Source organism: Talpa occidentalis, unplaced genomic scaffold, assembly GCF_014898055.3.
Source record: "Talpa occidentalis isolate TD23 unplaced genomic scaffold, MPIMG_talOcc4v2.1, whole genome shotgun sequence".
NCBI lineage: Eukaryota > Metazoa > Chordata > Mammalia > Eulipotyphla > Talpidae > Talpa > Talpa occidentalis.
The window spans coordinates 138,397,081-138,637,564 of NW_026555331.1; the positions used below are offsets into that span (position 1 = coordinate 138,397,081).

Here is a 240,484-nt window from a genome sequence, read left to right on the forward strand (position 1 = left end):
TAAAAGGATCCAAATACTTTTCACGGATTAAATACTTTAAGCTTATTATCACAGGTTTTCATCCATAGTGAATGCCCATAAAAAGTACCACAGAGAACAGTATCTTATTACAAATATATCACCTTGAAGAGGTGAGTCACAACTCTCCTTTGTTCAAGGTGACATAAAATCCAAGACCAATAGTGGTAAAATTTGCCAGTGGTAATTTCTACCCTAGAAATTGCCATCACAAATATGTGGATTTCATAACAGAATGAATGTAGTCCATGAAACCCAATTTATATCCCATCTTTCTTTAAAAAAGAGACAAAGTCCATTGTTTTATGTAATGAAATCATCTCTCTACAGAACTGGTCATATTTGAAATGCAAAATTTAATTAAACTTCAATATATTAATTTATCATTTCCTTGTCATTCCATGAAGAATTTATGACAGACTCCTCTTGACTGAAGAACTCATAATGGCCTTTCCCTTGCAAGAGACTACAGATCTTCCTCAGACCTCATGCCCACTCCCACTCTCTGCTCCTGGTTACAAAAGGCCCATGGGATGAGGTTCAACGTATAACCATGAAGAGGTGAGATGCAAATTGGAGAATTGCACAGTTTTATCAATTTACATCAACCAACCAATTTCTAAACTCGATTTACAATTTTACAGATTCCAAGCCCCTTGCATGGAGGGAAATTCAAGTTCACTTTAAGAAGGAACCCGTGACCTAATCACAAAGGTACACTGTAAATCTTCCCAGCCTTCTCTACTGACAACTCTAACCAGTTTTAGGGGAAACTAGACACTACTCTGAACTAATTCCAGAACTCCCCACATGCCACTGTGGCCCCCTGGTCAGGATAGGGATCAGAGTTGTTAGATGACCAGTGTGGTTCTCCTCAGGTTTATCTGCACTGGGTGCAGCAGGTTTCCACAGTCACTGGCTGGTAATGTCTCCAGTTCTGTCTTATACAATTGGCACAAACGTGCTCAGTAGCTGGCAGGATTCCCACAGTGGTTTCTTAATTCATGGAGCGAGGCAATTACTGTAGGAAAGGCAAGTGGGAGCCTTTAGAACTGCTCTGCCTACCAATGGAATACACTAAAAGCAATACCACATTCCAGAGATTAGTGCCACTCTCAAAGACTTGAGCAACGCAGCAGAATGACAACCAGAACATCCCCATTCAACTTGCTCCTGTGGCTTATGAAGACAAGTGAGTTTCGGAGAATGAAACATAATCATGTGGTGATTTTCATGATAGCTGCTGTTTCCATTGTGTTTTTTTTGCTGGAATAAATCAACCTATCCCCTGGTGCTTGGTATTGATCTGGTAAATGCCTGTCTCTTCTACACCTGTTAGTAAAGTCCATCAGAAGCAGTGCACGGTCAGCAGCAGGCCCAGAATATACCTTCCCTGTGCTATTCCAGAGCCATTCACTCTCCAGCTCTAATCTGCAGGCTCCTTGATTACCTTTTCATTACACAGAATAGCGTGCTGGTCTATTACATTGATGAAGTCATGTTGGTTGGGCCCAATGAGCGGGCAATAGGAACAACATAGATACATTGGTAGTACTCATGTGTGCCAGAGAGATGGAAGCAAATCCCACAAAAATCCAGGAGCCTTCCACCTCAGTAAAATGTCGAAGGGCCCAGTGGTTTTGGTATTTGAGATAACCCTTTGAAGAGAATGAACGTGCCCCACCTGGCCCTTCCTATCTCTAAGAAAGAGACACAGTACTGGGCCTCCCTGGTGGCGCAGGTGGTTGAACGCTGCACTGTGAAGCTGTCCGCAGCCTCTGCAGCACAGGTTCGATCCTGGCCCACCAGGGAGAAACCCACATGGCACAGCAGACCTCTCCTGTCTTGCCCACTGTTCTCCACAGCAGTGTATTTCATCAGTCTACTTGTCTGTTCCCCGCTCTGTCTCTGGTGAATCCTCTCACCCTCCCACACATCTGGCCTGTACCCCAGTTCTTGTATAAATAAATAAATCTTTAAAAAAATAAAAGAAAGAGACACAGTACCTACAAGGCCTCTCTAGATTTGGGGAGGCAACATATACCTCATGCAGGAGTACTGCTCTGACCCATCTATCGGTGACCTGAAAAACTGCCAGAGTTAGTGGCGCTCAAGACAAGAGAAGTTTCTGCTGTAGGTCCAGCCTGCCAGACAAGTGCTCTGCTATTTGATGCATGAATATGAGTGTCTTTGGCAGATAGAAATGCTATATGAAGCTCTAGGTGGACCCCTGTAGGTGGGTCACAGCATGACCCTTGGGATTTTGGAACAAAGCTATGCTATCCTCTGCCAATAATTACTCTCTCCTTTTATAAAATACCTCTGACTTGCTATTGGGTCCCAATAACAAATATCTGGTCATGATCCACCTGACATGGTTCTGAGCTGTCTATCCACCAAGCCATAAATCTGCGCATGCCCAAGAACAGCCCATGAGCAAAGGGAAGTGGCAGAAACGAGGTCGGGAGATGAGCTCAAGCAGGTCCTGAAGATACATGAAATTTGCAGAGGCAAGTAGCACAGATGTCCACACCCATACTCCGGCCACATTGCCTCCCCCTCTCCACCTACCCCTATGGCTTCATGGGATGTTCCTTAAGGAATAAAGGAATAAGTTCACTGAGGAATAAAGAATTTAGGGCTCGTTTACAAATAGCTTTATATGAAGAGTCTGGCCTTACTCAGAAGTGGAGGGGTAAGGTACTATAGCCCCAATCCATGGTGGCCCTGGGGAAAATGTGAAAGAATTCCCTCTGCACCACTGTGGGCAGAACTCCAAGTCATGAACCTTGGTTGTTTATTGTGTCTGAAAAGAGATGGTCAGGCGGACATAAATAGACTGACTTATGGATAGAGGCTAAAGGTTTGGCTGGATGATCAGAGAAAAGAAAGAAACAGGATTGTCACAATGGTGACAAGGAGGTCTGGGGAAGTGGTATGTGGTGAGCAGTATACGAACGGTCACAGAGTTTTAAGACATATGTGTGTTCTGTGTGAATGCTTGTCAAATAACAGTCTCAGTGGAGGAGATGTAAATCTAGTGGACAAGAAGACCTGTCCTATGGGTAGCACCCTCTTTCTCCAACCATCCCTATTTGTGCCCAGTGAGCTTGTGAAATTGGCCAGAACCAGTGAATCCACAAAGAAAGGGGTCACTGTACAGGCTGGGATGATTGTCCTGACTAATCAGGGGAAATGGAGAAACAGCTGCACCTTGGAGGTAATGAGGGGTAGGAGGTCTCCTGAGGCATCCCTTGGACACGATGAAGCTTGTATTATTATGTGATTAAAGAGAGTGAACAACTACCATAAAGTCTATAGGTAAGACTGTTTTGAAGGCCACACCCTTCAGGAACAAAAGCGTGGGTCTGCCCCTCAGATCACAACCAGCCCAGGTGCTTGCTGAGGGCAAAGGGAATGCAGTCACTGAAGAAGGTAGCTGTGAATATCGATGGTCACTGTGTGAGTAACTGCCAAAACAAAGCACAATAGTTAGGCCTATTTTTCTTTACTTTGATATTAATGTATTTTTGTGTATGTATGAATGGGGGGTTATGACACAGGTATAAAATGGTGAATATTACCCAAAGCTGGGTAGACTTTGTATTTTTAGGGGGAAAGGGTAAGTATGTTTTCTATGGTATAAGGGATAGCTGTATTTCCTTAGGGTGAAGGGTGATTTTGTTTTTATCTATTTAAGCCCATCCTCTTACTTAAATCATTTCAAGTTGTCACTACCTATTATTTCAGGTTGCTCTGATCTCTTACTTTGCTGTTTTAGCAATCATGTCGAACCATAATGACAAGAACAGACTTGCTCATCTCCTTACCATAATATCCAGTCTGGCAGCAATCACCCTCTCAGTCTCGCCTGCCAGTCTTTTCACATACCCTATGCACTGTTTTCCATACTTCTAGATCATTATGCATGTGGCTCTCGTCTCTGTTTGGCAAAACCCTCCTTCCCTGGAAGATGTTATTGAATCTCTGAGTACAAAGGATCAGCCCTGGACAGTCTACCCCTACACTTACTGTTGTCTGAGACAAAACAAACAAATCGATTTATGGGTTTAAGTAATGAGTTGGTTGTTTTTTCTGTTACTTGCAGGAAAACACAGTCCTAACAGTTTTATTTTAACTACAACTCATTTTTTCATTATACAGCTACAGTCTTACCTAAAGAAAAATAGTAGGTCATTTAGAGAAGTTTCTTGAAGTGTGGTCCATGGATGATCTACATCAGAATTGCGTAGACTGCTTGTTTAAGAAGGTGAATTTCCCAATGTTTCTTTGCCCAATAAGCTCTGCAAACAAAAAATCAGAATCACTGGGGTAGTGCCTGGAAATCTGCCTTTTTTTTTTTTTAGCACATTTTCTTGTCCTCAGAAAAATTTTGAGATCCACCAAATAATTCAAACAACTGTGAGTCATTTGGTGGGCAGCAGGTAAATGTACTGCTGCTACATTTCTTTTTTCAGTCCTGCACCAATTCCCGGACTTAACCTTAACTTCAATATAATCAAAGAGTGTCCAATCATCTTCTGGAAGTGGGATAAATTGTCAAGCTTCAATAAGAGCACACAATTTCCTATGTGGTTTTCAGCAAATATTCTGCTTTTGTTATTAAGTTTATTTTAACTAATTTTACTAACTCTGCCAATCATATTTCCATTTCATATATGCATATATATATATATACTCAGTTTCACATTTCAATTGTCTAACAAATTTGGAATGAACACAGTCCAATATAATTCTGATTTAATATTCCCTTCATTTAGACTTACTGGAATTATTAATTCTTTTTACGCTCAGAATAATCTTATCCAATTTTGTCTTTCTCACTGCACATAAATTCCTCTTACATGAAAGAAACATAGGTAGACACAATTTTTCAAACAACAAATCTTGAAGTCAAGTATTAGCAGAGGTCATTTATTAAATAATGACAGAGATCACTGATCAATAGTAGCCATTCTTGACCCTGTTTTGAAATCTCTTCTCTCAAAACATTCCAAGTACAGTTCCCTCTCACTAGTTATTAGGTTAGCCTCAATGCATTCCTGCCTCCTCATCTTGTGTTGTTGGTTTTTGTTTTTGTTTTAATTGAAGTACCATTGTGTATATATGAATGGAGTGTTATGAGTCAGGTACAAAATGATGAACATAATCCCAGTGATTCTGATTCTTTGTTTGCACAGCTTATTGGGCAAAGAAACATTGGGAAATTTACCTTCTTAAACAAGCAGACTGGGCAATTCTGACGTAGATCATCCATGGACCACACTTTGAGAAACTTCTCTAAATGACCTAATATTTTTCTTTAGGTAAGACTGTAACTGTACAATGAAAAAATGAGTTATAGTTAAAATAACAATGGTACTTTAATTAAAGGATCCGGATTACACCTTTGTTAGTGTTTCACAGCATAGCATCTCCCCCTCAGATGTGGTCACGATAGCTTCCCACCACCTAAGCACCCATAGTCCTCCCCCATATTCCACTGTGCTCTCCCCCACTGCTAACCCTGCCCCCTGCCCTTCTTCCTCTGGATACTTCAGTTCTATGGTTGGCTCTCAAAGGTTGGTTTTAAAGTCTGTCTTTGACTGAACCTAGTTTCTCTATATCCCACATACAAGTGACACCATCCAGTGTTTATCTTTCTCCTTCTGGCTGATTTCACTTAGCATCATCACTTCCAGCTCCATCCATGTTACTGTGAATGGCTGTCTCTCCATCTAGTTAACCAAGCCTCGCCTCCTCTACAAAGCCTTTTTCAGTTGCTCCAACCCCTTCAGCCAGCTCTCTAACTTCTTGTTCTACTCAACATCATTACCAACTAATTTTCTAAATCCCACTGAAGGAGATTTTAGCATGTTAATCTCCACTGAAAAATTCTTCAATAGCTCCATGTTTTTAACAATAGACACATTCTGAACATCCCACAAGGTGCCCTCTATTAAGTGCCAGAGATACACAGTAGAATAAAAAGACAGCCCCTGCAGGCATTATGGACTGATGAGCTATTCATACCTGGGACACACTGGGGTTCTACAGAATTGTTGAGAGTGAACTGGGAAGAACTTTAAGACCCTCCGTGATCTGTCTGCGATTTATTTTACTAATTTTATCTCCCATTTTTCCTTTTCCTTTGATCCAAGTAAACTAGGCTATTTGCCGCTCCCCAAACATACTTGCTACTTTCTGCCTCGCTTTGATCTCTGTTCCTGAAATGACCTCTTCCCTTTGCTACCCACATTAATTCTGACACGTGTCCTTAAGGATCCAGATTTCAAATGCCACCTTCTTTGTGAAATGTTATGATTGCTCATAAAGTTCCTATTAAATCAACTTTCTTCAAAAGAACCCCAAATAACACAAGTGCAATGACTGCTTTTGATTAAGTCCTGTTTTGAACAAAACAGTTGTAAGAGACATTTTAGGGTAGATTAGGGAAATCTGAGTAAGAACTGAGTGCAAAATGGTACTAGGGAATTATCAGGAATTGTAATGTTATTATAGTTACATTCAAATTAATTATTTTTAGATATGAAATTGAATTAATTAGGGTGAAATATGATGGTTGTAGCGTAAAAATGGATGGAGCAAATAAAGCAAAAATGTGAAAATTTGATAATGGGGATATAGATGTTGTTGGATTATTCTTTTCCCCTTTCTTTCTATATATTTGAAAACATTTCTAAATAAAAGTAAAAATAAGACCCCAGACCTCTTTTTTTTTTTTTTTTTTTGCTTATAAAAGTAAAACATGTTCACTAACGTCAATTTGGGAGAGGAAGAAAAATAACACAAATAAAAAGCAGCCATTATCCTACCATGCAGAGATAATCATTATTTATATTTTATCTGTTTCCTTCTATATATTTACAACTAGAATTCTTTTTCTTTTACAAAATTGTAATTACTCTAGACATATGGTTTTGTATTGAGCTCAGATTTTATTTTATTTTATTTTTTAAATTTATTTATTTATTTATTTTTAAACATTTATTTATTTGTACAAGCACTGGGTATAGTAAGAAGCACGGGAGGGTGAGAGAATTCACCAGAGCCAGAGCGGGGAGCAGAGCAGGCAGAAGGACCGAAGTACACTGCTGAGGGGAGCAGCGGGCGGCAGGAGAGGTCTGCGCGCCATGTGGGACCCTCCTCTGGTGGCCGGGGAGCAGCTGGGGATCGAACCGGTGCTGTAGAGGCTGCGGGCAGCTTCGCAACCCAGCGCTCAACCGCTGTGCCACCAGGGAGGCCCTGAGCTCAGATTTTAAAAGCACATATACAAAGAGTAAAACGAAGAGCACATAAATAAAAGAGAATGATGCATTTTGTAGGTATATTTTTATCAATAAAAAATTAAAATACAAAAAAGAAAGCCCTTTATTAAACAGAGGTTTGCAGACAAATCTAATTTTTCTAGACTCACATACCTGCAGTTAATTCTCATACAATCTTAGATCCCAAAGACAGGCTTTTCAATAGTACATCTCAAACTACAACAGTCACTTGCCTCTTTGAAGTTTCCAGTATCTGTGTGTTTATTTTTTTTAAGATTTATTTATTTATGCATACAAGAGCTGGGGTACAGGCCAGCAGTGCTGGGGAGAGGGGTGGGGGGGTGAAAAAGGATTCACAAGAGACAGAGTGGGGAACAGAACAGGCAGACTGACTGAAATACACTGCTGAGGGGAGCAGCAGGCGAGACAGGAGAGGTCTGCCTCACCATGTGGGTTGCTCCCCTCCGGGGATTGAACTTGTGTTGAAGAGGATGCGGACTGCTCTATAGTGCGGTGCTTAACCCCTTGCGCCACCAGGGAGGCCCTCATTGACTTCTGATCCTATCTCTACCTATTCATTCCTTGTCCCGTCCATTATCCATTTTAATTTCTTTTTATTGGCTTGTTTTGTCTACAAACATGTCAGGTATGTTAAAAGAGAACTTCCCCTTATTCTACAGTCCCTCAGAGTGCCAATAACCTCCTAATTTCTAGATAGAGGTTTCCATGATCTTTCTCCTCAGTTTTCATTTTACCCTCCACCCCTTCCTTAACTCCTTGTGATCTGTTTCCTTCTTCCTGGCTATAAGAAAACTGATCTCTGGGGGCCTCCCTGGTGGTGCAAGGGGTAAGTACCACACTATGAAGCAATCCGCAGCCTCTGCAGCACCAGTTTGACCTCCAGCTAGCCAGGGAGCAACCCACATGGTGCAGCAGACGGCTCCTGTCTCGCCCGCTGCTCCCCTCAGCAGTGTATTTCAGTCAGTCAGCCTGTTCTGATCCCCACTACGTCTCTGGTGAATCCTTTCACCCCCTGTATCTCTGGTCTGTACCCCAGCTCTTATATACATAAATAAATAAATCTTAAAAAAGAATAGAAAAGAAGAGAAAACTGATCTCTGGATGGCCATTGAATAGCAACAGTCAGCAGCTTGGTCTCTTTATCAGTCCTCACCCCTGGAACATCTCCTTAACCTCTTATCCAATGGGGCCTGTCAATCCCCCCCACTCCCTGCCCCTTTGTACTGAAACTGATCTCCCAGTGATCACCTCTCAATGGCCAATCTCCCTGTAGCTAGGCATGGCTCACTTCTTTGATACCTGCTGCTGGTTCTCCTGTCATCCCCACATCCCCCCACACTGTAGCTTTTCCTATCAATTCCATCCATTACCCCTAAATTGGATCTAATTATCTAGAGTATTAATAGTGGCCTCCTAACAAATATAAGCATACCCTATGCTCCAGCTTTTTTTTTTTTAAAGATTTATTTATTTATTTATACAAGCACTGGGTACAGTCAGAAGCGCGGGAGGGTGAGAGAATTCACCAGAGCCAGAGCGGGGAGCAGAGCAGGCAAACTGACGAAATACACTGCTGAGGGGAGAAGCGGGCGGCCGGAGAGGTCTGTGCGCCGCTCCAGATTATTTTTCACTGTATACAGAGTGTGTGTTTCTGCCTCCAGGCTTTGGCTCACCCTTTTGTGCCCCTGAATTATCTTCTCCCTCCATCTCGGCAGTTCTAAATCTCATCTTCCCCTAATTTCACTTGCTATGTTATCTTTTCTAACCGTCCACCAAATGTGTTAAAGTTATTTGTGCAGTAATCATGTCCTTACTGGATTCTAAATTCTGTTCAAACAAAATACTGTATTTTGAGCCCTTCTATGTGCCAACCCCTGCTAAGTGACTGCATGACTTATCTTGTTTAATCCTCACATCTACATGGTAGGCCAGGAGTCTCCCCATGTAACATTCAAGAAATGGGGTCTCCCTGGTGGCACAAGAGGTTAAGCACTGCGCTACGAAGCAATCTGCAGCCTCTGCAGCACGAGTTCGATTCCCCGCCTGCCAGGGAGCAAGCCACGTGGCGCAGCAGACCTCTCCTGTCTCTCCCGCTGCTCCCCTCAGCAGTGTATTTCAGTCAGTCTGCCTGTTCTGTTCCCCACTCTGTCTCTGTTCTGTTTCCCACTCTCACCCTGGCATCTCTGGCCTTACCCCAGCTCTTGTATGCATAAATAAATAAATCTTTAAAAAAAAAAAAACATTAAAGAAATGGAAGCTTGCCCAGGTCATGTGGCTGATGAAAGGTGAAATCAATGGCTTTCACAAAAATACCATAAACTGGGTGGCTGATAAACTACAGAAATATATCCTTCATGCTTAAGAAGGCTGGGAAGTCCAAGATGAATACACACTGGCAGATTCAGGGTCTGGTGAGAGCCAGCTCTCTGCATGTAAGCAGCTGTGCTTTCACTATGTGCTCACATTTATAGGGACACTAATCCCATTCATGAGGTCTCCATGGTCAAGACCTAAGCACTAAGGGCCTCTTCTCCTAATTCCTTTACCTTGGGGGTTGGAATTTCACACACGAGTGAGGGGAGCACAAACATTGTGTCTATCGCGTTCAGGTTTGTAATACTTCACGTCTCCCCCACCTACGCTGCATCCAACCTGTGTGTGGGGGGCAGCAACATGTTAAACATGGTGTCTATTTGTAAACCAAGACTCAAAGGAAGTAGGGAGGTGGTGCTTGAACAGTAATGAATTAAGGTGGCAAGATTACATTGTGATGTTTCTGTATTTCCACGACTGGGTTTTAAAGCTTAAAAATATATAGTTACTAAACAGAACTGTAGTTACGCCTACCCACTCTCTAACTGTTACTTGTAGGTTAGTTTTGTGTCTCTGATTTTATTGTCATCCCCCAGCGATTATATTTACCCTCTTGTATCCCCAGAGCTTTCGGCGCATTGCTCAACACAGGTGGTGTATGTACCTGTTGATTTTTATCTATCTATCTATCTATCTATCTATCTATCTATCTATCTATCTATCTATCTATCTATCTATCTATCTGTCTGTCTGTCTGTCTGTCTGTCTGTCTGTCTGTCTGTCTGTCTGTCTGTCTATCTATCTGTCTGTCTATCTATCTATCTATCTATCTATCTATCTATCTATCTATCTATCTATCTATCTATCTATCTATCTATCTACACAAGCAAGCACTGGGCACAGTCAGAAGTGCGGGAGGGTGAGAGAATTCACCAGAGCCAGAGCAGAGAGCAGAGCAGGCAGAAGGACCGAAGTACACTGCTGAGGGGAGCAGCGGGCGGCAGGAGAGGTCTGTGCGCCATGCGGGACCCTCCTCTGGTGGCCGGGGAGCAGCTGGGGATCGAACCGGCACTGCAGAGGCTGCGGGCAGCTTCGCAGCCCAGCGCTCAAGCTGCGCCACCGGGGAGGCCCCGTACCTGTTGATTTTAACGCATGTGTTTGCATATGTGCACGGAAGCTGGGCACCGGACGTGGCGGTGCTGGGCGGCGCACATTCCTTCTGCCCAGCAGTAACTGCATCCCCGACGCTCTCCTTGTTGCGGGGTGGGCTGGACGAGGGGAGGCAGAACCACTGACCCTTCAGCAAGGTCGGTGTCCCCCAACTTCTTAGGGACAAGTGGGACTGTTAGGGGGAAAATTTGTGTTTTTACATCAGTTGAACCATTTTTAAGATTTTTTTTCCTGTAATTTTTACATATCTGCTGTCTTGTTTTGGCTAATGCCTCCAGATTTTTTTTTGGCTTGAACTGATAAACTTTTTTCCTGGAGTAGAAAACTTTTGCTTTCCACAATGGACAAACACCTGAAGAGACTGGTTTTCTTTCACACTGAAACCTAAAAAAATGTTCATCTAAGACTGCATCCCAACCTCCATATATTCGATCTTCATCACCATGGAAATGGTGGCAAAAAGTGAAAGGGGGGAATTGTTAGGGGGAAAAGGCAGTCCCAAAGCTAATTCCATACAGGCTTTGTGGACTCCACCCCCACCCCAGGCCAAAGCCAAAGACACTGGGAACTCCAAATCCCATCCCCACCAAAGGGAAGGTGGCTGGGACCTGAGGGTGGGGTTAAGCAGCCAGGTGGATACAAAAGGCAGACACGTGGGCTTTGGGGGCCCCCATTTTGGCTCTCCGCTAGCTCGCAGCGTCGGGCCAGCTCTGGGAGTGACTTTGGGTTTCCAGGTCGTCGAATCGGGTAGGACGCATTAAAGACTTTATTTCCCTATTTTCTCCCTGAGTTGTCCATTTTCCTTATTTCCTTTTCTCTTGTAAATAAACCTTTTATTAACCTTTTGTGTGTGTGTAGAGTATTCATAAGTCCCTTTAAAGCGCGCGGGTGAGGACCCACAGCCAGGAACCCGTTTAATATCGGGGTTGCTCTATAACAGGACAAGTGGCGTTCAGCCACCCGAGATTGAGCAATGACAGGTATGTGATGCCTTGGATGCCCGGGGCTGTGCGCGCGCTGCCCTCCGCCGGCAGGCGGGGGTAACCCGTTGAACCCCATTCGTGATGGGGATCAATTATTCCCCTTGAACGAGGAATTCCCAGTAGGCGCGGGTCCTAAGCTTGCCTTGATTAAGTCCCTGCCTTTTGCGCACACCGCCCTATTCCCTGGAAGAACAGGTGGTCCCCCACAACCCCCCCCACCAACCCCCTTGTGGGGAGGGGCCTGGACTCGTGTCATCAGCCACCCACCAATGAGGAGTCAGGTGGGGCAGCTGCTCCCCGCGCGGGGCGGGTTTCCAGGGGCCTGCGCGCCGCCTGCGCTCGCTTCTCCGGTAAAGCAGCTGCGCTGCTGCCCGGCGGCCCCGGCCCCGGCCCCGGCCCCGGCCCCGCGCGGAGCGAGCCCGTGGGCCGGCGGCCGCGGGGAGCTAGGCCCCCGGGGGCGCCCGCGGCGGGGCCATGGCCCGGAGCCCCGGGGCGCCGGCCGCCTACGGGGAGGAGTTCTCCTTCGTCAGCCCGCTGGTGAAATACCTGCTGTTTTTCTTCAACATGCTTTTTTGGGTGAGTCTTGGGCTTCAGGGCACCCCCTTCCCGCGGAGGATGGAGTGGGGTGCCGGCGGCCGAGGAGGGGCGCCCCGGGATGCCGGGTGCTGGGCGAACGCGGGGAGCGGCGCTGCCTAGTTTTCCTGGGCTCGCGGCACTTTGGGGTAATTTATCCCGGGGAAGGACATCTCGGCGGCCGGGTCTGCGGGGTGCGGGGTGCGGGGTGCGGGAGGGGAGCGGCGGGGGTCTGCGAGCGGTTCTATGCAGACTTCTGGGTATTCTCTGGGCTTCGGATGAGGGTCTGCGTCAGACAAGAAAGGTGAGTTTGATCGGGAGGAGCGGCTTTTCCTGTTGGCCCAAGACGCACTGGCATATTCGCGATGGGGGACTTCCAGGCCTGGCGGCGGGAGGCCCTGCGGCGCGGAAAAAAGAACAAGAGGGGGAAACCCAGCTCTTCCCTGCCCTCACCTCGGAGGCGAGGGGTGAAGGGGCTTCACCTTTTCCTTCTGCAGACCTCAGGGGCTTCCCTCTTCCTAAGGCTGGGAAGGGACGCGCGAGGTCTGCAGGTGCGGACGTCTTTCCCAGCACTGCCCCAAACTTCACCCCACTCTCTCAGGACCGCTCTCCACCCGCCTCCGCCGCAGGCGGACAGTTTCCAGCTTCTTTGAAAAGGACCCTGTGGTGGACTGGAAGGGTCCTTTCGTAATCTTTTGCTTGGGGGTGAAAATTGTGGGAAAAATAGTGGACTGGCACCACCTGGGTTCTCAGGCCCACTCTGCTATTAATTGTTGACTTGACTAACCTGGGCAGCTTGTTCACCACTGAAGGTGTCAGTCTCCTCCTTCATGACATCAAACCCAGTATGATCAGGAACTGAGAATCCAGCTGGGTCAGATGGGGAAATGCTAGCTCAATCCAATTTCATGTTGCAGGAGTCCGTGGGTCCCTTCAAATTTGAGAGCACAGGGAGGTTCCACCTCCATCCCTCCATTTTTCTTTCAGCACCAACCCCCCTGCAGAGTTGCTGCTCTAAGAGCCATTATCCTTGCCCACTCTGCCTGAGACCTAAAGTTCAGATTTGCAGGAGGGAGAAATCATGAGTCTAAAATATGTTTCCTAGGAGAGGGAGCAGACCAGGCATCTAAGCCAGTTGCTGGAAAGGTTTCACAGAGGCCGTGGTGTGAAGAACAGACACAAAGTACGTAAGTGCTAGCCTGTTGGGACAAATGAGAGAAATCCCAGAGGGTGGTGATGACAGCTCGCTCTCAGCCATTGTGCTGGGGAAAATCAAATTTGAACACCTATGAAATTCTCAGTTTTAGAACTGGGAAAAATCTTTGGGAGCCATCTCGTCCAGCGTTGGCATTTTATTTTACATGTGAGCAAGCTAAAGCACAGAGAAGTTAATTGTTTTATCCAGAGCCCAACAGCTGGTCGGTAGGCTTGACCTGGTGATTTTCTACTGAACCACAGTGCTGCTAGGGGAATTCCTTGGCCCAGATGGCTGCTCCTTAGCTAGGGTGCTGGAGTATTAATAGTCAACACAGGTTCCCACCCATGGTCTAGGTTCTGGTTCAGCTGCAAGCTAGGGAAGAATAGAAGAAAATCTCACCACCACTCTGCTAGGACTGGGGGTTGTCAGAGCCATCAGTGGCATCCCAGGTCCTGACTTCCTCTGTCAACTAAGGCTCTGCCTCTCCTTTGGAGCTCTTGACTGCCCACCCTTAGCTGTGGCCTTGACTGCCCACCCTTCTGCTGGTTTCAAACAGTCTCCACCTAAGAAAGGTCCCTGCTCCAAAATGGTGATGCCGGGGACACGCTCCCCTATGCGTTGGGTCTGCCCAGGTGATGGGTGCTCGCTCCCCTCTGGGCTCGGACTGTAGGCCAGAAGAGGCCTGGTGTGGGTGAACCTCCCAGCTCACCTCTGGCTCCTCTGGGAGCCTTCTGCTGGTTTCAAGCCATCTCTACTGAAGAAAGGTCCCTGTTCTAAAATGGCGATGCGGGGGACGCGCTCCCCAGTGTGCCTGGTCTGCCCCAGTGGTGGGTGCCGCTCCCCTCTGGGTTCGGACTGCAGGCCAGAAGGAGCCTGGCGTGGGCGAACTTCCCAGCTCACCTCTGGCTCCTCCAGGAGCCCTCCGCCAGCTTCAAGCAGTCTCCACCAAAGAAAGGTCCCTGCTCCAAAATGCCGATGCGGGAACGAGTTCCCCTGCACACCTGGTCTGCCCGAGATGCATCTTTAGATCCAGCTCCAGATCTTAAAGAAAGCAATAGTCCACAAAATGATGTATTTATCCTTAAATAGTTCACAGAGGCAGAAAATTTTTCTCTTTTAGAGGAAAAAGATTAAGGACAGAGAGACAGATATATTGGCTAGGGTAACACAGTAAATTTGTGCCAGAAAGAAACTGGGCCTCTTGTCCTTTAGTGCGCTATTTCTAGAGTCTCTGGCTTTTTATGAGGTTAAAGTAGGGCCAAGAAGGGGCTCTTCTCTACTTTGGGGTGGTGCCAGCTTGGTTAGCTAGGTTCTCTGACCTTGAATGAGGCATTTTTACCAAAGGAAATGGGTCTATGGAGCCAATCCCTCTCCCTGGCTGTCACCTCCCAAAGTCGTCTGTCTAATAAAAGGAGGGTAAGGTAAGGTAGATTGGGTTGGGATGGGGTGAGGAAGTTCAAGAAAATGACCTAGGTTCTAGCCCAACTTCTGCTGCTCACTGGCTGAGTGAAATGGGGAAAGTTATGTGAATTCTCCCAGCATCAGTTCTGTAAAATGGAGACACAAACCCTCTCTCAAGGGTTGTGGTGAGAATACAGTGAGACAGGTGTACAAAGTATTTAGCCCAGCCCCTGGTCCTCAGCACTCCACAAAAGGTAGCTATTACTGTTGTTGTTGGAAATCACACCTAGAGGTCACCTTTTGGGGATGGGCTTGGAGAGCTGGGTAAGCACTCCTCCTGACAAGTGGCAGGTAGCTGGGGTTCGGGGCTAGGTGAAGACCAATCTTGAGCCTGAGTTCCTTCAGCCCTTGAGCCTCTTTGCTCACATTCCTATTATTTGCTAGAGGGAAATAATGATTAATGTTATCTTTATTTTTTTTAGATTAATTAATTAATTAATTAATTAATACAAGCACTGGGTACAGTCAGAAGCGCGGGAGGGTGAGAGAATTCACCAGAGTGAGAGCAGGGAGCAGAGCAGGCAGAAGGACAGAAGTACATTGCTGAGGGGAGCAGCGGGCAGCAGGAGAGCTCTGCGCGCCATGTGGGACCCTCCTCCGGTGGCTGGGGAGCAGCTGGGGATCGAACCGGCACTGCAGAGGCTGCGGGCAGCTTCGCAACCCAGCGCTCAACCACTGCACCACCGGGGAGGCCCCTGTCTTTATATTTTATAGAGAAGGTTTGATATGTGACATATGTAGTATATAAAAATTGATGTGTGCGTGTGTGTATGCATAAAATCGGTCATAGGAAAGGGGCCCCACTGTTATCTCTGAGGACCTTCCCTAAAGACAGGTCCATTCCTCAAGGCTCATTACACACGTTGGACTGAAGATTCAATCCAATGGAGATGGCCTCCGAGAACTAACTTGTCTGTATTTATTGGCATTTGGGCTTTAGAGCCAGGAGGAGAACACTTATGAAGGGCCTTGGCTTGTGGCCCTATAACCTTACCTCTCTTAGTATTGGTGGCCCTGAAGTATCCTAAGGGTTTTTCTCACAAATAAAATCATGGCTCTCTTTTTCCAATTTTCAGGAGAAAGAAAGTCAATATTATAGAGAGAATTTTCTCCATTTTCTATTTTTCCCAGGTACATTATTGCCTGTAGCTCTGCTTATCTGCCAGCAAGTCCGTGCACCAGCTAGCAGAAGGCAAAGGGGAGAGAACAAGTAGCAACCAAATATTATGGAAAACTGGAAACACTTTAGAGTACTGCCATATTACTGTTTTATGGGATGAAGAGACATATGTCTAACATCCAGATCCTCTATTAGTACATTGTTCTTCATTTCTATGTAGAAATTAGTATGTTGTGCTTCTTTACACGATATGCTGAGAACACAAAATTGTATTTGTGTCAAAAATACATCATCCAAATCTAATTGTGAGGAAACAATCACATATATCCAAATTGAGGAGCATTTTGCAAAAACAACTGTCCTGGACTTATCAAAAATGTCAGAATGTTATAGGACAGAGAGAGGGGCAGCCCAAACCCCGCAAACCTGCCTATTTTAAATGGGTTCTGCCATCCGCCGCATCAACACAAAACATAGGAGACTTTAATGGGAAGGAACTTTAATAAAACTAGGAAACAATACAGGTAAGTCAAAGAGTCTAGTTTCTAAATGAAGCACCCAAAGTTACCCATCCCCTCGTGGGTAAAAGTCCATCCATATGGGATCGGCCCAGAACAAGGCCCCAAAGCCTGCTAAAAGTCTAAAGCATCTTCCAGTGGGGACCCACAGAAAAGGGTCACAAACAACCGGACAAGTCCGGAAGGAAAAGAGCAAAATCAACATCAAGATAAAAGCTGCCATTGTCACCTCCCCACAGGTCTCACTCACATCTGTGTCACCCAGTCCACGACCAAAAGACAAGCGCAGTTTCTTCACGTGTCTCTAGGCTCCATGCGCCTCCTCCAGGTCTCCTGGCTCTATCCTGCTTCCTTCCTCAGTCTCTTCTGCAGCTTCTTCTCTCCCTGCTCAGCTCCACCCTCCCTTGGGTGGGGCAGGGAACCTCCCCCTTTCCTGGGGACCACCCTGTTACAATAACAAGTATTGGCAAGGATGTGGAGAAACTGGAACCCTCATATATTGCTAGTGGGAATGTAAAATGGTGCAGCCACTGTGGGAAAGTAGTTTGGCAGCAGCAACTCAGAAAATTAAACACAATTATCATGTGATCTGGCAATTCCACTCCTGGGTATATGTCGCCTCATGGGGCCACAGCATTGGGGCAGTGCAGGAGGGAAGAAAAACAACTTAAAGTCCAAGTAGAGAGAGAAAGAGAGACCTAGAGGGCCTTACACCTTAGGGACCACAGCACCTTTTCTCCAGGGCAATCTCACATTTATTGGGAATCAGGTTCAGGGAAGCGAGAACATTGAGGGATGTGTGGTGAGGATGTGTATTGGGGATGCAGAAATGTCTGGCACAAGCTAGGGGGCTAGTGAATAGGGGCTGTTGCCTGGGGGCTCCATTGTTTCTGCTTATCAAAATATCCTATTTCTAGTTCCTGTTTACACTTAACCTTCTGTCAAGGCAGTCTAGCAGGCTATGCTAATTTGGCCATAATATCTGCCTGCTATTTTCAGCAGATACTGTCTTTCCAGTATGTTCTTTATACCAAGACTTTTGTCCTGGTCAGAGGCCCCCTACTTGACTCTATGTTTTAGCTTGACCAGCAGGAACTCTGGTCACCAAGACAATAACCCGAGAACAAGTGGGCTGGGGAATCCACAGGTACATGCCCAAGAGAACTAAAAAATAGGTATTCAGCCAAAAACTTGGATATTCATAACAACACTATTTATAATGGTCAAAAGGTATAAACAAACAATAGGGGGATGAATGAATAAACCAATGGTGTTTTATCCATGCAGTGGAATATTATTAAACCACAAAAAGTAATAAGTACTGACACATGCTGCAAGGTAGGTGAACCTTGAAAACATTACGCTAAGTGAAAGAAACCAGACACAAAGGGTACTTATTGTATGATTCCATTTTTTGGAATGTACAAAATAGGCAAAGTCATAGAGATGAAAGCAGAATTGTTGCCAGGGTTTGGACGAATGAAGGGAGGATTCAATGGGTACAGAGTTTCTGTTCAGGGTGATGAAAAAGTTCTGGAATCTGTTTGTGGTGAGGGATGCACAACAATGTGAACATACTTAAGTTCACTGGACTGTACATTTTAAAAGGGTTAATTTTGTGGTATATGTATTTTACCACAGTGTTTAAAGAGTCAGTGTCTGGGAATGTTAGGAGGAAAAGGCTGTCCTAAAGCTAATTCCGTACAGGCTTTGTAGACTACACCCCCACCCCAAACCAAAGCCAAAAGACACTGGGAACCCCAAATCCCATCACCACCAAAGGGAAGGTGGCTGGGACCTGAGGGTGGGGTTAAGCAGCCAGGTCGGTATAAAACCAGACACGTGGGCTTTGGAGGGGTCCCCCATTTTGGCTCCCCGCCAGCTCGCAGCGTCTGGCCAGCTCTGAGAGTGCCTTTGGGTTTCCAGGTCGGCGGATCGGGTAGGACGAAATTAAGAAAGGCAGACGGAGCCTGATGACGGAAAGAAAACAGGTAATTTCAGCCCTTAGAGTCCCCAGCAACCAGCAACAGTTGCGCGGATTTTTGGGTATGGCTGGGTTTTGTAGGATTTGGATTCCTAATTTTGGACTAATAGCAAAACCCTTATATGATGCTCTCAAAGGCCTGGACTCTGAAACTTTGTCTTGGACTCCAGAATGTCCAAAGGCCTTTGATGAAATAAAAGTAAAGTTGATCTCAGCATCAGCATTAGGGCTTCCAGATCTTAGGAAGCCGTTCAGACTTTATGTACATGAGAGACAGGGGGTTGGCCTAGGAGTGCTGATCCAATTGTTGGGGCCAAAATGCAGCCCGTTGCATATCTGTCCAAACAATTGGACCACACCACTAGGGGATGGCCTCCATGATTATGTGCTGTGGCTGCCACTTGTGACCTCCTACACGAGGCAGAGAAGTTTATATTGGGTCAGCCCATCACTGTGTGTGTGCCACATCAGGTCTTGACATTGCTAGAGCAGAAGGGTGGACTTTGGTTGACTGCCGGGCGAATGGGAAAATATCAAGCAGCTCTGTTGGACAATCCTAATGTGAAACTGCAGGTTTCTAATACCCTGAAGCCTGCCACACTGCTTCCAAGCAGTGCAGACAGATCTGAGGATGACACTTTAATCCATAACTGTTTAGAAACCATAGACACAGTGTATGCCAGCCGACCAGATCTAATGGACCAGCCTCTGCCAGATCCAGAGTGGGAGTTATTTACAAATGGCTGCAGCTTCATGGATCAAGGCCGTCGATGTGTGGGATACGCAGTGGTGACGCTCCAGAACACCGTGGAAGCCAAGGCTCTTCCGGCAGGTACATCAGCGCAGAAAGCCGAATTAATAGCCCTTACCCATGCCTTGGAACTCTCGAAAGGTAAAAGAGTCAATATATTTACTGACTCAAAATACTCTTTTATGATTCTCCATATGCATGGGGCCATTTGGAAGGAGCGGGGACTTCTTACCGCTAGTAACAAGGATGTCAAACACCCATTAGAAATCCTGGCCTTCGCGCAGACCTCTCCTGCCGCCCGCTGCTCCCCTCAGCAGTGTACTTCGGTCCTTCTGCCTGCTCTGCTCCCTGCTCTGGCTCTGGTGAATTCTCTCACCCTCCCGCGCTTCTGACTGTATAAATAAATAAATAAATGTTTAAAAAAAAAAAAGAAAAATCTTTAAAAAAAAAAAAAGAAATCCTGGCCTTGTTAAAGGCGGTAGCTTTACCATCAGCGGTTGCCATGATGCATTGTCCGGGCCACCAAAAGGATGGGTCTGACATGGCAAAGGGCAACAGGGCAGCTGATCGGGTGGCTAAGGCTGCTGCCCATTCTGCCCCCCAGGGTGCACTCATCCCTCTTGTGGACCTGACTCAGTATGCTCCTGAATACACCGAGCGGGATGAGGTGAGAACTCATGCATGGGGATTTACTGAATTTGACCCCAGCTCTACTTGGAGAGTAAACTCCCATGGGATGATACTCCTCCTGGAGGCCCTGGTATATCCGGTGCTAAAACATCTTCACAAAGGATCTCACTATGGGAGAGATGCCTTATTAGAAATAGTGCTCCCATATTTGAAGGGACCATATTTGCATAGAATAGCACAACGGATCACCCGAGGTTGTCAACTATGTGCAGGAATAACCCCAAGAATGACTCCCACCCTAAAGCCATTGGGGTTCAATATCGAGGCAAGTGCCCTTTTGAGGACTGGCAGGTGGACTTTACACAAATGCCTAGAACAACAGGCAACTTCAAATACCTATTGGTTTTTGTGGATATGTTCTCGGGATGGGTGGAAGCATTTCCAACAAAGACGGAAAAAGCTTCCGAGGTTGCAAAACAGCTGCTGAAGGAGATAATTCCTCACTTTGGGTTGCCGGACTCTATCCAGAGTGATAATGGGCCAGCATCTGTCTCTGATGTTACTCATGCAGTAAGCAGTGTGTTACAGATCAACTGGAAATTGCATGCTGCATGGAGACCGCAGCCTTCTGGACAAACGGAGAAAAAGAACCACACCTTGAAGAAAACCTTGGCAAAACTGTGCCAAGAAACACAGCTTCTTTGGGACCAGGTACTATCCCTTGCCCGCCTCCGCATAAGAGTGGCACCTAGAAGTGGGCTGCAATTAAGCCCCTTTGAAATTGTGTTCGGAAGACCCTTCCAGGCCTCAGTTCTGAAAGCCAGTCTGGAAATTGCACAAGATTGCTGGATCACACAATATGGGATACTCATCCATGAGGTTCTGGCAGTAATTCACAACTTTGCAACCTCGAGGATCTCTATGCCTCCTGATCAACCATTGCATCCCTTCAAACCTGGAGATCAGGTCTTACTGAACACCTGGCAGAGTGGGGATGCCCAAAACCAGCTGTCAGAAAAATGGACTGGTCCATATGACGTTTTGCTAAGCACACATACTTCTCTAAAACTTGCAGGTATAAAACCCTGGGTACATCATTCCAGAGTTAAGAAAGCGCCAGAAGGAACTGACCCAGAGACGAAGTCCCACTGGTCTTGTGAACCCATTGAGGACTTGAGATATTTGTTTAAGAAACAGAAAAAAACTTGAATGTTACTGACTTCTTTTCCAGTTGTTATTTCAGGATACCCAAAGACTCATTTTTTTCTGAAGAAACCATGAGAAAAAAACTAACATGCTCTAACCGATCTTCTTCCTTTCAAAGTTTAGGAGATTTGAAATAACATCTAGGATCAAGCATATGCTGGCAGTATTTTTTTTTTTACATAGAAAGGTTTTCAATCTTGATTTTGTTATTTTCTATCAACTTTTTGTTTTTTTTTTTTAACTTCGAGGGTTTTTTTTCTCTGCTTGTTTTTTTTTTTTTTTTTTGTTACTTTGGCCTATGAGTGAAACTGCAGTTGTTTGAGATATCCCACGCATGATGAATGGTAACTAAAGAGCTCTTTGTGTCTATATGTTGTCTGTCTGTATGTCTTTGTATCTAACTGTCTTGGCCTCCAGTGATTGACAAATTGGTGTACATGGTGCCCATAGACGTTGAAAAAAAAAAAAAGAGTCTCCAGTTATGAGAAAAACTAAAGGTTATGGTTTGATTGTCAACATTGTGCTATTGAACTAAGTCGGTGCCTTCATAGAGATTGAATATTGTTGTTTCTGTTATTTTCCTGATATTTATGGCAAAGCTTCCCAGAAATCTAAATTCAAGTACAAATTTGGTAGCCTATCATTTGGTTGATGCAAGGAAATTTTATGGAACCTCAGTAGAGCTTCTGAGACACTACACAAAGTTTCTCCCTTTCCTCCTGGGAAAGGCATTAGATGAATTTGTTCTATTTGGCTTTTACCTAATGAAGCAAAACTGGAAGGGAAGCATTGTCACTTGGGAAAATGGTAAAACTTTGGTATGTACAGAAATGTTAGCAGTGGTTTTCTAAAATGTGTATAAAACCTCTCAGTACCTGGTGTGTATGTAAATTGTCAATGGTGATTGTCACCTTGTCATATTGTATACTTCAATTGTTTAATATCTACAGAAATTGTTTCTGGAAATATAGGGAAAAATGGTCTCAACAGATTCCTATTGATGGAACTGTTGAAAGTAAAAAAAAACCTTTCCTACAAAGGACTGAATAGACCTGGAGATACACCTGATATTTACTAAGTTTTATTTGACAAACTACTGATAATTTTTTTGCATTTTGTTCTGAATCCACAAAGTTTTCTTGTTTTGGTGACCAGGATCCGCAGCAAGGTTGCATGTTTTTATTTTCAGCAAAGCTAACTTGTCACATTTTCTCTCCCCTTGATACCAACACAGCATACAAATAGTGGTAGTAATTTTTTTGCTACTTATCTCAGAGTCTGTTTTTGCATAACTTCCATAGGGATTTTGTCTGCTTAAACAAAAAAAAAAATTGGACATGAGGTTGAGTGTGTGGCTTTGTGTGGAGTTCTTCCAGAAAGTTGAAAAAGAGCTGAACCAAGAAGAGGAGAACCTGTTTGCTTTGTTTGTAGGGTTCCAGAGACCTCCAAAGAAGGTGAGGAAGCTTGCCTCCATTGGCAGGACTGGACAACCCGGCCAACGAAAAAGCCCTGGTACCCTCGAGAAGAGGAAAACCCAGGTGGAGTCTGATGAGACCAACTTTGTTCCTGAAGCCTACATCGACCGGATGCCAATGGTTCGCTCTGATCCTATATGGAGTATTCCAACAAAGCCAGCTAAAAAATTGCTGTTTAGTTATTCTGCCCTGTGATTTTATGCAAAAATAGGAAAAATGGTTTAAAAGTAGATTTAGTTTGCAAACTTTTGCTATGCTGTTAAAAGTTTGGGATCAAGGTTGAGAAAATTTGTGTTTTACATCAGTTGAACCATTTTAAGACTTTTTTCCCTGTGATTTTGACGTATTTGCTATCTTGTTTTGGCTAATGCCTCCAGATGGTTTTTTTTTTTTTTTTTTTTTTTTTTGGCTTGAACTGATGAACTGTTTTTCCAGGAATAGAGGACTTTTGCTTTCTACAATGGACAAATACCTGGAGGGACTGGTTTTCTTTCACACTGGAACCTGGAAAAATTTTTCATCTGAGACTGCATCCCAACATCCATATATTCGATCTTCATCACCATGGAAATGGTGGCAAAAAGTGAAAGGGGGGAATTGTTAGGGGGAAAAGGCTGTCCTAAAGCTAATTCCATACAGGATTTGTGGACTCCACCCCCACTCCAGACCAAAGCCAAAAGACACTGGGAACTCCAAATCCCATCACCACCAAAGGGAAGGTGGCTGGAACCTGAGGTTGGGGTTAAGCAGCCAGGTGTGGTTAAAGCCAGACACATGGGCTTTGGAGGGGAATCCCCTCATTTTGGCTCCCCGCCAGCTCGCAGTGTCCAGCCAGCTCTGAGAGTGCCTTTGGGTTTCCAGGTCGGCGGATCGGGTAGGACGCATTCAAGACTTTATTTCCCTATTTTCTACCTGAGTTGTACATTTCCTTAATTCCCTTTCCCTTGTAAATAAGCCTTTTATTAACCTTTTGTGTGTGCCTGTAGTGGAGTATTCATAAGTCCCTTTTAAGTGTGCGGGTGAGGACCCACCCACAGCCAGGAAACCCGTTTTATTTTATATTGGGGTTGCCCTATAACAGGAAGACCAAAACAGAAATTGCAAAACTTTTTCTAGGCTAAAGGAGTAGTTGATCAATAATACCTAATCTTTGGTTGGATCCTAGAGCATAAAAAGAAAAAAAAAATCAGTTATAAGAGACATTATTGGGATAATTGGGGAAAGTTAAATATGAACTTTAAATCTGATGCCAGCAATAGGATATTAATGTTGAAAAAACATTTTAAATGTGAAAGTTGTGTATGTACACCAAAATAGCATTGTGGGTTTCCAGAGCTCTGTCACCGAACAATTTTAAGATTGCTGCCTTACACTTTGGTGTAAGAAGTCATCCTGACTAAAGTCATAAAATTGCATGTAAGGGCCTCCCTGGTGGTGCACGGGTTAAAGTCAGCGCTATTAAGCTGGCCATAGCCAGTCACTGTGTAACGGTGGTCCCCAGGAAAGGGGGAGGTCCTAGGTTCCCTGCCCCACCCAAATGGAGGGTGGAGCTGAGCAGGGAGAGAAGAAGCTGGAGAGGAGACTGAGAAGGAAGGAAGCAGGATGGAGAGCCAGGAGGAGACCTGGAGGAGGCACATGGAGCCTAGAGACATGTGAAGAAACTGCGCTTGTCTTTTGGTCGTGGACTGGGTGACACAGATGTGGGTGAGACCCGTGGGGAGGTGACAATGGCAGCTTTTATCTTGATTTTGATTTTGCTCTTTTCCTTCCGAGCTTGTCTGGTTGTTTCTGACCCTTTTCTGTGGGTCCCCACTGGAAGATGCCTTAGACTTGTGGCAGGCTTTGGGGCCTTGCTCTGGGCCAATCCCATTTGGATGGAGTTTTAACCAAAAGGGGATGAGTAACTTTGGGTGACTGATTTAGAAACTAGATTCTTTGCCTTTCCTATCTTGTTTCCTAGTTGCATTAAAGTTCCTTCCCATTAAAGTCTCATTTGTTTTGTGTTGATGCAGCGGATGGCAGAACCCATTTAGAATAGGCAGGTTTGCAGGGTTTGGGCTGCCCCTCTCCCCTCCCTGTAACAACTGCAGCACGAGTCTGATCCCAGGTCAGCTAGGGAGCATCCCATATGGCACAGCAGACCTCTTCTCTCTCATCCCACTGCTCCCCTCAGGAGTGTATTTCAGTAGATCTGCCTGTTCTGCTCCCCACTCTCTCTAGTGAATCCTCTCACCCCCTGCACCTCTGGCTTACACCCCAGTTCTTGTATGCATAAATAAATCTTTAATAAATAAGTAAATAATATTGCATGTAAGTGAATCTGTTTTTAAAAATGTGAATTTTATTCAATACAGCATTACAAACCTAGCCATAGAAATTAGGCAAGAAAAAGAAACAAAAGGCATCTAGATGGGAAAGGAAGAAATAAAAGCATCACTACTTGCAGACTGCATGATATTTATAGAAAGCCCTACATGTTATCAAAAACTTAGAATTAATAAACAGATTCAGTGAAGTTGTGGCATATAAAACCAACATACAAAAATCCATTGCATTTCTATACACTAATAATGAACTGTCAGAGAAATTAACAGTTCCACTTACAGTTACATAAAAAAGAAGAAAATATATAGGAATAAATTTAATCAAGGAGGTGACTTTGACATTGATTAAAAATTGAAGGAAACATAAATAAATTGAAAGATATGCTGGGTTCATGAATTGGAAACATTAATATTGTTAAAATATCTGCATTACCCAAAGCAATCTACAAATTCAGTGCAATCCCTATCAAAATTCTAATGGCATTTTTCCACAGAAATGGAACAGGCAATCCTAAAATTTCTGTGGAACCACAAAAGACCCCAAATAACCAAAGAAATCTTGAGAAAGAGAAACAAAGCTGGTGGCATCACACTCCCTGATTTCAAAGTTTTACAAAGCTATAGTAATCAAAACAGTATGATATTGGCATATAAGCAGACATGTATATGAATGGAATAGAAGAGAGAGCTCAGAAATAAACCTGCATATATGTGGTCAATTGATTTATAACAGATGAGTCAAGGAGATACAATAGGGAAAAAATAGTCTCACCAATAAATGGTGTTGGGAGAACAGAACAGCTACCTGTAGAAGAATGAAAATGGGCTGTGATCTTACACAGTAAAGAATTGAATGTAAGACCTAAAACTCCTAGAATACTCCTAGAATTACATCAATCTTGATAATTTTTTGGATTTGACACCAAAAACAAAATAAATAAGTGGGACTGCATGAAACTAAAAAAAATTCTGCACAACAAAGGAAATCATTATCAAAATGAGAAGGCAACCAGCTGAACAGGAGACCATATACTTGAAAATCATATCTTATAAGGGGTTAAAATCCAAAATATATCAAGAACTCATACAACTCAACAGCAAAAAATGGAGAGACTGAATAGACTTTTTCCCAAAGAAGACATACAGATTGCCAATAGGTACATGAAAAATGTTCAACATCACTAATCATCAGGAAAATGCAAATCAAACTACAATGAGATATTACCTCACACCTGTTAGAATGGCTATTGTAAAAGAGACAAGAAGTGCTTGCTTTGGCGGCATATATCCTAAAGTTGGAACAGCACAGAGAAGATTAGCATGGCCTTGGCATGAGGAAGACATACAAATTCATGAAGGATAACACATTTTTTTGCAACTTTATTTTCCTCCATTTGTAGTTTCATGAAGAATTTATGTCAGTCAGGATCTTTTCCCAAAGATAAAAAAAAAGTAAGAAATAACAAATGTTGGTACATATGTGGAGAAAAGGGGACCCTTGTGCTCTGTTAATGGAAAGGTAATTTATTTATTTATTTTTAATTTTTTTTTATTAAGGCATGTTTTATTTATTTATTTGTTTGTTTGTTTGTTTGTTTGTTTGTTTGTTTTTATACATGCACTGGGTACAGTCAGAAGCGCGGGAGGGTGAGAGAATTCACCAGAGCCAGAGCGAGGAGCAGAGCAGGCAGAAGGACAGAAGTACACTGCTGAGGGGAGCAGCGGGCGGCAGGAGAGGTCTGCGCGCCATGTGGGACCCTCCTCCGGTGGCCGGGGAGCAGCCGGGGATCGAACTGGTGCTGCAGAGGCTGCAGGCAGCTTCGCAACCCAGCGCTCAACCGCTGCGCCACCGGGGAGGCCCTGGAAAGGTAATTTAGAGCAGCCTTCCTCAAAAAATTAAAAACAGAACTATGTAGCTATCATTATTAGTAATTCTACTTCTGGGTACTTATCTAAGAAAATGAAAACTCAAAGAGATATGTGCACCCATATGCTCATTGCTGCATTTTTACAATAGACAACCTAAGTGTCCATCATTGGATGAATGGATAAAGAAATTGTGGTATAAATATTCAATGGAATATTATTCAGCCACAAAAAAGAATGAAAATTGCCATTTGTAACATCGTGTGTGGACCTTGAAGATATTATGCTAAATGAAATAAGACTTCGAGAGTAAGACAATACCATATGATCTCACTTGCATGTGAAATCTAAAAAAAAAAAAATGAAGCTCACAAATAGAGAGACCTGATCTATGGTATGGCTGAAGGTGGAGGGTTGGGCAAAATGATGAAGGGTCTAAAAGTTACAAACTTTATTTATATAAATAAATCACAGGGACGTAATATACAGCATGATAACTATGAAAGTTACTAATAAAATAAGATCTTAAAAGTTCTCATCACATAAAAAAAATTTGTGACTATAGTGATGCATGTTAACTACACTCTGCTGAATTTAGCAGGATATATACATAGCAAATTACGTTAAACACCTGAAATAACTGTGCCAATTATAACACAATTTAAAAATGCCCACCCAAAATGTGTATCAACAAAACTAATCAAGATGTAGCTTTTTTTTTTTTTTTTTTTTTTTTTTTAAAGATTTATGCAGGGCTTCCCCGGTGGCGCAGCGGTTGAGCGCTGGGTTGCAAAGCTGCCCGCAGCCTCTGCGGCGCCGGTTCGATCCCCGGCTGCTCCCCGGCCACCAGAGGAGGGTCCCACGTGGCGTGCAGATCTCTCCTGCCGCCCGCTGCTCCCCTTAGCAGTGTGCTTCGGTCCTTCTGCCTGTTCTGCTCCCTGCTCTGGCTCTGGTGAATTCTCTCACCCTCCTGCGCTTCTGACTGTACCCAGTGCTTGTATAAATAAATAAATAAATATTAAAAAAAAAAAGATTTATGCATATAAGAACTGGGGTGCAGGCCAGAGGTACAGAGGGGTAAGAGGATTCACCAGAGACAGAGTGGGGAGCAGAATAGGAGACTGACTGAAATACACTGCTGAGGGGAGCAGCGGATGAGAAAGGAGAGGTCTGCTGTGCCATGTGGGTCGCTCCATCGCTGGAGATTGAACTCGTGCTGCAGAGGCTGCAGATAGCTTCATGGTGCTGTACTTAACTCCTTGAGCCACTAGGGAGGCCTGAGGGTTAGCTTTTAAAAAATATTTTTTTAGAACTGTTTAAGTTATACCAAAAACATTGAGACTAGTACAAAGAGCACTTACATCCAGGTCCTTATTTGTTTGACATCTTACTTGAGTATGATACATTTATTACAACTAATGACATTTCAGATTACCTTCAATTTTAGTTAATGAACTTTTCTGTTCCAGGATCTTATCCAGGATACAAAATTTCATTTAGTTGTCACGTCTCCATAGGTTTTTGTTGTTCATGGCAGTTTCTCGGGACTTCCTGGTGTTGATGTTGATAGTTTTGAGGAGTACTGGTCAGATATTTCACAGAATGGCCAGCCTGTTAATGGAACTTGCCTGATGTTTTTCTCATGGTTTTCTGGGTTTATGGGCTTGAGCGAGGAAGACCAAAGAGGCAAAGTGCTCTTTTCACTGCATCGTGGTGTGCCACAACCATGATTTGTCACTGCTGATGTTTACCTGGTCACCTCGATGAGGTAGTATTTGTCAGTTAAGCTGTGTGGTTAGTCTTTCCCTCGCTTTTCCATACTGTATTCTTGTGAAGGAAGTTGGGATGCACAGCCCCCACCTTAGGAGTGAGGGGTTAGATTCCACCTCCTGGAGAGTGCAGTGTACGTATATTATTTGGAATTCTTCGGTATGGCAGATTTGTCTTTTCTCCCCATTTATTTGTTAAGTCATTTATGTCCATATGAACTCGTGAATATTTTTTTCATATTTGGGGTAGCAATTCCACACATTATTTTAATGTCTCTTTGGGATACCTACATCAATGTAGGGTTTTGATTTTGTCTGTGTTTGAACCTTTCCTTGCTTTGGGGCACTATAAGATGTATCCTCAAGGCTTATCTTGTGTATTTCCTACCTCAGTCCCAGAATCAGCTATTTTTTCCTAAGGAGCCCAGGGGATGGCTACTTTCATTATAAGGTGATTACTCACCTTACATAAGGATAAAGGCACTGTTGCATGCAAGTTATCTTATATAATTTGATTGACAACTCTTCAGGAACATGCCTTTTGCTGGACTCAGCTATTTTAAAAATTGTGTCTCACTATTAAAAGTTCCTAGCGAGGCATCATTCTAGCCAGAATATGAAAAGCCTTTCTGAGAAATGTCTTTATCTCCATCTTCATCATGAAAGGAGGTCATTGGTGATATTGTGGGTGTTATAAGGATATTGTGGCAAAGACAGATAGAGTGGAAAGAGTACCAGACTGAGATTAGAAATTGGGTGTAGTCCAGATGTTGCCACTGCACCCATGTGCACTTGGTCAAATGTCACTTTGTTCTTTTGGCCACATCTGTATAAAAGAGGTGAGTAGCTGAGCTCATTTCTAAAATTCTATTCAGCTCTAAAATGCCGTGCTATTAACAGCAGCAGCACTAACTTTGGAATGGCAGGAGCTTTGAGGAATTCAGGGTGGGAGGTGTGTGTAGGAATAGAAGTGTGAAGGGGCAAGCTGTGAGTCCAGGAGGAGGCAGATCAGTAACAGAAATGCATGAATTTAGTGTTAGCTAGTGAGCTCCAGGTGAGTGGTATCATTAATTGTCCCATTAAATATTAATAATAATATTCAAGTCTTAATCTTGATTTTAATGTAGGCTGCACCTGCCTCTCTAGTTCCCTGGCTGAGTGTGCTTTAGGCTTGTAGTTCCCAAACTTGGCTGCACACTGGAAACACCTGGAACACATTCAGAACTACTGTTGCCTGGCTCCAGTGCCAGAGATTCTGTTGTATGTTGTTCCATTATAACGTTGACGAGAAATAAACTATTATGGCCGCATTTGATGAAGTTGCTCAAGGACCTGCTTTCATTATCCTGTTTCATTTAAACATGCAGTTTCCAAGAAAATACTGACATTAAATGAGGACTTAGTGTACTTGCGTTGGGGTGCAGCCTAGTCATCAGGAGTTTCTTAATTCTGCTCCCTGCTCCCTCCATTGTAATGGCAGCAGGACCACTGCTTTAGGCTACAGATGCGCTTGCCTCCCTTTTCTATAACATAGGGACCTCATCTTACTTATCTCTGTAGTTCTCACAGTTCCTTAGCTGACTAATTGGATATGGATAACTTATTAATTTCCTATTGCTGTTGTATCAGTTATCACATTTTTTAATAGCTTAAAAATGGTCACATATTTAATGGCTTAAAACAACACACATTAGGGCACTTCCCTGGTGGTGCAAGGGGTTAAGTCACAGCACTATGATGCTATCTACAGCCACTGCAGCACGAGTTCCATCCCTGACCACATGGCGCTGCAAACCTCTCCTGTCTCACCCACTGCTCCCCTCAGCAGTGTATTTCAGTAGATCTGCCTGTTCTGCTCCCCACTCTGTCTCTGGTGAATCGTCTCACCCCCTGCACCTCTGGCCTCTACCGCAGTTCTTATAAACATAAATAAATAAATCTTTAAAAAAAACTCACACATTTATTTTCCTACTGTTTGGAAGGTCAGAAATCTAAGTGGGTTTCACTGGGCTAAAATTAAGATGTCAGCAGGGTTGTGTTCCTTCTGGATGCTCCAGGAGAGAATCATTTCCTGACCTTCTCCAGCCTGCAGAGGCCACCCAAAGCCCCGGCCAGGTGCCACATCATCCAGTCTCTGCTTCCATGTCAGATTGCCTTCTCTGACTGACCCTCATGCCCCTTTCTTACAGGTACCTTGTGATTATATGGTCTTGTGCCACTTTGTAATATTTTGGTCAATGTCAGACCACATCTATGACAGTGCCCCCACATTTCCTATCACTAGTGCCTTTGGAGCTGTGGGAACATGGAAGAATTTTATTCTGGCAGCTGCCTCATGCATCTCATATTTACCATGTCTCCTGATGGCATCATTTCCCCTTGTGCTTGATTTAATCTCGTGTTGTTTTGTTCATCGTGGCCTCTAAGTGTACAAAATCCACTGTTGATGTTGTCAGTGAGAGGCCATGTCAAGTGACTTGGAAATGAAATTAAAAGTGATTAAGGACCACAAAAGTGGAAAATCACTGATGGTTTTTGCTTGCCACCATAGCTAGAGTCTCAAACAAAAACAAAGTGACAGAGTTGTTCAAGGATCTGCTTCATTGAAAGCAACAAGACTAACCAGAATTAGGGGCCTCCCTGATGGCACAAGAGGTTAAGCTTCAGCACTATGAACCTAGCCGCAGCCACTGCAGCATGAGTTCGATCCCCAGCCAGGGAGGTGACCCACATGGCGCAGCAGACCTCTCCTGTCTCACCCGCTGCTCCCCTCAGCAGTGTATTTCAGTCAGTCTGCCTGTTCTGCTCCCCATTCTGTCTCTGGTGAATACTCTCCCTGAACCTCTGGCCTGTACCCCAGTTCTTAAAAAGAAAAAAAGACTAACCAGAATTCAAGAAGTGCCTCTATCAGATATGGAGAAACTTCTAATGACCTGATTTGAAGACCAGGCATAGAAATTCATCCCTGGCAACACCTTGATGATTACAACCAAAGCAAGACATTTGTTTATGATAATGAGAGAAAAGGCTAAGCCCAACTCTATGAATTTACTGTTAGGTCTATGATGTTCACACAACAAGAAAATTGCCTAATGACACGTTTCACATCTCAGTGCCCTTAAGGGGAGCACTTGCCTGTATAGGGCTCATGGGGATAATCTCCCCATCTGAGGATCCTTGCAAGTCCCCTTGGCCATTAAGGTATCAACATCACAGGTTCTGGGAATTAGAGCATGGATGTCTTTGAGGGGGACACTGTTCTACCTTATCACACATAAAGATGGGCAACAGCTGTCATTACAAGCCCACAAATGGAAGTAAGTTACCCTGTGATGCCTGACATTTCTCTACTTTCCCTTCCTTGATTTAATCATATTTGTGGAAAGTTATCCACCCTGGTGAAAATGTAATGTGAAAAAACAGCAAGGAGGCTGGGAGTAACAGAAATAAAGAGCAGATACATATTTTGAAATGATTCAGTGAAGTGATATTTGGAACTGTAATTGGCTGTGGCGAGTTTTAAAGGGCAGAGATGCTCCATCACTTTAGCAGGGCCTGGGGGATGACTGGATCTGCCATGTGGTTTTGTTGCCTCCCACCCAGTCCTCCCTTGCTCCCTGAGCCTGGTTGTGCTGTGGGACAAGCAACCAGCTGCCCCCCCCCCTCATCCCGCCCCATCTCTACAAGCAGCTCTGCAAGCAGCTCCCTCTCTCCTGGATAGCATATAACACTCGACCTGCTGTGTATACAGGCCAAGAAGGGTCCTCAAAGACATGGTTTTATTTATTTTTTTAAAGATTTATTTATTCATTTACATAAGAACCAAGGTACAGGCCAGATGCGCAGGAAGGTGAGAGGATTCACCAGAGACAGAGCAGGGCACAGAACAGGCAGACTGACAAAATACACTGCTGAGGGGAGCAGCGGGCATGACAGGAGATGTCTGACACACCATGTGGGACCCTCACCAGCCGGCCGGGATCGAACCAGCGCTGCAGAGGCTGCGGACAGCTTCACAGCGCTGCGCTCAACCACCTGCGCCACCAGGGGAGGCCCAAAGACATGGTTTTAGATGAGGGTTCCCTGTTTATTGCTGAACATATCAGGTGGCAGAGGGCCTTAGTAAAGGAAGCCCCCAAGGAAAAACATCTCTCTGCTGAGGGACTAGCCTGATCCTCTCCTAATGCCTGTTACCCAGTCCCCTTCTCCCACGAAAGCCCCCACAACCCCTTCCAGCTGGTTTCTGTCTTGTAGGACAGTGGAGTCTAGCCAGCCATCTTCTTCCCCACTGAGCTGGTCAAGTCCCTACGGCTGAGAAATCCCTCCAGCCTGAGCGTGGCCCAGCTATTGCCATGGCGACAGCCAGCTGCTGCTTAGCACCAGCCTAGGGACTGGGAACAAAAAAAGTGTGGTGGAGAGGTGTGCGCACAGGACCACCTGCACTCTTGGAGGCCTGGGGGCGGCTGGGGCACAGCAGACCCTTTGGGAGCCCCGGGAGTCCTGATGGGTTTGTTCTCTCAGGGAGCCAGGAAGTTTGAGACATCTAAATTCCTCCAGCTTTCCACACTGGGATCAGGTTCATAAAGATAAAGCTGCCTTTGCCAAGGCATCTGTGACACTTTGCACATGTGCACTCATGCTTCACACTGGTGCAGGCTTTCATCCTGGCATGTGACACCATGTCAACCTCCAGGGAGGATGGAGCGCGGGAAGAGGGTCTTCTGAGGCTGCTTTCGCTTTCAGACCTGCCCTTTGATGGACATGGAGCATTCAGAACTCCCAGATTTCTATGTGACCCTGGGCAGTAATGGCAGATACTTATTGTCAAGTGTTGTGCTAAATGTTTTCCATGCATTATTTACTTGATTTTCACAGTAATCTTATTAGATGCACTTGTGTTTAACTCTCATCATCAGTAAAGATATTGAGGTTCAGATTTGTCCAGCATGGGCCCAAGTTTGACTGATTCCTAAGCCCATGTTTGTAGTGCAAGGCCTGCAGCCCAGCAAGGCTGGGAGGCCAGGTGGGGGTGGGGAATGAGGGGACTGGGGGGTGGTGCCGAGGCTTGGGAGGCAGCCGAGCCTCCGCCTCCGAGTCCCTGCACATCTTTACTCTTTCTCTGGACTCTCTCTGGCATTCTCTTGTGCTCTCATCTTTTCTGTAGTCACTCGTCCTCCCGCAGCCATCCTCTGAGTGACACTGCCCTTATATCGCTGACCTCTAGGCTCAGGGGTGCACATCTACACATGCCCACCCACACTCCGGATATCCACCAGCAGGCACACGTGCCCGGCACTCACACTCCCAAGCACCTTCTACAGCAACACAATCAAGGCCACAGCTGATAGCCACAGAGGCTAATGGCACAAAAAACCCTGATTAATTCACTTAGCCTACAATGTTGTGCTTTAATTTCCTCATCTGTAAAAAGGGGGTAATAGCTGCCTCACAAGATGACTGTTATGCAAATCGAATGAAAGTACCTTGGTGAAAACTTGGCAAAGCACTGACAGCTACTATCAACCGTGTTGCTGGGAGGAGGGTGGCCATCCCTGGGTCCTGCGAAAGTCATCCTCTCCTGCTCTGCGTTAAGGTTACTTGTGGTCATCAGGCTTCTCCGGTGGCAAAATCTCAGCTTCTGGCTCATTCCCTGTCTCCACAGGTGATTTCCATGGTGCTGGTGGCTGTGGGAGTGTACGCTTGGCTGATGAAGCACGCAGGTGAGCTCGAGGTCCTCCGCCACCTCCCCACGACTTGTGCTCCTTCCTCCTTAGCCCTGGCCCCTGACTCTTCTTCCCTTATAAGCTATGGGATCAAGGTGGCAGCCGCCTTCTAACCAAATCTCAAGGGTCTGCTCCAAGACATCCAGCCGCCCATGACATTTCTCCTGCATTTCGCTGAACTCCCACATCTTCCAAGATGTGCCTACACCTTAGCCTTAGAAGTATCTAGGGAAGAAGGTTGGCCTGTGGGACCAATGAGAGGCGTTAGTCCCTCTCTGGCTCTGTCATCGGATAATTCAACCTCCATTCCCATTTCACTGCGCAAAGTCTCCAAGAAACAAAAACTGCAAAGCTGGCAAGCCTAATGCCATTCTAATTCTTTTCTGGAGCATAAGTGGTCCCTCCTCTCTTAAGCCCCAGGAATAAAGACATGGTTTTATTTATTGTTATTGTAGTTCCTCAAATTAAATACCACACTCTCTTCTGGGCTCTTTTTGTTCTCATAGGAGGGCAGTGCTGCCTCCCCAAAGCCTTCACCCAACCATACTGAAGATTGCCCCATCAGGGAAAGGCACCCCACTCATCCCTGGGTACACCCTCAGTTAGTACCAGGGTCAGACTGAGAGACAGACTGTAGAGGGCAGGAATGACCTCTGAACAGGTTTTCTATGATCCAGCAGACGGGTAAAGGAGGAGTCAGAGTCCACAGTGGTTTACTGCAGGTTTTTATTGGGATTACCAGGTACACGGCAGGCAGGGGCGCTGGGGGGCCGGGAGGCTGGCGGGCCTCCTAGCCCCCAGCAAGGCTTTACTCTTTCTGGGCTCTCTGGCCTTCTCTCTGCTTCTCTGCTCTTGGCTTCTCTTTCAGCTTCTTCTGGCGTCCCCAAGACGCCGCCCTTGAAAAGCACAGTCTCAGCCCAGGTGAATCCCATCTACCTATGCCCACACCCTATTCCAGGTGCCCGCCATCAGGCATGCATTCAGGACCTCAAGGATCCATCATCTATCCTGATGGCGGAGGGCAGAAAAGCCTGACATTTTCCTTACCCTACACCCACATAGGGTGCAGCAGACCTCTCCTGTATTGCCCGCTGCTCCCCGATGGCGGGAGGGCAGAAAAGCCTGACATTTTTCCTTACCCTACACAGACCCCTCCCCAGAAGCAGCTTTGGCCTGTCTGGCAGTGGACCCTGCTATCCTACTGATCGTGGTGGGCGTCCTCATGTTCCTGCTCACCTTCTGCGGCTGTATTGGATCCCTTCGTGAAAACATTTGCCTCCTGCAGACAGTGAGTGGTCAAGGGCCCCACCAGAAGAACCCTGGCCCCTTCCTCCATGTGCCTCTTAGTCTCCTGAGTACAACCTTTTAGTTCCCTGTCTGTAGAGGCAGGAACTGGACACGGGGCAGGTTCTCTGATCCCATGCAGACCGGGTAAAGGAGGAGTCAGAGTCCTCAGTGGTTTTGCAGGTTTTTTATTGGGGTTCACCAGGCATATGGCAGGCAGGGGTGCTGGCAGGCCTCCCAGCCCCCAGCAAGTCTTCACTCTATCTGGGCTCTCTAGCGTTCGTTCTGCTGCTTCTCAGCTTCTCTTTCGGCTTCTGCTTCGGCTTCTACTGCTGCTGTTTCGGCTTCTACTGCTGCTGCTGGCATCCCCGTGACGCCGCCCTTAAAAGCACAGTCTTAGCTCAGCTGAATCCCATCAACCTATGCCCACACCCTATTCCAGGTGCCCGCCATCAGGCATGCATTCAGGACAAGGATCCATCATCTATCCTGATGGCGGAAGGGCAGAAAAGCCTGATATTTTCTTTACCCTACACTGTCCCACCCTACCCCCAAGCTCTGTGCTGGCCACTCTTCATTGGAGAGCTCAGCCCATGTAACCCCGCACAGAGTAGCCTCCCGAGACGGTCCCAGAGGCAATGGCCTCTATCATGTGTTTGGTGGGGGGGGCATCTGGGAAAAGTAGCCCGTGGCCCCCACCCCATTCTCTTCATGATCTTGGGAGGGACCACACTGCTCAGGTGGTAATGGACGGTCTCCTCTTCCCGCCTGCACCCTGCAGTTCTCACTCTGCCTCACCACGGTGTTCCTGCTGCAGCTGGCGGCCGGGATCCTGGGCTTCCTCTTCTCAGACAAGGTAGCGTTGGGAGCCAAGGGGCCTTTGGTTTTGAACCAGAGGGAGGAAGAGAAGGTTCCTTCTGTGTTTCACCTGACTAATTAACCACAGCACTCCTTCCCCTGAGAAGCATCAGCCTTTGAAAGTGTCTCCTTAGGGATGAATGAATGACCTTTAAAGTCACTATATTTAAGGAAGTCTTCAATATTGTAAGGTGTTTTCTTCTAATAGTCTGAGAGGCCATCAGAGAAGTAAATTCCATGAACAGAAAGTTAAAACAATCTGTAAATATTAATGGTTAATGACTGAGGAAAACAGTTATCAAGTGAACCACAGACAACATGATGAGACTTTTATTTCTTTTAAAAGTTATTTATTGGCATAAACAAAAGGAAGGGGGAGGATAAAGCAAGGAGGGGGTTTGGGGCAGTGCTTGCGTATCTGGAAGTGGTCAGCCATTTACTGGAGTTCTTTTAATAAAGAACCAGAGAACTGGTCCCAAAGGGCAAACAATTGTCAGTGCAGAGTAGAGGACTGTGGGCAGGAAAAGCTGAGAAAAGTAACAAAGCAAAGGAAGAGATCATGGAATTAGGAGCCACTGAGTTAATTTAGAATGTCCTGATCCTTCAGCTCTTAGTAAAATTCTAAAATGATACAAAGCTGTACTGACTCTAAAGAGCTGCAATTCTCTTGGGCCTCCCAGGTTACGCAGGTGGTTGAGCACTGCTTTGTGAAGCTGTCCGCAACCTCCACAGCACAGGTTCCAATCCCACATGGCGCGGCAGACCTCTCCTGTCTCGCCCGCTGCTCCCCCAGCAGTGTATTTAGGTTGTCTGTCTGTTCTGTTCCCCGCTCTGTCTCTGGTGAATCTTCTCACCCTCCCACACATCTGGCCTGTACCCCGGTTCTCGTATAAAAATAAATAATCTTTTAAAAATAAATAGAGAGCACCGACTTAAAAAAAAAAAAAAGTTGCAATTCTCTTATATCCACTAGAGGTCAGTGCTCAGCTCAGTAAATTGTTCTCCCCAAAAAAAAAAAAAAAAAATAGTAATAGGGGACCTCCCTGGTGGCGCAAGAGGTTAAGACACAACCTATGAAGCTGTCCACAGCCATTGCAGCACGAGTTCGATTCCCAGCCAGGGAGCTACCCACATGGCGCAGCAGACCTCTCCTGACTCGCCCGCTGCTCCCCTCAGCAGTGTATTTCAGTCAATCTGCTTGTTCTGCTCCCCTCTCTGTCTCTGGTGAATCCTCTCACCCCCACACCTCTGGCCTGTACCCCAGTTCTTGTATGCATAAATAAATAAATCTTTTTTAAAAAAGATAGTAATAGGGCCTCCCCGGTGGCGCAGCAGTTGAGCGCTGGGTTGCGAAGCTGCCCGCAGCCTCTGTAGCACCGGTTCGATTCCCCAGCCACCGGAGGAGGGTCCCACATGGTGCTCAGACCTCCCCTGAGGCCCGCTGCTCCCCTTAGCAGTGTACTTCGGTCCTTCTGCCTGCTCTGCTCCCCGCTCTGGCTCTGGTGAATTCTCTCACCCTCCCGCGCTTCTGACTATACCCAGTGATTGGCATAACAAAAGGAAGGAGGGGGGATAAAGGAAAGAGGGGGTTTGGGGTTATAAATAAATAAAATTAAAAAAATAAATAAATCTTAAAAAAAAGTAATAGTCTCTTTACATTAATCAACAAGTATTTTGTGGCAATAGTATTCAAAAAGAAAAACAAAGGATTATCTTGAAATTGGCTCTGAGAAGTGGCAACAGCAAGTTCAGCGTTTTTCTTGCCTACTTCTACCAGGGACGAGTAGACTTTGGAACTGGCCATTTTTTATCACTTACAATAGGTTCTGATTTCAAGACCAACTTAAAGAAAGATGACCACTGTCTACTGTTATTTCTGCAGGGAGGAACACCTGAAGGGTTTGTCCTGTGTTGTGATTCCCTACTCATTTCTCTGGCAGGCTCGGGGGAAAGTGAGTGAGATCATCAATAATGCCATTGTGCACTACCGAGATGACTTGGACCTGCAGAACCTTATTGATTTTGGTCAGAAGAAGGTATGAGCTAAGTGTGGGGGTGAGGGGCAACTAGTGGTCTGGGAGGCTATAGTAATGTTAATGCCATCCCAAGAGATGGCTCCCTCATCCCCCAGGCCTATGGCTTCTTTATTACCTTACAGGTAATGGATTCTTGGAATTTGGGTATAGGGTAAGTGTAAGGGCAGGACTGGCCACAGAGCAGGTTTTCTGATCCCATGCAGACCGGGTAAAGGAGGAGTCAGAGTCCTCAGTGGTTTTTTGCAGGTCTTTTATTGGGGTTCACCAGGCATATGGCAGGCAGGGGTGCTGGCTGGGAGGCTGGCAGGCCTCCCAGCCCCCAGCAAGTCTTTATCTGGGCTCTCTAGCGTTCGTTCTGCTGCTTCTCGGCTTCGGCTTCGGCTTCGGCTTCGGCTTCTGCTGCTGCTGGCGTCCCCGTGACGCCGCCCTTAAAAACAGTCTTAGCTCAGCTGAATCCCATCTACCTATGTCCACACCCTATTCCAGGTGCCCGCCATCAGGCATGCATTCGGAACAAGGATCCATCATCTATCCTGATGGCAGAAGGGCAGAAAAGCCTGACATTTTGTTTACCCTACAGTAAGGTAAAAGTATCAGGCTTTTCTGCCCTCCAGCCATTAAGATAGAGGAGGGAACCCTGTGGTCCTGAATGCATGCCTGATGGCGGGCACCTGAAGTGGGTACACCTGGGCTGAGAGACTGAGTTTATAAGGGCGGCATCACGGGGACGCCAGCAGAAGCCAAGAACAAACGAAGCAGGAGAGCAGAGAAGCAGAGAGAACATGAGAGAAGGTCGGAGAGCCCAGATAGAGTGAGGATTTGCTGGGGTCTGGGAGGCCTGCAAAAGCTGCTGGGACTCTGACTCCTCCTTTACCCAGTCTGCTGGGTCAGAAAACCTGCTCCGTGCCCTGTTCCTGTCCTTACATTGGGCAAAAAAACATACATAGCAGAGTGCTTTAGAAGTACTTTTAAGGGGCTTCCCTGGGGGCCAAGGGATTAAGTCTCAGCCCTATCACCATAACTGCCTTAGTCCAATCCCCAGCCAGGGAGCTAACCCACTGTAGGGTAAGGAGAAATGTCAGACTTTTCTGCCCTCCACCATCAGGATAGATGATGGATCCTGGTGGGCACCTGGAGTAGGGTGTGGGCATAGGTAGATGGGATTCACCTGGGCTGAGACTGTGCTTTTAAAGGGCGGCGTCGCGGGGATGCCAGCAGAAGCTGAAAGAAAAGTCGAGAAGCAGCAGAAGCCGAGATCACTGGAGAGCGCAGATAAAATGAGGATTTGCTGGGCCCTGGGATCACTGCCAGCCTCCCTCTCCTTCCTTTCTGAGACGGAGTCTGGCATCTCCGGAATGGCAGGTCGGTTTCTCCGAACTTCTTCCTCCAGAATCCTCAAATGTTGTTGCAGTATCTGCATCTCTTCTCGCATCTCTTTTCGCATCTCATCACGTACTTGCTGGATTCTAGATTGCTCTTTCTGCCTGGACTCTCGCGGGGGGGAGGGGGGACAGAAAAACCTGACATTTTTCCTTACCCTACACCCACATAGGGTGCAGCAGACCTCTCCTGTATTGCCCGCTGCTCCCTTTAGCAGTGTATTTCAGTAAATCTCTCTGTTCTGCTCCCCACTCTGTCTCTGGTGACTCCCCTTATCCTCTGTACCTCTGGCCTACACCCCAGTTCTTCTACACAAAACTAAATATTTTTTTAAAAAATTACTTTTAAGGACACAGAAGAGTATATATGGTAATCTACCATTTGTGGGGGGAGAAAAGAGGGAGGAAAGATTGTGCATTCATATTTGCAAAAGGAAGACTATGTAAGAAGCCATTATATGTGGTTACTTATAGGGAAATGAGAGCTGATTTGTGAATGATATTCAGGTTAAATTTTTTAAATTGTGGTAATATAGATCCAAGATAAATTTACCATTTTACCCATTTCTAAGTGTACGGGTCTACAGGGTTAGTTCACATCGTTGTGCAACCATCATCCCCATCGATCTCCAGAACTTTTCTTCTTCCCCAGCTGAAACTCTGAACCCATCAAACAGGAACTTCCCACCCCACCCCCAGCTCCTGCACCTCCGTTCTATTTTCTGTCTCTGAATTTGACTATCCTCGGCACCTTTTATAAGTGGAATCATACAATCATTCATCTTTTGCTGGACACTTGAGTTGTTCCCACCTTTCGGCCATTGTGAATAATACTGCTCTGAATGAAAAGTTACGTTTTAAATTAAAATGCTTTTGAGATCAGTGCTCAGTTCCCCTTTCCTTGGGATAACAGATACTTGACGTGGATCCTATTTGCTTTCATGGAGTAATTATGGCCCACAATATTAAAGATTCTCCTCCTGTATTAAGATGTTTTCAGCACTGATCTTTTCATTTTTTCAGTCAGTATTTTTGAACCCCTCATTCTGCGAAGCTCTATGCTCTGCAGGATGGCAATTCCTGAAACTACCCCCAAGGAGCTCAAAATTGAACGTGTAAAACAAAATGTGTATGTAAAGCTACAGCAAGTTATGACAGGATTCATAAAATAATAGAAAAATGAAAAAACAACTTCAGGTGAAGGCTACTGAGAAACTCGAACTCAAGATTTAAGATTGTTTAAACATGACCCGACTTCCCAGCCGGAACCTGCTAGTAACTCCCCTAGTTACCTCAATGTGATGGGTGGGTGATTCTTAACCTCTCTGATGGGCTTTGTTGTAGTTCAGCTGCTGTGGGGGTAATTCCTACAAGGACTGGTCCCAGAACATGTACTTCAACTGTTCAGAAGACAACCCTAGCCGTGAGCGCTGCTCTGTACCTTATTCCTGTTGCTTGCCTACCCCCAACCAGGTAAGCACACACCCACCTCATGTCCTCCTGGGTTACTGTCTGGTTAGCTGCTGTGGCGACCCCCACCCCCTAGTTTAACCAATCACTTCTGTAGGACAACTATCAGATGCTTTCCTTCACTCCAATCTGATGGCTCTGTTAACCTTTTATTCCTGTATGGACTAAAATGCATAGCGTGGATGGGGGGTTTATAGGGGATGAACTCTAAGGAAGGAGAACTACACTCAAATCTCTCAGAGGAAGGGAAGTCTGCATTTAGCAACTTGCACCTAGCACACACTACAAGCATTCTCTTATTAAACTTCAGGAGTTTATGGTCCAACCTCTATGGAGAGCTGTGTGGAGATTTCTGGACCTACTAAACATAGAGCTTCCATATGATCCAGCAATTCCACTCCTAGGTATTTACCCAAAGGACACAGAAACATCAATTCCAAAGAACACCTGCACCCCTATGTTTATAGCAGCACTGTTTACAATAGCTAAGCTTTGGAAACAACCCAAATGCCCAAAAATAGATGACTGGATCAAGAAGATGTGGTACATATATACCATGAAATATTACTCAGCATTCAAAAAAGATAAACACATGCAATTTGCAGCAACATGGATGGCGCTGGAAGGGATCATGCTCAGCGAAATAAGCCAAAAAGAAAAAGAAAAATACCGGATGGTCTCACTCATAGCAGGAATCTAGAAAACTTAAATAAGGGACCAGGAAAATGAATATAAGAAAGTGAAAATCAAAATCAACAAAAAACTATGAACCAGAGACACTGTATGGGGGGTGGGGGGCAGGGAGGGGAGGGATTGGGGTCAAAATAAGAGGATTGCAATTGTATGGGGAATATAAAAATAAAATTTATTTTAAAAAAAATTAAAAAATAAATCTAAAAAAAAAAAAATTCAGGAGTTTAGGAATGGTGGGAAGTCCTTCAGTTTGGGTCCGAAAGAAAAAGTTGCAAGAACGAGAATCCTACTTGGTTTTTCAATTCTCTCCCCAGGCAGTGATCAACACCATGTGTGGCCAAGGTATGCAGGCCCTGGACTACTTGGAGGCTAGTAAAGTCATCTACACCAATGGCTGTATTGACAAACTGGTCAACTGGATACACAGCAACCTCTTCTTACTCGGTGGTGTAGCACTGGGACTGGCCATCCCCCAGGTAACTTACCCTATAAAACTTCTGGGTCACACAATTCTGCAAAGACGCCTTTGTTTTGGGGAGGGCACATGGGAATTAGCTAGGATTGCAGGCACTGACACTACCAGGGGGCAGGGAATGGAATGGCACGGACCACACTGGGAAGGTCGAGTCAGGGAAAACAAGGGCATCACACATTGCTAAGAGCCCATTTCCTTCCCACTTCTTCCAGCTCGCAGGAATCTTGCTGTCCCAGGTCCTCGTGAATCAGATCAAAGGTCAGATCAAACTACAGCTCTACAACCAGCAGCACCGGGCTGACCCGTGGTACTGAGAATTAATGATGTACTCCCTCACTGTGGCAACAGGTGAAGCCTCATCAACCAACTGCAGTGGGCACCAAATGGAGATTTGGATTCCAGTCCCCCAACAGCCACCCAGTGGGAAGAAGCAAACTCCAGACTGCGGAAGGCAGAGTGCACAGGTGGCTCAAGTCTCTGGAGGATGCAGTATGCGCCGTCTCTCCCCATCCAAGCCCTCAGCATCATTAGAGTGTTATTTTTGTATTGTTTCTGACCTTATGCATTTGGGCTTGTGTTTTTTTAAGTTTTGTCTGGGCAGAGATGTTTGGGAAATAGCAGTGGCTGAGCAGTGAGGGCACTAAGCTGTTGCTTTTCATGGAGGCTACCTACAAGGGCAGCTACCAGGGCAACTCCTAGCTTGACAGACATTCAGATTATGGTTCTTGCCAGGGAGGCCTGGCTGAAGAGTGGACACCAGCAGCCCTGCCTGGAGTTCAGCTGGCATGATACCAGCCCCAGAAGGGAAGGGAGTGGTCCAGGCAGTGAACTAGGGGGTCGGCTGGGGACAGTGGCGTGTGCTAGGTAGAAGTGGAAGGGGATATGTTTACTAAATGCCTGCCCTGCCGTCCTCCCAGGTGGTGAGAGTGAGCTACATCCTGCCCCTCCTCATTTCCATGGAAACATGGCAGCAAAGGGTAAGGGGTACAACAGCAGCCAAATTCCTCCCCCTACCCTTTGAAAAAGGTTTGGAACACGGTCTCTTATTCTGCAGCCAGGAGAGGTGGAACTGAGCCTTACTGCCCTTGAATTCTTCCCCTGTCTGGCCCTCCCTCTCGAGTAAGTGGAGATTTCTTTAACCTTGGCAGTGTGCAGAGGATACGAGGTAAGGTGTGCACCCACCCCTGCATCAGAGGTCATTTCTGCAGTGAAAGAAGCAGAGATCTTGCTGGGGCGAGGGGGGGCGGGGAGAGAGACAGAAATGGCAATAAAAGTTTGTTGACCTGGGCTAAGGTAGACACCATGAATTTTCCATCCTGGCAAGCATAAGGCGAGGGGGTGGTAGGGCCCAGCCTCTGAGCCTCCCCCCCAAAAAAAGTGTACTGGAGACTCTCGCAAGCGCCCCATATCCCTCAACCAGATGCACGACCCCCTCCCACAACCCACCCTCTCTGGTCTAAATTAGGTCTCAAGATTCCCAGAATTTATGTGGGAACAGCAAATTTTTGTCCCCAAACCTGATGTTAATTTGTTCCCGAACTACAGTGAGTTAAAAGCAATAGCTACCCAAAACTTTCAGCATGGAGTAGTGACGGAGAGTCCGGAAATCTGAGTCTAGCACTCTCCGCTGGGGGAGGGGAAGGAGGAGGAGGACCATCTCTTCCACCCACTCTGGGGGCGCGGCCCCCACTTTTCTCCCCCAATCCTCAGGCCCCCCGCCCCCCGTGAATCTTTGCCGTAGGAGCTGGGCACCCTAGCCTATCCCGCATTAGAGAGGACTCAAAACACCCCCGAGCTGGACGCTGGGCTTCCTAGCGCCCAGGGAGCGCTTGAGGGCGGGGAGCCAGGAGGCCGGGCAGCGCTGGGGGCGGGGCTGGGGGCGCTGTGGGTGGTCCCCGCCCACGCGGCTGCCGGGCGCCGCGCCTGCACCCCATCCCTGAAGGCGCTAGGCTCTGGGCTGGGAGAGCCTTCCTACCCCATACGTAACCCCCCCCCAAGTGTTCTGGCGGTCACCTGCTGTTGGGGGGCGTGGAGGGGGCTCAGTCTAGGGACTTGGTCTGACCATAAGAGAGGATCCCTAAGGCTCCGGGGAGGCAGAGGCGCGGGTTCGCACCCCACCCCCAGTTTCTCCTAAGCGAGCCTTCTGCTCCTGGGAGGGCGCCTTTCCAGCAGCCGCCTGGGGCCCCAGCCAATGTTTAGCTCCAGCTAGTAACAGAAGGGAAAGAAAAAAAATAAAATCATCACAAATAAAAAAAATATATAAAGTAAGGGCCTTTTATTCTGGGAAAGAAGAGTGAAAAAAGTGTACTTTCTTAGTGCCAGAGACATACACTTTATTTTTCTTTTGGACCCAGAAGTCTGGTTTGGGTTAACAAGTGAGGTGTTGCACTTTCTGGGTTCACCTGCTCAGAGGAGCTCACTGACAGGGCACTCGTTAGGGGGACTTTTGGAGGTTTGCAGAACCAAGATTCAAATCCAGATTTCTTAACACTACAAACTACATATTTACCATGGTCTCTACTGTCTCTCAGAATCTAGATTTCTGGGCTTGGACAAAAGGATAGGGGATTTATGCCCGAGTCCCAAGCCTTAAAACGTCTAGAACAGATGTTCAGAAGTTGGTACTGGTCATGGTCAAGCTGCTTTCACTGTTTCTCCTTCTGAGTATCTGATTTTCTTTCTCTTTGGTCTGACCCTGGGAGAGAAAATCGATTTTTTTTAAAAAATAATTTATTTATTTATTTTGAAGATTTATTTATTTATTTATACAAGCACTGGGTGCAGTCAGAAGCGCGGGAGGGTGAGAGAATTCACCAGAGCCAGAGCGGGGAGCAGAGCAGGCAGAAGGACCGAAGTACACTGCTGAGGGGAGCAGCGGGCGCCAGGAGAGGTCTGCGCGCCATGTGGGACCCTCCTCCCATGGCCAGGGATCGAACCGGCACTGCAGAGGCTGCGGGCAGCTTCGCAACCCAGCGCTCAACCGCTGCGCCACCGGGGAGGCCCAAAATCGACTTATTTTTAAAAGACCTCTTGCTATTTTATGTTTTAGTTATTTTGCTCCTAAATTTATATGTTTCTAATAACTCTAGTCTTAAGGACACGGGACTAACACCAGTATCTTAGAACAGCCATTAAATCCAGGCCTCAAAGGCAGACGAATGGAGAAGACTCTTAGGGCAGTCTTCTGATGGATAGAAGGGGAGAGAAAAGACCTGAAAGATGGTGAAAATCTGGCTTGATAACGTGACAAGGAAGATACCAGGAGGTTCTGTGGGCCTCAACCCTACAATTTATTTATTTATAAATTTATTTATTTATAAATTTATTTATTTTTAAACACTAAGCTTGCTATTGCTTTATTTATTTATTTATTTATTTTTATTTATTTATTTATACAAGCACTGGGTGGGTACAGTCAGAAGCGCGGGAGGGTGAGAGAATTCACCAGAGCGGGGAGCAGAGCAGGCAGAAGGACCGAAGCACACTGCTGAGGGGAGCAGCAGGGGCAGGTGAGTTCTTTGCGCCATGTGACTGGCGCTGCAGAGGCTGCGGGCAGCTTGCAACCCAGCGCTCAACCCTACAATTTAAACAGGGGCTTGAGTCCAGTAGTGATAACATTGCAGAATGTTCAGTGAAACCCTGATTCTTCTGTATTCATTTCTTATTGCAGCTGTAACAAATTACCACAAAGTTAGTGACTTAAAGCAATGTAAATTTGTTTTATCACAGTTCTGTAAGTCAGAAGTCCAAAATGGGTCTCACTGAGCTAAAATCTAGATGAGTTCCTTCTGGGGACTCTAGAGAATCCATTTTCCAATTTCGGGGGCCACTTGATAACTTAGATGCCTGGTCTCTTTTTCCCCTCCTCAAAGTATTCTAATTTCTGCTTCTGTCACATCTTTTTCTCTGACCCTTGTGGGATTCAACCCCCACAAAACATTTGTGAGTATATTGGCCTCACCCAAATTATCCAGGATTGTCTTCCTATTTTGAGATTCTTAATCACATCTACGAAGCCCCTTTTACTATGTAAGGATTTCAGTAATTAGGACGTGGACATTTCTGGGTAGCAATTATTCAATCTGCTACCTCTTTCCATTCTCATGCATAACTTAATGTGGGGGAGATGTAGAAATGAGTTATTTATTGTTGGCTACTGGCAAGAGTTTAAGGTATGTGTTATTTATTCTTCATTCTAATTATTAACATTATGTGCTTACCATGTTTCAGGTACAAATTTATTACAAAGTTTAATATGTGGGTCTTTTGCTATTTTCTGATTTGTCTTCATCTTGAAGACCAGATATGTTAACTGAGCCAGGGGCCAGTTTCAAAAAGGGAAACAGCACAGCTGCTTCCACCAGAAACATTTTCCTGGCCCATTACTCTACAAAGGGAAGGGATGTTTGGCAAAACACCTCCTTGTCCAACTCTCACCCCAAGAATAATTAGGTATTTCAAATTGTCTTTGATAAAACACATAAAATGAAGGGTAACCATGCTGCCTTCTCATAGCTGAAGGTTTAACTATCCCAGGAAGACTGTAAATGAGAACATAATCCCAAAAGGCCTGATTGAAGCAGGGGAGGAACAAATAGAATGAGACTAAATGCCTCCTTCCTGCTGGAGAATTGCATTTATTAAATGTTAACTACTGGAAAGTGGCAATTGAGCTTCCTCTGAATGAAGAGTCTGGTAGATGCCTTAATAAAGGTGCTGCATGCAATGGAGAATTTAAGTTCCTAAGTCTGCCAGAGAAGACAGATTTATACAATATATGTTATATCTTATACATTACATATACTATAATATCAGATAAACATGCAGAATACAAAGAAAAATAAAGCAGGCCATGAGGATACAGAGTGATGGAAGAGGTATTATTTTGGATGAGGCAGTTAAAAATGCCTAAAATTAAAAATATTATTTTGAAATAATACAGTCCCAGGTAGTTGCAGTGAAATGTGCAGGGAAGCCCCATGTACTTGTTCCTAACCTCCCCCAATGTTAACATGCAATTATAGTACATGGTCAAAACCAAGGAATTGACATAAATGCCATCAGAAGAGCTTATTCGGATTTCACCAGTTATGCATGCACTCATTTGTGTGTGTGCATAGTTCTATGTACACATATGTGTAGTCTCATGTAATCACTGCAATCAATGTAATACACTACTGAACTGTGTATATGAATTATATGAATAAAGCTGTTACAAAAAAATACTTAACTGTACCATCATCATAAGACATGTTGGCATTACCTTTTTACAGCCACACCTATCCCTTCCCACCATCACTAACGGCTGGCACCCACTAATCTGTTCTCCAGCTCTATAATTACGTTACTTCATGAATGTTATATAAATGGAATCATGCAATAGGTATCCTTTTAAGATTGGCTTTTTTCACTTAGCATAATTCCCCATCCAAATTGTTATATGTATCAATAGTCGGTTCCTTTTTATCTCTGAATAGTATTCCATAATATGGGTGTGAGCCACAGTTTGTTTAACAATTCACCAATTAAAAGACGTTTGGTTAATGTCCAATTTTGAGCTATTACAAATAAAACTGCTGTGAACATTCATGTACATGTTCCTGCGTGAAAATAAGTATTCATTTCTCTTGGCTAAATGCCCAGGCATGTGATTGCTCAGTTGTATGATAAGTGTATGTATGATTGGTTTTGTGTGTGTGTGTGTGTGTGTGTGTGTGTGTTTCAAAGAAGTTAACAAACTGTTTTCCAGAGTGGCTATATCATTTTATGTTCCCCAGCACTATATAAGTAATCCAGTTTCTTCACATCCTTGCCAGCTTTTGGTGTTAATCGCTGTTTTTCATTCTAGTCATTCTGATAAGTGTTATGATACTTCATTGTGGTTTAATTTGCATTTCTCTAATGGCTAATGATGTTGAATATCTTTTCATGTGTTTATTTGCCACCTATATATTTTCTTTGGTGAAGTGTCTGTGCATGTCTTTTGCCCATTTTCTAATTAGATTGTTTGGTGTGTTTTTTATGATGAGTTTTCAGAGTTCTTTATACATTCCAAATACTAGATCTTTGTTGGATATAAGATTTACACATTTTTTCTCTGAGTCTGTAATTTGTCTTTTAATTCTCTCAACAGTATCTTTTGAAGAGCAAAACATGTTAATTCTGATGAGATAAAATTTATAAATTTTCCCCTCTATGGGTCATGCTTTTGCTGCAAAGTGTAAGAACTCTTAGCTCTCCTGCCCACCTGTGACTATGCAGGTGCCTCTCTTTTTCTTTCTCCTTCTCCTAATAAACCTGTCCTTTGAAAATGTGGAAAAAAAAAAAAAGAATTTTTAGTCAGAGGTCCTGAAGATTTTCATATGTTCTTTCTGTTAGGGGGAAAAGGATGTCCTAAAGCTAATTCCATACAGGCTTTGTGGACTCCGCCCCCACTCCAGACCAAAGCCAAAAGATACTGGGAACTCCAAATCCCATCACCACCAAAGGGAAGGTTGCTGGAACCTGAGGGTGGGGTTAAGCAGCCAGGTTTGGTATAAAACCAGACTCGTGGGCTTTGGGGGAATTCCCCCATTTTTGGCTCCCTGCCAGCTTGCAGTGCACGGCCAGCTCTGAGAGTGCCTTTGGGTTTCCAGGTCGGCGGATCGGGTAGGACGCATTAAAGACTTTATTTCCCTATTTTCTCCCTGAGTTGTACATTCCTCAATTCCTTTTCCCTTATAAATAAACCTTTTATTAACCTTTTGTGTGTGCCTGTAGTGGAGTATTCATAAGTCCCTTTTAAGCACGCGGGTGAGGACCCACAGCCAGGCAACCCGTTTTATATCGGGGCTGCTCTGTAACAGTTTGGCGCCCAATGTGGTTTCCAAGCTACACCCGTGGTTGACCAGCCCAAAGTAACTTTCCTTGCGTTGGTCACCATAAAGCGCACTAGGTCTGCAGGACTCGCAGTGAAAATTTTTGTTTCACGTCTTGAAAGGTCTGTTTTTTTTTTCCCGTGCATAAGGCTCTTGTGGGTGTGGTTTTGACCCACACGTGGCCTCAACCATGAGCTTACGCAGTTTTATCCCTAACTTGAGTTGTGTCAGTTTTTTTCCGGCATTCAATTTAAGTAACCTTTTTCCGTTAAATATTACAATCAGTTTTATAAGTGTAAATAATTGTATTAAACCTAGTGTATGGCACATAATTTTACTTCTGTATACGTATGTGGGTGGTTTACAAGCCGTCCCTTTACAGTCTGTGCTTCTGGGTGTTTTTCTGGTAATGTGCATAGGCACCATTTGTTACATTCTTGGTTCTAAGAGAGGTAGATGTTCTACTTCACATACTGAGAATGTGCTGCAACAAATTCAAGCTATGCAACAACAAAATCAGGCTTTTGATTTAACTATTAAGAGTATGAGGGATGAAAATCGTAACGTTTTTGAGTCAGCTTTTAAAAGTATGCAGGACCAGATACAGGCCGCCCTCCATAAATTGGATATGGCAGAGACGAAGGCTAGGCTAATAGCACAGAGAAGAGATAAACCTTCTCCTTCCCATGAGGACTGCAGAAGGGCGGAGTTAGAAGAGGAGGAGTATCATTTGCTAAATACCTTAAACACTTCAGGACAAAGGCCTTCCCCACGTGACGAGGCCCCTCCCGAGGCCCCTTCCACGCAGACTCCTGAGGCTTCACAGCCTCCATTGCCCTCCGGGGAGGAAACTAAAATGGCGCCTCCTCCCCACACTAGAAGCGGTACCCATTTTGGCAGGAAGGATCACCCTGAGGCAGGACAGTTTCCTCTTCACCAGTTGCTGATGGGTAGCTTGAATGAACAGGGGTGACCTGCTGGGAGCTTTTTGTCGCACCATCCTTTTAGCACTGGGGACCTCCTAAATTGGAGGAGCTCTGTTCCCCCTTACCGGCAGTCTCCTAAGAGGACGGCGAACTTGTTTGCCTCCATCTTCGTCTCCCACCACCCTAACTGGGCAGATATACAGTCAATGTTACATACTTTACTAAGTCTAGATGAGCAGAGGATGGTAGTGAGGAAAGTCAGGGAGGAGGCTGACCGTCTCCGCCAATAGGATAGCCAATCCCCAGAGCCAGAGATTGCTGTCCCAGAGGTAGATCCTGGATGGGACCCCAACAATGGAGGAATGGCAATGTTGGACCTGTATAAAAAATGTTTATTGGTAGGACTGGAGCAGGGAATCCCCAAACAAAAAAATTTTAACAAAATATTAGAACTTGCACAAGGGACTAATGAGGATCTATTATAGAGCAGCCCCGATATTGAACGGGTTCCTGGCTGTGGGTCCTCACCCGCGCGCTTACAAGGGACTTATGAATACTCCACTACAGGCACACACAAAAGGTTAATAAAGGGTTTATTTACAAGGGAAAAGGAAATAAGGAAAATGTACAACTCAGGGAGAAAATAGGGAAATAAAGTCTTTAATGCGTCCTACCCGATCCGCCGACCTGGAAACCCAAAAAGCACTCTCCGAGCTGGCCGGACGCTGCAAGCTGGCAGAGAGTCAAAATGGGGAACCCCTCCAAAGCCCACGTGTCTGGCTTTATACCAACCTGGCTGCTTAACCCCACCCTCAGGTCCCAGCCACCTTCCCTTTGGTGGGAATGGGATTTGGAGTTCCCAGTGTCTTTGGCTTTGGTCTGGGGTGGGGGTGAAGTCCACAAAGCCTGTATGGAATTAGCTTTAGGACATCCTTTTCCCCCTAACAGATCCATCAGAGTTCCTTGAGAGGATTATTCAGACGTATACAAACCACACGGATATAAATCCAGATGCCCCAGAAAATGCTCGTTTGATCACTATGGCGTTCATCACATATAGTGCTCCAGACATAAGGAAAAAGTTAACAAAGGTAGACGGCGTCACAGAGATGAGTCCGTCCCAGGTAGTGGACTTACCATTTAAGGTTTATAATAATAGAGAGGAAGAGATGCTGCGCCGCCCGTGCCAGTGACAGGAAGGTGCTGCGGGAGCCATGGCCGTCGCGGCTCTGGCAACGCGGATGCGGATGCGGCTGGGCGTGTGGGGCGCACGGACCATGAAGGCCCGAGGCTTCCTCTCCAAAGGGGCCGAGGATGCCGAGGCCGGCGCAGGCTCTGTCCGGGAGGCTGGTGGGGCCTTTGCAAAGAGAGGGAAGGCCGAAGAGGAGCGCGATACTTCCGACAGAAGACAAAAGAACAGCTGGCAGCCTTGAAGGAGCACCACGAAGATGAGATCATTCATCATAAGAAGGAGACTGAGCGTCTGCAGAAAGAAATTGAACGTCATAAGCACAGAATCAAGAAACTAAAAGACCATGATGATTATTAAATGCATACATTTCCCTGCAGAATGACCACATATTATTGCCCCCTGCTATGTAGAAGTTCTGGTTTAATTGACATATATCTGTGTGCAGCCAACACATTAAAATAAATTGTCATCAGTGAAAAAAAAATAATAGAGAGGACAGGAGAAAGGACAGGAGACTGAAACCTGCAACTGTTTTTGTACAAAGAGAGCACAAGACAGGGTTTCGGGGAAACAGTAATGGACAGATTTGTGAACCCCTAGGAAGAAATCAGTGTGCTTTCTGTAGGGAAGAGGGACATTGGAAGTGCAATTGTCCCAGGTTACAGGGAAGCAGCAGACACAGTAATTACAGAAGGCAGGATAGAAGACTGAGAACACCACGACAGGATGATTCACGCAGGGGTTACAGGAGGGAATATAAAAGGCGTACACAGGGCCTCCCCGGTGGCGCAGCGGTTGAGCGCTGGGTTGCGAAGCTGCCCACAGCCTCTGCGTTGCCGGTTCGATCCCCGGCTGCTCCCCGGCCCCGGCTGCTCCCCGGCCCCCGGCTGCTCCCCGGCCCCTGGCTGCTCCCCGGCCCCCGGCTGCTCCCCGGCCCCCGGCTGCTCCCCGGCCACCAGAGGAGGGTCCCACATGGTGCGCAGACCTCTCCTGCTGCCCGCTGCTCCCCTCAGCAGTGTACTTCGGTCCTACTGCCTGCTCTGCTCCCCGCTCTGGCTCTGGTGAATTCTCTCACCCTCCCGCATTTCTGACTGTACCCAGTGCATGCATAAATAAACAAACAAATAACAAATAAATAAAAATACATGCCTCTTTAAAAAAAAAAAAAAAAAGGCGTACACAGAACCAGGAACCAAGGAGAGAGGAAGGAAGACAAATGTTAGCACAGAGTAGAGGCTCAGATGATGACAGGGAATACGGACAGAGAAGGAATTGAGAGCCTAGCACAGAGGACAGGAGACAAGTGATAGCACAGAGTAGCGCCTCAGGAGAAGATAGGAGGGAATATGGACAGAGTAGAAGGAATCTGGAGCCAAGAGTGGAGGAAAGGAGACAAATGATAGTTCATGGAGAAGGTTCAGATGAAGAATAGGGGTGCCCAGGGGCTCCACTAGATCTTAAGCCCATTAAAATAACCCCCTCAGAGCCCCGGGTAACCCTCGCTGTGGGGGATCGTCTGATTGATTTCTTGGTGGACACTGGAGCGACATACTCAGTTTTGAGTTCGAAATTAACTAAAATGAGCAAAGAGACTGCAGCAGTCACTGGGATTACGGGGAGGCCACAACAGAAACCCTTCCTACAACCTTTGGAGTGCCGGCTAGGCACCACACAGCTCCAGCACAGCTTCCTGTACATGGAAGAGTGTCCAATCCCTCTACTTGGTCGTGACCTTTTAAGTAAGCTCAATGCATGAATTATATTCTCACCCAAAAATCAGAGGCTTCACCTACAGATTCCTCCAGAGCATGCTCTGCGGTTCCAGATGTTACTTACTCAAGATGCTCCACCAAAAGGTGAAATTTTACCTCCAGAAATTGTTGAAAGAGTAAGTAAATGGGTATGGGCTGATGGAACCCCAGGATGTGTGAAAAATGCAGAGCCTGTAAAGATAGAAGTGATAGAGGGGAGCAAAACCCTGAGGAAGAAACAATACCCCTTAAAGGAGGAGGCCTTGAGGGGAATTGAGCCAGTATTGAAAAGTTTCCTTCAATCTGGACTCATTCGGCCCTGCCGTTCACCGTACAGCACTCCGATTCTGCCAGTGAAGAAACCCCATACAGGTGAGTACCGTTTTGTCCAAGATTTAAGGGCTATTAATGATATTGTTCAGGATTTACATCCCACTGTGCCTAATCTGTACACCCTATTAACTGCCATACCTGGTGACTTTGGGTGGTTTTCGGTATTAGACCTGAAGGATGCCTTTTTCTGTATCTCAATAGATGTCCAGGATCATCTGCTTTTTGCCTTTGAGTGGCAGGACCCGAAGTCCAAGAGCACTCTCCAGTATTGCTGGACTGTGCTTCCACAGGGATTTAAGAACTCCCCAACTACTTTTGGGGAAATACTGGCCAGGGATCTCAGGAAGGTTCAACTAAAACGGGGTGTCTTATTGCAATATGTAGATGATTTATTGATTGCAAGACCAGACTATAAATCTTGTCTGGAAAATACCGTGGTGGTACTGAACCACCTGGCAGAATGTGGCTACAAGGTGTCACCTAATAAGGCACAGATATGCAAGCAAACTGTGACATATTTGGGGTTTGAAATTAAGAAAGGCAGGGCCTCCCCGGTGGCGCAGCGGTTGAGCGCTGGGTTGCGAAGCTGCCCACGGCCTCTGCAGCGCCGGTTCGATCCCCGGCTGCTCCCCGGCCACTGGAGGAGGGTCCCACATGGCGTGCAGATCTCTCCTGCCGCCCGCTGCTCCCCTCAGCAGTGTACTTTGGTCCTTCTGCCTGCTCTGCTCCCCGCTCTGGCTCTGGTGAATTCTCTCACCCTCCCGTGCTTCTGACTGTACCCAATGCATGTATAAACAAAAAACAAACAAACAAACAAATAAATAAATAAATGAAAACATGCCTCTATTAAAAAAAAATTATAAAAAAAAAAAAAAGAAATTAAGAAAGGCAGACGGAGCCTGATGACGGGAAGAAAACAGGTAGTTCAGCCCTTAGAGTCCCCAGCAACTGGCGACAGTTGCGCGGATTTTTGGGTATGGCTGGGTTTTGTAGGATTTGGATTCCTAATTTTGGACTAATAGCAAAACCCTTATATGATGCTCTCAAAGGCCTGGACTCTGAAGCTTTGTCTTGGACTCCAGAATGTCAAAAGGCCTTTGATGAAATAAAAGTAAAGTTGATCTCAGCATCAGCATTAGGGCTTCCAGATCTTAGGAAGCCGTTCAGACTTTATGTACATGAGAGACAGGGGGTTGGCCTAGGAGTGCTGATCCAATTGTTGGGGCCAGAAATGCAGCCTGTTGCATATCTGTCCAAACAATTGGACCACACCACTAAGGGATGGCCTCCATGTTTACGTGCTGTGGTTGCCACTTGTGACCTCCTACACGAGGCAGAGAAGTTTACATTGGGTCAGCCCATCACTGTGTGTGTGCCACATCAGGTCTTGACATTGCTGGAGCAGAAGGTTGGACTTTGGTTGACCGCTGGGTGAATGGGAAAATATCAAGCAGCTCTGTTGGACAATCCTAATGTGAAACTGCAGGTTTCTAATTCCCTGAATCCTGCCACACTGCTTCCAAGCAGTGCAGACAGATCTGAGGATGACACTTTAATCCATAACTGTTTAGAAACCATAGACACAGTGTATGCCAGCTGACCTGATCTAACTGACCAGCCTCTGCCAGATCCAGAGTGGGAGCTACTTACAGATGGCAGTAGCTTCATGGACCAAGGCCGTCGATGTGTGGGATACGCAGTGGTGACGCTCCAGAACACCGTGGAAACCAAGGCTCTTCTGGCAGGTACATCAGTGCAGAAAGCCGAATTAATAGCCCTTACCCATGCCTTGGAACTCTCGAAAGGTAAAAGAGTCAATATATTTACTGACTCAAAATACTCTTTTATGATTCTCCATATGCATGGGGCCATTTGGAAGGAGCGGGGACTTCTTACCGCTAGTAACAAGGATGTCAAACACCCATTAGAAATCCTGGCCTTGTTAAAGGCGGTAGCTTTACCATCAGCTGTTGCCATGATGCATTGTCCTGGCCACCAAAAGAGTGGGTCTGACATGGCAAAGGGCAACAGGGCAGCTGATCAGGTGGCTAAGGCTGCTGCCCGCTCTGCCCCCCAGGGTGCACTCATCCCTCTTGTGGACCTGACTCAGTATGCTCCTGAATACACTGAGCAGGATGAGGAGAGAGCTCGTGCATGGGGATTTACTGAGTATTGACCCCAGCTCTACTTGGAGAGTAAACTCCCATGGGATGATACTCCTCCTGGAGGCCCTGGTATATCCGGTGCTAAAACATCTTCACAAAGGATCTCACTATGGGAGAGATGCCTTATTAGAAACAGTGCGCCCATATTTGAAGGGACCATATTTGCCTAAAATAGCACAACGGATCACCCGAGGTTGTCAACTTTGTGCCAGGAATAACCCCAAGACTGACTCACACCCTAAAGCCATTAGGGTTCGATATCGAGGCAAGTGCCCTTTTGAGGACTGGCAGGTGGACTTTACACAAATGCCTAGAACAACAGGCAACTTCAAATTCCTATTGGTTTTTGTGGACACGTTCTCGGGATGGGTGGAAGCATTTCCCACAAAGACGGAAAAGGCTTCCGAGGTTGCAAAACAGCTGCTGAAGGAGATAATCCCTCGCTTTGGGTTGCCGGACTCTATCCAGAGTGATAATTGGCCGGCATTTGTCTCTGACGTCACTCATGCAGTAAGCAGTGTGTTACAGATCAACTGGAAATTGCATGCTGCATGGAGACCACAGCCTTCTGGACAAACGGAGAAAAAGAACCACACCTTGAAGAAAACCTTGGCAAAACTGTGCCAAGAAACACAACTTCATTGGGACCAGGTGCTATCCCTTGCCCTCCTCCGCATAAGAGTGGCACCTAGAAGTGGGCTACAATGAAGCCCCTTTGAAATTGTGTTTGGAAGACCCCTCCAGGCCTCAGTTCTGAAAGCCAGTCTGGAAATAGCACAAGATTGCCGGATCACACAATATGGGATACACATCCATGAGGTTCTGGCAGTAATTCACAACTTTGCAACCTCGAGGATCTCTATGCCTCCTGATCAACCATTGCATCCCTTCAAACCGGGAGATCAGGTCTTACTAAACACCTGGCAGAGTGGGGATGCCCAACAGAAAAATGGACTGGTCCATATGACTTTTTGCTAAGCACATATACTTCTTTGAAACTTGCAGGCATAAAACCCTGGGTACATCATTCCAGAGTTAAGAAAGCGCCAGAAGGAACTGACCCAGAGACGAAGTCCCACTGGTCTTGTGAACCCATTGAGGACTTGAGATATTTGTTTAAGAAACAGAAAAAAACTTGAATGTTACTGACCTCTTTTCCAGTTATTGTTGCAGGATACCCAAGGACTTGCGCGGCCAGCTCTGAGAGTGCCTTTGGGTTTCCAGGTCGGCGGATCAGGTAGGACGCATTAAAGACCTTATTTCCCTATTTTCTCCCTGAGTTGTATATTTCCTCCATTCCTTTTCTCTTGTAAATAAACCTTTTATTAACATTTTGTGTGTGTCTGTAGTGGAGTATTAATAAGTCCTTTTAAGCGCGCGGGTGAGGACCCACAGCCAGGCAACCCATTTTTATATCGGGGCTGCTCCGTAACATTTCCTTCTTTTTTTTTTTTAAATATTTATTTATTTATGCATACAAGAACTGGGGTACAGGCCAGAGGTGTAGGGGGTGAGAGGATTCACCAGAGACAGAGTGGGGAGCAGAACAGGCAGATTGACTGAAATATACTGCTGAGGGGAATAGCAGGCGAGGCAAGAGAGGTCTGCTGCATGTGGGTTGCTCCCTGGCCAGCTGGGGATCAAACTCATGTTGCATAGGCTGTGGATTACTTCATAGTGCAGTGCTTAACCCCTTGCACTACCAGGGAGGCCCCTTTCCTTCGTTTTTGAGTTGACTTTTTGTATAAGGTATAAGATCACGCTTCTTTCCTTCTTCTTTTTTAAGCTTTAATAAGCTTCTTTAGTAAGCTTTAATATAAAGAAGTGATTCTTCCCACTTTGTTCTTCTTTTCCAAAAATTATTTTGATTATCCTAGAGCTTCTCACTTTCCTTGTAAAGTTTAGAATAAGCTTGTCTGTTTCTACAGAGAATCTTGCTGAAATTGTGATAGGAATTATATTGAACCTAGAGTTTTAGAGAATCAACTTAGGGGAGCTCAACATCTTTGCTGAATCTTCCAATCCATGAACACAGTATCTCTCCAAGGATTTAGGTTGGTTTTTATTCCTTTTATTAGTTTTTCATAATTTTTAAAAAGATTTATTTATTTATGTATACAAGAGCTGGGGTACAGACCAGAGGTGCGGGGGGTGAGAGGATTCACCAGAGACAGAGTGGGGAACAGAACAGGTGGATTGACTGAAATATGCTGCTGAGGGAAATAGTGGGTGAGTCAGGAGAGGTCTGCTGCGCCATGTTGGTAGCTCCCTGGCTGGAGATCGAACTCATGCTACAGTGGCTGCGGATAGTTTCATAGGTTGCGGCTTAACCCCTTGAGCCACCAGGGAGGCCCCAGTTTTTCATAAATTTATCATACAGTTCCTATACATATGCATAAATAATTTCATTTTCTTTGGAACAATTTGTAAGGAATATCTTCTTAAGGAGGAATATTTGAACAGAGTACTGGGTGTAGTGTGTACACAAGGGCAAAGGTCCTGAGCCAGCAATTTTGTTTGGTGTATGTAAGGACCAGAGCAGCAGCAAATGAGAGCAAATTTACATGACAGTAGACTTGGGTGAAGTTATGATGAGATCTTGGAGCTTTACACTTGTATGATGAAATGCCATCAGAGAGTTTTGAGCAGATAAATGATATGCTCCAACTTAGTTTTGAATGATCACTATGGCCAGCCTCAGATGAGGTCTGGCACCAGGCTGGAGATAATTTGTAAGAGAGGGCTCTGTTAGGAGGTTCTGGGAGTGTCCTAGGTGACAGATGATATTTGCTCAGACCTGGTTGGCAGCCCTGGAGGGGATGAGGAGCTATTGGAGCCTAAACATTTCTCAAAGGTGTAGCTAACGTGACTTGCTGATGGATTGGGTGTGGGATATTAGAGAAAGAGAAGAGTCAGGGATGACTCCAAAGTTCTTGGCCTATGCTGCTGGGTAAACAGCAGTACTATTTACTAAGAAGAGGAAAACTACATTCTTTAGTAATGACAGAACTGTTATTACCCAGAAAAGACCTGAAACCTGATATCACAGCATGTAGTGACAGCCTGAAATGAGGTAAAATTTCCCTTTCCTTCCAGGAACTACTGAAATGACCCCATAGGATAGATGTTGGAGATGAAAACTAGGCAAGTAAGACTGACAGTTATTAAGCATTAAGGGCCAAGCTTTCTCATGTTGCTTCATATTAATCCTCATTAGATTCCTTATAACTAAGTAGTAATATGCTTTTATTGTGGTAAAGTATACATAACATAATAGCTACATCTTAACTATTTGTAAATTTACAATTCAGTGGCATTAAATATACTTACAATGTTGTGTAAACATCTACATTATGTTGACCCAAAACTTTTTCATCTACTCCAATAAATATTTTGTAGCCATTAAACAATAAGTCTACTTTTGCAAGGAGCTAGAAGGAATTATGCTCAGTGAAATAAACCAGAAGGAAAAAGAAAAATATCACATGGTTTCACTTCTAGCAGGAATATACGAGAACCAAATAAGACATCAGTGTAAAAAACTAATAACAGTACAAAGCTAATAACAACAAAGTAAAAACAGACCAGAGACATCCTGCAGGGGAGGTGGAGGGAGAGGGATCAGAGGGAGGGAGGGAGGAGCACAGGGGACTGAGGTGATGGCGCACACAGGTGCCTTGGGGAAGGAAACTCTATGGGGACTACACCTGAGGGGGTGGGGGGAAGCAAATATTGTTTAAAAATGAACAATGATGTAAAAAATGAAAGAATGAATTAAAAAATAAAATAAGTCCATTTTCTCTTTACTTCTAACCCCCAGTAAATTATACTCTAGTTCTGTCTCTATGAATTTTGTATTCTAGGTCGCTCACAGAGTGGAACTATATAATATTAATCTTTTATGTCTGGCTTATTTCACTTAGCATAATGTTTTCAAGGTCATTCCTATATGTATATGTCTTTTTGCATTACTGATACTATCCTTTAATGTACAAAAATTCTTAATTTTCACAATGTCCAATTTTTCTGTTTCTTTTGTCCCCTGTCCTTTTGGTTTCAGATCCATGAAATCATTGCCAAGTCTACTGTCATGCAAATTTTTTTTTTTAAGGAACCCTTGGCCTTTATTTATTTATTTTAAAGATTTATTTATTTATTTATTTATACAAGCACTGGGTACAGTCAGAAGCGCGGGAGGGTGAGAGAATTCACCAGCAGACTGACCAAGTAAACTGCTGAGGGGAGCAGTGGGCGCCATGTGGGACCCTCCCCCGTGGCCTGGATGGAACCTGAGCTGCAGAGGCAGTGGGCAGCTTTGCAACCCAGCGCTCAACAGCTGCGCCACCGGTAAGTTTATTTATTTATTTATTATATTTTAAGAGGACAGGTTTATTAGGAAAAATAAAGAAAAAAAGCCACCTGCACACCACAGGTGGACAGGAGGCCTGCTGCTGCTGCTTTGCAAAGGAAAAATGTTTGTGAAAAGAAACACCTGTATAGGTGAAACACCTCCTTGGTGGTGCAGGGGTTAAAGTCTCAGAGCCATCAAGCTAAAGGGTTAAAGTCTCAGCCCTAGCAAGCTATAGCCAGCCCCTGCAACATGAGCTCAATCCCTGGTCAGGGACCTGACCCACTTGGCAGCAGCACACCTCTCCTGTCTCACCTGCTGCCCCCCCTTAGTAGTGTATTTCAGTGGAACCACCTGTTCTGCTCCCCACTGTCTCTGGTGAATCCTCTCACCCCACCCCCACACCTGTGGCCTATACCCAAGTTCTTGTATGCATAAATAAATAAAAATAAATCTTAAAGGAAACATCTGCATAGTTACAGGTGGGCTGGAGAGCTGCTAATTCTTAATTTTAAGTCTTTGAGTTAATTTTTGCCTGTTGTGTAAAGTAAGGCTGCATCTTCATTTTTTGCAAATAATTATTCAGTTTTTCCTATCAGTATTGAAAAGACTGTCATTTCCCCATTGAATGGTCTTGGAACCCTTGTAGAAATTAATTGGCCATATATGTTTGGACTCACTTTTAGGCTCTCTCTTGTATTGGTCTGCATGTCTGTCCTTTTTCTAGTACCATAATGTTCAAATTACCATAGCTTTGTAGTAAGTGTTAAAACCAGGAAGTGTAAGCCCTCCAATTTTTATTAATCTTTTAAAAGATAAAAGATAAAAGATTATTTTAGCTATTCTTGGTCTTTTGTAATTATATATGTATTTGAGGATCAACTTTTCCATTTTTGCGAAAAGGGCTTTTGGAATTTTGATAGAAATTGCATTGACTCCATAGAGCGCTTCGGGTAGTATTAACAATGTTACGTCTTCCTACGCCTGTCCACAGAATGCCTTTCCATTTATGTAGGTCTTCTTTAATTTCTTTCAGCAACATTGGTTAGATTTATTCCTAAAGATTTAATTCTTTTAGATGCTTTGTAGGTAGAATTGCCATCTTAACTGCCTTTTAAAGTTGCTCATTGCTGTTGTATAGAAACACAACTTGGGCCTCCCCGGTGGTGCAGCGGGTTAGCGCAGAGCTGTGAAGCTGTCCGCAGCCTCTGCAGTGCGGGTTCGATTCTGGGTGATTCCGGCCAGCCAGGAAGCAACCCACATGGCTGGTGATGCAGACCTCTCCAGCTGCTCCCCTCAGCAGTTTACTGCGGTCAATCTATCTGTTCTGTTCCCCACTCTGTCTCTGGTGAATCCTCTCACCCTCCCGCGCCTCTGGCCTGTACCCCAGCTATTGTATAAATAACAAATAAATCTTTAAAAAAAAAAAAAGAAACACACCTGGTAATAGTTCTGTTAAGGAAGATATAGAGGCTCAGAATAAGTTGCTCAAAGTGCTTGTCTAGTATGTCCCAACTCAGGTCTCGAATTCCAGATCTACTGAGCTGCCTCTCCAAGGAGGTAACTTCACTAGACTTTTCTCTATTTTGTCCTTTCCCTTTGACTTGATGTTCTTCTGTGAAAATAAGAAACACTGGAAAAGGAAAGAACTAGAACACTCCTTCAATTATTCTCCAAATTGTGGCCAGTGTGATAACTGAACCATCAGGAAGCAACCATGCTATCTCAAGGATAGCGATGGCTATCCCACAGACTTTCCTGTCTATTCTTTTTGAGTAGAGAGGCCCACAGGCAAATAACAAAGAGGCAACATTGAATGTGTGACCTCAAGATGCCAAAATATTTTATGGGAATGACTCAGAAATCAAGAAATTACTTGTAGCAAATCAAGTACTGTAATACATTGTCAACACAGGACATCTTTGCATGGCCCTGGGAAAGGACTTGTTATGGCACGTAAATGGGGTTAAGATTCTTGAGGAACTGGGGGTGGAAGGTGATTCAGGCTCAGGAAGGAACATTTCACAGCCTGCCAGAAGGCTAGAGACCAGCAACATGTCAAGTTACTCTGTGGAATCTGTAAAGGACAGTAGCAGTCTTGGTATACCCACAGGAAGGAAGAGATGCACTTACTCGAGGACTCTGAATACCAGAAACCACCAGGGAATTCTCTGGTCCCCACTGGACACTTTCCTTCCCCTTCCAAACTTGATATCTGATGGAATTTCTGAATCTCCATTTCCTTCTGTTTCTGGGAAAGTGCAGACACTTGAAATATGGAACCATGGCTATTGTTGCAGCTACCTTGGATGGGAACCCAGTAGCTGTAGATAGCACTATGAGAATTTTCTTTTCTTTTTTTTTTTTAAAGATTTATTTATTTATGCATACAAGAGCTGGGGTACAGGCCAGAGATGCGGGGGCAGGGGGTGAGAGGATCCACCAGAGACAGAGTGGGGAACAGAACAGGCAGACTGACTGAAATACACTGCTGAGGGGAGCAGCAGGCAAGACAGGAAAGGTCTGCTGCGCCATGTGGGTTGCTCCCTGCCTGGCAGGGATTGAACTTGTGTTGCAGAGAATGGGGGTAGCTTCACAGTGCTGTGCTTAGACCCTTGCGCCACCAGGAAGGTCCAAAAGCTACTATATTATAATGATGTCATTGTTCCTCCCAAGAAATCCCAGAAAGGAATAGTAGAATCTTCATACTTGAGGAATTACTAATATTTTAGAGCAGAGAGATAAGGGGTTGTCTGAATACTTGTGTAGGTTCCTCTCTGATACATGGACTACTGAAAAAATTCTGCAAAGCCTTCACAATAATCATAGAAACTAAGTGGAGAAGTTCACAAATATAAGTGAAGGAAACTAGGACCACAGCTCAGAGCATGATGATCTGGTCATCAGTATATGATAGGGGGTAAATTGGGAAACTGATTGGTAAGAAACCTTGAATGTCACACAGAGGAATTAGTTAAATTATATTGGCAATAAGGAAACTGAAAAGTTGAAGTTGTTCTGAAGTTATTGAAGCTGCTTGATCAGCTCGCACGCTCTCTCTCTTTCTCTCTGTCTCTCTGTCTCTCTCTCTCCCTCTCTCCCTCCCTTCCATGGTGCCCCATCAGCTACATAGAAAAGTTGCTCGGGCCTCCCCGGTGACACAGCGGTTGAGCGCTGGGTTGCGAAGCTGCCCACAGCCTCTGCAGCACCGGTTCGATCCCCCGCTGCTCCCCGGCCACCGGAGGAGGGTCCCACATGGCGCGCAGACCTCTCCTGGCGCCCGCTGCTCCCCTCAGCAGTGTACTTCGGTCCTTCTGCCTGCTCTGCTCCCCTCTCTGGCTCTGGTGAATTCTCTCACCCTCCCGTGCTTCTGACTGTACCCAGTGCTTGTATAAACAAACAAACAAACAAACAAATAAATAAATAAAATCTTTAAAAAAAAAAAGAAAAGTTGCTCAGTGCAAATTCACTCCCCTGCCTGGACTCCTGGATATAGGTGTAACTGTTGCAGGTGACACCAAGTGCCAGGAAAGGCCAAATGAGCGCAATGGGGAAGGAGAGCAACGGAAACTTCCTCAGAGCACCCGAGTAGCAAGGACCATGGAAGATGTGTAACAGGGTGGTCCCCAGGAAAGGGGGAGGTTCCAGGTTCCCTGCTCCACCCAAATGGAGGGTGGTGCTGAGCAGGGAGAGAAGAAGCTGCAGAGGAGACTGAGGAAGGAAGGAAGGAAGCAGGATGGAGCCAGAAGGAGACCTGGAGGAGGTGCATGGAGCCTAGAGACACGTGAAGAAACTGCGCTTGCCTTTTGGTTGTGGACTGGGTGACACAGATGTGGGTGAGACCCGTGGGGAGGTGACAATGGCAGCTTTTATCTTGATTTTGATTTTGCTCTTTTCCTTCCGGGCTTGTCTGGTTGTTTCTGACCCTTTTCTGTGGGTCCCCACTGGAGGATGCTTTAGACTTGTGGCAGGCTTTGGGGCCTTGCTCTGGGCCAATCCCATTTGGATGGACTTTTACCCACGAGGGGACGGGTAACTTTGGGTGCTTGATTTAGAAACTAGATTCTTTGCCTTTCCTGTATTGTTTCCAAATTGTATTAAAGTTCCTTCCCATTAAAGTCTCATATGTTTCAAAGCTGAAGAGACATGACCTTGCAATGCAAGAGACAAGAGCAGCCACCACTCAAAGTGTTGACAAATCGTACCTAAGATAAGTGCTACTGTATGAAAATAAAGCAAAATCTAAGATCTTGACAAAAAAAAAAAAAAATAAAGTCTCATATGTTTCGTGTTGATGCGGCGGATGGCAGAACCCTACCTTGAACAGACAGGTTTGCGGGGTTTGGGCTGCCCTTCTCCCTGCCCTATAACAGATGGACTAATTTGATTCCCTTTAGGCAGTCCAGGGCCAATCGTTGGAAACCAATTCAGATATCGCACATTTGTAGCAATAAACACTTGAGGTAGGCAAGTTTGGTTTCCAGACACCTGCTCCCACAGGTAACAGCAGCTGGGGCAGCTGCCTTCAGGGACTCTGAGGTCATCTCTCACACAGGTCCTGGGCTGGAAAGATCTAGCGAAGTAAGAACCCTAAACCCTGGTGCTTCTCCCCGGGGCCCCGGTACAAGATGAAAGATCTAACCCAAAGCAGAAAAGACTGGCGGGTTGGGGCGTCAGGCAGCTGTAGGAGCGCGTCCCCTGATTTTAGGTACACCCTAAGACCCCCACCGCAGAGTGGGGTACACCCTATGGCCCCCGCCGCAAACCTTTAGAGTTCTCTCTGCAGACAACCCAGTCGAGCGATTCTCACACCAATCAACGTGCCGGCTGGATCTGGGTGCCGCTCGGGGCCAAAACGATCTTGTCCCGGGGCGCGCGGGGCGGCTGCAGGCAAGATCACCAGAGCCCCCCCAGCCCCGGCCCCTCGGGGCGCCCCGGACGCCGCCGAAGCTCGCGCTCCTCCTCTCTCGCATCCCCTCCCCTCTTCTTCCCTCCCTCGGCCAGGCCCTCCCCCAGGGGTGGCGGAGAGCGGGGCCGGGCTTGGCTCCGCGAGGCCCTCGCATTCCAGAGAGCCGAGCGAGCTGGAGCAACAAAGGAGCCGGGCAGCCGGCGGGGAGAAGTCGGGGGCTGCGGCGCGCTGGGGCGAAGGTGGCCGCTGGGCCGCGGGCTGGCGCGGGGGCGGAGCCGGGGACCTCGTCCCGCACCCCCGGCCCGCGCCTGGCCACCGTCCGGGACCCCGAGGTGGCTTTAATGGTGGGCGAGGGAATGGGACTGGAGATTGGGGGCCCAGGGGGCTCCCGGGGCTGAAGACAGCTTAGATTGCAGGGCGAGGGGGCGGACAGTTGTGCATCCCGACCCGGGCCTCCGCCTCGCAACATGGGGCCCGGGTTCCAAAGTTTGCGAAGTTGGGCGCCCAGGGCCCGGGACGCGCGGAGCGTCCGGGGGGACCCGGCACCGGACTCGCGGGGCGCACAGGTCGCCTGAGCCGCCTCTGTGGCCCCAAGGGTTGCGCGTGTGGCCTGGGGGCTCCGGGGAGCGGGCGGGGGCGCGGGGGCTTCTGCTGAGTTGGCGGGTTTGGCCATGGCCGCTGCCCGCCTCGCGCCGGGGCTGAGGCTTCAGCTCCTGGGGCTGGGGTTGCTGCTGCTGCTGCTGCTGCTGCTGGGGGCCCGGGCCGGGGGGCGGCCTTGAGCGGGAACGCGACCGGGCCTGGGCCGCGGGGCGCGGGCGGGAGCGCGAGGCGGAGCGCGGCCGGGACCGGCCCTCCGCCGCTGCTGAGCCACTGCGGCCGGGCCGCCCCGTGCGAGCCGCTGCGCTACAACGTGTGCCTGGGCTCGGCGCTGCCCTACGGGGCCACCTCCACGCTGCTGGCCGGGGACTCGGACTCGCAGGAGGAAGCGCACGGCAAGCTCGTCCTCTGGTCGGGTAAGCGCGCGGGAGCTGCAGCCCCGGGTCGGCGGGCGGGCGGGGGAGCCACGGCGGTGGCTTCGGGGAGAGAATGGGTCAGGCCTGAGCTGTGGGGAGGGCGGGAGCCGCACCTGGGAGAGCTGGAGGCGCAGTCTGAAACTTTGGGGGCAGCTGTGCTGCATGGGACCCTCGGTGGTTAGGGGCAGCGGGAGAGGATGCTGAGCCGGCGGGCGCGAGAGATCTGAGCTGGGAGGGTGAGCAAAGGCTGCAGGGGACTTGGGGGTACGGGGAAAGGCATTTTAAAAGAAAAGAAGATGCTCCTCCTAAGGGCTACTCTGGAAGCAGCATCCTTAGGGTTCACGGAGGTGCTTAGGTCTTGGCGCGCGGAGTCCGTGACACCGGGTTGGAGAGGAAAATGGGGGTAGATTTATGCATGGAGGGAGCGGGTGTGGGGAAAGAATTGGAGTGAAATTTATAAAGGAAAGGAACCCCTATACCCCGGGGATGAGTAATTCAAAGGTAACCAGAAAATGCCGGAAATCTTGTTTTGGGAGACAGGAAGTTTAGAGATTGCAGTTTCCTCATCTGAAAAATGGGGGCTCGAATCCTCATCGGAGATTGTGAAGAAATGACATTTTTCTAATAATTATTTGTGTGTTCTTTGGAAGTTTGGATCTCAAGGCAGCTCAGGGCTGTGGAAGGACGCTTAATGCTGTGTTGTTGGATACTTCAGGGTCCTCTGAAGGCCCAGGGCCCTCTGCTCGCGGTGAGCGTATGGCCGGGCCTGAAAGGCTGCAAACACCCCCTTCCTTACCAGTGGAAAATAGATTATCACCCCACCTGTCACTTTTCTGGGCTGGGGTCCCAGAAGGGGACTAGGAAAGGGAACTGGCCTTGTCACCCCTTGCTGCAGGAGGCTGGAAGCTGGCCCCCAGGATGGAATTACATCGTTTGCATGTTACCAGCTTCTAAAGTCAGGACGTGCCAGCAGAAACCGTGTAACCAACATCAGCTTTGAAGCATCCATAAATTATCATAACATAAGGTCTATATGATTTTTGCAGATATGTTCTTTCATGGTAGTATGTTTATATAAATGTGTAACAGTAAAATACAATATCTAAGAAGGTGTACATAAAAGATATAATTTTAGTCTTTGAAGTTACATAAATGCCAAAGAGCAGAAGACTGAAAGAAGAAACACGTAAGCAAGGTTTCTTTGAGGACTATCTGAAATAAAGCTTGAATTTAAGGAGTCAGCTGTATGAAATATCCAAATCTCTCCATACCAGAATCTCACCTGGTCTGAATTGCTCACACGCTGGAAGCATAGTCTATTTTGTGGGGTGAATGCATGTGTACTGCTGCCCTTCTGTAGTTACCATCAAGTCTCGGAAGAAGGATAGAAGCTCTTTCTAGCCCATACGCCTGAGAGCAGCCGCTGAACAGAGAGAAGCAGTTTACAGGAAAGGGTAGGGGTTACAACCATCTGCTGAGTACAGGTTTGAGCTTCATTGTCTGTGCCGCTGATGGGGCAGCATCCTGCAAAAGTGCCCATTTTCCCTCAGTTCAGTCCTATTTCCATGCATTTTGCTCTTCTTTCTGCTTTGGGTCTTTCTGCTGGTTGTTCTATGAAGTAGGCCCAGAAGCGCTGGTGTAAACCGGACCAGTGGGTGGGTGGAGTGAACCCAATAATAGACCTTTAGCTGAGAACCTTGGACTAGTGATTTGTCCTAGTCTGAATTGGTAGTCTTGTTTTGCCATTACACATACATGGTCAGTGTCAGTTGAGTCCTAGGAATGTGTTTGTAGGTGCAGGATAAAGGTGATATCTAGGTTGTCTTCATCTGTAAACTTCTGAAGGTAGAGATTTATTCTTCACTATTTAAAAAAACCTCAGAATTCTGAGTTCACAGCTGTCCACTCACTTACTTAAAAAGATATTGGATGCGGGCCTCCCTGGTGGCGCAGTGGGTTGAGTACCTCCCTGTGACGCTGTCGGCAGCCTCTGCAGCACAGGCTCAATTCCCGGCTGACCAGGGAAATACTCATATAGCACAGCAGACCTCTCCTGCCTTGCCCGCTGCTCCCCTCAGCAGTGTCTTCGGTCCATATGCCTGTTCTGCTTCCTGCTCTGACTCTGGTGAATTCTCTTAAAAATGTATATATTGGATGCTTGCTACATGTCACATCCTTGATCATGTTCAGGAACATATAAAGGTAAAGAATACAGACATAGAGCCTCCCTGGCAGCGCAGGGGTTAAAGTCTCAGCACTATGAAGCTATCAGCAGCCACTGAAGCATGAGTTCCATCCCCAGCCAGGAAGCTACCCACACAGTGCAGCAGACCTCTCCTGTCTCGCCCACTGCTCCCTTCAGCAGTGTATTTCAGTCAGTCTGCCTGTTCTATTCCCCACTCTGTCTCTGGTGAATCCTCTCACCCCACCACACCTCTGGTCTGTACCCCAGTTCTTGTGTGCATAAATAAATAAATCTTAAAAAAAAAAGTAAATGGATCTCACAGAGTGTCAGTGTAGTACCAAGAGGTCTTGCTGATGAGTTGGATGGAGGGCATGAGCCAGAGGAGGACGTAGGCCTCAAGGTTGGATGGAGGTGGGATCATTCCCTTTCACTAGACAGAGAATGCTAGAGTAGGTTTAGGAAGAGAGTATGTGTTCAGTTTTGGCCATGTGAGAGGTGCTGATTGGACAAAGAGGAATTGCTGAAGAAAGATGGCTGCTATGTGCTTTCTTAGCCCAGATTGCTGAGGCTTTGGAGCATACCATTGAGTAAGGAAGTTTCTAGGTCAGGTACAACCAAATTCCAGGGTTGTATAGAACTCAGGTCTCTGCTGTATCTTTCAACTCCCTGAAATTGGGCTTCTTCAGGCACTCAGCATCTTTCCCTGTTATTGCTTGAAATATCTCCTCTCAGGCATTCCAGGCTGACCAGACAAACATAATATCCAGGGCATGGTCCATGTTCAGCCAAATCTGGTTTGGTAAATAGAGCAAGAGAGCCAAGAGGCTGCGACTAGTGAGGGATATGTGTCCCTGAGAGTCAGCACGTAGCCTCTTTGATCGCTTCTGTGCCCTGGGTATGAACCAGGGAGTGTGGCCTTGTCACCTGGCTGGGGGCAGCCGTAGGAAGAACCAGAGGGCTGGGAAGGATTTCTCATATTCTTATGAGCCATCCAACTGAGAGATAAGGGGAGGGATGTTGTTGGTGATGATGATGGGTTTATTTGCAGGTGTGGTCAGGAAGAAACTCCAAACTTGGCCAATGACAGGAACCAGTTAAAAAATATATTTTGGGGGCCTCCCCAGTGGCGCAGCAGTTGTGTGCTGGGTTGCGGAGCTACCCACAACCTCCAAAGCACCGGTTCAATCCCCGGCCGCCGGGTGAGGGTCCCACATGGCGTTCTGTTCCCCTCTCTGGCTCTGGTGAATTCTCTCACCCTCCATGTTCTGTTCCCCTCTCTGGCTCTGGTGAATTCTCTCACCCTCCATGTTTCTGACTGTACCCAGTGCTTGTATAAATAAATGAATAAATCTTTAAAAAATATATATATATATTTTGGGAAAATAGAAAAATAGAAAAAAGCACCTACAGGCCTAAGGTTTTATTTTTGCTTCAGATTTTTTACTTTTTAATTGTGAAATATAGCATATACAGAATGTACATAAAACACAGAGCTACTAAGTAATCAATAATTATGAAGTGACCCCGAGTCAAGAACTAGGCTGTGGTTGGCCTACAGAAACACTTGCTTTGTCTTTCCCAATCACACTCCCTTCTCTCCCCCTCTTGGATGGGCTGTTACCCTGATATGTGGTTAACATTTCCTTTTTCCTGTGTAGTGTTGCTATCTAGGTTGACACCTCTAGGCAATATATTTCAGCTTTTAATGTTTTTGAACTTTCGACATATATCAATCATGTATTATTTGATATGTATGTATTATTTTATGTCTTGCTTCTTTTGCTTTACGTTCTTTTGTAAGCTTCATCCATATTATTGTAGCTTTTTTTTTCTTTGTTGAGTAGTATTCCATTATATGAATGGATCACATTTTATTTATCCAAGCTGTGTTGTTAAACATTTAAGTTGTCTCCAGCTTGGAGGCCATTGTGAGTAATATGGCTGTAAGTAGTCTTTTCTCTGTATCCTGCTATATATACTTGGGTCAAGTTTCTCTAGATACGTACTCAGAGGACTGGAATTGCTAGATAAGAGGACATGCATATCTTCAGCTTACTAGAAAACATTGTGATATATATTTAAAGATTTATTTATTTATGCATACAAGTATTGGGTACAGACCAGAGGTGCTGGGGGTGAGAAGATTCACCAGAGACAGAGTAGGGAGCAGAACAGGCTGTTGGAAATACACTGCTGAGGGAAGCAGTGGGTGGGAGAGACAGGCGAGGTCTGCTGTGCCATGTGGGTCACCTCCCTGGCCGGGGATTGAACTTGCTCTGCACTAGCTATGGATTGCTTCAGAGTGCTGACGCTTAATCCCTTGCATCACCAGGGAGGCCCTGTGCTATGTATTTAGATACTGCCAAATAGACACCACAAGTGTTTACTAACGTTTATTCTTACCAAAAACATATAAAAGTGCCAGTGTTCCCATCCTGCCCCCTCCCCCAACACACACACTCTTGCTCATAAAGTATTTTCAAATGTTTTGGTCTTTTGTCACTCTCAGAGTAAAATACATATATATATATATGTGTCTTGTAGTTTTATTTCACATTTATTTTATTAAGAGATTGAGCATGTCTTTGTGCTTAAAGACCATTTGTACTTGTGTGATCTGTTTGCCTTTTGCCATTTTTCTATAGGATTGTAAATTCCTTATTGATTGTACGCATATAAGGAAATTAGCTCTTTCCTGTGATAAGTATTAGTATTAGAAATAAATTTTCTCAGTGTGTTCTTTTTCTTATGATTTTATTTGTTACCCTACTAAATTTATCTTAAGTATCTTTTTAAAATTTTTTATTTCATGGCTTGTAGGTCTTGTGTCATACCTCAAAAAGCTTTCTCCTCCCCAGGACTTAAAAAAAAATTCTTTTTTTTTCTTCTAGGACTTTAATTTTTTTTAATTATGTAGTTTTTTTTTTTTTGATTCATCTAGAATTAATTTTTTTAAAGATTTATTTATTTATTTATACAAGCACTGGGTACAGTCAGAAGCATGGGAGGGTGAGAGAATTCACCAGAGCGGGGAGCAGAGCAGGCAGAGGGACCGAAGTACACTGCTGAGGGGACCAGCTAGCCTCAGGGGAGGTCTGCGCGCCAAGTGGGACCCTCCTCCGGTGGCCGGGGAGCAGCCAGGGATTGAACCGGTGCTGCAAAGGCTGCGGGCAGCTTCGCAACCCAGCGCTCAACCGCTGCGCCACCAGAGAGGCCCCATCTAGAATTATTTTTATGAAAGAAATGGGGTAAGGATCCAAATTATTTTTTCACTGAATGGCTCCTCAATTGTCACTTAAGATGTATTTAATAACCTATTTTTTTTCTTGGAGAGTTTATTTTTAAAGTACAAAACAATATTTAAAATAAGAAAAAAAGAAAAACAACAAATTACACATTTTTGAAAGCTGATAATTACCACAAATACCACAAAAATCCAGAAAAATTACCCAATAACTTTAAGTGTAAATTTTTATTTATTTATGTACTTACTTATTTTCCATAATCTTGAACTTTAGGTCTCCAGAGGCAAATACATTCATTCAGTAAATATTTACGGATTGCCTGTGTGATTTACCAGGCATTAGTGGAAAAATGAGAATATAAAGAGGACAGTTATATTCTTTACTTTCAAGACATATACAGCTGAATTGGAGACATACATGCACACAAATAAATTTTACTGCTCTATAACAACAATTATATAAACCTGTTAAAACAATCTGTAAACAAAAGCTTATTTTCTCTATTTCTTAACTCACTTTTAGTGCCATTCATTATGTTACTTGGTTCAGATTTACAACTGAACAGCATGTAGTGTGATAACCACAGTATATTTATTAATAAACTGCCTGCTGCTCCTCTAGAACACATTTCACTCTAGGGACACTCCCCTCCCCCATTTAAAATTTATTGTTTAATAAACAGCTAGTAAAATTCACATTTTTGTTGTACAGTTCTATGAGTTTAAAGAAATGCAGAATTGTATCACCAGCCTCTACATTCAGAATAGAGAACAACCCTATCACCCCCTTTATTGACATACCCTTCTTCTACAACTCCTGCAACTGTTGGCAGGCAGACTGAGGACCCGGGACCCCAAAACTTGTACCCTCTAAATGGTTTCTGCATTCACTGCATCAAGACCAAGCATAATTAGCACATAAGACCTTCAATAGAAAAGAACTTTAATAGAATTAGTATTCATAGAAAGAGAAGAGGAAATGATAGTTTCCCAATGAAACACCCAGTTACCCATCCCCTCGAGGGTATTTGGATTGGCCCAAAGCAGGGCTGCTAAGGTCTGAAAACTTGCCACCAGTCTAAGGTAACTTCTAGTGGGGAGCCAAAGAAAAAGAGGCAAAAAACAGCCAGGCAGGTCTGGAAGGAAAGGAGCAAAATCAAAGTAAAATCAAGGTAACAGCTGGGCCTCCCTGGTGGCGCAAGGGGTTAAGTCTCAGCACTATGAAGCTATCAGCAGCCACTGCAGCATGAGTTCGATCCCCAGCCAGTGAGGTGACCCACATGGCACAGCAGACCTCTCCTGTCTCACCCACTGCTCCCTCAGCAGTGTATTTCAGTAGATCCACCTGTTCTGCTCCCTACTCTGTCTCTGGTGAATCCTCTCATCCCTGCACCTCAGGTCTATACCCCAGCTCTCATAGGCATAAATAAATATATATATATATATTTAAAGTAATAGCTGTGATTATCAACCTCCCCATGGTCTCTCATCCACATCTCTACCAAGTGTGTCCTCCATGTCCCATATCCCATGCCCCCCAAGTCCCTGGTGCAAGTCCAAACCAGAGATGCTAATGCTGTTTCTTCACATGCCTCTCTGCTGTATGTGCCTCCTCCAAGTCTTCCGGATGTTCTCTGCAAGCCCCTTTTTAGCTTCCCCTCACTGCTCAGCTCCACCCCTCATTAGGTGGGGCAGGGAACATGGGGCCTCCCCTTTCCGTGGAGATCACACTGTTGCACCACCCCTGCTCTGTTCTCTACCCAGAACCGGAGAGTGGATCCTCTACCCAGAATGATAAAGGTCCCCAGTGATTCTGATTTGGGTCAGGTCTGGAAACAGTGGCCTGAGGATATTGCTTCTTAAATGACAGGAACTTGCTCTGGGCACTTGGAATACTCTTTGTCTTGAGTGGTCAGAGGTCTAGTTTAGTTACTGTTTCCTGAGTTTACTATATTATGGGTACCATGCTATGCACTATAAAGAATTTACCCCCCCACCCCCACTGCCAGCCAATTGTGGGGGGGTCTCCTATTTTTATTCTTATATCTTCAGAAGCTTCCAATACAACTTCCTGCTTGGGATCCATGTTCCTGCAGCAGGGACAATTCAGGAGGGGTAAGGGGAGAGGTGTGCTGGGGTTGGGAGACCACCTCTTTCTCATACTAACAACACCTTTCCTCCCTCTGCACTGGACAGAGCCTCCTCTGTTTCTCTCCATCTGATTTCCTGTTTCCTCCTCTGGCTTTGGACTACCTGGCTCCCTGATTACCTCTTCTTAAGCCTCTCCTTTCCTCTCTCACCTCCACTTGGTAAGAAGAACAGGGTCCTGGGTCTGGGAGGGGGAACATCTGGTTCTGGTGCATGGCCCTGTCAGGGTTGGTCCCACAAACCTTCCCCCAGAAGAGGGCTACAGAAGATTTGGAAAGTTCAGCTGAAAAGGTAGAAAGTAAATCAACCTGGGCTTCTTAGCCAGAGGTGCTAAGACTCCCTATCAGGGCATTTGGAAATGGGAGCCATTTTTTACAAACTTGATTGAGTTGTAAAATACACACAGACAAGTGCTCAGATCCTAAACTTGATTTTCACACGATGCATACACCCATGTGCCCAGGCTCAGATCACAAGCCATCACCAACAGCCCAGAAGCCACTTCCCTGGAGTGGGGTGGGGCAGAGCATTTTATGTGTCTCAACGACTGAGGGGTTCTGTTGGCATTTAGTGGCAGGGAGTAGGGAGGAACCCCTGCATTGCATGGGAGAGTCCTGCAGCCCAGACTCATCCTGCCCAGATAACCCGTGCAGAGGAGATGCCCGGGGCCTGGGGAGCAGAAGGGACCAGGGGAGCAGTGTGTGCGTGTGAGGTTGGGGGGTGCAGTGTGTCTGCAGGCCAGAGAGATGCAGAGTCACTGTGAAGTGTCCACAATGGTCTCCACTCCCCAGGTCTCCGGAATGCCCCCCGCTGCTGGGCAGTGATCCAGCCTCTGCTGTGTGCCGTGTACATGCCCAAGTGTGAGAACGACAGGGTGGAGCTGCCCAGCCGCACCCTCTGCCAGGCCACCCGCGGCCCATGTGCCATCGTGGAGAGGGAGCGGGGCTGGCCCGACTTCCTGCGCTGCACCCCTGACCACTTCCCCGAGGGCTGTCCGGTGAGTGCTCTCTGGGGCCAGTGTTCTCAGGGCTGAGCAGGACCAGGCATGGGGCAGGGCCCAGCAGGAGGCTGGGGCATAGCAGCCAAGCGCCTTCCCTCCTGGGAAACCCGGAGTCTGTGCCATGTCGTCATCAGGCCACAAACCCAAACGGAAGCTTGCTGGCTGGGCTAGTCTACCAGGGACTATCTGCTTATCCATAAAAATTACTTGTGTTCAACAAGTATATTTCGAGCTTCGGCTGATAGGTGTTGGGGAGTTACAGGAACCATGGATGACAGCAACCTCCTCAGGAAGTGTATCCTGTATTTAGGGAGTCAAGGCCCGAGACACCAACAGAGATGTGATCTGACTGGTTGGGGAAGGACAGCTTAAACAAATGATAATAATAACAATGGCAGTAATAATGGTGATAGTCGTGCTATTATTGTTATCTGCTTTCTTCCAAGTACTATTATTAGTATTTTAAATCTATTTACATTTAGCCCTTAAGCCACACCATGAAGTATAAGGTCTGCTATCTCATAGATGGGGAAACTGAGGTCACAGGTCAAATCATTTGCCCAAGACCACACGTAGTCACTGAGCCACCAGGCTGGGCTCCAGTCCAGGAGGTGGTATCCAGCACCTGGGCCCTCAGCCACTCTGGCCAGCTAGTCCTGCACCTCTCACAGACCAAAGGTTGCCTGTCTGCCTGCTTCCCCTTCCTGTACTAACAACTCCCTTTCCCTTGTACCAGAATGAGGTGCAGAACATCAAGTTCAACAGCTCAGGCCAGTGTGAGGCCCCCTTGGTTCGGACCGACAACCCCAAGAGTTGGTACGAGGACGTGGAGGGCTGTGGGATCCAGTGCCAGAACCCACTCTTCACCGAGGCCGAGCACCGGGACATGCACAGCTACATTGCCGCCTTCGGCGCTGTCACGGGCCTCTGCACGCTCTTCACCCTGGTCAGCGGAGGGCAGGCCCTTGGGTGAAGGAGGCGGGGGAGAGAAAGGGGTCGGGACACTCAGCCTGAAAAGTGGGAAGGGAGCCAGGGTGGGCGGAGGTGGACCTAGTGGGAGACCCCGGGAAGGGTCAGATGAGAGAGGCCAGGGCCCCTGCAGCGGCGGAATTACGTGAACCTCACAGAATGGTCCCACTTCTCTCTTCTAGGCCACGTTTGTGGCTGACTGGCGGAATTCAAATCGCTACCCTGCCGTCATTCTCTTCTACGTCAATGCGTGTTTCTTTGTGGGCAGCATCGGCTGGCTCGCCCAGTTCATGGACGGCGCCCGCCGGGAGATCGTCTGCCGTGCAGATGGCACCATGAGGCTTGGGGAGCCCACGTAGGTGTCTTGGGGACTCAGAGTTGAGGGTGAGGGGAGGAAGGCTGAAGCATGTGTTTAGCAGAAAAGGGACAGGTTGGACCTGAAAACCAGAGAGCCCAGAATGACCTCAAGTGACACACCTCATGTGTCTGCACAGCTCCAACGAGACACTGTCCTGTGTCATCATCTTTGTCATCGTGTACTACGCCCTGATGGCTGGTGTTGTCTGGTTCGTGGTCCTCACCTATGCCTGGCACACCTCCTTCAAGGCCCTGGGCACCACCTACCAGCCTCTCTCGGGCAAGACCTCCTACTTCCACCTGCTTACATGGTCGCTCCCCTTTGTCCTCACTGTGGCAATCCTCGCTGTGGCTCAGGTATGGTGATGCCGGGGGCATGGGGACCTGAGTGGGATGCGTGGGTGAGTAGGACAGTAACCATCTCCGTCCCTCCCGCCCCTTCCTGCTGCAGGTGGATGGGGACTCTGTGAGCGGCATATGTTTTGTGGGCTACAAGAACCACCGGTACCGGGCCGGATTTGTACTGGCCCCAATTGGCCTGGTGCTCATCGTGGGAGGTTACTTCCTCATCCGAGGTGAGTGAAGACCAGGCCAGGTCCAGGGGGCAGCAAAATGTGCTGAGAACCTGCTCTGTGTGAGCACAAGGAGCTGCCAGCTCTGCTCCCTTCATGGTGGGACCTCAGTGGACCCCATAGGAACTTGGTGCAAAATAGAAGGTGCCCCATCTAGGCAGACACAGTACCTTGGGCACTTAGTGTGAGATAGCATCTTTGTGCCAGCCAGAAAAATGCACTCCTTTCCCCAGAGTCTTGTGCAGAGGCTCACAGTTTAAGTGGAGCTTGGGCTGGGTTTCAGCCCCTGCTCAGCCGTGGCCCAAGTGCACGGTCCTCACTCACCAGTGTGGGACACATGTGAGCACCCTGGATTTCCATATACTCTCAATCTCTCGGAGCTTTGTTTCTCATCTCCCTCCTGCCCACAACACACACACAACTGTCCCAGCACATACAGATTCTCTGTTCCCTAACTTCCCTGCCTCAATCTGCCACCATAACCTGCGCCCGTTTGTTAGCTCGTTTTTGTTGAGTTTTCTTTGTAAGCATCAGGTTCCTCGCCCTGTACTGTCAACCTTCCATTCAGCCCACCTCTTTCCCCTCTTTTTGGCCATGTCTGGATCCCTGATTTATGTGTCATATCTGTGCTGGCCTGTGCAGTAGCCACTGGCCACACATGTGGCACTGATCCAAATGGAGATGTGTCACCTGTGTAGAATACACATCACTTTTCAAAGACAGCATGAAAGTTAGATCTCTCCTTACTAGTTTGTTCCATGGATCCCATGTTGAAATGATAATGTTTGCGAGAGATCAGCTTTATAAAAGTATATTGAAATTAACTTGAGTCATTTTACTTTTTGAATGTGACACTAGAAAATTTGAGATTATGTGTGTGACTCACGTTGCATTTCTGTGGGATGGCACTGTTCTCCAGTTTCTCTTTATGCCTTTTCCAGCAGAACAGCTTCGACCTGGCTGCCTGACTTAGGTAGGGGTAGCTCAGCCAGGACTGAGACACCTTCCCCTACTCCCTACTGTCTGCCTGTACTCTTTCCCAGTTTTTGCAACCCCTGGGTGACCTGCCACCAGCTGCATTCTATTTCTCCAGTTCTCCAAGCTCTAAATCAGCACAGGCGTGATCAGACCTGAGCCTGCAGGACCAGGGGAGCCCCCACCACTCCTGCCAGAAATAGCCTCACCCCACTCATGTCTGAGTCTCCCTTGTGTTCAGGAGTCATGACCCTGTTCTCCATCAAGAGCAACCACCCTGGGCTGCTGAGTGAGAAGGCTGCCAGCAAGATCAACGAGACCATGCTGCGTCTGGGTGAGGGGCCCCAGGGACTTGGCCTGAGCTGCTGCCAGCCCAACACTATGCCCTCCTGGAAAAGGGTCTTGAGATGCAGTAAACGAGTGGGATAAGTTAACATCCATGGGACACGATAAGGCTGAGAGAGAGACAGAGCGAGACTGGTGGGGGAGGGGGGGTGGTAGTTCAAAGAAGGGGGCTGCTCAGATGGAAGAGCACAGTCCCTGCCTCACATGCATTGGCACGCGCAGTTCCCTCCCACTCGGGTCCTTTCAGGCCATGTGAGGCAAACACCCTCTCCCACCACTGCTATCCCCTTTGGGCTTGGTAACGCCCCACCCTCTTCCTTCCATAGGCATTTTCGGCTTCCTGGCCTTTGGCTTCGTGCTCATCACCTTCAGCTGCCACTTCTATGATTTCTTCAACCAGGCTGAGTGGGAGCGCAGCTTCCGGGACTACGTGCTGTGAGTAGGTGGTCAGAGCTTGGGGGGGCAACTGGGCGGTGAGAACTGGGGCCCGGACCACAGGCCCACAGGGCCAACCCTTCTCTGCTACCCAGCAGGGCTCTGTCGGAAACTGCCCATCTTTCTCCCGGGTACCCAAGACAACAGTTATTCTGTAACTTGCAAACATGGCAAATAGCCCTCCAGTCCCTGCTCAACTCTGTTCTTCCCTCTGCACCCCCAGGCTGCCTGGCTGATGTGTTTTTAACTGTTAGGAAGCCCTGAGTTGGGGGGTGGCTTCTCCAACCGGCTCTGTTTTGCCTGTGGAAGTTGCTTCTCTACTTCTCATGGCCTCTGTTAGAGTTTCTTGTATACCCCTATAGGGAAGTAATCACTTCTCTGTATGGGTTGTTACATACTCTGTATGGACTGCATGCTAGTTGTGCCTCGGCGGTTTTGTTTGAGTGAGGATTAATATGAGAGAAGGAGGTATCACAACTGCTGAAAGATGGGTAGCACCTCCCACTACCAGGAGTTGCCATTAAAATGGAATGACAGTGGACACGTGTCCACATCCTGATTGCTTCCTCCTTTTTTTTTTAAAGATTTGTTTTATTTATTTATGCATACAAGAGCTGGGGAATAGGCCAGAGGTGCAGGGTGTGAGAGGATTCACCAGAGACAGAGTGGGAGCAGAACAGGCAGATTGACTGAAGTACACTGCTGAGGGGAGCAGCGGGCAAGTCAGGAGAGGTCTGCTGTGCCATGTGGGTTTCTCCCTGGCCAGGGATCGAACTTGGGCTGCAGTTGCTGTGGATTGCTTCATAGGTTGCGTCTTAACCCCTTGCGCCACCAAGGAGGCCTCCTCTTAAAGGAGCTTTTAGTGTGGGGAGCGTTAAACTATGCTGGGGTCCCACCCCCAGGGATTTGCTTTAATTGTATGGGTGGGGCCCAGACATCAGTAGTTATTAAAAGCTCCCCAGGTGACTCTAATGAATACCCAGGGCTGTGAATCAGTCCTTTGGGGTTTAGCTCTTTCTAGAGTCTTTGGAGTGGCTGGTTGTCTGGGTACCCACTCAGGAGACCCAGAAGGTCTCATCCATCTACTGCTTCTCACCACAGGTGCCAGGCCAATGTGACTATCGGGTTGTCCACCAAGAAGCCCATCCCTGACTGTGAGATCAAGAATCGCCCTAGCCTCCTGGTGGAGAAGATCAACCTGTTTGCCATGTTTGGAACCGGCATTGCCATGAGCACCTGGGTCTGGACCAAGGCCACGCTGCTCATCTGGAGGCGCACCTGGTGCAGGTGGGGTTAGCAGCCAGCCTGTTCGGATCCTTGCCTGGCTCTCTGTCTCTGCACCCTGTATTTAGGCTCCGTGTGCTCCCACTGCCCCCAGTGCAAGGAAACCTTGGGCGTATGTGTTTTCTAAGGGTCTGCACTGAGTTGCCTAGAGCCTCCTTCTCGGTGACTCACCACTGCCCCCTAGTGATAGCTCTTGTCCTCGGGAGGCCTTGCTAAGCTTCAGCTGGGATCTTCTAACGGTGGAATGGAATGAGAACTGCGCACGCAGAAACCTTGTATTCTAGGCCCAAGTCTTTGCAAAAAGTCGTTCCTCCTCATCCCTGGGGGGACTTGAAGCCTCCTGGAAGCTCCTTCCCTAGAGGGAATGGATTTGTGGGTCTTTCCCAATATGCAATGGGAAGCCGCTTCTCCACCATTTCCACTCCCCCATCCTTTCTGCCCTCAGGTTGACAGGACAGAGTGACGATGAACCCAAACGGATCAAGAAGAGCAAGATGATTGCCAAGGCCTTCTCCAAGCGGCGGGAGCTGCTGCAAAACCCAGGCCAAGAACTCTCCTTCAGCATGCACACCGTCTCCCACGATGGACCTGTGGGTGAGCTTCAGCCCCTTTCCTCCAACAAGGCCACTTACCACCCCCAGTGCCCAGGGCGTGGACATGAGGGCTGTCTGGAAGGCATGAGGAATAAGGCACTCCCTCCACTCTTCACATGCTCATACCTCTCCCATCTTCCTCCGCCCCGGTCAACTCTCCCATTTCTATCCCAGGTTTCCATGGTTTGCTTTGGTTCCAAAGGGACTCATCTCCCTCCTTCTTCTCTTGTCTTGTCCAGTTGCTCTCCCTGGGCTAGAGTAAGACAGGATTCCAGGCCTAGCTCCTCAGATGGGGAACAGGGAGAGAGCACTGTGGTTACTAGGGTGTGTTTTCTGTGTTAGACCAAGTGGGAGAGACTGGCTGGGGAAAGTAAATGGTGCTGAATAAGGGAGGACTGGCACCAGGCACTCATGAGTACTTATCCTTTCATCCCCACAGCGGGTTTGGCCTTTGACCTCAATGAGCCCTCAGTGGATGTGTCCTCTGCCTGGGCCCAGCATGTCACCAAGATGGTGGCTCGGAGAGGAGCCATACTGCCCCAGGATGTGTCTGTCACCCCTGTGGCAACTCCAGGTATGGGGTTCAGGCTTCTGTAGGATGGTGGGGGGGGTCTAGAGACCTGGGGTCTCTAGGACTGGAGAATGAGGGGCCGCCTAAGGTAGGAAAGAGACAAGATTCTAGAGGGTCTGAAATGTGAGGCTGAGGGACTAGAAGTTGAGTCAGGGGTCCCAGAGCCAGAACAGTAGTCTTCATGGAGAGAAGGGGTGATGTGGAAAAAGCCAGGGTGTTGGGCTCATGTGGTCTCTCCCTCTGTCAGTGCCTCCAGAGGAAAAAGCCAACCTATGGCTGGTTGAGGCAGAGATCTCCCCAGAGCTGGAGAAGCGCCTGGGCCGGAAGAAGAAGCGGAGGAAGAGGAAGAAGGAGGTGTGCCCACTGGGGCCACCCCCTGAGCTTCAGCACCCTGCCCCAGCCCCCAGCGCCGTTCCTCATCTGCCTCAGCTGCCCAGGCAGAAGTGCCTGGTGGCCACAGGTGCCTGGGGCACTGGGGAACCCTGCCGACAGGGAGCCTGGACGCTGGTCTCCAACCCCTTCTGTCCAGATCTCAGTCCCCTTCAGGATCCGTTTTTGTCCAGTGGCCCTACCCCCACGGCCTGGGCTCAGGGCCGCCGGCAGGGGCGGGGGCCCATTCACTCCCGCACCAACCTGATGGAGGCAGAGCTCATGGATGCGGACTCAGACTTCTGAGTCAGGAGAGCAAGACCTGAAACAGGAAAGGGAAATAAAACCCATCCAAGATGCTTCTTCCTCCCTCAGAGTTCCTCCCAGGATCTCCTCTTCCAGGGCACCTGTGGGCCCAGTGCCCTCCCTGGAGAGTTCTAGATGTCTGGCTCACAGCAGCAGGACTGTGGGAAGAGCCCTGACATCTGCACGGGTAGGCCTCACCCAGGGGCAGGGCCCTGGAGCTCAGGTCCTTGTTGGTGCCCTGCTGGCTAGCAGCATCTGTCTCCCCCTGGGTTAGAGCTTGTGGTGGGTCAGTAATGGCAAAGGCAGGAAAGACAGTGCCCAGAATGGGCTGTGGTAGCCAGGGAGACAATGAAGCCCATGTCTGTCAGATGAGGGCTGGTTGCCCTTTTCTGTGCCAATGGGTGCCCTTTCCTGGCAGTCTCAGACCAAAAGTGTTTATTGTGTCATTAGCCCTTTGTCTAAATGGGGACAGGACTCCCTCTATCCTCTTCCAGGCAGTTGTGGGGCTGGGAGTGCCTGCTCCCATCGGGGTTCCAGCCTCTCTTCACAGGCGTCCAGCTGGTCCTGCCTCAGACCAGTCACCCTCCTGTGTTCTGCTCCTCCCTCCCTCCCTCCCCCTTTACAGCCCTCCTAGGCCAACCTCTTCCTGTTTCCTGTTTGTTGATTAATACCCAGAACTGTTGACTTCTCCACCTTGTCCCATTCACCTCCACCGTTTTGCTGCTTGGCTCCATCTCCAGATGAGGGACTGATTCAGCCATCGAGCCTGGTGTGGTTTAGAAGCAGTGACTGACGGGGAGCCTCAGGGCCTCCAAGAGACATTTGTTATCTCTTCCACATATCCATCCAGTGGGGGATGGATATCCCTGACATAAGGAGCTACTCTGGGAAGCTGCTGGAGCTTCATCAGGCAGGAAAGCTTCCTTCAACTTCCACAACCAACAGGCAAGGAGATTCCCACCTCATAACCCCCAAACATGTCCCCAAGGCCCCAATTTCGAGAACCAGACAGCAGGAAGCCTTAGGAGCTGGCTGGATTCCAGATAGGAGGATAGAGATGGGAAGAAGAAATATAAACAGTAAATAAAAGGTTTTTGTATAAACTCTTGGTGTAATTCTTTCCTTAGGCTCTGATCTTGACTTAGCTGAATACCTGATCCTGATCTCATTTTCCTTCCACTTCCTCTAAGGCTAGTTGGAGGGCCAAGAGCGTGGTGCTAATGAGGTCACAACTGACAGATGTCTGCTGATGTCAACCTAATGTGCTGGCCATCTTTCTTGGCCAGTTGGCTCTGTATAGACAAAAGCTCTTCTGTGGCCACAGCTGCCTCACTGCACACCGATCGTAAGATGATTGAGCAAGACCAGGCGGCTTGCCCCCAGGGTGATGATTGGAAGCAAGTGTGTCCCCCTGCTAGTGGAGATGGTCATGATCTGGGTGGCAATCCTGGGCGCCACCTCTGGGGGCCTCTCGCCTTCTGCAAGAGATGTCAGGGAGACCAGATTTATTGTGAGCCACAGCTTCCTTCCCAGACTAGTCAAAGGAATTCAGACTTCCCCAGGGGAAGCCTGCTCACCCCACTTTATGTTAGCAGGAGCCTGGGGACTATGTTGCAAGGACTCAGGTGCACATGGAAAGGAGATGCACGGAAGACCAGGGGTGATACCCACAGCCTTAGAGGATATTGTGGAATATTGACCAGGTTTGATTGCGGGAGTGTGTGATGGGGAACACAGCATTTTGCCCAGAGCCATATTCCAAGGGGAGGGGAAATGGAACTTAAACAGCATATTCTAGGTAATTCACACAGGTATTATACTGACAGCAAACTCTTATTGAGTGTGTGCTAGGCTCTCTTCTAAGCACTTCATGTGCATTAACTGGTTGAATCTCACAACAGACCTATGAGGCACCATTAACACCCCCAAGATAGTGAGGTACAGAGAGGTTTAAAAGTTTGTCCAAAGCCACGCAGATGAGTGGTGATCTGGGGTTCCATCAGGGGCCTCTGGCTCCAGAGTCTTGCCCACTGGTCTACTGCCTTTTGTTTAATTCAGAGGGATCAGAGGAGCTAGTTTTACATAGAACAAGCTCAGAGAAAGCAAAGGACTTTTGGGCCAAACCTCATGGCTAGTAAGAAACCGAGTCAGCCTGGGACTTTCTGACAGAAGGACACTTTCACTCTCAGCTCTGACCTTTGGTTTTCCCTCCTACCCAGGTTTCCCATACTTTGTCCCTCTGGCTGCCCTACTTCCTCTTGTGTTTGCCCACCTCATTCATTCTTGCCTTCATTACTTCTCACAGCAGGGGTCTAGCTTTTTTTTTTTTTAACGTTTATCAACAACAGTATTAAAAAATAATAAAATGTGTCAGTGTTGTCTAGTGATCTTTTCTGGAAAAAGGGAAAATATTAATAATTTTACTTCATCCCCGTGGACATTCCCTCCATCCTGCCTTTCTATAGTGGAATTACAAAAAAGCATGGGGTGGGTGTGGTGGATGGGGTGAAAGATGTTCAAACTAAGCTTTAAAAGCTGAGTAGGGCCTCCTTGGTGGCGCAGCGGGTTGAGCGTAGTGCTATGAAGCTGTCTGCAGCCTCTGAGCATGGGTTCGATTCCCACATGGTGCAGCAGACCTCTCCTGCCTTGCCCGCTGCTCCCCTCAGCAGTGCTTTCGGTCCGTTTGCCTGTTCTGCTCCCCTTTCTGTCTCTGGTGAATCTTCTCACCTTCCCATGCCTCTGTCCTGTACCCCAACTCTTGTATAAATAAAATAAATCTTAAAAAATAAATAAATAAAAAGCTGAGTAATGTTACCTTTTTAGGGCTGACTGGCTCTGTGACACTAGAGGGCGCTGTGAGCCCACCTTCTGAGCCATTTGGACACCAGTGGTGGTCCAGAATGGGGGAGGATCCAATAGTAACACTTTGAAAGCTGGAAAGCAAAAGATAAGTGGAAATTTAGTGTATACACCCACAACCAAGACATCTTCCAGCATTTTTTAAAGGAGCACCAGATCTCGCAGCTGAACAAGAGTGACCACTTTTTTTAAGTTTTTTTTTAAAGATTTATTTATTCATGCATACAAGAAACGGTGTGCAGGCCAGATGGAAGGTGAGATGACTCACCAGAGACAGAGTGGGGAACAGAACAAGCAAACTGACTGAAATACACTGCTGAAGGGAGCAGTGGGCGAGACAGGAGAGGTCTGCCTTGCCATGTAGGTTGCTCGCTGGCCGGGGATTGAACTTCTGCTGCAGAGGCTGCGTATTGCCACCAGGGAGGCTCCCGCTTTTTATTTTTTGAAAAGAGAAAAAATACTAAAAGAAAGTTTAGGGCCACCCTGGTGGCACAAGGGGTTAAGATGCAACCTATGAAGCTGTCCGCAGCCACTGCAGCACGAGTTCCATCCCAGCCAGCCAGGGAGCTACACACCTGGCACAGCAAACCTCTCCTGACTCACCCGCAAACCTCTCCTGACACACCCGCTGCTCCCCTCAGCAGTGTATTTCAGTCAGTCTGCCTGTTCTGTTCCCCACTCTGTCTCTGGTGAATCCTCTCACCGCCCCCCCACCTCTGGCCTGTACCCTAGTTCTTGCATGCATAAATCATAAATAAATAATCTTAAAAAAAAAAAAGCTGGTCTTAGCCAACAGTAGGGAAAATGTATATTGCAATGCTCCAAATGGCTCTGAATTAGCATCAGCAAGTAATTCAGAAGGTGGAGATAAAAGCAGGAAGACTGGGTCCTGATCCCCTACCTAGCACTTCAGTCAGATATAACTGCCTTTCTTATGCTTGACTGATTGTCAGTTTATTCTCTGGAGAAGGCAAACAGAGTCTGTAGTATTTGAAGGCGTTATCTTCTAGCTTCCACTGTTGATTTTAAGAAGTTCAGTATCTTTTGGATTTCAGTTGTTCCTTGACCCACTTCAGACAGTTGAAGGATTAGCTCTTTGTCCTTAGAATCTGGAAATTTTAAATGATGTATATTAATGTAGGTCTATTTTCATGCATCAGGCTGGGCACTTAGTATCTCCTTTCATTCTGGAAATTCTCATCTTTCTGTTTTAGGAAATTTTATTTTATTTTATTTATTTATTGTGGGACCCTCACCGGCAGCCGAGGAACGAACCGGCACTGCAGAGGCTGCGGGCAGCCTTGCAGCCCAGCGCTCAACCGCTGCGCCACCAGGGGAGGCCCTGTTTTAGGAAATTTTAAACCAGAAGGATGAATTTTCTCCTCCATTTTCTTTCTTTTTTAAGATTTATTTATGCATACAAGAACCAGGATACAGGCCAGAAATACAGGGGGTAAGAGGATTCACCAGAGACAGAGTGGGGAACAGAACAGGCAGGTTGACTGAAACACACTGCTGAGGGGAGCAGCGGGCGAGACAGGAGAGGTCTGCTGCGCCATGTGGGTAGCTCTCTGGCCGGGGATCGAACTCGTGCTGCTTTGGCTGAGGACTGCTTCATAGGTTGCATCTTAACCCCTTGCGCCACCAGGGATGCCCTCCTCCATTTTCTTTATTATTACCTCTTTCTGGCACTCCTGTTACTCAAATATTGAGCTTCCTGGACTGGCCCTGTAATTCATTTTATTTTCTATTTTTAAAAATTTAAATAAAAAATTTACTGATGGTCTGAAAAAAAATCCTTTTTAAAAAGACTTTACTTATTTTTGTGTAGAACTGGGGTGTAGGCCAGAGATGGGGGGGGCTGGAGGCCGAGGAGTGGAGAGGATTCACCAGAGACAGGGTGGGGAGCAGAACAGGCAGATTGATTGAAATACACTGCTGAGGGGAGCAGCGGGCAAGACAGGAGAGGTCTGCTGCACCATGTGGGTTAGCTCCCTGGCTGAGGATCTAACTCAGGCCATAGCGGATATAGCGCTGAGAGTTAACCTCTAGGCCACCAGGAAGGCCCTGAAAAAATTTTTAAAAGAATGACTATTCCAGGGCCTCCCCGGTGGCGCAGTGGTTGAGCGCTGGGTTGCGAAACTGCCCGCAGCCTCTGCAATGCCTGTTCAATCCCCGGCCACCGTGCGAGGGTCCCACATGGTGCGCAGACCTCTCCTGAGGTCCGCTGCTCCCCTCAGCAGTGTACTTCGTCAGTCTGCCTGCTCTGCTCCCCGCTCTGGCTCTGGTGAATTCTCTCGCCCTCCCGCGCTTCTGACTGTACCCAGTGCTTGTATAAATCAATAAATAAACCTAAAAAAAAAAAGACTTAAAAAAATGACTATTCCAGAAAACTGTCACTACACCATGCATTGCATCCATCATGTTAAAAGGTGTGTTGGACAAAAATATAAAAACCATGAGACAAGCCACTCTTCTTCAACAGTCTGAGTAAAGAGAAATGATCTTTTGCATTTTTAATTTCTCTTCTGATTAAGTACTTGAAAAAAATTCTGCTAGCATGCTTCATTTTAAGGCCTCATGTTTGTTTTCTGAATGTTCACTTCTTGAAACAGCATGTTCTTCCACAAATACAATTATCTTAAGTCTCTGAGGATATTAATGATTTTTTTTCTCTAGAGTTCTTCTTGATGCATAGCCTGTTTTCTCCAAGTCATTTTTTCCATTGTTTATGTTGGTCTGTCTTTCACATTAAAGGTTTTCTTCATGTATTTGGTGTCTGTGTCTATCTGCTTATACTTAAAAGTTTGGCCAAATTCTTTGGAAGCTCTTTCACTACAGGTGTGGTCTTGACCAAGGGTGATCTGACTTGACCTCTTTCCTTAGGAACCTCTCAATACTATTATCTTCAAGTTTTCTCTCTTTAACTGGTCAGATACCATGTTGTATGCCTCCTGAATTGAAGATACATTCCTGATTGCCAAGGTCTGGAAGCTGAATAAGCCAGATGAGGGGAAGATCTGTAATCTAAATATTTCACTAAGCAGTTCATAAATTTGTGCTTAATCATGCTGTTTCCCTTGGTATTTCCATCTTCAACTGTGCCTGGTGTCCCTCTGGCACAAAGGGCAGATGCAGCAGGTGCATACCATGGAGTTAAGAATAAGCGAGGAGTATGCCTTGTGTTTGACCCCAAACGTGGATGGTGCTTGGATAAATAAAGGATGAATATCCGTTTCTTTCCAGAGCTTCGACTCCTTATGTTTTGTAACCACATCCTACCAAAGAATTAATTCATCCCTTCAGTAATCAATTCTAGTGGCAGTTCAGGTAGGCAGCTGCTGCCTACGAACTCTAACACATGCCAGGTGGCTGTATCACAGCTCCCTGGTGCATTAAGGGGAAGAAAGAAATCAGTTATAAAGCTGCTAATCTCTGGCCCGACAGCTGGAGGATGAAGCTTAGGGCTGGTTCTTTTTAACAGGAAGGAAATTCTGAAAGCCAGAGTGTGAAGAGAAAGCTTAAGAAGCCCTTGCATCTGGTGGACTTGTGGGTTTTGTAGAAAGGGCATTGCTTAGATGCCTTGCACCGTAGTGTCAGGCCAAACTTTGAGGCCAGGATATGAAAGACATCCTTCAGGGCAGGGCAACTCCACAAATGAACTGACTTTCAAAATAGCAGTGGCATGGGGAAGGAGGGATCAAGGCAGGTGATGTCTCCCTCTCATTGCCAGGGAACTAATAGTTACTCCAAAGATTATAAGACCAGTGACCTGGGGTTGTCAGGGCTACTGCTTACTCCTTGAACAACCATAAAATTTGAAGGTCCCTCTTTCCTCAGTTTCTCTGAGAATGGAGGAGAAAAAAACTTATGACATAATCTGTCACCCAGAGTCAATTGAATTTTAATGTATCTTTTTTCAAGTATTATTTACATAGTTAAAAATGTTACTGCATGTGTAATTTTGCCTCCTGTTTTTAAACTTACTTTATCAGAAGCACTTATTTCCCATGATCATTAAAAAGTTCTTGGTAAACTTAAATATAAGGATTAACTATTTCCTTAATTTGGGCAACAGTTTCAGATACTTTTTTTATTTATTAAAAGGAAAACTGCCATATACATCTTTGTGCTTACACCTTCTTTGTGTCACAACAATCCCATAACTTAGGGAAATCGCCCGTCATATTTTAGCTAATAGTCCTCTATGCTGGTATGTTTATGTGAATTTCTAATGATTTCCCTACTAGAACAGGTCAAAAGGTTTGGTGTCGACAAAAATATGAAAAGTGTTAATTCCTTAGCCTTGAAACTGACCTAGCGATACCTCACTTCCTTTGGGCCTGATTTTAAACTTCCAGGCACAGAATGTACCAGAAATCGCCACAGCGGCCAAGGTCCTATTTCACTTCTGAAAAACAAAGCCATTAGAGTCAGAGAAAGTGTTCGGTTCCCAATTTTACAGGAACAGAGCAACGGTGCCACTTTAAGCCCGAGGCTGGCGCTCTCGCTCACGTGACGCCGCCGCTTTTCCTTTAAATTCCCCCTCACGTGACCGCAGACGTGCGCACACGCGGAGGGCATTCACGCAGTCCGGGCAGCGAGTCATCCCCCCTCGCCCCCCTCCCTTCCCAGCCCTGGGGTTTCTGGTGTTCCCTCCCCGGAAGCCACAACTCCTCTGAGGATTTTCTCTTTCTCATCCCCTTCTTCGTGTCACCGATTTACAGTCTTTCCCGTTAGTCGCCGGCCCTAGCGCTCCATCTCCCCTTCAGCACTCCGCTTGCCGGAGGCGCGACGACCGGACTACAACTCCCAGGACCCCTCGCGGGCCCCGCCCCCGGCGGCGCGCGGTGTAGGTTGGGGGCTGCGGTCCCACGGCCTTCTGGCCGCGTGCGCTCGGGAGCAAGCGCACTACAGGTTCCGTGGCGCCTTGCGCGCGAGCCGGCGGGCCGGGGCGGGCCGGGGTGGAGGGGGAGAGGCCTGGGCTGGCTGGCTGGCGGGCGGGCGGGCGGAGGAAGGGGGTGGGAGCGGAGGCGATGGAGGGGAGGGGTGGGGGCATGGGGGAGGGAAGGGGAAGGGAGGTGGGAGGCGGGGCCGAGCCGGGGCTGGAGCTGGAGTGCGAGCCGGCGGTTGCAGTGGAGGCGGTGATGTCGGTGCAGGTCGTGTCGGCAGCGGCTGCCGCGAAGGTGCCTGAGGTGGAGCTGAAGGATCTGAGCCCCTCCGAGGCGGAGCCGCAGCTGGGACTGAGCACGGCGGCCGTGAGCGCCATGGCCCCCCCGGCAGGCGGCGGGGACCCCGAGGCTCCGGCTCCCGCCGCGGAGCGGCCCCCAGCCCCCGGCCCGGGCTCCGGGCCCGCCGCCGCCCTCAGCCCGGCCGCGGGGAAAGTGCCTCAGGCGTCGGCCATGAAGCGGAGCGACCCTCATCACCAGCACCAGCGGCACCGGGACGGCGGCGAGGCCCTGGTCAGCCCCGACGGCACCGTCACCGAGGCGCCGCGCACAGTCAAGAAGGTATCGGGGCCGGGCTGCCTCTCGCGGAGAGGGAGGGAGGGACGGAGGCTGGGAGAGCCGCGGGTCCTCTCGGCGCGGTGGCACCACTCCACGCCCTCCCTTCTGAGCGGGGGAGCAGAGGGTCTCCTTTCCCCTGCAGCCCACTCTCTCCGAGGTGCCCCCTCTGGCCCCCCAGTGCCGGGGAGCGAAGACTCAGGTGGCACCGGCTGCGGCGCCGTGAGTAACATGGAGGTAGCAGCGCTCTCCCTCACTACTTGGAATAGGCGCGGGGAGAGGCTCCTGCTACTACCGCCCCCTCCCCCCGTGCTCCGTGTGTTATTTTCCACCTATCCGGGGAGAAGACCCCGACGGTATAGGAATACCTGGCCGCTTAGGAGAGCTCACCCAGCAATAAGGGTGGAAAGATGTGTTTTACTTGGAGAACGAGTGAGCAGTAGTCGCCTCGCAGTGAAATCCTCAGTTGTCTGGTTTCTGTACTGATGATGACTTTCTGCCTTTCGGTGGTCAGCCGCTTCCATAGAGCAGTGTCGATGCTGTGCCCTTCATTCCAGATGCTGCAATATTGCATCTCCTCTGAATGTAGAAGACTAAAGGAGAGATTCTCTTCACTCTTTTCTGCGATTGGTCCTCTCTGCTCCATCCTTGGGCTCCGGTGTGATCAGATCGTGTATGAAGACAATGATTGTTTTATTAATTCCTTTATTATGCTCTGAAAGTGTTAGGAAGAAATGCTGCTACTTGGAGGGAAGGCATCACTGTGGGGCTTTCTGTCTCAGCTGACCGCTTCTTTCAGGCAGTTTTGCAGAGGTAGTAGCCTGAGAAAACACCAAGGAGCGTGACGAGATGTGTGATATCCCTATGTTAATCTTAGAGTACCTACAAATGGTATCTGCCTTACTTCTCATAAAGCTGAATCAGCTTAGGAGGAGAAAGGGTAGGCATAGGAAAAGACAGGTGTGGGTCATGTGAAAAGAGATTATGGTCTAAATTTCCAAAGCATAATATGCACACAGTGATTTATGTTTATTGTTGTGAATAACTTTAATTGCTTTACCAGAACAGCAGTAAAATGATATGAAGTCTGCATTGGTTTCACTGTGTAGGACTCAACTGAATTGGAACTTTGAATCCAGACTAACTTTTGCTGTAATAGCCTCATGGTTCATTTATACTTTCTTTCTAATTACCTAAATATAAGCAAATGATGTCTGAGCAACACTGAAGGAATTTGTTAATGATGCTTTAGGACAGTGTCCTTGTCAATTGCAGTATGGAACTCCTCTGGGAGGAATTACAGGAAGAAAGGGAGGCAGTAGAGCACCAGTGCTGGTAGTACTAGTACTAGATGTGAGTCCGGAAATCTGAAACATATTTCTGACTAGTTGAGTTGCTTTATAACTTTGGCCAAAGCTTTTTCCTATGATTAAGGGTCTTTTGTGTAGAATATTAATTTGATTAGATCGCTTGAGGGTAAGAGTGTTTAGCAGATTGCTTTTAAAACATGGGATTTAAGTCAGGCAGAGATGGGCTTGAATCCTAGTATACCTTCCTTTGCCCCCACTAGCTACCTTTGGGTAATTTCCAGATTCTCTAAATCATAGTTTCCTTTTATATAAAATGAGGATATGATTATGATTAAGGATGAGAAATATTTGTAAAGGGCTTTAGCAATGAATTTGGCATATGCCGTAGAGGCTTAAGCAATGATAGCTATTATTGTTGTGAAGAATTGATTTTATTTTATACCTCCTCCCATGATGACTTAAGTGCATGCCACTATGACCTCTTCTGAAAGGTACACACAATTGAAGAGATTCTATATAAAGAAGTTAAAAAGCCACATATTAGCATCAGTCTTTTTCTGAATTCTTAACCGTTTTCCTTGTTGCTGAACCACCTTCTTCCTGTTTTCCCAGCATCCAAATGTAGGGTCTATGATTCTAGATTTACTCAGCAGCCTCAAGGCTATGGAAGACAGGGCTGAGCTTGCCTTACAATGTTAATTACAATCAAAAAACCTCTCTGCTTGAAGGTAAGCAGGTGAAGCGCTGGGCAAGGAAGCAGCTGTATGACACAGCTAAAGGCATTGCTGAGTTGTTTTGGGGGAACAGAATCTTTAACTTTCTTCATAATGAATTGGCTAACTTAAAATTGAGTATACCAGACTGCCCTTCTTTCTCCAAGTTGAAAGTCACTTCACCAAGGGACTACAATATAACATTTTGATTTGAGTCTTTCTTGGTTCTTAGAATATTTATTTAAATTATGACTGTGACCTTGACTCCCTTCTGCTTTTATTATAATATAGGGTGACACTGGGGATTAAAATAGCTGTTGGCTCTTGTAATTGATGACTGTTGCTTTAATTTTTTAAACTGTCATATAAGTCACATTTCCATTGTTGGTTTCCCTTACTCCAGTCATGTATCTGTCATCAGCTTTCTTAGTTCTGTTACTCTGCTTACCTACACAAGGGAAATAAACTTTTTTATGAGAGCCAGAATTCCCAAGTGCCATAGTTAATAAGAATGAACATACGGTGTGCAGGTTACTCAGTCACATCTTATCTTTGGCATTTACCTCCATCCTGTAACTTGTGGTGCTCTGGGGACCAGATCTTATCATTGTGACTGATATATTTGTATATAATGTCTTTATAAGTGAAGTGAATTCAACAAACCAGAAATCCGTTGTAGAAGTGATTTGTGAAATGGGAAGATAAGTTCCCATCCCAATGAATGAAGTAGTAGTTGAAAGAATTCCTTCCCTATGTTCTTTTTTTTAAAAAATTATTTATTTTATTTATATATTTTTAAAGATTTATTTATTTATGCATACAAGAGCTGGGGTACAGGCCAGAGATGCAGGGAGTGAGAGGATTCACCAGAGACAGAGTGGGGAGCAGAACAGGCAGACTGACTGAAATACACTGCTGAGGGGAGCAGCGGGTGAGTCAGGAGAGGTCTGCTGCGCCATGTGGGTTGCTCCCTGGCTGGCCAGGGATCGAACTTGTGCTGCATAGTGCGGTGCTTAATCCCTTGTGCTACCAGGGAGGCCCAAATATTTATTTAGCATAGAAGAACTGGACTGGGGTGTTACCAGAGGTGTGGGGTATGTGTGCGTGTATGAGAAAGAGAGAGTGAGAGAGAGAGAAAGAAGAGAGAGTGGGGAGCAAAACAATCAGATTTACTGAAATATACTGCTAATGGGAGCAGTGGGCAAGACAGAAGAGGTCTGCTGCGCCAGATGTGGGTCAGCTCCCCAGCCTGGGGTTTGAACTCAGACCATCATAGTGATATCTCTGAGACTTAAACCCTAGGCCACCAGGGTGGGCCCCCTTGTGTTCTTGAGAATGGGGTAATAGGAATGTCATAGCATAGCAGGGAAAACAAGGCAGAAGAGGATTTAATTCAAAAAAGTTAAAACTTTCTGACAAAGCTGCGTGCTAGCTCAGGAATCACAGCTAGTTGTGCTTACGTCAGTATCAGTAATGACCATGTTCAAGCAGGCTATTTTTCTTTTGGCAAACGTTACCACCTTGCAATGGCTTTGTTACTGTCAGCAGAGAATGAGTTGAGCCATGCTAGCGCTTTCTTGCCCTGAATTCTTTAAGCTCTTGATTCAGTTAATTATAGATTACTAAAAAGGAAGCTTTTGGATATAGGCATGGGAATGTGGGAGCACTATGACTCCTTTTGCCAGTTAGGAAAGTACAGCTTTGCAAAACGTTCAGTAAGGGAATTGGCAGGCTGACCCTAATGATAGGGTCTTATTAATTGGCATTTCACTTGCCAGGAATTGTTAGTTTTAAAAATCTTGACAACACCACAGTGAGATAAAGTAACTTTATCTCCATTTTATACATAAGGAAATGAAGTCCAGAGAGGTCAAGTGCCTTGCCGAAGGTTATATATCTAGAGACTGGCAGAGGTAGGACTATAATCTCTCTGTTCCACACCTGCTTCTGAAGCCCCTGTTTTTTCCATTATGCCACACCCAGTTCTTTCTAACTTCGATGCTGTGTTCTGACCTTTTCCCAGAAGGCTTTTCAGAATACTCACTGAACTCTAAGGTATCTTTGTGGTTTAAGGCTTAGGTCATTCCAAAACCGAAGGAAAGAGGGTATGAGTCAGGGCTTTAGGAAGAGGAGGGAAAAAAATGAACAAATGTTGAACCTGAAAGAATGGTAGAATTAGAAGAGAGAAAGAAGAGCATCTTATGTAGAAGAACCCATTTCAATATCAGTGATGCTTTTTCATATTAGTAATTTACTGATATTCTGAGAATTTTATGCTTCAACAGTCATAAATAAATCTGAATACTAAAGGATATGCTCATTAAATACTACCTTCTCTATGAATTAATCTCTGGTTAAACTTTTTGAAAGTTAGAAGCAGCATATTGTAATGCATTCCTGTTGTGTACTAGGCATTGTGTGAGAGCTTTACGTGTAGTATTTTATTTGATCCTTTTAAGAGCTCTCAGAGATAGACAGGGTTGGAGAGAGTACAGAATTTGTCTACGGTTACACATTTAGTAATGTGATGGAGCTAACAGAACTCTAATCTCTTTGACTCTAGAACCCAAGTTCTTTTACTTTTTAATTGAAATATTTATCTGTTCAACTCTCAGATTGAACCTTTTGAATTTTAGTTAATCTGTGCATTTTTTGTGGATGTTTGTGGTGTTTTACTAACAGGCAATTTCTATTTATTGAACTTTTGTAATGACTATAATATTTATGTGACTGTGAGTTTTCTAAGAAAGAAGACTTATTTTTTATTAGTATAATTTATGAATTCTATTCTCCATGGACCTGGAAAAAATTGGGCTCTAGGATCTGTTTTAGGAGGGTACTCAGAATCTGAAGTTGGAGTTGTGTGTTTGATGCCTTGAGGAAGACAATTTAGTGTCCAGTTAATTGAAGAAATGGGTAGTTTATGAAAAAGAGTGATCTTATCACTTTCTCAGACTTTTTTCCTCTACAGTGAAAGAGAAAAAGAAGAGATTTGTTGAAATCTTTATTCAGACTATTGATTTTTTTAAAAAGATTTCTTTTTATTTATTTATGCATATAAGAACTGAGGTATAGGCTGGAGGTGCTGGGGGGTAAGGGGGTAGGAGGATTCACCAGGGACAGAGTGGGGAGCAGAACAGGCAGATCTACTGAAATACACTGCTAAGGGGAGCAGCGGGAGAGACAGGAGAGGTCTGCTGCACCATGTGGGTCAGCTCCCTGGCTGGGGATTGAACTCAAACCATAGTGGCTGCTTATAATTTGATAGCGCTAAGACTTTAACCCATGCACCACCAGGGAGGTCCCCAGACAATTGAGTTTATAAACAATATGCAGTTTCTCTTATGATAGTTTTTTTTTTAATTTCCGTTGATTTATCATTGGTTTACAATACTATATATGTTTTGGGAGTGCAGTTTCACACATCTGTATCATGGTAGTTTTTGGAAGTAATTCAGAGGGTACAACTTTGGAAATGAGGAGAACAGTCTTGGCAGTTACCCTGACCCACCACCCAGGCATCATGTTCAGGTGGTCTGTACAGGTAGAGGAGCTGGGATTCTGTTTACCCAGGAAGAGGTATAGTAAGCTTAATCAGGCTTCTGTGAAATTTGTAGGAGCTTTTTATAGTCTAGATTACCTGTGACTCAAGATGAGAGGTGAGCAGAGATGAAAGTGAATTGACATTTCTTCTCTAACAGTTCCGAGTCTAAACTTTTTGATAATATCAAACAACTAAAGACCTATGATATGTATGATTTTCCAGTGATGCTCCTCTCTAGCTATATTCTGCAACAATTCAACTAGCCATTTTCCCTTTGGACACTGTGATAATAACTGGTGGTTTTCCTATTTTTTTCAAGGGTCTGTCAGTAGAACAGATGTTTGGGGCATCTGGGTCTTCTTAGCTCAGAACCTGTATTGAGGAAAGGTACGGAGGCTCTAGAGCTGCTAGTTGAGTTTCTCTGACGATAAGTTAGGCCTTTCCTTAAAGTCTTCCTGAATACTGCAAAGCTGTAATTGAATGTTAAGTAATCTGAGATAAAACTGCTTTCATCTTCCCTGCAGATTTATTACCTACAATGTTCTAATGTGAACCCTTTAGATCATTCTAAAAATTTTTCTTAGCAACTTTTGGTTTCAGCTATAACTTCATTTATGACTACTATTTACTGAATACTTATTTTCTGTCAGGCCTCTATCACTCCTTCACATCTCACTTAATGGTAACAACTTTATCAGATGAATATTGTTATCTCTGTTTTACAGATAGGAAGATAGAGGCTCAAAGAGAGTAATTAAGCTTGCCCAAGACTATGCCAGTCTGTGATGCTTTTGGGATTAGTGAGATGGAACACTACCCATAGCAACAATGGAGGCCTTGCTGCACAGCCAACCCCCTACATCTCTGACTAAACTCCCACATGAAATCTGTGTAAACTACTGCGTCTTGGTTGCTGCTGAGACCAGTTTGTGTAACCTTTTGGATTTCAGCATCTGCCCTTTCCAAGGAGAGGCCTAAACCACCATGCCTCACTTCCCTGATTATCTCAATCACTACCTGATGTCCAGTCATCTTTATCTTTCTAATACTCATTCCCTTAAGCACTCTCTTCATCTGAACTGATCCAGTCTCCCCCAAACCTTTCCACTATGTTCTCTGCAATTTCCCCCTCCATTATCAAATCCTCATGTAGTGTCAGCCTCTAGCAGCAAGATCCAGTTACTGGGGCAACATTGGGTTTGCTGTTAGAGTGACACCTGGTTTCCAGAACTGTAATGATGCAGCCCAAGCTGCAACATCTCCTGCTTGGTGTTAGCATTCATCAAATCTTTGCTAAGCCCCATTCTGTGTATGATTTTGGGTGGTGGTTTTCTGTGTAGCTTTGAAGCAAGTTCTACACTTTGCAAGCTGCCTTATATTCTTTCTGTAAATTTTATGTAATTTACAGAAGAAATTCTGTAAATTCTCTGTAATTCAGTCATACTTCTGCTGCTTATGGAATGCTGGGGGATGCTTGGTTAAACCTAATTCCCTGCCTTCTTAGTTGTCTGCATCCGTGGAACGGAAGGTTGCTATAGAAAAATCAGAAAACCAAGCAGATTGATCACACTATAAATTTAAAATTATTGACCTTATGTATAATCAGCATTGCCTATGAATGTTATGCATTTCTCTAGTGAGTTCACTTTCTCACCCACTGCAAGTGACTACTTCATACCATTTCTAATTCTAATTTCTCATAGTTATTTTATAACCAGTGATATGCTTTATACTCTGTTATGAAAACAGAAGCCACCAAAAGGGAATTCCTTCATCTTTTTTTTTTTTAAGATTTTATTTATTTATGCATACAAGAACTGGGGTACAGGCCAGAAGTGTGTGTGGGGAGTGAGAGGATTCACCAGAGACAGAGTGGGGAACAGAACAGGCAGATCGACTGAAATACACTGCTGAGTGGAGCAGCAGGCAAGTCAAGAGAGGTCTGCCGCACCATGTGGTTACTCCCTAGCCGGGGATTGAACTCATGCTGTAGTGGCTGCGGACAGCCTCACAGGTTGCCTCTTAACCCCTTGTGCCACCAGGGAGGCCCGGAATTCTTTCATCTTTAATCACATGAGTCTGCATCTGGGGCTCATCTTTTTCTCCTTTCCACCTGTTATGAGAGAAGAAGTGTCCTTTGTTCTATCAAAGACCAGTCCCCCTATCAGTGCTCTAATCACATTCTTTCCTGTTTTCTTGGAGAACTTCTTTGGTTATTTCCTCTTCCTATTAGTCAGTATTCCAAGTGAGGTCTGTGCCCATCTGGGGTCAGCTCCCTGGCCGGGGATTGAACTCGTGCTGCAGTGGCTGCCAATAGCTTCATAGTGCTGAGACTCAACCCCTTGCGCCACCAGGGAGGCCCATTGTGATTTCTTCTTAAGTCATCTGTACTATTCATGTGCCTTTGGGATAAGTATCATCCACATACCAATAACTCCCAAATTATTTCTTTATTTAAGAACCTGTCTTCTGAATGCTGATCTTGTGTTTATGTACAACTGCCTCCTTGCAGTTGAATTTCAGAGTTGCCTTGTCCAAGATGTAATTTACCTCCCTGTCTAATATGTTGTTCTTGTTTTCTTCATATCAGTTAGTTAGAAGTTGTGTTACATTTCTTTTAAGAAAATAGCTTTTAATCACACAAGTAATATTTGACTATATCCTTCTAAAATAATTAAATCTAGGGCTTCCCCTGGTGGCGCAGCAGTTGAGCGCTGGGCTGCGAAGCTGCCCTCAGCCTCTGCAGCGCCGGTTTGATCCCCGGCTGCTCCCCGGCCACGGGGCGAGGGTCCCACATGGCACGCAGACCTCTCCTGCCGCCCGCTGCTCCCCTCAGCAGTGTACTTCTGTCCTTCTGCCTGCTCTGCTCTCTGCTCTGGCTCTGGTGAATTCTCTCACCCTCCCGCGCTTCTGACTGTACCCAGTGCTTGTACAAATAAACAAACAAATAAATAAATCTTTAAAAAAAAAAAACAAAAAAAAAGTAGTATCATTTTACTTCTCAACTAACTATACACAAAGATAGCCCTTTTACCTTACCTTCTATAATAGTGGATATTTTTAGATCTTTTAGGAGGAAGATCTTTTTTTGTTGTTGTTAATTAGCATTTTTTCTGCTTAACATTACTGAGTGACTACTATGCACCCAGTACGGGGGTTATAACAGCAAACAAACTTGATAAAGATCACTGCCCTCTGATTGACTTTTTTTTTTATATCAGCTTCTTGAATTTCTTTATATATTTTGGACATTCTTTGTGAATATGTTGTAAATTTTTTTTTCTACTCTGTTCACTTCTAGCTTTGCTTATGATTTATTTATTTTTATTTAAAAAAAGATTTATTTATTTATGCATACAAGAGCTGGGGTACAGGCCAGAGATGCCGGGGGTGAGAGGGCTCACCAGAGACAGAGTGGGGAACAGAACAGGCAGACTGACGAAATACACTGCTGAGAGGAGCAGTGGGCAAGTCAGGAGAGGTCTGCTGCACCTTGTGGGTTGCTCCCTGGCTGGCTGGGGATCGAACTTGTGCTGCAGAGGCTACGGATTGCTTCATAATGTGGTGCTTAGCCCCTTGAGCCACCAAGGAGGCCCCCTTTGCTTATGATTTAAAAGTTTTTTTTTTCTATGTAGTCAGATTGGCTACATTATTCCCTTAGGAATTTGGAATTTTGTGTCTTGGAATGGCCTTTCCTACCCCAGGTTTATAAACACAGTCTTTCATATTTTCTTTAATGGTTTTTATGGCTGTGCTTTATTATATTTTGATCTTCAGCCCACTTGAAATTTATTTTTGCTTGTAATGTGAGATAGGCACTATTTGCAATGTAAGATAGATCTATTTGTTCCCAAATAAAATTTATTTATTTTGGAAGGTTTGTTTACTACTTCTTTCTCTTTAACTTGTCTTTCTTAACTGTTTCTTTCTTAACTCCTAGCTGGATATATGAAAGTAACTTTTGATTGAAGATTTTATCTATTTAAGAATAGCACTAAAAATTGACATCCGGTAGCACTAACTTAGTGCTTATAATGAGTTGGTCATGGAAGACCTTATTATTTTAGCAAATTTTACATCATTATTATTATTTAGAGGATAGAGATTATGTTTTGATAGAAATTAGAACCTCAAAGATAACCCAAATACAAAGCCTGTGCTGCAGTGGTCTACAGAGGATCTCACCTTCTGTACTTAGATACTATGTTGGAAAACTGTAATAATGTGTGTTCCTTTTGCAAAATGAGATTCTTTTTTTTTTTTAAGACATTGCCAAAAATTGAGTATATGTGATGAGACTATAAACAGGAAGATGTTTGCCTTGTTTAGATAGCTGTGTATGTCTACCATTCAAAGTTGACATTTTCTGCTCCAGGTTAAAGAAGGACTTCTTTCCCTGACAGGTGATTGAACTGTTGTCTTTAACAAAATTTTGTTGAATAAGCCTTGACTGAGTCTACTCTTAGGTCACTTTGTTTTGGGAGAAGGAAATATTCGTTCCTACTATTCCTGTAAAAAAAGAAAAGTTTATTGGTTTAATGCTTTTGCCTTCTTTGGGCCTATGCTGAACTGTATTATAGAAGAAGCAACGTCTGGATATTAGTCTAATCTCCCCATACAATGTGAACTTCTTTTACGCAAAAATTATTTACGTGTTTTGTGCTAAACACTGCTAAGTGGCAGGATTATTAAAGCAGTGAAATACCATTCTTGGAGAGGAGAGTTTAGATGCAAAAATAAATAAATACAGTCTAGTTTGATAGGAGCAGTACTGGAAGCAGGAATTGTAGTATGAAGACGTCAGCGTTGAAATTGAGGTGTATCACTATAGGACTTAAGTAATATTCTTGGTTGCCACCCTGGAAAATTGACAGTGTAGCAGAACCTTTTGTGAGGTTTCCATGCTCCATCCTCACATGTCCAGAAATTCAAATTTTTCAATAAACTTCAAAGTCATTCACCTCTTAGGACTGGCTCATTCAGTGCACTCACCAGAGACTCATTTATTTTGTTTGTTTTATTGTTTCTCTCACTCTCTTGGTTTTGCTCTTTTTCTCCCCCAGAGACGAATATTTAAAATGAAACTGTAATTTCTAATTTATGGTGAGATGTATAACACTCAAGCTGACTTGATACATGTGGGGGTCAGTCTGGGGATTCTTTGGAAAATCTGTATGGGAAGCCTAATTATAGTTAGAGGCAGAGGCCTCCCTAGTGGCGCAAGGGGTTAAAACGCAGTACTATGAAGCTATCCACAGCCACTGCAGCACGAGTTCGATCCCCAGCCAGGGAGGTGACCCATATGGCGCAGCAGACCTCTCCTGTCTCGCCCCTTGCCTGCTGTTCCCCTCAATAGTGTATTTCAGTAGATCTGCCTGTTCTGCTCCCCACTCTGTCTCTGGTGAATCCTCTTAGCCCCTCATCTCAGCCCCTGCATCTCTGGTCTGCATCTCAGCTCTTGTATGCATAAATTAATAAATCTTTAAAAATATAATATATAGTTAGAGGCAGTTTATTGAGTTTGGAGATTTAGATCCTTGCTACTCACACTGTTCCATGACTGGAAGCATTGACATCACCTGGGGACTTGTTGGAAATGCACAGCCTCAGGCACATCTTCTGTACTGGTATATGCTCTCCAGAACTTCAGTTTTTTACTCATTCTTGAGTAAAGTTGGATTAGCATTTTTGGGTTTTGTGGAAGGATAGATATTTTTAATAAGTTATAAACCTTGTATTCAAATATTCAGTAAACTCAGAGATAGAAGCACAGATAGGCACAGATACACAAAGACAGACACACAGAGAGATTCCCCACATCCAACAGAACCCCTCACACTGAGACCCTTCCTGCACATACCCACAGAGAGACTCACATTGTCTCCCTAAGGAGTCCCTTATCTGTACCCACAGGTATACCCCACACCCAAAAGCATGGAGAAGCCCACGGAAAATTTCACACATAAAAATACCCAATAAATAATGTTAAAAACTCAGATTTTCATAGGACTAAAGTAGTGTTCTCTAGTTATTTTGAGAAGGAACAGTCTACTCTCTAAGGTACTTTTAACAGAGCCAGAAAATGAAGCAAAAACAGACGGGTTACCATTGGATCTGTATAACAGTGAATACTACAACAAAGCCAGTTTTATTTGAATTCTTTTTACTGGAACTGCTTGTTCCTGGGCATCGTTTTCAGTTTGATGTACTCATCATGTTAAGGTGGAAGATCATTAATTTTTCTCTTAGGAACTTGCATCCTAGATTGCTGATGAGCAGAGTTCCCTGCTCAGTTGCCCTTGTTAGTAGTTAACATCCTCCCTTGATGCTGTCCGAGTCACTTAAAGCTGCCCATGATTGGAAGATCCAGAAACACCCTACCAAAGTGGAGGACTTGTATTGAATCCTCAGTGGGTGTGTATGTCTGAGAATGTACAGCGGAGAGGGATGATTATGTTAAAGGTAGGAAGTAATACAATTTGGGGGCTTTCACCCCCAATTTATGATATAGGTTTGCATAGAGACCTGTGATGAAACTTAAGAATGATTCAGGAATAATTTAGTTGTAAGTGAAAGAATTTAAATCTATACTGATGTGGACAAGGTTGATACATTGATTGTGTTGGTTCATTTTCTTAGTACTTTAGGCAGCCTCTCCTAAGAATACCTTGTTTGGTATTCTTTTGGTATACCTTTTCCCAAACGGAGACTTAATGCATACCGCATGATTGTGCCTAAATATACTTGGAAGTTTCTGTTACACTGAGGGAATTAGGCACCAGAGAGACTTCAGCAGAGTAGTTTCACAAATGTAGGTTCCAAAAAAGAGAGAAATATTTTTCTCTCGCTTGGTGCATGTATATGTGTTTATTTGACCTGTTTAAAAAAATTTGCACCAAGCATCTGGAAGAGTACTGAGAAAATTGTACTCTGCCCAATTTAACAAATGTTAGCATTTTGCAAATTTTTATGTAACTATTTTTTAAAGATATAAAACATGGTAGATAAAATTGGAGAACCCTTTGTATCTCTTTCCTTCTGATCAAAGAGGTAGCTGCTGTCTTCTTTGTATTTATGAATTCCCTTCATGTCTTAATAAATAATGTTAATATTGTCAGCATCAATTGTGTATCAATGAGCAATATATAGGGTTTTTTGTGAGTTATAAATAATTTAAGTGGAATTACAGAGTAGAAATTATTCTGCAGCCTATTTTTTTTTCACTCTTTTGAATTGTAACCAGTCTGATACATGTAGATTTTTTACTTAATTTTAACTACAGTATAGTTCTTCATTGTATGGTATATCCATAGTTTACCCACTCTCCTATTAATTTTTCCCCACTGGAATAAATAATCTTAATCATGTTTTCTTGTGTACATATATGATAGTTTATCTAGGGTATATCCTATAAGCAAGTTGCTTAAACTTTATTAACTTTAATAAACACATGCAGTTTGCAGCAACATGGATGGAGCTAGAAGGGATCATGCTCAGCGAAATAAGTCAGAAAAAGAAAAATACCGGATGGTCTCGCTCATAGCAGGAATTCAGTAAACCTAAATAAAGGACCAGGAAAAAGACTAATTAATACAAAGTAAAAATCAAAATCAACAAGCAACTATAAACCAGAGACACACTACGGGGGGCGGGGGGGAGGAAAGGGGAGAGGAAGGATTAGGGGTACAATTGTATGGAGAATATAACCAAAATGAAAATGCATACATTGTGCAAAAATGAAAAATGATGTAAGAATTATATAAAATAAAATATTAATAAAAAAACTTTATTAACTTTAGCACATACTCCCAATTATAATTACTATTTTCTCAATCTTGTCATAGGCAAAATGATGAAAATAAGTTTCTATGGCATTATTCTGGTCACAAAAACGTCACCAAATTTCTAAGTAAAGGCCCCCAAACACTTCTAACATAGCATTTGTATTCATTCATTTTCCAGCTTGCTTATTCCAATTCAGGGTCTCTGGTGACTGGAGGCTATCCAGGCAACATAGAGTGTGAGGCAGAAGCCAGTCCTGAACAGGATGTCTCTCCGTTGCAGGGGGCCCTCACACACACACCCCCATACTTACTAACACTGGAACAATTTAGACACACCAGTGAACCTCATGTGCACTACTTTGGGATGTGAGCAGAAGCCAGGGAACTGAGTGCAAATCCATACAGATATGGGGAGACCTGCAGACTCCACATAGACAGTGGTACTAACTGGGAATTAATTTTTTTCCCCTCATCAGTGTTATAACAAAACATTATTCAAAGACTTGCTATATTTTGTTTTCAGATGCTGTTGTGAATGGAATTGTTTTCTTAATTTCATTTTCAGATTGTTTATTGCTAGTGTGTAGAGGTACATTGACTTCTTACTGAAGTAATATATACTTAGCATTTATCATTTTAATCACTTCAAAGTATACATACATTGGCATTAAGTACAATTACAGTGTTGTTAACTATCACCAATAGCTACACCCAAAAGTTTTTCATTACATCTGATCAAAACTCTCTGAAGATACATTACATAATATCTTCCCTTTCCCTGTCCTCCTAGTCTCTGGAGACCTCTATTCTACTTTGTCAGTATGAGTTTGCCTGTAGATATCTCATAAAAGTGGGATCATATAATATTTCTTCTTTTGTATCTGGTTTATTTCACTTAGTATAATGTTCTGTCCATATTGTAGCACATACCAGAATTTCACTCCTCTTTAAGGTTGAGTAATATTCTGTTGTATTTATATATCACATTTTGTTTATCCATTTATCTGTCGATGGACACCTGGGTTATTTCTGGTTATCATGAATAATGCTGTTGTGAATGTGTGTTTACAAATACTGTTTAAGTCCTGTTTTGAATTCTTTGGGGTATATGTAGGAGTGGAATTGATACTTGCATATCATTCCTATATCCTCAATTTTGCTAAATTTATTTATTTCTTTAGTAGTTTTTTTAGAGATTCTGTAGGATTTTTACATAGAGAATCTTGTACAAAGATTCTACTTCTTGTTATCCAGTGTATATGCCTTTTTTCCCTTTTGCTGTATTGCACTAAAACCTCCAATACAACACTGAATAGAAATGGTAAGAACTGATATTCTCACCTATGATCTTGAAAAGTATTTCACCATTAGGTATGGTTAGCTGATAGCTGGTAAGACAAATTTCTAATATGTTCTTTGTCTTAATTTTGATTGATTTAAGTAAGGGACTGGATAAATTGATATGAGTTATCACTTGCTTAACATACTTCTCTTAGCAATAAAATTAACAATCCTTGTCTCATAGAATTGAGGTACCCTCATGACATCCTGTAAATTACTACTTTTAGTCAGTCTTTTAATCAGTAGTCTAAATGGGCTCTTCATAGACTACCTGTTCATATTTAAGTCTAGAAAGCTTTGTATTCTTTGATGTTCTTTTAAAATTCACTGCGATTTTTCTTTCTGTGGGGAGATTCTATGATGTTTTCTCTCTAAAGTAAAATACCTTTTTGTGTATGGAAACTACATCTACAACTAATAGATGTCATTTATTTTAGTTCAAACCTGTTTTTTCATCTATTCTCATAAAATCCTCAGGCAACGCTCCTTTTCCTTGATCTTGGGGACATTGATGTTTACATGCTTTACTTGATAAGTCTGTTTGTGATAATTTGATTAAATGTTTTCTCCCTTAAATGGTAAACTCTACAAGGTCAGAGACCATGTCTTTCTTTTTCACTGTATTGTTAACATCTGGCAAATACTAAGGATTTTGAATGAAAGAATGATGAAATCAATATGTTTTTTATGATATGGTATAAAGAAGACTGTTAAGTGTAAATTGGCTTTACTTTAGGATGAATTTAATTTTTTTATTTTTTTAGGATGAATTTTTATTCTTAAGTCCTCAAAGAATTTCAGAGTATAGATTGCTATTTATTTGGCTGAAATAGAAAAATTTTCCAGTTTCCTTTTAGTAATTAGGCCAACTGTTACCCTCCTGTTACTATCTTGTGTATATATGTGTACATTAAAAAAAAAATAGAAATCTGTCTCTTTTCCTTTACAATTTGGTAGAATAAAAATAAATCTGTGCTATGGTTCTGCCAATTAGTAAGAGTATTTTCATGTTATTTCTCAAAGACTTTAGGCCTACATATACATGACTTGGGGGTAATTTTATAGGAACCTGCTTCAATAATAAACTATAAACCTTTGATAAAACCAGTTGCCAGAAAGGAATGGTTGTGAATATCATGTAGGAAGTTGGTATCTTTTTAATAAAATGGCATTTTTCACGCCTAAATCTTTTATGTTGAAGAAGGGTCAACATTTTTTTATTTGTGATTGACTGATTAATAAATATATTCTGATTTAACAGCTTACTTGAGTTGCTTTGAATAAAGAATTCATATTTAACATTTGAGACCTTTTCTCCATTTCTCTCTGCTTTGTTGACCAGGACCTTGTTATAACATGGGCAACTGTTAGACCTTCCTTACTAGGAGTTAAGCTGAACTTTTTGGCTCCCAGGCTTAGTCTCTGTCCTTATGCTTCATTGATATTTCAAATGCCTCGGTGAGCTTATTAAATAAGCCCATATTTTTTTCATCTGTTTTTCTCATGCTTGATATACTGTAGGGGAAGAAAAATTCTTTTCCTGCTTCTCTCCTAGGATCTCTGACTGGGACTTTTCCTCCATGTGTAGGGAGAGCATCTCTCACCTGAGGGTTTCATGACCTGCTTCAGGGGAGAAGAGGCAGTCAGAGTCCTCCCCGAACCTTCCATTTTCTGTATTTCTTCAGCTTAAAATAGTCAGTATGCTAAGGTGCTATATTTGGGGGGGGTAAATATAAACCTTATCATTCCCCCTGTCTGAAACTTTCCCCAAGACATTTCACCGTCCAGAAATAGAGTTGGTTGATTTGTCCCATAAATCATTGAGCCAGTCTCTCAGTACTGGGAAAAAGTCTCACTTCAAGATACAGTTGTATAGGTGGGAGGTAGGGTGCACACCTAAGTGAAGACTCTATATGGTGTGAGCAATGAGGTATGTAAAGGGGCATTTCTACAAAAGCAAAAGAAAATAATTAAGGGTTAGAGAAAACTATAAACTTAGTTTTTGACTCTAGAATACAGTCAGTTAAGATTTCTAGATGTTAGACTGCAGGCATTTTTAGACAGTAAAGTGAATCCAGGCAGTGGCAAGCTGATAAATTTCCTGGTTTGCAGTTTGCATCTTTCTGGTGATGGCATGGGATGTGCCAGTGGACTTTCCGAGTGGCCTACACAATTGCTGGCACAAAGATTGTCTGCACACGATCCATTGTGGTGATTTCTAAAGTTTATATGAAGTTGTTCAGGTTCAGCTTGTAGGACTTTGGGAAAAGAGTATAACTATTTCATTTTGACACCAAGCCAATAAATCTTTTTATGGATAAGCTGTTAGATACAAGAGGTGTCTCCAGAGAGAGTTCAAAAGATGTAGGGTCCTGCTTCTCCAGCTCCCATCATCCACTCCAATCTAGAGTTACTTCTAAAGATAGTCTAAGACAAGCCAACAGCCAGTATCATTCTCAATGGTGAAAAGCTGAAAGCAATTCCATTAAGATCTGGAACAAGACAAGGATGTCCACTCTCACCACTGCTTTTCAATATAATACTGGAAGTCCTAGCCAGAGCAATAAGACAAGAGAAAGACATCCAAGGAATCCAAATAGGAAAAGAAGAAGTCAAACTATCACTATTTGCAGATGATATGATAATATACATAGAGAACCCCAAAATCTCCACAGAAAAACTAATTCAACTCATCAGTCAGTTCAGTAAAGTGGCAGGATACAAAATCAACACGCAAAAGTCAGTAGCCTTCCTATACACAAACAATAAATCTGAAGAAGAAGAAATCAAAAAAACCACCCCTTTTATTATTGAAACAAAAAAAATCAAATATTTGGGAATAAATCTAACAAAAGAGGTAAAGGACCTATACAAAGAAAACTATAAAACACTGTTAAAAGAAATAGAAGAAGACACAAAGAAATGGAAAGACATCCCCTGCTCATGGATTGGAAGAATAAACATTATTAAAATGGCCATCCTACCAAAAGCAATATACAGATTCAATGCTATTCCAATCAAAATCTCAATGGCATTCTTCAAAGAAATAGAACAATTATTGATGAAATTCATATGGAATCACCAAAAACCCCGAATAGCCAAAGCTCTACTGAAAAAAAAAGAAGGAAATGGAGGCATCACACTCCCAGACTTCAAACTCTACTACAAAGCCATAATCATCAAAACTGCATGGTATTGGAACAAGAACAGACATACAGACCAATGGAATGGAATAGAAAATCCAGAAATAAACCCACAGATTTATGGTCAACTAATCTTTGACAAAGGAGCAAAGACTATGCATTGGAGCAAAGAAAGTTTGTTCAATAAATGGTGCTGGGAAAACTGGGTCGCTACATGCAAAAGAATGAAGCTTGACCACTACCTCACACCATACACAAAAATCAACTCAAAATGGATTAAAGATCTAGACATAAGACCTGAAACCATAAAATACATTGAAGGAAATATAGGCGAAACACTATGGGATTTGCACATCAAAGACATCTTTACAGACACATCACCCAAAGCAGTGATAGTGAAGGCAAAGATAAACAGCTGGGACTACATCAAATTAAAGAGCTTCTGCACAGCAAAAGAGACAATAACAAAAACAAAGAGAAACCCCACCAACTGGGAGAACATTTTTGCACCCAACACTAATGATAAAGGACTGATCACAAAAATCTGCAAAGAGCTGATGAGACTCAGCAACAACAAAGAAAATAATCCAGTCAAAAAATGGGCAGAAGAGCTAAAAAGAAACTTCTCTGAAGAGGAAAGGCAAATGGCCAACAGACATATGAAAAAATGTTCACTCAAAACTACCATGAGATACCATCTCACACCAGTGAGAATGGCACATATTAAAAAAACTAGCAACAACAAATGTTGGCGAGGGTGTGGAGAAAAAGGAACTCTTCTGCACTGTTGGTGGGAGTGCAAACTGGTCCAACCACTATGGAGAGCTGTATGGAGATTTCTGGACCTACTAAACATAGAGCTTCCATATGATCCAGCAATTCCACTCCTAGGTATTTACCCAAAGGACACAGAAACATCCATTCCAAAGAGCACCTGCACCCCTATGTTTATAGCAGCACTGTTTACAATAGCTAAGCTTTGGAAACAACCCAAATGCCCAAAAATAGATGACTGGATCAAGAAGATGTGGTACATATATACCATGGAATATTACTCAGCATTCAAAAAAGATAAACACATGCAATTTGCAGCAACATGGATGGCGCTGGAAGGGATCATGCTCAGCGAAATAAGCCAAAAAGAAAAAGAAAAATACCGGATGGTCTCACTCATAGCAGGAATCTAGAAAACTTAAATAAGGGACCAGGAAAATGAATATAAGAAAGTGAAAATCAAAATCAACAAAAAACTATGAACCAGAGACACTTTTTGGGGGGTGGGGGGCGGGAGGGGAAGGATTGGGGTCAGAATGGGGCGTTTGCAATTGTATGGGGGAATATAAAAATAAAATTTAATATTAAAAAAAAATAAAATAAAAAAAAAATATAGTCTAAGAAAGTAAAGGACTTTGATGTCTTCATAGATGGTGTAAAGAACCTTCTTATGACAAAGGAGACATAAATGACAAAAATATAGGAAAACAATGGCTGTTTTTTGGAGGCTAAGGATCAATAACTAATGGATAGTCAAAACTAAATCAATGGGTGATTATAAAATGAATTATTATAGATGAATCTAAAATGAATTATTATAAATGTCTTTGTCTTTTGAGTCTGAATTTGGAAAAGAAGGGGCAAAGAGCAGCTCGCTTTCCTCTCTCCACCAGACTACAGACAGAAATTTGGGAGGCTGGGCCTCCCTGGTGGCACAAGGGGTTAATTCGCAGCACTATGAAGCAATCCACAGCCACTGCAGCATGAGTTTGATCCTCAGCTGGGGAGGTGATCCACATGGCGCAGCAGACCTTTCCTGTCTCACCAGCTGCTCCCTTCAGCAGTGTATATCAGTCAATCCACCTGCTCTGTTCCCCACTCTGGTGAATCCTCTCATCCCTTCCCCCCTGGCATATATCCCAGCTCTTGTATGCATAAAAAAAAGAGGGCCTCCCTGGTGACACGGGGGTTGAGCGTTGCGCTGTGAAGCTGTCCACAGCCTCTGCAGTGCGGGTTCGATTACTGGCCGGCCAGAGAGAAACCTACATGGCATGGCAGACCTCTCCGGCCTCACCCGCTGCTCCCCTCAGCAGTGTCTTTGGTCCGTCTGCCTGTTCTGCTTCTCGCCCTGTCTCTGGTGAATTCTCTCACCCTCCCACACCTCTGACCTGTACCCCAGTTCTTGTATAAATAAATATTTTTTTTTTTAAAAAAAGAAATTCAGGAGGTTGATTTTGGGAAGACTTCATAAAGAAATAAAAACCCAAAGAAATGCTTGAGCCTGTTTGTTTTTACATGTGTTTTGAAGAGTAGAAAGTCTTAAGGGTATGAGCTAAATCTGGGAGAAACCTGACAAGGCCTTCCTTAGCTATTCATTATGCCAGTGTGCCATATTTTGGGGTATCATGTATTGAAGCCAGTCAGTACATGCTGATAACTCACATAGCCTGATAATAATGATACCCAGAAATGGTTATTACTAGTTTGAATACACCCTGGATACAATACAATCTGCAGAGCTAATCCAAAATTCTTTTCCTGTGGTAGTGTCCCTGAATTATCATAGTGGTTTATAAATTTTATAATCTTTGGGGTCTTTTGTGTATCTGAGAAGTCATTGAATGGGGGTTTTTTCCTTCCTTCCTATACTCTCTTCTGTTTGGTTAGCTGACTGATTTTTTGTTCACTAGGTATTTGGCTCACTTTTGGTGGATCTTTCACAATTTAATACTAGCATATATAGATGTTTAATCAATGTTTGTGATTATAGAACTGAGCCCCAGTCATGAATCATTGATTTATAACATAATTCCCTCCATTCATCTTCTGTCCTGTAACCCCTAATGCATGACACACAAAGAAACATTAGTATTATCTTTTCAGCTCTTGTATATATTGCACCCTTGGTTAGATTTTCTGTCAGATGGCTAATAATTAAGCCATTGGAAAGAGCCCAAAGATTTCAGATTCTCTGGCTAGACAGTAACAACAGAGTGTAGTATACAGCAACATGATGATACTTGTCAATTCTAAAATATCACTGTTTTATTCAAGAACCTCAGAATAAACCAATTAAGACTCTTTTGGCCTAAAGGAGATTTTACAATTATATTTACTCTTTTTCTCCACAATTGTTCCTTAAATATGTAGCAGAGATCACGCTAAGTATGTATCTCCATAAAGACTTAGAGACTCAGCAAGAGGACTGTTGGCTTAAAGGGAGCAACAATAATGATAGGTATTTTGGTACTCACAGTCAGACTCCTGAAATCTCTGTCTCAATATTGGGAAGAAAAAGAAAAGTGTCCTGGGAAGCTTGGGACCTTGTCAAGACGTAGCAGAGTATGAAAGAATACTATCTGTAGAGAATTTATAAATATGAATTAGTACTTACAATAGCACTGTGGTAAGCAATTGTAGTTTACTAATGGAAAGGCCAAATAAAATGAAATTCAATAATTGTTTTTTAAATGCCAACAAGCACTCTACTTAGTGCTTGTCCAAAGCTTGAGAGCAGACAGCTTGTAAATGCAAACCCATGCTGCATTTTGGCAAGACATCATCGCAGTTTTTATCTCTGTAAATAAAGTAATTGCAGAGTTACAAGATTACAATAAAAAAATATTCTTGAGTAGAGATTAGAATGCAAGTGTTTCAAAATGTACTTGCTTCAGGGTATTATATATTTTCATAGGGGTAAGAAGTCAGAATTAGGAAAACATGGTTTATAGTTGTATCTTTTCTGCTTAAATATTACAATTTAGTCAAGTCAAACACAAGATAAAAAACTGAACTTGAATTTTTGTTCTGTAATACTTAAACCCAGTGCCTATTTGACAAAATCATGATGTGAGCTCTTGGTTCAAGTATTACAGAATAAGAACTCAAGTTCAGCTTTTTACCTTATATCTGAAGTGTTAGTGTAACATCTAAATGAAGATGTCTTGTATATAGAATTGGAATCAGAGTGGAAATTGGAGGAGGATGTCAAGAAATAGCTATGGAAGTTACCAGAAAGGTCCTGATCATGCTAGTAGCTATACTTAGAAGGGGTGTAAGGGAGAACAAAGATGGGTAATGAGAGAACAGTGGGTACAAAGCACCATTAGTGGACAGAAAGAAGAAAAGATCTTGGCAGAATTACATTATTATCCTATAAGGATAATAGATTGACATAATTTTACCTTCATTAGCTCTTTTTGTACTTTATTTTTTTTAAAGATTTATTTATTTATGCATACAAGACCTGGGGTACAGGCCAGAGATGTGTGAGGTGAGAGGATTCACCAGAGACAGAGTGGGGAGCAGAACAGGCAGATTTACTGAAATACACTGTTGAGGGGAGCAGCGGGCGAGACAAGAGAGGTCTGCTGAGCCATGTAGGTTGCTCCCTGGCCAGCCCTGGGTGGAACTGGTGCTGCTGAGGCTGCGGATTGCTTCATAGTGCAGTGCTGAACCCTTTGCGCCACCAGGGAGGCCCCGCTCTTTTATACTTTAAAATCTAGTAAAATCCATCATTTTATTTAATACTGAAATAGAATTTGATGTAATTTAAGTGACTTCTTATGTTAGTATCAGGGAAGCTATTACTGATTTTTGTTTTCTGAAAGAAAAATCCTACATACTTAACATTTAGTTGTTTTGTGCTTGATTGATACGTTAATTTTTTTTTTAAAAAATATTTATTTATTTATTTATTTATACATGCAGTGGGTACAGTCAGAAGCGCGGGAGGGTGAGAGAATTCACCAGAGCCAGAGCGGGGAGCAGAGCAGGCAGAAGGACCGAAGTACACTGCTGAGGGGAGCAGTGGGCGGCAGGAGAGGTCTGCGCGCCATGTGGAACCCTCGCCGGCGGCCTGGGATCGAACCGGTGTTGCAGAGGCTGCAGGCAGCTTCGCAGCCCAGCACTCAACCGCTGTGCCACCAGGGGAGGCCCTATACGTTAATTTTTTTCAGAGAAATAGTAATTTTGTTGAAACCCAATCCCAGGTGTCTTAATTTTCTATCTGGATTTCTTTGTTGTACCCTAAGATTCTAGAGTATTGATCAAAAACATGATTGTAATCTGACTCCCCTTATTTTATGTATGAAAAAAAGTGTTCCAAAGAGATGAAGCTGTACCTCCAAAGCCTCCCCCAAAGTAGAAAGAAGACAAACTTTAGAATCCTCAGACAGGAACAGAAATGGCTCTGAAGTGGATACAAAATGAATTTCTTAATGTCTGTGCGATGGGTAAAGCTTGGTCACTTTTTGAGAGACACACTTTTCAAAAAATGACATTTGCTGTTTGGTATTGTTTTCATAATACCATGGCTAGTGGAAGCCTTGGCTGGTTGGAGCATCAGAGTAGAATAGGGGACTTGATCAGGTAAAAGCAGGGGAGGAAGTCCTTGACTTCATATTTGTGACATAGTGACAGCTAATAGGAAAAGCAAAAAGAGGCAAAGACTAGCTGACAAGGATGAGATGGTATAGGAGAAAAATGATCTCAAGTGCCTAGTCCGGTGCCTGGCACATAGTGGCGGCTCAGTTATGCTAGTTCCTTGTAGAAATGTAGATTGAACTAGTCATTTTGGAGATTGGTACTTAATCAGATTATGTATTATATATTCCTCATGATCCAGTAATTCTTTCCTAGATACATATCTGAAAGAAATTATCGCAAAATTTGAGTATTGGTCATTATTAAAGTGTCGTTTATGTTTATGGAAATCAGCATTGCCCAGATTCTTTTTCCAGTGTTCGGTAAATGTGATAGATTTATAACAGAGTATTATCTAGCAGTTTGAAGCATTGGAGTAGATGTGCAGATGGCAATGTGATAGTTCTTAAAAAACATAATGCTGAATAAAAATAGAAAGGACAGACTGAGGTATTTCACACAGAAACATTTATATACATTTTTAAAATGTATGTAAGTAAAACATTACAACGTGTCTAAGAAAACATGTAAATACTTAAATATATTACAGTGGGTGCTGACATTGAAGGGTGATGGAAACAAGAATAAAAGAATAAACACTATAAAAATGTGTAAATATGAAGCTTGTTTCTGCAGTGAGGATATCTTTAAAGTACCCCCTAGTTGACTATCTACTGTACATTATTTGGTGTTATCTAAAGACTGTATTTCCCACCGTTGCTACCTTTGAGAGTAAAATTTCTCATAACAAATTACCAGTGGAACCTAATTTTTTTGTTAATCTAATTATACTTAAAGTGCATGTTTGGGGTTCATGGTTCTGAAATCCTGCTCCTTTTTTGCCTTTAATTTGTCTTTTTTTATTTTTTCTGTTATTCCGTTCTATCTGGGTATTGCTTTAATACAGGCTATACTAAACTCATCATTTATGTCTGGTTTAGGTACTACTTATATAGCCAGCACTGAGTTCTAGGGCAAGGTGGGGTAATCAGGTCGCTTCAGGGACATTGCAGGCATGGACTTGGGAATTAAAGAAGCTTCAGAGATAAGTCCAACAAGGGGAATAAGGGAAGATTCAGAGATAAGGGCAACAAATTCCGAAGGGAGCCAGTCAAACACCCCAGGACTAGGGGCAACAGGGGCAAGAGGACATTCCAGGTCAAGGATGATAAAAGAAAAATATGCTAAAAGATAAGGGATGTGATGCAGGAAGATCCCAAGTATAGTAGCAGATTAAGTGAGACCACCGAAAACAAACCAATCCCAGAGAGACTGATGGGACTTTAGAATAATGAGGGAAAGAAAGTATATATTCCTGAAGCAAGACCCCAGAATGGCGCCTTTGACCTCCCAGGTACTTTATATATGGGAGTCTGCTCTTTGTCCTTTTTTCCTGAATAAACTTTTCTTTACTCTTTCAAACAAAATTTGCTTCTCTCTGCTTACTTATTTGAAACGTCTGTGAATTCCTTTTTATGACTTCATGAGACAAGAACTCGTGTGATTACCAGGGTGAAAATCAGCAGCAGCAGCTATGATCACGGTAACAGCGCATACCGGCATCAGCACTATATGTTGTTATTAGAAGATAATACTTGGTGGTGAGTTATATGAGAATCTTTTTCAATGTCTTTTTAGATAATGACCTTTTTTGATTAAAGCAAGCAAAAAATTTTGAATAGAGCAATATACTTTTGATCCACTGTCTTTAATAAAATTTGTTATTTATCTGGCTTTTTGAACAGAAGCCTCTGATAAAAGTAAATAAAAATACTCCTAGTGGGTCTTCAGAGGTAACAGTAAGAACTTGGATAGAACAGAATATAGAAAACAACAGCCCCTCCCCCGCAACTTTCTTCAATTTCTGTTGCTAGACACTATTCTCCTTTTGTCGTTCATAAACTTTTGAGTGTCCTGAGTTTTGAGTTAGCTCAGTTGACGTTTTTGGTGGTTTAACATGTACCACCCAGGCTGGTACTCCAGATTAGCAACTGGAAAAAGGAGCTATGATGGAATTAAAGTAACCTTGGCAACCATTATAATGTAAATGAGCTTCCTTGGGAAGGAAGTTGAGAGCGTGGGCACTTATTAGGGTATTCCTTTATCACTTTTACAACTAGAATTGACTAGCATTTTGCTCTTTTAAACTCCTGGTGTAGCTGCTCCTTGAACCCACTGAGTCCTCTCCCACTCCAGTCTTCTTTCAATTTTCTGAGAAGCTTACCATATTTTAATATGTATATAAAAGAAAATGAATCTGATACTTGTCTTCTTCATGCAGATGAAGACCTCTTTTTCCTTTACTAACATTGCCTCTTTCTCACTATTATCTGGCACTCTTATTGCTGCAGCTCTGCACCAAATCTCTGATGCACAAAGAAAGCCCCTTGGGTTTCCGGAGGAACCGTGTGATATACTTCTAGTCTACATCATGGCCATGATTTGGTTTATGCTAGAACTGCTAGTGCCACAGCTACATATGCAGCAGGAAAGATTGGTTTCAGATCTTCATTTTTAGTTTCCACTTTGAAGCTTTGAGAAATAAAAATTTCTATGTATTTTAGGATTTTAACACAGGCTTACTCTTTATGGATTTAGAGATTAGGTGACTGAAAGGGAGTAATAAAAGTGAAACCAAAGTCTTACCTAGCTGGCGTTGAGTTGCTAAATTCAGCACTGCACTTGTTTTCTACCTCCCTAAAGAGTCCAGTGGTTTTAACTGAATCTGAGTGAAAAACTTAGGGTTCTTACTCAGAGTCAGCCACTCTCTTGCTGTTGGTGCTAAGCAAAAACTTTTCATTGGCCTCAGTTTCCTCTTTTTAAAAGAAGAGTGAAAGTAATTATTCTTTCCATTGTGGAGAAATATTTACAAAAAGGACTAAAATATAATTAGTGGTATGGATAGGAATATCATGTTGTATAAGACAGAAAAACTAAATTTTAGGATAATGTGCCTCAGTGTACATAGCTTGCTTCAGTTAAGGGTTTTAAAATGTTTTTACCTTGATTTTTATGTTTCTTTCCTTCAACCTTACCCTTTTGTTGAGTTGTCATTCATGTCACATTCACATACCCCTGCATAACAACTGTCTTTGTTCACTCAGCCATCAACAAACTAGTTGATCTTGAACTTCAAACATTTGAGTATTATATGCAAAATTTGAAACTGTGTGCATGGGAATAAATATAAAACATATAAAAGAATAATTCCTGCTTTTCAAAATAACAGTCATTCTGTTATGGTACCACCGAGGAGGGCTACCCGGGGATCCCAATCTGTTAAGGAGTGCACACTCTAAAAGGGGCCCAGCTATCTGTACACACAAAGGAAGCATACTCTTAGTGTGAGAGATTTTTAATAGCACTGATGTACAGAGAGAGAGAAAGAGGAACAGAGAGAAGAATGGATTTCAAATAATAGTCTCCCTTTAAAACTCCCCAAATTACCCATTCCCTCATGGGCAAATGCCCAGACAAATAGACATGAAATGGGGCTGCTGAGGCCTGAAAACCTCCCACAAGTCTAAGGTACCACAGTACTGTGACAGTACCACAGGAAAAGGGTTAGGCAGTTCCCAGGGATCTAGGACAGAGGAGAGACTCAAAGCTCAAATATACCACATAATCCAACATGAAGTCAAGATAACAGCTGCCATTGTCTCTGCCAAAGAGTGGGAGCAGCCTCCTCAAGTGTCTGGTACCCACATCTCTTCGAGGTATCTCTAAGTCTCTACATGTCTCCTCCAACCGTCATTGTTCCACCTCCCTTTATATTCGCCTTGCCCCTTCCCAGTTACTCCCCATCAGGAAATCTGGTTCATGGCAAACTGGGACTTATAGTCCAGGGTGGCTACATGTAAGTGGAGGGCAGAGAAAATGATGCCCATTTAGTGTTCTTCCCCCTTTCACGGACATGTGTCATCACAATTCAGATATTAGAAAAACAGCTCTCACACTGCTTTTTCTACCTTACAGCCTGTCTTCTCTGTAGAAATCATTGTGATTCTTGTAGGTCTTCGTATGATTTAGTTTGCCAATCCCATTTCCATCATCCTGGTTATCCTTCTCTGGATCTATTAATGTATGATCAGTGTCATTTGTAAAGGTCATATTCCAAATTATAATTCTCAAGATGTTGTCTGACTGTAGCAATTTTCTTCTTTGTTCAGATCACTCTACCTTTTTAAAATTAACTGAATTTGTGTAAGTGGTTGAAGCAGACACCTCATTCAGAAGGCTCCTCCTGATCTCAAAGTACACTAACCTCTCAACTAATGTTAAAATTGATTTCTTATTAACAGTATACTTTTACAAAAGATTAATGTATTTATATTTAATTCATTTACATTTATCTTTGATTTCATTCCATTGTTTCTATTTGTCCAGGTAGTTTTGATTTTTGAGTATTTCTTTCATGGTATTAGCCCAGGTTTATATTACTCGCAAAATATAAGCTACCATTTAAATCTTTAAGGTGATCTTAAGCACTTACTAAAGGCCAAATACAGAATCCCATGATAACATAAGAGCCTTCTGTGTACATCAATATTAAGCTGTTGATTAATAATCTGAGTATGATTATTTAAGCAATTCTAAATTTATCCTCTAACTAGTGTAAGAAGCCATATTCTGGTTTCAGCAAGATGTATTTGACCTACTTTGTATTATTTTGCTGATTTCTCAGTCTAGTAATTGTGTTGAAAGGAAAACTAGGTCAACATTTTTTTTTCTTATTGAAACTATTCTGATTTCTGGTGCTCACTACAGCCTTCACTTACTCTACCATAGGCTGGATAGGATTTTGCTGGGAATACTTGCTAAACTGTTAACCTATAGTTTCTGGAATCTATTCTTTTTTCTTCCCTTTGAAATTAAGAAAATTGAAATAGCATTTTCTTGTTTCTAATTTAGTTTTTTCCTATGAGAAATCACGAAGATATTGATGTTTTAGATTATAATTTATCTGGTTCCAAAGAGTTGAACATACTAAAAAGCAGCTGGATGCTCTTCTATTATCTTTTCTGTTTCTGGCCTCAGTTCCCTCTTAACCATGTATGTTGTTTTCTTTTTAATCTGGAAGATTATTCTTGATAAAGAAAATGGAAGCAAAATATGAGTGGAATATGTTAGATTTCCTAGTTTATCTTTTTTTTTTTTTAAGGGGATTTTATTTATTTATTTTTTTTGGTATAGCAAAGATGGTAAACTTTTTTTAATTTATTTTTCCCTCCCATCGTTGTTGTACCCATAGCTCTCCTGCTACCATATCACGCATGCACCATCACCATATTCCCTGGTGTTCATTGTTTTTTATCTTTTAACGTGATAAAAGGACCTGTTTTATCAGGGCCTGTTTCATCTTTTTGTATTCAGTTTTGCTGGCAAAAGATTCCACATGTTAGTACTTTTCATAAGCTTATGTTTATCCTCCATTTTGTGTCAAATTCTGCATTAGATTCTTGGACTCCAAAGATTATTTTTTTTCTCTCAAGGAAGTCACAATATAGTTACAAATAGACATTTATAAAAAATTTTACAGAATAGCAAGATAAGGGATAATAGGGAATATTTAAAATTCTATATTGGTGCTGAGGAAAGAACAACTGATGGGGCAGGTTTATCTGATCTTGCAAGGGGGAAGCTCTATTTAAGTAGATTAGTAAAGGATATATAGACATTTGGGTGGCTTGGGATTGGAGGAAGAACATTTCTTTCATGAAGAATAGCATATGCAAATAAATGGAGGCTAAAGGCCACCATGATGTGTTGAGAAATCTTAAAATAATCAGGTATGGTTGGAATATGAAATATAAAGACGAATCCCAGGAAATGAGGCTGGAGAGATATTCAGGACCATATCAGAAAAAACCTTTATACTGTGCTAGAATCTGGACTTCAGTAGGTATATGAGTTGTCTACTCAATGCCTAGTTTTTACTTCTTCCTTATTAACAGCACTCTGGGCAGTATGCACTAGAAAACCTATTCTTGGAATTAGATTCAGTTGGATACGACAGTAACCCATTACATGACATGTGACAGTAATTCCTAATAACAGTGGTTTATGTGCATTTGGGCTGGTTTTCTCACAAAATATGCTGTTGTTGTTCATATGAAACCTTCATTGTTTCACACCTTTTGCAGTATACTTAGTACTTACTATATTCTGAGTAAGTTTTATATATATATAAATATCTGTGATTGACTCTGCTCAGTTATGACCCTCAGAATGTATATACTGCATTTATTAAAAAAATGTAAAGATAAGAATTGCAAGTTTGGCATGGTAACTTCATAAAATTAGGGATGCTAGATTCCTGTCATTTGGCTCCATTATTCTTAGTATGCTACTTCCATTCTTAGGATTTCGTGGTTCAGGGTGACTGCTGGAACTCAGGGCATCTGTATTAGAGACAGCAAGAAGTAGGATGGGCAAAATGCAAAAGAAGGGCTTGCCAGAAACTCCACACAAGTTCCTATTACCTTTTATCTGATAACCCCAGGTTAATGGTGAAATTTAGGATCACTAGAATTTGAATGAAAGGATTTTAATTAATAGATTGGAATAACTAGGGTGGGAGGGAGGAGGAGATGACATAGTTGAATGGCATGACCTAAGGGTTTTTATAAGAGAGTGAAGAAATAGTGTTCTAGCAGAGTATGGCAAGTGCAGAGGCTCTCAGAGGGGAGTATACCAGATGTTTTTAAGGATTAGCAAGGAGGCCAGTGTGACTGGAATAGAGTAATAGAGGATAAGTTGTAGAGGTGAGGCTAACAGGTAACAGGGAGATAGATCCTATATAATCTGAATAGGTCATATTAAAGATTTTAGGCTTTAGCTTCCAAAACCATTGGAAGCTTTTGAGCAGAGTGACATGATCTGACCTAATTTTAGCAAGATTATTCTGGCTAGAAGTTTGAGAACAGACTGAACAGGGTCCTGTGCAGTAGCTGGAGACCAGTTACTAGGTTATTGCAATAACCAGATGACAGATGATGATAGTTTAGACCAGAGATAGCGTGAAATGGGAGAAGTGGTTGGATTCTGCATATATTTTGAAAGTAGAGCAAGTAGGATATGCTAGTGAATTTGATGAATGTTTGCAAAAAAGGAGATAAGGATGACTTTAAAACCTTTGACCAGAAAACCTGTAAGGCTGAGAGCAATAGGGAAAAGTTCTCCCAGATGAAGATAATTATATTGGTGCAGTGTAGTCATTATATTCCTGTTTCTTGTCTCTGTATCCTTTCTTCTCAGTGCACATTTAACTGGCTTTCACTACATTCATTCACTATTTTGCTCAATTAAAAAAAAAAATATCAGCCAAGCAATTATAAAGTGTCCCGGTCTTTATCAGTTAGGTTTCTTTGGTTGCAAAGCAAATTGACTTAAATGAGAAAGACAGGAGTGTGGGGAGGGAGGAGGGTGTTATAGGGATAATAGGGGTAACTCACACAATCAAAGGAAATGCTAAAATAATCCCAACTTGGAAGAGCCCTGAACTGAAGTGGCATCTCACAGAGGTCTTAAGTAATATCATGAACATAATATTTTTATCAAAGCAACCAACCCTATCTGAATAAATTACTCATTTCATTGATCTAGATGCTGAGGTAGGAATAGTGGGAAGGAGGCATCCAAAACTGAATAAAATATGGTAGTACAGTCAGAGGATTATAATAGAGAATTAATAAATCAGCTATAAAACATTCAAATTAGAATATAATAAATACCACATATGCCATAAAAGATAGAAAATGGATGATTTCATATTAACAAAGAGCTTACTTTAATATATAAAAATAAGTTTTAAAGGAACGATATGAGATAAGATTGAAGAGAGACTTTTTTGTTCACTAATGCTATATAATGTACCTTGTTTAAGTTGTGAAGACATGAGGGAGAAATCTAGAACAATATTAAGATCATAGAATTGATGAATTTTGGTGACATTTGTGTGTTGAGAGGATGCTCTGTGTGATAAGAATGGTGGGTGAATTTCTAGTTTTGTATAATTGAATTAATGGCAGTACCGCCTCCTATTTATTTCACAGTTCTTATAACATGGAAGTATAAAGCTCTGAAAATACCAACTTATCTGTTTTAAGAAAAATCAAGGAGGGGCAATATCTACAAAGCAAGATGAAGTGAGAAATAATTTCTTCTGAAGACTTTTTGGAAAAATTTGATATTTCTATATATTCCCTTTTATTGTTAGTTCTAATTTAAATTAATTTCCAAGTCTGAATTTTAGCAATTGTGGGATGATCTTTGAACTCGTATGCTCTCTTGCTTTTACCAACTAGACCCTAAGGAAATTCAGCTTGACAGAGTACTGCGATATAGCCAAGTGGTAAAACCTAGTTTTGGAAAAGCTGTAACTTTGAAGGCAACATTAGTAGCTCTTGGTGGAGTTTGTGCTTTCTCAGAGACAGCATTAATGCTGGGTTTGAATCTTCCTTTGTTCAGACAAAAAAATATTTGAAGATTGTTTGGTGGGTTGTAAGGAAAATCCTCAGGGGTTAAAAAAAAAGAAAAGAAAAGAGGGAATTACAAACTAAAATGATAAGTACATAAGCTAAAGTTATGGCTGCTCCTGGTAAGCCACATAGTAACAGGAAACTTTCCTGTCTCCCTTCATAAAACTGAGTTCCTCAAAAGATTGCCACATCATTGAAGAGATGATCTAGAAAAACATCTGCCCAGTGACATAGAGAGATGTCAAAGAAGTTTATCCATGTTGTGAGATCTCTGAATGGAAAATTTTTTCTGAGAATTTGTTACCATGGGCTTGTCGTCATGTAACTTTGGTAAAAATAATCCTCTTTCCTTGCAATTCAGGAAACCTAAAGTCAAGAAATGAACATACAAAGTACTCCCAAATTAGATTGAAGCAAATGCAAAACTTCTTTATAGTAATCCTTAGTTTAGGCCACACAGGTTAAAAGTGCCCTAAGGGTTGAGTTTGTTTTTTTTTTTTTCCAAAAATAGAACTTTAAAAAATATAGTCACTGAAATCTAAAACTCAGTGGGCAGCAGGAATGGTAGAATGGATAAATTGTGGCATATTCATACGATGGAATAGTATACAGCAAGGGAGAGGAGTACAGTGCTGTTATGCCCAACATCATGTTTGAATGAAGACAATGCTGAGTAAAGGAAGCGAGACACAGAATAATACAAACAATATAATTTCATTTATATGAAAATAAAACACCAAACATCGTGTTAGAAGTAATTTTTGCAGAAGGAAGGAAAGGACAGATTTTGGGAGGGGGTTCTAAAAGCATTACAGGGTGCTAGTAATGTTGCAGTTGTCAGCAATTGTGACATGGTTGTTGCACTTTGTGATAATCCATTGAGTTTATAATTTGTATACCTGCTTAATCTAATAGAGAACAGAAAAGGAAAATATGATAAATATAGAAAATACAAGATAAATAGCACAATAAATTCTGGTAGAAGTAACTCCAAATGCATCAGTAATAATACTAAAGTAAATAAATTACATTAACGTTTAAAAGAGATTTTGTCTGTTGTAGCATGTTTCCACGATGACTGATATTACTTTCTTTCCTCTGCATGTGTGCCATATTCCCACTTAGCAGTGGAGTTTACTCCTCTATTCATATTGATTCTGGGCTGGCTTTAATGACTTGTTAGACCAATACAATGTACCAGAAGTGACATTCTGGGACTTTCAAGGCTAGGTCATAAGGAGTTATACAGTTTCAGTCTAGCCTTTTTGAACATTCTTTTTTGGAATGTTCTCCCATGGAACACTCAATCTGGGAACCCAGCTGCTATGCTGTGAGAAGCCCAAGCCAGATGGAGAATCCAGCTAAACTCACAGTCAACAGCCAACATCAGCTGCCAGCCATGTGAATAAGCGAAGGAGTCATCTTGGACATTCCAGACCCAGAAGGCAAAACATGGAGAAAAGCCCAAGCATCAGATACATGGACCCAGTCTAACCACATTCAACCATTAGACCCACGCTACCTGAAGGCCCAAATGTCATGGAACAGACACAAATCATTTATTTCTGCTGCAATCTGTCGGAATCCCTAAACCCTGACAATTATAACTATAATAAAATGGTTGTTGTAGTTTTATGTCATTCCACTTTGGGGTAGTTTGTAGCAATAGAGAATTGAAAAAGAATTTGGTACCTGGAAGTGAGGTGCTGTTATTATCTAAAATAGGAATTGGCTTTTGGACTTGGTGGGGAGTAGAAACTGGAGGGACCTTGAGGAGCCTGTTAGTAAAGCTTGAACTGCATGGGAAGAGTATCATTGGAGACTTAGTAGAGAAACCTTTCTTATATATTGGTACAGGGTTTGTTAGCACTGTCATGTGTAGCAACATGGAAGATGATGTATCTGATGAATTCAGGTCATCTTCAGAAATTTCTAGGCAGAATATTCAAAAGGGTTACCTAGCTTTTTCTAATTGCCTATAATAAAGTACAACCAGAGAGATGAATGATCTAAAAAATGGACTATTCAGTTATTCAATTATTTTAAATCAGACCTTGTAGAAGAAATATTTCTAACCCAGGAACTGTTGTGGTAGAAAATAAAACTTTTTCTCATTCCCAGTTCATCTAGATGGCTAGTGACTTTTAAAGAAATGGCTTCAGTGCAAAGATAAAAATCAAGATGCTACCAATAAAACATTAACTCAAAGTAAAGAATTCAAGGGTGCAACTATAAATCCTGTGGTTGAGACTTCAGAAAGATTTAAGGCAGTGCTCATGGAATCTTTCAGTTAAAGAAGATGTCTAATAATCTTAAGGGAATACCCCGTAGACTATCACTGTTAAACAATGGGTGTTCTAAGGAGGACAAGAGTATTTTCTTACATGATTTAAGAAGGTAGGTATGACTGTCTACTGGAGTGAACCTCCTTATAAGATTCACAGAAAATCTATAAGGTTTTAAATAAATTGTACTAATAAAAACAACCTCAGCTTGTGTTAAAAGGAATAGAGACAGGAAAAAATGAAAACAGGCCTTTGGACTTCCAGCCATCTACAATCAGAAAGCAGTCTAAGAAGGCTATTCCATTGCAAAATTAACCATCTCTCATGTAAAGGATGACTCAGATTGCACCCAAGTGTATTTGGAAAATCATTCTCAGGGAGTAGAACTGGGTTATATCAAGAAACTGGTGATATGTCTCTGATTAAATTTCAGAATTGCTATGAACCCAAAACTGCTGCTTTTCTCCTTTGCCTTCCCCTTTATTCCTCATATTTTGGATGAATGTGTATATTTTGGTTATCCTGAGTCAGTCTCACTGTTGTGCGTTTGTGTGTTGGGTGTGTGGGAGCAGATAATTTGTCTCTTTATTCAGATCAAAAGGAACTATACTCCAGTAGCTGTACCTGAGGAACTGCATCTGAGGAACCTCAGTCACACCTGGACCTGAATTAGATATCAAGATTCTGGACACCAAGCTGATGCCATAATGAGAGGAAACTTTTGAAGGTCTTAGGAGAGGGTGAGTGTATTTTGCATGTGGGAGGGACTTGTTGGGGCCAGAGGGCGGTATGTGGTAGCTTGTCTCCAAAGTGGCCATATCAGTTTTTTTCCTTTCTTGCCATTCAGAGGTGGAGTTTGTTTCTCTCCTCCCCTTGAATCTAGGCTGGCTTTAGTGACTTGCTTGACCAATTGAATGTCACTTTCTGGGACTTCTGAGGATAGGTCATAAGAAGCCTTGGAGCTTCTCACTGGGCCTCTTGAAATTCTCTCTCTTGGAATACTCACTCAAACCCAGCCACTATGCTGTGAGAAGCCCAAGCCAGATGGAGAGGACACTTTTAGGCACTAGTTCATAGCCCCAGAGAGCTACCAGCAAACAGCCACATCAACTGTCAGCCATGAGAGTGAGTGAGGAGCCATGTTGGAAAGTCCAGCACTAGCAGACATCACCTGGAGAAGAACTGAGGTCCCAGACATATGGCTCCTGTTGAGACTTCCCAGGCATCTTCATCCATTCAAGTCATCCCATCTGAGATCCCAGACATTGTGGATCAGAGACAAGCTTTTTCTGCTGTGCCCCGCTAGAATTTCTGGCCCACAGAATCATGAGAATAATAAAATGATCACTGTTTAACTAAGTTTTGGGGTAGTTTTTTATGCAGTAATAGATAACTGGAACATTGTCAGATTTGAATAGAAAATAATCCAACTCTGTGTAGCTTCTATGAGCCATACCTAAGACATAAGGAATATGAGAGATTGAAAGCAAAGGTGTGAAAAAGCATATTCTAAAAGAAAACTGGTATAACAGGATAATAGTTGGCAAAAATAACTTAAGGCAAAAATCATTGTTAGAATTAAAATCAATGACAGAAAGTTATAAAATAATCAGCCAGGATGCTATAATTCCAAATCATTATATGCCAATGGTATGGCTTCAAAATATGTATATGGCTAGAATACAGATAGAATACAGAATATGTAAATAGGCCATAGGAAGAAAATATGTAGATACAATTATACAATAAACTTGGTACAGAGCAAGGAAATTTTAACCTATTTTTCAGTAATTGGTGATCAGACAAAAAATTTGAGATGTGAACTAACAACCAACAAGCTTGATTTGGTAGGCCTGCACAAACCCTGCACCTAATATATTTTTTTAAGCAGGTTTTAAAAAATTGAACACATAATTCATAAAGCCAGTCTGAACAAAAGCCAAATAATGGCTATTATGCACCTGCTCTCTAGTTCAATTCAGATAAGATTGAAATTAAGCAAAAAGATGGCCAAAATAACTTTATGTATTTGGAAATTTAAAGACACACTTCTTAATAATCATAGGTCAAAGAAAAAAAAAAAAAGAAAGTTAGAAGTAAAACTGACTCAACCAAAACTGAGTCAAGAAGGAATACAAATCTGAATAAAGATATTACCTAGTGGGCCTCCCGGGTGGCGCAGCGGTTGAACTCTGGGTTGCGAAGCTGCCCGCAGCCTCTGCAGTGCCGGTTCAATCCCTGGCTGCCAGCGAGGGTCCCACATGGTGCGCAGACCTCGCCTGCCGCCCGCTGCTCCCCTCAGCAGTGTATCATCAGTCTGCCTGTTCTGTTCCCCGCTCTGGCTCTGGTGAATTCTCTCACCCTCCCGTGTTTCTGACTGTACCCAGTGCTTGTATAAATAAATAAATAAATCTTTTTAAAAAAAAAAATTACTTAGTAAGTAAAAATCTAACTGATAGAAAAGAGGCACAGATGGAATTTTTTAAAGTTTTATGAAAATTTTATTGACATACAATAAGCTGTGAATATTTAAAACGTACAATGTGTCAAGTCTGGACATAGCTGTACAACTATGAAACTGTCATCACAATTAAAATGAAGAACATATCTGTCTTCTATAAAATCTTTTTGCCCCTTCCTACCACCCTGCCTCATACCTAGGCAAACACCGATCTGCTTTTTGTTAGAATAGACGAGTTTATGTATTTTAGAGTTTTATATAAATGGAGTCATTCAATGTAAACTGTTTTTGGGAGTGTGAGGGGTGGAGTGTTACACTTTCACTTGGTATTGTTATTTTGAAATCTGTTAGTTGTTGAGTGATCAAAGATTTGTTTCTTTTCTTTGCAAGTAGTATTCCACTGTATGGCTGGATCACGCTTTGTTTTTTCACTTGTTGACAGACTTTTGGCTTTTCAGTTTGGGGCTATTATAAATAATGCTGCTATGACCATTGTGTGCAAGTGTTTGCACACACATGCTTTTTTCCTTCTTTGTTAAATAAATATCAAGGAGTATAATAGTCGGATCATATAAGTGCATGTGTAACTTTTAAGAAACTAGTTCTATTTTTCTTTCTGTGTTTTATTGGATTATTTTTTCTCATTCTCTCTTATTCCTATTTGTTTTAATTGTTACTTTAAAATTTAATGGTATACATCTTCAAATTATCACAATTTGCCTTTAAACATTGTTATACAACTTCATCTACAACGTAAAAAGCTTATAATAAATAGTTTACAGTAGTTCTTAGATGATAGAAGAAATGCTCCCCTTTCTTTTCTCTCAGCCTTTGTGCTGTTTTTCTCATACATTTTCTCTTCGTTGTGAATCCCACACCAACTTGTATTATTGTAGTATCAATAGTAAACTATCATAGAAAGAGAGTTAAATAATAAGAAAAAAATCTTAAGTACCCACATAGTTATTCTTTCTGGTGCTCTTTATTCCTTTGTGCAGATTTATTTTGACATTTCTAGTGTGCGCCGGCTAGTAATGAATTCTTTTGTGTGCTAATGTATAACTAATAAATGTCTTTATTTCACCGTTGTTTTTGAAAGATTATTTTTTTTTAAAGTACAGATTGATTTTTAAAGGCCCAACAGATTTTAAATAAACAGATTTTAAATAAATTGACATAAAATTACATATAACAGTTAATATATAAAATTCAACAGCTGGGTTAAACAATGACTTTGTCTTTCAATATCCAGTATACTTATTAAGATACAATAATAATCATTAAAATACATGCTTAAAAAAAGAATAAAAACAAGGAGGTGAGAGGGAGCATGAAGAAGTGGGAGTCACTGTTCTAAGTGCTTGATATATTTGATCACTTAATGCCTACACACTTTGAGGTGAATGTTATCCCTTTTTGTATATAAGGAAACTGAGTCTCAAAGAGATTAGGTATCCCAGTTAAGACTGCATAGTTAGGGCCTCCCTGGTGGCGCAAGGGGTTAAGATGAAACCTACAAAGCTATCCACAGCCACTGCAGCATGAGCTCTATCCCCGGCCAGAGAGCTACCCACATGGCACAACAGACCTCTCCTGCCTCACCCGCTGCTCCCCTCAGCAATGTATGAAAGATTATTTTTTTGCTGAGTATAGAATACTAGGTTGACACTTTTAAAATTGTTTTGAAGCTATTATACCAATATTGACTTTCTTACATTGTTTCTGATGTAAAGCCTGCTACTATCCTTATCTTTGTTCCTCAATACATAATTATTTTTTTCTGGCTGCTTTTAAGATATTCTTAAAAGAGGCTTGAACATTTTGATTATGTAATTGATGCCATTTTCTTTTTGTTTCTTCATGGGGTTCATTGAGCATGTTGGATCTGTTGGTTTACTGTTTTTATTAAATTTGGGAAAAAATGGCCATTATTTCTAAATATTTGTCCTCCTCTCTCCTTAAAGAACTCAAATTACATATATATTATATTGCTAAAAGTATTTCCACAATTATTAACGGCTTTCCCCCCTCTCCCCCCTTTGTCCTCTCTGGTTCACTTTGGATAGTTTCTGTGTTTGTGTCTTCACATACACTCATTTCTTGGTTTTGTCTAATGTGCTGTTAATCCCATCCAGTATATTTTTGAAAGTTTGATTTAGGCCTTTAGAAAACATATTTCCTGTGTTTCTGTTTAATTTTTTGAATATAGGATACGATCTAATAACTGTTTTAATGACCTTGCCTCTTAATTCAATATTTGTATCAATCTGGGTTGGTTTCCACTGATTGATTTTTCTTCTCTTTCTGGTTTATCTTTTCCTGCTTCTTTGAATATCTGGTAAATTTGCTTAGATTGCAAACATTGTGAATTTTACCTTGTTGGGTACTAGATCTTTTTTCTGTTTATAGCAGTTAAGTTGTTGATACAGTTTGATCCTTTCTGGTTTGGCTTTTAAGATTTCTTAGGTGGGGCCAGACCAGTTTTCCATCTAGGGTATTATTCCTCAAATTTTTCTATGTACTCTACCTAATGCTCTGTAAATAATGGGGTTTGCTAGTTTGGTTGGTGAGAGCAGGTTTTTATTCCTGTCTCCAAACTTTACTTAAACTTACTAAAGTTTTATGTTTTGGCTGTTTTTTAGGTAATTCCTTTTGCTTTGATTCTGGCAGGATTCTGTGGTTATCTTTTAAAACAAAGAGATTTATTATTTCTGTGATTGCATGATTAGAACAATACTTTTTTGTACTGTAGACCCTGAACTCAGTATCAGTATCTTATTTCATATTAACTTCCAAATAGCATCAGGTGGTCATTTTTTACTTTAAAACAAGTCTACTTATCTGGTCTGATTTGATCTTGTGACCTCAAGGAAGAAACCTCCCAGGAATAGAATAAAGAAACATTTTACATCCTGAGGCTTTAAAAAACAAAATGAAGATCCAAATATTAAAACCATTTTAATATCTTTAAACATTCTACAATGGGATCAAATGAAGATCCAAATATTACAAAACCATTTTAATACCCTCCTTTCGAAAACATTCTACAATGGGATCATTTTTTAAAGGAAGTTCTGTCTTCCAGCCTAGTTAATAAATTATTTAATTTGAACACTGTTTTGTTACAAATAATTGATTTACAAGATTTCCTGGGTAGGAAGACTTGTGTACTAGCTGAATAGTTTAAGGGAAATGATAAGGGTATGAATTCTGTTGGTAGCAGTAACAGAAGGAAAGAAAGGTATGGGGTTAGGGTGGATTTTGAATAGAGTGACTCTAAACGTAAGGTTGAGAGAATTTGTTAGTCTTCTCAGAGACGAAGTAGGGTTGTTTAAAAGAATGAGGAGTAGGAAAATTCAGTCTCTGATGTGATAGAAAAGGTTTGGAATAGCTGTTTGGAGGCCATTGTAAGTCAATATGATTTTCTTCTAAGCATGAAAATTCTAGCTTGTTGCTTTAACCCTTGCTTTTTCTGGTTCATTATGCAATTCTGTAAAAGGATTGGGAATGAAAATTTTTTTTAAAGGAATCTTTTTTCAAGAAATTGAAAATTGAAATAATTGGTTTTTGGAGCTTTATTTTTGGCAATCTGAAATAGTATAGTTTTTATTGTGTCAATAATGGATAGAATTATAGTTCTAGGAATGTGGGCAAATTTCACATTTCTTCATATTTTTATAAAGGTAAAATCCAATTAAAATGCCCCAGAGTATAAAACAGTAGAAGACATGATAGAGATGGGTCCAGTGTTGCTCAGAGGCTAATGAGGATGGGACAACAACCTCTAGGTGTTTACATTTATATGTATGTTTGTAATTAGTGATTAGAGCTAGCATGTTTAGGGCTACAGTCTTTTCTTTCTCCCATCTATGGCCTCCCTAATGTGTATATTTTGTAGGTAGGGAGGTACATAGGTAGGTATGTACCTGTATAGGTGTCTGTAAACATAAAGCTAGCATCAGTTATTTTTAGTGCTGCATTCATTTCTTTTTGTCCCATTTGTGACCTTCCCTGAGTTATTCCTCAAGAGTGTACCTACCCTGTTGAACTGAATTTAATTTAGTTTTTGTTAGAAGGTTTGATTGGTTCATAGAGATTCCTGGTGGACAATCCACAGGCAAGTAAATGAATAGCTCTGTCCTGAGATGACCAACTTTCCTACCCATACCAGGAATGATTGTTCTGCCAAAGCCTTCTCATGGTGTTGGAGAATACACCCCCTCCCTGCAAAGTAAATTCTAGGTATATCAAGCCAACTACTTTTAGAACAGTATCCTTTGCAGAGTGAGAATGAAAGATTGTGCCATATAAAATATAATGGTAATGTGAGGTGACATAGTGACAGACATAATTAGATAGAGTTGTATGTATTCTAGAGCAGTAGTTATCACACTATTTAGTCTCAGGATCTTTTTACAATCTTAAAATTTGAGGTTTCCAAAAACCTTTTGTTTATGTGGATCTATTGGTATTGACTGCATTAGGAAGCTGATAATTTTATTTATTTATTTTTTTTTTTTTTTAATAAATTTTATTGTTATATTCCCCATACAATTGCAGCCCCCCCATTCTGACCCCAATCCCTCCCCTCCCACCCCCGCCCCCCATACAGTGTCTCTGGTTCATAGTTTTTTGTTGATTTTGATTTTCACTTTCTTACAGTTATTCATTTTCCTGGTCCCTTATTTAAGTTTTCTAGATTCCTGCTATGAGTGAGACCATCCGGTATTTTTCTTTTTCTTTTTGGCTTATTTCGCTGAGCATGATCCCTTCCAGCGCCATCCATGTTGCTGCAAATTGCATGTGTTTATCTTTTTTGAATGCTGAGTAATATTCCATGGTATATATGTACCACATCTTCTTGATCCAGTCATCTATTTTTGGGCATTTGGGTTGTTTCCAAAGCTTAGCTATTGTAAACAGTGCTGCTATAAACATAGGGGTGCAGGTGTTCTTTGGAATTGATGTTTCTGTGTCCTTTGGGTAAATACCTAGGAGTGGAATTGCTGGATCATATGGAAGCTCTATGTAGGAAGCTGATAATTTTAAAATATTTAAAATAACAATAAGCCCATATATTACTATCTACTTGAACTGAGAAAAAAAAAACATTAATTTATTTGAAAATAATAAGTCTATTATGTTAATACAAATTATGCTTCTACGAAAAATAAGTCTTTTCTAAAACAAACATTTAAAGGGAAGAAAGGCATTGTTTTATATTTTTGCAAATCTCTTTGACATCTGCCTTTATAAAACACAGCTTGAGTCTCATAGCTGCTTTTGCATTCAATTTAGTGCATTGCCACACATCATGTATCCTTAGGAAAACTGCTATAGACTTATGAGATAATGAGAATAAAATTAGACAGATATTTTGTTAGTATTATCATGAAAATATGTTTGATCTCAAGCACCCCTGAAAGTGTTGTTCTCTCCAGAGAGTTCTGGACCACATTTGAGATCTCTGTTCCCAAACTGTTCATGTTTGGGGAAAGAGATTTGCAAGAGTTGTCACCATTGGGTAAAGCAAAATTTCCCATATGTGTAATCAGTACTGGCTGTTTAACCTAGTAATTAAGCAGTATAACATCCAGACTCCAGAATTGAAGTGGGCGGTATTGTCAAAACCTCCAAGCACTTAACTGGGAATCAATCCCAGTTTGTGTGCTTTTAAAAAATAGTTGTTTGGTATTTTTGTATGCTATTGCTAACCAGTGAAAGAAAAAAAAATTGAACTAAATCCTGGAGAAGAATCAACAAATTTTAGAGATGTAATGACCATTAAAGATAATCTAGTCAGAGAATTTTGATTTTCAGATTTGAAAAGTACCTGAATGGTCATCTAATCCAATTCTTAAGCTTTAGAATAATTGTAACTAGTACTTGTAATATATAGGCTGAGTGCTTTACATACAGTAATCTATGTTAACTTTCTCTCCCTGCAATCTCTCCCTTTCTATTTTCTTTCTCCTCTCTGTTATTTTAATCTTTACTGTTTCTTTTTCATGGTTTTAATAGAAAATGTCAAACATGTATCCATGACAATTTCCAACAATTGTTCCTTCCTGGCCAATTTCATGTTTATCTCTACCCATTCCACCTATTGCCCTGGAATGGGCACAAAATTCTAGATATTTTATAATTTCCTTTATGCATATCATATGAACATATAAACTTAAAAGATAAGGACACAATTCTGTTATCACACTAAAAAAAATTAACAGTAATTCTTTAATAGCCTCAAAAACCCACTGAGTACTGACATTCCTTAGTTGTGTCATTCACACACATTGTGTTTCAATGTGTTTATTAGGAATAAAGGATTTGAAACACAGTTTTACAAATTGATTTCTATATTAAAAGTCATTACTCCCAAAGCATATTGCTTAACCATTTTTCTTCAAATTCATGTAGGGAAGACATCTAATAGTGTTCTTTTCTTTCTGTCTGTGAAACTTTAGTTTTGGGAAACTTGGTTTTAATGGCCAAGGGAAATCAGTGTTATACAATGCAATTGATTGAGGTGTCTCCTAATTTTTTTTCTTCTACAATTTGTATTGTAAAGACTGAGTCATTGTCTTGTAGAGCTTCCCTGAATCTGAATTTTGCAGGTTGTATCTCTCTGGTGTCTTTTAACATGTCCTTTGTTCTCTGCCTTTCATATAATTGATACTTACATATAGAAGCTTGAGAGTGTGGTAAGTACTTCCACAATGGGGTGCATATGTCTGGGTTTTTTGTGTATGTGTGTGATGTCAGTAGCTATTGATGCTCTTTTCTTTCTTATCCATTAAATTATGAAGATCTGCAAAATGGTGATATTCTAATCTATCTTTATAAGATAGAATACTTGTATAAAAAGAAACTTCCCCATAGCTACTACTTGATTACACAGTGGTACAATTCTAATAGGAAAGTCAAGATGAATGCTTGATTGTCTCCATTTACCAATTTTGAAAATAGTGAGCTGGCTCACGAGTATATTCCAGTGGTCACCAGTTAGGGTTTTGTTTTGTTTTTGGTGTTATTATAAACTCCTACATTTATACATTTTTCTAATTTTAATCCATTGCTGTTATTACACATTCCTTTTTCTAGTAATTTTACTTACTTTTTTTTTCTAATAGAACAAATTTGAAGATAAGGAGCATAGTGCTTGGCTTTCAATAATGTTTTTGAGTAAATGAGTGAATGCACTGACTGCATTTTAAAATATGAGTTTCTTTTAAAGGCATGACAGAGGAACAATGTCAGGTATGACTTCCCTGCTTGATCTGAAAAAAGACAACATAACAGTGAAGAACATTCTGGGTGAATGTGAAAGGGAAATGTTTTTTTTTAAAAAAGTCTTATGTCATTGCTTTTTTTTGAAGTGGATCTTTTCATTGTATTTTTGTCCAAAGGAGTGAATTAGAATCTTTGTTTTTACTTCTCTTGCTTTAAGATAAAAAACAGTTGAAAGCAACTTTCTCTCCCTCCTTGTTCTTTTCTCCCTTAATATAAATGGCAAAGAACATTCATATCATAACATACATACTCCCCATGAGTTTACTCATTTACTTTACAACTAACTCCCCTCCTCTAAATTTGCAGGAAAGTAAAGCAAAACGTAACCTCACACCCAATATGGCTAGCACTGTTCTGAAGACTTTTACAGATTACCTATACGTCGTCGTTCATTCTTACTACAACCCTACTATGCAGACAGGATTATTACCATCCTCTGCATTTTAAGCAAGTTAAGGCACAGAGATTAAGTAACTAGCCCATGGTCATACACCAGTAAATATTAGAGCCAGGCCTCAGGTCATGCATTCTTTCTCCAGGACTGTGCTATTAAATGACTTTAAGTGACTTTACCACAGACTTTCTTATGCAGGGTAAGATGGTGTTCATTAAAGGATTTTACAATCATATAATAAAATACATGTAGCATCACAAAATGTGGCATTTTATAACAACAAGTAATTATGACTAAGCCAGTTTTTTTTTTTAGGTTTTTTTTTTAATAAATTTTATTTTTATATTCCCCATACAATTGCAATCCCCTTATTTTGACCCCAATCCCTCCCCTCCCCGCCCCCCACTCCACATAGCTTGTCTCTGGTTCATAGTTTTTTGTTGATTTTGATTTTCACTTTCTTATAGTTATTCATTTTCCTGGTCCCTTATTTAAGTTTTCTAGATTCCTGTTATGAGTGAGACCATCCGGTATTTTTCTTTTTCTTTCTGGCTAAGCCAGTTTTTTTTTAAATGGAACTTTAGCCTCAGAAAAATGAATCTTAACTTTTTCCTTAGGTCATTACTTCATGACATAATATGAATTAGTGGATCATAAGGTAGTATGAATTATGAAAGCACAAGTTATTATCTTTGTGTCTTATTGTAAAAAAAATAGAATTTGTAGAATTTGCAAATCCTAAACATTATTAGTAGGGTTAGTACATTTAACATAATTTATTTGCCATCACTTTCTTTTTGATTAGGTAACTTGTTTTATGTGGTTACTAACAGATTCATTGCATTCTCATACATGAGCCCTGAAGAGGGAGTCATCTGAGTTTCATTACCTCTCCTTACTTCCCTCATTATTATGAGTATATTCATGAATAAAGATAAAATAACTCACAAACACTATAATAATCATTAATTATCACACCAATGACTGTAGCATATAAAATATAGTCTGCTGAGTGTACAAGACTCCCTGCTTACTGGCTATACGTCATTCCTTTTCCTCCCACTCAATAAAATGCAATATGAGAATGAAAGTGATATTAGTAGGAAAAACTTTGAATCTAATTGAGTTTGCTCATAAAAAGTATTTAAATTGTATTAGGAATAAACGATTTAGAACACAGTTTTACAACTTGATTTCTAGATTAAAAAACATTACTCCTAAAGCATATTGCTTAACCATTTTTCTTCAAATTGATGCAGTGAAGACATCTAATAGTGTTCTTTTCTTTCTGTCTGAAATTTTAGTTTTGGGAAACTTGGTTTTAATGGCTAAGGGAACGGAATTTTGGAAAAAGGAAGCCAAGAAATAACAATGCTGAATTTTTTCAGTACTATGAACCAGTAGTACTTAAAAGTTATATGCATATATATATATATATATTATATGCACATATATATATATTATATATATATTACCTCTTCAGCTAATGTCAGTGCCTGGATATGGCCTTGAAAATATTCTAGCAAAAGCCATGTGTTCATTATAACCACAAAATAAAACTTACCTGAGGGAACCTGACATATACATAAAACTTGTTTCAAGTAGAAAATAAATAAAAACAGAAACAAGGGCCTCCCCGGTGGTGCAGCAGGTTGAGCACAGCGCTGTGAAGCTGTCCGCAGCCTCTGCAGCGCAAGTTCGATTCCCGGCCGGCCAGGGAGATTCCCACATGGCGCGGCAGACCTCTCCTGTCTCACCCACTGCTCCCCTCAGCAGTGTATTTCGGTTGTCTGCCTGTTCTGCTCCCCGCTCTGTCTCTGGTGAATCCTCTCACCCTGCCGTGCCTCTGGCCTGTATCCCAGCTCTTGAATCAAAATAAATAAATCTTTAAAACAAAACAAAACAAAAAAATAGCAACAAGTATGAGTATTTAAGGATCTAACATTTTGAAGTCGTTCAAATATTTATAGCAACTCTCTCGACTCTCCATTGAACTACAGTATAATCCTAGGAAAGAGGTTGACTGTGTGTAAACTAATATATGGTATTGAGAATAAGATTCAAATGTGATTTCTTCTAAACTAAGAAATTCATTTTAAAGATTGTTCACTTTTACCAATTTATTTCACAGTCAACACTTACTGTTTGTTTATTAGTTGTGAAAAAATGCTTTATTCCAGTTGGCTTGTTTGGGAGTAAAGGAGAGGGGAATCAGTTAATCTAAACAGCAACTGTATGATTAATGTTCATATTATTTATCTTTGTATGACTAACCAGTTATTTTGTAAGAAAAGTATTATTAATTCAGTTCTTCTTTATGGAGACTTCATGGGATATTCTAGCTGGCATTCAAATATATGCTTAGCCGGTAGAACAATTCTTTGTGTGCCCATGATAAATGTTATTTATTTGGACATATTTGCCTTTTCCTATTTTTTCTTAATTGTTTTAATTTATTCTCTAAAAGCCTCTTGTTAAATTGACAACCACCTCCCCCCCCCCAAATCTCAGGAAAGTATTAGTGCTCAGTTTCCCTAATTCTCACTCCTTAAGTTTTAGGGGTTGCTGAGAGCAAATGAGGTTAGACTCTCCCTAGAAACTAGTGATCTGTTCAGGACTGTTCCAGGGGAGGGAATTAACACTTGAGTGCCTTTTAGGTACCAGGCATTTATCATGTGCTAACTCATTTAACACATGTGAAGTAGACAGAATGCCAGTTATACAGATAAAGAAATTGAGCCCAGTTATCAATTTACCTTAAGTCATACACCTTATGTTTTTTGAACCTATCTCAAGTCTCCAAATATTGTACTTCTATACTACACACATCTGTGTGTACTGTAGCAATACAGTTTGAACACACTGTCTTTGTGTTAGCAAATATTTCAGTAAGTTGGGGCAGATAATGAGATTTGTAAACATGATAAGAAAACTGCAAAGATAGGTGTAGGAAATCACAGGACTATAAGATAGCAGTGTAAGTAACATAGAGTTTTAGATCTACCACCTAATGTGTATCTTGAACAAGTGATAGATTGCTTTTGTTGCAGTTCCCCAGTGTGTAAAATGAGGATAATATCTGCTCTACTTTCCAATGGGGTGCAGAGAGAGGGGGTGAAGGAGGAAAGCTTTGAAAATTATAAAACTTTACAAATGTATTGTGTTTTATGGGTATGGAGAGTCATGTAGCTTGGTGGATTGGTATCATTCTTTTAACTTAGGAACAATTAGTTGATTCTGGCAGTAGGCCACTGGAACTCAAAGAAATAGCATCTGTCAATCACAGTCATTTCTTGGAAGGAAGAATTGAAAAATGGCACAGCAGTTATTCTCCTTGACCTCTTTCTCTGAAAGGGAATTTGATTAGGCAAGCTGGCTTCATAATAGAGTAGAGCTCTCTTCTCTCCAGGGAGTTGAAGTTAGCAGCCAGACTTATTCTGTGAAGCTAGAGCAATCTGGTTTTAAAGGACTTAACTAAATTTATTGTGATTAAAGTTTTATGAAGGATGTGCATTGCAGAGCAGTAGCTTTAAAAATGTTACCTATGAGCCAGTCTATGTCCCTAGGTTGAGAACATAATCTGCAACTGGTTTAAGCTCAGAGAATAGTCCCCAGCAATTCTGTAACCTCTTGAAGAGAATCCTAGATTCTGAAAGCAGCAAAACAGGCAGTAGGGGACAAATTGTGTGAACTATAAAATTGAATCCTCATGTAACATTATTTGGGTTTTATCCAGAACTTTGTTAGTGAAATTACTCATGGACATTTTCCACTATATAGAAAAAGAAAATAAAAACAAACACACAAGTAAGTGAATGTTTAGTACAACAGTTACAGAATCATAATTATTGTCCTAAGGGGGATGAATAGTCAGAGAAAGAACTTGAAATGAGTTTCTACAACCCTAGAGGGTAACCATATGCCCTCGTGGAACTCAGATTGTCTCTAACTAGAAAGATCTTGTTCAATCCTATGTTTTTTCAGTATGCCAACATGCCATGCTGGTGTGGCTGGTGGTTTTATATGTATGTATGTGGAATCAAAGCTACTGGCTTAAGTAACTTTGACCAAAGACAGGATAAAAATAGTCTTTTTTTTTTTTTTTAAAAAAAAAGGCTTTCTACATTCCGGCTCTTGACTTTATTTGCTAAATTGATTTTGGGTAAATATATAGCTTAATTTAGCATTGTAATTTTTGCACCATAAGCCAGTCTCCTTTCTCTACTGTTCTAAAATTGCCCCTCCCTATCCTCACTTCCAGTATGTGTTACTTAAAGAAACTAAATGGATATTGGAAATGTAGATATGTCTCATTTGTGGAGAATCATTTAGAACTACTCAAAATAGATCCTTGGCTGAAAGTAAAAAAATCAAGGAAGTAATAGGAATTGAGGAGAAGGTCCATAAAGGGATCTAATAACCACTTAATATACCATCAGCTAAAGACTTCCCTTCCAATTAACTACTATCTCAAAGGATCAGAAACATCCAGGGAAGAAAGATAAAATTATTTTCTGATGTTGTGTTGGTTTTGTTGAATTTAAATATTTTGGTTTTCTAGAGTAATCCATGTAATTGATAGGGAGACTGGGGTTTATTAAAATGAAAAAGTTAGAATGCTTCTACCTATATTTCACATCGGAAAGGTAAAATAAAAATTTTAGAAACTTCTGATTGTTCATGGTTTGATCAATACCCACAAGAAATGGTTTCTGACAGTAGTCTTGAAAAAGAGATGAATGTGCATATTTTTTTACTAAACTTGTAGAGTTTTCACCCTTGCCTGGTAAGTCTTTATATTCTTTCTAAGATTTAGTATAAAACTGAAGTAGGTTGGCAACATGTCAAGACGTGTGTGTGTGTGTGTGTGTGTGTGTGTGTGTGTGTGTGTGTGTGTGTTGTATCCCAGCACAATGTGTGACTATAAGTAGGGTGAGTTGGATGTGAAAGGAAGAAAAGATTGTAGAGAAGTGCCAGGTCCAAAGAGAAGGTGCTTCTGGAGTACATCACTGTTCATTTATTCCAATTAGAAATTCTTTGTATATCCACTGGGCAATGATGGTGGTGCCTCTGAATCCTTTGCATTTATTATGCTTTGCTTTGAAATAAACTTCATCTTAAAACCTGACTGAGTTGTGTGTGCTATTGAAATTAAAAGTGTAGGACAGGCCCTAAAGAGAAGCTTCTGTTGGGAGTACTGGAAGCTGCTGAGCAGCTCCAGGGTGCTGAGTGGTTGGATAACAGAAGTGTCTGGAATTGAGATGGGACTTCTAGAGAGCCTGACGCTTAAAAGAAACAGCTTCCTTCCCTTGCATACTGCTAGAAACTGCCTTGCAGCTCTGGTTTAGTGATGCAGAAGTTAGAATCAGGATTCTGTTTCTATTATTTACAGTATATAAAAGAGCCCTTTTCTTTCTTTTTTGTTAAATCAGAAAATTTTTTCAGAATGATTATTTCTGATGAAGATAAATGGTATTTGATAGATGATTTGGAGCTGTTATCAAAGTCATTACCAGTTTATATATCAAAAAGCTAGAGAGTAATAGAAAAGAAGTCTTGCAGCTTAATTTGAGAGGATACGTGTTAACCTCACTGAAAGCAAAGATCAAAAAATATTCCTATTCTACTGGCAAAAGAAGAAAGACCTTGATTTATACTAGTAGGTTCATATTTTGTAGGGAATGGGGTGTATACCAACCAGCCATTGAATTTCTGATCCTTTAGTAAATCTGATTTAGAGAATATAAGGTAGCCTGTTTTTATTGTTGAGCTAGGAAAAAATCACTTTGTCCTATTTAGTTAATTAAATATTTCAAGTGAAGCTCTGAAGATAGTTTAAAATTCCACTACAACTTGTAATCAAAGGTTGCTACTTTATAGTTTGGTTAGAAAATGTCTCCACCTACTGGTCACAATTCACTGATATTTCATGAGGATGCTTGCATTTTTTTGTTTTGTTTTCCTGAAACATGGAAGTATGACAGCTATAGAATGTAGCTAGGTAGGGTTGTAACTAAGTACTGTACCTTTATGTAGCTTTTCCTAAAACTCTTAGTGGAACTTTAGAAAGTTGTTAGTAAAGGTTGCCTGGGGGTATAATTGAAGAGAAGCAAGGTAAAGACTTAGAAGAAATAAAGCAAAGAGATAAATTCTTATAAATAGCGCATTTGCCTTAGTAAGTTTGACAGTGGCTCTTTACTTAAATTAAGACTAATTTGCCTAGTAAACTGTTTAAACTTTGTTAGTTCTGATTTACTAAAGTCATTTTCCAAATGGCTATTGGTTTACATTCCTCTAAAATAATTATTTGAAAATATTTTCTAATAATACTTTATTATTACACAATAATACTTTATTATTACACAATAATACTTTATTATTACACAATAAAGTAAGCCCTTTTTTTAGTTAGGGGTCAGCAAACTGACCCCAGATATGCTATTTTAGTAAAATATCATACTGTTTCAGATAAAGTGTCAGGCCATACAGCCTTGTTGGAATTACTGCAATTCTGCTGTTGTAGCACAAAAGAATTTGTAGATTTGACCTCCCTGGTGGCACAGGTGGTTGAGCGCCGCACTGTGAAGCTGTTCATGGCCTCTGCAGTTCGGGTTCGATCCCAGCCGGCCGGTGAGAATCCCACATGGTGTGGCAGACCTCTCCTGTCACGCTCACTGCTCCCCTCAGCAGTGTATTTCAGTCAGTCTGCCTGTTCTGTTGCCTGCTCTGTCTCTGGTGAATCCTCTCACCCTCCTGTGCATCTGACCTGTACCCTGGTTCTTGTATAAATAAAAAAATCTTTAAAAAAAAATTCTGTTGTGAAAAAAAAGTAGTTGTAGATAATATGTAAACAAACAAATGTGACTATGTTCCAATAAAGCTTTGTTAATGGAAACTAAAATTTGAATTTCATATAATTCTTATATGCCATCATATATTATTTAATGAAAAAAAAATTTAACCATTAAAAAAGTAAGAACCATTCTTAGTTCACGAACTATACAAAATAGGCTCTTGGCCAAGTTTGGTCCGTGGGCCATAGTTTGTAATCCCCTGCTTTATATTCAGAAATATTTTTTAAAATCCACTTTTCATATACCATGAAGGTGAGTTTCCCAACTTTTAGGAGTACTTTCATATGCTTATCACTTGTCAGGAGAGTGTTGTACTTGTTCATTATTATCACTGAGCATATAGTATAGAAGTACATGCCTTGGTATATACATAGATGATTCTTTATCCACAGGTATATCCTGGTTTTATTGTATTTCTACAGTTATATCATTTAAATCCAAAACATCATATTGAGTTTTCTTAAGGGATTTTCCCCCCATATATATACATACACTCACATATAAATATATATTTCAATATGTACATACACATTTATTTAATGAGAAACTTCTTTATGTGAGTCGAAAAAGCCAGAAAATTTCAGATAACAGTGACTTCAAAAAATAAGTCATTATTATAATGAAGAATACTTTGCTGTGGTAAAGGGCTTATAGTAATGGTTCTCGGACACATGGGCTGATCTGTATCATTACAGATAATTTCAGTGATGTTCCATGGTCATGTAATGGCTCTCAGTTTGTAACCATTTTGGAAGATGTTTACTTATGCTTGATTATTTCAGTATGTCACCTGTAAATACCTTCAACCCCACTGGCTCTTAACCTCTACCAGTTTCCAAATTCCTGGATTCATCTTTGATCTTCCTTCTGGGTTTCTCAGTGCCTATGCATCCATTTGATCTTATTTGGTTTTATACTTTTCAAGGATAGCAGACTGTGGAAAGGTAAATATTTGGGGAACTAATGGTAGATACAGGTTAGTTAGTAGAGTTTGTTACGTAGATTCTTCTGGTACTATCTCAAGATTAATAGAGTCTAAAGTTGTCTCTAACTGTAAAGTTAAGAAAATGAGGTCTAAATTCATCATTCTTAACTGCAGCCTCATTTGGGTTCCCTGTAATCTCTCAGTGTTTTCCTTACCTTCTCATTATGTGTACTTGCCTTCTTCTTCCCCACTCTGTCTCTGGTGAATCCTCTTACCTCACACAACTCTGACCTGTACCCCAATTCTTGTATGTATAAGTAAATAAATCTTAAAAAGAAAAAAAAAAGAAAATCGGAAGACACTTCTCCCAAGGAGATATGCAGATGGTCAGAAGGCATGTGAAAAAACATGTACCACCATTTATTGTTATTAGGAAAATGCAAGTCAAAACCACAATTTCATACCTTTGAGAATGACCTATTTAAAAAAAAACACACAGAGAGAAACAATGTGTTTATGAAGATGTGGAGAAAAAGGAACCTTCAGACATTTTTGGTGGTAATATAAGTAGGAGCAGCCTAGATGCAAAACAGTATGGAGGTTCTTCAAAAAATTGAAAATAGTTCTACCTGGGCCTCCCTGGCGGCGCAAGGGGTTAAGCATCGCACTATGAAGCAATCTGCAGCCTCTGCAGCATGAGTTCGATCCCTGGCCAGCCAGGGAGAAACCCACATGGTGAAGCAGACCTGTCCTGTCTCGCCTGCTGCTCCCCTCAGCAGTGTATTTCAGTCAGTCTGCCTGTTCTGTTCCCTGCTCTGTCTCTGGTGAGTCCTCTTACCCCCTGCATCTCTGGCCGATACCCCAGCTCTTGTATACATAAATAAATATATCTTAAAAAAAAGAAAAGAAAACAGGTCTACCCTATGATACAGTAATTCCACTCCTAGACATCTACCCAGGGAATATAAAAATGCTAATATGAAAAAATGTATGTTCTTTGCAGTGCTATTTACAATAGCCAAGATCTGGAAACAGCCTAAGTGCTCTTTGATATATATAGAAAGTGTATTATTTATACAGAGTGGAATAGTACTCAGCTAAAGAAGAAATCTTGCCCTTTGTGACAACATAGGCAGAACTTGAGAGGGTTATGTAAGAGAAGCAAGTCAGAAAGAGAAAGACAAGTACCTGATGATTTAACTCATGTGGAGTATAAAGAAACAAAGCAAAAGAACAGACAAACCTTTGGATCAAACTGCAGAACTGGTTTCCAGAAGGGATGGTGGAATGAGCAAAGGGTAGAGAACTGAGGAGGAGGGGACTTGCTGGTACTTTTGTGTTGCCAGGATATGATAGCATGCACTTTACAAGGTGTGACTCTGTACTCCTAAAGCATACACAGTTCTGTAAACCAGTGTTACCTCAAGTAAATAAGAACTAAACAACAAACAAATGCTGCCAAATCAGTGTCTCTCCTGAATTACAGAATTGCATATCTATCTAGTTGCCATCTTTATATCAATATTTACTTGGGTGTTTATAGACATCTCAAAACTTAATATGCCAAAACTGAATACCTGACTTTCTCCCTGAAACTTATTTCTCTTATGTGCTTCCCTCCCTTCTAGAAGCTTGGGCCAAACGTCCTGTCATTGTTCTTGAGTTCTCTCTCATGCACCAATGCATCAGCAAATCCTTTTGGCTCTATTTTCAATATGTTCATCATCAAGCCTTTCTTCACCATTTCTGTCTAAGTTACCCTCAAATCTCACCTGAAATACTGCACAGCCAGCCTCCTTACTGATCTCTGCATCTGTGCTTGCTGTTTTTACAAAATCTTTTCAGTATAACCAGAGGAAGCTTGTTTAAACCTAAGTGAGGTCATGTTTCTCTTGCTCAGAACCTTGCAATAGTACCTTATTTCACTGGGAAAAAAGACCAAGATCCATAAAATTGACCACAGTGGTTGCTGACATTTTAACTCTTATTTACAGTCCTTGTTTATTCTGCTATACTTCAAATCTCATTCTTATTGTGTCTTGCCTATAACCTGTAGTCCAAAGGTTAATTTACTGAATTCTTTTTGACATAGTCACTGTTTTCTTTAACTATTTAGTTTTTAATTGAAGTTTAAATTACATAGAATGAAATATACAAATATAAAGTATATAGCATATGCAACCACCATTCGGATCAAGATATTAAACAATTTCTATTCTGTGGACATGCTCTCTTATGTATGTTCTTTGTTAAAAACCCTTCATCGGCCTCCTTGGTGGCACAGGCGGTTGAGTGCAGAGCTGTGAAGCTGTCCGCTGCCTCTGCAGTGCGGGTTCGATCCCGGCCAGCCGGTGAGAATCCCACATGGTGTGGCAGACCTCTCCTGTCACGCCCGCTGCTCCCCTCAGCAGTGTATTTCGTCAGTCTGCCTGTTCTGCTTCCCGCTCTGTCTCTGGCGAATCCTCTCACTCTCCCGTGCATCAGGCTTGTACCCTGGTTAAATAAAAAACAAAAACAAAAAACAAAACCCTTTATCCCCCAGGTAACCAGTATTCCACTTACGTCACCCCATAAATTAGCTTTGTCTGTTTCTGAACTTGAATCTAACCTAATGATACTATTTTATATATCCTGGCCCTTCACACCAATCTCTATTCTGCATACCTAGTTCTTTTATGCTTTTTGTTTTTTATGTACCACTTGTTACCCTCAAATATGGGATATAATTTATTTGTTAATGTGTTCATTATCTCTTGTCTTGTCTCCCTCAGAATTTAGGCTCTAAAAGCAGAGGTTTTTGTTTACTGCTTGTAGCTCAAGCATCTAGACCAGTGCCTGGCACATAGTAAATGCTCAACAAATTAGTGAAATGAGTGAATGAGAAGACAGATGTATGTATGTAAATTTATAGGTAATCCGGATGGGAAGAATCAGAAATTGAGAAAACTACCATGCTATTTATATTTAAGAGAATAAGACGTAAAATTATCTTTTGGGAATATAGATGTGATGGAATTGTGTTCTTGAAGACGGAGAAGGAAGTTTGAAATATTAAGGGGCATGGAGGAATGAGGACATTGTCCACATAGATTTGCAGCTTATTGTTGTAAGCCAAGTAGTGTTGTAGGCCATGAATTGGTGTAATATCATCATCGTGGTTGAGCAATTTTCTTCAGCATTTAGCTAGATGTAGAAACTGCTCTGTAGGTACAATGGAAGGCCAGAGAGGCAAGGAATTGGCAAGAGGCTAACTAAAATGATAATAACTTGAATTTTGCTAATAGGCAAGAGTTAACAGATTGGGATAGTATAAAAAGAGCAAGTTTCCACAGATATAGTTGAGGTCAAAGACTAGAAATAGTAGAAAAAATAGAATGAGACTGATAAAAGGATTAGCAGTTGTCATCAAGAGTTAAGAGACCACATTAATTGATTTACCCCCCCATTTTAACATCTCTGAATTTGAGATGTCAATTTAGTTGGTAACACTTTTTCTCATTGATATGTGAAATAATGATAATCCTTCCAATTGCTGGCATCTTAGATTCGGATGAGATATGTATTTAAAATTTAGGTCCCAAAATTGTAGCAGTTATAGGCATGGACAGGGTATAACAGGATGTGGACATTAGAGAAGATAACTAAAAAGGAGTAGAGGGCAAGCATCTAACAGGACATGTTATACTCATGAAGACCTAGAGTCATGAACTGGTTTTGAGAGTCTTCAGCAAATGAGATGAGATTACTAGAGGTGGAAGGTAATAATATAAAGAAAAGTAGATAAGAACAGTTTCACCTTCAGGTCATCCTTAGTACTCAACTTTCCTTAGGTCTCAAATGTCATTTTCTCTGGAGAACTTTCCTTATTTTTCCTTTCCTGATGTGAAAATTAGTTCTCTTATACTATCTGATAATAGTCTATATTTTTCTTTTATCATTCTTTATGAGCTTCTCATTATAGGTTTTATTGTGCAATTATATAATGTCTCTTACTTCAGATTGTAAACTTATTAACAGTAGGTATTATGACAGTGCTAGTACATTGTAGGCTCTAGGTTTTTATTTGCTTCTAAATGAGTTGAAATAGAGGAAATGAGACTGTGACTAAATAAAGGGTATATTCTGCAATAGTGTTCTAGAAGCCACAGTGATAGTATAGAAGGCATTTTACTAAATTTGACTATTTGACTTTTTTAATTATTACTTTTTATTTCATTTTTTACATCATTGTTCATTTTTAAACAATATTTGCTTCCCCCCACCCCCTTAGGTGTAGTCCCCATAGTTTCCTTCCCCAAGGCACCCGTGCACCATCACCTCAGTGCCCTGTGCTCCTCCCTCCCTCCCTCTGATCCCTCCCTCTCCCCCTCCCCTGCAGGATGTCTCTGATTTATAAATGTCTGTTTTTGCTTTGTTGTGTTTTGTACTGTTATTATTTTTTTACACTGATGTCTTATTTGGTTCCCCTATATTCCTGCTATAAGTGAAACCATCCAATATTTTTCTTTTTCCTTCTGGCTTGACTTTTTTTTTTTTTTTTTTAAGTTTTACATCCTTGTTTATTTTTTCACAATGTAGGATTTCTCCCCTTGGGTGTGTCACCATCGTTTTTCCGCCATGAAAGTGCATGTAATCCTCCCCTATAATCCATTGTGCTCTCCTCCCTGCCTAAATTTGAATATTTGGGTAGTTATTTGTGCATTTTTAAGCTTTGTTTTCTCTTCATGTGTTAGATTAATATGCTAGTATCTTAATAACAGGATTATGGTAACCATGAAGTGAGATAAAAAATGGAGAGGACATAATGCCACATTTATCACATTTTGGTGCTCAGTAAGTGATAATCTGAGAACAGCCATCTTGATTTTTTTTCCTTCTGAAAATTTCAAGTTTAAAGCTGTTATATGTTACCTGAACTGTTGATTTTGTTGCCTCTGTCCCTCTTCTCTTCATTTTCTTCTCTTTTGTTCAGTGATTCTTCTGTTACACTGTCGTTTTTTTAACCTCTGATTGCTGTTTACATGATTAAGTCTAAATTCCTTAGCTTAGGATTCAGAGTATTTCACTGTCTAATGCCTCAGTTCTTTTCTAAGTCTGACCATCTCTCCCTTGCCTTGCCCTTTATTATCCAGCAACTTCATGCTACTTGTTTCCCAGGCATTGTATACTGTTCATCATTCTGTGCCTTTGTTCTGGAATTTTTCTCTTACTGGAATGTCTTCCTCATTCTTCTGGGTCTAATAGATTTCTGTTCATTCTTGAAGTTACTACTTGTCCTGTCCTTCGTAGGGTGTGCAATGTTCCACTATTGCATTATTACACTGTATTGTAAATATATGTTTCCATGTCTTTCTTCCAAGCAAGTCTGTGAGCTGCTTGAGGGCAAAAGCGATATATTCATCTTTATCCACACATCTGCATGTTGTTCTCAGTGGAAGTTTATAGAACTAAAGGAACTTTTTTGTTTTACCTAAAAAGGTAACCAGAAGGATATAGGTTTGTGTAAAGATTTAACAAGGGAATTTCCTAGGTAGGAATTCAGTAGAGGGGAAGTCAGTAGAGATGAAAACTATCAATAAGCAATTTCTAGTACTACTATCAGGCCAAAATATGAACAATATTCCTTTGTCTGGGAAATTGGCATGAGGGCACAATTCTACTCTTGTTTCCAGAGGCCGAAGAGGAGATACAAGAGATCTGACAGGAAAAAGAAAAAAAGAGAGAAAGAAACCCCAAAGGACAAGAGGGACTTGACAGTAATGGCAGATAGCAAACTTGGTTTGGGCTTGAAATGTGATCTGGCAGTCAAAGGAAAAGCCAGTGCTATTCTGGGCGGCTAACAAAGAAGAATTGTGCCACAGCGTCGGGAGCTGGCAAGAGCCCACTGGGAGTATTACATTTAGCACAGTGTCAGCACGATAGAAACAGAAGGTGGTAAGCTCTGAGAGCAACTGTGGTGCTGAAGGGGATAAATAGATGAATTTATAAAGATCAGTTAAAGAATTTAAGCATGCAGCACCGACTGAATTCTGGCAACTACAAGATCCAGGAGAGGGAGAGAAGACACTCCCAAATGCCTGAAGCATGTTAACATTAGGGCAAGAGAAGAATTAGTTAGCCTGGACTAGGGAACTTTTTAAGGTGAAACGGAGGACAGGCAAATTTATACCTCTCTAAAAGCAATGTCCTGATGTAGCTTTGGGTAATGGTGTCACCTTCATTCCTCAGAACTTTTTACAGTATGAAGTTGTAAGGCTGCATGTAAGAGATTTAAGAAGTTCTTTCCTTTGAGAAATTGTTGAGAAATAAATGGAATGTTTGCCCTGGAAAGCAGGTTTTTTAGCTGGTTGGTTTAGTATTAGCCACAAACAACATATTGAGCATTATATCAAGGAAACACAATTCTTGACATTTTTTTTTTAAAGATTTATTTGTTTATGCATACAAGATCTGGGGTACAGGCTAGAGATACGGGAGGGTGAGAGGATTCACCAGAGACAGAGCAGGGAACAGAACAGGCAAACTGACTGAAATACACTGTTGAGGGGAGCAGCAGGTGAGACAGGAGAGGTCTGCTGCACCATGTGGGTGGCTCCCTGGCTGGCTGGGAATCGAACTTGTGCTGCAGAGGCTGCGGATTGCTTCATAGTGCAGTGCTTAACCCCTTGTACCACTAGGAAGGCCCCAATTCTTGAAATTCTCATGAAAAAAACCACTGGTCATTATAGGCTTTGTACATTCTCAGTTTATTTCAATAGTAGTAGTAGAAACTTCTGCAAATTTTGTATTTTATCCCTTTGGCACAGCACGATGTTTCAGTCATTCTTGTATTATCTTTGCGTTACCTTTCTCTTTTCTTCCTCAGCAACTCCATTTACATATACATTAGACCACTTGAAGTTTCCCAACAGCTCACTAATTTTCGGTTCACTTGTTACTTTTAAAATTCTTTTTAAGTCTCTTATTTTGAATAGTTCCTATTGTATAGCTTCAAGCTCACTAATTTGCCATTAGTCCTTGTATCATTTTTATTTCCTTCTTTCTGAAGAATTTCCTTTAACAATTTCTGGTAGTATATATTTGCTGGTGATGAATTCATTTTGAAATTATTTTTTTGAGATATAGGATTTAGGTTGACAGTTTTTTTGTTTCATTGCTTTGAAGATAGTGCTTTGTTGTCTTCTGGCCTGTGTTCTTTTCAATGAGAACTCTACCAGAAACAGTTTGACTCTTTAGTGGCTTCCTTTTAAATTTAGGTCCACTGGGGGCTGCATTAAAGTACCCCAGTTTTCTGTGGTACTGAGGCAATACCCTTCTGAGTACTCTACATAATGCCCTGCCCCTAAGGTTTTTCTACCCTGGCAGTTAAGAACATGAACTGTTCTGGCCTGTGTGCGAGTCCAGGATTTTTCTCCTTGATACTTTCAAATGGTTCTTTTCTCATCCTCAGGTAGTTCCTCTGCACATCCTTCTTCTGATTACTCACCTGGAAGTCACAGATGGTCCACAGACTTCTCTACAAGTGTCTCCTTTCCTCAGAGCCCAGGCCTTTTTTGCCTCCCTGGATTACCGTTCTTTTTCCATAACTTAGGGAGACATTACAGAGGTCTATCTTGTCTTTCCTCCCTGTAATGCAGTCTGGGAACTCTTAAAACTCTAAACTGGTAATATTTAGGGCTAACCATATTGGTGTGTATCTCCTTTTCCAGGGAACATTTTCCTGTTTCCCCTGTCCAGTGTCTCAAAGCCATTGTTTCATATATATTTTTTTTCTTAGTTTTTAACACCAACAGTGTAATCAGTCAATTCCGTTTTCCTCCATTTTGCTGTAATGGAAATGTTTTGAATATTTTAAATATTTAAAGTAACAGAAGAGTATGGGGAACCTTGTGTACACGTCTGCCAGCTTTAGCAACTATCAATTTATGGCTAATCTTGTTTCATTTATGTGCCCATTCTCTTACCTCTATTATTTTAAAGAAAATCCTAGAAATCTTATATTTCATTTAGGAATATTTAAAGGAAATTATCATCTCTCTTATCATGTGTATCTGTTTATTCCAAACCATTGTACATGTATTAGAATATCACAAAAGTGGTTTTCTGAAGGATGACTAAGAGTCATCCAGTAAAGTTTAAAATACAATTTCATTCGAAAAGACAGAGAAATTACATTCTAGAAAAGCCATAAAACATAATAATTGGAAAGAAGCTCAGCTGGTAAATTTAGACAGATCTTACTTCTCTACTTACTGGTCATGTGATGATGGATAGGTTTTCCTATCTAAGTCTTCATTTTCTTACCTGCAAAATGGGAATCCGAGTAATATCTACTTCATACTAGTGAGACTTCTGTGTAAATATATCAATAAATTGCTTTAATAATAAGGTAATATTCTCAATTTTTAATACCAAAAAGGGGTTATAAGAAAGCTATGCTGGGCCTCCCCGGTGGCGCAGTGGTTGAGCACTGGGTTGCGAAGCTGCCGGCGACCTCTGCGGCGCAGCGGTTCGATCCCCAGCTGCTCCCCGGTCACCGGAGGAGGGTCCCACATGGCGCGCAGACCTCTCCTGCTGCCCGCTGCTCCCCTCAGCAGTGTACTTCTGTCCTTCTGCCTGTTCTGCTCCCCGCTCTGGCTCTGGTGAATTCTCTCACCCTCCCGCGCTTCTGACTGTACCCAGTGCATGTACAAACCAAACAAAAACAAACAAATAAATAAAAAATAAAAAAGACATGCCTCTAGAAAATTAAAAAAAAAAAAAATTTAAAAAAAAAAAAAAAGAAAGCTATGCTTATACTTGATTTTATTGTATCCAGGAACTTAGAGTGTTCTGTTCACTTTATTTCTGAAGAAGAAGGATACCATTTTTGACAATTTTGTGTATCCTTGTTTCAAGAATGTCAGATTTTTCCTGATTTTGACTGTATTATATATATTCATAACTGTATTATGTACTCAATGTATATACATATTATAATGTATAATGTAATAGGCATACATGTAATATGTGTGTATATATATATATATATATATACATTTATCTAAAGAATTGTATAGCAGGTCCTTTGATAACATCATTTTGCTAAAATATTGATTCCTAGCTGAGACCACTGTCTATGTGTTGTTTGTACCTTCTACCCAAGTCTATGTGGGTTTTCTCTATGTACTTAGTTTCCTCCCACATCCCAAAGATGTACACATGAAGTTCATTGGTGTGTCTCAGTTGTCCCAGTCGTTGTGTGTGTGTGTGTGTGTGTGTGTGTGTATGTGTGTGAGAGAGAGAGAATTAGAGAGAGAGAGAAAGAGAGAGAGAGAGATTGGGGGTTGTGGGCTCCCTGTGAGGGAAGGGCATCCCTGTCAGGGCTGCGTTCCCACCTTGCAGCCTAACTGCTGGAAGAGGCTATAGCCACTGAGACCCTGAATTGGAATAAGTAGAAAATGAATGAATACAAATTATTTTAGTATTAGAAGTGCTTTGGGTCTTTATTTAAAAGTTTGGTGATGTTTTTGTGACCAGAAGTATGCCATAGGACTTAACTCTTCTTTATATCTGTGTATGGTGTGGGTTTTAGAGGCATTTTTTTTTTTTTTTTAGAGGCATGTTTTATTTATACATGCACTGGGTACAGTCAGAAGCGCGGGAGGGTGAGAGAACTCACCAGAGCGGGGAGCAGAGCAGGCAGAAGGACCGAAGTACACTGCTGAGGGGAGCAGCGGGTCTGCGCACCATGTGGGACCCTCCTCTGGTGGCCGGGGAGCAGCCGGGGATCGAACCGGAGCCGCAGAGGCCGCGGGCAGCTTCGCAACCCAGCGCTCAACCGCTGTGCCACCGGGGAGGCCCTGGTGTGGGTTTTCTTATAAGTCATTTTGCTTAAAATCTGGGTTTCGAGAGGGGCGGAGCAACATGGCGGCGAGGAGACGCTGCGAGTAAGATCTCCCATTAAAAAAAGTTAATAGGGAGGAAAAGCGGCAGGTCCCAGTGAGAACTGGGACAGGGAAGATAAACGGACGACTCCAGCAAACTACCCGAAGAAGAAAGTGGCCATAAAAGAGGACTAGAAGGGAGGAAAGCGCAGAACCCTGCTCCCCTCCCCCGCCCACAGAGGCGGCACTCTCCGACCGGCAGAGAGGAGGAAAACAACAAACTAAAACGGCCAACAAGAACAAACTACGCAGCAAGCGGGACTGTGAGTGGAAAGGAACTATTGCAGCCACCACACCCCGTGAACGGGAGCTGTGGAGAACCCTGCAGGATTCGCCGTGGCGGTGAGCAAACAGCTCCGGGCGCCATTAGAGAACAAAGAGACTCTGGAGGAGACGCTCACACAGCCCCGGGCCGGCCGGTAAGCTTGTGCGGAAAAGCGGTGTGCTTGGCGCGCTTGAAAAGCAAACACGGATCGGGATCGCGGCTGCCCAGGTCCCCTCGCCTGCGAGCTAGGCTTGCGGGGAGACGCGCGGAGGCCCTCACTGGGGTGAAAGTCCCTCACTGAGTAAGCAGGAACCAGGCGCCCAGGCACGGGAGCAGGTGCAAAAGGCGCCATTCCGTGCCACTGAACTGGGCTACAGCCCGCGTCCTGGACCTGAGGGCTTTGGAACTGAGACCTGGGGCACGAAATTTGGGGCGTGGGTTCTCCAGGACGGTGGGACACAGCACAAGGCAGACACAGCACCCCAAAGCCGTTGAGGTTTACCCTACCATTCCCGCTCTGTTCCCTGTCCCACGGGGTGGGGGGAGGCGAAAAACAGCCCCCACAAGGACAATAGGAGAGATCTCTGGCGCCACCTAGCGACCAGGAAAAAAAAAGTCACTAACACCACATAGAACAGGGAAATTTCTTAAGACTGCTTGAAAAGGGCAGAAGGCTCCCGGAGGAGACAGTGGCCAGCTGGAAAGTTGGCCCACGCCAGGCCCCTTCCGACCAGCAGTCTGAGCGCACAGAGGGAACAGGCACCCACGGCTAGGGCAGACCCGGCGCGCAGAAGAGTGTGCCTGAGACCGGAAGCGCAGGGACTGAGTCCCGTGTCGCCATTTTAGAACAGGGACATTTCTTCAGTAAAGACTGCCTGAAACCAGCAGAAAGCTCCCTCAGAAGCCAGAGATGGCTCCTGGAGGAGCCAGAGGGGAGCGGAGAAGTTCACCCAAGATGCCGGCCAGTCCGAGCAACACAGTGTCCCAATGCATACGACAAATTAGAAAACAGACAGTAGGGAGTAGAAGAACCACACGCAACCTAACAACTCCTCAGGAAAAAAGCACACCACAAAAAGAAAACCACCCTCCAGATTACAACAACAGTAACTTGGAAGAACTTCTGAGCCTTCCAGAAAGAGAATTTAAAATTGCTGTGATTAAAAAACTGACAGAAGTCATAAAGGAAAACAATGATATGAGAAAAATAATCAACGATCAGAAGAATGAAATTGAGTCCGTAAAGAGGGAAGCAAAAGAAACGCAGGAGATCAAAGAATTAATGGAGGAACTAAAGAACTCTGGGAAAAGCAATGAAAGCAGAATAGATGAAATGGAAGAACGAATAAGTACTCTTGAAGACACAGAAATAAAAAGAACCAAAACAGAAAAGGAAAGAGAAGTACAAAGGAAAAAGAACGAAGAAAGACTTCGGGAACTATCTGACTCCATGAGGAAAGGAAATATAAGAGTTATAGGAATTCCAGAAGGAGAGGAGAGAGATGTAGGAACAGAGAAAATATTCCAGGAGATAATTGAAGAGAACTTCCCAAATGTGAAGAAGGAGCTGAAAATTGATATACAAGAAGCAAGAAGAACACCAAACTTCCACGATGAAAGGAAAAATACAGCAAGACACATAATAGTAAAGCTCCCAAGAATCCAGGACAAGGGAAAAATAATGAAGCTGGCAAGAGGGAAGAAACAGATAACATTCAAAGGAAAACCAATCAGGCTAACATCGGACTTCTCTGAAGAAACACTACGGGCAAGGAGAGAGTGGAGGGACATAGTCAACAGACTCCAAGAAAACAGATGCCAACCAAGAATACTCTATCCCGCAAAGCTCTCCTTCCTCTATGAAGAAAGAATAAGGACCTTCCCAGACAAACAGAAACTCTGGAATTTCATTACGACTAAACCCCCACTCCAAAAAATACTACAAGGAATCCTAAAGCCAGAACCTCAGAGGGACGAATAACAACGAAAGAAGGCCAAAAAAAAAAGTTATTAAAAGAATAAATAAATAAAATCAAAGGAAAGACAAACACAATGGCAAATACAGATGCTAACATATCAATATTAACTCTAAATGTAAATGGACTAAACTCTTCAATAAAAAGACACAGAATTGCAGCCTGGATTAAGAAACAAAACCCAACCTTTTGCTGTCTCCAGGAAACAAATTTAGCTACAAAAGATAAAAATAGGCTCAAAGTTAAAGGATGGAAAACAATCCTACAAGCAAATGGACCAAAAAAGAAAGCAGGAACAGCTATACTTATATCAGATAAAACAGACTTCAAACTCAAAAAAATAAAAAGAGACCCCAATGGTCATTACATTATGATCAAGGGGACAATACTTCAAGAAGAAATAACGCTCATTAACATATACTCACCAAACGAAGGAGCACCAAAATATATCAGACAACTGTTGTCCTCTCTGAAAACAGACATCAGAGAAAACACATACGTAGTGGGAGACTTCAACACACCACTATCAACAATGGATAGATCAACAAGACAAAAAATAAGTAAAGAAACTGAAGCTCTAAATAAGGACCTAGAGCATTTGGGCTTAACAGACATCTATAGAACACTAACCCCCCAAAAAACGGAGTACATATTTTTCTCAAGTGCACACAGATCATTCTCCAGGATCGATCACATACTGGGGCACAAGACAAACATCAACAGATACACAAAGATTGAAATCATACCAACCATCTTTTCTGACCATGAAGGCATCAAACTATAAATAAACCATAAAAGGAAGGCAAGGAACTTTCCTACCTCATGGATATTAAAAACCACACTACTGGAAGACCACTGGACTAATGAGGAGATCAAAGAAGAAATTAAAAAATTCTTTGAATTGAATGACAAGGAGGACACCAATATCCTAAATGTATGGGATGCAGCAAAAGCAGTAATAAGAGGAAAATATATAGCAATAGAAGCTCACATCAAGAAACAAGAAAGAACTCAAAGAAACAACCTAATCTCGAAGCTCAAAGATCTAGAAAAAGAACAACAAAAAAAACCCAAAACCAGTAGAAGAAAAGAAATAATAAAAACCAAAGCAGAAATAAATGAAACTAAAAATACAATCCAAAAGATCAATGAAACCAAGAGCTGGTTCTTTGAAAAAATCAATAAAATAGACAAACCCCTAGCCAGGCTCACAAAGGAAAAAAGGGAGAAAGCACAAATAAACAGGATCACAAATGAAAGAGGAGAAATCACAACGGACACAGCAGAAATCAAAAGAATAATCAGTAACTACTATGAACAGTTATATGGAAACAAGTTCAACAATCTAGAGGAGATGGATAAATTCCTACAACTCTACAATCACCCAAAGCTAGATAAAGAAGAAATAGAACACCTAAACAGACCAATTACAAGCAGCGAAATTGAAATGGTAATCAAAAACCTCCCCAAAAACAAAAGCCCAGGACCTGATGGATTTACAAATGAATTCTACCAAAGATTCAGAGACGAATTAGTGCCTATCCTTCACAAACTCTTCCAAAAAATTGAGAAGGAAGGGACAATACCAAACACGTTCTATGAAGCCAACATTACACTAATACCAAAACCAAACAAGGACAACACAAAAAAGGAAAACTACAGGCCAATCTCCCTAATGAACACTGATGCAAAAATCCTCAATAAAATTTTAGCTATCAGAATCCAACAATGTAGCCATAAGATAATTCACCACGACCAAGTAGGATTCATTCCAGGGACACAAGGATGGTTTAACATCCGAAAATCAATCAACATTATCCAACACATCAACAAAAAGAAACATAAAAACCATATGATAATATCAATAGATGCTGAGAAAGCTTTTGACAAAGTGCAACACCCATTCATGATAAAAGCCCTTGAAATTCTTGGGATACAAGGAACATACCTCAACATCATAAAGGCCATCTATGACAAGCCAACAGCCAGTATCATTCTCAATGGTGAAAAGCTGAAAGCAATTCCATTAAGATCTGGTACAAGACAAGAATGTCCACTCTCACCACTGCTTTTCAATATAATACTGGAAGTCCTAGCCAGAGCAATAAGACAAGAGAAAGACATCCAAGGAATCCAAATAGGAAAAGAAGAAGTCAAACTATCACTATTTGCAGATGATATGATAATATACATAGAGAACCCCAAAAACTCCACAGAAAAACTAATTCAACTAATCAATCAGTTCAGTAAAGTGGCAGGATACAAAATCAACACGCAAAAGTCAGTAGCCTTCCTATACACAAACAATAAATCTGAAGAAGAAGAAATAAAAAAAAAATCCCTTTTATTATTGAAACAAAAAAAATCAAATATTTGGGAATAAATCTAACAAAAGAGGTAAAGGACCTATACAAAGAAAACTATAAAACACTGTTAAAAGAAATAGAAGACACAAAGAAATGGAAAGACATCCCCTGCTCATGGATTGGAAGAATAAGCATTATTAAAATGGCCATCCTACCAAAAGCAATATACAGATTCAATGCTATTCCAATCAAAATTTCAATGTCATTCTTCAAAGAAATCGAACAATTATTGATGAAATTCATATGGAATCACAAAAAACCCCGAATAGCCAAAGCTCTCCTGAAAAAAAAAGAAGGGAATGGAGGCATCACACTCCCAGACTTCAAACTATACTACAAAGCCATAATCATCAAAACTGCATCGTATTGGAACAAGAACAGACACACAGACCAATATAATTGAATAGAAAATCCAGAAATAAACCCACAGATTTATGGTCAACTAATCTTTGACAAAGGAGCAAAGACTATGCATTGGAGCAAAGAAAGTTTGTTCAGTAAATGGTGCTGGGAAAACTGGGTCGCTACATGCAAAAGAATGAAGCTTGACCACTACCTCACACCATACACAAAAATCAACTCAAAATGGATTAAAGAACTAGACATAAGACCTGAAACCATAAAATATATAGAAGGAAATATAGGCAAAACACTACGTGATTTGCACATCAAAGACATCTTTACAGACACATCACCCAAAGCAGTGATAGTGAAGGCAAAGATAAACAGCTGGGACTACATCAAATTAAAGAGCTTCTGCACAGCAAAAGAGACAATAACAAAAACAAAGAGAAACCCCACCAACTGGGAGAACATTTTTGCACACAACACTAATGATAAAGGACTGATCACAAAAATCTGCAAAGAGCTGATGAGACTCAACAACAACAAAGAAAATAATCCAGTCAAAAAATGGGCAGAAGAGCTAAAAAGAAACTTCTCTGAAGAGGAAATGCAAATGGCCAACAGGCATATGAAAAAATGTTCAACATCACTTGTCATCAGGGAAATGCAAATCAAAACTACCATGAGATACCATCTTACACCAGTGAGAATGGCACATATTAAAAAAACTAGCAACAACAAATGTTGGCGAGGGTGTGGAGAAAAAGGAACTCTTCTGCACTGTTGGTGGGAGTGCAAACTGGTCCAACCACTATGGAGAGCTGTATGGAGATTTCTGGACCTACTAAACATAGAGCTTCCATATGATCCAGCAATTCCATTCCTAGGTATTTACCCAAAGGACACAGAAACATCAATTCCAAAGAACACCTGCACCCCTATGTTTATAGCAGCACTGTTTACAATAGCTAAGCTTTGGAAACAACCCAAATGCCCAAAAGTAGATGACTGGATCAAGAAGATGTGGTACATATACACCATGGAATATTACTCAGCATTCAAAAAAGATAAGCACATGCAATTTGCAGCAACATGGATGGCGCTGGAAGGGATCATGCTCAGCGAAATAAGCCAAAAGAAAAAGAAAAATACCGGATGGTCTCACTCATAGCAGGAATCTAGAAAACTTAAATAAGGGACCAGGAAAATGAATATAAGAAAGTGAAAATCAAAATCAACAAAAAACTATGAACCAGAGACACTTTTGGGGGGGTGGGTGGCAGGAGGGCAGGGATTGGGATCAGAAAGGGGGGGTTGCAATTGTATGGGGAATATAAAAATAAAATTTATTATTTAAAAAAATAAAATAAAATAAAATCTCGGTTTCCAAGAACCACCATCAATGTTGTGTGAGGACATATTGTATATAGAAGAAAAGTTACCATCTGTAATATATGTACGTATATGTACACACATATGTAATATATATAATATATGTATTGTGGGAGTTTAACACATACATGTTACCACATGTGTGTGTGTGTCTAACACAACACACATATATATTTATGGCATTTGTAAGTTGCTGTTTTAATTCAGTGTATCTTTGGGATATTTATATATGCAGTATTATTTATTACTTTTTTCACTTAATGTTTTAAGCATTTTGCCATGTTACTAAAAAAAATTTTAATGAGATTTTTAAATGACTCCATATTGTGTTCCTCATTTGCTGAATTTTCACAATTGCTTTCCCTTTTTTCATTAATAGAATGATAAGCATTTGTATAATCTGTGATCATTCTTAGGATAAATTTCTCATTAAGGCTTTTAATATGTGTTGCAAAATGTTCTCTATGTATTTTTGAATCACTTTAAAAAATTTCCTATTAAGACTGCTGGTTTTAGCAGAAACCAGAGAGACATTCAATTACGTGAACTCCTTATTCTTTATGAAGGCCAGGAATGCTTTCTTGGAACTAATACATGAGAATTTTAAAGTAAATCTTAAAGAATATAGAGAAACTAACCATATGAAGAACAAGGGAAAAATTATACCAAGCGGAATGAACTACATCAGAAAGTCTCAGGGAGGAATAATTGGTATGTTGGAAGAATTGAGAGAAACCTAGAGTAGCCAGGGATTAGATCATTTAAGGCCTTTAAGGCCAAGGCAAATACTTGGGACTTTATTCTAAGTACAGTGGTAAGTTATTGAAAGGTTTTCACTAGGGACTTATGTTGCTGTGTGAAAGAGGATGGTTTAGAGAGCAGCAAGAATGGAAGCAGGATGAGCAATAGGAGATACGATTCTTTCCTGTTACCTGATCACTTTATGATAAATAGTGATATACCTAGGAAATAACGAGAAAAATATTTTAGAAGTAATGAGATACTATCATTTATTATTTTGGTAAATTTTAACCTTTGCAAGTTCCTTAGCCTACTTGTTCTGGTTTTTCATTTGTAAAATGTTTGGGATGACACCCACCTTGTACATTTTTTTTTGTACAGAGTAAATAAGATGTATAAGATATAGATTTCTTTATCCACTATTATTGTTGTTCTGAACCATTTTAGAAGATATAGAATTTGTTATAATGATAGTACTTTGGAGAAAATATAAAGCAAACAAAGAAGTTCAGTGAGGATAATTCTGAATAAACATGAATTTAATATGTAAGATCAATGAGGTGTAAACATTTTTTTTACTTGGAAGTTCAGGGTCTTGTTTAAAAACTGCTTTTCTAGCCCCAAGACTGTAAAAATTTAGAATCAATATTTGTCACATTGCTATTTATAATATATGTAGAAACAACTTTATTTTGACAATAGGGGATTTTTTCATAAACTGGGATACATTTATTCAGAGGAATACTAGCCACTTAAAATGCTGTAGAAATTGAAATTTCATGCAGTGTACCTTATGTTGTTGAATGTTTGCTAGGTACTAGGTTTCTTTTATCAGTCATTAATTCCTTAGACTAAGCCTGTTAGGTAACATTTTCTATTTTAATTTTATATATAACGAAACCCAGGCACTGAAAAAGGTTAAAATAACTTCACACAGTAAGTGGGAGCACTGGGACCTAATTTTACATTTGTTTGACTTCATAATCCATGCTCTCAGTTATAATATTTAATGATTTATAGACATAAAATATTAGATGAAAAAGGTTTTTAACTCTATCTTATTTTTTGAATAATAAAAATTTGCCAGAGGAATGATATATTCTAAAATGCCAGCAATGATAATAATTGAGTCACTTGGAATTATGGTTTTTGATCTCTAAATGTTTTCCGCAGTGAAGATGAATGGCTTTTATAATTAATTTTTTAAAAGATATTCATTTCATAGCTGAGGGGTGGAGTAGATTAAAAAAATAACCATTCCCACTTTCCTTCTGTTTCTAAACAGATATATTTCTGAGTTTGGGTGTGTCCATTCTTGATGTTGCCTCTAATTTCCTCTTGACACAAGTGTATGCAAACTAAAAGATTGAAACGGCAGTGTTGTTCTGACATCCTAAAATGTAAACAGGTGAAAGATCTTTAAACAAAAACATTGCAGATCCAGTAGCCCTGGGTCTGGCACCATAACCACTAGTAACAGGATCCAGAAGCCACAAGAACAGTCCTCAGAAATTTTCATCAAGCAGTTCCCCAGACTGACTCTCTTAGCTTTTCGTTAGAAAATTCTCCTTCATCTCTCCTTTCTCCCACCTCTTTTCTGTACTTTAAGGGTCTTTTCGCATGGTGACAAGGATTTGAACCAATCATAAACAAATAGCTGTCTTTTGTGCCTGACATTTTATGCATTTCCCTTGCTATGTAAACCTTAATAAAGCTAGCAGTGAGTAAATCAGCTACTGCCTGCAGCCTCCCTCCCTAAAGAAAGGGAAGAGGTGGTGATGATATTGGGGCACTTACATAAAAGCAAATGACTTTTGAAAGATGAATGGGTCCTTAGGAGTACAGATAGGAGATATGAGGTGGTTTATGACAATTTCTTTCTGGCCGTGATGCCAACTTCTTGTCTCCCAGAAGAGAAGAAAGGGAGGGGATTTCTGGCACTTGATTTATTTTGGGGGCATGGGGATAGGGCTCTGCTTTTAGACAGATAAAGGAATTTCAGGAATTCAGGTGCCTTCAACTCAAAATAATTTTTCTTTCAAAGCAGGGTGGTGTATTCTGATCTCCTGATTATTCTGATTTTGGGGTGGTTTATCTTGATCTCTTGCTATGCAACTAATCTGGGACCGTTTTAAATTAAATAGCCTGAGATTTTCCATTAACACCCATGTAGCATGAGTTTAACTGAAAATCAAAGTCAGAACTTGTGGGGAAATTATCTCCCTTACTCTTCAGTCCCCAGTCAGTACCGAAGTTGAAACAGAACCTAATTTTACATGGGGTTTTCCTCTATTCAGTTTTCTTTCTTTTTTTTTTTTAAAGATTTATTTATTTATGCATACAAGAACTGGGGTACAGGCCAGAGGTAGGGGGTGTGTGTGAAAGGATTCACCAGAGACAGAGTGGGGAACAGAACAGGCAGATCGATGGAAATACATTGCTGAGGAGAGCAGTGGGCGAGGCAGGAGAGGTCTGCTAAGCCATGTGGGTAGCTCCCTGGCCGGGGATCAAACTCATGCTGCAGTGGCTGCAGATAGCTTCATAGGTTGCACCACCAGGGAGGCCCAACCATTCAGTTTTCTATCTTGGTCTTAGACTTCATCTTCATCTTGAGTCATAAAAGTGGATGATCTCTTAAGATATAGGAAATACAGGACAAACTTTTGCTTCATTATCTAGTTATTACTTTCACTTTATCTTTTTTAATTCATAATTTTGGGCCAACCAACTAATGAATTTAAGTAGGTGTTTATACCAGATATTTGTGTCTAGTGGGAGGGTAATTCAGTATTTATACTTCATATTATTGAAATTATGTCACTTTTGGGAGTTACTTTTATAGATAGAATTAACTAAAGCACAGCATATATAATCCCTTATTATCACTTACCAAAGAAAGAAAGAAAGAAAGGCAAGAAATATAAGAAATGAAGGGAACTGAGCCATGGCAGCAGTTGGGGCCAGAAGAGGGGATTATTGCCAGAGGTATGAAGGTGAAGCATCATGTAGGCATCGGTATGCACGTTGGCATTAGAAGAAAAGTGGGGAAGGAGAACAGAAAAAAATATAGAAAGGAGACAGAATAGGCACTTTTACACGGAAGAAATTGTACACAAAAGTGGAGGGTGGGCCTTGTAGGTATTTCTGGTCCTTGTTCTCCCTATCAGCTGGTGGTGGAGTGGCAGAAACCTGAGTCTTTTTAGATTCCCCAGTTGCGTTCTTAAGAAGAAATAAAGAGGAAGAGTTATAATGATTCAAGCTTTGAACCTAAGTGACTAGACTACTTCAGTGAGATAACAAAATTCACAGTAATAATAGGATACATTTTAAAAGTACAGAAGTAAAGATAGGGAGGCAGTTTGACAGAAGAGATGAGAAAGACTTCTTCCTTTAAAACTGGAAGAAGGAAATGGTAAGTGAACATACCAAAAACTTTTGATTTAAAAATGAGTGAACTTTCAATAATCTCTAAGTAAAAGGGAAACTTACTGGCTAAGACAGTCTGGGACTCCTCAGAGGTGGAGGTATGATGAGTAGAATCAGCAAGAGACTTTGAAATTCAGCAGAAGTCCTTCAGGACCTGCTGGAAATTTATGATATGCAAGTTGGAAAAAATGACTAGAGCTTCTCAAGAATGAGTATTGCAGAGAGCAGACATTTTGAGTTTCCTCCTTCATATCCTGGAGGCTATGTAGGATATGGAATTATTGAGCAAGTTAATATTAAAAAGCACTTTAAGTTTATTATTTCTCTCAATCCATGTGTTTGAGCACGCTGAAGGTTAAGGTAGTTATGTACCCTGTGGGCTCAGTGGTTAATTATAATCAACTGTTGGAACAGACTATTCTGAACAAATTATTACTCACTTGCCACCTATTTTGGGGGTTCATGTGTTAGCACACAAAATTGCCATTTGTTTCAAATGATTGACCTACATTTTTTAAGAGCACTTATTATGTATATTTAAAATATAAAAATGTATAAATCCTTTCTCCCTACTCACCCCTGCTCCCCAGATATAATCATTATTTTTCAGAGCTTCTTGTGTTCCATTCCACAAAAAAAAAATTGTGTATGTGTGTGTATTATACATAAGTATGTGTTAATGTCTATACCTTGACAATGCTTTTAAACTATATATTTTGAAACCATTTTATTTATAGCTTGAGTCATAACTGTTCCTGTTTCTCTTTGAGAAACAAAGCACTTGTTTTATTTTTCTCACCAACTTTCTATTTCATTATATTCACATTGGATTAAAATAACACTACATTTTCCTTTTTACTTAAAAGATTTTTGTTTTTAAAAAAAGAGTAGAGGATGAAAATATTAGTAATGTGTGTTGGTGTTTGACTTTCCTCTGAATAGTGTTTTATTAGTCCATCTCTTATTTGGCAAAACCCCATAGTTTCCCCCCACAAGAGGGCACTAGGACCTTGTTTATTTTAATGGACTATTTATAGTGAATTTAGATAAAACTTTTATATTTTGCTTTTCTTTTTTTTTTAATTTTAAAAATATTTTTCTTACTTGCCCTACATTATAGTATGAATAAAAGCTTCACTCTAAGATCACTCTATGTTTGGAGTGTATGGACAATTAAATTACGCTCTGTTACAATTTTTTTTTTACTTTGAATACTATTTTGAGCTAAATGCTTAAAGAAGGAAAGGGGAAGAGATTGGAGAAATAAGAAATAATCTGGAATATTTTGGACTTCGGTTATCATCTTCTGCTCACTTCTGTTCTCTATGAAGGGTAAAAACCACATGTAGGTCAATGGAATAGAATAGGGAATCCATAAATAAACCCACATGTATACAATGAATTGAGTTTTGACAAAGGAGCCAAGATAGTTTAGCAGGGAAAGGATATTTTCTTTAACACTGCTCTGGAACATTTAGACATCCATTTGGGGAAATGTGAATTTTGACTTTTGTCTTGTTCTATATATAAGAATTAAAATAGATCATAGACTGTAAAAGAAATCAAAGGAGAAAGTTTTCACAACCTTGGAGTAGTCAAACATGTCTTAATATATATTAAACAGAAATCCTAAAAGAAAATTTATGAATAGCTTTTCAAAATTAATTTCTTTTCAAAAGACACAGTTAAATAAAATAAAATAAAAAGGCAAACCACAGAATGGCAGAAGAAATTCTCAACACAAGTACGAGGAAAAGGACTGATACTTAGAATATATAAAGAACTCTTGCAACTCAATAATATACACAATAGAGTTTCCTAAATTGACAAATGATTTGAACAGACATGACTATATGAGGGGCCTCCTTGGTGGCCTAGGGGTTAAGTCTCAGTGCTGTCACTACAGAGGCCTGAATTCGAACCCAGCCAGGGAGCTACCCACATGGCACAGCAGACCTCTCCTGTCTCGCCCGCTACTCCCCTCAGCAGTGTATTTCAGTAAATCCACTGGTTCTGCTCCCCACTCTGTCTCTGGTGAATCCTCTCACACGCACACCCCCAGCCCCCACACACACACCTCTGGCCTATACCCCAGTTCTTCTTTGCATAAAAAAATAAATAAATATCTAAAAAGAGAGAGAGATGCTATATGAATACCAGTGAGCACATAAGCTACTCAACATCATGAGTGAATGGGAAAGTACAAATTAAAACCCCAGTACTGTGTACCCCCTAGAATGGCTAAAATTTAAAAGACCAATAATACCAAGTATTGCTATAGCCATGAATCAGTTGGAATATAGTACAAACAGTTTTTCAGTTTGCCTCTTCCTTTTCCCTTTCCTCACTCCTTTTTCTTTCCTCTGTGGATAAAATTAGACCCCAGGCTTGATGTCACAGATTGCCACGTGGACAGCTAGCAGGCCGCTACCTTGGTGCAGCTCTCACTGACTTGTGCCAGGCCTACTTGCAAGCACAGAAGCAAAAAGGATTACTGATGGAATTTCACAGTCTGTTAGGTCTTTCTTTTCTTTTTTTAAAAAAAGATTTATTTATTTATTTATTTATACAAACACTGGTTACAGTCAGAAGTGCGGGAGGGTGAGAAAATTCACCAGAGCCAGAGCAGGGAACAGAACAGGCAGAAGGACCTAAGTACACTGCTGAGGGGAAGAGCGGGTGGCAGGAGAGGTCTGTGCGCCATGTGGGACCCTCCCCCTGTGGCTGGGGATCGAACCGGCACTGCAGAGGCTGCGGGCAGCTTCGCAGCCCAGCGCTCAAATGCTGCGCCACCAGGGGAGACCCTCTTAGCTCTTTCTAAACAAAAAAATAAAGAAATGGTCATACTCCATACATATCTCACCAGCAATGAATGAACATTTAATTTTATAGTTCTAACTCTTCAAGATTAAGAAGACATGCTGTGCTTAAAAAATAAAATCTAAAATTGGACTATACAAAACAGTTATGCAGTTTGCTATAGATTTGTAATTACCAGTTAATTTATATTTACCCAACAATGCCACTGTCTACCCATGTCTTTAACTGGGAAGATTAAATCCTGTATTCTCATTCATATGACATTCTCTAAAAACACGTCTATAGAGTAGCAGAAAGCAGAACAGTGTTGCTTAGGACCATGGTAGTAGTGATGGGGGCATCAGTGGCACAGGAAAAATAGATAAGCAACTGAACTAACTAAAAAATTGCAAGTTATAAAGGAAAGATGGCCCAGGCATTGTGCAGCAAATACAAAGGCCCTAAATTGAAAACGACTTTTGGTGGCATATTGTGAGCAAAGGAGTAAATAGTGGAAGATGGGGTTGGAGAGTAAGGGCCAGATTATGTGAAAAGAGTCAAGGCCTTAAGAACGACTTGAGAGGAAAAGGACCCTATAGCACCTGATCCTTCCTTTAGTGAAAGGGGTGGGTGGGGGAGGAAGAGAAGCTGGGGCAAATGAGGTAGATGTGGTGGTTGGAATGTTAGATATTTTCCTATATTTATTTTTTTATTTAAGGGTATCACTTGAAAGTGCAGGTAGAAAAAAAAAAAGTACAGGTAGACGTTTGAGGGACAAATGTGAATTATTCTTCCTGGATGGGACAGGGAGTGTGTGTGTGCCTACTAAAGAAACTTCATAAGAAGACTGACGCATTGTCTGGAGGTTCCTTAGTCTACTAAAAATGGAGCTACCATATGACCCAGCAATTCCACTCCTAGGGATCTACCCAAAGGACACAAAAACATTGATTCAAAAGACCACCTGTACCCTTATGTTTATTGCAGCACTATTTATAATAGGTAAAACCTGGAAACAACCCAAATGCCCAAAAATAGATGACTGGTTCAAGAAGATGTGGTATATATACACAATGGAATATTATTCAGCAATCAAAAAAGATAAACTCATGCCATTTGCAGCAACGTGGATGGAGCTAGAAGGAATTATGCTCAGTGAAATAAGCCAGAAGGAAAAAAGAAAAATATCGGATGGTTTCACTTATAGCAGGAATATAGGGGAAACAAATAAGACATCAGTGTAAAAAAATAATAACAGTACAAAGCACAACAAAGCAAAAACAGACAATTATAAATCAGAGACATCCTGCAGGGGAGGAGGTGGGAGAGGGATCAGAGGGAGGGAGGGAGGAGCACAGGGGACTGAGGTGATGGTGCACGGGTGCATTGGTGAAGGAAACTCTATGGGGACTACACCTGAGGGGGTGGGGGGCAGCAAATATTGTTTAAAAATGAACAATGATGTAAAAAAAATTTAAAAAATTAATAATAAAAGAAGGCTGAGGGATTATAGATGTTCATTAGAGATTTAGGAAGATGAAATTAAAAGGAAACCAGCTAGATAGGTCTCACAGTTTTTCTCTTGCAATATTTAGCTGCTTGGGCCCAAACATGGAACAGATAGATCAGCAGGGGTCATCAAGATTGAGGTTTTGCCTGTTAAAAGGATGAAGGGAGAGAAAGTATTAGTTATTTTCAAGATCAACTAGGAAATCTAGGCTAGAAAGGGAAGGAAATTAAACTAGAAAGGGATTGATGAATTGTAGGAAAATGATGGAGGTGTCCGGGTTGGGGCTACTCCTACAAATGAAATGGTAAGATTGGATGTGAACTTGGGGTGACTTCTAGGTTTATGAAATGGAGGGACATTTATTGAGATAGAATTCAGGAGGATAGTGGAACAGGTTTGGAGGTAGTATGAGTTTAGTTTTGGACAGGTAGTGTTTTGAGGAACCTATAGGATATATATGTGGAGATGTCCGATAGACAGTTGCATATACAGATCTGAGGATCTGGGCTACATAGAGGCATTTAGGAGTTACCAGCATATGGATGGTAGCTGAAGAATGGTGACAGATTATCAGAGGGATTTGTGGAATAAGAGAAGAGGAGGCTGTGTGGTTTCCTTTTTTCACACCCAATGTGATTGTGGTGGTTGTTGATGTTTTGTTTTGTTTTGTTTTCCTTAAGTTTCTGTCTCCTTTTCCAAATAAATTACAGCAGATGCAACATAGAAGGGTGATAAGAACAGAGTATATATCCTGGCTTTGCTAGTACTCTTACTACATGGCTTGAACAGATAAATTTCAGCATCTCAATTTTCTCCTCTGTTAAAAACAGTGGTTATCAATGGGGTCAAGTACCTATGGGGTTACTGGATTTACTCATCAAGTGAGAATTACTTACTAAGAGAAAATAAGAACTGAATTTACACATGTGAGTGATAGAAAATTAGCTTTCCAGGGCCTCCCCGGTGGCGCAGCGGTTGAGCTCTGGGTTGCGAAGCTGCCCGCCGCCTCTGTGGCGCCAGTTCGATCCCTGGCTGCTCCCCGGCCACCAGAGGAGGGTCCCACATGGCACGCAGACCTCTCCTGCCGCCCGCTGCTCCCCTCAGCAGTGTACTTCGGTCCTTCTGCCTGCTCTGCTCCCTGCTCTGGCTCTGGTGAATTCTCTCACCCTCCCGCTCTTCTGACTGTACCCAGTGCATGTATAAACAAACAAGCAAACAAACAAACAAATAAATAAATAAACAAGAAAAACATGCCTCTATAAAAAAAAAAATTAGCTTTCCAATACACATACCTACTGAATCATCATTTCTGTAACTCCTGGGCAATATCAGTTGAAAAATTTCAGTCTTCTGGAAAAAATAAAACAGCTGTACCAAGAGAATGAGAAAAAAAAAACATAGCCTGGAGCTAAAAGAATGCAAAAGACATAGCTAATAAAGAATGGTTACTCAAAATATATGAAGAACTCAGGAAGAAGAGACACTTAAAAGACAACTCATCAAAGAAGATATACGGATAGCAAATAAGTATATGAAAAGATATCCCACATCATATGTGATCAGGAAAATGCAAATTAAATAAACAAAATAGCACTGCTTACCTGTTAGAATGGCCAAAATAATTCCAAACACTAACAAAACCAAATGGTGATGATGATATGGAGCAACAGGAATTCTCATTCATTGCTGATGGGAATGCAAAATGTTTTTGCCACTTTGGAAGACAGTTACAAAACTAAACATATTCTTAACCATATAATGCAACTATTGCATGTCTTAGTATTTACCTAAATGAGTTGAAAACTTAAGTTCGCACGTGAATGTTTATAAGCACTTTGCTCATAACTACCAACACTTGGAAACAACCAGGATGTCCTTCAGTAAGGGAATGGATAAATAAATGTACATCTAGACAATGGACTGTTACTCAGCACTAAGAAGAAATGAGCTAGAAGCCACAAGAAGACATGTAATAAAGTTAAATGCTTATCAGTAAGTGAAAGAAGCCAATTTGAAAAGGCTGTGTAGTACGTGACTCCAACTGTATCACATTCTCCAAATTTATGGAGACAGTAAAAATGTCAGCACTTTTGAGGGATGGAGGACATGAATAGGTAGAGCACAGAGGATTGTCAGGGCAATAAAACTATTGTGTATGATAGCATAATGGTGGTGAGTGCATGCCATTATACCTTTGTCATATCCATCGAATGCACAACTGCAAGAATGAGCCTTAATGTAGACTACAAACTTTGGGCGATAATGGTGTAGGATGTTGTAGTGAGGGAGGCGATGTGTGTTAGGAGGCAGGGGGTAGATGGGAACTCCATGCCTTGCACTCAGTTTTGCTGTGAACCTACAATGGTCTAAAAAATAGTCTATTAAAAAACAGTTATAGTAAGAAACTGCAGAGACATGTCAGATAACTGAGGACTACTAGTCTAAAATTGAAACCACTAATGGGAAGGTTTTGCTTTCTTCCTCACCTTCACATCTCTGTCAAGTTTTTTTTTTACAATGATAGTGAACAATTACAATCATTGGAAAGATAAAATTATAGCCTGATGAATATACATGTGTATGTGTGTGTCTGTATTTTTATAATGCCAGAGGGAGAAACAATAAGGGAAAATTCAACCCTAATAATTAAAAGAAATTTATTTTACTAATCTTAGGATTTGAATCTCCTTCAAATAGTACTTTTTTTTTTTTACCTTTTCTAAGTTTTACATCTAAGTCTAATTTCATGCATGAACGCTTTTCAAGTAGATACTATACATTGACCTACTTTGAGCGTACCTCCCTCCTCTGTGGGTTCCCAAAACAATTTCTGAAAAGATTAGTAAGAGGTCTTGGATTATACCCATGTATACAAAAGGGCCTGTAAAACTAAGGTGATGTAATTGGCTATCTTCTAGTTGGTGAATACATTCCATTTCTTATTGCATACAGATCTGGGAAGGGAGTTGGCACAAGTCATTGTTTTAAAAAAAGAAAAGAGTAATGTTGTGCACCTTTCTGTAAATATTCTCACATATGTGTGAAATATCATGTAGAAGAATTTTCAGTATACAGCATTATTTCATGCTGATATACAAATAGCAAAAAATAAGTTAACAATCTAAATATCCATTGGGTAGGGGATTGGTTGAATAAATATTGATAAATCTATAGAACAATGTATAAAAGCTAAAAAGACAGTGAGGCAGCTGTACATATACTGATTTAGAACAGTCTTCAAGAAAATGTTGAGAGGGGAAAGGTGTAGAACTGGATATATGCTACCATTTGTGTAGCAAAAGAAAGAATACCCCTCTGACCCACAGACACATGTATATGTTTTATGTATAAGCTATTTTTTAGAAGAATGCACAAGTAAGAGAACTTTCCTCTTGAGAGGAAATCAGAGAATAATCAGATGTTGAAGGGAAGGGGTAGCGAGACTTACTTTTCAAAATACACTCTTTATATCTCTTGAACTTTGTGCCATGAACCTTTGCTACCTAGTTAAAAATAAAATCAAATGACAAAAAAGAAAAGATTGTAAAACCTCCCTTATAGGATTGTCCTGAGGATGGAATGAGTCATGTATATTATCTGACAGTATGTAATGACAGCCCTGTTCTTACCCTTTTCCCTCCAATTCCATAACTGTGTGGAGAGATCCCAAGATTTATTTTCTTCACTTAGGCCAAGGTGAATTTGGATTATCAATCCAAATAGATCTATGGATGCTTTGAAATTGTATACTAAATTGTATCGTATATGCAAATACCAGGCTCTAGATTCTAGAGAGAAGATCTGTGACTTTAAGCAGATTTTCTGAGGAGGGTCCCATTGCTGATCTAAACTCTTTGACTATGTTTCCTTCCACCAGAAAATAATCTGCTGTCAGACGGTTTTTCTCTTTATAACTAGGAAGAAACAATGGCTGGTATTTTTCCTTCATTATTCCTTTACCTCTTGTTTCTAATTGGGAAATAAACTCTCTGGATCTCAGTTTCTTACCCCTGTATCTAAAAAATGAAATGGTTGATTCGGACTAACTGAGGTTCCCTTCATCTAAAAAATGTATGGTTCTATCTAGATTGAATGTGTGGGCTTTAAAAATTAGAAGTATTATCATAAACCAAGAAAAACCCTTATGCTAAGAATAACCCTTAGTGACTAATCTGAAACAAGGATGAAATGGAAAGTTTTGTGTATTCATGTGTGAGAATATATGCAAGTCTGATCCTAAACTGAATAGGCATGATTTATTTTCATAGCATAAATGAAACTACCTTACAAATGAGGTAGGGCTATAGTAAGATCCTTCGGTGCCTTTTTGAAGCAGAAATGACATTTCTGTAAAACCTCCCTCCTTTCAAGGACTTTTCTGTGCTTTGTTTTATGAAAAGGAAAGTAGACATAACCTTGTGAGTTGTAATTCTCCACCAAGAATAACCTTAAACATTATTGATGATTATCTGCTACATACTGATTGCATAAATTAGAATTATGACCTACTGGTGTGACTTCTACCTGCACGCTTTAACTCTATATTTAATTATTCACACTGTTGAACAACCCGGTTACTCAGAAGCATTTATCTAAAAGCTGTATTTACTTTTGCCTATTGTTTCAAAAGGCATTTTTAGAGAATGCGATTTTTGACCGAGGTAGTTCAGGGAAATGAGTTCATTCAACAAGCATGTGAGGATAAGCATATTTTAGATAGAGTGCAGAGGTACATGGATTCCAGTCTAACTCTGCCTCCTATTAGCAGTGATCTTGAATCAGTTGCTTTACCTATTCTTCAGTTTTCTCCGTTGTAAAATGGTGATAATGAAAGCACCTATCTCACAAGCTATTGTAAGGACTAAATGAGATAATACATGCCAAACTACATAGTATTTTGGAATGTAAAAGTATTCAATAATTGTCACCTTTTTTCCTCTTGTTGTTAGAGGCATGGAGATACAAAACTCCATAACAATTTTGGAGGCTTAAAGAATTAGTTATAACTTATTTTTTTCTTCAAGGCCCAAATCTAATATTTCCCCTCTGGATCCTTCCAAGATCCAGATCCCACGGGTATTGAGCTGTATTCCTGTAGTGCTTAGCATGGTAATCTCTCATGCTACCCCACTGCTTCTTCCATGATAGAACGCTTGCCTGCCTTCCCTCCTTCCTTCCTTCGTTCTTTCCTTTCTTTTTTATATTTTATATATTTTTACATCATTTTTTATTTTTGCACAATGTATACATTTTCATCTTGGTTATAGTTCTTATACAATTCCCACCCCCCTTATTTTGACCCTAATCCCTCCTCCCCATCTCCACCCCCATGTGTCTCTGGTTTATAGTTGCTTGTTGATTTTGATTTTTACTTTATTATAATTAGTCTTTTTCCTGTTCCCTTATTTAGGTTTTCTAAATTCTTGCTATGAGTGAGACCATCCGGTATTTTTCTTTTTCTTTCTGCCTTATTTCGCTGAGCATGATCCCTTCCAGCTTCATCCATGTTGCTGCAAATTGTATGAGTTTATCTTTTTTGAATGCTGAGTAATATTCCATGGTGTATATGTACCACATCTTCTTGATCCAGTCATCTATTTTTGGGCATTTTGGTTGTTTCCATAGCTTAGCTATTGTGAATAGTGCTGCCAGAAACATAGGAGTGCAGGTGCCCTTTTGAATTAATGAGAAAGTTTTTTTCACAACTATATATTGACTATCTGTTTGTACCAGACATTGTACTAGGTGAGCAATACAGACATGGTCCCTGCTCTCTTGAAGCTTAAATTCTAGACTGGGAAAACAAAAGAGTAATTTCAGGTACTGGTAAGTCTTGAAGAAGATAAGGTAAGGTAATAGGTTTACAGTAATGGGGGCAGGGATAGGGAGGATGATCTGGGAATGCCTTGAAGTGATAATATTTGAACTGAAACCTGAGGATAATCTCCTTGGATTGTGTATAACCCTTCTTTATACCTCAACTCTAACCACTTCCAATCTTGATTGTGTTCATGGTCATTTATTTCAGGTTACCTTAGAATGGTAACTGCTGAAATTTCATTTGTACACATTCCATGACTATCTGTGTTGGCAATAGCTCTTTCTGCCGCTTTCTCTCCAGGAGAGTGAGCTTTTGAGCTGACTTGTTTGAATCTAAGGAGATATTCTTATCTGTCCATATTTTAATTTGATATTCAATATTTTATAAAGAGGGTACTACTATCTCTTGACATTCCTGTTGGGTATGTGTGCTGTTCATTTCTTCATTACACTTTCTCAATAAGTAATAAGTCTGAAGCTAGCTTCATTATAAACTCTGGAGATGTTAGTTATCATAATAGATGATCTGGTAATTCTAAACAGTAGTCAATTCAGAGATTTCCCAAAGATTATTGACAACAGTCACTCATTGAAATGAATCTAGCTAGCCCAAAGCTAAGTTGCTCCTGGAAAAATGTCATGCTTTCTTCTTTTTGTCATTACTTGGCACAATGAGAACCTTCAAATCACTCTTCTTTTGAGAACTAACTTATTTCTTATCCCACAATCAAAATATCCTTGCAATTTTGGTGACTACTTTAAGGAAATGGCCCTTGGTTAGTTGGAGGAATAGGATTCAGTTACTTGAATTGAAGGGTCTTGTTGGAAGGGTAAGTCAGAGCGTAATATTTTTTTTTTTAAGATTTATTTATTTATGCATACAAGAGCAGGGGTGTAGGCCAGAGGTGCATGGGGGGTGGTGAGAGGATTCACCAGAGACAGAGTGGGGAGCAGAACAGGCAGATTGGCTGAAATACAGTGCTGAGGGGAGCAGCACCATGAGAGGTCAGCTCCCTGGCTGGGGATCGAGCTCATGCTGCAGTGGCTGAGGATAGCTTCATAGTGCTGCAATTTAACCTCTTAGGCCACCAGAGAGACCCAAAAGTGTAATATTTTACAAAGAAACTGTGTTCCTTGGATTCCACACTGAGGTGTGAGACAAGTTGATGAGGAGTTGAATAGAGTTGTTGATTATGAGATTTAAAAGCTAGTTCTTTCCCAAGATTACTTTGTTTTATAAATCCCAATGATCTCTTTCTGAGTACCCACGGCTTCTATTGTGTTTGATGGTAAGGAAAAAGAAGAGCTACTCTGAATCAGATCCCAACTGTGGATCTCTGGGATTTCAGATTGAACTGCTCTATTCTTTCTCTGTAGATCTGGGGTTCCCACAGCGAAGGATCACAAGGGTTTTTTCTTGCTCTTTGTCAGGTACCTATCTAAATCAACATTAGAGATTTTTTTTTTTACTATTTTTAGAACAATAGGCCCCTTTATTGGCTACTGTTGTTTTCAGCAATATTTATAATTCCTAAGTATATTCACCTGTAATCCTACACGTTTATCTTTCTGTTCTGTTCAGTTTTTCATTTGTGTTTTATCTGGAAAATTCAAGATGACTGACATGTATATGGTGATTTGAGGTTATTTCATCTCTGGTAGTCAAACAGTTTTCATATTGTGTGGCACATTTTAAGAGCTCATCTTGTTTCTGTTGAAAATATTCAATTCCTATTTAAAGTATAAATAGTCTCAAAATTATGCTGTAACTTAACGGGCACCATAACATCATACAATACTTTGACATCAAAGAATTGTTTGGGAGGGTTAGGGGAGGAAAAGGAGAAGATGAGGTAAGTGGTTAAAGAAAAGAGTTGATTAGTGTTAACAAGCTTCCTAATTTAGTAATTGATTAATGACTTATACCCAATTCTCTGGCAAAAGGTCCATAATCATCAGTTCTTGTGCTCTGTGTGACTTCTCAACCACTGCTTGTTTGATGGTCTCTTAAAACAATTGCTGTTGACCCTATTCAAAGGTCTTTGACCTAGTTCAAGTGAGACTGGTAATGCAGTTCTCTGTAATGGCTGACAGACTCCATACAAAAGATAGCTCCACAAATGTCAGCTTTTTACAAGAGAGATGTTGCAACTGTGGGTATAAGATAATGAGTCTGCCTTTTTAAAAATAAACAGTTCATCCTTGATGATAAAAAAAAGTAATATAGACTTTCTTTTCTTTTAGAATTTTATTAAATCTAGAAGATTAAAAGTTTTAAATAAAATTTTTAAATTTAGAAAAGTTGGAAAAATGTTTTTTGAATGTTATTCTGAAACAAGTCAACAATGTGTACTTATGCTTTGAATATTCACAGAGACAAGGCAATCTTTGGGATTTAAAAATAACAATTGGATGATAATGAAGTTGTAGAAATTACAGGATGATATGACTGAAGATAGATGGTAACAGCATAGTAGAAGTAATGATCTGAGAATACTTTTTTAACGTCCTAAACCATTGTCTTTGGCAAATTTTAGAAAACATAAAAATATAAATACATACATCCATTATCATGGTAATGACAACACACATATCATATAGCCTCTGTAAAACTCCACCTTATACCCCTGAGAAAATGAAAGACTTGAGGAAGATTTAAAATTTCTGTATTATAAAATATATTATAAAAGTATTATAAAAATACTTTTGACCTTAAAGACCAGGCTGAATAAAAGGTGAAGGTAAAAAGAAGGAACTCTCACTGGTAATGGTAGAGGTTGTGGAAGTTTATAGAATGAAGAGAAGACCTTTCTGAGATATCCATTTTCAGGTAAAAGAAATTCATGTCTCCTTCCTTCACAAAGCCTCTGAGATCTCCAGTAACAATTTGGGGACTCCTGAGGGTTGCTAGTACCTTTTCATAGGATTCATGAGGTTAAAGTTAACTTTGTAATAATATTAACATGTCACTTGCTTTTTTCATTGTTTTGACTTTTGCACTAATGGCACATAAGCAGTTATAAGTGTGTGACCAAGGGGTGCCTGAGGACCCCAAACTTAAGGAGTTTGCGTTCTGAAAAGGGTTCCACCATCCTAAAGCAAAAGCAAAGAAAGCAGATTCTTGGTATGAAATATTTCTAACTGCTGTGAGTAGAGAGAGAGAAGAAAGGATTTCAAGTAATAGATTCTCAATAAAACTCCAAAAATTACCCTTATAGGCAAATGCCCAGCCATATAGGCTGAGCTTGAGTGGGACATCTGAGATGGGAAAGTTTGCCACAAGTCTAAGGCACCTTTCAGGGGGGTGCCTTAGAAAGGGGTTGGGCACCACAAGAAAGGGGTTAAGCAGGTCCCAGATTGCTGGGACAGAAAGAGAAACGAAATTCGAAATGTACCATATAGTCCATGAACAGGTCGAGATAGTGGCTGCCCTCGTCACTGCCAAAACACTAAAATCCCAGTGCCTGATAGCAGTATTTAATAACTTATAAAATAGCAACCTCAGAGTACAATTCTTTTTTTTTTTTAATGAAATGGGAAATACACATAAAGCACTTCTGCTGCTTGCTGAACTATGATTGTTTTCTAGAGGCAAAAAGCTCATATTTTTGAGTTGCACACTGAATTAGCCTCTTCTTTTTACTTGAAATAACAACTGACAGACAAATCATCGTTATTTATTTAGACTTGGGCGTTTGGCAGCATTTTTTTTCCCTAAATGAACCTGTTACTTAAAGTAAATTGGACAGTATTAATTATTAATGATGAGACTCATGCTTTTGAGTGAATATTAGAATTTTGGAAAATTCAGATCTCCTAGCCACGAGCTTGACAGCTTGCATTCAAGTTGCCTCCATTGTTGACCTCTTACTTGCCCTCCACACTCACATGGTGCCATGTTTTTTACATTTTTGTGCTTTTTCTTAGTGATCTCATGAGTTTCAAGAAGCCCAACATGAAGTGCTGATGTGCTGTCTGGTGTTCCTAAACACACACAAAAAGCTGTGGTGTATGTGGAGAAAATATGTATATTAGGCAAGCTTTGTTCAGTCCTGAGTTGTAAAGTTGTTGGCCGTAAGTTCAGTGCTAGTGAACCAATATGTTAAACAGAGTTCTTTACACAGAAATATACATAAAACAAAATTCTGTACTGATCATTTGTTGAAAATATGACCATAGGCTCACATTTTCCCATTGGAGTAGTGTTTCCCATTGGAGTAGTGCTTCAGTATTGTCTCAGTATTTATTTATTTATTTATTTATTTTAAAGATTTGTTTGTTTATTTATTTATTTATTTTATTCTGGGTACAGTCAGAAGCACAGGAGGGTGAGAGATTTCACCAGAGCCAGAGCGGAGAGCAAAACAGGCATACTGACGAAGTACACTGCTGAGGGGAGCAGCGGGCGGCAGGAGAGGTCTGCGTGCCCTGCGGGACCCTCGCCGGTGGCTGGGGATCGAACCAGTGCTGCAGAGGCTGCGGGCAGCTTCGCAGCCCAGCGCTCAACCACTGTGCCACCAGGGAGGCCCATTGTCTCAGTATTTATGATGACTTTATAGAACAGAACTACCATAAACAATGAAAATCTACTGTATTTTATATATTCTTTTCTCTAAGGACTTCAAAGCATCTTATGGACATTAGTTTTTTCATCAATACTACTTCTAAAAACTGGCTGCTATACAGTGGGTTGTTAAATGGAAGGTGGGGGGGCAACCTGTTTAGTAAGTTTTCTTTAATGTTTAGATTCTAGGGCAGTTGTTATTGGGAATGTCTTAATATAGGATATCTTGACCTTGGACATAAAAGGATCTGCTTCCTAATCATGTTTCACTTGTTTAATTTGCCTTGGAACTCATTAGAATATTCCCCATTTTACTTTCATGGAGAAAGGTGAAAAAGCAAAGAATTTTGGAAAGCAATCTGAACTTTTTGGCAGAAAAGTACCAGGTAGAGAAAAAATAATCACAAATATAAGAGCAGTGATGCTGTAAGTTGCTGAGTACATGATATTTGAATGTCCTGTTTAGGAAATGGCTATATATGTGTGTATACATTTGTATGTATACAAATGTATACCTAACTTTTCTCTCCTTCAACCCTGCATCCACCTAGATCTTTGTCTGGACCTGCTTGTTCCTCTTTTATATATTGATAATTTCTAAAATGCGTCCTTTTTGTTTCCTTTATACAGGCATAATGTGGAGATTCAGACTTTAACCAACTTCCAAGTTGTTCTCATTTTTTTCTACCACATTCTCTCCTGAACACATCTTCCCTAAGCATATTTTATTATATCACTCTGAAGAGGTATTACTGCCTACTCAGAGTTTCGTGGCTGCCAGTTGTCTATTTTTAAATTACTATAAATCAGTTATCTCTCCATGCTTCTCAGTTCTCCTAAAACCACCTCACTTCCAACCCCTTCTTTAATTGATGCTATCTCATAATTCATTGTTGGTGGGGTTGCTTTTAGGTGTGAATTCCTTATCCTGTTATTATGTCATCTGTAAAGCTGCCTGCATCTGTTCTTTTTTTCCCCCTATAGTGACAGTATAGTATTTGACAGTAAGGTATTCCTAATCCTAACTAAGTTAGTTTCTCCACTTGTACACTGGATCTTGTTCTTATCCTCTCAGAGACTTTTCTTCTTGATTTACCCCTAGGCTTTTCAGACTTGGCAACAACAGCAACACAGAATGCACAATTAAATTTGAAATTCAGATAACAGTGAATATTTTAGTCTAAGTTTGTCCTCTGCCGTATTTGTTGAAAATTTATTCTGAAAATTATTTGTTGTTATCTGAGACTCAGATATAACTGGGCATACTGAATTTTATCTGCAACCCTTTTTTTTACCTCTTTCTCTACTTACCATCCCTCTAAACACATGCACATTTTTGTCCCCTGCCCCCCATTGGATCATTTCTTCCAGAGTTCAGTCAAGTTCTAATAACCATCTTGTTAAAACCACACAAATGCGTGTGCACACACAAACTTTCGACTTGTAATCCATCTTTAGTTATTTCTTTTTTTTTTTTTAAAGATTTATTTATTTACGCATACAAGATCTGGGGTACAGGCCAGAGGTGGGGGTGGTGAGAGGATTCACCAGAGACAGAGTGGGGAACAGAACAGGCAGACTGACTGAAATACACTGCTGAGGGGAACAGTGGGCAAATCAGGAGAGGTCTGCTGTGCCATGTGGGTAGCTCCCTGGCCAGGGATGGAACTCGTGATGCAGAGGCTGCAGATAGCCTCACAGAGCTCTGCTTAACCCCTTGCACCACCAGAGAGGCCTTTCTTTAGTCATTTCTATATGTCTCTGCTATTTCGCAGTTTTCAACATTTGTCTATTTAAACTGCCTCCTCTACTTAATTTCCCACTCATTCTTCAGTTTTCCCTAATCCTGTTTTCACCCCATCACTCCCCTAAGTCACCAAGACCTATATGTTGCCAAATCCTAAGAATTGTTTTCAGCTGTCATCTTATTAAACCCCTCAGCAGTATTTGAAATAGATGTCCACTCTTCTTGACATAGTCCTCTCCCTCTACTCCCCGCTTTTTTTTATTTCAGTCACACCACTGGTTTTCCTTTTACTTTTCTGGAAGCTGTCTTTTCTTCTTCTATGCTTTATGGTGGAACAGGGCTCTGACTTGGCTCCTATTTCTTTGCTACCCCCCTTCCCTCTTTACAGTCTCTTCGGGCATTTTATCCATTCCCACGGTTTTATATGTCTGTATATACATGGGATTTAAATTATAGAAATGGATGAAATCAGTAACTCCCAATTTTTGTTTCCAGCTTAGACTTTCCTCTGAGCTCTGCATTTTGTATTCAATTGCCTGTTTCAATTTCACTTGGATATCTCATAGAAACAATTTCATAGAGATTCCATATGACGTTTGCAAGAACATTCATAGCAACAATATTTTTATTGTCCCCCAAATGAAAACAACCTTCAATAGGAGAGTGGATTCCATAAATTATGAATATTCATACGATGGAATACTTTCAGCAATAAAAAGAAATGAAATAATACCAAATGCAGCAAACTTAGATAAGTCTTAGAAATACTAAGCAGGAAAAAGCAGACACTTAAGGCTTTATCTTTTATGGTATCTATCCAGTTAAAAAATGGCAAGCTAATCAGTAGTGATAGGAATCATGACGGGAATTTTATTTAGGGACAAGTGAGGGTGGTGACAGAGGACATGAAAGAGGACTATAGGGTCCTGGTAATGTTCTGTTTCCTTATCTGGGTGGTGGTTACATAGGAGTGTTGACTTTTGAAATTTTACCAACCTGTAACTTTTTGATCTGTGTACTTTTTTTGTAGGATAGTTACACTTCAATAAAAAAGTTTATTGAGAAAAGGATATAGTAAGAAATCCACTTTCCAAATTTATTTAATGGCAATTTTGTGTCATTATTTTATCCTGTATCTTTCCCGCCTCCTCCTCAACTCTGTGATAAACTTAAGTGTCCTGAATGCAGATCCCTCCCAACCTTTATTCAATTGTTTTCAAGTTAAACTTGACCTCTTTTTGAGGACGGTTTTAGCAAGGGGGACTTTAACTGTGCAGCAAAGCGAACTCTGACCTAAGTGGAGCACTCTTAGCTGTGTCAGGGAAATTGAGGGTTTAAGTCCACACTCCACTCCTAGATTCTAGAGGACTTAACAGGGAGTGGAAAGGCGGTTTGGTGCATGCTGTAGTGCGCTGCAGTCTCCCTATTGCTTACGTGTTTATCTGAGAAATGGTGGGTGATTGACTTAGTGGCCAGGAGTTTCATTTGGCTGTACTAGCCACCATTTTGTTATGGTGACGCTTCTATTTATGGTCTTGTTAATTCTTACTCATATCTGACTCTCTTTTTTTTCCTTTTACCCTTCAGGTGCCTGTCCTATATTGTATTTATTTTGGGTTTTGCTATGAGCTAGCTGTTCTTTAGCATCTACATTCAGCATGCATTCACTGGTTTTTACTGTTAGGCACTTAAAAATGCAGGAATAAGACATACAGTCTCTGCCCCCACATTGCTTGCAGTTCTATTGTGGAAACAGACAAAGGATGAGAACAACACTGATGTGCTATGATAGAGATCAGTCTGGGGGAATTATTCATTAACTCATAGGATTGATTCTTAACCTAGATCAGGAGTTGGAAATATGTACTGAAGGAAGTTACAGCTGAGCTAAATGGTAAAAGATGTGCATGTGTGCGTGCATGTGTTTTCAGACTAGGGATGTGTAGCAAGTCAGAGAGCTGAGGCTCAGCAGGCATGCAGGGGCAAAGTTGGGAAGGATCTTGGGTGTCATGCTAAGAAGATGGATTTTATTTTGAAGACACTGGGGAGTTATTGAGGCATTATGAACAAGACATGATTTGATCTGATTTTTAAATGTGTTGAATTTAATGAATTGAAGAAGGCTATAACAGAGGTGGACTTCTCTGGGCCCTTGTCAAAGTGTTGTTCTAGCAGTATTGGCATCATCTGAGAGCTATTTAAAATGTAGAATCTTGGGCTCTATTCCAGACTTAATAAATCAGAATCTCCATTTTAACAAGATCTCTAAATAATTTGTATGCTCATTAAAGCTTAAGAAGCACTGATTTAGCTAGATATGATGATGGACAGTCTTTAGACAGCTGGTATGAACAAGAAAGGATAGAGGTATCATGCAGTACATGTTCTTCCTATTTAGAATGGCTTTCTCAACTCCTCTTGTTACCACACAACAGGTACCCCTACTTCTTATTTACCTTGCCGCTTAAATGTAGGTTCTCGGATGCTGCCCTCCCAATTGGCACTTTTGCCATATAGTCTATAGCACCCTGTACTTACATTATTATTTTTCACATCTTAATTGTAATTATATATTTAGTTACCTTTCTCCAACTTGTCTAAGCACTGTGAGGGTAGGTGCTGACTTTCTGTATTGCCTGGCACATGATAGAAGCCCAGTAAATATTTGCAGTTTACTTGATTAAATTAAACCATACATAAGAGGAGAAGATAGATTTGGGTGTGTATAGATAGATTTACCATGTATAGCTTACATTTATTTATTTAGTAAATGTTAAATAATTTTAATATTAATAGTAAATTCTAAACAGCACTCTCAAGATCTAGGCACAAGTGATGCATATCTCAGTAATCCTAAAAGGTAGATACTCTTAATATTCCCATTTTACAGATGAGAAAATGGAGGCACTCGATCACAAGTCATTTGTAATTTACTTAAGGTAACACAGTAAATGATGACTCAAGATTCAGATCAGTCTGCTAGGTCTAGTTTGGGACAAAATAGTTTCCTGGCACTATGCTAAATTACTTGGTGTGTATTTCTATGTATTATTTAATGTTTGTAACATAGGTGTGAGGAAGGTATTGTTATTCTGTTTTGCAGATGTGTAGGCCATGGCTCAAAAAGTTATATAGTTTACCTGAAGATACACTACTAGTTAGCCTTCAAGCCCTGGCCTGTTCTACTCTAAAGCCTGTAGTGCACCTGTAATGGTGACGGCTCTCTGTTGTGTCTAAAATACCTTTGGAATATGAATCTTAAGATCGCCGAGGAACTGAGGTAGGATGTCTTAACACTTAGGATGTGGGGTCAGGGGAAGAGTCAACAATTTCAGTTACTGTGGTAGCATTAACGTTGTAAGTTTGAAGGGGCAAGGGAGATTTAAAGCCCAGCAATTCCAGCAAGCCTCATAATTGCCCAGATGGAACTTTGAACTCAGTTGGTTAGGAACATTAGCCTCTGCAATAAAGTGCAGTTCAGGTGACTAAGGAGTAATGTTTCTGATGGCCTCAGAGAAACTTGATGGATTAGAAATATTGAATGTCAGCTCTGGAAGGAACGAGTTCTAACTTTCCATAGTCCACCCTTACCCACCCTCCCCTCATTTTATAATAAGGAAACTGAAGAAGAGAGTAATTAGATGACTTGGCAAAATCTAATAAAACCATTAGGGATAAGCCAGGAATAGAAGATAGGGTAACATTCTTGTATTCTTTGCCCTGTGCCCTATGATGCTCCAGACATACTACCTCTTGTTTAAAACTGTTCTGCCATTGTAGTCACCTCTTCACCACTACCTGGTTCTTGTTGATTCATCCCTGGGAACAGTCACTTCTTGTCCATTTCCTCCAGAGCCATGCATATACACATCACTCTGGCAAGTCTCTGGCTGGCTCCCATTAATGATGATACTAATACCAGTCACCGGTGTTAGGAACACCACTGGCATGTTTAACTGCAGGTCATCCTTTTGATCCTTTTGGAAGTGAAAATGAGATTCTTTTAAGCTCTTCACACACTTGGTCAATTGTTATAAAGCAGAAGACTGCAGGAGCAGGTGCAGTTTTTGTAATTTTTTTTTTTAAAGTTGTAAACCCCTCACCTAAAGGGAAAGGGTGATTATTATAATCAATTGCAGTAGTCTCACTCCTGCCCTTCCTATAGTGGTATCTTCTAAGGTGCCTTATGATAAAATGAAATTAGATTGGAAATAAATTTCTAAGTAGTACTTACCCCTATACCTTATGCAGTCTCAGCCAATAGACCTTCAGTTCCCAAATGTAATAGCAACTGTTTTATTTTAGAATCATTACAGAAAAGTATAGTTAGGCTGCAGTTTTCAAATGAAGCCTATGCATTTAAAACGTACACTAAAAAACAAAAACAAAAAAAAAACTACAACTAAGTAAATAACATTTAGTTTAACCTGCCATAGTGATATATTTCACATGGGTTTATCCTTTTATTTCCAACCCTAGTTTCCTTAAAAGGCTTTATCTTCTATGTTTTAACCTTTCTTGAGGGTATTCTTCTTCCATGTATTTAGTAAATGGTTATATTGAAAACAACCACAGGAATACCAGTAATCTGGTAATTTGCAGATCACTGAAATATTTGAAGGGTTGGGCCCACTCTCACAGTCTTTTGGCCTTATTTTTTTTTTTTTTAATTTAAAGAACAGGTTTATTAGGAGAGGGACAGAAAAGTAAAGTACACTGGCATAGACACAAGCAGTCAGGAAGAACTGCCCCGAAAGGGTCAGGTTTGCTGAGAGAGGCCTGCATGGTTGCAGGAGGGCGGTTTTGAGGAGAGCTGCCTCCTCTGAGGAAGGTCAGTGAAGAGAAGTCCCTGCATGGTGCAGGTCACCAGCAGGCAGGAAGGCTGCTCCCCTGTGGAGGGAGAGAGTGGGTGAAAAAAAACACCTGCATAGTCACAGGTGGGCCGAAGGACTGCTGCTTTTGGCCTTAATTTATTCTTAAAAGCTTCATTGTGATGCAGATCATAATGGATTATAATTGAAGCAAATCAAGCAATGGAAAGTGGATTATATATTCCTGGAGAGATAATATTATAATTAAGGTTTAAAACTGCTAAGGATTTGCCACAAATAAGTCATAACTATGGTCATTAACATAACTAAGTCCCAATGTGTATGTATAATAATGTTCCAGCTCCTATAAAATGGACATAAATATATTGAATACATTGATTATGCAAGTTTTCCCCAGAGCATTATAAGGTATACATACAGCATAAAAGTGTCTGACCATTACATAAACCCTCACTATTTGCCAGACACTGCAGCCAATTCAAAGTTGGCTAAGCCCCCACAGAGCCCGAGTCCACCTGGGGTAACATATGTGCACATTAACTATAGCATGAAGAAGGGTGAAAATAGCGATATGAGCAAAGAACAATATTAGGGGTATTTTACTTTCTTTAGGTCAGGTTTCCTGAGAGAACCATCATTTGAACTGAACATTGAAGAATTTGAATAAGTGAGATGATGGAAGTGAAGGCAAGTGAATGCATTTTGTTTGAGAAAATCGCCTGGCCAGGGGCACTAAGGTGGGGAAGGACACACAGAGTTGTCGTGAGTAAGAGCTACCATTTGTTAGGTACTTCATGTATGGTGCTTTTTAAATCCCAGCATCAATCCTGTGATGTGGCTTTTACATTTTCACTGTGCAGGTTAGAAATTGGAGGGACAGAGAGGTTGCCTAAGTGGCAGAGCCAGGATTCTAGCCCAGGTCTGCATTATTCTAAAACCAGTGTGCTTAGCAGCTATGCCATACAACTGCACACTCAGGAAACAGTGGGAAATAAATGTGTACCTGAGAACAGAACAGAGTATGTATTACAGAGATATGTATTTGAGAATCCTCCTGGAAAGGAATTTAGAGGGTTTTTAGGAGGCAGTAAAAATGATCAGGGAGGGATAGGTGAGAGGTGTGGTGCAGGAAGGCTCAAAAATAATTGGCAACTGTTCTGCAGACTAGGGAACGGGGAAATCAAAGATGACTGTGATTTTATGTCTGGTGGACTGCAGGAATGGTGGTAGGAAAGTAAGGAGAAGAAATTGTTGGCAGGGGAGGGAAAAGGAGAGATGGAACAATAATTTTGATTTTAGATATACTTAAAACACATGAAATATGCCATAGGAAATTTAGTCAGCAGGTGTAACTTGACATTTTATTAAGAAGTTTTACATAAAGGGGAGACCAGAAGACACTAACTGGAGGTTGCTGAGAGCTAAGGCTTTATCAGAATTGACACCCTGATCTCAGAGCGCCTTATCTGTCTCTCCTGCATTTCATCAACTTTCTGTATCTTGTCATCACTCAAATTGCTTCATTCCACAGCTTCTATATCACCACAGCTTCCTTTACTTCCACTTCTGCTGTTCCTTCTTCTTGTGTCTGATCCCCACCTGCCCTGTGATCTCTAATCCTTCCATAGCTCTGGTTTCACCTGGTCCAACAGTTCCCTTCTGTTTTCACATGCCTTTCTCTCTAGTCTTCATCTCTTGGTCAGTCATTTGAATTATGTCCTCAGGGGCATCTTACTACACCTCTTCTCTAGCCATTACCTTCCTCCTTCATTCTACATCTAAGGGATTATTCTCTTAAACAGTAATGGCCCTAGAGGCCAAAGAATCTTCAATCCTAACATCCTAACACTATGATCATCACTTCCAGAGAAAATGCCATCTGCAGTGGAATTTAACACTGTAGAGAGTCCCTGATCCTTGAAGAAGACCAAAGCAAACATGTTATTGGGCTTACTTTGTGCCTGAAATCTATGGCACTCTTATTGGGTAATATATTCTAGGAATGACCTAAGTGGGTAAAATAGGTTCGGTTCACCATATTTCTAGTTTTTCTTATTTCCAGACTCCCAAAGTGTGCAGAGAAAAGGCTGCTGGTAGAGGGACATAAAGAGGAACATGAAGAGGAAATGACTTCCAAGGTTCTTAAAGATTACAGTAGTGTGTTGGTCTACTGCGTTGATATCCTGATTCTTCCTGAAACCAGGCCTGTGACCTTGGGGCTGGAAAGGCTCACCAGTCTTGACTGGAAACCCTGACTCCCTCCAAATCTCTGAGCACCTCAATGGGCTCAGAGAAGCAACAAGTTTACAGCCTGCACTTGTGTTGTTTCTGCTGCTGACAGTCTTTAGCGTTTCAGGTACATAAGCACAGGGAGCCAGTAGAGGGAGTTGTGGTCCCATAACTTTTTTTTGGAGCTTCTAATAAGTTCTGATTTTGCAAGAGATCTTCTCTGGCTCCATCCAAATCCCCTATGCAATAAGAATTTAACTTGAGATGCTCCTGAGTTTGGTGCCAGACCCCTAGTGTGAGCAGATGGAAAGCTTCTGCATAGCTGTTTAAACTTGACAGCCATAAGGAACTATTGATTTCACGGAAACGCCTGTTTACTGTACTGATCCAAATCAAGCAACTCTTGAGAAATGGGAGTGCCTTCTTGACCTCGATCCTTATTGATCTTGGTATCAGCACCTCCAGTGACGTGTCCTAAGGGGCGGGAGAAAGTTAACAAGTGCCTTACACACAGGGAAAGGGAGAGGCTGACTATTGCTGTAGAAAATCTCCACTGGGAGGCTGGGGGTAGTGTCTCTGAGTAGCCCTAAACAGGGAGTGCCCTGTAGGAAGTTCTGTGTCTGGGTGCGGAACCTCACATTAGCTGTGATTTTGAATTGGAAGCAGAGGTTTGAAGCTGGCCAGTAAGGGACTTGTCAGACATTTGGCTAATGACCTTGATTTGAATAGGAGTCCTCTGTGAAGGGGGATGCAAGACATTGCGAACTTCTGAATCACTAGATCTGGTTCTGTTTTGGGGCACTCAGAAAAACGTGGTATTTCCAAACCAGCTTTTCCTTTTGCTTCAAGATATAATATTACCCAAGGCTGCACTATGGAGAAGTGGGAGGATGGTAACGAGGGCACCTCAGCTTTTCACATGCCTGAATGGATGGTGAGTTGTTTGGTCGCTCTGCTTTTCCTGTTTCTTGATAATGAGGCAATCATTTCTGAGACAGACCCCTGGTAGTGAGAAGTCTCTACCAGGAACTGTGGCTGGAAAAACCATTGTTATTCTAATTTCTAACTAGTTTCTATGTCCTGGATCACTTCTGTTCCTTAGTTACAGTGAAACTCTGGAATGTCTGAAAGCTGCCTGGTTGTCTATGCTGGGTGGAGATTCCCTGCTGCTAGTAGTGAACTGCTTTGGATTCTGTTTGCAAACTGATGCTTAGCTTATTTCTTATGGGAGTAAAGAAAAAGAATAGAGAGAAAAATAGAACTTCTCAAAATGATACTCTCTCAAGTTGCTAAAAAGATTTGAAACATTCCTCCTCTACCTGCCCATATTTTTTCCTTCCAGTCAAAACATTTCCCCCAGCTGTTCATTTAGACATATGTATATTTCTGCAGCCAAATGCTCTGCCCCTGAGCTATACCCCCTAGACATATGTCTTTTTCTGAAAGGCAGGAACTATACTTCTCTTGGTACCACTCTTCAAAACAATATTTGCCTAAGAGATACCTTTAATACAATGATAATAAGGACTTATTTCTTGATAAGAACTGACATATAAAATGTATTATTTTAGATCTAGTTTGAATTTTGATTTAAAAATAGCAACCACATTGGTGAAGGAAGTTCTATGGGGACTACACCTGAGGGAGTGGGGGGAAGCAAATATTGTTTAAAAATGAACAATGATGTAAAAAATTTTTAAAAATTAAAAAAATAAAAATAGCAACCATCTTTATGTTCCTAGATTCAGCTTAATTTCTTACAGTCTGTATCAGTTTGTGTTTTATAAATATACTACATGATATATGATGTTGATAATATATTGTTTATAATCTAACCAGTTTCCCATAAGCAAATTGAGAGAGAGATTTTCCTACGAAAACTGGTTAGATTGTGTACAATATATTCCAAGATCTTTTCACTATTTGTAGAAGTGTGGACTTAACGGAAAAAACCATTGGTAATGTAACTAAGTATATAGTAGGCATAACAAAGACCCAACTGAGGAGCCTGACTTTCAACTCTCATCCCAACTATTGTTTATTATTTTGAGGTTACTGCTGTTGTTCTTGATGTTGTTTCATTGACAACATTAAGTGCTCAGTTTTAAAACATTTGATGGGAAGAAATTATACCTAGCCAGAGGTTTATTTCCAATAATGCAGAGTTTTAGATTTAATGGATTGACTTAATAACTGTAGTTGGGTTTTTTTTTTTTTTTTTTTTTTTTTTTTTTTAGTTTTTCAACCTCCAGTCAACCACTAATAGCAAGAGGAAAGGGAAACAAGAGTTCTGGTTTTCTTAGGGGAGGAACCCACATTAAGATATAAAACTTTGCTACTTCAAGGGATATCACAGAAGTCCATGGAACATTAGCATGTCAACTAAGAATCAATAAAAGTTTTATAGTAACATTTATTGCTGTAAGAAATAGCTCTCACTGTTGTGCCTGCTGAACATATCTTCTTAAGAAGACTTCCTGTGATCTTTTACTTACATACCTTCTTTTTACTTATGTGAACAAGAAAACTGCCCTAAAGGAATTAGTGTTGCGATTACTTAAGGAATATGACCTACACTTTGCAGTTTTTAGAAAACTGCATTCTTTGATAAAGCATTGTTCTGCTTTGTTTTAAAATGGCACCTCTCTTACTTAGTCATTTCTTAGCCCTTCTCGTTAAAAACCTGAAAAATGACCTTTGGATCATAGATTGTGGATCAGTAGATTTTTTAACAACAATGAGAACAATGAGTGTGTGTGTGTGTGTGTGTGTGTGTGTGTGTGTGTGTGTGTAGGGGGTGTAGTTTTCAATAACTGCTTTTTCTCATCTATCTTTTCCTTGTCAAAGACAAACCTCTTGAGACTTTCTTTCAGATACCATGTAAGTCATTAACTTCTGACCTAGTCTAGATGTACTTTGTTAGGCTACCACCCCTATCCACTTAGCCAACAAAGTGAACCACTGAACACCCTCCAGTGATTTTCCTATAGATTTCCAGATCTTACCATGAAATGTTAGAGTGCCTTTTAATCCCCAAGAGAAAATCCTGGCGCCAACTCCCACCCTGGGCCAAAATTTTGACCTTGTTGAAATTTTTAAAGAAAGCTTTAACAAATGTCTGACTCATGTTCCCATTTACATGTTAATATAATGAAATTTCCATTGAAACTTCTGACCTCCAAAAGAAATATGAGAAGGTTCTCAAACTTTCTTTTGGGAGGAAACTTTATTAGAGAAGGTATGTTATAACACCTCCCTTTTTGTTAACTAGCAGCAGCATAAAAAGGGACCTGCATGCCCCTCAGAGAATAGACTTGGATCACAGACATCCGCTGACAGTGTTCATATCTGATTCCCAGCAGGGAAATAAGCCAGGATGGAGTTTGAAGAACCCCAATCTTAGGAACTGACTTGGTGGACCTTCAGGTTAACAGTCTATCCGTCACTGGAAACTTCTGTTGGAGCCTCTGCTCCTCAGCTATTTTCATGTAAAGGATTTTCTTAACCTTGTTTAGGCAGCTGTACATGTTGGGAACACATCTTTTCAAAAGATTATTCTTATTAATGTGTTTTTACTTCCACTGAGAAATGTTTTAGTCCTCGTTGGTAGATGAAATACCTCCTCTTATGTAATCGGGGGAGATCAGCAGTATCCTTTTTTAAAGGTTTCTACATTTTAGCATTTTCTCTTCCCACCTAAGCTCTCCATAGTAACGATACTTTTCCATAGGCAGTCTTATTGACTTTTTTTTAAACATTTTACATATTTTTGAATAGAAGAACTGTGGTGTAGGCCAGAGGGGAGCTACAGGGGTGGAGGCTGCTAAGGGGAGCAGCGGATGAGATAGGAGAGGTCTGCTGCACCATGTGGGTTAGCTCCCTGGCCAGGGATCGAAATCAGGCCACCAAAGTGGCACATGGCATTGAGACTTAACCCCTAGGCCACCAGGGTGGCCCCTGATTGACTTTCTTAAGACTCTACTGGTTACCCAATTTTCCTCCAGCTGGAAATAACCCTTTTTATAAGTGAAGAATTTGTCCTAGCAGTTCATTTGACTTGAAAAGGAGATATGTCTCTTAGAATGCTTGAACCATATCTACTTGGAAGTGAGACACAAACCTTTAAGGTGTCAGGTAACTGGTGGTATAGGTAGCTTGACTATAACTCTGGGTCAGGATTGACACTTAAGCAGAGACCCATTGGAGAAACTGATGAAAACTGAGGCCCCTCCCTGCAGGAATATATACACATACACAAAATTTTTTATGCTGTTTTAGGGGCTTCTTGACATCCATGGACTCCTAGATGAAGAACTTGTAAGTCCTTGCTTAAAGTCCACAATAGATTCTTAGCAACTGCAACTTTAAGCAAAACAACCTATAACGAGTAATTTCATTTTGTTCAATGTGGGCCAGGATTTTTTGTCTCCCAAAAATATGACAAACAAAATGACAAAATGATGTTATCTATGATGCTATCCTTGAAATTAATTGGTTTCTCTTGGCCTGATCCTCTTTAGGGTAAATAGATTTTTCTATTGACCTAGTGAGAACTGTTTTTCTTAATATGTTAGCCATCTATTAGCAGTCTTAAGTTTTAGAAATTGGAATTAGACCCAGTTCTCCATATTTTTATAAAGAAAGGATCACCCTGTTCTCTTCTGATTTTTCAGATAAACTTTTATTTCCTGCCTCTGAATGTGCACCTCTATGGTTGTAGTCATAGGATAAAATTGTTGGCTAAGGGGAAAGTGAGGAGAATTAGGGCTGCTTTATTCTTACTTGGATAAAGTGGTAAAGAAGCGGTTCTCACAGTGCTTTACGCAGACCAGCAGCATCAGCATTACCTGCGAGCTTGTTAGAAATGCAGAACTTTGGGTCACATTGGATTTACTAAGTCAGAAAATTGGGGGTGGGGGTGGGGGTGGGAGGAGAAGCAAGACTCAGCAGTGTAGTTTAATAAGCCCTCCAGGTGATTTTAATGCATGGTAGTTTGAGAACAAGGTTATGTAACCTTGTTAAGTGGTAAGACTTCTGTCAGTAATAGTTTCCTAAGATAGCTTCTGGTTGTATTTGGTATAGATCTGCGACTCCTGTGGCTCAGCTCTAGTGGCATAAGCCATTGGAGTAAGAAACCAGCTGATAGTTTACTAAGGTGAACATTCTTGGTTGGGAAGAGCAGAAGTTTAGAGATTCATGAGGCAAGCAGAAAAATACTGATCTGTTTCATTTCCTGAAATTATGAGTAAGGAATCAGGATTTTCCTGGGCTATGAAGAACATCAATATTTGAGTTTAATTGATTTCTGTTTCAATTTATGGTAGTGGCAGTGGATAAAATTGCCAATTAAAAAGCTGTTAAGAGTTCGAATTCTTACATGATTAGCAGTTTCAGAATTATGATTTATCAGGGCCCCAAGATCATCTGGGATGATGCCATTTCCAAGACCAGTCTGTTAAGAAAGTAATCGTTAAAAGTATTTTTAAATTAAGTAAATGTAAAGCTAAGTTAAGAAGAATACGTTAAGAAAAAGGTCTTCCAAAGACCTGTTCTCTCAAAATAAAATAAACCTGTTCGTTTAAAAAAAAAAAAATCTATCATTTAATGTTCCTTCTTGTGTTCAACAGGCAGTCTTCTTTTTTTATTTTTAGGTAGAATTCAAATCACATTCCAACTCCTATCTCTCTAACAAATCGTTGAAGGTAGCTTCCCTATTCACTGAGCTCCTTGCTGAAATCAACAAATAATGTAATTCTTTGCCTGTGGAGTTGATTCCTTATTTGGTATGTAGCAAGGTCGTTGTAATTCTGGGGACTCAGAGGAAATAGGAATCTTCCTTTTGTGGTGTCAACCTAAAAATTCAGAGGGCAATTAGAAAGACAAAACATTTATTTCGGATCAAAGAATTGCAATTCTGGGTACACAGATGCAAGTAGAAAACCTATAATGTGCCTCAAAGAGGGACAGTTTTTCTGGGGGGAGAAGGGGAAGACAAGTTAAAGAGAAGAGTTAATTAGTGTTAATAGGCTTAAGCTACTCTTGGCTATACATAATTGGTTACTGATTCTCTAGAAAAGATGAAAAGGGAACTGATTGATTCTCTAAGTCTCTAATCAATCTCAAACAGTTGTTGGCATCTAAAAACAATTGTTTGGGGCCCGTCCAAAGGTCTTTGACCCAATTCAAAGGAGAAGAGTAAGGTACTTTCTCTGTAATGGCTCCCTGGCTCCATTTCAAAATGGCTTCATAGAAGTCAATTTTTCCCAGTAGTCACACCTTCTGCAAAACACACACTTCTTCAAAAACGCAGAGTCACCCAACACCAGATCAGCAGCAGTCTTGAGATGGGACTAGAAACCAAATACCAAAACCTGAATTAAAGATATATACATCTAGAGTAACATAATGGACTGAGAGAGTTGATTTTCTTGGTGACAGGGCTGACATCAGTGTCCCCAGTCTGACTAAGCCAAAGACAGAGTGGGGGGTAGGGACTGCCTGAGCACTTGGCACCATTAATTTTTTTTTCTTACTGTCTTAATAAATTCCCTCATTGTTTTAGCAGGTCTATATAGTTAATTTTTTTCTAATGAGACTAGGTTAACTAAAATCATCTGACATGGAAAAGGAGGAGGTAAGGTTAAAAAGGAACCTAATTAGCAAGTTAATTATAGCTGGCAAAAAGTGCACCGGTTATATAAATAAGCCATTGTTACACGCATGCATGTTGGGCTTTGTCAGGGGACTTGTTAAAGTTTAGAGGTCAGAGGATCTGTGTAATTAGGTGTTTAGGGAAAAAAAATAAATAAAAGCAAAACAGCCACCAGAATTAGGAATGGCTGATGAGCCACTAACCGAAATGCCTTATTAAATTGGGCTCCACTGCTAGAGGGGTTGTTGGAACTGCTTCAGGGATCCCAGGGAAGGGTAACACCCCGCCCGCCCGCGCCACCAAAAAAAAAAAAAAAAAAAAAAGAAAGAAAAAAAGGTAGCTAGCTGGAACCAGAGCCAACAGAATTGCTGATGAGGAACATTTAAAGGCCTAGCCACAAGGGTCCCTGGACCGAAGAGGTGGCAGTAGAGCTGGCAATGTCACTATGCTGAGCAGCAAGAAGAAATACATTGTCAATAGCAATTCTGGGATTAAGGCCCAGGTGAGGCTAAACTTTTACTTACCAGACTTGCTGCTGCTGTAGCCATTATTGTAGAAGCTCAGCTGCTTTTCTCTTCCTTTCCTGCTTCCATCCCTCCTTCTGCATAAGGTGAGCTGCCCCTCTCCTAAGTCTTTCCTTCCTGTGCCTTGATGCCTCTTAAAATTAGACTGTACTCTCTGAAATGGAAAAGGAGAGTTACCTTAAAGAACCCTTTGATTTCAGAGGTAAACAAAGTTAGGGGTAGAATCTCCCAGAGTACCACAACTGCGGTCGGTCAAATACTGTATCACAGGGTGACCTGTTGAGTAAAGAGTGTAATGGTTTTTAACTATGGGGGTGATGTGGTTGTCAGGGATGATGTGGTTGTCAGTAAAAGATAAAGGTTTATTTCTTGGTAAAATCATGTAACTTTATATAAGTGAGTAGTCTCTTTATGTGATATTCTTCTGTCTTAAAAAGAAATTTGAATTCAGTCTGAGTAAACAAGAGTTAGACCCCTCTGTCTCTGAGTGGAGACAGCCTAAACTTGGCTTGGGTGGGAGGAATGACTGTGAATGGAGAAGACTTTAGAGAGAAAGGAACTTAGCCTATGGAACTGTTTTGAGATGATGATGATGATGATGATGATGATGGATGGCTATATGATTTAGCGTTGCTGGGATAAATGGGTATAGAACCACTCCTCATCCTACAAATCTAGAGTATAGTGAGTGGCCCCCTCTAGTGGTATGTGGGTGGGAGGAGGGGTTTGTTACTCCTCTGAGGCAGGGTTTATGTTACTCTTTTTTAAAAGAAGGCACTGCTGAAGTTAGTGAGTCATTGTGGCCTTTGGAAAGTCAGTTACTGCTTTTCGTACATGCGCCTCAAAAAAGAATAAAGCCATATCACTGTCTTGAACAAGGTTGGTGAAATGGAAGCCAGAGTTTTGAGCCTGACTGCTATCCTCTCTCTACTCACCCACCTTGTTCCTTCCCGACCTTTTTACTCATAGAAATTCTTTTAACTTTATACTTGTCTTTCTTACCATATTTACTTAATATTCAACGAAATATAGACAGTAAAGATAGAATAGACTACTACATATTTGTTGTAGTATTGCTACCATGTGTCAAGCATTTGTGCCTGAGGATATAAGGGTATAAAACACATAGCTCCTACCCTTATGGGGCCTGTAGTTTTACAGGATACAAATAGGTAGGCGGACAGTTATATTCTGTGTGGTAAGTGCTATGGTAAGAGAAGTACATGGAAGTTCATATACATCCCATAGGAATGCAAAGAACGGACGTGCTATCTTTTTGGAATAAATTGCCACTTTAGCAAAATACCAATTTTGCAATTTTTCAATTTGCAGAAAGCTTCTAATCTAATGATTTCCCTACTGCTGAAAATAGTTTGCAAACTATAAAATACTACATGGGATTAGTATTGGTCCCTTTCCTCAATACTCAAATGACTCAACAGTTACCTCTAACTGCAGAAAATATACCCCACAGTTGCTATGTTCATTCTGGTATGCTGTTTTATTCTGCCCTTTATCGTGAAAGGCAGACTCGGTGTGAGACCTCTAGTCCTTCCTGCCTCCATGTCACCTTAGCTCCAGAAAAATCTAAGCAGATATGCATGTATCCAGTTAGAGAAAACGAAAAAGTTATTTGTTGTATAAATTATGTGAGCTTTGATTTGTAAAGTTTTATAAAAGTACCAGTTGGAACTTCCAACAGCAGGAGAAAGAGAAATGCAAGAAAGTCTTTATCAGATATTGTCCAAAATGCAGCCTCCAGAGTTTTGAGGTTAAATAGCCCAATCATTAGGTCTTTTTACATTTGTTATAGTAAATGGATGAGCAATCTTTTTTTTTTTCTTTCTTTCTTTTTTTTTTTAACGATTTATTTATTTATTTATACAAGCACTGGGTACAGTCAGAAGCGCGGGAGGGTGAGAGGATTCACCAGAGCCAGAGCAGGGAGCAGAACAGGCAGAAGGACCGAGGTACACTGCTGAGGGGAGCAGCGGGCTACAGGAGAGGTCTGCGCACCATGTTGGGCCCCGCACCAGTCCGGCCAGGATCGAACTGGCGCTGCAGAGGCTGAGGGCAGCTTCACAACCCAGCACTCAAGCACTGCGCCACCGCCACCAGGGAGGCCCAGAACGAACAATCTTGTAACTGTTAGGTACTTATGATTCCAAACATTAAATGTAGTATAGTAATGTTTACTATACTTACTAATATTAAAGAGTCAATTGATACATTTTAGAAAGCTTTAACAACTAGAGTGGCTACCTGCAAGAGTTACAAGAACACCCAACTCAGGAAGGGAGTAAGAGTGGGTTTATTCATGTTCTTCCTGTGTTTTACAGCTCACATACATTGTTTCACTTAACGTCTCTAAAACTTGTGAAGTAAACACTTTATTTTTGTGATATTTATGAGAAAAGGAGACTCACAAGCATCTTGACCACTATCATAAGGTTAATGAGTGGGATAGGCAGGATTTAAATGCAATTTCAGAAAGTTCTGAGTAGAAATCCTATGTTTTTCATTATACCATACCATTTCCTGAGTATCTTAAAACATGAAAGCAAGTCACTTTACCTAACTGTATTTTGCAATTTTCTTATCTAGATTATTAAGATTAGAATAATCTCAAAGATTCTTTCCAGCCTTAATTTTCAGTGGAACTGTAGAAGGATTTCTAAATATGACTCAACTTTCTAAAAATTTATTTTAACCAGAACATCCCATTCTCTCTCTCTCTCTTTTTTTTTGTAAGAAGCTTGTAGTTAGTCAGTGTAAGATTTAAGTTTGATGGAAAGTCATTCTTCTATCCAAAGAGATTTAACATTCTAAATATGGATTGTTAAAATCAGATCAACGGGAGTGAGGTATGGTCCTATAAAGTAAGCCTGAAATTGCTGTCTCCAGGTTCTTTTCCTTTATATGATTGGAGTTCTTTTTCTCAGCAGATCCAATTTGCTGACCAGAAGCAAGAATTCAACAAACGCCCTACCAAAATTGGACGTCGCTCTCTGTCACGTTCCATCTCTCAGTCATCTACTGACAGCTACAGCTCAGGTGAGTACCAAGCTGCTCGGGACCCATCTGTATCAACAAATACTCCTGACTTTCCAAGGTAATTGAGCATGATCAAGCCTATGGTTTGGCATAAACACTTTGACTCTTAGTCAAAATTTAGATCAAAATTTTGTATGAAATTTTGGATTCCTCTTGGGGATTCAGAGTGGAACTTTATAGAGGCCTCCTTTTCCAATAAAGGCAGAAGAAGGTGGTTAAGGAAACTGAATTCTGATTTATTCAGAGAGTGAGAATGTATAGCTCATTACTGACTTTCATGTAATAGCTTATTACATTAAAAGACATGTTTTCCCCCATCTTTGAAAATAAAAGAGGGGAGCCTCCCTGGTGGCCCAGGGGTTAAGTCTCAGTGCTATCACAATGATAGCCCATCAAGATGACCTGAGTTTGATCCCTGGCCAGGAAGCTGACCACATATGGTGCAGCAGACCTCTACTGTCTTACCCACTGCTCCCATTAGCAGTGTATTTCAGTAAATATGCCTGTTCTGCTCCCCACTCTGTCTCTGGTGAATCCTCTCACCGTGCCCTATACCTCTGGCCTGTACCCCAGTTCTATGCAAAAATAAATCTTAAACAAAAAAAGGATGATAGAGAGGTTCCCCATCTCTCCATGCCATATTTGCAAATTATAGGGAACCTTAATTGCCCTCAAGAAGCAATGAAAACATTGTAGTTAGTTCAAACAAGTGAACTCTTTGCCTTCTCTTTTCAGCTGTGACATTGTATTTCTCCTTCCTTCCTTTGCAGTGGCATTAATTCAAATATATGGGCGCTGGGGTTGAGTTCTCATTTAATGCCAAAGGAGCTATTACCATATAGGACCCCTTGAAGACATTGGCCATTTGGGCAATTGTGCCCCTGTATGAATAGATCCAAGATGAAACTATTTTATTTTGCTTTTGTGTTAGAATGTGTAGGAAGCTGAATGTTTGCCCTAGATATCTCTTCAGATTATAAATAGTAATATTTATTAGAAAATTTTCATAATGAAGTTTTATTTGTTCTTTGAACAAATAGCAAAGTAGTATTTGGTATGTAAAGTTAAAGAAAACTATTTGTGTAGCTATAACTTAGATTGGGTAGATTGCTATTTATACCTTTTACACGTTATACATAAAATACATTTTGCATTTTTGTATTACTCCTTTTGCTTTTCCCTACAGTAACCATGTAAAGCACATGACATAAATCCCTAAAGTTACCTACTTTTGTACCTATAATTATTCTCCTGTAATAACCAATATTGAAAATTCATGAACCCTTAATATAACTGGAAATCATAATAATTATGAAAATGTGTATAACGTTTTAGGTTATGAGTTTGTGCCTGTTATCTAAAGATTGATACTAAATAATAAGAATACTAAATTTTAACTCCAGCTTAAGGTTTCCCCTACACACTACATTCACATTTCCAACTGTGTTCTTGCAGAGAAAACCAATACCTGCCTTCCCATCAAACCCCTACATATAGGGAAGGTACTTACAAGATATGTTTTTACCTAGAACAGAGTGATTGGTATTCTTGGTTTCTAAGTGAACACATAATTGCCAGGTATTACTCATTGGTAGTAATAATGACTGATGTCACCTTGGAAAACTTGGACCTTTTAGGTTGAACTATATGAAGGTGCCATTTTTATAGTCAAGAATTAGCAACCTTATATACCCACTTATGAATATTAATTTCAGGTACAGGAAGTCAAAACACCCTAAAGTTGGAAAATAACTCAAAGATTGCTTATCTTCCCACTAGATGCTGAAATTACCTCAGTGGCATCATTGACAAATGGCCAACTGGCTTTTTTGTGACCATTTTAGATCACAGGGTGATCCTTGCTATATCTAGTTATTTAGTTCCTGCTAATCTTGTGTACAATCCCTGGAATTTAAAGATTTTTCTAAGAAATAAAGTAATTTAAAGATTTTGAATTTAAAGATTTTGCCAAGAAATAAAGTAAAAATTTTTACTTAAAAGTAAAAATTGCCATTTTTAGTTGCCTGATTTTTGGGGTATCCCACTACTCCAGTTACCCTCATCTCTATATCCATCAGAGTGTCTTTTAAAAAGTATTATGCCTATGAAATAATAGTCCCAATATAGTCTCAACTAATCTATAAGGAAAGTTATTTTCATCAACTTGGTGCTTTTAAAATGAGAACTAAGATTATGTTTGCTTCTTTCACACTGTTATCTCATTGGGGTTTTGTTTTTTGGTGTTTTTTCATATGAGTAGCTGTAAAACCCTTTAAACAAACCAAATGGAGACATTTACTGCCTTGATTCTTAGACTGGAATTTAGGAGAGACCCAGTTTCCAGATTTTGATCCATGTGTGATTTGTTGAGTGACCCTTGAAAATACTTGCAACCCGTGATGTTCATAACAGAAACAATGGGGAGTTTTATGAGGTGGTACAGATAAAGCTCTGTCCCCATGAATGAAAGGCCAGGAATAACAGAATTGATTCACAGCTTTCTAAATATGAGAGGATAAGCAAGTGCATATTAATAAGAACTTGGAACCCATTTTTAACATACGTTCTAGTTTAAGTGACTATAGAAGTTAACATTGGAGAGCCACAAAGACTGATTCTTGGACCTCTTCTGTTTATATTCTCTTCTAGTCTCAACTCATCTAGTCTCAAAGTTTTAAATACCATGTATTGGTGTTTGATTTTCAAATTTTATCTCCAACTCAGATCTCTCCCCAATACACTAGTTTCATATATTCAACTGCCTGCTTGATTCTTTCACTTGGATATTTTAGAGGCATCTCAAACCCTCCCCTGTTTTAAAAACTGAGCACTTGAGTTCCAACCTTGCTCCTCCTCATTCTATTCTTAACACTATAGCCAAATTCATTCTTTTAAAATAAGCGGTCATGTCAACCTCTGAGCTCAAACCCTTCCAATGGTTTTCCAGTCTTACTTCTGAGTAAAGGCCTATAAGGTCCAGTATCCCATTACCTTTCTAATTACATCTCCACTTCCCAAACCTCCCTCCTCCCTGAGCTGTCATTTCACTCCAGTAATACTAGCCTCCTTACAGTTACTTGGAAACACGCCAGATACTCTTCTGCGTCCAATCCTTTGCTCTTGCTCTTATTTTCTTTGCCTGAAATGCTCTAAGATATTTTAAGTAGGTATCTTAGCTCCTTCAGTGAGCTCCTTTATTTATTTTAAAGATTTATTTAGGGCCTCCTGGTGGTGCAAGGGGTTAAGACGCAACCTATGAAGCTATCCACAGTCACTGCAGCACGAGTTCAATCCCCCGGCCCACCAGGGAGCAACCCATATGGCACAACAGACCTCTCCTGACTCGCCCGCTGCTCCTCTCAGCAGTGTATTTCAGTCAATCCGCCTGTTCCATTCCCCGCTGTCTCTGGTGAATCCTCTCACCCCCCCCACAGACTGACCAAAATACACTGCTGAGGGGAGCAGCAGGTGAGGCAGGAGAGGTCTGCTGCGCCATGTGGGTTGCTACCTGGCCAGCCGGGGATCGAACTTGTGCTGCAGAGGCTTTGGATTGCTTCTTAGTGTGGTGTTTAACCCCTTGCGCTACCAGGGAAGCCCTCCTTCAGTTTTTTAAAAAAGATTTATTTATTTATGCATCAAGAATTGGGGTACAGGCCAGAGGTGTGGGGGGTGAGAGGATTCACCAGAGACAGAGTGGGAGGCCCCAGCTCCTTCAGTTTTTAACCGAAGATCACCTCCTTTTGATACTTATCCTGACTAATCTTAAAATTGTACAATACCCACCTAACACTCCCTATTTTCCTTTTTCTCCATAGCACTTATCATCAAGCATATTATGTAGTTTACTGATTTTTGGTTTGTTTTGTACTGCTTTTTTCCCAGCACTTAGAACTGTATTTGATGCATATTGGTGAAAGGTGTCCAGAGACATTCTTATTATACTTCATACTCTTTTTGAGGACTCAATATATACTGCGTACATGAATAGCTAGTTTTATGACATATCTGAAAAAGCTACCTTCTTATCTATAGTTCTTGTTTTGCTGAAGATACTTCGGCTATCTTAGACTGTGGCCTCCTCTCCCTTCCTCAGTGATCCCAGCACTAAATTTTACCATGTTTTCCTTTACCATGTTTTCCTCTACCAGCCTTTTTTTTTTTTCAAATAAATCTTTTTTTTTTTAAAGATTTATTTATTTATTTATACAAGCACTGGGTACAGTCAGAAGCGCGGGAGGGTGAGAGAACTCACCAGAGCCAGAGCGGGGAGCAGAACAGGCAGAGGGACTGAGGTACACTGCTGAGGGGAGCAGCGGGCACAGCAGGAGAGGTCTGCGCACCATGTGGGACTGTCGCCTGCGGCCGGGGATCTGGCCGGGGATCGAACCGGGATCGAACCGGGATCGAACCGGGATTGAACCGGCACTGCAGAGGCTGCGGGCAGCTTCGCAGCCCAGCGCTCAACCACTGCGCCACCGGGGAGGCCCCTCTACCAGCCTTTTACCACCAGTCTTCTTCATCTGAGCCACAGAACATAGAAAATGATATCAGAGATTATTTTTTCATCCTCCAAATGATGGTTCGTAACTAGTGTCCTTCTAGATACATGAGAGAAAAGTTAATTCATTGTATCCTTCAAAGCATTAGGGCTTAATCCAACTGCAATCCAGGATGAAAAAAACTGTAATAACCCTGAAAGTTATTTTATAAGAAATAAACTTCTAAAAACTTTCCTAAGCACAAAACCTCATAAAAAACAAATTAACAGAAGAGACTTCTCTTCAAAATCAAATCATTCCCATTGATATATTTCTGAAAAAGCTGTCATTGCTGTGAGTTAATTGGTTAGGGATAAAGAAGGACTGAATTTTCTTAGCTCATAATTACTTCATGTAAAGTTTGAAGTATTTTCAAATAACAAAGGTTTGTTTGTATTTTGATATCTGATATAGCTTTTCACATATTTCTAAGGTGTTATTCAACAGTGAAATCTGCTACACATTGATGCACAGATCCCTACCATTATTTCCATTACCAGATCACTAGATTGGGTCCAAGAGGAAATGCCTGACTTAAAATAGTCTAAATCAGAGTAAATCAACTAGGACTCTGACTGTTTCTTCTCCTAGCAATAACCCACAATATCACGCTGCTAGGAGGTAATGCTGAATCAGGCATGAGCCATAGAACATATGTGTGTGTGTTCTATGGGGTGGATTGTGGTTTGGTGATTCATCAACTGATGTTTTTATTCTGGGAAATCATAAAAGGAGAGAACATCCTATGATAAAGTGTCACTGTACCTTACATTACTTTCCTACCTAGAAATTAAGCCCTTATTAGATTTTAACTCATTCATAGGATTTTTCTGGTGGTAGTTAGAGGACTTTAGAGGGAAAGGAGAGCATGGGAGAGAGAGGATCTCTTACCCTACCTATTTTACAGTTGGATAAATTGGAATTTGGTGACTTAATCCATTAGAAGTGAAGCTAGAGCTAAGATCTCAAACCTGCACTTCAGTATATTATTGCCTTGGTTATTGATTGTTCATTTTTAATTAAATTATGAATTGGGATGTCAAATATGCTGACAGTTATAAACACTTTAGAAATGATGCAAGCCTGTGTATATGTGTTGAGTTTCTCTAAATTTTCCTAAGAAAATCTAGTGTTATCTCAATTATTTTCATGACTGTGCTACTTCAAATATAATGACAGAAATGAGTAAGGATTCAAAAAATAATTGTAATGCTAGTTCAGAAGATGTTTGTAGAAATACTACCCTCTTAGTCTGGGTCTGTCTGCCATTTTGCATCCACATATTAGCATGATATAGACACTGTACCTTTGGTTCTCACCACATAACAGGTCTGTATAGAGGATTCTTTGAAAACAAATTCATTTTTGCTCAAATGAAAGTATTGTTTGAACTAGCTATAATATATCGAATACTGTTAAGAAAATAAAATGACTGTCCTTCCTGGTGGCGCAAGGGGTTAAAGTCTCAGTGCTATTAAGCTATCCTCAGCCATTGTGTCATGAGTTCGATCTCTAGCCAGGGAGCTGACCCACATGGCACTGCAGACCTCTCCTGTCTCACCTGCTCTTCCCCTCAGAGTGTATTTCAGTAGATCGGCCTGTTCTTCTCCCCACTCTGTCTCTCGTGACTTCTCTCACCTCCCCTCACCTCTGGCCTATACCCCAGTTCTTGTATGCATATATAAATAAAAATAAAATTGGAGTCCTTTTTTTTTAAAAAAAAAGATTTATTTATTTATGCATACAAGAGCTGCTGAAGCACAGGCTGGAGATGGGGGGTGGTGGTGCGGTGAGAGGATTCACCAGAGACAGAGTGGGGAACAGGACAGGCAGACTGACTGAAATATACTGCTGAGGGGTAGCAGCGGACAAGACAGGAGAGGTCTGCTTCGCCATGGGTTTCTTTCTGGCCAGCCGGGATCAAACTTGTGCTGCAGAGGCTGCAGATTGCTTTATAATGAAGTGCTTAACCCCTTGTGCCACCAGGGAGGCCCCTGGAATCCTTCTCTTATAGGGAAATTTTTGAGGTTTTTTGTTTGCCCTGACTCATTCTTGGAAGAGGCACAGAAGAGTAGCACCATTTCGGGTAGTTAGGACTGCAGCTTCAACCTTTTTAATCACTGCTAGTCAACCATCCACTGCTTAGGTAGATTAGTGGATGATAGAGATAGGAAAAAAAAACTACAATGATATTGTATGTAGGTCATTATCTCCCCATTTAAAATCCTAAAACTGAATAAGAACCTTTGAAGATGTTTTATCAGGTTTTGAATTAATTGTAATGAAAAATATATGCAAAAGCCAAAATAATATCAGGTATCATCTGTTGAGTACATAATTACTTTACACTAAATGTTGCACTAAATACTTCACTTAATTTTATTTAATCTTCTCAACAACTTGACAAATCATGTCTTTTATTCTTCATTCTGCCTCATAGCACATGTGGAAAGAAAAACTAATTTTTTTTTTCTTTATTGAGATAACATTGGTTTGCAACACTAGATGATTTAGGGGAATAGATTCACACCTCAGATGTATGTTACCAGGAAAAATTCTTGATTTTTTAATTAGTTGTTTCATGTTTATGCAAGTCACTTGACTGAAAACTCCATGAAGATAAAGACAATCCATATCTGTCCTGTATGCCCAGCACTTAGATTGCCTGGTACAACAATTGATGTACGATAAAAATGTGTTGAATGAGTCCCAGGGATACACCAACACAGGCCTTGATAGCACCAAGACCATGAAGAAGGCATTGGGTTATCATCAAAAAGTATGGCACCTGGCAATGACTTCCACACCAACAAATGTCTGTGCGAGGAGACCACCAGTGTCCCCAGCAAGAAGCTCAACAACATAGCAGGGTATGTCACATGCATCTCATGAAGCGGATTTGGAGAGGCCCATTGAGAGGCATCTCTGTCAAGCTGCAGAAGGAGAAGAGAGAGAAGAGTCAATTATATGCTCGAGGTTTCAGCCCTGGATCAGGAGATCATTGAAGCAGATCCTGACATTAAGGAACTGCTGAAGCTCTTGGACTTTGGCAGCCTGTCCAACCTGCAGGTCACCTAGCCTACACCTCTGGAGCCATGTGGATCTTCTGCTGTGCTGTCATATTTTCAATAAACTTCAGACAAAAATTGTTGAATGAACAGCTGACTGTAAATGAATACATGAATGACTTAACAACTCTATGAAACTTGTTCTGGTATTGCCTCTACTTTATTGTACCCAGAAACAGAGACAATTTTTCAGCCAGTCTGTTTAAGTCCAGAACACTTAACCACTATATTTAAATGGCCATTGGGGAATATAAAACTCATCATGACTCTGGAATAGGATTTGAAATTTCAGGATATTCTGAATGCAAACCCTTTGTTCAAAAGCAATTATCCTATACATTTGGATCTGAATTAGGGCTGACTATTATTACATCTTCTCTCTGATGATAGAAGCCTAACTTATTTCTGAGTATTGATAAGTGAAACGGATGACAACCCAGAAAGCTGTTTCTGGCTCTGTTGCCAAAGGTACTTTGAGCTCTCACTCTCCCTAGGAGGGAGAACCAAAAATTTTGTGTACAGATTAGCTCCTTATAAGAACAAAAGTCCCTTTGGAGATTTACTAATTCCCTCACCTCCCTTGGTGCCCATGTTCATTCTTGTTGCCTCGTGTTAGGACTTTGCTCCAGGGCGTTTTTCCAGCTCCAGGAGAGATACTCAGGCCCCCGCTGCCCAGACATTTTGTAGTGCCTTGACTGATTAAGTGGGCAAGGTCAGACTTGCCTCTTACAGCTCTCCCAGAGATAGACCCTTTGCTAAGCAATCCCAGAAATGCCTTAATTCTCTGGATATAAGTAGATCAGAGCACCATAGGCCCTAAGAACACTGAACTTCTATAGCTTTCTCCCCTAAAAATGATGTAAATACCTCTTATCTCATGTATATATAAGATATATAATACATATATCACACATATACATAATGCCTTATAGTGCTTTATGAGCCCCCATCCTTACTCCCTTTAAAAAAAAACAAACTTTGAAGACTAGGAAGATACCATTCTCAGACACTTAAACACAAACCAAGGAAGGAAATTTATTCAAATCATCCAGCAAATTATTAGCAACTATGGAATTATATGAAAACTAAAAAAAGATCTCAACTAAAGTAGCAGCAGAAATTGTTACCTGTTAGCTACAATCAAAAGTCTTTCACCCTCTAGTATATATTGCTAAATGGATTCGTTATCAGAGCATTTTATTATACCAAAAGAGGATTTATCTGCATCTTTGGGAATCAAATATGCCTAATGCTGGATCCACTGAGGCCGGCAAGAAGGGAGAGCACCCTGAATTAGATATTGTCAGTGTCTGATTGGCCCTGCACTCATTGTTCAGCTGCATCAGAGCCAGTCTTTAAAAAAAAAAGAAATCCCTGTTATATCAGACAAGCACTTTTTGTGTGGTTCTTAATTATTTTTCTCATGAGTTCCTTGTTTTCTGGGACTTATCTATTGAGCTATTGTACTATAATGCAAATTACATCAGGCATGTTAGTAGCAGACAGAGAAGGGTAACTAGGAACCCAGAAGCCCATAGGTTAATGATCGTGATCTTGCATTAAGGACTGTAACCTTTGGTGTATCTCTCTTTTTGAATATTCAAGGACCTCTGCATGTTCTGAAGATAGATTCCAAGTTAATGCTATTTGGAAGAACGTCTCTGGCAACCTCTCTCAACTTTCTCATTCTGACCTGTGGATTGCACTTTCCATAGGAGATGATTGAGGCAGCTGCATGGTGCATTTAGGTGCTTTCCAGATGTGTCAGTTTGTGTGGTGCTAGATGATTAGAGAACCTTCAGTTCGCTCCATGGTCTGCAGTTTTAGAGAATGCCATTTTTTTCCCTGAGGACTTTTTATTCTTTCATTACAGCGGCTTCATATACAGATAGCTCTGATGATGAGACATCTCCCAGGGACAAGCAACAAAAGAACTCTAAGGGAAGTGGTGACTTCTGTGTCAAGAACATCAAACAGGCGGAGTTTGGACGGAGAGAAATTGAAATTGCTGAACAAGGTAAAGAAAGCAAGCAACTTTTCCTTCTCAAACTGCCTGTGTCTTTTTGTTAATTCCTCTTTATGTCCTGGGGTCTAGTAGTTTGTGAATTTCAGTGTGATATTGAAGAATACTTGATAGCAAAATGAATCTGAGCTCAAGAATACTTGACAACAAAATGAATCTGGGGTGGGGAGGGAGTTAATTCTGATAGGTCTAGAAGGAACCCCTAATCAAGGAAAAGGGAGAGAACCTAGATAAGTAAGACTGGGATACAGGAAATCCGAACCCTAGAGCATTTGTCTTTAAAGGTCCCTTATAAAACAAAAATCTGGTTTAATATTTTGATCCCTGGAGAAATCTAATCTAACAGAGAAATTGATCGGGGGAGGACTACCTTTAAAAAAGTAAGTTTTTCTATTTATTCTTTTATCATTCCTGCCTCTGTAATGTTGCTGTGTATGTATTGTCCTTTACAGAAATGCCTGCACTGATGGCTTTGAGGAAGAGAGCTCAAGGAGAAAAGCCTTTGGCTGGAGCCAAAATTGTGGGTTGCACACATATCACTGCTCAGACTGCTGTGAGTCCTTCTCCTTTCTCCACGTAACAATAGTTAATAATAGCTAACCAGCTTATAAACCAATGTTATTGCAATAAAAAAATTAAAGAAAAATAGCCACAAGCTATTGCATGATTGTAACATGCCAGGCACTAGGTTAAAGAGCTTAACAAATATAAGTTCAGTAATCCTCACAATGGCTACATAAAGCAGTTATTCCTGTTTCTGCTTTATAAACAAGAAAGTCAAGACTCAGAGAGCTTAAGTAATTTGTCCAAGGTTCTGTAGCTAGTAAATCACAGAATCAAAATTTGAACTGTAATATATCTGACTCCCAACCTTGTACTTTCTCCACTGTACTACACAGCTTCTCCTTATCTTCCCTTCCAGTGTCATTTCTACAAGGTAACTGTGTTAGGCTGCTTTCAGCAGCAAATAAGAGAAAAGCAGATCACCCTGGCTTATACATAGAGGAACTTACTTCATTTCATAGCTGGAAGTCCATAGATAAGGCAGACCTCAGCTGCACAACCTCAAGGCTCCAATTTCATGTGGAGTCATAGGATTCTTGGACTTGCCTCCTCATTGTATTTGCTTTATCCCCTGGTAGTAAGATGATTCCAGCTCTTCAAGTCATCACAAACTAACATGAAGAGGAAGAAGGACCATTTCTTCCACTTTCCCAAAAGCAATAAAACCTTTCCCAGAAATCCTCCAGAATATACCATCATGTATCATTGAACAGAAGTGGTCTGTGCCCCACTAGTCCTGGCAGTGGAACTGGGTTTACCATGGTGGGCTTAGACCAGTGATTCTCACTCCTATCAGATTCATTGTTCCCTCTTTAAAAAAAAAAAAAGTTTTGCAATATCCCTATGTTGTTTTGAAATGCACATATAATTTTTAAATGTCTATGTACATATAATTTTTTAAAAATCAACATAAAGTTTTAATTGAAATATGAGAGAGGAATAAAAGGAAAGTCATTTATAATATAATAGTGTGTATGTCAATATGTAAATGCTTAGGCACAAATACAATAGTCAGGTATTTGTACTTTACTCAGAGCATTATTAGGTAGTTTGCTAACTATGAATAGATGGAAATGTGCTACTTGTTCCAGATTATCAAAGCAGCATTGATTATATGATTTTGTGAAATTATAAACAATCTTTTGTAAATTTCTTAACAAAAAAAACAAATTTCTGAACAAGAAAAAATTTTCTTTTGATTTACAGTGTCTGCATTCCTGTAAAAACTATTCTTATTTTGTATTAAACTGCAGAAATATTTCTTATTATGTAAAGTGAAATAAGGTTCTAAACACAGAATTTCACCAAGGTGAACTTTCATTGGAATATTTGAAAACTGTACCAGATGAAGCACTGTTTTTTCTTGTAAGAGACTGTTTTATACTTTCAAAATGTGAAGATCCCTGGCCTGATCCACTAAAATATCAGTAGTATCATAACTAAAATGCCCCCACAGTTTCCCAAAGCTTCTCCATTGAGAATGACTCACTTAGAATCATCAGCAAAGTTATAATAGCTAGTGGGTGACCAACTATAGTGAGTCCACTGCCGGAAATTGGTGCACTGAGAAATGGTCTGGAATCTTTCATTGGACTTATAAGATCTAGGTCATCTATATAGTTAGATCACTTTCAAAGGATTGTCTCCTGAAGCGCATACTCATGTGACCACATTCCTGATTAAGAACAACAGAGAATGGGCCTCCCTGGTGGCACGGGCAGTTGAGTGCAGCGCTATGAAGCTGTCTGCCGCCTCTGCAGTGCCAGTTCGATCCCCGCCGGACATGGAGATGCCCATATGGCGCGGCACACCTCTCCTGTCTCACCTGCTGCTCCCCTCAGCAGTGTATTTCGGTCAGTCTGCCTGTTCTGTTCCCCACTCTGTCTCTGGTGAATCCTCTCACTCTCCTGCGCATCTGGCCTGTACCCCATTTCTTGTATAAATAAATCTTTAAAATAAAATAAATTCAATTCAATTCAATAAAAAAACGAACAGCAAAGATTCTTCAAAACACAGACAGCTACTGTTAGTGTCTCCACTATGAGACTTTTCTGGGTTACATGTTCTCTGAGGAAAAGATTACTTTGGCAGACCATAATTAATTATAATATAAGAAAATGAAAAGCTGCACTTTTTGGAGCTGCAGGCTAATTAATTGAGGCAGAAACAATCTTGGAAACTTTTTTGGATTTCCCCAGTCAGGGACATAGAACTTCAGTGCAGTGACTTAAAATACTAAGTTCTTCTATACTGTCTCATATCTATTGGGTTGTCGGAAAAGTCATGACATCTGTTTTCTGTTTTTCAAGCAAAAATGTGTCATGACTTTTCTGACAACCCAATATTTTCTCTTTTACCCCTTTAGTTCACTGAACATTGCCACCCTTCAAAATTCATTTTTATTTTTTCCTGAATGGAATAGTCAAAATTAGTTTACCAATTTTAATGTTGTTTTATTGTCCCCCCACATTTTTATTCTTTTTCCTTAAAAAAATTACAAAATAATTTTGTTTTTTTTTAACCTCTTTTCTAGTTACGAAGGTGGTTTTGTGTTCATTTTGCAGTATTCTAAATTATAACCCTATAATATAGAAAGATAAATTCCCTCTAATCCCAGGCTCCAGAAATAACTATCATGGTTAATGGTTTCCAGTTCATTTTTCTAATAGAATTGGATCTATTAATACTTTTTAGGTATATTTCCATAGTTCCTTCTGGCCAGATTCCCTTGTTACTCCTTCTGAACAGTAATAATTTAAAGTCAGCTTAAAACAACTCAGTTTTCTGTTCCTCCCACTTCAGCCTACTTTCTTTCGTTCCTGTTCAAGTTCTAATACAAGCAGTCTTAATTCATAGCTATATGAATAATTTTTATGTTGTTGGCCCTAATTACTTTTTTTTTTAATTCCTTGAACATTGTCTTTTTTTTTTTTTTTTTTTTTTTTTGAAGATTTATTTATTTGTGCATATAAGAGCTGGGGTACAGGCCAGAATGCAGGGGATGAGAGGATTCACCAGAGACAGAGTTGGGTACAGAACAGGTAGACTGATTGAAACACACTGAAACACAATGCTGAGGGGAGCATCAGGCAGACAAGAGAGGTCTGCTTCGGGCCATATGGGTTGCTCCCTGGCCGGCCAGGGATCCAACTCATGCTGCAGAAGGCTGCAGATTGCTTGGTAGTGCGGTGCTTAACCCCTTGGCTACCTAATTACTTTTCTAGTCAATTTATGTTACATTGTAGGTAAGTCTCAGTATCATTCTCTTGTTTGACAAATGCAAGAATCCTAGTTGTAGAAATGGAGAAATTCTTTTAAGATAAAAGATAAAACAATAGAGAAAATGGAATCAGATATTGAAAGGTAGTGTGGATTAGAAATTAAGATGTAAAAGTAGATTTGTTAGTAACTTGTTATGTGGCCTTGGACAAATTGCTTGAGAGGATTAGCCTAAATTAGTGAAGTTGTTTGCAATTTTTTTTAAATTTAGAGCATTTTTAATTAGAATTTTTTTTAGTATAGAAATATTACAAAATACAAATTGTTTAAATAAAAATTACCAGTAACCAGACTTAATCACTCTTAGGAAACTGTATGACAAGGTTTTTTATCAAAGCTTTATTTTTGTTTAAAAAAACTCTTAATCAGAGTAGTAGGGTAGTATGCTACCTTGTTAAAAAAAAAAAAAACAACCTTATCTCCATCTTATATATTGGAGTAAAAGTAAGTCAGGAGGGTTGTATGTATCAGTGCAGGGTCCTGGGTGCAAGTAGTAGGTTTCCTGCCATGATGTCAGGGAGATTTTGCTTCTGCCCTCCCCCAGAGGCAGGAAATCTTTGTTGGTCCCAGGCATAATTTCTGCTCATCTTCCTACAACTGAAGACTGGTGCTTACTCTGAGAGAAAATTGTGAGGAAGTGCCCAGTTCTCATGCCTATCTTTGAGCACAGCCAGTCAGTTCCCTGCCCCCAGTCTTTTATGTGAACAGTGCGTGGAAGCTTCTGGAAAAGAGCTTGCATATGAGTGTGAAATCTTCTCATTCCTGAGGCTACCAAAAATTCCAAACAGACACACTTTCTCACAGTCAACTAATTCATTACTAATTAGTAATTTTTCTTACCCTCATGTGGACAATCACCTCTTCCTTCCATTCCTTGGCAGGTGTGAAATGGTGTTCCCTCTCTCGAAAAGATTTATCATTCTTTAGAATTATTATTTTATGACCTCAGCTCTTTGATGTGTTCAAGAAAAGTTACGATTTTGTAGATTATCCAGCTTTTTCTTGTTATTAGGGTGAACTTTTGTTGCCACTTTCTACATCCTAAGAAGGAAGCAAAACTGTAAATTGGTGATTTAAAAAACAAAATGTGTTGGATTTGAAATTCTTGGTTTAATTAAATCTTGGAGTGGGGGTGGCGGTAGTATGTTAAATAGATAAAAGCTTAGAGCTCAACTGGAGCCTTCCCCCATTCTTACCCCCAGCACTGTCCTCCTCTCAAAATACTGAAGAGTTTCTCTAGAGCACAATTTGAAAATCATTGACCTTTGTTATTTCTGATGTACTTCCTGTTGTCAAATATATAAACTTAATCCCCTTGAACAGTTGTTTGGCCCACGACTGCTCATCTCATTTTCTACTTTCTCTTTAATACAGGTGCTTATGGAAACTTTGGGTGCTCTTGGGGCACAGTGCCGTTGGGCTGCCTGCAACATCTATTCCACCCTCAATGAAGTGGCTGCTGCCCTAGCAGAAAGTGGTAAGACCTTTTGCCTGTTCTCTGTGTCTTTGGCTAAAGTAAATCTTTGAAAATCCATTTTTTCTATGTGAATCCTTAGGAAAGGTTGACATTAAAAGAGTTATCTTGGAAGAAATGGATCCCTGTTCTTAATAAGTTTGCTTGCTTACTTGCTTTCTGCACTTCCCTTGTTAAATATGATCTAGGTAACTTTGTTGTTTTACAGTCCACAAATATCTTATGTTTAATATTCCCTTATTAGTTAATGTTTTGCTTCTAGTTATTAGAACACCAGTGAACACTATTCACTGTCTGAGGTTATATGGATTAGAGAAGAAAATGCTTCAGCATAGTTTTATGGTCCTCCTAGGTTTTTGGCAAATAGTTTGCCCTGATTTAACGTTTGGTGTTTCTGCTTCAGCAATTAAAAGAACTTGACCTGGCAGATTAATATTTGATTGCAGTGGCCACTGACACTTGAAGGACAAAAGACCTGAGAAATTTGGACTCTCAGTTTCTTGTCTTCACTCTCTGGCAGCACACCACAGATCAGGGTACCAAACACTTGCTTCAGAGCTCTTGAGAAATACTGGGAAAGGTCTAGAGTACATGCAAGCCTCTGTTTTTGCTAATGCTCTTAGCATTTTATTTGTTCTATAACTTACATTCATTCATTTGTAAAAGTTTATTAATTATAAAAAATGTATAGAAAGGTACACAAATATTAAATATTAGCCCAATGAATTGTATGTATACCCACTTTCTTTTTCAGTGAATGCTTATTAATTTATTCTAAGAGACATAAGGGCAAATGAGACAAAGTCTTTGTCAGAATCTCATACTGTTGTTGAAGAGAAAAGAAACCTATAGAAATAATGATAATAGGGCCTCCCTGGTGGTGCAGGTGGTTGAGCGCCACACTGCGAAGCTGTCCACAGGCTCTGCAAAACGATTTTGATCCCGGCCAGTCGGCGAGAATCCCACATGGCATGGCAGACCTCTCCTGTCTCGCCCACTGCTCCCCTCAGCAGTGTGTTTTGTCAGCCTGCCTGTTCTGTTCCCCACTGTTTCTGGTGAATGCTTTCACCCTCCTGCGCATCTGGCCTGTATCCCAGTTCTTGTATAAATAAATAAATCTTTAAAAAAAATAATGATAATACAAGAACATATATGATAAATGTCACAGTAGATCATAAATCCACATTCAGTACACAAACAAGGGGCTATAAAAGTTCAGATTCCTTGAGAGATTACTTCCAATTGAGTTATCAATAGTCATTAGGAATGTGACACTTAACTGGGCCATCAAGTATAACAACAGTTTAACAATTGGAGAAGAGTATAAGGGTTTTCCTGATGAAGAGGATGGGATGACTACAGTAGAGAATCAAGAAAGATCAAAGTAGAGTTGGAAAATGGTGAGAATTCCAAGTGGACTAGATTGAGAAATAGTTATTTCTGGTTTCTTCTTTTTCTCCTTTAGTCATATTTTTAGTGTTCATCATGTTCTTGTCCCTTTTATTTTATCCCCCTTGGCCTAACAAGAGCAAAATGACCACTTAGGTCAAAGGAGTCAATGAAGGAGCTAAAGATAATACTAAACAGTGAAGAAAGTCAATCCAAGGAATACAGCAGAATGAGGAAGTTTAGAATTTGGAAGAACTAGCATCTTTTTTGCCAGAATTTAGGTGTCAGCCCTTTTTTTTCAGGCTGTAATGGTTTCTCTTTGTTCCCTTTTTTCAGGATTTCCTGTCTTTGCCTGGAAAGGCGAATCAGAAGATGATTTTTGGTGGTGCATTGACAGATGTGTGAATGTGGAGGGCTGGCAGCCAAACATGGTGGGTCCGATTTCTGCTGCAATTCTGTAGGAGTCTGGAGGGGACAGAGGAAGAGGCTGTCTGGAGAGGGTTTCCTAACAGGAAGGAAGGACTATGCTTCCTCTTCTATCAGGTGTTCCTGGGTTGCCAGAAAAGCTAGATGCTTATTGCTCAGATACCCCGCAAAAACTAAATCTCTTTATCTCCTCAAAGTGCTGTCATTGTCGATGCTGTTCTTTGAAATATTTATCAGCAATATTAAAATGCTGTTCAGGCCACACATGACTGGTTAAAAAGCAAGATTAATGAGTTACCACCCCCTGCCACAGCTCACCCCCTGCCAACAACAACAACAATCCAAACACACAGAGACACATAGCTACACAGCTTCTGTGGTACTTAGCTTTCTCTCTAGAATCTTCTGCTAAATTTATAGTATATTGACATTCCAAGTTCAAATTTCTTCTCTATGTTCATTCCCAACCTTAAAAAAGATGAGCAGGCAAAACTTCAGGATTTTTTTGCTTGATCTTTTAAAAGAAGATCAAGTTTTTGAAGTCTGATACACATTAAATTCACAAAGAGAGGCAAAAAGCTGCACAAAACATGAGACACATGAGAAGTGCAAACATATCTGCATGTAGGTGAAAGAAGGAATTGGGGAATCAACTGATAAAAGAATCCTTGAAGCTCTAGTACAACTCTTGCTTGCTGCGCAGGTAACAGCAGAGAGAGGCAGGCCTTTTCTGCATTCCATAATCCAGGTCCTATTACATCAACAGCTGATATGAGGAAGCTGTGTTAAAGCCTTCATATCCTGAAAGAGAGGGAGGAACTGACTGTAAGATGAGTCAACTCTTTCCAATAAAGCTTAACAGTGACAGGAGGGAGTATGACTGATAGACACTAAAGAAGATATGCCCTGGGGGTTTCTGCTAGGAATAAGACATTAGTTTTATAACCATGAACATAATGGGGAGTACATAGGATTGTTCCCAGAGAGCTTTTGTAGACTGTAGAACCAGCACAAACTGCTGGAAAGGTTGATGAAGAGAGTAAGACAGGGATAAAAACACATGCACCTAGAAAATAAGATTTATTCTGGGGTCAGAATTGGGCGTTTGCTAAAAAAAAAAAAAAAAAAGAAAATAAGATTCATACCTTTTGGGTCATGTTATTATCTCGAACTTTTCATTACTTTCCAACTTTGGGAAGATTCCCTAATAACAAGAATTTTCTGCTGTAGTATTGCATGGCCAGAATTATGGACTACATTGATTAAGTTAATGTTAGGAACAGCAACTGCCTCCCAGAATTAGATACTTTTGTTAAAAGGGGAAAGTGTAAGAATGGTAGGACCACCAGAAACTGTTTCCAATTGTTCAGTCTTTTTTTTTTTTTTTTTTTTTTGCCTCTGATCCTTTGTGTGACTAGGATCAGAGGCTACAAGAGAAAACTCAGTGAGGGGTTTCATACTTGAGAAAGGGAGAGAGAAACTCAGAGGAAGCCTTTCTATTTCTCAAGACATCTGTTTTGACAGTTTCTACTGGGAGAAAATGGAACATTTAACTTACATTATAGAGTGAGTGTGAGAGTCTTGATGAGAGTCCTGTCTTGGATCCCTGCTCTCATATAAGATTTAGTAGTCAGAGAAAACAGATCAATAGTAAGAGCAGTTGCAAAAAAGAGATCAGGTGGTAGACATGAGGTTGGGGATTTTGTGCATCTAGGGGTCGGGGGTGACGTTTTCTGGACTTGTGGAACACTTGATAATGGATCAGACTGCGAGATGGGTGCATGCCAGTAGAGGGCAGCTCAGTTCTGTGGGAATTTCCAGGAAGATGGGTAAACAATTTGGAAAGTCCTCCCAAGCATTTCTAACAGCTAGGTGAAGGGTGCAAATGCTACAGCCTGGTGCCTAATAGTATTCTAAGCTGATCTTTCTTGAGCTTATTTATAATTCAAAAACTTTCCTCTGCTGATGAAAGCTCCAGTGGGCACAGCATTGTGTTTATCTTTAATCCCAACCTGAAATAGTGATGAGCTGTTCAGAGGCATGCTTGCACACCTACATGCTGCACAGTTCCCTGGTTATTTTTAATTTGATTTATAGAGAGTGTGAGGTTGTGCTAGGCAAAACCCTACAGTGCTGCCTGATATTTTGGGTAGAAGAGTGCCTGTACTTTGGGAGAAGTGAAGTATTAACAAATGCATCTTTATAAGTCATTGTTCTGGGAAGGACACTAATTACCTTGCTTTATTTAAACTAAACTTTAACTGAATATATTTAAAATCCTGAATTTTACCACTAGAAACATGTTAATGTCAGGTTTAGGCTTTCTGTGTATCTACAGTACAATCAAGAGCTAGTGGTCTGTATTGATAAAGACATAAGCTCTTAGTCCATAAGAAAATCCTCATTGTGAGCCTCCCCTGGTGGCACAGCGGTTGAGCGCTGGGCTTCAAGGCTGCCCCCAGCCTCTGTAGCGCAGGTTTGTTCCCCGACCACCGGCGAGGGTCCCAAAAAAAAAAAAAAAAAGGAAAGAAAATCCTCATTCTTGCTGTATGTGTTTGTTGCTATGGTAGGTGTTTCATGTGGGAAGGCTGTGAGAATACAATCAGTCTTCCATCCCTCATTTCATTGTCTTTTACTTCAATATAATTACTACTTGGTCATTATACTGGCTTTAAATTACTTGACATTACCATATAGGAAAATTGAAGTACCTGTTTACTGACAATTGGAAATTGGGATACAAGACCAGAGAAGCACTGGAAATCTTGAACCTTCAGCAGAATAAATAATATTATTGGTATTTATTATTGCAGATCTTGGACGATGGAGGAGATCTTACTCACTGGATTTATAAGAAGTATCCCAACATGTTTAAGAAAATCAAGGGAATAGTAGAAGAAAGTGTTACTGGAGTCCACAGGTAAGGCTGAACAAGGACATACCTGGCTTTATGCAACCTAGACATGTATTCTTTTAATCACATACCTGTGAAATATGCATTATGTTGAAAATTGGAGTCTGTTATGGAAGGATGAGCTCTGAGTCTATACACTTACTTATTTTTTACTAACAATCATACAAAATGAAAATAGTGAGGGCAGAGACAAATGGGGGAACAGTGTGGCCCTCTTGTTTTCTAGTTGTTGTAATAGTGAGGCTGCTTGTATGGCTGCTCATTTATTCAGCAGATATTTGTTGAACTTCTGCATGAGCCAAGAACTGCTCCAGAAACTGTACTAGGGATCTCACAGTAGGCAAAACAGACTAAAACTTGGGTCCCCAAGGTCATGGAGCTTACATTCTGGCCTCTTTTTCTCAAATAAGCAATAATCCTCTGAGTAAAATGGGAATTATTTCTCTTTATTACTGTTTACCCGGAAAGAAATGAAAGTATAAAATAAAATTTTTAAGGAAGTAAATTCTATGATATATTATCAATATATCGTGATCTTTTTGAATATACAAAATGTCCTTTGAATATATAAAAGAAGATACCTTCAGACTCTTGGAAAGAGATCAATTTTTAATAAAGCACTGCATTTTTTTTTAGTTAACTTGCTTTAAAATAGATATACAAATATATATTTATAGATATGTATATTGAAATTATAAAAGTAAAACTATTTGAAGGTTAAAATTGTTACATTAGAATAAAGAAATTATGTATGATCTTTAAAATAGTACTTAAAGTTATAATTTAAAAGGGAATAAAATTAATAGGCAATTTAAAACCTTATATGTCATTTTATTAAAATCTTTATTTCAGTAAATATACCTAATATGATGAAACTAGTTGTGTTGTGTCTCATGCTCTCAAGACTACCCAGTCAACATATTTCTGGAATTTGACATGAAACTGACAGGAGATTATAATATTTCATCATTTTATGTTCTTGATGTCCCTCGTTCCAGGCTGTACCAGCTCTCCAAAGCTGGGAAGTTGTGTGTTCCAGCCATGAATGTTAATGACTCAGTCACCAAACAGAAATTTGACAACCTCTACTGTTGCCGTGAATCAATTCTTGATGGGTAATGTTTTATCATCTTTGGTATAACTTGAGTGGTTGAGTTGAGGTTCTAAGTTTTTTGGTTTGGGTTATTTCTGGAAATGATTCATGTAGCACCTCTAAATCTATTACACATCACACTTTTTTAAAACCAAGAGCTACCATGTCTATCACTATGATAAGCAAGTCATTTCACCTAAGAAATCAGACTAGTCCCTATCTGCTGATGGCTGATTTCTTATTTTGTGACCTTAACAAACCTGCAAGTCAGTAACTAAATTAACTTGTCTTTGATGGTCTGAGAAAAGGTTCCTGGTGTTTTTATTGTGGGATCAATTGCCAGTTCCTAAGCTCCAACTATCATATATGTCTCTCGTCATCTGGAGAGTCATGGTGAACAGTCAACTCCCAGAGGCATTTCTAGATTTTCAGATATGAAGGGCTATAAGTCTAACACAATCTGCACCAAATATTGTGTTCTTTCACTACTCAGTTTTTGTTTTTACAGTTGTAGAATATTGCCAAGTCAAGTAGTTTCCACCACGTATAGGCTAATAGAGAAATGAAGAAGGTGCCTGTGGGCCACATTGCTAGCCAGTCTGCACCCCCAGCAGTTGCAACACCACAGCCATTGGAGCCAAAAGGACCTTGGTTTAACCATTGGCTCCATCATTTATTAACTATAGAGCTCAGGCTAGTTATGTAACCTCTCCGTGCTTGTTTCTTCATCTGTGAAATGATGACGGCAAAACTGCCTCACAGAATTAGTACGAGGATTAAAAGGGATATTATGAGGATTAAGATATGTATCCTGGTGTCCAATGAAAGTTCCTTTGCCCTTCTTTCTAGAATCTGGTGCAATAAGTTCAAGGTTTGAGCTAGATCTTAGGAAAGCTTTTTGCGTTGAGTTTTTTTTTTTTTTTTTTTTTGTCAACAGGAGGGTGAGAGGGTGTGCGGGGTTGGAGGGTATTCAATGAAAATTTATAGTTAATATAAAATATTATTGTTACTCCTGTAAACTCAATAGTGTTATCAGATAGATTCAACATTTGAGAGAATTCTCAATTTGTCAGTCTATTTATACACTGTTGCTAGTTCTGACTAGATGTGTTATTGTGCTGAATAATCTTGAGCCTGACAAAATCAACAGTCTGGGTATATATTAAAATATTTACTCATCTACAACTAAATGTCTTTTAGATTTTCCAAATTCAAATCTGTGAGCCTAAAATCTGCAATACTAGATTCAGTAGGAGATATCTAAAGGTGCTGTTTGGCCAGTAAGTTGCCAGAATGACCAGCATAAAGGGAAAGAGGAGAGGCACCCGCTGTGTGTTTTCTAGGCCTTTTAGAAAACATGGAGTTGTTCCTTTAGCCACATACATGTCAATCCACAAGAAAGGTGGTACTGGAGACATCAAGGGGATGGGCACGGTTCAAAAAGAAATACCCCACACACGTTACCATGGAAGAGTCTGTAGCGTTACCCAGCATGCACTTGGTATTGTTGTAAACAAACAACTGAAGAGCAAGATTCTTGCCCAGAGAATTAAGGTTCCTATTGTACATATTAAGCGTTCTAAGAGCCAAGATAGCTTCCTGAAACACGTGAAAGAAAATGACCAGGAAAAAAAAGGCAGCCCAAGAGAAAGCTACCTGGGTTCAGATAAAGTGCCAGCCTGCTCCACCCAGAGAGAAGCACACTTTGTGAGGACCCATGAAAGGAGCCTGAGCTGCTGGAACCCATTCATTTCCTATGAATTCATGACATGATAGGTATAAAAGAAAAATAAAATAAAGGACCTCAAGACTACAACAACAACAAAAAGACATATAAAGGTATTTGTTTATAAAATAAACAGTATTTGTTTATAAAAGTGGACAGAGTCTCTCCTAAGCAGTTACCAACCCTGTAGGTAAAAAAAAAAAAAAAAATTAATGTCAGGAATGTAGGAAAGTAAAAGTAAGATGAAAGCAGTAGAACATGAGTTAAGGTTAATGAAGACATAGGAAAACATCAACTATTCAACAGAAACCTAGTACCTTTTAGCAGGTGAAAAACTTTCATTTAGATCATAGACAGTTATTCCTATTCAGGGAATTGAAAACAGGAGGAAACTGAAGAAGAGCAAAGTGTGCTCCAAGGAAGGCTGCAGTGGAAAAAGAGGACATTCGGGCCAATAGAGAGTCTATATGAAGAAGGCATTAGTAGTTGACCGTGTGTCGTCCTGGACTAGTCACACACACCATAGCTATGAGGGACTTGCCGCATTGACTCCTATAATTGGACTGCAGTACCAAAAAGCAGCTCATGTACAACCTTTTGAAGATTGAGCTTCTACTTGGTAAGAAAAATAAGGATATCCCAGAAACTCCAAAGGTGCCCAGATATGATTTTCAGAACATTAAATAGGCAGTATTTCAGGAATGCTTCTAGATGATCGTGGGGCTATAAGAATTAGACATCAGAAACTTGGTGTGACTCTATACAGCACCAAGCAGCCAACCTTTATCCCTCCCCTACAAGAAGTCCTTTCTTAACTGAGGTGAGGTCTTATCTATCCTATATCAAACCTGAGGCAGATATGGATTCCTAAGATCAAGAGAAATCACTACCTAACTGGAATCTATCCAGATCTGTCTGCCTGTTACTACAGAGTAGCAGTGTTGATGACGTTTTCTTTCTACCACACAGTCATTCGTAGTAACAAAGAGAGTCATCTTCCTTTGGAAAGAGAGGTAAAAAAGCTTGAGGATAGTCAAAGCAAAGGAGGCTCATAAATATCATAAATATCATCTATTGATTTTCTTTGCTGTGCTAACCATTCCAGTACAGTTCTGCAAAGCCCTGATTTTTGAGTGTGGTAGGAGCTCAGCCAGACTTACTCTCTTCAAGAATTGCCTTTGCACTTAACTGATATTTATTGAGTTTAATTGGCATCCATGTAGTTATACTAGTTCCTATTGAGTAAAGTTATCAGATAATTAAAAAGTCAGAATTCCTACTTTGCTTTTGGGGCATTTTATAGACTCTTCCACAGGAAAGGTAAGCAGACTGATAGGTGAGTAAGATAGACCTACAAATGTTTGTAGGAATTGTCTGTCTCAGAATGGGCTAGGTGTAGTTGAAAACTTTCTTCTGCCTAGCCAGAGATTCCTAGACAAAGGAAACTAACTGAACCTAAAAGGAAACCAGAGACTGCTCCTAGAAGTTCATCTGAAATATCCTGAAAACAGTAAGGACCTTTATTCTAGCTTCTTAGAGTGTCTAAGACAAAGAAGCAGAACACATTTAAGAAATTAGCCCCAGAAAACTCACTGTCTTGTACTCAGTGTTGGTGTGTTTCTAAGCTCTTCTGCACCTGGTTGCCCTTTTACCTCCCTGTGGAATTAATGTGGGACCTATTGGCCAGTCTAATGCTATGAAATGTAGTACTCATTTATCAGTGTTGTTTCAGTGCTTATTTTTATTTTTGTCTTTGTAGTTTTTATTTCCAGATATTATCTATTCCAAGTATTATGTAGCAAGTGTAGTTTGTTTTTATGTTTAAAAGTTAGTCTATAACTTCTTGTCTTCTGCACCACTCCCAAGGCAAGGGAAAAAAGAAAGACCTCATGTATAGAGAAAATATGATAGCATGGAGTGAAAAGATACATATTTTATTTAATCTTTCTTTTTAATCATTAAATAATTTCTAAAAACTGGACTTTCTTTCAAAATGAAAAAAAAAAAAACAAACCATGAACACAAGGAGCCCAGTCTAATCTCAAATGGAGAAACAAGGGCCTCCCTGGAGGTGCAAGGAGTTAAGCACCACACTATGCAGCAGTCCGCAGCCTCTGCAGCACAAGTTCGATCCCCGGCTGGCCAGGGAGGAACCCGCATGGCGAGGCAGACCTCTCCTGTCTCGCCTGCTGCTCCTCTCAGCAGTGTGCTTCGGTCAGTCTGCCTGTTCTGTTCCTCACTCTGTCTCTGGTGAATCTTCTCACCCCACCCCACCCCACCGCACACCTCTGGCCTGTACCCCAGCTCTTGTATGCAGAAATGAATAAAAATAATTTTTTTTTAAAAAAAGGAGAAACAAGACGACTTTCTGATTTAATGGTTCTTCTCCCCTAGACTTAAAAGGACAACAGACATGATGTTTGGTGGAAAGCAGGTGGTGGTCTGTGGCTATGGAGAGGTAAGGTTTAACCTTTCAATTATTAGGTTTTTAAAATGTATCTTACTGAAATACACTAAAATTTTCCATTTGTGTATACACGAGCGTATGCTCATTTACCACTTTATATGGGGAAAAGTAACTTTGGAGAGTGTCTGTTTAAAGTACAATCTTTGCTTTTACCCTTCGCATTTTTGTCATTTTTTTCTTAGGCTGATTTTATGACTGTTGCAGAGTACTGTTTGTGATGTTCTTTTAGCTTGTGTTTTGATTATAAATCGTGAGTGTGGGTGTTCTTATGCACATGCATGTACTAAGCAGGGGCTAGGATTTTGTTTATGAACTGCATTCATTTATTGGTTTTTCTTATATTCCCCCAAGCATAAATCTATTTAGCAAAATTTCTTTTGGGGGCGGTAGGGGGTACACTTTACAGATGCTTTGAAAACTATTTTCTCATTGCCTTTCTTTATTATGTGTACTTGCTCCCCTCTTCAGGTGGGGAAGGGATGCTGTGCTGCTCTAAAAGCCATGGGCTCCATTGTGTATGTGACTGAGATTGACCCCATCTGTGCTCTGCAAGCCTGGTAAGCATCTTGATGAGACTGGCCTTTTCCTCTCTACCATATCTAACATGATCTTATAGCTGTCTCCAAAGAATGGCCTGTTAATGACACATTTTATCTTAGAGGGACCCAGATCCCGAGAGAGGCTGCCATTGACTGCCATTACATTAACTATAAGCTCCTGCCTTTCAGAGGTTAAGGAAAGAACAGAAATTATCAAAGAAGCTAAAATGAAGAATTCCTATGGAAATAATAACAGGGATGCCTTGAGCCAGAGAACAAGTAATCCCTGGCTTCTCCATATGTAATCCTTCTAAAAATAATGATCAAAAAAGAAATAGGCTGGCATCAGATCCTTTCTGATGTGATGCACTGAGGCGATCTTCTGTGATATTTCTCCCCAAAATGTGTAATCCAAATCTAATCAGGAACAAGCACCAGACAAATCCAAAGTAAGAGTTGAAGCGGCTAACTCAGTAACACTTTGTCCTGTTAACTAGTTAGCAATAGTTTATAGTATTCTTAAGTTTGAAATGATTTCAAAATTAAAGTTATTAGGAAGACTAATTCCTTTCTCCTTTGCAAAATGTGGGCAACCATACTACCTCAAAAATGTACATTATATAATAAATATATATAACATGCAGAGCTGTTGTCACATAATAAACACTCACTAGATTGTAGCTAGTATTGGCTCTTGTCATCCTTAGCAGGATGGAAACACTATTATCTGTGAAAACTATGGCAGAGTACAGTATTTGTAGCCTGGATAGTCTGCGCAGTCTTTACCATTAACCCTCCAGAGGAAGTTGCCCAGAATATAATGAGGCATGGAAAAAAGAACTTACCATAAGCCATTTTCCCTTATTCTACTCCTCTTCCATTCTAGCCAAGACCTACAGATTTTCCCTACAGAGCTCCAGCGCTCCAGCACTTCCTTCCAGTATTTTTGGAGTTCATTAGAGAAACTTGAATGTGCTTTAATAATGATTAAGATGTTGATTCAATAATCTATATACATGAACTTATCACATATTCTATATTAGATACTCTGTATTACTCTACTGATTATGAATTAGATTAATGAGACAAGGTCTCTGCTTTTATATGCAGACAGACAAATAACCACAGTGCAGTATAGTAAACACTATGACAGATAAAAAGCACAGACTTGTAGGCACACAAAAGAGAAGTATCTAACTAAAGAGTCATTGGCCAGGTAACCAAAAGAAATGTCAGTAGAACTTAGTCTTGAATTTTGTGTGACTCCTTAGCTTGGAAATAAATTACATGTACAGAGAACATGTGCAGTAGTCACTGAAAAAGAGAGCGCAGCATCGAAAGGAGCTGAATGTATTTTAATGTAACTTGCCCACAGGGTAAATTTGAGGATGTGATAATATCTGGGTGGGAATCACTTTAATATAATTCTATCTTCTATCAATATAAGTTTGGTGGTTTCATCCTGATGAGAACTGGCAATCTCACTGAAATATTTTAAGCAAGGAAGTGACATGATCCAAATTGCATTTAAGGCAATTACTCTGCAAAATGAATTAGAGAGATTTAAACCTAGGGGCAATGAGATTGGGCCAGAGGCTACTTTAGTAAGCTTGGCAAGAAATAATAAGGCCAGCATGGATGGAGAGGAGAGGATAAATTCAAGGGATCTTAAGGATTTAAGGGGAAAGAACCAGATTCAGTGACAACTTCAATTAGGGAGAGGCAGTAAGTTAAGAAATTTTAGTTTATTTGGCTCATACAGTTGGGTGAACAGCAATGCAGCTGTTCAAGATAGAAAATATAGAAGAAATACTTAGTGTTGGGGGTACAGAAAAAATAATGAATTTTTTTAAAATATTTTATTTTATTTTATTTATACAAGAACCTGGGTACAGGCCAGATTCATGGGAGGGTGAGAGGATTCACCGGAGACAGAGTGGGGAACAGAACAGGCAGACTAATGAAACACACTGCTGAGGGGAGCAGAGGGCAAGACAGGAGAGGTCTGCCACACCATGTGGGACCCTCGCTGGCCAGCCAGAATCAAACTGTCGCTGCAGAGGCTGCGAACAGCTTCACAGCGCTGCACTCAAGTGCCTGCGCCACCAGGGGAGGCCCTGAATTTATTTTCAAACATGACAAGTTTGAGATCCTTGTGGGACATTAGGAGAAACTATCCAGTGGATAGTTTTATCTGTGGCTCAGAATCTGAGATCTAAGGTAAAGATGTGTATGCAAATTAGCCACCTCTGAAGGGGTTATTTGTAGCCCAGGAAGGGGTACAAATACATGATGAAATAAATAATAGAGAAAAGGGCACACTGTAGTGTAGTAACATTTAAATAACTGAGATTGAGAAGGAGGAATCAGAAAAGTAGGAAGACAACCAGGAGAAAATGGCATTGTGGACGGGCAAGGAGTAGAGAGTTTTAAGAAGGTAAATAATGTTTAATGTGGCAGAGGAAGTCAAGTAATATAAAAGCCTAAAAAGTGTTATTTTTGGTATTCAACTCATTGATGATCTTGCCGAGAACAGTTTTAGTGACGTAGTGGGTTCAGTGGCTAGATGGCACTTTCTCAAATCTCAATCGAGGAACGTCATAGTAATCTCCCGTTATCAGGAAGAACTAGGTTCCAATGATACAAAAGAACTGTTTATTTCTGTCCTGTGTTAATTAAGGAAATGGTTTGAATTTTCCCTTGCTGAGAATAGTCTAGCTATATCAAGAAGTGACAACGTAGGCATCAGAGGGACTTAGTAATAACTTTTGAGGTTTTGTAGCAAAAGGCTCCCCCAGCTGCCTGTTAAAGTTTATCGATGATGCTTTATTTCTACAGTATGGACGGATTTCGGCTGGTGAAATTAAATGAGGTCATCCGACAAGTGGATATTGTTATTACCTGTACAGGTACAATTATGATATTTAAAATGGGGTGGTACTTGGGAACATTTTCGTGGATAAGTGAAAAATGATTAAAAATGTTCTGAGCAAAACCAAGCTATAATAGCCAAATAGTAGTTTAAAAAACAGTCTTTCACATTCTTCCTGCATTTTTTAGAGCTGTGACCAAAAGTATACCATTAGGTCATCCCTAGAGGAAAAAAAAATCTCTCTGTCCCTTTTAATTGTTCTATATCTCTATCCATTCTCAGTTATTGAGGAAATGGCCTTAGATAAGTTTTATTTGGGAAGCCAGGCCTTAAATTTGTATATTTGATTTTTTATTTTACTTTCAAAAATGATTTCTGTTTCTCTCTAGCCCCTATAATTTAAGCCATGCTAGAGAAAAATTCTTCCTATAGAGAAATTAGGAAAGGTAGTTGTATTAATTCCCACAGAGGTAAATTTTGAGTTTTGGAGAGGAATATGCAGAAATGGCTACACTTTAGACTAAAATAGTTATTTTATCTTATAGTAGAACTATCAAACACTGGAATATTGCTTTTTTTTATAATTTTATTTTGGAAGAGGAACATCAGAGTATTTAAAAATAAAAATATGTTTATAGCCTCAGGGAGAGCCGGGAGCAGAGAAAAGGGACAATAAGACATTGTTACTGCACATCATCCCTTTGATCTCACCCTCTTTTTTTTTTAAATAGTTTTAATAGTTATAGAGATGTAATTCATATATAGACATTTCACCCATTTAAAATATACAATTCACTGTTTTCTAGCAAATTCACAGTGTCATACAACCATCACCAGAATCTACTTTTTTATTGAGATACAGTTCACATTCATAAAATTCACCCTTTAATGTATACAACTCAGTGGCTTTTAGTAAAGTTGTACAACATCCCATTATCTAATTCCAGAACATTTTTATCATTCCCAAAATAAATTCCATGCCATTAACAGTTACTCCTTATTCCACCCTCCACCTTTTCCCAACCCTTGCTAACCATTAATTTCTGTCTCTTTAGATTTTTCTATTCTAGATATTTCATATAAATGAAACAATATATTATGTGGTTTTTTGTGACAGGTTTTTTTTACTTAGCATAATGTTTTCAAGGTTCATTCATATTGTATATGATATATGTGTGTGTATACACATATCATTTTTTAAATTCATTCATCAGATGACAGATTCTTATGTTGTTTTCAGTTTTTGGCTATTTTGAATAATACTACTATGAACAGTATACAGAAGTTTTTCTGTGATTACCTACAAGTGATATTACTGGATCATATGGTAACTGTATTTCAACATTTTGAGGAATTGTCAGACATTTCCAAATTGACAACACCATTTTATAAGCCTGTCAACAATGCATAAGAATTACAACTTCTCCACATACTTTTCAACACTTATTGTCTGTCTTTTTTATTATGCCCATCCTAACGGATGTGAAATGGCTTCTCATTGTGGTTTTGATTTACGCTTCCATAATGACTAATGATGTTGAGCATCTTTTCTTGTGCATGTTGGCATATCTTCTTTTGTACATCTTCTTTTGAGAAATGTCTATTTAGATCTTTTGCTCATATTTAAAGTGATTGTTATTTGTCTCTGTGTTATTGAGTTAGAGGTGTTCTTTAATAATGTGGGGTACAAGTTCCCTATCAGCTATGTAATTTGCAAATATCTTGTTCCATTCTGTGGGTCATCTTTTGACTTGCTTGGTAGTATCATTTATACACAAAAGTTTTTAATTTTGAGATAGTTCAGTTTACTTTTTCTTTGGTTATTTGTGTTGAGGTATTATATCTAAGAAACAACTGCCTAATCCAAGCTCACAAAGATTTATTCCTTTATTCGCTAAGAATTTTGTAGTTTTAGTTCTTAAGTTAATGTCTCTGATCCATTTCAAGTTAAATTTTACATATGGTGTGAGGCAGGGATCTAACTTCTTTCCTTTTCATGTAAATATCTCTTCTGTTTTTAAGGTAACAAGAATGTGGTAACCAGAGAACACTTGGATCGTATGAAGAATAGTTGCATTGTTTGTAACATGGGACATTCCAACACGGAGATTGATGTGGTAAGATCAAGTGACTCATCATTGGGGTCTGTTTTTTTCTCCCTCCCAAGAAACATAAACTGGAACTTAAAGAGCAGAGTCAGCAGCCATTGTAAACATAACTGTCCTAGCAGAGCTATCCAGTGTGTTCACTAATTAGCCTTATGGCCTGTTCTTGTGTATACTCTAAAGCTTCTTTGTCTCAATTTAATCATTTCAAGTGATTGTTTTCTTCTACCTCTTTATACTACAAGGCATTTCATCTTTATGTTTAGAATTGAGAACTGGGTAAACTCAAATTACAAAGAGGATACAATAAATGTGTGTTAGTGTGATAGTAGTATTTGGGGGGTGCTTGATTTTACCATAAAAGTGAGATAAGTAGGTTGGTTTAAGGAAGAACAATATATGGGCTGGGATAGAAGATTATTTAAGATTGACTGTGTCTGTCAAATAGGGTGTTTTGTTCTGTTCTTTCCCTATTTCATTGGAGTAGGCCTCCCCTTAACATATTTTCCAAATGATAGTAATTGGGCCGGTAGGTATCACACTCAGTTCAGTACAATTTGATTCTCAAACCTGGACTATCATTTTTGTTCTCTGATTTGTTCACCATAAAATTTTCCAATCCAAGATAGTAATTGGCCCTATTAAGGTCCCCCAGTAGTAGTTAATAGAAGTGTTATTTATTTCTTTTCAGACTTACCAAACTATCTCTCAGTGTGACTTTCACTCTGGTTTTAAATTTTTATGGCATTTTTCTGGCACAACTGTCTTTCTCTCTGGGTAAATGGCTCAAGCAAAGCATGCTTTCATCTCCACTGAGGGCTGCTCTGATTGAGCTTCAGCATTGTCAGGTAAGGATGGAGAGCCTGTTGGATAATATCTATTTTAAATGGTTTCTATTTTTAACTCTGTACCCTATTCTTCTGTTATTAAATAATAGCTGTGAAAACAACCTATCGAAGACTTTCTACCCTTAAAAATCTCTGAGTGGTGTGGCTCCATTATTCTGTCTTAGTATGATAGTTTGCTTATAATGAGTAATTTATTTGATTCTTTTCTGTTGATTTTAAGTTTCACTTATGTGCCATACTGCCCCTTTATAAATGGCCAAAGATATTAATATTTCTAAAACTGTCTAGTACATGATTGTTCTTGTCTGGATTGATCTGCTTGAAGTCCTCTGATGGGAAAAGCTTAAAGGGAAGTAGTTAAGCTCTGAGCCCTAATCAACCTTCAATCTCTGAAATGAAAATAATTCCAAATATAATCTTGTAATTTTCATATTTTTCCTTTATGTTATTTCATACTTTGACTACTCAACAATGCATTCTCTTAGTCCTGATTTTCAATTTGGAACTAAGAAGTTCAGTGCATTGTTCAGTCACATACATTGATTTAAAAGTTAATTTGGAGCATTGAATCTAGGATTTTAAAATTTCTAGTAAATTTTTGCTTGTTTGGTATTCCTATGTACTAGTTAGTATCTTCTCGTGATATCTAGATTAATTTCAAATCAGTAATTTCTCCTCCAGAGGCAGCCCAGACACAAGTAATCTCTTGGGATAAAGGTCAGGAGACTCTACTTTCAGGCACAGATACTTATTGTGTGATTGCTGTGTGCTAGATGCTATTCTCTATGCTTGGAGGAGGGTAAAGATTCCTGCCCTTATGGAACTTACATTTAGTGAGAAGAAAGGCAACAAATATAATAAGTAAAATTTATAGTATGTTAGAAGGTGAAAGCACATGGTAAAAAGTAAAAGTAGAGCATGAAAAGAGAAGTCAGGAGTGCTGGGTAGTAGTTCTGGATAGACCAACAAGGTATAAGTCTCATTAAGAAGGTGGTAATTGTGTAGACTTGATGGAATTTTCCACATGGACTTTTAGGTGAAGAACATTTTGCTGTAACAGCCAGAGAAAATTCCCCAAGGAGTGTGCCTAGAATTTCCAAGGATCTTCAGTGAGCCCAGTGTGTTTGGAGCAGAAAGAGCTTGAAGCAGGGAAGAGTGGGAAATGAGACCAGAGAGATAATGGGCAGATCCTATGAGGTCTCAGAAGCCACTGTAAGAACTCCTGGTTATACACTGAGATAAATTTGGAGCTATTATAGGATTTATCACAGTCTGACGTCTGCATGCCTGCTCTCCTGGAGCTTAGAGTCTGCTGTGGAATACAGATAATAAACAGTTATTGTCAGTGCCTACATAGAAATCTAAAACAGCAGGATAACATTGAGGCTGCTATTTTAGTTAGAGTGATCAAGGAAAGCATCTTTGAGGAGTTGGCATTGGAATAAAAACTGAATGAATTGAAGGAGCAAGCCATCTGAGCATTGTATTCATGGAGAATGGCAAGTGAAAGACCCTGAGGTAGAAGTATACTTACTATCTTTAAGCTAAAGAAAAAAGTCCATTGTGACAGGAACAGAATGGGCATGGGGAAGAGGATAAGAGGCTCAAGGAGGTACTGGATTATGCACTGCTCTGTAGTCCTTGGTAAGGGCTTCAGATTTTATTCTGCATGCAAGGAAAACCATTGGAAGGTTTCGAGTAGGTGACAAAATCTACCCTTACTTTTTAAAAGATTACTCTGTTGTATAAAGAAAATATTGGAGGTTGAGTAGTAATAGCGACAACAGAAGGCTCTTTTTGGCATTTCAAAGCATAGAAAGTAGTAGCCTGGATTAGATGGGTGAACAACGCAGGGGATAAGAAGTGATATTTTGTTACAGTAGGACCAATGGGATTTTGTTACAGTAGGACCAATGGATTAGATGCAGAATATGAGCAAAAAAAGAGCATCACTGTAAATCAATTCAGCTAAACTGCAAGGGATAATGATCAGTACATTTTTATCCAGATATTTTTAATAATCAAAAATGTTGTCTTGGGCCTCCCGGGTGGCGCAGCAGTTGAGCGCTGGGTTGCGAAGCTGCCCGCGGCCTCTGTGGCGCCGGTTCGATCCCCGGCTGCTCCCCGGCCACCAGAGAAGGGTCCCACATGGCGCGCAGACCTCTCCTGCTGCCCGCTGCTCCCCTCAGCAGTATACTTCGGTCCTTCTGCCTGCTCTGCTCCCCGCTCTGGCTCTGGTGAATTCTCTCACCCTCCTGCGCTTCTGACTGTACCCAGTGCATGTATAAACAAAACAAACAAACAAATAAATAAATAAATAAAAACATGCCTCTTTAAAAAAAAATGTTGTCTTTCTGGGGGCGGTAGGGATTTTTTTTTTTTACGATTTATAGTTTTACCTAACTTTGAGATTTTGACTGATACATTTTGAGGAAGGAATAGCTCATCAAGATTTGCTCATTTAGAAAACTGCATTTTTTTTTTCATGAGAAACATTAATGTTATGAATACTTAGGAAACCTGTGATAGGGCTTATGCGCCCAGCTGCCTTTTGGCCATGTCTTTCTTTCACAGATTAACTTGCTCTTGAAAGCACACCTGTTTACCCACATGAATTACATAGAAGACCGCATGAAATTGTAAGCTTCGCCATTCAGGTGGTTAAACTGTTAGGTAAACATATTTTAAAAGTTTTTGCCAGTTAGTGAATTACAACCTGAGACTTGCTGTTGACTGCATGCATTGCAGGACTAGAACCACAGTATTCTCCCTGAAGAAACTGATGTGCACAGTTCACAATCATATAAAACCAATTTATGCAAGCGCATTAATTGGCTAAGTCACCATGGGATGTCCACATAGTTTGGAAGGGTAGTCTACATAGGGAACCTTTTTCTGGTAGATTGTTTAGTGATTATAAATCCATAGTAAGATAATTGATGTCTTTAAAGGAATTTCTTGTAAAAAGAAATTCTATATTAATTGTAGAAGGCCCTTCTCTTGAGGATTATGGGTGCTAGGACACTGCTAGAGATATCAGAGTTTCTCTTCAACCTGGGTTTTAAGCTGAACTGTGTGTCTTTTGCATCCATAATAGCCATTCCAGGTCTCTAGAAATCTACCAAGCACTGATCATGTTTTTATTTTCATTAGCAGTGTCCTTTCCTTGATTCTATATAGGTATTTTCCAGGGAGTACTTCCTAAGACAGGAGAATTTTATAATCATAGTGTCAGCTCTTACTCCCAGTCACTGAGGTTGTTTATCCTCTGGAAGATTAGGAGTGTGAGACAGAACCTGAAATACTTTAGTCCTATCATCTCAATTAGAAAATGCTGGTGGCATCAACGCCTGTCTCTTTACTCGATGTGGTTCTTGTTCTTCATGGTGATATTTTTTATTTATTTTTTAAGAATCATTTTTATCGATGCTTACAAGAACTGGGATGCAGGCCAGAGGTGAGGGGGTGAGAGGATTCACCAGAGACAGAGTGGGGAGCAGAACAGGCAGATCTACTGAAATATACTGCTGAGGGGAGCAGTGAGCAAGACAGGAGAGGTCTGCCTTGCCATGTGGGTTAGCTCCCTGGCCAGGGATCGAACTCAGGCTGCAGTGGCTGCTGATAGCTTGAGAGCACTGACTTTAACCCCTGCACCACCAGGGAGGCCCATGGTGATATTTTTAAAGGCTAAGAGATTTGCCTTGCATCTCCTTAACTTCTTCAAATGATCTCTTTACATAAATGCTTTTTTATTCTATTTATAGTGTTCATAAAATTTTAATGCTAATTCTGAGGTAATACTTGCTTCATTAAAAACGTCAAACCATATAACTATGCTTAAAGAAAGAAGTATAAAATTTACAAAAAGAGGTTATACTATATTGCTCAGCAGCTTGATTTTTTTCACTTAACAATAATAAATGGTTTTCATGTTAACACATACAGATCTATGTTTTGTTTTGGTTTTTTTTTGAAGTGCATAATATTCCACTGTATGGAATTATCCTGATTTGCTTAGCCATTCCCTGTTGCCTTTCATTCCATTTTTTGCTATTACAAATAACCTTGGATTGAATATTCTTGCACACTTATATTTCTGAACTTGAACAAGTGTTTCGGTAGCATAGAGCCCTAAAAGTGGAACTGACTGGTCAAAGATTAGGTAGGTGTAAAATTTTGTTAGCTCTGGTGAAATTGCACTTTAGAAAGGTCAAACCAATTTATGAAAATTGGCATCTCAAGAAATTTTTTATTTCCCAGTTACCTAATAAAGAAATGGTCCAACCCATTAATGCAATCCTAAATAGGTTGAGATACAATTATAGGTCTGTCTTTCCCACTAGATGATAATAAAAAGAAGATGTAATCCTGTCTATAAATTGCTCACAGTGAAAGAGAAAACTACAATCTTATTTATAATAGGACCTTTTACTACAATGCCTAGAATATAGTGTGTACTCAGTAAATGATTATTGTATAACTAAAGTATTTCTCTTTATTTCTGTGGAAACTACTATTTGGCAGAACTCAATTTTACCAACTGAGTCAGTGGGTAGTTTTGGAATACGGACTCCCTTGCAATTTTCAGCATTGCCTCTTCGAAGAAGGCAGTTGTCTTAAGTCTAAGCCCTGTGACTGTTACTTGATTGCTGCTGTTTATAAACTTGACATTTCTTCTCTTGTTCTCGGAATATACAATATACAGAAATGGAAGGAGGGTGAGCCGTTGGGAGCTTAAGCATTTTTCTAAAGCCTAGCTCACATTTGCACTTAGATCACAAAGCTTCTGTAACTTGAGGGTGAACCATCATTCCTGAGATGGTGGAACGTGGGACATGGGGACATGAGGGCAGACCCTTGGGCCCCAGCATGCTATAGTCAGGACTTACAGCCTTTTCTAACTAATGCCACTCAGCTCAGACCCTCTGTTATCCTGTGTCTCTTCAGCACCTTATACTTAGTTTGCACAATATTAACTTGCACTTGTTTGCATGTTGCTTTGTAAGTATTTTAAAGGTTCCCTCCCACACACACATATGTATTATTTTGTGTCCCCAACTAAAGTATGAGCTGTTTGAAGGCAGAAACCATGTCTTGGTTTCTTTTGTATTTCCCATAACACCTTTTACTGTGCTCAGCAGAGAGTGGGCGACAGTATATATTGTGGAATGACATCCTGAATGATCCCTCCCTGGCTGGGCCTAAGATTAAGTTCCCTGAAATGGAACAGTCCTAACCAACCCAGAACAGGTATTCTCCATCTGGCATGTTGGTTGCTCCTTTCAACTTGCTATTTGAAATGGTTCCTTCAACATCTTTCCGTCCACAGAGTGGGACTTGGTGTGGCTGATAATGTGCTACTGTGTGTGTTCCAGGCAAGTCTGAGGACACCAGAACTGACCTGGGAGCGAGTGAGATCACAAGTTGACCATGTAATATGGCCTGATGGCAAGAGGATAGTATTACTTGCAGAGGTAAGACCTGAGGCTGGTAAGAGAGATACACCCCTGACAGGAGAGACTGCAGTTCCAGAGCCCTTCCTCCTCCTGTTCTCTCATCCTTTCAGCTCCTCTTAAGCACAAGTTTAACTACATTACCGATAGATTTTACATCTAATTGTGAAGGGACTTTTCATTCAGCAATTAAGAAACTATTTTGGTTCCCCACTTTTCACCAATTATCCTGTCTCCCCATGTCACTCTACAGGTTGAGTCAGATAATGACTATTACTCTGGAAAGAATTAACAGATAGAACCAGTGCCACTTTGAGTGATGCTTACAGAGATAATGGCATTCGTGGGAAGGTTCAATCAGCAAGCACAAAGTAGATATTCCTGACTATAACTAAGACTATCTTTGGCAAGCTCTAGGAAGGTCATGTCTTTGTTGAGTCCCTGATTTTGAGTATCCATTGCCCAGAATTAAGCCAGACTTGTAGTAAGTACCCAGCTATATTTTGGTTGTGTAATTAGTATTTCCCCATCCTGGCTTCTCGCTCAGACTTACCCTTGACTCATCCCACTTAACTTCCCATGTCAATGTTTAGCCCCTTCTCCTTTCTTAAAAATTTCTCTTCTCTAGCTCTAGATTCCTGACACTATAATGATACCCCCTAGTCTAACCTTGACACTCTTCTTCAGGGAACAATACCAAAATAACAAGGAAGATGATTCTTTCATCAAGTTTTGCTTTTTGGTTTTCTTTCCTTTTTTTAGTAAACAAAATATGGAAATGTAAAAGATATACTGCCTTCAATTAAGAGCCCTGAAATTTATGTTTGCATATCCTTACTGTTATCATCATCTTTCCCTACCGTATTTCACCTTCTCGAATACTTCTGACATTTCTTCACAAGGAAGGAGTATTTTTGAGAGGATGGGCAGGCTGTTAAATGCTACCTTATTTCTAGCTGGCCTGGCAGGTCCTTCTCATAATTGTCATGACAAAAAGCAAGTGCCACTGTTGTTTTTTACTGGTGTGGTGGAGTTAAAAAGGTGGTCAAACATCCTAGGAAACAAAGTGGGAAATGATGGCATGGGGGTGGTTGCCAGTCCTCTGATTCACCTACACAGAGTATAATTCTGCCCTTGAATTCAAGAGGACCAAGTTGAGGGAAAAGCATAAAAATCATCACAGCTTCCTAAGTCCAAAAAATAGCTCCCCGCAAAACTTGGAGAGATTGGCCCCAGATTTAACCAGATCATTATTACAAGGGCTGTCTTTCAAAGGGCTGGCGCTACCTTTGAAGGAGGATATTCTGCTATAAAAAGTAGAACATTCAAATATACCCTTCTTTCACAGAAGCCTCAGCATCATATTATCATCTTTATTCCTTTCTACATAATCCCTGAGACTTTTTAACTGTTGCCTTCATCAAATTTTCCAGATTTTTTTTATGGTTCCACTTAAACATTAATTCATTTCATGTATTTGCAAACCTCCCTCCTTCCTGTCCAGCAATATTAGTAGAGGAGTGTTTGGAAAATGGCAGTCTTGCTCTTCCCTCACTCCTGAAAGTTCAGAGAGTTTTTCTTAACCCATTTGTGTCCCAACCCTGCACTCTAGGGCCGTCTGCTGAACCTAAGCTGCTCCACAGTGCCTACATTTGTGCTCTCAATCACTGCTACCACTCAGGTAAGGCCGCCATTGTGAAAAAGCATGGCTGGAGCGGGTCCTTAGCCATCAGGGTGTCAGTTGCCATGGGACAGACTGCTGTAAATGGCACATCAGCATTCATCTCTCTGATTTTTTAGGCTCTGGCCTTGATAGAGCTTTACAATGCTCCTGAGGGTCGCTATAAACAGGATGTCTACCTGTTACCTAAGAAAATGGGTAAGCCTGCATTCTTCCATCCCCATCCTCACTAGTGTAGTTCAGAGTCAGAGGGTAAATGAAGTTTAGGGGCATTAGATTTCTTATGGATAGACAAATCAAAAGATACCTATCTTTCTCAAATTTATTAACATTTTCCACAAGCCCTCATGAAGTCGTGACTAAAATCTGTGATTTCATTTACCTCCCTCTGAATTTAAGGATTTTTCTCTCAAAGATTCTTGTATGCAAAGATTTCAAAGGAGAAAAAAAAATCTTCCCCCAAGAGTGAAGAGTCATCTCCTATCTTGACATCTGACTGATTCCAGTTCTAGGATACTAAGTAGCTCCTACCAAACTTTTCTCAGACCAAGCAGGACTTTTCCTACTATACCTTCTAACTCTGACACCACTGTTTCACTCAAAAGAAAAGACTCTGAACAGCTTGTTAGGAGTTTAGTTATGTGGGTGTTATATAGAAGAGAAACATTAAACTGTCTTGAATTTTTAAAGAACCTGCTGCAAGTGCCTGAATGAATGCAGTGTGTTTATAATCTCCCAAGGCAAAGATCAAGGAATAAATCAGCTTCTGGTTTTGTTTTATTTTTAACACTAATCCATGCTGTTAGATGTTGGCATTTATTTTGGGAGGATATAAAAGAAATGAACAGTCCATTTTCTGACTGAGTGTATAATGAAGTTGGGGAGACCAAACAAATACATAGGAAATGACATAAAATTCTGAATAAATGATATGTGTTCAGGTAACAGATGTAAACAGAAACCAATTAGAACTGAGTTCTAAAAGAAAGCACTCTGTGTAGTAAGTAGCCTTATTAATTATTCCTTCCTGATTTTCCCAGGTGTTAGTTTTTCTTAGTAACCCAAAGTTTAGTCTAAGGCAGAACTAAAGTTGTAGCTTCCCAATTTTTGGTTCCCTTACTATCTTATCCTTCCTTTTAGATCCTAAGGCCTGTGCTTCCTTAATTTCCGCCCCCCCCCCACCTTTTTGGGGAGAGGAAAGGTTCAAGCTCAAAATAGCTAATGAGGAAGAAATGTTATAGCTTTGCAAATCACTGGGCTTGAAGTACAAGCATTCCTTTCTTAGAATTGCGGGCCAGTGAGCAAAAGTCGAGCATTTTTCATTCAACTCTAGGAATTAGGTGTATTCCAGAATTTTTAAGACCTGACCTGGAGAGAACAGCAGTCAAGAAGCATTAATACTTACACCAGGTCTTCTGTGGTTTGTTCCAGATGAGTATGTGGCAAGCCTGCACCTGCCCACCTTTGATGCCCACCTGACAGAACTGACAGATGAACAGGCCAAGTATCTGGGACTCAACAAAAATGGGCCCTTCAAGCCTAATTACTACAGGTGCCTTGGGTTCCCCCCAAAATCAAGGAGGCGTGGGTAACAAAGAGCTTCCTGCACTGGAATTGAACTTTGTATTCATCGCCACATTCATGTGAACTCAGAAAAATGAACTCACTCCCCCTCACTAACACCCCCAAAGAGTCTTTGAAGCCTTCTCTAGACATTAGCTTCCCCTTTCTGAAATTGCCTTTCTCCATTTCATCTTCTTGATAAGATTTTTATATATCAATGGAGAAATACTGGTCTTTCTGGTGTGAAAAAGCACCATAATTATGTACCCTCACCATATGCTTCAGAGAAGTCCCTGCCTCCCAGTTAGGGCTTTTGGCAAACTTCATGTCCCAGTATCCCCACAAGGCGATAACATCACAGTCTCATCTTTCTTTTCCCCTCCAGGTATTAAGTTCCTGTAACTCAAGCCAGATGAAGTTTTAAGGAATAGAACTCCAAGTCTTTTCTCCACTCCTATACAGGAAAGAATCCAGCAAGCTGCTTCTCCAATCAGCTGCCCGCCGTGCTCACCCTATATGTTAGGTTATTTATTTATTAAAATCTAGAATCCTGTGCCTTGGCCCATAGTGTGGTTACTGCCCCGAGGGCCGGGAGAGACACAGAGAGCAGGTTGAGGAAGGAAAGAAATGGGGTAACCATTCCCAGTGCATCTCTTGCATCATTCCCCATTGACTGAATCCTCAGCAGTGGTCATTTTTCTCTTGTCCAGGCTCAGGAGATAGTGCAGGGATTCCAGACTCCTTGTTCTCTGGAGTTTTCTGGAATAAATTTTCAACAACTGCCTTTCTCAGCTTTGGCCCTTTCCTAAGTGAGGCCTTTTGGAAGCCACTGAGTTAACATGACCTGGGTTCCCAGCCTTGACCATCACTGTCACTGCCGTCTTTATAAAATGGCTAGGAAGGAGTGTTTTGGCTTTGGCAAGCTACACTAAGAACTCAGCTGTGCCTTTGCTTACTGGGAGTATCCTTCCTTTCCTAAGAGTCCCTTCTTCTCCTTGAATATATCCATTTTAACATTTTCTGGTTCTAAGAGGAATGTGCCTCCATTGTTTCCTCAGCAGCTCTGGTGTTTGTCAAACATTCATTTTGCTATCCTTCTAACCCAACGAACCTCTACTCAGGAAGTGGGGGCCAGCCCTGTTGGGGCCCATAGCTTTGCTTCCTTGTCATTTACCTGGATAGTTTCCCAGGACACTCTCCAGATTTGTACTGTCTCAAAAAAGGGGGATTTATTGTGAATCACTGATTCCTGAAACTTCATTGCCTAAAACTACTTCTGGACCTGAGTAGAGAGGGACTCTCCAAGAGATTCGGAAATTGAACATGCCTTTCAAGCTTAACTGGATAAGCTATACAAACATGACACTGTAAACTGTGTCCAGATGATCAAAACTAGTTTGACTAGTTTGACTCTCATCTGACATTCATCCCTTTGGCCGTCACTGTTGATGAAACTCATATCTAATGTGTGCAATTGAGAACGTGGTCTTCTCTGCTAAGATATCTTCTTATGCTCTGGCCCCTTCCATTTTAGGATTTCATATTTCAGAGGTAGCTTATTGAGTAATTCTAACATTATAAGAAATTAGTAATGTGAGCAGCCTGAAATTTTATGTCCCACCTAAGTTCGGATTCCTTTTGATGACTGACCTGTTAGTCTTAAGGATTCCACTGGGACCAGGTCAGGTCTAAGAGTTAAAGTCTGAAGTGGCCCTAGGAATCTTGAATGAAATGAGTCCCTTTTTCCCCTGCCAGTCCTATTTAACACTCTCAGGTTTGTTTATTTGCCCTTTTTTACCCTATCCTGATCTGCCTCAAAGTCTCAAGACCAAGGTGACTCAAGGAAACCCCAGGCCACCCGGGACTGATCACTATGATCTTCCCATTTTGCCCTCCTCCCTTAACCTCCCCCTTCTCAAACTTTCCCCATCTCTACATATATCCTCAGAGCTAGTCTGGAGGCTACCCTCCTTTTGGACGTCGAGAGGTAGACCTTGGGTAAATGGCTACTTGCTTCGCTAAATAGTATATAGGCTTATCCCATAGAGTCTGGTTCCTCAGAGGCCATATATCTTAGAAAGTATGAGAAAAGTACCACATGTATGGCTGTTTTCTTTCATGAGGATACTCATAAATGCTGAAAATTCCACTAGGCCACTCAGTTCTTCCTTTTGCCTACCCAGTCTGATTTTGTATTAATTAATCAGATCCCTTTAGCAAAATATTTAAATCTTTGTGCCTCATTTTATATCCAATGAAGATTCCACTAGGCAGATATCTGGACTCTAAGCTATTGTGATTTGGGGCAAAAATCATAACCTGCTGTTTCAGAGCAAAGCCTGGCTCTCTATGGAGCTTCCTATATACTGATCCTGCTAGCGCACACTCTGCTTGTTATAGTGAAGAGACCCCCTCCAGATTCAAAAAAGGAGTCACATTTGGTTCTAGGTTAGGTTGCCAGTATTGCCACCCATGATGAGGTGTATTAGCTTCTGAGTTTCAGGGGACCTCTCTTCCTTTCTCTCTGGGGAACCTGCAAGAAGAGAGACCCAGGCCAACCTAGTGCTGGAATTTGGTCATTATCCCCTCTACCCTTGGAATCAGAATAAATATATCTTCTTCCCTCAAGCTTTCATCTTATGCCTCCTGGTGTCTGGAGCATGGGAAAGAAGATTATCTCTTTGTATGTGACCCTGGCCTTTTGAGTTGTTTTCTCTATAATGAATTTGTGCTAGTTTCAATGTCTTTTTTGTTTCTTAATAGAAATGTTCAATTTTCTTTTTCCCATTAAAAAAAAAAGTATCTGGTCTACCTTCCTTTTGCCCTCCTACCTCTTCATCCTACCCTCCCATATGAGCACGGCTTCCCATGGCCACATACTCCTGCAAAGCTTTTTTGCTGCTTGGCTTTTCTCTGAACAGATCTGAAATTGCTGCTCCTGTGGTTTTCTCAAAATTAACTTTGTCATGGTTTTAAAAAAGAAATCAAAATGCATTGTTGCATTAAGCTTTTTTAATAAAGGAAAATTACAGAAAGAAAATAGGCAACACCAGCAAATTATATGTGGACAAGTTCTAAACTATATATACATACATACATATATTATATATATATAAAAATAATCACCTAGTTCTCATTGTCATCTTACTGAAAGGATAGAAAACCTCTAAGGATCACCATTTCTGAGAGGATCTTGGAAATCTTTATGTCTAAGTGATTGTATTAGATCAGCAATAATGACTATGTAATCTCAAAAGATAAATAAAATATTCCTAAAATGGGTTCTTGTCTTACGAGTATTCCTTGCATCTGTGAACCAGGAATTTGGAGATGAGAGGTTTCTGAGTGAAAGGCTGCAGAGTCTGGTGCAGGCCAAGGATATAAAAAGCTGAAGCAGTTACCAGTTAGCATGTTTGAGTGGCCTAACCTTGGATAAAGAACCTGCTTTCTCAGGACCACCACACTGGGAAGTTGAGACGTATAGACTTAAGACAAAGAAACTAAAGCCTCATTTTCTTTCTGCTACCCTCAGCTAGGTAGCATACGGTGCCACAGTGCTGTGACTTGAGATCAGTAGATCCTGATACCCAGCTCCTGACTACATTCAGCTAAGGGGAAGTAAGAGATGTGTCTGGCAGGATTTGTCTCTAAGTCTAGTTTTGCCTGACTTACTAACCAGAGGATGATTCCAACTCCCTGTCTTTCTCAATTACCATTTTTGAGTAGCTTTCTGATAGCCACCTTTCGTTGATAACCTCAACTACTTTATCCCATATGCGAGATATTTTCTTCCCTAGCAGGATCTGCTAACACTGACTTAGTTTAGCCACAGGGCTAAAACAGTCTGGGCAGCTTGTAATGGCTCAATGCTGGTGCTAATCCAGTTGAGGAGAATGTAGCAGTTAGTAATGAAGACTGTGGGCCAGCTGACAGGATTTGCTCCCTACAACAAGATTTGACTCCTTTTTTGTGAAGGCGACCCTTGGGTGCCTGAGCCTTAATTTCTGACTCACAGGGCTTAGTAGGTCTAAAGGCTGACCCTTGTGTTATTTCCTTAATTCATGGTATTGTGGAAAGAGATTGGACTTTGAGTCAGTCTAACTTGACCAGCTCTGCCATTTACAAGTCATGTGACAAATTATATAACCACTCAGAGGCTCAATTTTCTTGCCTGTGAAATGAATAATACTAATCTCTTGAGGTAAGCATTTAATAACCTGATTTAATTTAAAAAATTAAAAAGACTACTTAAAGACCTGGCACACGTTAAGCTCTGCATAACATCAATTCCATAACTTATGTAGGGTCCTACAGTCTCTATCTCCTCATTACACCCATATAAGCCCTTGATGGTGAGAAGACGGTATTCTGTATTTTTCTCCATTATCCTGGTGGCCTGATATCCTAGGTACTTTTAAGGTTTCTGTCATCTTAATTTTAAGCTTTTCAGTACTATATATTAAGTATCTTACCTCTATGGATTAGAGTGCCGATGGAGAAAGGAGTATGTTTGGTCCTTGTAACTATACCTATTTAGACCTCCAACTCTGCCAGC

General features: G+C 41.2%; 3 protein-coding genes, 1 long non-coding RNA gene, 1 other non-coding gene and 1 pseudogene across 11 annotated transcripts; 5 read left to right on the forward strand and 1 right to left on the reverse strand.

Annotated features, from left to right (window-relative positions):
• Nucleotides 1-12,268: 12,268 nt before the first annotated feature.
• Nucleotides 12,269-42,901, forward strand: TSPAN33 (tetraspanin 33). The gene is made up of 8 exons (XM_054692651.1): nt 12,269-12,370; nt 34,332-34,389; nt 35,553-35,680; nt 36,458-36,532; nt 38,475-38,570; nt 41,294-41,422; nt 42,427-42,588; nt 42,800-42,901. Exons 1-8 carry the CDS (start codon nt 12,269-12,271, stop codon nt 42,899-42,901), a joined length of 852 nt encoding a protein of 283 aa, XP_054548626.1.
• On the forward strand, nt 26,300-26,406 carry LOC119251681 (U6 spliceosomal RNA). The gene has a single exon (XR_005126567.1). It is a non-coding gene; the product is annotated as a U6 spliceosomal RNA (small nuclear RNA).
• Nucleotides 42,902-51,584: 8,683 nt separating the features above from the next.
• On the forward strand, nt 51,585-52,070 carry LOC119252861 (ATPase inhibitor, mitochondrial-like; annotated as a pseudogene).
• Nucleotides 52,071-65,739: 13,669 nt separating this feature from the next.
• On the forward strand, nt 65,740-82,537 carry SMO (smoothened, frizzled class receptor). Its single transcript, XM_037513033.2, is given in 13 exon segments — nt 65,740-65,808; nt 65,811-66,081; nt 74,450-74,655; nt 75,395-75,604; nt 75,810-75,982; nt 76,122-76,341; nt 76,436-76,559; nt 77,773-77,865; nt 78,203-78,311; nt 79,413-79,598; nt 80,041-80,189; nt 80,628-80,762; nt 81,007-82,537. Coding segments are annotated over 13 exon segments (2,373 nt in total). The 3' UTR covers nt 81,435-82,537.
• Nucleotides 82,538-82,545: 8 nt separating this feature from the next.
• On the reverse strand, nt 82,546-88,832 carry LOC119246679 (uncharacterized). The gene is made up of 3 exons (XR_005125537.2): nt 88,611-88,832; nt 84,250-84,367; nt 82,546-82,912 (listed from the first exon to the last, which is right to left on the reverse strand). It is a non-coding gene; the product is annotated as an uncharacterized LOC119246679 (long non-coding RNA).
• A 574-nt stretch (nt 88,833-89,406) lies between these two features.
• AHCYL2 (adenosylhomocysteinase like 2) lies at nt 89,407-236,487 on the forward strand. 7 transcript variants are annotated; one of them, XM_054692656.1, is made up of 19 exons: nt 114,527-114,651; nt 121,105-121,197; nt 124,409-124,555; nt 195,796-195,907; nt 205,387-205,530; nt 205,989-206,089; nt 210,754-210,856; nt 212,579-212,673; nt 215,482-215,588; nt 216,581-216,697; nt 220,796-220,859; nt 221,337-221,425; nt 224,246-224,316; nt 226,302-226,396; nt 232,608-232,706; nt 234,298-234,366; nt 234,486-234,564; nt 235,798-235,918; nt 236,315-236,487. In XM_054692656.1, exons 6-19 carry the CDS (start codon nt 205,991-205,993, stop codon nt 236,319-236,321), a joined length of 1,215 nt encoding a protein of 404 aa, XP_054548631.1. In that variant the 5' UTR covers nt 114,527-114,651; nt 121,105-121,197; nt 124,409-124,555; nt 195,796-195,907; nt 205,387-205,530; nt 205,989-205,990; the 3' UTR covers nt 236,322-236,487. The 7 variants fall into 7 exon arrangements, with proteins under 7 accessions (XP_054548627.1, XP_054548628.1, XP_054548632.1 ...); XM_054692654.1 differs by having other exon boundaries at nt 195,799-195,907; XM_054692657.1 differs by lacking the exons at nt 114,527-114,651; nt 121,105-121,197 and adding an exon at nt 89,786-89,803 and having other exon boundaries at nt 195,799-195,907.
• The last annotated feature ends 3,997 nt before the right edge of the window (nt 236,488-240,484 follow it).

Bases quoted from the DNA above. Each gene is read 5' to 3' on its own strand.
- TSPAN33 (XM_054692651.1), top strand. From the start codon at position 12,269: ATGGCCCGGAGCCCCGGGGCGCCGGCCGCCTACGGGGAGGAGTTCTCC. The intron at 38,571-41,293 runs GTATGAGCTAAG...GCTTTGTTGTAG, and splicing joins TTGATTTTGGTCAGAAGAAG to TTCAGCTGCTGTGGGGGTAA. The intron at 42,589-42,799 runs GTAACTTACCCT...CACTTCTTCCAG, and splicing joins TGGGACTGGCCATCCCCCAG to CTCGCAGGAATCTTGCTGTC.
- AHCYL2 (XM_054692652.1), top strand. From the start codon at position 89,441: ATGTCGGTGCAGGTCGTGTCGGCAGCGGCTGCCGCGAAGGTGCCTGAG. The intron at 232,707-234,297 runs GTAAGACCTGAG...CCTGCACTCTAG, and splicing joins GGATAGTATTACTTGCAGAG to GGCCGTCTGCTGAACCTAAG. The intron at 234,367-234,485 runs GTAAGGCCGCCA...CTGATTTTTTAG, and splicing joins CAATCACTGCTACCACTCAG to GCTCTGGCCTTGATAGAGCT.